General features: G+C 40.2%; 7 protein-coding genes and 1 long non-coding RNA gene across 13 annotated transcripts; 5 read left to right on the forward strand and 3 right to left on the reverse strand.

Annotated features, from left to right (window-relative positions):
- Nucleotides 1-2,854: 2,854 nt before the first annotated feature.
- On the forward strand, nt 2,855-32,820 carry acsf3 (acyl-CoA synthetase family member 3). Of its 3 annotated transcripts, XM_015368003.2 has the most exons (10): nt 2,858-2,893; nt 4,271-5,043; nt 6,799-6,954; nt 11,697-11,851; nt 12,481-12,626; nt 15,462-15,559; nt 16,193-16,319; nt 29,419-29,553; nt 29,765-29,876; nt 31,133-32,820. In XM_015368003.2, exons 2-10 carry the CDS (start codon nt 4,351-4,353, stop codon nt 31,248-31,250), a joined length of 1,740 nt encoding a protein of 579 aa, XP_015223489.2. In that variant the 5' UTR covers nt 2,858-2,893; nt 4,271-4,350; the 3' UTR covers nt 31,251-32,820. The 3 variants fall into 3 exon arrangements, 2 of the variants coding, with proteins under 2 accessions (XP_015223491.2, XP_015223489.2); XR_001480871.2 differs by lacking the exons at nt 29,765-29,876; nt 31,133-32,820 and adding an exon at nt 19,435-19,524 and having other exon boundaries at nt 2,856-2,893; nt 29,419-29,508; XM_015368005.2 differs by lacking the exons at nt 29,419-29,553; nt 29,765-29,876; nt 31,133-32,820 and adding an exon at nt 16,535-18,455 and having other exon boundaries at nt 2,855-2,893.
- Nucleotides 32,821-40,163: 7,343 nt separating this feature from the next.
- On the reverse strand, nt 40,164-68,310 carry LOC138224364 (uncharacterized). 2 transcript variants are annotated; one of them, XR_011182836.1, is made up of 3 exons: nt 68,223-68,310; nt 45,105-45,375; nt 40,164-41,691 (listed from the first exon to the last, which is right to left on the reverse strand). It is a non-coding gene; the product is annotated as an uncharacterized lncRNA (long non-coding RNA). The 2 variants fall into 2 exon arrangements; XR_011182835.1 differs by lacking the exon at nt 40,164-41,691 and adding an exon at nt 42,227-42,815.
- cdh15 (cadherin 15, type 1, M-cadherin (myotubule)) lies at nt 53,125-72,267 on the forward strand. Of its 2 annotated transcripts, none has more exons than XM_015367994.2 (14): nt 53,125-53,330; nt 61,432-61,599; nt 61,699-61,854; nt 63,603-63,747; nt 64,118-64,299; nt 64,790-64,918; nt 65,612-65,797; nt 66,441-66,685; nt 66,971-67,113; nt 67,475-67,705; nt 68,280-68,519; nt 68,935-69,071; nt 69,622-69,798; nt 70,189-72,267. In XM_015367994.2, the coding sequence occupies exons 1-14, from the start codon at nt 53,277-53,279 to the stop codon at nt 70,405-70,407; spliced, it is 2,412 nt and encodes an 803-aa protein (XP_015223480.1). In that variant the 5' UTR covers nt 53,125-53,276; the 3' UTR covers nt 70,408-72,267. The 2 variants fall into 2 exon arrangements, with proteins under 2 accessions (XP_015223480.1, XP_006641410.1); XM_006641347.3 differs by having other exon boundaries at nt 53,126-53,330; nt 70,207-72,267.
- Nucleotides 72,268-74,084: 1,817 nt separating this feature from the next.
- On the reverse strand, nt 74,085-86,479 carry slc22a31 (solute carrier family 22 member 31). Its single transcript, XM_006641346.3, has 9 exons — nt 85,992-86,479; nt 83,807-83,910; nt 82,646-82,800; nt 81,415-81,583; nt 80,864-81,009; nt 80,034-80,142; nt 78,473-78,687; nt 76,673-76,784; nt 74,085-76,363 (listed from the first exon to the last, which is right to left on the reverse strand). The coding sequence occupies exons 1-9, from the start codon at nt 86,379-86,381 to the stop codon at nt 75,931-75,933; spliced, it is 1,833 nt and encodes a 610-aa protein (XP_006641409.1). The 5' UTR covers nt 86,382-86,479; the 3' UTR covers nt 74,085-75,930.
- Nucleotides 86,480-87,891: 1,412 nt separating this feature from the next.
- Nucleotides 87,892-198,626, reverse strand: ankrd11 (ankyrin repeat domain 11). 2 transcript variants are annotated; one of them, XM_015368069.2, is made up of 14 exons: nt 198,149-198,626; nt 176,791-176,864; nt 122,291-122,435; nt 119,469-119,607; nt 117,810-117,890; nt 109,982-110,155; nt 109,277-109,477; nt 108,376-108,518; nt 105,081-105,228; nt 97,742-104,829; nt 97,147-97,245; nt 96,392-96,535; nt 95,497-95,589; nt 87,892-94,646 (listed from the first exon to the last, which is right to left on the reverse strand). In XM_015368069.2, the coding sequence occupies exons 3-14, from the start codon at nt 122,375-122,377 to the stop codon at nt 94,461-94,463; spliced, it is 8,583 nt and encodes a 2,860-aa protein (XP_015223555.2). In that variant the 5' UTR covers nt 122,378-122,435; nt 176,791-176,864; nt 198,149-198,626; the 3' UTR covers nt 87,892-94,460. The 2 variants fall into 2 exon arrangements, with proteins under 2 accessions (XP_015223555.2, XP_015223556.2); XM_015368070.2 differs by lacking the exon at nt 117,810-117,890 and having other exon boundaries at nt 198,149-198,625.
- Nucleotides 198,627-201,271: 2,645 nt separating this feature from the next.
- On the forward strand, nt 201,272-211,901 carry spg7 (SPG7 matrix AAA peptidase subunit, paraplegin). Its single transcript, XM_006641344.3, has 17 exons — nt 201,272-201,666; nt 201,790-201,892; nt 202,981-203,070; nt 203,292-203,533; nt 204,241-204,380; nt 204,627-204,729; nt 204,922-205,047; nt 205,564-205,726; nt 206,023-206,196; nt 206,937-207,061; nt 208,113-208,215; nt 208,465-208,575; nt 208,965-209,080; nt 209,883-210,039; nt 210,309-210,472; nt 210,779-210,856; nt 210,966-211,901. Exons 1-17 carry the CDS (start codon nt 201,412-201,414, stop codon nt 211,173-211,175), a joined length of 2,460 nt encoding a protein of 819 aa, XP_006641407.2. The 5' UTR covers nt 201,272-201,411; the 3' UTR covers nt 211,176-211,901.
- Nucleotides 211,902-212,801: 900 nt separating this feature from the next.
- ist1 (IST1 factor associated with ESCRT-III) lies at nt 212,802-221,739 on the forward strand. Its single transcript, XM_006641212.3, has 10 exons — nt 212,802-212,910; nt 214,539-214,730; nt 215,261-215,441; nt 215,811-215,898; nt 216,277-216,360; nt 216,653-216,763; nt 217,494-217,685; nt 217,912-218,025; nt 218,693-218,744; nt 219,264-221,739. The coding sequence occupies exons 2-10, from the start codon at nt 214,643-214,645 to the stop codon at nt 219,422-219,424; spliced, it is 1,071 nt and encodes a 356-aa protein (XP_006641275.1). The 5' UTR covers nt 212,802-212,910; nt 214,539-214,642; the 3' UTR covers nt 219,425-221,739.
- Nucleotides 221,740-248,400: 26,661 nt separating this feature from the next.
- dhodh (dihydroorotate dehydrogenase) lies at nt 248,401-259,006 on the forward strand. Its single transcript, XM_015367927.2, has 9 exons — nt 248,401-248,548; nt 251,797-252,009; nt 252,879-253,078; nt 254,559-254,641; nt 255,005-255,192; nt 255,759-255,872; nt 256,608-256,761; nt 257,317-257,476; nt 257,601-259,006. The coding sequence occupies exons 1-9, from the start codon at nt 248,528-248,530 to the stop codon at nt 257,746-257,748; spliced, it is 1,281 nt and encodes a 426-aa protein (XP_015223413.2). The 5' UTR covers nt 248,401-248,527; the 3' UTR covers nt 257,749-259,006.
- Nucleotides 259,007-273,833: the final 14,827 nt, after the last annotated feature.

Consider the following 273,833-nt stretch of genomic DNA (forward strand, 5'->3'; position numbering starts at 1 on the left):
AAATTGTACGTAATATTATGAATGAGATGTTACTAGTCCATGGCACCAAATTAACCTAGTATTACTTAGTTTGATCCTAAATCTTTAACTGTGGATCCTGATATTTGTTTGCTTTTCATGGCTCCACATTGCCTTGAAGATGTAAAGTAGGGAAGTACTGGTCAGGAACAGTGCATGAGATCATATTTCTCACTCCCTTGCCTAGATTTGCTTTCTGGAGAGTCCATTTCAGTTTCCATTACTCCATCACCGAGCACTTTTCACCAGCTCTGGAAAAATGCTTCAAGTAGCCTTGTGTTTTTTAAAGAAAATCGTATACTGCATCAACTCAAGCTCAAGGAAAAGTATGATGGAGATCAGATTTTGTGTTCCAATTTTGAAAGCAATTTATGCAGCTGTGTTTTCTGGCACTTTCTGGGAGAAAGTATATACTGTAGATACGTGCAACAGCCATATTTCCATCTAGGATTTGAGCTTTAGGCTCTTAGAACCAGACGGCCTAACCACTACTCTTCCCCGCCTCCATTTAATAAGGTGTTAGATATATTACACAACACCATGTTGTGAAGAAGTGCATTGAGATACTCAACGATAGAATAGAAACGTGTTTGTCCCCCCATACAGTACATAGGACAACTTTCACCGAAGCTGAAATTTCACAACAGAGGCAGCTTGTTTACAGCGTACTGTATGTAGCACGAGGCAGTCCTCTGTTTACTATACTGTTTCTCTTGGAAAGAAATCAGATTTGCAGCTGCAGCGTGGAATAATTCATAGCCCCCTCCACGCCGGGAGAGCCACAGGTAGTTGATGAAGTGGCAGTGCCAAGTGTCCCAACTGGCGAAGACAAAGCGCAGCTGCTGAGAGTCAGCGCGGCCAGATGCCGCCGACGTGCCATGTGTTCCAAGCAGGGCGGGGAGGGGGGGGGGGGAACGAGGCGCTTGCCAAGGCACTCTCATCTGGCGCCAACCCGACACATGTTCTGGCACTCCAACAATTTCCGCTCTCGGCTCTCTCCCCTTCTGGGAAGAGTGGGCTCCTCGCGCCCGCCGCTCCTCCGCACCGCTTCCAGGGTGCTGTGTTCCAGTCAGAGCAGCGCTGGCGCCCGCTGCCGGCCAACGAGCCAGCCCGCTTTTAAGTGGCGTGAGGCAGAGCTGGCTGCCAGCCCTGAAACCTGGCCTCTGTTCATGCTGGCACCGGCTCTCCCACAATGCAACTGCGCTTCGCTCCCTGCTGCTTCAGAGGAGCTCAAAGCCTATCACTGACCTGGGTAAGGCAAGCAGAACCTTCTGCCCGCTGTAGAACACGAAGTCCGGCCTGTAGACTGTATTTGTTTGGTAATTCTTCTATTGCACAACAAAATGTGTGAAAAAGACGATTTTCTTGCATTTTCTGCAGACCTCCGGAATAAACGTTTAAACGTCCGAGAGATGAATAAAAAACAGGAAATCCAAGTTTAGACTTGTGTGATCCTAGTAGCGTGAAGAGGAGGAGGAAAAGTCTTCATGGCTATGATTTTACAATGCCCGTTTCTGAGCCAAAAAAAAGACAACCTTCAATACTTTGGCAGAAACTAAGTCAGGGAGTGATCCAGCTCTGGCTCATGGAGGTAGCTTTCCTTGATGATACTGTTCTTCTACTGGAGGGGATTCACTGAGGCTCAGTACCCAGTTTTCAGGAACATGCCATTCTCATTTCTAGCGTAGGGGTCTGGGGAACGGAAAACTTTTTGAACGAGTGCCATGTCTGAACAATCCTGTCTGAAGCACGCGAGTGCCAGCTGGTGGCTGTGTGTGCCCGCGCTGTGTTGGGGAGCCAGAGCGAGCTGGCAGGCTGGAGTCCTGGTAAGAAGATTTGGCCCTGACTCTGTTTCCCCATTAGCCTTGATTTTTTTACACTACAGGGCCTGTGAGCCCCACTCCCCAATGGCCAATAGTCCACCTGCCTTGGAAACTAATGGTAATAAACATAAGTGGGAATCCACAAAGCACAAAAGTTTACTGTGAGACCTGAGTTTGGCTTATATTTAATTATGTGTGTACCCAGAAACCATACTGATGAAATTTGGCTGTCATCAGTCCTGCTATAATGGAGGGGTCTGTAATACAGGACCCACTTCACAGTACAAAAAGAATGGGTTTGTATTCCAAGGACTGATCATGGAATATTTACTGTATCAAGAGTGAAGACACAGAATCAGCATCAGGGTTCCTTTTCAAGCAGCACCAGCACTGAAGCTGTAATCCTCAGTCAACATGTCTGTTAGGTTGGTCAAGAGACATGTTAGATTGCAGACTCTGAAAGATGGGTCTGCACTCCCAGGTTAGCCAAAGCAATGACACCAGTAGAAGTGTATCAAAAACAGAGTGAAAGCAGACATGAAGAAATGCAACATTGATGTTAATTACTGGGGATGGGGCGGGGTTGGGCGTATAGCACTTTGAGACCCCAAGATGTTGTAGAGAGATCACCATGACCAGATGGCACAGTACATAACCAGATATCTCAGGCCCCAACAACCTGGGAAGGAGTGTCCGATTCCTGTGTTAGTCTGAATAGTCACCCGTTGGGTTGACAAATCCTGTGGAAACTTGTAAATGTAGACTTCTTACATTTACAGGTGCAAGATATATTCATTACAAAACGCAATAAAATACTCACTTCTTTGCATTATTTTTTGTAAAAATACAACAGCTGTGCCCCTATAACCCAGGGCAACATAGAACAGATGTAAGCATCCCTTTATCTTAGTCATGAATTCCAGTTATTTCCTTGTAAAAAATGTAGCAGTCACGATCTCCCGTTGTAAGAACTTTATTTACGGTAGAAAAGTTTCCGCCCGGATTGTATTTACCGTGCACAGGCGAATTCGTTGTTGCAAGGACTTTGAATGGTAAGGTGAAAATAAGTAAAAATGACTTTGGGTTATTGTTATTTGTTTGTAATATCTGTAAAGAGGATGTTAAGTATTGTAATAAATCTTCAATTTTCAAACCAGAAGCATTGAAAACTTTCCCTAACTACAGAAAGATAAAGTCTGATATTGTGATTTGCGCTGGCTTTAACCTGCACTGTTCTGAGAGGTGCACGTTGGAGAATATAGACTCTAAAATAAAAAGTACTTTTCTAGCCTAGAGACGTTATCTTCGGGAATACGAAGGATCGTTCGTTTATAAGAACAGGTTATTGTTTTATCGCCTAGGCGTCCTTGAGGGAATAGGAGGGAATAGTAGTCGGTGCTGACGAATGCTTTGTGTTAATCACGCTCTAAAATAAAGAGTCGGTTATTACTACCGAAGTTTAAATATCGTGGCAGTAATACTCCTGGGGGTGAGTAGGCACCACTAAGTGGACTAATTTGATATGCAGGCTTACGTGTGGATGTGAAGGTATATTTGAACTACTGTAGGCTTACAGGACACCAGACTGCAGAGTGGAACAGTGGTCTGGGCTCTGGAATTGTAACTGAAAGATTGTGGGGCCCCACAACATTTGTACCTTGGGGAAAAGGTACTTCATTCCGTTTGTTGCAGTAAAGTCCACAGCTCTTTAACTGGATACAAATGCTCGTAAGTTTCAGATGTTAAGTGTAAGGCTAATTAATTAATAATTTCCTCGACTTTGTTAATTAGAGCGTACTTGTTTTCTTCTCGAGAAAGGAATGGGGTGTTTTTCTCAGAAAGTGCCGAGTGCGGAGCTGAAGGTATCCACTGAATAGCAGCAGGTGATACTGTCAGTGACAGCGGGGATTCATAGCATCAGCAGGTGCGCCTGCCTTTCGCTGTCTGGGGCAGCCCGGCTCCCTCCGTCTTTGTCTTTTCCTTGCACAGCCCTGAGAGGATGTGCCAGCCTGGAGACTCAGTCACAGCGGAACACAATGGGCTTGCCTCCATCTTTGCACGACAAAAAGTGTGTTGCTCTGCTTTGTCCAGCAGTGAGTTAAAACAGAGTTGCAAAAATGTTGCTCATTAGGCCGTCGGTGAAATTAACATTCCGGCCTCTGGAGAATAAAAACAGGCTAATGGGGGGAATCAGCAGTAGTAGAAACTGTAAGAACAATTGCCAGGCTTACATTAATATTGGCAGAGTCAGATATAAATCATGGAATGATATTCCATACGAAATTCTATGCAAGTAAATTGAAGTGCTGAATGAATGTAGAGGCTCTAGATATCTGTTAGTTACCACACTGCTCTTTGCATGAGAAATTAATTCATGTTCAGTTGCACTCAATCCAACGTTTTGTTTTTCTTTTCCATTTAATTTTCAGTTTTGAAACAAAAAAAAATGATGAGCATCAGAAAGGCGTCTGAATGAGGTCACCAAGGAGTCACACCGGCCACCCGAACAATGTTTCAGCTGCCTGTGAGTCGGACTGTGCACAGGACTGTAAGTCTCGCACTCACGCAACATGAGAGACGGAAGGGCTTCCTGAGAGTGCTGCTGGGCAGTGGGCTGGGAAGGGCATACCTGCACGGAGGGAGACTGGCATGGAATGGTGCAGTATCCCCAGTATTCACCCAAGCTCCACGCTTTGGGGACAGGCTGGCTATAGTGGATGTCAGTGGGAGGCACAGCTACCAGGATCTCTACAGCAGCAGCTTGGGTCTGTCCAGGCGGATTGCAGAAGTGCTGGATTGTGGTTCTGGTGACCTAAGGGAGAAGCGCATCTCTTTTCTGTGTGCCAATGATGCCTCATACGTGGTGGCGCTGTGGGCGTCCTGGATGTGTGGTGCCATCGCTGTACCTCTATACAGAAAACACCCCTTGTCTGAGCTAGAGTACATAGTAACAGACTCGCAGAGCTCTCTGCTTGTAGCGGGACATCCTTTCTCAGAGACGCTGCGCCCCCTGGCAGAGAAGCTGGGCCTCCCCTGTGTGCAGCTTCCCCTCTCTTCCAGCCTAAACTCCCTTAAGCCTCTACAGGAGTCCAGTCCTGTCACCGGAGACTGGGCAGAAAGACCAGCCATGATTATCTATACTAGTGGCACTACTGGCAGACCCAAGGGAGTCCTAAACACTCATCGCAACCTGCAGGCAATGGTAAGGAAGACGGTGGGGGAGGCCTTTGGGTTCTGATTGTGACTGCTCACCATGAATAGAGAAACCGATTTCGTTCTTTTTACAGCTCAAGAGTTTACTGCGTTTTGGAAAAGCGGAGCTGTGTAAAGTTTCGGATTTGTCTGGAAGCTAGCCTCCCAGCTCGTTGTCCATGCGTTCCTAACCTCCTCGACCTGAGTGATGTGAAATCTGGCCTTGTGCCGGGGGGCTGAAGCTTTCTGCTGTTGCAGCTGTGTTGAAAAAAGTCAGGTCGCGTATTTGGCAACTTCCATCCTGTTTCCACTTTGCCCTTTCTCACAGAGTCTGGAATGGGTTGTAGCCGTTTAATTGTAATCTCACCTTTCATCTAATAAGATCTTCTAAACTTTTAGTCATGGTTTGGGAGGACAGCACTGAAATGGACCTTTTTAAAACCATTTAATAATGTCTAGTGGCTTTTGACTCAGGGTTGCATAATATTTTTTACCGTCTTGATTGAAATGTAGCTTTTGCCTGGATACTTTAATTTGTGCTTTTTAGTATTTGTGTGCTGCCTCTTGAAATCGTTGGTTATAGTATTATGGACTTGAGTTTCAAGGCTATGCTGATAAGACTCAGTTTTATGTGTTTTACTCAGTTCCTGCGCCTTACAGCTTTCTGTCAGAAAATAAGATTTGTATGCATCAGAACTTTTGTTAGTTAAACTTAAATCAGCTTCACAAAGTAGCAGACTTTAGTATTGTTTAAGAGCCTATGTTCACCTCTGTAACTCAATTAAGACCATCGCTCAGCTTGTACATGCTGTGATTTAATCACTATTACTGGGGTAGTTTCCATGGTACTCAATATGATTATTAAGTCCAGAATTCAGCTGCCCTTGTGCTAATTAAAATCATTCTGCATTGGCACATAACTTCCATTTTCTGTAAATGGCTCTGGCTACCTGTGAAATTTAGAATGGAGTTTAAAGTTTTTTTTTTCTTAAATGTAAGGCACTGAATGACCTTACTCCAAATTATTTTGAGGACTTGCATGAGTGTAGTTCCTTAATCTGACATGATCTGATTCCAGATTTCTCACTCTGGTGAAGGTAAAGAGCCTTAATGAGCAGCTCACTCCCCAAATTCATTAGAGACTCTGCAGTTGCCAACATTTACAAAACTTTCTTTAAGTTTATTATGTTTTTTTACTATCTTATTTCATAATTCGGTATTACTCATGATTTCACTAAGTCTGTGTCCTGTTCTTTTTTTCTTTCAATTTGATTTTGGTTTTATTGTGTGTGCTATAGTATAGTGGTTTTGAAATCAAATAAGTGGTATTATTATTATATCCTTCCTCAGATTGTTTAGCACTAATATATGTAATACATTTCTTTTAGTTTCAGCATTGTAATTAAACATGCTTTCTTGGAATTTCTGAGCATATTGCAACCAATACTAGACTCAATTAAAAAGCCGTATGTAATTCACTAAAAGAATGTGATGTAGGTTCAACCAGATATTTTCTAGCTTTTGTTCCACCTTACTTCTCAGATTATTATTCATATTTAATATCTTAAAACTTTTCCTTGGGTCTCGTCCTATTTTTTTTTTTGCACGTCGAATATAAATACTTGCTTCTTTTAAATGAGCAATGGCGGGGCTTCCCATGAATGGGGAGTTTAGTTTGGAAGCCCATGTGACCTTCCAGGACGAGAGCTTGGCACCTCTTCCCCGGCTGCTGTTCCCGCCAGTGACGGCGCTGTCTCCCCGCCAGGTGCAGTGCCTGGTGTCCGAGTGGGCGTGGTCGAAGGATGATGTCATTCTGCACACTCTGCCCCTGCATCACGTCCATGGCATCGTCAACAAGCTGCTGTGCCCGCTGTGGGCGGGGGCCACCTGCGTCATGCTCCCGGAATTCCAGCCGCAGAAGGTACTTCCTTTAAACCCATACAGCCCTGTCCTTTCTGTGAATCCACTGCACAGTTGGAACTGGGCAACAGCATGCACACCAATGTACCGTTAGAAACAGTTATTATTCACAAGATGATATTATTATTATTATTATTATTCCACTCAGCCTGCTTTCCAAATGAGTACCGGGGGTTAATCCTTCCGGGGGCGATAGGCTGGCCGGAGCGTGATGCCGACCACATCACCTCCACCTCCAGTGTCGGCTGGTCAAGAAAAATGATGGCCCTCGCCCCCCATCCCCCATGATGGCCTGAAAAGGGACTGCCCTACCTATTGTTAGTAGTGGTAGTATTGTGGGATGATTAGGTTTTGATATGTTCTGTGAGGTGTTTGCACTGTTTGCTGGGTTAATGGGTTTTCTCTGGTTCTCTGGTTTCCTGTCACAGATGAAAGACATGCTGCCCTGGTTAAATCGCATCACCACATTTTGTGTATTATGAGCACAAAGCCTACCAGGTTACTCTCCGGCTGCCCGACCTTCTAATAATAAAGTAGCTAATGAAAATGAATGGATTTTGCTCATGTACATGACCCCCTTGTATTGTTAATATTGCAGAAGCTGTGCCGTCGCTGCCATTTTTAAAGGCAGCTTGTAAGCATTGTAATTATTTATTCTATAAAGTTTTCACTATTAATCATCATTGTAGTATGGTCTACTGGGCAGCTGTTTTATTCACTCCTGCGAAAGCAAGCTACGGCTCAGGTTGTCAACCTTAACAGCATGTGTGGAAGAGAAAGCTGTAAAGACCTGAAACAATGAAGTTGTGTAGGGTGTTGATGTTCAACCTTATCGGTTACTTGTCAGTTGTTTGAGCTAATTGTGGCTGCTCTCCAAGCCGCCAGAACCACACGCATCAATACAGCACTCTGAACTGACAGCCCAGCTCTTTCTCGAGAAACAAGACGGGCCCGGGTCAGTGGCGAGACGGCAGCGCAGGTTAGATCGCCGAGACAGCCTGTAGAATTTTCTTTCCCTTTGTCACGCTAAGCGTTTGAGTCCCTGTGATGGATTGCCTGGTGTGACTCTGTATCTGACCACGCCAACTCACTGGAAGGGGTTTAGAATCGAATCAATCGATGGGCTGACATTGAGAAATGAGTGTGTAAGACTGGAGGGGGGAGGGGAGCGTTTGCTGGGGTCCAGGAGATTTCGCCAAGGGCGTGATTGACAGGTAAGGGCTGCAAAGGACAGGAGGCAGAGAAAGGAACACAGAACTATTACAATACTCTAAGCAATATCAGCTTACCCGTAGTTTCTCTTACGATTCTCAGTGTTAATGAATGATAATAAGATACATTTATGACTTCTCATAATAATGGGCTTTTTGTGAAATAGTCCTTGCCTTACTCCCTTTCAGAAGGCTACTTAATATCAGTCATAAAATCTTCAGTGAGAAGCTTTCTCACCACGTTAAGCATACAGCATATTCACTGACTCGTCAGCTGTGTCATCATGGATAGATATTGATGGATTGCACTTTAGTCAATCGTTTTAAACCTATTTTCTTCCTGGGCTGCTGTTTTTTTTTAAATAAGAAATGTGGTCTTTATTGTGTGTGTGTGTTTTTATTTTTATACTTGGTCTCATAATAATATAAAGCATTCGCCAACTCACCCGCTGCTCTATGGGGGTTTCATGGAGGAAAAGAGGGTTTTCCGGGGTGGCTGTGAGGTTTGCTGCACGGATTCATTCTCCGGAGGCGCGTGTACATGTGGCGGGATGAGATGTGACCGCGCTGGCGTGTGAAACAGGTGGCCTGGTTCTGGAGGTGTGCCTCTGTCCTGGTGTGAAAGCTGTGCGAGTGGGCACTGGGCTGGGTACTTAACAGTCTGCAGGCTTCAGTGGGTCTGGTTGCGAGGTCTCCCAGGTGAGACTAGCCCTTTGAAGGATGTAAATTGCCGTTTTTTCTCTCTCCGAGTGCCTCCTCTGGGAAGCTCTCAAGTGGTTTGATAGACACGGCCTGAAAAGCACAGAGAGCGGAGGGTAAATAACACTTCATCTCTGAACTCTTGTGTTTAATGTCGGGGGTGTTCTCCGTTTCCTAGAGCGCTCATGATGTGCAGTAGTTTATGGACTGGTGTGCGCAAACACAAAACCGCACATTAAAACATCAACAAGTGTGACCATTGTTCTGTATTCACTGTAGTGTTTTATTTTCATGTGGTAAATACCGTAGAGACATTTTCTGATTTATTCTTCATTATACCTATAGGCTTTCCCAGTTTGTTCCTAAATATGCAGTTTCAGTCATTTTAAATATCCTTACAGCATGGATCTCTCCCAGTGACATTCTTAGATTTCTGGTTTTCCTAGTCCAATCCATAGACTGACTGACTTTTTTATTAAACTACTTAAGACCTGATTGAATCTTGTTTTTGCTTTTAAAAAAGGTTTTATAACTATATTCTGTGGAATACCTAAGACATCTCCATCCTCGTTTTGGGGGAAAAAGCATCAGACAAAGGCACTTTTTAAAATATGCACATCTCATAGTGTGTGTGTTGCACACTTTACGAAGAGCACATGTTTTTGATTGGACTCTAGAACAAATCTGTTGTAAAACATGTACTTTATGTAAAATAAAACACAGTGATTTTATTAATATGTGGAGAATGAAGCATTCTGGTGTACAGAGAAGCAGCCTGATCTGCTGTATACAGGGGCAGCTGGGTGTGTTGGCTGCCACACATCACCAAATAGAAACGCTCTAAACACGTTTCTCCTTTTCTCACAGTCTTCTTTGAAGACATCAGTGTCCGAACTGGCATGCACTCATACTGGAATATAATAAATGTACTAAAACCGTACTAGAGTGCAGGGTAATTTTTTATAAGGATCTGGTTAAGAAATTCCGATTTGGATTGGTAGCCCAGATCCAAAGGAACGCAGTACTCAGAACTGCTCACAGAAAACAGTTCTAGCACTTGGTACAGACATATACATTTTTTTGTTAGTTCTTCTTCTGCAGATCTGAAGGCAAATACAACCTAAATTAAAGGTAAATTAAAAAGTAGACAAAGGGATGGCCTCACAAATACATATTTGGGATTTATTGTGCTAACACTCAATTTGCCAGTGTCAGTATGACAAATTCCAAATACCAGCTGAGGACTGGGCTCATTTCAAACCGCTTCCAGCTTTTTCCTTTCACCCTCTCCAACCAGTGGAATGGCAACAAGAAAGCCCTTTAGTGTTGTCTTTTAGGAGTGATTTTTTGTTGTTGTTTCCTTTAAATGGCAAACGTGCATAGAAATGTAATGCTACAGTGAACAATGCATTAACTCTGGATACAAGGCAGGATTCTCAGTGCCCTGATCCCTTTGGAAAGACGGGGAGCCGGCAGTGCATGTAGTGTTGCTTTCCCTTCATAGACATTCGCTCAGGCAGAGCCCCTGAGAAGGAAAAGGGCCGGTTTTAGGATTGGGGTGACAATAAGACATTAGATGGTGCTTCTCTGACGTATGCTGAAATCTAACTATAAAGGGAGGACGAGAAGGCATGTGTAGAGAGGTAGAGGGAGAGAGCAGTTCACGGGAAGCTGCAGAGGACGATGAGACATGTTTAAGAAATAGTGGGCAGGGGGGGAGTGTGAGAGGCAGAGGGGGAGAAGACTGATAAGAGGAGAGGCAGCGAAGCGGGGAATAATGAAATGGAGAGAGAAAGAAGTGGGCCGAGGGAGAAGCGTGTCTTCTCCCGGGGGGGACCGCGAGAAGGAGAATCTGTCGTTCACCTTCAATTAATTCGCGCTTTTCTCCCGGCGTGCGCAGGCTGTGCACTGAGCCGCGCACCGGGCGTGTGGAAGGGAGAGGGTTGGTGTTCGCGCGCGACTGTGCGGACGTCTGTGTGTATGACTCAGTGTTCTGGCACAAAAGCTCCAAATAATACACTGCCGGAGGAAAAAAACAACTTCAATTCTGAAATATAGGTGTTGTGTTGATGACATGACCGCACGTCGCGTTTCTGTGTTTACTTGTGATTCTTAGATCCTGCCATGCTAAAAAGGTGGTAGAATGAGCTCAGAAGAATTCTGTATATTCGTTTAAGTGTTTTTTCATCATGATAAATACCAAATCCTCTTTGTGCCCATTTTTTACCAAGAGTAATTCCTTATCTTTTTGCTTTTAATGTTAATGATGTATTTGCATCCTTTCTATTACTGTATTTATTTTACATGACTGAGCGGGTAAACACATTCTGCCACAAAACATTTTTTTTAATTTTTATATTGAAGTCGACACTTGGTGGAAAGGGAGAGGGGCAATCATAAGAAAGTTTTGAAAGCAGTAAAGAACTGACAGAACGGATGTTGTCAAAACCCCCCAGAAATACTTTTAAAATACTAATGCTCTTGAAAATCCAAGCTTCTTTGCAGGCACAGAAAAGAATGAGGAAATTTAGACTGTAACATAGAAATCAAATGCGCTCTGTGTAGTTGCAAAAAGACATGCTTCTGTGAAGAAATCCTTCTTAGTCTACAGTGAATTCCAATTGAATTGAGATGTTCAAGGAAGATAAGGCGGCAGCTCAAAGCATTAATGGCCTGATTTGGTATTCACACTTCACACAGGAATACAGAGTTCAGCAGGTTAGTTAGGTATTATTACAGAATCGAGGTCTTCTCACGGCACACTTCCTGATCCAGGTTCTTCCCAGTCGTCATGCCTTGTACCTGTTTGTCTTCCTCTTGTCCTCTCTGCCAGGTGTGGGAGCACCTCCTGAGCTCCCAGGATCCTCGTGTCAATGTCTTCATGGCCGTGCCCACCATCTACTCCAAACTGATCGAGTACTACGACCGCCACTTCACCCAGCATCATGTGCAGGACTTTGTGAGGGCAGTCTGTAAGGAAAGAATCAGGTAGTTACAATATACTACAATAGACTAGTAATGTATTGTACGTAGTGAGTATTTTATCTGTGCATACCCAGTACATCATCAATTTCCCTTCAGGATCAGTAAAGTCTTATCTATCTATTAATGCTGAAGGACAGCTGCCATACCCATTGTGGTTTGATTGTCTTGAACGGTCTGTGTTGAATCCATTGATTTAACACTCTGCCCACATCTCTCTGAACTGAATAGGCAGTGCCTAGACTCACTCATACAATGTGCTAGCACTTTTAATGTAATTTTTTATTAACTTGTCTCATACCAATGAAATTATTCTTACGATCCCCATATTTCTGTAGGCGTTTCATATGCAGTTATACAACTTTGTTTTAATTTGTTGATTGTTGAGAGGATGTTGTATACTGAGACATTCTAGGTTTTGGGCATGCAATGAGTAGTCTCAAGAGGAAAATAAGTGCATCACTCTACAGTTAAGGGTAGATAATCACTGAAAAATGTAGTAGCGAAATAAATGTGTTACTGTAAAAGGAAGTGTGTTATCAGCGTGGTGCCAGGGGTGTTTTGAAATGCACAGCTAGTGCTCAAGTGATCTTGCCCTTTGAGAGTCTCACAGTGACCTTTGGCCTCTCTTTCAGGCTCATGGTGTCCGGGTCGGCAGCCCTGCCTCAGCCTGTGCTCGAGAGGTGGGAGCAGATCACAGGGCACACCCTGCTGGAGAGGTACGGAATGACAGAAATCGGCATGGCGCTGTCCAACCCGCTGAAGGGACCACGCATACCTGGTATTGTTCCTGTCAGACTGTGTGCTGTTACGCGGTTTGATGTCCTGTGCCATTTTTTGCTGTTTATAATTCCATTGTTTTTTCTTCTCTTGCTTTTTAAGTAGCATGTTGTTTACCAGTTTCTGGAAGCTATTATTGGCTTGCTTTTCTGTGCTGTGATGAATGTATTAATTACATATGGTAGGGCTTTAAAGCAGCAAAAGAGTACCAAAAAGAATTTGATGCCATTATCCACTAGTTCATTTTAAAGATAACTAATTGTTTGATTGTTTCTTCACTGTGAAAAACTAGGTTTATTTTGAATCCTCCAGTCTTTTTAAAATTAGCTCAGCGATCCTTTTATTGACGTTTCTCTAGCAGTCTGTGAACTGCCTGTGGTACTGAAGGAGAGGCTTTCTTATTAAAGTAGGTTAAACCAGATCAATAGCACCACGGTGCTTTGAGAAAAGAAGGGATAGCTTAGTTACTGCACCTCACTGAACCAAAACTGCAACCCAAGTGGAAAACTAGGCATTCGCAAGAAGGCTTAGAGGTTTTTTTTTTGTTTAAAATTGTAACATCAGGGCTGAAAGAAAACAAGAATTCCTGAATGTTTTAGATCAGAACCACAGAAGATTTTTAAAATAGTTGTTTCTGTTGTTGTGTAAGATGGTGTGAACGATCGTTCGTACGCTGCTGCCTCCGACTTCAAACATGAGCTCATCTGCACTCTGTTGTAGGGGGGAAACGGTGTTTGCGTGTCTGTTCCGCCGGTGTGAATAGAGGAAGGCAGCGCCTCTCTGTGCTTTGTGTTGGTGCCGGGAGGGGGCTTGTGTGTCCAGCGGTGTGTGTGGCCTCTGGCAGAGCTCCAGGGCGGCGGTGACCACCCCTGGGCTGCTCAGGACCAGGGCCCCCGCCGAGAGAGCGCGATGTGAAGGGCTGTGAATAATTCATGAGGAGCGGGCGCGGCGCACCGCGTTCCGCCTGGCTGGGCTCATTCAGCGGCGGTGCCATCGCTGCTGCCACCTTAATTGGCGGTTTAGATGGGCATGCTGATGAAGCCTTGTTAATGGCCGTCTGCGCAGTCAGGGGACTCATTGTGTCTTTGACAAGGCTGTCGCCGAGGGGCCCTCCTGCATTCCTCTACTCGCGCAGCTTCCTTCGGTCACACCGCCGCGCACACACAGCCGCCCCAGAGACCGCGCACAACCGCGGGGCTGCTAACAGGAGCACCACTGAAGTGCATTTATTTACAGCAGCTAGTTTACTCTAAGTAAACCTCGAAGTTGAATTTCTGGTGAAGCGCTTTTATTTCTCCTGCGAAAATTATGCTGACGGAGCCTCATTTACTTTGTTATTTTTAGACTGTCAGTCAACGCTCAGTACAGATGCTTTAATTTCCCTTACGGCTTTCCCCCACTCTATTCAGTTAACAGAGAGAGCTAAGCTATTTTTTTTCTTAAAGAATTGTTTTAAAGTTGTTCATACTGGACCCTAAATTAAATAACTGGAGTTGGTGATATTTTAACATCCCCTGTTGTTTGTAGTCATTTATTTTCAGATGTAATTCATTTGTAGAATTTGCTTATAAATCTAAATTCCCCAGAACCTTATTAACTTCAGTCTCATATGCATCAAAACTGTCCTGCAGTTTTCTGTCGGACAGAGCACCACAAGCAGTGGCTTGCTGGTATTTATTTAATTTAATTATGAATCCCATCTTATTATTGTGATTTGTCATTGTGCCTAAGTAGATTTTAAGATAGAAATACACATTTCCTGGTTAAACACAATGGAATAAAAACAAACATTTTTCACTATAAGTCAACAACCTGGGAAAAGAGCTGAAGTCTTAAAAGTGACATGTGTCAAAGGGCAGAAAGTGTTAAACAAAGAAGCCAAACATCTTAAGTCCTCATATGAAAGAGCTTCAGCCCTCTTTTTCGCTGACCCTCTTTCTATTGATTTTAAGAAATGTTTTCTGAAAATTGGCAGCTTGTTCAGCTTTAATACAGCCCTCCCTTCTACATCGGTGAGCAGATACAGAAGTCCTTTGCTGCACAGTATTGCTTTTTCAGAAATCATTTAGCCTACAGTTTGAATAACGCAGCACAGCACTGCATGTGTTGCTGCAGATCAACATGACTAAGACAGCTGCCCTAAAGCACTGCACCTTTGGAGACTCATCACAACGAAGTATATTAACGATTTCAAAGTTCAGCTATACGGTGTGAGCTGCATTGATAGTAGCATATACAGGGAAAAGAGATGTAACTGCCGTTTATAAATACACTGGATTAGCTTACAGTCTACTGTATATGAGTCAGCCTGTATTCTGGAGCTATCTAGTCTTCAGGGTTTTGTTTTACCCAATCTATTTATAATTTAATTATCTCAGTTATAGGGATTACATCATTTTTAGGTATTCAGTGATAATTTGGAGTCCCATAAACCATTCAGGACTGTAGTTCATCAGAAGCAAAACTGACTGTCCTGATTTATTCATTGTCTGTAATTACAGTGATGCATCTTCATGGCAGTACCTTGAAAACTCCACCAGTAACAAATAGGTTGTAGTGAGATTTGGACTTCCTTGTTCCTCATCTTAAAACCAATAGTCTATGATATGTATTTCACTGTGGAAAGCGTTTTGCATGAAGTAGGGGATTAAAAATGCTTTGAGTATAGTTGATGATCATTGCCTCTGCATGTCAGAGGCCTTGCTGAGCTAAGCGTGTGTATTAGTTGAAGGTGATGTGACCAGTATCTGTGTGCATTGATCGAGCACACATCAGTGTGGGGTCCCCGGGCCGCGATCAGCTGTTGATTTGATCTTGGTGTGTGTTGGTTGTGTAGGCTCTGTGGGTGTCCCCCTGCCTGGAGTCGAAGTGCGAATCCTCATGCACAACATCTCCAGTGCCACCATCGCTGAAGGTAACTGCAGGCTGACTCAGGTGAGTGTTGTATCTCCAGTAAGAACTGGTGCTTGAATATATCCAAATACCTTACTGCAGACAGTGCAAAGGGGACCTAAAGAATGACATTGAAACCACTGTATATGAAAATGAGATTTTGAAATTTCTTAAATTCCTAAATTTGTAGTGTACAGCGTACATACAGTAGTGATTCACATAGTGTTTACGTAGGTAGGTAATAAAAATTCCCATTGGAGCCAGTGCACAACATAGATTGTTCTAGACTGTCTTTAAGATTTGTCTGATAAATTGATTTGCTGAGACACCGCACAAGGGCGATGATTCGCAAAACCTTCTGGGGCAGGAAACCTCAAGTCAAATAACATCTAGCAGGGAAATCAAGTATTGGGATCAGCTGAAGGACTCGTTTCTTCTTCGACTCTTCTTCTTTCTGTCTGAGTCCAAGTATTTTTCAGATATCTTTACACAAGTAGTGTTAACAATTCGGATCATGTAGAGATGTTTTGTTTTGCTAGTTGCAGTAGACAAAAGAGTGCGAGATCAAGCAGCCGCGCGCGTTTTGAGAGCAGAGCTCTGGTTGGAAGCTGCTGGGTATCTCCAGGTGCAGGGAGTCGGTCAGTGTGCTGTGTTGGTTTTCGTTCCTGGCTCCAGGTCAGGCCTGGTCTGGAAGGAAAGGAAGGAGAGCTGGTGGTCCGGGGCCCCTCTGTCTTTAAAGAGTACTGGAACCGTCCAGAGGAAACCAGGGACTCCTTCACTGCTGACGGCTGGTTCAAAACAGGTACCGTTACTGACAGTCTGTCCCCTGAGTTGTGCTTCATCGTATCGAAAGTTATGCAAGTTCTTCTGGCAACTAACGCGTCTATACCTATCTTCTTGATGGCAGCCATAAAGATTATTTTTGTGGGAAGTGACAGTTGGGGAATATGGACATACAAAATGCTCCTTGCTGCACTTTTTCACAGTAAGGTTTTTTTTTTACCTCTTCATATGCAGCTGAAAGTCTCCTGCTTCCTCTGCACACATCTCGGAGACGTTCCCCTATGAGTAGCCCTCGTGTTTGTTTATAAACAGATCCAGATTTGCTGTGAAACCTGATGATGTTCCCTCCCCGTTTGCCACAGATGAGTTCAATGTGCCAAGGTGCTGAAACAGTGTTACAACATATTAGAATGCTGTAATTTTTGTATTTAAGTTCCAAGTGTTTGCCAAATACACTGCAATTAAATGATTAGTCTATTTTGGGGCTTGCTGATGTGTGTGCTGTATGTGTCTAGTTCTTAGCGTGCATTGTGTGTCAAAAAGTGAGCGGTTTACTGTGTTAATAGCCTACAGTACACAGGCTATTCTGTGGGAAATAGAAGTTAAAAGGCTTCTGCCATCTCTCAGAATAGTGGACATTTTCCGTTCTCCCCTTCTTAAATTGTTTTCAGTCCAGTCTTGTCACTGAGCTAAGCTGTCAGTATTCTGAGGCATTTTAAGTGTTCCCAGCGAAGTCCCCATGGAAGACTGGCTTTAAAAGCAAGGTTTGGGGAGATATGCAGAGCTTTGGATTGTCTGTAGCTCGACAGAGGAGAAAGGGAGGTTCGGGAATGCAGGATGGTGAGGTTTTAATTGGCTTTAAGGGGTGGAAGGACAGTGTTCCAGCACACTGCATGCTGCTGTCACACTCCATTAGCTGCACAGGCTGGATAATGAGAGAGCGCAATCAGCTCCCAGCAGACAAGTCCCGAAGCTACGGCCAGGCTGACACAGCCTTCTCGTCTCCCCCGGCACCACAGGCAACTCACTCCCACCTCTCCCTGCGTTTTTCATTTACTTCACTTTCCATCCTTCGGCAATCGCCTCCTATTACAACATGACAACCTACTTTTCAGTTTGTGCCTCGCTTAAAAAAAACATACAGGAGATTTAACGTTACAGCTAAAACACTTTCCTTTTCTTCGTCGTGAATTCTAAATGTACAGCATGTCACAGTTCACTGTATCACGTATATTATAATATTTATATGATGTGGCTCAATTTTACATTTTTAAAGATTTTTGTCTCTGGTTTTCATCCCTAAAGCATATTTGTTGCAGACTGGTTTAGAGCTATGGATGTCATCAGGTGTTTGTTTATACAGTACACTTAAATGTATTTTTTGGGAAGAAAATACACATAACGAGAGCATCGGCTGCATTTTGTTTTTTTTCAGTGTTTCCAGTACTGGTATAGACGCACAGTTAATTCGCATTGACAGTTCCACGACGATAGAATTAAATATGACCAGCACAACTCGGCATTGGTCAATACAGGTGTTAAATGTGTGTTTGTGCTACACAAGGAGACCCACTGCTAAGAAATCTGTAGCAGGAGATCAAGAGAGCGGTGCACCACTATGTTAGCCCAAGGCCCTCCTTCTCTGATTCTCCCACTATTAGTTTTATTAGATTCTGCGCCTAGTTGTGTAGGAGATGGGGGAGGCATGGGAAAAGCTAATCCCATCTCGCACTTCTTCTCCAACAAAGAAACAGTTGCGGTAACTGTCCAAACTCAGTCCCTGTTACCAAATATTTAACCACCTGATTCTCATTACCCCTTTACTTGTGATAGGTCAGCTAGGGGTTTAGTTATTGTTTCACATACACTAATTGCTCATTTTTCATCTTTTTCAAATACATACAGTACACCATTATGTCTCAGAATACATTGCATTGTTAAATCTAAAATCCTTTTGGTTATTTAGGACAAGAATATCATGGTAAGATCTTGTAATTCCCCAAATTATATATTTTTTCTCTGTACTGTACATTTCCCCTAAACAAAAAACCCTAAAAGCTAATACAATATTTTAGAAAATAAGACTATATACATTCCAGGAGAAAATAGAAACATTAGTCATGCATGTCAAGAACCACATACAGTGTCTGGAAGCCGTTTTAACATCTAGAGTAAATAAATAGTATATAGCAACTGCACAATGTGAAGATGCAGAATAACAGAAGTGAGCTACTTAATTTTACTCTTTAGCAGGAGTACTACTATGCCAAACAAGCAAAACAAGAATGCTCCTCTAAAGAGTAAATGGCATATCTTCTTGCCTACAGTGCTAGACGCACGCCCAAGAAACAAATACAAACAGAAGCAAAAATCAAAATATGTGGAGAAACTAAAAACCTAACGGAGAGGGGCTGAGCAACAGGAGTTTCAGTGGTGAGTTGCCATACCACCACCACCACCACCCTGGTCACTTGATGTCCAGCCGTGATACTCCTGTAGTTTAAATCCACTTGCACACTTCAAGATACTGTACGACTGCTCTACCTAGTTTTGCCGCACCTAAAAAATGTGTGCGACTACGTTTGTTTCTGCAATCCCTCTCCTGGTCTGTCTTGACATTTTTTTATGAAGAACGTCTGACTGTTTAATGGGGGCTCGATTATTGATGCTTGATCCTATTTTATGGGTTCTTATGTGGCACAGTCTTGGAGGGGAGCGGGTGTTGTGCGAGGCATATCTTTTACTACAAATTACATTACAATACAAGAAGGTGCTCATGGGGGGGAAAAAAAAATATTTGAGTGTTTGTATGGGTGACTAAAACACGCTTTTGAGTTCTGAAGGCATGGCGTGGGCAGCACAGCTGGAAGGATGAGCAACACAGGGACTCATTGTAAGCTTTTCTCCCGTGTCCCAGCTCCCTGGGGGCTGTGGGAGCCAGGAGACTTTGGGCACTTGCCCGACGATCAATATCAGCTTCATTTGCAAATGTCTGTGGTTTTAATTACGTAAGTGATGCTACTTGGTGTCAGTGGCACTTCTATAGATAATCTGTCGCTGGGCCTGGCTGCACACTCCTTTCATCTCCACACTCATTTGTTAGCATTGATTTTTCTTTTTTTCCTTTCCGGCAGCCCTGTTTGAGCTATCTGCATTGTAAGACAGCCAAGAAAAGAGCTCAGGCTTAATCAGCAGCCTGCTGTCCTTCCTGACCCGAGAAACCGGTAATATTTGCAGCAATATTAAAATTATTTTCTAATACAAATGCTTTTCTGTGTAAATTCAAGTTCGGAACACCCATAAAAACACTGGACTTGGGATTCCTTCCATTCAGTTTGTAAGCAGCTAAGCTTTATTGTTCCATGTCCAAGGTGAAATAAAATATAGTGTATTTCCAACAAAGTAAATAGGAATTTGTACAAGAACACATTTTGGCAAGTGTATTTCATGTTAGTATGAATATCTTACGAGATCATATTTAGATCATTTAGAAACTATTCTAGAATATATTTTTATACTCTGCATGCAGATATGTCTATGAACATTTCACATTGTCTATGAACATAAGATTTAAATCATATTTCCCTTCCAGATCTGTTCTATGCAATGTTATGCTAGAATAGTGGTTTCAAGTGGTAGTAGCACTTTTATGTGGACATGTGGACAAAACATTAACCATATTTTGTGCCTTATTTTTATAATAAATATAATAAAATCCTGAACTGAGTATTTGCTCTAAAATACAGGCTGCTCACCTTTTGCCTCCTGTTTTTTTTTTTGCATCCATGCCAGATGTGTTTATAGCTAGTAGGGATCCAGGTGTGCAAACTAAGCATTTAAAACAAATGCTTAAACGTGATTGTCTTTTTTTTTTTAATGACTGTATGCTGAAGAATACTAGCTTCAGCCAAAGTAAATTGCTCTAGAAGGGCAGCTTTCCTTTTCCAGGGATTTATTATGCAGTTTAAAAAAATGGCAAAAAGCATAAGCAATTTTCTCAGTGCTACATGCTCATGCTTATGATGAATAATGGACATACTCTAAAAATAGCTAGTTCCTCAATGAGCACTGTTTTGGGACTCGATTAGCCCTTCTGCTTATATATAATGGGACTAGAGGATAATATTGCTTAGTCTTAGGAAGAGGTGTGTTAACTAGGTTAACTAGGCTTTAGGAGATCACACACTTTTGCTGTGAAATCACGGCAAAGGACACCTCTAAGTGCATCTTAATGAGGCTGAATCTGATGGAGGCAGAGATTAGATGCTAGACTTGAACCAGGGCTGGTAAGCGTTTATTTGTGTGTGTGTCAATGTCGAGGATTTTGTTTACCTCATGCAATAAAACTGGAGTCTTCTGGGTATATCAATTTATTATGACTCCCCGTACACTATCAAAGCCTATTTAAGCACTATTTCAGTGCCCACAGCTTCACTTTCCTAATGCATGTTCCTTCAATGTCATATTACACCCCAGGTAAAACTGTGCCTGTGTGAGGCAAGGGCTCTGGAATATAGGCTACACACAAAAACAGACCCAGCAGGGCTCCTGTGGCATGCTGTATACTGAAGAGCTGCTGCTCCCCTCAGTCTTAATGCTCCCAAGTGTTTTCTTATTCCCTTTGCATACTGGTAACTCCTAAAAGATTAACTGTTTTATAGGAGGCTGCTTTTGTGTTACTATATATAAATTCAACCCTGGAAAAACAAGATATTAACTAATGTGAAAGCCTGAAGGAGACAAGACCTAGTCACTTGATTAAAGCAGTTCTAATGATTAATGGACTATTTTAAAAGCATAAAAAAGACTAACTGTCATCAGTGGTCCTCAGTTCTCTAAATTTAACTTGGTTTTGAATTGAGACAAAGCTGTGAAAATGTGTTTTTAAAGATTTACTAAGCATGGAGTGAATTTTCACTAGTTTATTGCATGGAGAACATAAGATCATAGAACATGAGGGGCTGCAGATAAAAAAGGGGTTTGTTGGGCTCTTGTTGCTCTTTAATTTATTTTCAAAGAGTAAAGAATTATTTTTGTGTAATGGCGACCAGAACTGAACACGGTGTTTTGTAGATTTGGATATTCTGTTAGCATTTATCGTTTCCACTCTTTGTCTTTATGATGATGTGGAAGAATCTACATCAACACCAAGATCCTTTTTCAGAGGACTTGTGTAGCTTTCTTAATTTCTGAATCACCCACATAACAGTGTACAGTATGTTCCTAATGCTAATGTGGATTACTTTGCATTTACCAATGTTAAATTCCATTTGTCAAGTCCCTTGCCTCTGTTTCTGTTTCCAATTCCCACTCATTTTGTATCTTCTTTAAAAATAACTAGTTTATTACATATGCAAGAATCTAAATAATTCATATAGATCAGGAATATTAACGATCCCTGTGGTACTCTAGTGCTTACATCGGCCAAGTTTGATCTTATACTTCTGAAGACATGCTGATACTCGTTTTATCAGATCTCTATCGATGTGCATAGATGACCTTGGATCTTCATGGTTTTTAAATTGAGAATGCTTTATGAGAGACCTTATAAAAAGCTTATTCGTGTTGTGTGCCTCAGTGTTACCCAGCTGTAGTTATTGCTTGTCCACCAACACCACTCACTGCCATAACCTAGCTGTCTGGAGAGGACCCCCATCCTAGTTGTGAGCAGACTTGTCTGGGATCAGAGAAGCTCAGAGTACCTGCTTTGACACCAAAAATCTGAATATTTGGTCATAAAAGATTCCAGGGCACTTTTCATTAGAGCAGGGATATTATTCCTGCTCCTGTTATTATTGGTGAGGGCATTTTGCACTTCTCTCAGCTGTGAATTGGGGCTTCTGAATCAACATTCAATTACACATCATGGCAGCAGAGAATAAACTACTATGATATGTGAACTGTAATACTGTTCTTAATTAGTACTAATATGCATTCTTAGTGATTAAATAATACTTATAGTACTAGAAAATACTGATATGATACAGCCATAACTTTTTTCCCCCTTGTATATTAAATTAGTGTTATACATTAAAATAAAAAAAACGTATAACCAGCCTCAAGTGAAGGAGTTGCTCAAAACATTAATGAATTTAGTGATTCCTCGAATTAGGCCTGTTTCAGGCCCCAAACCAAACCTCAATGGTTGCCCTTTATATGTATATCAAATAGAAAATGCAGTTTGTAAGAGCGCACGTTGAACGTTGTGTTGTGGCTAGCATAGCCTTCATAAAAAAAAGTAATATTTTAAATCAGGTTTTATTTAAAGAAAAATAAAAATGTTTTCAGTTTTGATTGAAAAATAACCCAGGGTGTTGGCCTGCCTAGCTAACTAGCGATAAAGAGCTACACAAGTGGATGGCGTGGCGACAACCAGCTCCGGCTCTGGCTGTTTTCAGATGGCATTTAGGAAGAATCTTAAATGACTTTCATGTTTTATCTCTGTCAAAATCCACCAGAACATACAGTATCAGCAGCTACTTGCTGGGGTGAATGAGCATTCAACAATTTCTAAAGGCAATATAGTGTGTATATATAGCATATGAATAATTTGCAATGGTTACATGTAATACATTGTAATATATCAACAAATGATCCAGAAATCAATTTTTCTGGGTCTCTGCAGTACTAGGTCTACAAGTGTGTGCATCATTCAGATCACCACAAATGGGACTGCAGCCAGGGGGTAGCCTGGGGAGACTGACTCGTTAGCAGAGCTGCGGATAGTTAGGGATAGATGGAGAGCGAAGAGAAAGTTCAAGCCCTGTTAGTCATTAATTCAGGAGTCGAGAAAACTGGCTGGTGGTCAGGAAGACTGGTGGTTTTCTTAGGCTAAAAAGAAAACTAATAGGAAACATGGCACAGTCCTAATATGGTTCACTGACCTGCTTTCGATTCTTTTTTTTTCCAGTTTCTCCCCTCTTGTGCGGAGAAAAACAAACAGTCTTGTTTCAGATAACACTGTCAAGAGCGGGCAGTTTCTTGGCAAAAAGCAAGTGTAAGAGCCCTGGACCTGTACGCTCACTCTCTCCTATTTGAAACTGACCTGGACAAGACAATTTAGAGAGGCGCAGCTTAGCTAATGTGTTTTTTTGGCAAATAGGGGTTTGAAATGGTTGGAGTGTGACAGGGAGATTCCTTGGAGATGGCAGTTTACTTACCATCAACAAAACAATGTGTTTCTGCAGTGTGACAGTGGAGGGATTAAAAAGTCAGAATGCAATGAATCAAATTAACATAAACCACATTTTACTCTCTATAATTGCATTTCTATTAGATGAGCTGGGTAACTCATCTAAGTGTAAAGTGCTTTTATGTGTAATATTAATTGCAAGAAAGAAACCATGACAAAAGTTAAGGATGATAAATATTATTAGACCTGCAATTTAGTTGGTAAAGTCTGTTATTCATCCTCATTAGCTGTATGGTTCAACTGTCTGTCTTTTTATGCTGGCATTAATATTCATGTATCTGATTGTTTTATTATTTTTAAAATATGTTAGATTGTTAGACCTCGTTAACTACAAGAAGATGAGCCGTTCGGTTGCAAAAAGAACGATGTTGAAGTCAGTTGAGGAATATCTGATGTGACAAGTATTATTACCCAAACAAATTATCCCCCTTAATTAAAATGCTATTACATCAAACATATTTTCAGTCGGAAGTGTAACACATATATTTTTTGTAAGTTTTGTTTTTGAGAGTGGAGAACAGCCCAGAACAAAAGGCTGAGAAAGGATTCCTTGCAGCTATTTAGACAGTTGATATCATCAAGAAACCAGAATTAAACTCCAAGGTTAGAGAGCATGGCTTCCAATAGCACGAAGGTGAATGCCAGACCACTGCTCTCGCCCACAGTCTGTGGAGGTGTGCTCTGGTGATGCTCTGGAATGTGGATTCTGCCCTTTCCGCCCCCGCACACACCTCTGGCAGCGAGGCAGTGTGCGGTACTCTTGAAGGGAGAGGGAGGGAGGGTACGATGTCTGTGTGAGGCAAGCTGAGGCGACTGGCCGTCACGAGACCTGCTCAGCCACTCACACTCACAGAGATCTCTCCGGTAGCTGGGAAGCAGTGCTGTCAAGTGCATGGCCACTGGCAAGGTTTAATGTAGAATAAGCAGCAAACTAGAAAATTCTCATTTGTATGGCATCATACTGCTTGATTTGATTTTTCTGTCTTTCTGAATGGTGTTTATGTGTGTATCTACAATATATACAGTGCACTCCAGATTTACATAGATCCACCCAGATATAATAGAAGCAAGAACCATATGACAGAGTGAGGTATAGACTGGGTAATGCGTCTTGCACAAAGCAGTTCTAAAAATGTTATGTTTGTGATTGTCATACTTTTCAAGAGTGCAAGGTTTTGTCAGAATGTAGCTCCAGAAAACATGAGGGTCACATTTGTTCAGATTGTTACATATTTCTTTAAAATAAATCCCACACAAACTTATCTACAGTAAAATTCTGCTCTTTGGAAGTGCAGTGGAATCCACCGGAATTTCATAGGGGTATCTAAAACTTTCCTTTTTCCCTGCGGTGTGAAAGGAGGTTCAGGACTAGTGTGTATCATCATGGTTAAGGTGGGTGAGCTTTCTCAAGACTGCCGGGTGGTAAATTGACCATTTGTTAACATGTACATTAGTTGGGGGAAGGCTTTAAAATAATAATAAGAAAAGTTTAATCTACCACTTCCTACTGTAGTGTCCATTTAAAAAAAATCTAAGGCACTGTCATAGTAGCAACCCTCCCAAGATGAGGACGATACTGTATTTTACAACCAGGGGATGTGAAACAAGTGGTTTGGCAGCAAACTATAAATCCAAAGGCAACCTTTGGTGATCTCCAATACAGACTTGCAATTCAAAGTCTCGTGCATGAATGGGACATTCATGGCCAGCTTGCAAGGAATAATCTTCTGAAAGTGCGCCACAAAAAGATGAAACTCTAAACTGCATCTGTGTGGCAATCGCAATCATGTCTTATGGGTCAGATGAGCAACACCATTTAGCTTTTACAAGACGCTCATCAGTGTAAAAACTTGCCCACTGTGAAATATGGCAGTGAGTCTTTTATGTCTGTGGTCATTTTGCTCTTACACGTCCTGGAGCACTTGTTAAAATAGAGGAAATCATGAACGCCAACATGTACTGCAACATTTTAGTCAGACACAGAGTGATATGGCTGCAGGCCATGTCATGATATATATGACTTTGTGCTATTATTTAAACATATTTTTAGACGTTTTAAGCGATCTGTGAATCTTTGTTACATTGTTTTTTGTCTATTTCATTGTAGGTATGAATAAATCTGTCAGGCATTATATATATGTTTGTATGTGCACAGTATATAAACAGTATTGGAAATAGTTGTGGTATCTGTGAAAACTGAAAATGAAGTGCAACTGGATTTAAAATGTAATTGACATGCAGTATGATAGAATTCCATCCTGGTCTAAAACTAAAATTCACCATGATAAAATCTTGAGTTGCTTGAGTTGATCACACTATGATCAGCTATCACGCAAGCAATCAGAAAGTTTTACACCCATGCAAGGATGAGAGATGATAATGTCACTGTTGTAGTGAATGCTGTGGTTCCTAGAAAGACAGTAAAATAATGATCTTGATACACACACATAAAAAATACTAAATTATGTATTTTACTGCATCAAAGAATGTTAAAAATGCTGTATACGGGGCAAGATTTAGTCTTCTGCCTACAGTATTTATTGTTGAAGGAGTAGAAGCTTACTCCAGTTGTGTTTCAGGAATAGATATATGAAAGAATCTGATAAGTGGACTGAAATCTGATACTGTTTATATTAGAACCGAAGTCAGGAAGTCCAAACTCCTCAGAAGTACTGTACTGAAGTACCTCAGGGTATGTCCTTATGATAGACAGCAATCTAGCGGCAGGTGCAGATGTTAATGTTACATCTAAACATGCTGGTGCACATTACCACAAAGTGGCTTTCATGGGGGCTGACCATAATTCTAAGGTCAGATCACTAAAGCGAAGATCTGAAATGGGCAGGAGAAATTAAAACACATTGAAATTGTCTCCGCATCTCTGTGTAAATGTCGCCTCTCACCTGGTTCTCACCTGGGTTACAAGTGCCAGTAGGTCTATTCTGCACCAACAATCCCACTGGACAACAGGTAAAGAGAGGATGTAAGAAAATACAGTTGGAACAAGGGGGGAATTTTGGTAGATCAGATTCAAGTCCCACGTGGATGATCCTTACGTGAACATGGTAATGATCTTTAATGACCCAGTAATTCAGAACTTGGGTTTAATGTTTCATCCAAAGGACAGCACCTCCTACAGCTGTGCTCCTGGTCACCATTGGCTTGGACATTATGGTTCAAAGGGAAAAGTGCCGCCCACTGGTCAGCCAACTCTGTTTACAGCAGCAGTGTGATTTTCCTTTGGTCTGTTGCCCTGATGCATAATATAGTGACTCTGCTAGTACTATGGACTAAAGCAGACAGAACTTTTTTCTGCAGACCTTATTATAAGAAAAAGTTTAGTGCATTTACCCATATCCAGTGATCAGTCTGAATCAGTCTTAGCCTCGCTTATTTTCTCCTCCCACAACTTCCACCATCTAATTGCTTGTGTGCCACCATTTCTTTTTTCTCAGAAACATTAAACAATTAGGCTCCTTATCGTTTTAATTAGGAATCTCATTCAACCATATCTTCTACCACTCCAACAATAAAATGGGTAGAATGGTAAGATCATTTTCTCCTGCAAACATCCTGCTAATACATTATTCAGTTAATGAGTAAAATGCATCTTTTGTAATCTCAAGTGATTTTTCTGTTTATGGATTAAGATCATTTCTGAAAGAACGTTATTTGCTTGTATGTCAAAATCAAATTCTCTTAAGATTAGAAACTGGAAAATGCGTTGTGTTGCGTCTTATGTTTTTGGTATTGGCCGATTTATATTTCTCGTTAAATGTGAAGTAACAGGTATTTTTCTCAGTTATCAATTTAAATATTCATTTACCATGATTTAATATTAATAATAAAATAAATTAGAATTTAGCAGTGAACACAAATTAAGCAAGATAACAATGTAAAAAGATCAATGCAGAAATGAAGAAGGAGGCAAGCCCTAGTAACTTTCCATTATCATACCTGGCTTTTTAACTTTACATCTTAAACAAGCGGGGGGGGGAATTATCATTTCAATGGAGGGATTAAGGTTTTAAATCTTCAATTGACTTTCTCCAAGATCTCTTCAGAGACTTTCTTAAAAAACAAAATCGGGGAGAAACTGGCTTGTATTGTCATTAAACCTACAAAGCTGCTTTTATCAGGAGTCATGTTGAATGGGTGTTCATTTTCGGATTCATTTGCATAAAAAGGAGAAGAGATTCAAAGGTGCGTCTCTGTGACCAAATTATTCTTTAGCGTAAAAACTGTAAATACACTCTTACTGTGTTAACACCCGTCCACTTTCTCAGTACTCGCCCCCACCCCCCTCCCATTACCTCAGCCTATCAGCAGAAAGCAGTGGTCTGTGAAGAAATTCCCAATATCTAAATTTACACACTGTATCAATCTTGTTTAATAGACTGGAAAGCTTATTGCGCCGTTGCAGAGCTGTGAAAGAGGGCAGCGGTGATAAATTGCACTATCCCTGCGACAGCCGCCCGTGATGTATAATGAAATATTTATGATTTATCCCGGCTAATAAACTGAAATGAAGTGCGTGATGTATGAGAGCAGATGGGCCCTGTGTTGACGCTGTGCTCTTCACCAGTGCAAGCAGAGGGAGCTGGAGAGGGGGAGAGACCCAGACTACGTGTGTGGCGGCTGATTTTGTTTGTGCTCTTGTGCGTGGAGTTAAGGTGTTTTTTTTTTTCCCCCCTGCTGTATTACTCTCTTCTGAAATCACTATTTGAAATCCACGCAATGCGAAGTTAATTATAAATTATTTGCGGTTCCACGCTTCTGATGGTTGCGTGTTGATTGGTTGATTGACGTTCCCAGCTTTGTGGGTGGTTTTTTTTGCAGTAGTGCTGAGGCTCTGAGGCTTTCGCTTGACAGATTCTCCTGCTTTTTTTCCTCGTCCTCCTTTAGGCTTTTTCAGCTCGCCTATTAGCCTCCAGGTAAGAGAGAGAAGTGGGCATGCCAAATGTGGGTCTGTACCAGCTGTACAATCAGTCACAGCACCAGCTCATCGCCTTCTGCTTGGCCTGGTGTCTTCCCAGGTGGGATAGTCAAGTCTGCAGTGCAAAGAGCCAAAGGTGGCCCAGAAGATGCTTTTTTACTGCGTTTTTCTCTCTGGAAACTTAAATGAAAACCCCTTCCGACATCACATGTGAAGGAAACATGGTAGTGTCAGCTCGGCTTCCCAGTTCCTCTTTGCTTTTCCTTCCGGTTGCTGAACTCTGGTCTCTCTCATTATCACACGGTTAAAAAGAAAAAGAAACCTCTGGGTTTGTGTCTCAATGAAGAAGTGTCATATTTGCGATTTGCAAGGGAAATGAGCTAGATGTGATTTTCAGCCCAGGGGTATCCATGACGGATGCCTGCCAATCAGTGCGTTCCTCAGCTCCAGTCCAGTGCTCAGGCCTCTGAGAAAGCACAGCGCACACCTGCACCGTACCCTGTGTGGGGAAAGTAATTAAGGCAAACTGCAGCTGAGAAGCTCTGAGCAATTTGCCCAGGAGATACAGGCAGTGAAGGTTCAATTGAAGCTATTATTAGAAATGAGAAGCAAATGCACCACAATCTGGGTATTCGAGTTCTCTGTGTCACCAGCAAACCATATGGAATATTTCATTTTTATTGAATGATAGATTGAACACTTGGACTTTGATGAAGTTTCTTCATGACAGCCATATTGAGTCCTTGCCTCGTTTGGCAAACTACTGTATATATGCAAATCGGTCACAAATGGTGAAGAATAATTATGACTTTGCAATGCACTTCAATTGGATATCTTTTTTAGAACTCTTTCAGAGTCAGCTTGCCAGTGATGCCTGCATGGTCGCACCTCAGCGGTCCAGTTTTGGAAAGGAGAGACCTTTAATGCCTGCCTCTGAGTGACAAAACCATGCACCACTTTTTTGGCTGACTGTGCTGTCATTTGCTGTAGGGGACACGGCAGTGTACAGGAATGGTGTTTACTGGATAAGGGGACGTACCTCGGTGGACATCATCAAAAGTGGAGGCTATAAAATAAGCGCACTTGAGGTGGAGCGACACCTTCTGGCACATCAAGACATTGCAGGTAATTACCTGGAAATATGCAGGTCCTTAAGATAACGGTGTAGCGTTTTCCCTCAACAAGTGTCTGTAGAAGATAAGCCTAGTTGCAGAAGATTGTAGCCTGTATTTTCACAATTACATGGCAGATTTTTAAACTGACCTGCGGACAATCGCTAAGGAAAGGTGACTAGTACTGACCTTGTAGTAACAGCCGGGTGGCGCTGTTCCCTCAGATGTGGCGGTGATTGGCGCCCCCGACTCCACCTGGGGTCAGCGAGTGACCGCCGTCGTGCAGCTGAAGGAGGGTCGCAGCCTCAGCCTGCAGCAGCTGAAAACCTGGGCCAGGTGAGAGCGCGTCACACGGACCTCGGTAGTTTCCCCTGTCTTGTGGGTGGAATGTGTATGGCCCACTACTTTGTCTCTCAATGTAACTTTACAACTTTCACTGCGCATTTTGAATCAAGCGTTTTCCCTTAACGCTTTCATTTCGGGTTTTTTTTATTTTCTTTCTTTTCGAAAGGTTGCCCACAAACCCACTGTGCTAATACCAAGCGGTAGTGTATTTATTGCGGTCTTTGTCGTGATACATTAATGGCCATAAAGAAAGGTGGCAGGCAGTTAAAACTCCATTGCTCTGTAATCCACTCTGGCAGAGAACATTCCGCTTTAGGTAAGATAGGCAGGCATTTACGGTCTTCTTGTTTGACCCTCTGCATTAATATGATTTTTCGTGTAATAATACATGTGATATGATAATATATGGTATGAGTTTTATATAATATGATATAGGTTAGAGGATCAGAGTAGAGAGAAAAATCCCTCCTTGTTATTTCTGCTATGCCTGTCTGACAAGTCCACCGCTGCTGTTCCTGCCTGTGTTGTGCTTGCCACAGTTTTAAATGTCACTTGCATTCGCTGGGCCTCGACACAGGCATTGGCAGAAGACACATGTCCCCCTTCAGAGGGATGGCTGTGGGCCCTATCATCTCCTATCTGTGTCCTGGCTGACAGCAGGCAGCCTGCACCCTGCCACTCCATATGGCGAGGCGGCGTGGGGGCTGTGGGCGGCAGCGCCGTGCCCAGCAGGTCGAGCATGGTGTACGGGCGGCCGCGCCAGCGACCTGCCTGTCACCGTCGGGCAGTGCCCCAGGACGGGCAGCGCGAGGAGCCGGGGGGGAGGCGGGCGCGAAAGAAAAAGATGAGCAGACTCCTCGATGCTCACTCCTCGGCGCCTCGGCAGCTGCTGTCACTGCGGATCTCTGTCAGGCGTGACTCGGCCCTCTCTCTCGCGCTGGATGTGTGGAAGAGAGGAAAGCGGGGGTGGGGAAAGGCGGCAGAATTGAGAAGAAACAGCACTGCCAAGACAGGACCCCTACTCTCCCAGCCCACAAATGCCATCACACAAACGCTTGCTTCTAAAGCTAAAGAGGTTTCACAGATCAGCAGTACAGTGACACCAGGTGTGTACCCCACTAACAAGTACGTTCCGGACACCCTAAATAAACAGCAGTTTGCCATTTTATTTGTAAAGATGATGTTCATATTACATGTGGTATGAGGTAAGCTAACCTTGCTGGCGTCGTGTTTGTTGTGTCTTTAAGAGAGTGCATGCCGTCGTATATCATCCCTACAAGCCTGATCCTGGTGGAGGAGATGCCCAGGAATCAGATGGGGAAAGTTAACAAGAAAGATCTGCTGAAGCGCTTCTACCCCAGCTAAGAGCTTCTGGTGATGAAGCTCCGCTTCCTCCCCTGTGAAGTGAATTATTCTGACGGTGCGGGGAGGAGCCAGGAATTATCATTGCCCCAGCACTGTAGCGAGCAGCCATTATGAAGGTGTGTGGTGCGCAACTGAGAGCTCAGTTCGGAGAGCCGACCTCACACATAATTGTGCGATGACACCTATCTGTACTGAGAAGAAAATGTGCAGGAGGAGGAACGAGATTCATGTGGACCCCATAGGGTTTTTGAACACCAGAGGAGTTGAATCCCTTAGAAAATGTTATTTTTTGTGTTTTTGTATCCGATCACACGGTTTTTAAATGCTCTTACTCACTATGCATCTAAAATCTATTTTTAAGCCAGTAGTGTTGATGTTATTTCACTTTCAGCTGGGTATTTTACTCCTGTTATTTAATCCACTAGTGGTGATGCAATTGACAAAGCCTGTTATTCGATTGTTCCTATATTTTTTTCTTGAAATTTGTTATTATTTAATCTGAGTTCTTCCCCGAAGGTGGCAGCATGTGTTTACGGCGAGTTGTTTTTTTTCTGCGGGACAGAATAGGGATTGGGGTTCTGAGTGAATGGCAGGGCGACCAGCGGCACCCATCGGAGTGTTTTGGGGAGCGAAATTCTTTGTTAATTAGACAGTGAAGAGTGCAGCCGCACAGCCAGTCACTGCGTTTCCTAAATGATCCTTGTGTCTTGGCTCGGGGAAAAAAAAAAACAACCCGAAGTTATTCTCTCCTGTCTCCAGCTGCACAAACGCAGGCACAATTAAGAGCCGTGAGCAGGAAGAAACGTTTAAAACGAGGACAAGTTGCAGATGGCCATTTCAGATGTTCCGGCCCGCGCGGCCCCTTCTTTCGGCGCAGGCTCTTATTAAGAGTTTAAAATGCTCTCTGCGGTTGGCATGTGCTGTAATGTGCCTGTCTGCTGAACCCTTGTTTTGTGAATTGTAATTAGACTGCTGTTTGGAGCTGACCTGGTGGGGCACCGGGCTGGCTGTGAATATGAATGTGCCGGTAACAAGCGGCGGGCAGCACTGGGCGCAGACCCTGGGCAGTTTTGCAGCCCAGCGAGGGGAGCAACTGACCCCTGCAGGAACGCTAATGGAGTGCTCCTTCTTCCCTCCTTCCCTCCCAGAGCATCCCGGCGCTGACGTGACCATAATTCCAGATTGCCCTACCAGGCACTGGTGTCGGCGTGAATCTACACACAGAAATGCGTGCACCAATGCCCGTAACACTCTCTCCGCCTGGCTGGTCTAGTCCGAATGCTTTTATTCTCCCCCTCCCAGTGTGGTCCCAGGGCATTTCTCGGGCAGAGGAAGCTCAAGTGGGAAAGTTAAGTTGGTGATGCTGATGCTTAGTATTTTAATTTTTATTCATTCGTACCAAACATGGCATAATGGCTAAATCATTGTGGCTTAAAGATCTTTCCAGTGATTTTGTTAGCTTGCGTAACTCGTGATGTCCATGTTAAGTCCACCAATAGCTTGAAGATACTGTAGAGACACACACTGGATATAGAATAAATTAACAAGCTAAATAAATTAACTTATATGACTTTTATTGTCTCTGCATTGCTTTCATAAAGTGGTCAAATTCATTATTCTTTGCGGAGGTGGCTCTTATCTGATTAGTGTTTTTGCTGAACAGTTACATTTTGGACTATTTCCTCACCTCTGTAACCACCCTGTTTTTTTTTTTTTTGCTTGTACCAAGAAGGAATTCTTACATATTTTTTGGGGAGCTCAAATAATATCAAAAGCTTAAAAAAATGATCATGTACGGTCTTCAAAATTGAGAATGGCACAGCTAATAGAACCCGTGACACAACAAACATCCAGTTTATGGTGAGTGAACTATCCAACGGTCACGCCTATTCAAACCCAAAACCTGATAACCCAAATAGGCCTTTTCTATTGAAAACTTTTGTCATTCAAAACAGATTTACACTTTTTTTTATCTTAAGTAGTTGCCTGGTTAAGCGAAATTGATACTAATATGTTGAAGAGGGCAAGTAAGTACCTTGAAGTACAGTAAGGAACAAAAAATATAAAATATGAATTAGAATGTTTAAATTTCTCATCAGCAATACAAAATATGTAGTTTGTAAGAAGTCTGAATAAGTGGCACCTGTCTGTAGTAAAAAACAAAACAGATGACAATCAGTAGTGCATTTTATCTCAAGCATCTGTCATTCATTTCGTGAAGGTATATTATCCACATGGAAACAGTAGGAAGCTACATCACTGTGAGTCTGAATGTATATGGCATTTTGACAGTCAGAAAAACTTAAAAGTACTAAATTACCTCAAGCTAGTCCTATCAAATGCTAGCTGCAATGACGGATTGCCTGCAGTGCAAACCTCTGCAGAGTTCTTTGGAAAAGCTTGGCTGTAAAGGGCAACAGCAACACTTTTCTGAGAAGCTCCAACCTGCCACCTCGGCCTGGCTGTGCCGGAGGAGAGCACAACTGGGAGGAAATACAGAGAGCAGTTCAGCAGGGACACACTGAGGCTGGGAGCCAGAAGAGATTCTTGGCACAAGCACCAGGCCTAGTGTTTGTGGAGGCTGGGGTAAGACAGCAGAGGAGCTGTACAGAGATTTCAGACCATTCCACGTGTTCTGGAAAGCAGGGCAGTGTAGGGGCTTCTTTCAATATTTTTTTGTACTGTAAGGATATGTAATTGATTTTATTTACCGTGTTATATCGGTTCCTCTGCTATGTATTACTGTCATCCACGTAACCAGCAGTTTTGGTCTCGGGGGGAAAAGAATGGAAATGTTTAAAATGTATTCCAGTTCAGTGAATAATTGCTATTAACTATTTAAAGTCTGCTGTTTTTCCAAATCAGTGTCACGGAACGAAACATTTAACTGCTTTTCCATTAAATTTACTGTGCCAGTGCTGCTTCTTTAATGGGCACTTTCACAGACTGATGTCAGAGCAACAGTTTTCCTTATTAACAGTAATCCAGTAATTCATTCTATCATACCAGTGCATCAGCACAAAAACTCCTTGCCACCCTCAGTGTAACTGGGCAGTCAGCACCTCATTTTCTTATTAAATGCACTGTGGGTGAGGGTAATTTACAAACTCTGCAGAGGTTATGTAGTACAGCCAGTCAGGACTCTTGTCTTATTTCCCAGTGGGTGTTTTTGACCTTAACAGCAATCTTGGCTGCTACAGATATAAAAGTGAGCAGGCAAACAGACTGGGGCTAAAGTGCTGGAGGGAGAGAATGTCTTTAGCTCGAACGTAGACTTTTGTAGTGCCCTAGTATCAAATTTTCCCACTTCTGTTAACAAGCTTCAGCGTTTTGACAAAGATGCGAGACCTCTGCTGACTTCATCCATGAACTCCTTACAGAACTGACTCCAAGATACTGTTTTTAACTCACGAGCCATAACCAGGGAGGCAAACGTACATACTGTATAGTACACAGCTGTGTTAAGGGTTAAGTGTTCAGTGTTTTGTAATACAGCCAACACAGTGGGCACTGCCTGAATCCATAATTACAGTTAGATTGGAAATTGCAGAAGGAGAGAAAGTGTAAGGAATATAAATAAAATAGAAATTGTCAACAGTCAGAACAGTAGCATTCAAGGCATTGAACAGAGGTTCTTCCCTTCTCCTGCCTCCAGCCACCAGAGACCTGATTAAGAGACCAAGGCCATCGATCTTCGAGCTGGCAGACGAGATGGATGTGCTGGGAGGGTTGAACTGGCAGCAGTGGACAGGCAGGGTGTTCAGGTTGAGGTGGAAGTGTGGAGGGGGAGGAGGAGGCGGGGGGGAGATCATCCCAGAGTCTCTCTCAGGATGATGGAGTGTGTGCAGCCCGAACTCCCAGCACCTCTGGACACTGTTTCCCAGCCCTCTTGGGCCCCCATGTCTCTGTCTACTTGGCCCCTGGAGCGTGCAGCCAGATACTGTCTGCAGAAGGCCACTTATTAAATCTCTGGAGCCAGCCATACAGTCAGGGTAAGAGTAAAAGGACAGGATAGCTATTGCTATTTAGATGCAAATCAATAGCAGTGTGGTGCCAAAAAATAAATCCCCAATGTTCTGAATGCTGGCAACAGTGATCAACTGGCAGCTATAAGCATACAGTGCTTCCACTGATCCTCCTGTTAAACGTCTGGACCACAAACCTGATACTGAAGTAGCGCTGGGCAGCAGTGTGGGGCAGTGACTGGGGTGCTGGACCCCTAAGTGGAAGGTTGCGAGTTGAAATGCAAGTTGCCGTGGATAAAAACCTCAGCCAAATAAGTAGATTGGTAATTGGAGACCACCAAGCACTCACTACATGAACAGTGTGTGGTTGGAAAATATGCACGGCTATGACATCAGCCATCCTACCATTTTCTGTATGCTTTATCTAATTCAGGATGGCAGGGGAGCCACGGCCACATCCCGGCCAACAACAGGAGGAAAGCAGGATACAACACCAGGATGAAACACCAGTCCATTACAGGGCACACAGACGCACACGCTCACACCACGGCTAGTTTTCCAGGAGCCCGTTAACCTACCAGCATGTCTTTGAACTGTGGGAGGAAACCAGAGCTCCTGCTGGAAACCGTGAATACAGGGAGAATATACAGTACAATATACAGTTGCAGACAGCACCTCAGGTCCGGAATTGAACACTGGGCCTCCGTGCTGAGAGGCAGTCATTCTTGCTGTGACATCAATCATTTAAAATCAGGACAGTAATGTTTTCCTCTAAGAAGATCTGGTAGCTATTGCCTATTTTTAACATTAATAACCATACACTTCGCTTTGTCCAGCTTGAATGGTTTGGCTCCTGACTGCCTCAGTGGAGTCTCCCTGTAGACCCTTCTTTCAGTTCCCAGACCCTGGGCTGATCTGTTGCTCCAAAGCTGTGGAATAATCACACTGCTGCGGATTGCTGGCCAGAGGAATCAGTGTCCAAGACAGGAAGTTCCTGTGTATTCTTGCACAAGATTCATCACTCAGATTGCTCCAGTACATGCTTTGCTCTAGAAATGCATATCCAGGTCATCACAGTAAATGTCATTTAGATCTACAACTACTTACTGTACCTGGTAAAGAAAAAAAATGGATTCTGTTTAATTCAAATGATTTAATTGTATTACTTCTTTCATTGGGAAGTGAGATCAAATTCAATGCAAGGTGCAATATAAAATTTTAAAGATGCACAGTGGTGCAGTGGTTCGTATTGCTGTCCCACAGCGCTGGGTCTGGTGTTCAATTCCTGGGGTGTTATCTAAGTGGATTTTGTATGTTCTCCTCTTGTTTCTGTGGGTTTCCCCCCACACTCCAGAGACATGCTGATTGTTTAATTGGCTTGTGGGAAAGCGGGGCCTGGTGTGAATATGTGCATGTCTGTGTCTGTGTCTGTGTGACTAGCGTCCCATCCAGAGTGCATCCTGTCTTGTGCCAGATGTTTGCCGGGATAGACTTCTCCGCGACACTGTACTGGATAAAGCAGTTAGAACATGGATGGGTGATAAAAGTGATTATTATTCAGCACTCTATATGTATTTTCTTATAGTGCATCTTGGGTCCAGAAGTTAAAATAATTATAATATCTCTTAATTTTTTAAATTAAGACTGGCTTTGATGTTCATGTTCATCTTCATCTTCAGGAACGCACCCCCCCATACCCACCTTATATTGATTACTTATTGAGGGGATGGGTTTGTTTTTACATTTTCCTTCCATGTGCTTTCTGTTTGCGGGTGACCATAAAAATATAAGTGACACTCTTTTAATTGTTTGCATAAAAACTAAAAGAATTCAGGTCTGATTCACATTCACTGATTCAGAAGAGATTTGTTTCACATGGAAAATTTGTAATTAATTTTGAGAGCCAGACAGCTGGGAGAGATGGAGAAATCAGCCTTCCTGTTTCACCCTGCCAGAGAAACCGGAGGTCCATACTGTATATAAGTGAGTGCGATTGAAGTAAGGGCCTCAGAGCAGGCTTGAGTGAGTGTACTACTGTGTGTGTGTGTCTGGGTGGGGGTGCATTTCTTCCTTTAATGGACTGAAGATCTGGTTTAAAACTTTTGAGAAACAGATCAATATTAAATTATCATGTCCCTGCACTCATAACTCTAAGCGCTCAACAATGGGGAGAGACAAGGTCATGGGAGAATAAATAGCAGGCAGACTGGCTAATGATCTATCATTTTCGACAAGTGCAGGCACCCCAGAGCTGTGGAGCTGACAAGATCATTAATAAAACGCGGTGGGAACGTGATCGATCCCTTTGATGGATGATCAGAGCCACAAATACTATAAAACACCTGGCTGTCAAGCCCAGGGATGGCGGGCCGGGCCAGGTTTGCTGGAGCAATTTTTGCTAAGAAAATAAGATGATGAAAATGCTTGCAAACTTTTCACTTCCTTGCTTCTCAGTGCAGAATATTCACAGATAAGGGCTGCTGTTATTAAGTGATCTTCATTCATCACTTTGCATAGTGTTCCATTTTTTTTTCCATATTATCATGGCCCAGTCACCATTCTGGGTAGTTAAATTACAGTACAAATCTAATGCTAAAATGTTTGCAGCTGGCCCAGCATTGTGGGAAAATTACTGATGGTAAAATTCCTTCTTAGTCTGCTGTAAAAGCCTTCCTTACTCAGCAATTACAGTATCCTATTCATCTCCCATACAGAAAAAAATAGATGCTGTTTCTTTAAGGAATCCTCTGAGTATCAATATCTATACATTGATCTTGACAAGATCTCATCTATCAAGATATTGATCTGTCTAGAATGAACCTATCTCTGCTACCGTACTGTTAGGTAGATTCCTTACTGCACACCAGTCTGGAAGTACCCAGCCCATAATGTGTTATCATGACAAGTACTGTAGTCAAAAATGAGTTGAATGTAAAGTATATACAATAATGTGACATATTGCACAGTTCTTCATAAACAGCCAATCCCTAACTGAAGATAAGTCATTATTTCTAAGTATCTGGATGAAATATCTACTAAGGCAAACATACAATGTGCCATAGAGTTAAACAAAACAATTGCATGGGTGAGCTGTCAAGTAACTGAAGTTTTCTGCCTGTTACATCAGGTCCATTGAAATCCCCCCATTCATCCATGGATACAGTTGTTCCTAGCCTATAATTCTTTAAAACTCTCCACGTTCCTTTGCATTGTAAAGCAATTGCTGGTTCGATATTTCCAGCTATTCTACAGTGCATGAACTACAGGTTGCTGTGATTCAGTGTGAATTTCTGTCGAGGTCATCCAGACTAAAAATTATACAATTATGCAATTACAGTATAACTGTCACTAGAGACAGTTTATATGGTTTCTCATTGTAAATAGCCACATAGGGTGATTGTACTTATTTCTTGGATGAGTGGCAAAGGCTTAGAATTTCACATTCTCACCTGGATACAGTGAAGCTTTGTTTGGTATATAAAACGCATTCACAGTGCTAGCATCTGTTGGGATTTTGTTGTAGGGGATACTGAAATGGCTTACAATAAAGCCTTCCACACAAACCTGGACTTCTGTCATTAGTTTTTCTATTTATGTGTGTCTAGTCCCTTGGGATCATCACAACATAATGTACAGTATAAAACATAATACATTACAGTTACTTATGTAAGGGGGTAGTAGTTCAGGTGGGTAGCTGCGTCAGCATGCGTAGGCTGCAAAGGAACAAGTAATAGGTTTATTCCATGCTGAAAAAAAGAAGAAAGAAAACACAATGTTTCGGCCGCGGAGCCTTCTTCAGGTGTGAAGAAGGCTCCACGGCCGAAATGTGTTTTTATTTCTTCTTTTTTTCTGCATGGAATAAACCTATTACTTTTTCCTATGTAAGGGGGTGCTTTTTACAATTAACAACAAGGTGAAGGAAAATACATTTTAAAGTCAGTGAAATGTGTAGTGTATTGTTACTATGTAAAGTAATACAATACCTCTTGCAAGGAATTTCCCTCAACTTACTGATTTTAAAAAAGGAATAGGTTACTTTTTAAAAGTAACATCCCTGAGCACTGTTTGGGCATTGTTAAGGTGTTCAGATGTCTTGAAGTGGATGGTTTTATTGCAAAAGCCATATTTACGCACTTGCAACATTACTGCTATATTATGATATATTTGGAGCTGCAAACAGCATGACTGCAATACAAATCAAGCCCCAGCAAACCAATTGCAAATACAACCTTTTTTTCCAGGAAAACAAAAAGGAAGGAGTGGCACAGGAAGCAGAGCTCTTGACAGAGACACTTCCATACGCTCAAATGTTAAAAATGTTTATTTTGTTTGGTTCAAGGGGTTTTGTTTAACTGCTCTTCTCCTCTCAAAACATGCATTGAGAAAGACGAGAAATGGAGCGCCGTTTTAAGGCCTCTGGCGAAATGCTTGCACTTTACGCTTGAGGTAAGTGTTTGCAAGACACTGTCCTGTGTGGGTGATGATAACTCATACTGCGGTTCAAAGGAACTCGGCGCTTATACGCTATATGTAATTACAAAGCTGACATTTAAACAAGACCATCCATATTTCACACAACTACCAAAGTACAAAATGTGCTACAGAGTAAAAGTAAAGAATCAATGAGAGGTGAAGTGCATTCTAATGTCTCGTTAATGGACTGAGGTATTAATTATTCACAACCACCCATTTTATTTCCACATTAAACTGGCAGCTGGGAGGAGAAATATGCAACCTAGTGCAATGTCTATGACTCTGCTTTGAAGACCATCATTAGTGATCTTCTAAAGATATAATGCAGCCTCATCACTCTCTTGCCTCTGGACGTGTGTTAATGTTCTTACCACATGTAGGCAATCTCCTGTAACTCTTTCAGAAGTAACAAAGACATCATCCTGCTGTCAGGAGGAAGTTCAGCTGCACCAGTGACTCTGAAATGCTACTTCATCAGAGCAACAGGTACTGACTGTTAGGCTTTCAATTTCATTTGTAAAAAGGTTTAATCCCCGTTTTTTTCCCAGGGTTGGAAGAGGAGGTCAGATTTCAAAAATCCAATTCTTTCCCCAAAGCTGGAAACCAAAGTGAATAATTTCAGCACAAAGCAGTTCAGCACCAGATACCAAAGGATCTGAAGGATTTTATTCTGCATGGAGGAATTTCCCCACTGCAGTGCATGAACCTCATAGCACACTTAAGGACTTTGTAGCATCTAGTCAGTGAAATCCCTGCCACAGTAAGATTTACACAAGACAAACTACAGGAATGTGATGGCCTTTTGGTTTTCTGGACTTTATGACGAATGTCTGTGCTCTGTTAAATGCTATTACATTTATTTGATGTTTATTGTTCCTGTGTCATTAGGACACAAATACATTTTTAGGGTACTGTTTATATTTTCATATGCTGTATATGAGAGATAGCATCCTATTCTAACTCTTACAGCAGATTTCACAGGGATTTCTACACCCTACAGACCCTATTTCTTATGCATGCTGATGCAGGTGTGTATTCAGTAGATATATGGAAACATAAATCTTCAGAGGCATCGCTTCACACTTTTGCTTGAGCAGTGATTTTACAGGGACTGGCTTGGTGTTCCCCCAAGGTATGAATGTGAGATTCCAGACGTGCAGTTCTGCTTAACAGCACTTCCAGCTCTCTAGGCTAGGCTAGCAGAACCCCACACAAGTGCTGACTTTAATCCTGAACCAGAGCTCACCGAAGCAGTTCTGTGCTTTTGGAATCTCAGCGCTACATTATATTGCTTTATTAGAATCCCCCCAAAACTCATATAATATTCTCTTTAACAGTCCAATCATATTCAGCCCGCTCTCTTGTTGACCTCAGAACTCTTCCAGAGCTTCTGTGATCTGGCTTGCTTTTAGAAACGCAATGTCTCTGAAGGAAAAGGACACAAAATCCTTTCAGTTCATTGCTCAGATAAAACTGTTTACATCTTTATTCACCTACAAACTGAGAAGAATTATTTTTCAACACACAGGGCATATGTAGAATTCTTTATCCTTGAAAGGGAGAATTTTTTTTTCAATATGATCCAAAAGAAGTAATTCAAACTTCCCTTCTGGCTCTCCATCCTAAATAAGAATTAGGCTTTTTGATGGGGACTCCTGACACAATTCTTTATGACACTGCAATAATGTTGTGAATAAATTGAACTGACTTGATTTCTTCCCTTTCTTTTATCTGCTCCGTTAAAGTAGACGTTCCAGCACACACACTGAAATGTCCCCACTGCCACCATGCCACTGGCAGGGAACATCTGTCTCCCAGTTCCCCTGCCAGAGAGTGTTAGAGTCAGGGTGGGGCGCTCACTCGAGTGGCCTGTCTAGGAAGGGCCTTTAGGCAGGACAACAGCGCCTGCCTGGCTTTGGAGAGGCACTCAAGCAGAAACCTGTCCTTCAGTCAGTCTTCCATGGAAATACAAACCTCTCAATGTCGCAGGGCCTTCAGAGGACCTGAAACACAGGGGGAGCATGTGGGTGACAGAAATTCAGAGGCAGAACTATCACTTGTCTCTAAAAAGGTAATGGCATTCTACAGGTTACCCAGAAATCACACCTGGTTAAGACTCAAGTGACTCGAGACTAACACAACCTTCCAGCATTCAGACAGTTTCACTGCAGTTATTTTAATTATTATTCAACCATGATACCCTGCCAGCCTGTAGTTCAGGGCTTAAACCAGTCAAGTTAGAGCTGATTAATCCAAGAACTGTCAAGCAAACTGTTGTTATCTTTCTGATAGGATATTCTGATATTTTCTGTTTGTGTTAGTTCTGTCCAGTTTGACTTACAGGGATAAAATTACATATTTTGTATACTGCTGAACACAGATGGAAGACTTTGCTCAAGGGAACAGCAGCAGTGCGATGTGAAGCACCACTCTAAACATTAAAGCACATCACCCCCCCACCATATTTATTTTAAGAGAGCTAGATATGTTAAAAATATTGATTATCTTAAATCCTTAAACTTTGAAGAAACTCAAGACACTGCACGGCTGATAAATTGAGCAGCCACTGATGTGAAGCCACCTCTAGGGTGGAATGAGACAGCTATTTAGTGTCTGAACAAGACACATCACTTTTCTTTTATTGTTTTCAAACTGAACAGAGAAAGATAAGGCATAGCAGAAGCCATCTGGAAAAAACATAAGTAATAGACAGGACCTCATTCCAGGCCACATTAAGATTAAATGTCAACCACTGACATATTAACGAAGTATACTTTGGGGTTTTTTTACTCTTCCATTTTTGTGCTTCTCATTAAATTAGCAAAAAATATCAATTATTTGCTTTTGTGCCCAGCACTACATCACTATTTTGCAATAGAGCGCTTTACAGATTTGTATAGATGTTAACAATATAGCAATGTGGGCCCTGAGAAGAGAAAAAAAAAACTTTGGGGGACATTAATCACAAGAGATGATGAGCAGTTACTGCCCAGTTCAAGCTGTCATCAGAGTTAATCGAGTGAGATTTCTGAGGTTTCCTGGTTTCCTGGGCCATCCTGGGTCTCTCTTCCCAATGTGTGATGTCATAGGCTGTCAGGATGAGCCTGCTCAGCACAGCATCCAAGTTCTGCGATCCAGGCAGTGGAAAATACAAAGATGAAAAAGTGTGACAGTAACTGGTATGAAAATCAAGGTTTAATGTGAATAAAATTACACCTTCTGAATGTCAGTAACCCTTTTAAATGATAGCTGATATAGAATTATAGAGACGGAAAATGAAAAACTAAGGAGAAATAGGTCTTGAGCCTTGATTTAAAAGCTGAGACCAAAGGGGCATCTCTGAGGTGTTTTGGGAAGTAATTCAACAGTGTAGTGTAGTTAAAGACTCTTCCCAATGGTTGTTTCATGGGATTACTGCCTAAACACTGTCCTTGGAACAGAATACTCTGTTTAGTATGCAGGTTGTTAGCAGTTCACTTAAATATGGAGGAGCAAGATGTTCTAGTGCTCTGTATTTGAGTGCAAGGTCAGAAGGATTACTTTAAAGTCCATCCTATAATGAATGTAAGGATGCTAAAAGCAGAGTTCTGTGCTTGTGTTGTTGATCAGTTTTCCTGTGTTCTGTTACTTTATGCATTTCTTTCAAACATCCAGTCGAAAATAAAAAACAGAATCTTTTCCACTAGGGATGTGATCCACAAACAAAATGTTCAAAGCACAAGAAACAAACAGTGAACAGTATTTTAGGGCAAATTAGATATTATGGTAATGTAATGTTATCCCACTTAGAAACAGTGTCATTCATTTTGATCCACAGAATATGAGAAGAGGGAGCACAATCTGACTCGAGGAATGGAATAGTCTGATTTATTTTGAAAAGACTTAACACGATCAATGGAACCAAATCCATGGTATCTTTGGAGAAATACTATCAAAATAAGCCCAAGAAGGCAACAGAACATACCAAAAATTAATCGCAGCTAACAATAGCAGGCAGGACGATGCTACAGGATCAGCACTCCTACCCTTTGTATGACTCCAAATGCTATACATAATAAAAGAGTCTCTGTACCTAAACAAGGACATTTTATTTCAAGCAGTGGAACCATTTTCTCTGTGCATTAAGCCTTAGGAAGGAGGAGGCATGAACACCATTTGGCTGAGGCTGGTGGGACTTCGTCAGCAGTGCCCGAGTGTGTTGAGGGGGGCAGCTGTGTAAACTGCTGAAGTGAGTGATTATGCATATCAATTATTTAAGAAGTCCAATAAAACTAATTCCCACCGAGCACAGTTCCAGCGCTAATCTGTCTGGTACTGCTGAGCTGTAAACATCTAGAAACACACTCTAGCCAAGCTGATGAGAGGCCATTAAAAGCGATTCAGCACTGGTGGAGTGAGCGCGTATATAAGAGAGCGAAGACGATGTGTGTGTGTGTGTGTGTGTGTGTGTGTGTGTGTGTGTGTGCATTTCTGGTTGCCGATTTCAACGCTGTAATAGCTTCAAGAGAATCATTTAATAGACATGGACCAGTAGCGCAGCACTCTAAAGCCTGTTGTTTTAAGTGAAGAATATATATGGGACAAGTCATGAAGTTGAAGCTGATACTTGGCTTCCTTCACAAAAAACAGCCGAATGAGAACGTTGGATCAATAAGCTACTAACTAATGAAACACTCCACATAGGCCGAAGGGCCTCCCTTTTGTTTGTGACCTTTATTTTGTTGTTATGGGCAATACAGGGTTAGTCAAAATGCTGTCGACAACTTTGACAGTTTATTATAAATCACCTGGGTTACTGTGACAAAAAAGGTTTCGAACGAAAGCATGAATATCAAAGTTTCCTTCACCATCTGTGGAGGAGAAAACAAAACTTTGGTAAAATAACTGGCATTTATACTTGTCGACAAGATGTTGACCAACCCTTTATTTACGGACAATGTGGTTTTATGTGCATATTCTTATGTACTGAATCATTGCTGCGCTCCTGTTAACAATCACATCAAGTTTTCATTCTCATGAGCTTTAATTATGTAATTACATAATATGTAATTAAAAATCATGTATATATATAATTATGTAATATGAAAGTCTTTGAAACAGCTCTTGGGTTGTTAGAATGACCTTAGTATTGCCTAAGACCTCCTAATCTTATCAGTGAGTGATTATTAAGGAAATAGGCTTTGGACCACATTGAAAAGAGTTCAGCATACAGGCCCCCACAATACCAGTTTTTCCTTCTGTGTTGCTCTCTTTGAGTAGGAACGTATGATTGACTCGAGTGCTGCAGAAATGCAAACGTTGCTCCGATTTGTGTACAGCGCTCTGATCCGTGCACCAGAAGAACAGAACAAGATAATAGCGTGTACGACAACATGCCACTGTGCGCTTTCTCGTGTGTGCAGATTTGATTACTCACTTAGTGTTCCAGCAGGACTGGTCTTCGTGCAGCTTGCTTTGCGTGACTGCAGGGGCTTCATGCTCACCTCTGCAAGGCTCAGGTACAGGTATCCCCAGTGCGATGAGCCTTCCCACGGGACAGCTCCCACCTTCGTGAGCCACAGCTGTCACACGAAGCTCATGCGCAGCTCTCGTCTTGACTGAAGTAGTTAGGAAGCCCCTAAGATCGCCGTAGAGGTCTGGATAAAGCCAGAAGGACCAGCAGAAGCTCCACGGGGCACAGGCAGGTCCTGTGACATTTTTTAGAAAAACAAAATCCTAAATTGGAAAGTCTGAGGATCACACTTTCATTTTCATTTTCAGATTTGCACTACTACTCCTCAAAAACCCACCATCCAATTCTGGAAAAAGCAAAATAATAGTTTTGGAACTTTTAAATTTAGTTTCTTCTAATGCCGTGATTGAATCGGATTTCTTTTGATGCCGGTGCATTATTTCAAAGCAGCCAATTGCATTAAAAAACAAAACACAGTAGTAACAGGCTATGGATACGATTATTTGTATCAATATGAATATTGAGCACCGTACGAATCAGTATTCTTTCAACTCCTACAAATTCCAGTACATGAATTATGGAAGTGTATAAAACAATATATGAGATGTGCTTTTCATGTTGGCTTTCTACAAAGTACTACTAGATTGAAATACTACATCGTTCTGGAGAAGATTGCAAAGAATGTTTCAAAATGTGGTGAAAAGACGGACTAGGTATTGAGAAGAGACGGAAACGAATGACGGGCAAAAGACTGAAGCTGGCCAAGCCCCCAGATCTTCTTCAAAGCAGACAACCATATGTGGGATGACAAGATGACATTGCCGGTGGAGTGAGTGAGCGTGCCGCACCGCAGACGGGCTGAGACATCCCTCATTGTGACAGGTGATGGAAGAGATTAGACTCACTGTAGCGAGAGCTGTCATCTTTAAATGCTACTCACCGCCTCTCTACCTGCCCCCGGCGAGAGGGGGGGACCCGCGCTGACCCCACACTGCCAGGGGTCCCTCTCGCTCTGTGCCCGCCATGCAAATGCCACAACTGTAAGGCGAGAGGAGGACCGGAGAAGGCTCTGTCACTGGAACATGGCAGAGCAGAGCTAAGACCTTAACGGACTAGAAACACAGCCAAGATGGATCATGTTTGGTCAGCAGGTGGTGACATTCACTGCATGAAAGTAAACCTGATTCGAAGGGTCAACACGCCTTACAAAATATCAAATATTAAATCAAGGAGCATAAAGTCATTGTGTAAGAACAGGCAGCTCTAATCATTAAAATATTTGCTTTTCGTTGCAGATTTTCCTCTCCACTGTCTTATCTCTTTTCACCACACTTTCATTTGACTATCTGAAGTGTGGGTTTTTCAGCCATTTTACTTTCATTCTCTTCAGACTCCTGTGAAACATATCCCCTGGGAGGCCTGAGAACAGGAGTCAACACTCTGAGCCTGAGTTCCGATTAAGCTAGAGGCTCTTCATCGGGCCACCAAACACTAAACGTCCTGCTGTACACGAACACAGAACCAAAACTACAATTTCGCCCAACATTTAGTCTCTATATGGTTTTGCTGTCATTTGAAACTGAACTGTATGGGGAAGAATTTAGTGAAACATGAAGTACGATTAGGCAAGTCTCTGCTACTAACCATAGGCATATCCTTTTCTGACAAGGCCTTCAGCTGGCTGCATCTTCCGGGAAAACTCCTCTGGAGACTTTTTTTGTCTTGAGTTTTTGGAGTTTGATGCTGTCGCCCCCCCTCAGACTTTCACAGTCAGCAAATGACCTTCCCTCTAGACGCATGGTCTTACAGACTGATGGAAGGTCACTGGTAGTTCCCTGCTTTCTCATAAAGAAAACATGGGACAACAACCTGGACTTCAATACCTGCCTGAAACTGTCTCTGGCTACTGTAGATTCTTTGAAAGAGTATTTGGGGTAAAACAATAACAGCAGAGTGCTTTGAAATGGCCTCAATTTACCCTGTATAGAGTAACTTGTGGGCTTGTGCTTCAGGGGTCAACTACCGACACATACAATTGAAGCAATTACAACCAACTGGGAAATTCTGCGTTTTAGAAGATAACGTTATTTTTAATTAACTGCATCTAGTTTTAATTAACAACACGTCTTTGATTTTCATGTCAGGAAGGTGTGTAAAGTATTGATTGTGCCCAATTGCCTTTAACACAGTTGCGCATATTAAAGTCTTTGTCTGAAATAGGCAATTTGAGATAAGTTATCAAGCAGGATACAAACAGGAACAGAGCAGGATAAACGGTGTGAGTTAGAGTCAAGTGCAAAATGATTTTATTCCTCCATTTTAACTGCTGTGACTAATAATAATAGAACATACCGAAAATTGCAAATGACAAGTACTGCTACAAAAATATTCACCCTGGCAAAAAGGCTATTGCACTCCAGTAAAAATGTAAAAAAAAGCTCTCTCACTTATCAATGACTAAAAAGAAAAAAGAGAAAATCATTACGAAAGCATAAATAAATGCACAAATGACAGAAATTTCCACTATGAAAAGGAAAAGGCAGTTTAGCAATGCAGTGAGCAGAGTCTGAGCAGGTTTGAAATGGTAAGCCCTTAAAATGATCTTATCTCCTGCTCTGCAAGTCCTTATGACACACACTATTGCCTAATGCAATTAAGCACAGAAATATACTGACTAATACTGACTAACATACCTTGGGGCTCAAAGAAGGCTCCACAGCCGAAACATTGTGTTACATTTCTTCTCTTTTCAGCCTGGAATTAACCTTTACTTGTTCCTTTGCAGCCTACGCATGCTGACGCAGCTCCCTACTTGTATTAAAATTGTACTTGTAATTAAAATTACATGTATTTCCATTCACCAAAAACGCATATGATACTACTATCTTGGAAACATATTTTAAACACCATTTACTTGAATATTTAAACTAAATTGAGCCATGCATAATAATAAACTTTTACTGACATGCAGAACAGCATTACTCCGTTTAAATAGAAGCTGCAGTCTTTACATGTTACTATAGTGCTCTCTGCTGTTCAATACCCACTTTACACAGCACGGCAGGGTTTAAAATGTGCTGCCATTCATGGTGTGCTTAAAGAAGACCTCAGATTCCACATACAGTATGTTATATCTCTCCTTAAATGTTCTAAATCTTATAACAGTCTAAATCCACACACTTGAGAAAAGCATACCTGGCTTTAAATTATTCACAATTTAACAACTTAAGGTATATTTTGTTCTTAATTGCAGGATGTAAGATATTAAACAGCACTTGTATTTTAAATTGTTTTCTTTAGATGCTTTAAGATCATTTTAAAGGGTGGAGTGGTGCTTAGCTCGGGTATACCTATGCTAGTTGTATACAGGATATCACATAACTGGAAGCCTGCAAGTTGCATTTTTGGTTTCTTCACACTATGTTTAAGCAGAGAAGTAATAGGAAAGTTGCACTAGAAACTCTCGAGAAAATTGCTTTGTTGTGACTCATCTCAGAATTGCTCTTACAACCTTCTCTGAGCCCAGGCAGGGATGCTAGAACGCTAGAGCAATCTCTGACCTGGATCCAATAACTGAGCAAAATGTGTGCTGCTGACAAGGTTCGCAGAGTTAAACAACAGTCTGAACAGGAACTGAAAGTAGGTGATCAGTTCCTCATCTTCTTGTCTGGGTTTGAGTGGCAGCCTCTAACAGGATCCATTAAAGAAAAGAACTATAATGAATCAAAAGAGCAGGTGCATAAGGAATTAGACAAGCCAAGAATGAGAGGGCAAAGAATATTGTGATATGATATTGTGAAATGATCAAAGGTTTTACGATTTTACAACAGCAGAAGAAAAGTAAAGGACAGAGTTAATACTAATATACGAATTTGAAAACTCTAGATGAGAGATCCCCACTTCTGCTTTTCTTTCCTATTGGGTAAACTGGTCCATAATTAAACTCTTAATTAACCTTTTAATTAAATTAATTTCAGATCTTTGTTTTCAGTTCATAAACCCGTTAGAGCTTGCCTTATACTGTAACTAGTCTTTCTCATGTGTAACTTAAGATCTGCAGTTTCTGAGCAGATAAAAAAAAAACATGCAAAGGTCCCAATCAATCAACTTATTAGTTCAATTAAGAATTCAATTAGGCAAAGAGCTCAGCTGGGCCAGGAGCCAGCAGGAATAAAGAGTTTCAGAACCAGGATTGGGAAACCCTGTTCCAGTCAATGAAAGTCTAATTATTTTGGTTATGGAAACAATAGATGTTCCCCACAGGACATCAACAAAAGTCTTCCAGGAAACTCAAGACAGAAGTAATACCCATTGACAGAAAAATTGCTACTGAAGTGCTCCATAAATATAGTTACAAAATTAAACCTTAGCAAAGTTTCTAGACAAAGTTATGGAAACAATCATTAGAACCAAATATGAGAATCATCTGTGTGGTAACAATATTCTAGGTAATAGTAAACATAGACTTTGAAAAGATAAGTCTTGTTTAATTAATCTTTCAGTTTTTTAACAATAAACAAAAGTATTGGATACAAACAGATTATGTATGTTATATTTCAAATTTCACAAGGCATTAAATAGAGTTTCTCATAATAATTCTAAAATTATTATTAATCACTGTAGGTGATAGTTGATCGAGTTAATGTTTGTACTTGCAATAAGAACTTGTAAATCGATAGAAAATGAGTACAGAAAAGGAGTGGGGAGATACACACTGTAATTACTGGTGTACCACAGGAATCAGTATTAGGACACGTGTTCTTCATAATTTGTATCAGTGATCCAGATTCTAGTTTAGTTAGTAAATGAATAACATTTCCAAGCTGCAGCTGCAATTCAAAAGGACACAGGGCAAACACATGGCAGATGATTGTTAATACTGACAAGGGCAGAGTATTGCATGCAGGTAAAGGGTATAATTCTGAATATAAGATGGAGAACATGTAAAGATTCATTACATGCTGAAAGGCAAAGGAGATGCTTTGGTCTTGAACAGAGAAGACTATGAGGGAAGACGATTGAAATATTTAGAGTCCCCAAATGGATTTCAGGTTCAACAGTAAAATACAAACCAATTGAAGAGAGAGGAAAATCTGGTGCAGACAACGTAGGCATAAGAACAAAAACACAGATAATGGCAATTAATAAATGAATTCAAATACTGAAAAGTGAACATTAAAATAAAAACGTGAACTACAATGACTGAAGTGGCATGCATGGAAGTTTTTAGAGGAAGTGTTAGGGGATTTATTTGGATACCATTACTTCACACAGAACAATGCATCACGTGTGGAGTAACCAGTTCTGCAGTAGAAATAAATGATCTAAATAACTGAATCTAAATACATTTACAGTAGATTCAATAAATATTGTTTGTATTTCCATTTCCATGTCCTGTCGGTGGGATAGGACGTATCTTATTTAAACTCATTTGGATCTCGGCTTGTAGTCTGTCAGCAACAGCCAGCTCGAATTGATCTCTATGCTGAAGCTGTGCACAGATATCTTATCCATCTTATCCTTAATCCTAAATCTAAAGCGATGGTATCGCCTGACCAACACCAGCTAGGCCATATCCGAAATGTATAAATCCAAGAAACAACAAAAGGACAAGATCCCAGTTCACACAGCAGGCAATCTGTTCGGCCCTTTTCAAGTGGCAATTAAAGAGTGCCTGATTTCCTGTGTTTGCCTTGTTTCCCTGGTGTTTTAATTATAGAAAGAGGGCTCAGGTAATGAGAACCGGCACAGAGCCCTGCTGATTTTCATATTGGCGCCACAGGAAGATATGACACATGCAGAAAGAAGGACGGAGGAGAACAGAAGCCAAACCAGCCGACTGCTCCTTAACTCCCAGCACCCCTCTTACCTGAGCAGACTCAAATGTCAATTTTTCACTATTATTATTTTGAACGCTGGGCTGTTTGCAACCTCAGACACAGTCAAATTGAAGACGGTGTTAAAAGCCCTGGTTAAAGCTAGCATTTGATTTGAAATTGATGGCAGATGGTTTGTAATAAAGAACATTAAGCTTCTTTATTTAAAGGTCCTGGAACATCCCTACATAAATTCATTTTAGGTACAAGCTGCTATCACTGAATAAAAAAAACACAGTGCTTTTGTTAATCCCTTAAATTATGGTGCAGGTTTCAGCTTAAAGCTGGGGTGTTTCTTGTAGCCTGGAGCTCAGAGCCATAGGTCACACATTAAAAATTAAATTTTATTTTCACATTATTTTAGGAGTGTAGATATACTCAATAATGCAACAACACTGAAGTAAAAAGTAATCAATATTAATACAGATGTTACTGATCTGAAATGTTCTGCAATGTTAATCACCAGCACACTGATACCCTTATAAGGTCCAGTTTTGCTGTGACCTTTTAAGCTGTACTGCAACCACCATATAAATGAACATGGAGACAAAAATCAAGCAGACAACATAGAGTTACAGTATAATTCAGTATCCCAGTATTTACCTATATACTGTATGTTAATAATTGTCATGCATGTATTTGTCTCAGGTATTCTTTAGTAAACTGATTCTGAGTGTCCCAGGTCATGATCATCATTCTTCTCAATAGACCAGAGACTTGTCTTCAGCAGACTCACTGCCCACAGGTTCCCAGATGAATGCATTTCTGCCAGTCTTTGCAACAAAGGTCACAACATAGACCCTTCAAGCAGTGTGTGGATTAGACACAGTTAATGTGAGTGAGAGGACGAACGCATAATCGGGTTTTAAACCATTCGTTTCTGCTTTGGACGATAGTGGGCAGCAAATCACTTCCACTCTGCCAGTGCTGAAAAAGAATTGCCCCCCCCCCAATCTAGCCTCACAGCCCTGGCCTGCTGCCTGCTTGGCTATACTCAGGAATGTCTGAGCTGGGGTTGCGGGGGAGGTTTAACAACCTGGGCAGCTGCTGCCTCTGAGAATCCAGCTCATCAGCAGGGCAGACAGGTGATGACCATTCATTCCTCTGCCTCTGTCAAGGGATTTGTTCAGAATTCCACACCACACCCACTGCACAGTGATCACTTACACCCCAGGAAATGGAAGAGTTGAATTTCTCACAGACCCGAACACAGACAACACAATCTGACTCTTTTATATTTAATGTTTGGCGAATTCTGGCCTCCTCAACTACCCATTACACACCATAAAGACATAATAGCTAGCCAAGTTTTGGGATACAGGTACCCATGCCACATTACCTGCCACAAAATTCAACTGATGTACAATGGGCTGCCATATCTGTTCATTCCTTCTTATTTGGCATGAGGTGAGTATACACTATGGATCATATATTCTCCTCCTTCCCTCCCTTTCAGATATCAGGCTTCATAAGTAACCTCCATGTGTCACCGAACCTACTGTATTTCTTACCCTCGACAGTAATTGTTGATGTACAGTAGCAGGTTAATTCCTTAGACATTCAAGTTCGAATCCGGAAGTGAAAGAGAATGACGGGCCAAAGATTGACTGGCACAACATATTAGCTCCCTTCACACCTACTAAGAGCAAATAAATAATGATAAAGGACTTCAATTCAGAGTTAGACATTTTTAAATATGCCTAAAACAATAACAAATGTTTATACAAAGCAGAAAGACCACAAAGGTTTGTATTGGAGGGGTAGCTCAGCTAAATACACTCAACAGAATTGGTTTTCGTCCTCTTGGCCCAGGTTTTAAAGCCAGGAGAGAATTCGGCGTAGTTTCGCCGACGTGACAATCAGCCTGGAAAGTGTTAAATGCCGCCAGCCCCCTACTGCCCTGCGGGCACTGCTGCTATCTGACCTTCAGCGGGTTGGCTGGCTCTTTGCTGGGACCAGCTGCTCTTCCTCCGTCCCCCTCTCTGTCTCTCCCTGCTCCTTCCCGAAAGCATCACACCCCCCCTCTCCGCCCTGTGTATGTGTCAGGGGGCTAATATTTCAGCCCTCCCATGCACTCTCTGCACATGTGCTGTCAGTCACTCGCCACATTGCTTTCTTTTCTTTTTTTAGAGCCCAGTCGGGGACTCGTATACAAGACCTTTCATTCCACCCTGCTTTTGTTAGAAAGTTTGTGTGCCCCTTGGACAGTTTGGCTTGGAGAAATCGGATGGTTTAAGAACAACTCAGGGACACACAGGAGATGTCGTCCAAGGTGTTGGCGGGGCTCTGTATACTAGTGGCTGTTGTCTGCCAGGTAAGGACATGTTGAGGTTTCCTTCTTGTGGACTTTATGCTTTGCAGTCTATTTCTATCTTGACTCTTGGATGTGAGAAACACCACTGAGAGCGCTGAGTTTTGCCGCAGTAAAGAAATCTAGATTGGAGCGTCCGTCTGTTCTCATGTCCAGTTAGGGAGCAGGGTGAAAAAGCTCTAACGATACAAGAAAGGAGGGTAGGTCTAGCTGGTTCGTGTCACCATTAAGTTCAGACTCACAAGACAGGGTGTCTTGGACAGGAATTGCTGTCATAATGAAATAGAAGCCTGAGTACAAAATAATCAGCATGGTTACTGTTTGTCTGAGTAACACATTGTGACTAAAGTAGAGTTCAGTGTTACTTTCTTCCCATTACAGTTCCATTCCATTACCATGATCTTCCTTAATGTGAGCTAAATTAAAATGAGTGAATATACAGTGTAGGCAAGAATTGCTTTTTTACATTAGTGGGAGCCTAGAATTATTTTTCTAGCCTAGTTTATTTAATTTTACTGGCAATGTCCATATATATAGTATTTGCAGTTTTCCAACAAGTTATATTACTTGGATTTCATTTAAGAACAAACAATTCTGGTGATATAGACAGTGCAGCAGTTAATAAGCAAAGGGTTAGCAGGAGCAACTCTGCAGGAAGATGGAGAGCACATTTCCCTTTGTAAATGTGTTTCTCATGTTATATATCCTTGTAAGCCCTCAGTTGCTGTGACGTCTGTAGATGTTCTGTGGTGTGGAAGTCAGCTTGCAACTCTTGAACAGATACAAACACAATGAATGCAGATGAAAATTGCTGCAACTTTTCTAAATTCACACTGAAATACTGTAGGAAATGCTAAAAATCAATAAACAAGTAACCCACATAGGTACAGATTGTAACAATGGAGTCAAAACAATCAAGCATAAGCCCCACCTAAAAGATTTTGAGAATGCACATGCCTGACATACTGTTTCACTAGAAAAATGCTAAATAAAATCTTTCAAAATATCAGTACTGTTTAGTGCAGTATATAAATATACAATCACAGAAATGTTATAGGGTTTTATGTGTATAGGGATTCTTCCCAGGGTCAACTTCTTAAAACTTAAAAAAATCCAAAATGTATAGTTTTAAAAACTAACTTTAAAAAGTGCATGGTGTAACTTAAAAGACTTCTGAATGGTTGCTAACAAAATCAGTCAATAATAGACCTTTTACTGTAAAGTACAGTTGAACAGAAGAAAAGGCAAGGACATTTTTCGCATTCAATGATATATTTCATTAGCATTTTCAAATCACATAGAAAAAAAGAAGATGATTTTCATTGCGGTATGATGTTACCAATCAAACAGTTTCTCACAAAACCTGTATGCAAAAGTGCTTTGATTACATTTTATTTTGCAAAAGAAGCTGTTTTTTGTACCACGTGAACTAAAAATATCTAAATTGAGGAGTGTGTGGAACAGAAAAGCTTAATCAGCTTGTTAGTGCTAGCATGGCCCTTCGAAGAGAGTGTAGCCCAGTAACAGTAAGACATTATCACTTACTGTATATGTCTCAATAAGATCATTCTCACACTCAATCTGTGAAAACCAAGAGTGCTCCAAAAGACTGAGCGTCTGTTCCATATTCAAGCAGTAGAAGAAATCTTCCAATTTCTGTCTGCAGACAACAGTCTGAAACTAATGAGGCCTCAACACCCTTATTAGTCTCTTAGAAAAATCTAAAGAAACAAGAGCATGAAATGGAAATTTGTGCTCAAGTTGAGGAGAACCCTTGAAACGCTCTGGTATGCAGCAGCTGTGTCCAGTTGATGTAAATGAATTTGGTGTTTGGTCGGCACATTAATCCATCGTGGTGATTGAGTGGCTGCACACTCTCCAGGCCATGAAATCTAGAGTAAATCCAGCTCTGAAACACTTGGCTGTTGCTACTGAAGACAAAACAGCTTCTTCTAGTTGCAGAACGTCTCGCTGTACTGGGTTTTCTGCTGTGTGTCCCTTTTTTCTGTTATTGTTTTAGTGGGTTATTGGGAAACCCATTACATGGCACATTAAAAATGCCTGGTTCCAAGCACTGTCATGGAATGGAACAAATTGTGCATTCTCTTACTTGACTTCTATCCTATTTGTCTTGTGTTCTTTATTAGAACAGTGGTGGACATGCGCTACAATACAGCAGGTCCCAGAGATCATCTCAAATCCTCATAAGGTGAAGCCAACATAGTTTGTACTGTAACTAATTGATGCAAAGACCCCATACAGCAAAATCTTAAAGGGAAGCCGTGGTGTCAGCTTAGACAACATGTTTTCATCTCCCACAACCCCTTGTTTAAAGAAGTGCCTCCTGTTCCCATCTTTCGTTTTCACTTACGTCTTCTGGTTTGTGCTTCACTGAGGCCTAGTAGCTACATTTGCCAATTTGAACTATTAAATCTGTGGAAACCGATAGATACGGATATGATTTTCAAGTGTGATGAAAATCTGAAGACCCCTTTGTCCTTTAAGTGTAGTGAGTTATAGTGTGATAAACATTCTCAGTGATTGTGTTGCTTTATTTAATTTAAATTTGGCAGTTAACAACGGAGGTGGCATCTGATGTTCCCAGTGTCTGCTGCCCTTCAAAAGCCCTTTTGAGAACCTATTAACAAATACAGCACTCAAGGCAGAGACTTGTTCAGAGTATGTATAAAAGCTCAATAAGCAAGTAATGAGCTAAAAACAATATTAGAACACCAAGGAGAGGTTAATTCTGCATTGAAAAAAAAGTTTCAGCTGTTGAGCTGTCTTTAGGTGTGAGAAAATGACTGTGCCCCTGAGATGTCCTGAAAGACAAAACCAGACCAGTGGAAACATTTATAGTTATAAGCTCTTAACCTATTGCATCCAAACCTATTGTAATAAGAGCATTAAAAAGGGAAATTCAGAAATGAACATATATGGCGAAATGTTTCAAATTAACTGCTGTAAGAGACATGTGTCTTTACTCTTTAGTCCACATCAGCATTACAGGAGACCCAGGAGATGCTTTCCTGAGACCAATAGCTATGGTTCTAGTTCTGTAGGGGAACTGCTAACCTAAGCTCTTCCAAAAACCCAAGTTAAGATTAAACTTTTTTCTGCAAGGCATTCTGGATGAGAGCACTCACTAGCTGTCCCCTTGAGCTGTTAGCAAACATGCATATACTGTGCTGTATGTATTGCGTCTGTTCTCTTGACTGAAACTGCTGAAAAAAAGGAGCATGCTATCAGATACCTAAGCCAGAACCTAATCACACCAAGGTCTTCATTAATTGTGTTCTCATCTACAGAAGAACTAGGTCACCCGCCTGCTTCACCCCTCAGAGTGACAAAAAGCTTTCATTGGGAAGCCTTTACTTGTTTAAAATAGAGTAGGGGCTATGTCTATATTTGTAGCACATAACCCACAGTTTGATTTTAAAAATTGTAAATCTAATACTTGTAATGAATATATTTTCCAAAACTAGCAAGAACATGCTTATTCTTCACATAGGCTCCACAAATATAGAATCCTGAATTCTCATTGAGAATTACTATCTCAATATCTATAAGGTAAAAGCTGGTTGTGAAAGGATATTGTTCTGAAAGGTTCTGTGGGTCATTCTAATAACACAGCAGTTAATTAAGGTCATGAAATAACAGTCAGCGAATTCTGTGATCACAAATGAAAATCATTCTACTGAACATAACAATAACACAACATAAATGTAAAAAACTCACACTTATTAAGAAAAAGATTAATTTTAGATTCTTCTAATTTTTCAGATTTGGGTGATACAGCTGTTTTTTTAAAGCCTCATACTTATGACATTTTATAGCTGCAGTAGTTCAGCTTTAAAAAAAAAAACATGCTGAAACTTTCCATTATTAAAAGAATGTCCCATGGTAACTCTTTCAAAGCGCAGTCCTGTTTATTTGAGCTTTACAGAAAGGAACATCTGAGAATCCCACAAATGCCCCCATCCTCACCCACCCTCTGTTTACCCACCTACAGCTCAAACCAACTGACCTAGCCATCTGTGCTGCTCAACTGGAATGTACCACCTTATATAAAGGGGAGGAACGGGGGTGTACTGGCATGTACTAGAACATTATGGATTGTCAATCTTCCCAATACTCCTTTCCGTTCACCCCAGGCCAGGAATTTTAAATATCTATTAAGACATTAAATTATACCGTTTACAGACTTTGCGAAGCCATAACGTGACATCTGTATGCACAATACATACGAGACAAAACAAGTTTGCAGATCAGACTTGATTACATAGCAAGTTTCACAATGAGCTTAATTGCCCACACCTGAGAACAATTATCTCCATCCTGGAGGACACAGTCCTCATGAAGCTTGTGATTAAATGTTAAATGACATAAGCTGCAAAAAATAAGATCTGTGGCCCATTAACCCGGGGTATCTGTGTGTGTGATGGTATAGCTGATTTCCTGGCACTGGATCCAAGTAAAAGTCTAATTGGCAGCCCTTAATCCAACCTTTCTCTGAAGAAAAAACATCTAGCTATAAATTGCATTAAAATAGTTTACTGCACTATGAGTGAAACAATGTACAATTTTAAATTTAATATTTACATTGGTGTGGAATGCTTTTGTTGGGAATGAAACAAACACAGATACTAAAATATGGAATATGCCTTGTATGATATGTTAATACCCAAAATGTCCTTTTACAGGAAAACATCTGGTCTTGTGTTTCTGTCTGAAGTTAACGTATTCCCTCCAAACTAAATTATTGCGGTATGAAGAACTATGGGAGAAAGCTCATGACTGTGTTGTCACAACCCACCAGTTAAAGTGCAGAATCTAGTAGCGAGCATTCGCCTTTGTGCACTCATCAGGGAAATTACAGATTTTAGCCAGACTAAACAAGGAAATATGACAGCTTCTCTGATGTTACTACAGTAGTTATGAAATCTCTTGCAATGCTCTGGATTCTCTTATATTCTTAAAGCAGACTGTCACAGCACCTGGGGTCAAGACTGTATTTTTCCTGGGAGAGCTACAATGTCTTCGAAATTCTAAATACCAATAATCTTATAGCATTTCTACTGTGTGTCATACAATGTCCATGGGTCTGTTGATCTGGAAGTCTTCCAATAATATTTCTGATTTCCTATTTATTATTAAAACAAAATCAGGGAGCTGTTTAACAAGGACCCCATCCTATTCTTTCCCTGCTGTTTTGGGGAACAGGTAAAGAATAGGGCTGGATTTGTTTTAATGTGTTCTTAATTCTGCTATCTTTTAACTAAAAGCTGTATTAGTATTATACTTAAATGACTGAGAATCTCTAAACTGGGCTTCTCACTACAGATAAAGGAAAATAGTCTGTAAATAAAAAAATAGAAAAGCTTCAGTTCCATAGAATATTGTCTGACTTTTTACTACCACTTTTTGAAACGGTAACTTTATATAAGCAATCTTGTTAGCTGAACTGAGCAAGAAAATCAAAATTTAGTGGAATATATAAACCTAAATTTCAAATTCTGCAAAGTGTATTAACACAGGCACACATACCCCAAAGAAGAAACAAATGCTATCACAGCCTGCAATGTAATACACACTGTTACTGTTGTATCGGGAGAAGAATTGATCTTTTAGAGTTAATGCCCTAAATAAAAAGTGAAGGTGGCTGAGAGTTTGTGATGAAGCACAGCTTTTATTTTTTCAGTTCTGAATTACAGCCTATTTTTGCAACACAGAATTAAGTGCTCGCTTCTGCAATTACACTGGGCTGTCTGTCCTTGCCTGCTGTGGCAAGTGTTCAAAGACAGCCATCAGGCTGGGACAAGGAGGGAGGGCTGTCTCATAGTCGCTAAAAACAGTTCATTTCAGTGACAGAAGAGGCAGGTGTGCAGCAAATCATGTAACTCGACAGAGTGTGCAATTCTCATTTGAGCTAATTGATAAAAGGAAACCCAGAGGTAACAGTTTGAGTGAGGCAGTGTCAGTGTCAGAGGGGAGAGACACGACAATCTGTGTGGTCCATCAACCCTCTGGGTCAGTTTCTCTGCAGTTACCTCTCTCTTCATCCCACAGCTACTTGTAAATTTCAATTAGATCTTCAATTCGTCCATCCACTGTCAGATAGCTGCTTGTTCCTGGGCAGGATGACAGCAAGCCGGAGGCAATCTGGAAAGGACACTCTTCACTCTTCACCGAGTGAAGAGCAGCCCTACATCCTCGACAGGATGCCAGGCCAGAGCTGGGCACCTACACATTCACACACTGAACATTTCCAGATACCAATTAGCTTAGACAGCATGTCTTCGGAAGGCAAGAGGAACCTAGAGCACCTAGAGAACACCCACACAAATACCAAACCTTGTAGAATACAGTGTTTGACAGCTCATTTCACAGTGATATTGTGCCTCTTCTCCACCAAATAAGGGCACAGGTATGGCACAACTGCTTGAGGTTAACATGATCAGTTCAGGACTGCAACTGTGGTAATAAAATAATTTCTGGAAAATCCGAACAGGGGTGTGGAGGAATATCACATTCTTTATGCCAGGTTAGATTAACTAATATATTAAATTTCTTGAAGAACGTGAATCTTGTTGGCCTCTTACCCGTGTACACTCGGTAAATCTTTTTCCTTTTTTACTCAAGACACTGTAGTTGTGAATGGCATTTCTGGAGTGTGATGATCTAGGATTAGTCCTTATACTCAGTCTCTACATGCCAGCCATCGCTGGCATTCCTTTGCAGGCGATCAGAGGAATGCCAGCATAGTCAGTTGTGCCGAGCTCTCAGTGGCCAAAGGGACAATTACTAATGAAGATGCCGGTCACACTCGTGCCTCATCCTCACTGCAGCTCTTCAAACATACATTTCCTTCTAGCTTGTAAGAGAAACTGCAAGCTTTGCCGTACTTCGACAAGCATCTTACTGCGTAAGGATACTGTGTAAGGATCCAGAGGGATTTTTTAAGGTTTATTTTTGTAAAACTTACATCCCTTTATCTCTTGCAACACTGTGAAAATTAAACAACCACACTATAATTAAAACTTTTATGACCAAGGAAGGTGAATACTACGTCAAAAGTGTTTCAGTTACTGTATGTTATTTCCAGCTAATTTACCTTTTAATTAAAGTCCATTAACAATGCTAAGTAGCAGTGTAAGATATTCCTCTTTTGCTATAGGAAGGATATAATGTAATTTGCATATTTTTTAGATGCTATTGAAAAAAGAAAAATGATTATGATTTCATCAGAATGTTATGCATTCAGGGTTGCAGTGCACAAGATACAACACCAAACAGATTTTTGTTTTCAAAAATCATGGGAGCACAAGTCTCTTGGGGTGTTACTGACATGAGGCTGTAATCTCACCCTTAACTTTCCTGGGCCTCAGCGCTTTGGAAACAAACTGGGTGTACAGGCTTGCATGTCTTTGTCCGAGAGCGAGCTCCTGGTGCGACAGCTGTCTGGGGTGGATGTGACTGATTCCATGTGTGTGAAACCCAACGCTCATCTCCCCTCCCCTTCACCCCTGCACCCACGCCAAGCTGGTGGATTCCTCATTAGGGACGGGGCAACAGATCAGCATTCCACTAGAAAATGTGGCGGAGCTCCTGTTCGGCCCACAGCATGGTGCGATGTGTTGTTCTTTTCTTACAGGCCCATCTCCCCCAATGTTGCGCACCTTTATCTCGCTAAGTAACAATAGATTGGGCAATAACAACTACAGAAACTAAAAAAGCTTAGCCGTGTTTAGTGGAGCTGATTATTAACCCCCAGAGGTATCTGGTTGTCAAGAGCCACATTTATTATAGGTTTCCTAGTTTTACAAATCCGACAATCATATATGCTTCCATTAATTCATCCATCTCTTGGTCCAAGTCATCCAAAGTTCTTCCGCTACAAATTCTGGAAAGCCTGATAGCCCAATAGCCCAGACAAGGCAAGGGTTGGACACCCCTGGTTCAAGCTACAGGTACAAATAAGACTTCCTGCCAGGAATGCCTTTTTGAGTGAGATCCACCAGATGGCAGTACATTTAAGCCATGTATTATAAAGCAGTTGAATTTTTGAAGCTGTTCTAAGAATCTGTAACGTGCTGTGCGACAGGTCTGGAGCACACCTCACAGGAAGCAGGAAGATCCGAGCATTGCCGTCCTGCGGCCATGGCAACAGAGCACAGAGACAGGAGGCCTCAAGAGGGTGAAGAGAGCCTGGGTCATTCCTCCAATCAACACTCCAGAGAACAATAAGCAAATCCCGAAGCAACTTGTGCAGGTAGCCAACTTCTGTGGGCCTCGGCCCCATGTCGTCTTGGCCTTCGTAGCATCAAGGCAGTGAAAGCCCTTAACAGAATACTCTTGCTGTCATCCTCAGATTAAATCGGATAAACGGGAGCCAGGGAAGGTGATCTATAAACTAGAGGGACCAGGAGTGGACCAGGATCCAAGGGGGTACTTTGAGATTAATGAGAAAACTGGACTTGTCACCCTGAAGACAATGCTCGACAGAGAATCCTACAGCAAGTTTAAGGTAACTTCATGCTCTGTTTTGCCCCTCAACAGTTTGTTTGCACTGCAATTTGCTTATTCACCCCACACATGTGATGTAATGTCACTTCTCGCACAGCCACCTCCTAAAGTTTAGAGTGTCAGTGTGCTAGACCACACTTAGCAGAAACAGCTCTCTGTCAATTTCACCCCTCATGTGGCAAAATACATTATCAGTGCATCTCTGAGTGAATGTTCCGACTGCATGTGTAGCATCTGTTCACTGCAAGGTCACTGTGCATGTTGTACCATTACAACATTTGATTGAATCATTATTTGAAATGATTAATTTTTTTTAAATGTTATAGAAATACATATCCCACAGCTGTGCTCTTGTACTCATTACTTATTTTCTGCCCTTGAAATGCAGTGTTTTTCATTGACAGGGTCCTCACCAAAGCCAAAAACAACCCTTGGAATATCAACCCCACAAGGGTTTCCTTGTGGCATTCCACCCTAACACGCTTTTTATTCACAAAATCTCTTAATTTTACAGGATCACACCTCTGTTAGAACCTCTTTTCCTGAACCACGAATCATCTTATACTACTGCCTATTCTGCACAGTCTTCTTGTCCACACAGCTCCCATCCAGCCCCACTCTCTTTTTTGGAACAGAAGTCGCTGTATCACTGGCAAGCACATATCCAACAACACAAATATACACAACTCCCCTGGCCAGAGGCGAGATCACCCAGAGGACAGCAGGCATGTCCAGCACTCTCATTTACCGCACTGGAGAAAGTGACCTGCCATTGACATTGGCAGAAGAAGAAGGCTGACCAGCTGTTTCCGGGAACATCAGAGCAATGAGGATCAAAGATCTCTACATGCGGAGATTTTATGTTCCACACTTCATGTCTTCCGGCCCCGATCAGCTAACCATTCTGTCTGCATTCTTTGACAGGGTTTCAAAGACTCCCACTCCTGAAAGAAATCAGCAACTGAAATTATCCCCATGCTCAGTTCACGCCTTCGCTCAACTCCCAGTGATGCACTAAGTTCATTCTAAATGTCTCTGCCTTCTGCAGTTCCCCTGGACTCTGTCTCCCAGATTTCTTTATCTTGGGAGACTTGTCTTTTCATTCCCACCTTGTTTTTCTTTTGTTCTCCTTTTCTTCATACTGCTCTCTCCTTCTTTCCCCTGTACTCCCAATAATGGCTCCAGATCACTTTATTGGTCATATACAATTTCTTGTATTAGGAATTTGTCTTTTCACATATCCCTAATGCATACCCCAGCTTGCTCTCCATGAGACACACAGACAGCTGGGGGTCAGACCGCAAGTTCAGCCATTTCTACAGCGCCCCTGGAGCAGTTGGGGTTAAGGGCCTTGCTCAGGGGCCCAACGGAGTAGGATCCCTCTGCCGGCTGTGGGATTTGAACCAGCAACCTTCAAGCTACAGGCGCAGATCTTTAGCCACAGTGCCACTGCTCTGCCCAGCCTCTGCGTTGGGTTTTTCATGTTCCTCTTACTTTTGAGCCATACTTAACCCTTGCTTGCTCCCTTGCAGCCCAGACAGTGACACAGCTCCTCACCCTAATCTCTTCAGAGTTTTGTTTTCAATTGTCACCTGTAATCATTTTGCTCAATTCAGAATATTCCTGATAATACCTGACTTGACACTGTATGTCCACTCAGCTACAGGCATCTGCTTAATAAACTGAAAATAACACTAACAGTAAATGCCTGGGGAAAAGAAATAAGTGCAAGTGTAACTTGTTTCCCAGCTCAAGGCGTACGCCCTGGATCTGAGTGGGGAACGGCTGGAGGACCCCACCGAGCTGGAGATCATAGTGTTGGATCAGAACGACAACAGGCCTGTCTTCACACAGCCGGAGTACATTGGAACTGTCCTGGAATTCTCCACACCAGGTTAGGAATGTAGAAGAACCTCCGCAGCTCTTCTAAACCATCTGGGGAACTACAAGACTAAAACTACTACTACTCCTTAGTCAAACCAGTTAACACTGAAGCAAATGTACATGTGGGTGTAGTTTCCAGCCACTGAATATTCTCAGCCCAAGGGAAGGGAGTTATTTCCATGCGTGGTTATGTTCCTGAAGTTGTCAAAGGCAGCACACATTGTCAAAACAATTTGGTACAGAAACACTACAGCAAAGAAAAGGTGTAACAATGAAAAACATGGTGCAGGTGCTTTAATGTAATGATATGTTAGCCTCATTTGGGCTGAAAATGTCATTATTATTGGCTTGACTGATTAGCACTTGGCTCGGCTCAACAGGCACGTCTGTCATGCAAGTGACAGCGACGGACGCGGATGACCACGAAACCGACAACGCCATTCTGAGCTACTCCATCATCCGCCAAGACAGCATCCCGCCATTCCACGTCAACAAGACTATGTTCGGAATCGACAACAGTACCGGAGTCATTTTTACTCGGGACGTGGGGCTGGATAGTGAGGTGAGAGAACGGACCCCTCTATCGCTGTCACTCTGATAACTGCAACGATAAAGACTCTCAAAATATTTTCCGTATTAGGAGAAAAAGCAATCAACTGTCCTGTGCTACAGTATATTTTGACTACTGTGAATTGTTTGTAGTTTTGCATAAGAATCCACATACAAGCATATTTTGTCAGGAAATACTAGATTTTACTGAAAGTCAGCTTGAGATGTAGAAAACCAAAGCATTAGAGCAGTTAAAATCGAGCAAACCCTCAAGTCTAACACACTAACTTTATAAAGGTAAACTTATTGAAATCCTGTAATTCTCAAACTCCCATCTGAGTTTCATCAACTACAGTACAAGAAAAGCCATCTCTAGCAGACATGCTTCAACACCAGATATAATCGTCTTTTCCGTCAGGACTCATTTTCAAGCTGCTGATGGGACTTGAACCATCATGGTCAACAGATATCCCCCTATATGCTCTCGTGTGACTGTGTTTCAGATCATGGAGGGATTCAACTTAACCCTGCAGGTGGCGGACATGTCTGGAATGGGCCTGACTGCATACTCTACGGCCATCATATACATCAAGGACATCAACGACAATGCTCCCATATTCACCCCAAAATCAGTAAGAGCTCAGAGAGCCTTTTCTTTTTTGTCTTCTGGTGCAAACCCCAAGCCTCCAAGTGCTACAGTTCAGTCAAGGGGGTATCTCTGGGTCTACTAATTCTGAAAGATGTTTTAAGACCTGGGACTGTTCATGTGTTTCCAGGGTATGAATTCTTTTATTATCAGATTTAAAAGAAAACTTCAGTGCTGAAGCTGGCCAAAAGAGGGTTACCCCTCAAGCATCAATTACTTTCTTCAGAGCTGCCTTCCCACCAGCTTTGAAAATACTCTGAGGCAACCTAACAAGGGACCACATTGAAGATGCTCACACAGAATCCAATACAAATAAGTAAACACACTGTAGAAAATGATTCAGATGACCACAAGCATTTTAAATTCGAACCGCTCATTACTGTGCAGCAATGACTCTTTTTCAGTGTTCAGGAAATCTTGTGTGTACTCTCATTCCTAACACAAATGAGCAAAACATTAACAAAGCAGTGCTTCCATAGTAATAACTGAGCCTTTGGGCAGCTTATACTGATTAAACATATTCACATTTGTAAATGTGCTACATTGTAGATCTTACCTTTGTTTCGTGAGATTGTTTTGGGGGTGGGGGTTACATCGTAGATTCCACAAACCTCCATGTATGGTCACTTTTTATTTTTTTCCTCTAAAAAACGCTAATTTACATTCATCCAAATTCCAGTACTACTTTGAGGCAGCGGAGAACGAGGCCAATTTTCTCGTCGGCACAATCAATGCGACAGACATCGACGAAGAGAACACCCCGAACTGGAGAATAAAGTTCAACATTATAGCTGGAGATCCAGACGGGCACTTTGACGTCCGCACAGACAGTGCCACTAATCAAGGCATGGTGTTCGTGGTGAAGGTAAGCTACTGCAAAAGCCGATAAACAAACATGAAATGGAAAGAACATGCGATCAAGACATTAGCCCAGTTTTCCATTCTAATAGGTAAAGAGCAGCCAAGACAAGATTTCAGGCCTTGCGCTGCGCATATGCAAAGGTTAACCAGTGAGCAACCATGAAGTGGCTTTATACCACAAAGAGCCAATACGACATAAGTTTGTTGCGCTAAAATACCCAGCTCAGACACAATGCAGCCTAATTGCAGAATTGTAGGCACGGATGTCAGACCGAGTGATATCGCGCCATCTGCTGGCAAGATTTGTCAATGCATGTTGTCAGGGCAATTATTTGAACTAATCCTCTTTACTGAGTAAACGTCATTTTCTTCCAATAAAATAGATTGCGAGAAATGGTGTGGAATATGAAATATAAAGCCTTATAAAATATAAGAAGTTAAACAGAAAGATAAATAAAACATACAAGCTATATAAACAGATATATAAAATTAAGCATTGAAATAAAATAATCTATAATTAACTCATTGCTTGCTCCATAGCAGAAATAAACAGGATTGTGTATTATTCATTATAGAGAAACAGTGAGCTTGAAGCTACTTTAGGGTGTGTAACGTCCATGAAATGAGTATTCTTTACTGTGCTGCAGCCCCTGGACTATGAGACAGTGAGAGAATACCAGCTGACTGTAACCGCGGAGAACGAGGCCCCCCTCAGTTCCAAGGCACCCCAGATTCCCCTGAGCAGTGCCACTGTAACCATCACCGTTCTCAACCAGAACGAGGCGCCGGGCTTCCGAAGCAACCCCATCAAACTCTCTGTGGCAGAGGGGACACCCCAGGGCACAGTGCTAGCCCGTGACATTGCCTCTGATCCTGACCGGCAACAGCTGAGGTGAGCCTGGCACTGAGAGCCAGCTGCTGTCTTGGCATGCCATGAGGTCCGCACAGTAACAGCCTTTTGTTGAGAGCCTGGGTTCAATCCATTTTTTTAAAAAGCAAAGCCATTCAGATATCAGGTAACTGTAAAAATTGCAGCTTGACTCTAAAGCTGTCAGCAAACGGAAATATACGATTCCGCACACATGGAGCACAGCTGTGCTGACCCACAGGAAGGCTGGTGGAGACCAGGCCTCAGCTCAGTCTCACTCACGAGAGAATGTGGCCTGTCTCTGATCAGGTATGACATCGAGTACGACCCCGGCGAGTGGCTTTCTGTGAACAGCGAGACCGGAGAGATTAGAGCCAACAAGATGATCGACAAGAAATCTCCCTTCCTTGAAGACAATGTCTACAGGGCCGAAATCAGAGTGTCAGACACAGGTACAAAACACTGTCTTGCTATTTTCAATAATAAAAGTAAAACACTGTAGCCGAAAGAGACAGGAAAGCATTCTCAGATACATCTGAACCTGAATATGTAGTATCACAGCCCTCACCTGATTCACTCCATTTACGCGGGGCTTAAATTATCATTAGTTGATTAGGGTAATAGTAGCTGTTGCTGTGTTATACAGGAAAAAGTCCATAGTCAAGCTAAGTAATTTTCCAGGATCAGCTTTCCAGAATAACTTAACTTGCATTAATAACATATATGTATTTTGTCTTATGTAATGAATTTTAGAACAGACACACGTTTTTAAAAGGTTTCTTTGATTGTAGTTTCACTGCGTGTTTTTGCCAGGGGAAGACAGGAGCACAGCCACAGCCACTGTGGAAATCACAGTAATGGAGACAAATGACTACCCCCCAGTAATTTTCCCTCTAAGTGGCTCAGTGTGCAGCGACCCAGAAAAAGGTTCTGGCTTGATTCTGAGTGCTGTGGATATGGACCAATCTCCTCATGGACCCCCTTTCTATTTCAATCTGTTCATTAACACTGTCACTGTCAACTGGACTCTGGTCACGCTCAACGGTAAGAGCTTGGGACGGGAATAAAAACAATGTTCTGTTACAGCACAAAAAGATACTAGTGTACCAAAGGAGACATAAACTGAAATTCAGAATCACTACAGTAAAGTTAACAGCATATTCATTTTTATTACTCATTTATTTGGCAGATACCCATGTATGTACTGTCTTTGGGTATTTTAATGGAGCACGTCAGATAAAGCACCTTGCTCAGGGGTACAACAGCAGTGTCTCACTGTGGATTTAAACCCACAACCTTCCAGTTACAAAGTAAGGTCCATAACTACAGCTGTCCTACTAGGACTGTAGTTATTGTAGTTAGCAATCCTACAGCTAGTACTGTAGTTAGTAATCCTACTGAACTTTTGGATTAACATTGTTTTGTTCATCACAAGTGATAGATAAACCTTCAGATTAAATCACTAGGCTGTGAGATTTCCCTTGCCCCCAGCAGTATTTGTTCTTATACCTGCACAATACAAATCCCAACTCCTCCTCGAATAATAAAATGAGTGTCTTACTGTGAGTTTCTCAGTAATGTCTGATGCTCTGCGTTTTGTGATCTCCCTTGCCCTCAGGCACCCATGTGGCACTTCGGCTGTTGCGAGAGCTGGAGGCAGGCCCGTATCCCATCTCTGTGAGAGTGTCCGACTCAGGCCAGCCCACCCTTTCCGCGCTGTACACCGTCAATGTGTCCGTGTGCCAGTGCGACGAGGCTGGGGACTGCAGGGCCCTGCTAGGTGCCCTCTTCGCTGGTCGCACGGGCCTGAGCCTGGCAGCCGTGCTGATCATCCTGGGCAGCGTCGCCCTCTTGCTCCGTATGTGTCACTCTCCCTGAGATCTCAGCACCCGACATCTCACACAGACAGCTTGCATCTCACATGTGAGACAGGAAATCCTTGATTGCATCATTCAATTCCCAGCAGGACTGCAGAAAGAGGAGATGAGATCAACTCTATCCTTTTATTTTCCTTCCTGTGCTAATTTGAACCTCATTTTCATGCCACACACAGGCCAGAACCAGATCGCTGTCACTGAAGGCCCAAATAATCTAAATGCAGTTTGTTGTAACTTCAGAAACTATCCATTGTAATTGAATTTTCCCTTCGGAGCTATACACAAGCACGTCAGAGCAGTAGAAGTGGTGTGCACAAGCTGCTGGCGTGTGTGCTGTGCTGTGCCCCGCGAGACCAGCCAGGGTGCTAAAGCACGCGGCCTGCTCTCTGCCCTCAGTGTCCTTGCTGATCGTGGCCGCCGTGGGACAGTGCCGGCGGCAGCCCTTGAAACAGGGGCTGCTGGGAGGGTCAGACGATGACATCCGCGACAACGTGCTGAATTACGACGAGCAGGGGGGTGGAGAGGAGGACGAGGTGAGTTCACAGCGTATACAACTTCTGAATGTCTGTCTTCCATATGGGCCGTCTCACCAGGAAAGGAAGCTGCTTAAAATTTGATTTGTCGAACAAACGTGCTAAGATGGTGCATACCTAGTTACTGTATGTACTGCCATCTCAGTGGCAAGGGATGCACATGGTGTTTGTCTGGAAGACAAAAGGGCACAACAGCCTACAATAGCATTTCAGATTTAGTTGATTGATGGATTTCCGGCTACAAACATATGCACTTTAAATACAGAAGCAATTGGTTCAGATCTCTGCCACAGATTATTTAATATTCTTGTACATCTTCTTTTTTGTAATTCTTTTTGATACATTTGATACATTTTCAGCACCCTGTTTCTTTTTTTTAATGGTTTGTAATTTGCCAAATCGCTCTTTGATGCACCTTTTACACCTTTGCGTTGTGTTGAATGTGAGTTGACCTGGATAAAGGTGTCAGTTAAATAATCAACCAGTCACACCCAACATGACTAAATCATTCATAAAAGTTCCACGATGCTCCACCCATCTCTTTTCCCAGAATGCCTACAATATAGACCAGCTGAGAAACCCCGATGAGGTGGTCCCGCCTCTAGCCTCCGCCCTGCCCAGACCCAAGCAGCCACTCAGGAAAGACGCTCCTTACAACTACCCTTCCCCCTCGTATCCACGGAAACCCCCAACAGACCCTACCGACATCGAAGATTTCATCAACGATGTAAGAGGCTGATGGTCTTCACTTTCTCGTTCTCTTCGTTAAAACTGGAGATTCTAATTTTTTGTAGAAAATAAGTTTTATATATATATGTTATAAAGTTCAAGTAGAGAGCTGCATCAGCATGCATAGGCTACAAAGGAACACGTAAAGGTTAATTCCATACTGAAAAGAGAAGAAAAGAAACACAATGTTTCAGCTGTGGAGCCTACTTCGGTGTGTGTATATATTATATATACAATATACATTATATATACACCTTTTTAGAAATATTGTCCATATACATCCGTAGGCCTGTGTATGTAAACAGACAATCGAGAAAAGTAAGATCATTTTACTCAGTATCTGGTGAAATTCATTGAGATATTTAATGTTGTTATAATGTTCACTTAGACCTCAAACCCTTTCCAGGGCCTGGATGCTGCCGACAATGACCCCAATGTGCCCCCCTATGACACGGCCCTCATCTACGACTATGAGGGCGAAGGCTCGCTGGCTGGGAGCCTGAGCTCTATCGCCTCGGGCAGCTCAGACGGGGACCAGGACTATGACTACCTCAACGACTGGGGGCCACGCTTCAAGAAACTGGCCAATCTGTACGACCAGCACTGATGGCCACACCCACTGACTCCGCCTCTCCTCCTGAAAGCATCATCCACGTTTCTTACTGAAAACCATGGATCCGTTGTTTCCTTCCAGATCTTCCAACCTCTAATGGGACTATCATTGCAATGCAGACACACACGGGTATTTGATGAAAAATATTTTCTTAGGAGTTCAGAAGTGCCAAGCTGCTGTGAAAAAAAGTTTCCACCTGTGATTGGCATACAACACTTTGGTTATGAAGTCTCACAGCCCACTTAACAACTAAGACATGGCTGAGAGAAACAGACGGGCTGTGTCTCTGTGTGTTCTTTTCTCTTTCTGGAGATGACTACAAGAGGGCTGAAGACAGGAATCCCCTTCCAGTACAGGAGATGTCAAGATAGGTGAGGGGCAGGTGTCTCTTCTCTTTATGAACAGGCTGTGAGGGGGTTGAAGATGGGACACCTCTACTAGTAGAGGTGGCATCAGTACAGGTGAAGAGCAGGTGTCTCTTCTCTTCTCTTTCTGGACAGGCTATGAGGGGGTTAAAGATGGGACACCTCTGCCAGTACAGGTGGTTACAGGACAGGTGAGGGGGAGGTGTCTCTACGTTTCTCTTTCTGGACAGGCTGTGAGGGGTTGAAGATGCATCAGGACAGGGGAGGGATGTGTGTCTATGCAGACTGCAAGGCAGGTAGATGACTGGCAGAAGGTATGACAGGTGAATTTCTTGAAGATAGGTATTTTCCTGAAGGTATGCAAAGAAGATTTTCTTAATGCTAGGAAATAAGAGGGGTATTAAAGTCAATCCAAGGTAAATGGACCTTCTCTTTTAATATTGGTCATTCTTAACTGCAAAGTATACTATAAAGGCAAAGGAAAAGGCAATTGCTGGACTAACAGCTGATTTTACTAGAAGGAGATTGAACAATAGTGGACTACAAGATCCTGTTCATTTCATCACTAAAGATTCAAGTAGATTTGGGAGCAGCAGCTATCTTTAGAAAAGGATAAGTCATTTTGGTTTTAAATGAATGTGATTGTAATGATTTAGTAATATAAGCCCCCGTGGGAGGTAAGGGCTAAGGTAAGGCAGAAAGATAATATTGTATTATTGTAATATTGTTCTTTTGTAATTTTCAGTCCACGTAACCTGTCGAAAAATGCTTTGAAAGCCAAATATTAGACTGTAAATCTTAATTCAATGATGCTGGGATTTAAATAAGAAAAAATGCCTTTTTATACTTATGTTATGACACATTAAGTAAGATAAATATACAGTAACTTACTAATAATGAAACAGAGGAGAAACATTTGAGAGAATCTCCTCTAAGTTTGCATTGAGGATATCAATACAATATCTTATCTGAAGCCATATCCTACTGTGAAAAACTCAGGCATTGCTTCTATTTTTGCAGCATTATCCTATTCTTCTTACAAGTCATATTTTTGTATCAGATAAAACCATTGGGATTGTATTGAATTGTTTTCATATTTTTAAAAAATAAAGACTGAAATTGTGTCATACTGGCAAATGTAAACTGTTAATCTTGTCAGCAATAAGCACAACTTTTACAGCCTAGACAGGAAAAGTGTTTGTGCATTCTTTTTTTTATGGTTGCAGTTCAGGCTGTCCTTAATTTGGAATATCAGTCCTTCTTCACCGATGGTGTTTGAAGAACTGAATATTGTTATAGCAGCAAGACTTACGCAATTCAGAATTGAGTTTTATTGTTTGATTTTGTTTCAAGTTTTTTTTTTTTACAGCATATATGGCTGTGTAAGGAATTGTCATGATACAAAAAGGTAATGCAAAACAACCTGTAATAGTTATCATTTCTGATCTTTAAATTTTGTTTCATACAATTAAAACTTTTTTTCTGAGAACCATCTGTAAAATGCAGTCTCACTGGCTTTTTCTCATCTATCCTCAGTTCGTTTTTTGACATTGTCTGAATGCATCTGTCACTAAATCATCAGCCAGGTCATCCAACTGTCCATCATCCGTGATATACCTATCCTTCATATCTGTATCCTTGCAGATATTGGGCACAAAGCCTGGCACCAGTCCATCACAAGGTGCAGAAGCTCAGGGTTAATTTACAGACACCAGTTAACCTAGCCAATAAACTGCTAGAAAGCAGAAAGCAACTGGAGCAGCCAAAGACATGCAAGAAGCACACAGAAGGCAGAATCGAGCCCAGGACACCCAGCCAGATATCGATGTAAAATGATGGGAAGTTTTCACCCTTTAATTATAAGCACTTCATGCATTAGAAGCTCAGAATGGAAGGCACTACGAAAAATTTAAAAAATGCCTTCAGCAATCTATTGAAAGGTATGATGATCAAACCAACAAAAACAAAAAATGAGCAAGGTGATTAAAATGCAAGAAGTTACAAAAGGTATAAATGTACCTGCAGCAGACACTGCAGTCAGTGCTCCACCCACAGGGGCCGGTATGGGATGATCAGCACAGCTGTGCAGGGTGGGGTTGTCACAAGATAACAACTCTTGAAATTTGCAAACATACCTGATCTTGTGATCTCACACTCCAGTTTAGCACACAGCATTATAGAGCCTCATTCACAAAACATTTTGGTGCAATTATATACGTGTAAACCAGAGATGAAGAATCTTTGAATTCACAATCCATGGGGAAACAAGCAGCTGGGAGGTGCGATTACTGCAGGTGCACAGTTATCAAAGCCCCAATAACTGCAATAAGCACATCCTGGATACGTATTTTAAAGTCTCCAGAAATTTCCTCAGCACACCACCCTGAGTACACTTACCCACTTATTCTCAATCTGTCCTTGATCCTCAAGCCCTTCACTACAAGGAATATGTTCTCATGTGACCTTTGCTTAAGATGCAAGCACGTTATTTAGACAGGAATAGGAGTGCTAATGACATGTGATCGATTTCACTTACAAACGTCAGCACAAGGGGCTCTTACCTCTGCGAGCACAAACCTGTGGAGATCAAACAGCACCAACAGAACCCATCTTTCAGGGATGCTTATTTAACCATGAGGCCCATAGTCTGCTATCATCGCCTTACGTCATTTTTAACCTCTTTAAGTTACCCCAACTTAAGTAAATGTGGTAAACATACTGATATTGTTCCTCCATCTGGCTCAAGATGCTAACAAAAAAGTATTTCTTCTATCATTCCAAGCTTTGCAATCCATTTACCAACAAACACAACACTAAAAGATCAAACTTATGACCAACAGCATTTGTAAGACATTTTATTTAAATTATACAAACTAAGCACAATAAGAAAAATATTATTATAGTAAAGGAATTGCTTTTGCATGGGTATAAACACAAAACCTTTCTGCAAGCACAGAACAAGTACAGAAACATAACTGGAGGCAGTGTTCAGCAGAGCGAGGACTAAGACTAAGCTTTCAGGAGGTCACAGCATTTCACCTGAAAGAGCCAAGTGTTTTTATCTCCATTGCCATTTATTTTATAATTCGTCATATTAAGCTGTCATTACATTCTATTCACATGAGCAAAATAAATTCCCTTTTTAATTATCCTACAGTCGCTGTCAATGCAAAACATTATAATTCCCACATTTGCTGACATCTGTGGGCAGAGTTGGAGAAAGAAACGTTTTAAAATGATTGTATTACAATTAGAAGAAATTTTGTGTAAGGGATTATTTTCAAATTAATAAGAAGTTGAGGAAAATCACTTTTAAGAGTAATGTTTTATTCTGCATAGATTAAATACATAAATAGCTGTTACAGTTGATTTTTTTCAAGTTATTTTTGTTCAACGTCCTGTTAATTTCTAAAAACTAACAACTTACACAAGAAACTTGTACCTGTGATAGTTTTCCTTACACTTTCTGTGGGCCATCTACTGTGTCTGTATTCATATCTCAGTTCTGACCTGTGTTAAAATAGAATGTGCTGGATTAGGTTGGTCACATCTTGTGTGCAGAAGCCCCATATACCTAACTAAACTCATTATTTATTTAATGGGGACTAACTGAAGTCTTTCCTTGGTCTTCAGAAGCTGCGGATTTAAAGAGACCTATAAAACCTACTTGAGGCCTTGAGGACCAGAGCTGGTCTCCTCTGATCTAATGGTCTACTGAACCGCCATTTGAAATTCCTTCTTGTGAACTGTGAATGTCTTTTCATCAGCCGCCATAGGCAAAGTAGGGCAAATGAACATCAGCACTTTGAGGACGACCAGTGTGCTTAAATACACTACATAATCTGCTAGTACAAAGCAGGAGTGGCTAATTCCAATGAAGTCACAGTACAAAAGAATGCTACATTTTGTTACTAATGTCTTCTACATAATCATGGACCATGGAAAGGTTTTGATGTTTCCTGTGCAAATCCCACGAGACTGATCAGAAGTCTGTCACTCCGCGATAGTTTGTGCAGTCTCTCACCTCAAGTGCATCTTCCTACTGTTACAAATGTTTCTTAAATTAAAATGATAAGCATGAGCCTACCCTGAAAACAAAACAAAGGTTTACAAAGCTAAAAGCATGAAGAACATCAACATCTAACTTCAGCTACATGGGTTAGAGATTACAGCTTAATGAACAAGGGGAGCTCTTTACAAAACAGGCATGTGACCGAGACATAACCGATTCCCATAGCAGCATTACAAAAGAAAATGGAAAACGTGAATACCCAGAAATAGATGCCTGCAAACTATCCTCAGTACTTGGACCCTTCAATAAAGAAGCCAATACTCTGAAGCCACAGGTCACACTACAGTACTGGCCTATTTCATAAGATCCTTATCTGAACAGCTAATTTATCATAAGACCTTTGTAAAATAAAGATGGCCATGTATGCTTACTCAAGTTTCACCCAACGAAGAACGACAATCAGAAACAGATTTGAAAATACACACATCGGGGGAGGTAAAATCCATCACTGCCATAAAACTATATAACAATAACAGCATTCCTGATTAAGAAAATCAACATACAAATGTGAAAGAAGACCAGCATCGTTAAAGTTATTCAAGTCATTTGAAAGTGACAGCTCCAGGGATCTCCCCTCCCCCAGCAATGGCAGAGACACACTTGAGAGGAACAAGTGCAACATTTGCTGGTGGCCACCAAGATGAAAGCTACATCAAAGTAGCAGGAGGGCATAGAAATACATAACTCAGCTGTGGTAACCCATAGTCTTTCCCATATTACATAACACCTGATTTAATGGGCTTACAAAAACGTGGTCCGTGGGTTTGGTGACTATGTCACCCTGATGTGTTGGAGGCCGAGTTCTATTACAGTTTTCAGCCTGGCTCAGCCTTCCCGTTGTTGTGGAAGTCTCAACACTGAACACCTGCAGCTATGGAAACCTTTTCTGTTCAAAGCAGTTTTTCCCCCCAAACTGGGCGGAAACTACCGATCACCTCAGAGCCTTTTCTTCACTTCTGGCCCTTCATTCAAAGTAGGAAACGGGGTGCTGAGATGACAGTGATTCTTACAGAGTTCTTCCTTTTCCACCTCCTGTAGTACTTTATAAAACCTGACAGGGAGACAAACTCTGCCTCAGGCTTAAGAGTCCTCATTGTCCACAGCCTGCTCGTCCCTGCTCCTGCTCAGCAAGGGGGGAGGGAGTGGCCCCGCCATCCTAAAGGGAAGGGCGTCTCTGGACAGCATCTTCTTGGTGGCGCTGACCAGGCGGGAGTAGTTGTCGGGGTTGTAGTCCGAGGGCCTGGGGCGAGCCTGCAGCAGGGGCAAGCTGTCCCGCTCGTCACGAGACAGGAAGAGAGGGGGGCGCCGCTGGTTCTCGCCCTCCTTCAGGGAGTCCGGCAGGGGCTTGCGCTTGCTCTCCGGAAGCAGCATGATGCAGAGCACCGAGAGCACGGCGAAGGAGGCGAACACCACATGGTGCAGGAAGTAACCACTGTTGCTCTGCAGCTCCATGAGGGAGGAGGCCGCCTGCCCGACACAACCTGCGGCCAGCACCAGCCCCAGGGTCGCACCCCTAAAGAGAGAACCCCAAAAAGCCACCAGTTATTGACTGAGACTCTGCACAACACACGGGCCACCTGCCCTCTAACAGGCTTGTAAACCTGCCAAGCTGCACGTTGAACTCAATGAATCGATCTGGGTCTGGTTTTCTCAGAAATGAAATGCATAGAAGTCGGCAATTTTAACACTTAATGCTAAAGAACGTTTGATATAAATTCTTTAGATAAATACAACACAGCTCACTTTTACAGGAAGAGTGTTAAATGAATAGATCCGCAGTGCAGAGCTGAAGCAAAGAGACTGCAAAGTGCCCTCCACATACCTGACCACGGTAGGCATGACCTCACTTGCAAAGAACACACTGAGCATGGCCATAGCCTGGGAGGAGAGGAGCCCCACTATGGACAGGACCAGGATGAAGCCATCCATCAAGTCTGGAAAGAGAGAGCAGTGTCATGCAGATTGCCAGGGGCCTGCACCGCCCCTGCTCAGTCAAGGCTATCTAACCCACTACCTAGCACCGACATCTCAACATGCTCTTGTGTTTGTATTATAGTGATCGCTCCCAGTTGCGACAACGGCAAGGGAATGACAGGCTGGAGACAACTTTCTTACCCTTTTAAATACAGGGGACTTGCTAATCATCCGAACAGGTAACACAGCTGGGGTTGCAGAGAGAGAGAGAGACTGCAGGCAACAGCCGGATTCAGATGAGTGATTTGTGTTGTTTATTTTAGATGACTGCTGTAACTTTGGGATTTCTATTGTTTGTTTTAGTTGATAAATGTTATTTTAACTGAATTAAAGCCAATGCATTAGTACTTTAAATATCACATAAAGGAGGGTTAGTTATGTCTTTTAAACACATATCCCAAATACTGTAGTACACTATGCAATAGTGTAGGGGTGGACTTGGTTACATCATGAATTTGGTTATTCACCACAGATCTCTTCCTCAAACCCTTGTGAATGTTGAGACCAAACTGTATAACAAATTACTACACAATCTCAACTACTCTTCTACTTACTTAGTAAAGAAACTAACGTCACCCTTGAGCATCCATGATGGTGGAGCACTCCTGTCTGAACTATTGATAAACTGGTGAAAAGTATTTTTAGAAGCCTGTAGAAAATGATGAATTAGTAAGACTTGTAGGATTGTGTTGCTTCTGCATTGGGTTTGACCTTGATCCAGTATCATGGATCCTGGGAAGAACCTTTATTATTAAGGGCTACAGAGCTTAAATTTAAACAAAACAGAAACAAAGGTCTGTTACAGAGCACGCCTAAACAGACTGCAGTTTTGTTTTTCTGTGAGCGGCAGAGACTGGATTAAATCACTTCTCAACACTTAACGTTCGTCACTGAATCAGCAACGCCTTGTTCAGTAAACAGCGGGCATGTGTATATATAAGGTGGGCATAAATTAAATGAATAAATTTGCAGGCCTTCATGCATGTGGCTTGTCGACATCTGCACAGCATTAATAAAATAATGTGACAAACAATTGCCAGCGAACAGAAATATCTGATAAATCATTATGTTTGAACCCAGCACTGACTTTTCCACTGCTATTCTGCAACACATGCACACCTCTAAACCCCACAAACTAAAAACGACCAACTATAAACAAATCGCTGTCAGCCAACGCAAGAAAATAAAGAGCAAATGCATTTGCTCTTTAATTACTGTGCAGATGTAATGATTGAGTCCTAGCACACCTCATTCAGGTTCATTACTTTGCAAACACACAGCCTCCAATTCAGGGTCATGGGGAACACCAGTCCATCACAGGACATTGACAGAGACAGGACACCCAAGGTCTAGCCTCGAGCCCAGGGCCCCAGCACTGCCAGGCAGCGGTATTGACCACTGCAACCCCCCGTAATCCATAATGCAAATATTCTGAAATAATGACCAAGAGAGCAAGGTTGTGGAACCTTCACGTATTTTTGTACGTGCTTGGGACCACCATGCCAGTGTCCTCCAACTCCAGAAGGTGTGGCAACACGCGAGACAGCTGCAGCAAAACCTTCCGATCCGTCTCGCCACGAGCCTCGGCGAGAGACCCCTTCCGCACCAGGAAGGGAGAGAAGGCACCAGTGAAAGGGCCGGGACTCACACTGCGTGAGGGCGAGCAGAAGGAGGGAGGCCATGCCAGTCACGATGGAGGACAGCAGCAGCATGCCGCGGCGGCCGAACCGGTTCACGGTCGCCCACAGCAGCGCGCAGGCCAGCCCCCCCGCCAGCACGCGCAGGAAGTAGCTGAAGTAGAAGTGAGGCTGAAAGCCGAGCAGATTCCTCGTGAAGCAGTACTGGATTCCCGCACCGATGAACCTGGTAAAACACATCGATTTCAAATTGAGGCAGGAGGTTCAACTGCAAAATTCCTAGCACTCAAAATCAATTTCTTTCTTCTTATCAATAAAAATGACAACATTACAATGCAAATACTGATTAAAAAAAAACAGAAAATGCCTAAAAGGCCTGGGTAAGGTAAATAAGGTTGACTCTTATTTGACTCTGATGCAGCTGTTCTCTCTGGACATGAACGCTTGACATCTGAACTGTTCTTCTGGAGTCCATTGTATTGGTTGAGCCTGTGTCAACTTTGTTAGCCTGATCTAAATTTACTTTGTCCATCAGCTTATTTAACTTGCAAATCAAATTACCTACTCTAATTTTACAATACCCTGTTTTAAAAATGAGTTCATTACAAAGAGCTTTGGCAAGGTGAATGGCAAAATAAAACTGAAAAATGTTTAAATTGCCTTGTTTACAGCAGTTCTGATTTATGTGACACCTTGTGTCATTATTATGACATCTGGAGCTGCTTACAGTAAGATATGCCTCAGATACTGGCAATGACTTATAAAGGCACAATGAAACAGAGGACACAAATGGTATTCACTGTGCGCTAATGTAGCACCGTCTGCTATATGTTATCATTGTTTATGCAAATATATTCACCATAGTCCTGTCTAGAAGTGTATTTCAGAATGTGCAAGTATTATAACACAGCTGTTTAAATAGGAAAACTTTGGAAGTATACTTAATTATTCTAGCCAAATTGAAATATCAGGCAATTCTAGGCTTTGTAGCAGAAAACCCTATCTTGGCCTATGACTTGTGGCACAAAGCCCTGAAAATGTGTTGAAAAAGTCACTTATTTGAACAGAAAGTGTTACATGAAGGCAGGGGCTTTTACAAACATTTTGAAATCCTGTTTAAGGGTGATGGATAGGTGGGAACAGAGAAACAAGGTTAATCTTTGAGTACTCAAAGACTGACAGATCCTTTCACAAAAGTGTATAGGTAAATTTGAATTTCCATTTAAGCCCCGGACAGTTTAAAATCGCACTCTTCCATTTCCTACATGTATGAGGCCAAAGGCTCAAATGATTAGTTACATGGGTTTCTGGAATATTTCCATGCTGTGTAATACAGGTAAATCTGGAAATAATAGGAAACAGAGCAAACAGGACAATCTTGTGATGGGAATTTGAGAAGAACAGACTTTTTGGAGGGAGAACAGCGATTACCAAAGTTTAAGAAATAAAATATGGGCCATAAAATGTCTTCTAAGGAGATTCCTCCACTCTTCTGTAAGATTGTGATCTTCCAGCCAGTGGATGACAAATGGTAGATGCTGCTTCAGTTCTTGGTGCCCAGGGGCCACTTACCCTGTAAAGCCCAGGATGAGGCAGTTTTTCCAGATGACACGAGTATGAGCCAGCTCGCACACATTGTGGAAGCGCGGCCGACAGTCTTCAGTGTACACCAGGTCAATCTCTGCAGTGAGGAAAAAGGAGCTTGCACTGCCACACTGTACTACAACAGCTTGGCAAGGCAAGTTTCAGGGAGATAGGACTTGGTGTGGGCTAACAACGCATCTACAGTCTTGTAAAGAGAGATGTTCACATAGGGAGCTGTATCAGCATGTGCAGGCTGCAAATAAACAGGTAAAAGTCTGATTGACGCTGAAAAGTAAAGAAAAGAAGGCGATACCTGAAGAAGGCTCTACAGCCAAAATGTTGCGTTTTTCTTTTCTGTACCCTTGACAGTGGAATTAATCTTTATTTGTTCCTTGTACACGGAGGTATAGTAATAAGACAGAAATGTATCACAACAGCCCCATACAAGGCTGTTAATAAAGAATACCCCTATTTATCAGATGTGATGAGGCTTTATCTAACTCAGGCTACAGGTCTTAGTGCAATTGTATTAAAATTCTCAGTTAGATTTTAACGACATGAAGGAACAGGAAACAAAGCCCTGGTTGTCCAGCACCCACCCTCTGCAGGTTCATTAAACTCCTGCTTGGGAAAAGCAAAAGAGGACCGTGCCGTCTCAGAGAGGAAACTGTGCAGTTCAATTTGCAACGGCTGTCAATGACAGAAGAGCACACTGATCTCCTTGAACCGTCCCAAACAACTGTGCGAGCCAACTAAAGGACTTAGTTTCTCTAAAGGAGGTTTCTCTTGAGCAGCGAGGAAAATCCCGAAGAGCATACCTGCCAGGAGGTTCTCGGAGGCACAGATGTCATCACCCAGACACACGCGGTTCCGCAAAGAGAAGCTCAGCAAGACCCTCTTGGCCGAGGAGATCTGTCGCGTGGCCAGCAGCCAGCGAGGGGACTCGGGGAAGACCGAGGCACACCTGGGAACACGCGCAGGAAAACTCACGGTGAAGGCGGCTCTGTCACAGGCCTGCGGCCACAGCATTCTACATCAGGTGTCCAACACCTTTCATGCCATGAGTTCTTCTGGAAGGTTAAATCAATCAAATCAACCAATGACCACAAAAGATTAAAAATAATCTAGAATCCTTGCCCCATTCTGCTTTTGTCCTTAAGAAGTTAACTAATTCTCTTCTAAAGGTATTTCACATTAGAAAATAAAAATCACGAGGAATCGCCTCTAGTTTTTTAAGCAATTGAACCATTTTTTTCTTCTCTTTTACTAACAAAGATATTCACAAGCACGAGACGCTGCAGTTTCCAGAACGTTGTAAGAGAGTCCTGAAAGACAGACCACCACTAGGGGGTGCCAGTCGCTGACTCACCACCAATAGGAAAGCAACATCAGAAGAGGCAAGGTGACCACCGCCTGCAGGACTGGCCAATCACGGCAGAGCACCGCCAGCCCCGGCAACAGCAGCTCCCCACACACTGCCAGGAGCCCACCAATCACAGTGACCATGAGGCGGTGTGGTGAGTCACACAGCTCCAGTCCTGAGCAACAGATCCAATGAATGATGGCGTGAGAAGATGGGACACAAGGTTACCATATATTGAACAATGCATCAGCTAGTAAGGTTAGAGCACGTATGAAACAAATACTCTTAACTGCAATTCCTCAAAGGAAAAACAAAAACCTTTAGGAGCTGGCCTTGAACATAGTTTGCAAGTTCTGCCTTCCTCATTGACTCCTGCAAGGAATACAAAGCCCATTTCCTTCTTTATTGTTATAATTTCCTTAGGCTGATGCATTCCAAGTTCTAATGCACAGAAAATTCCAGAAGCCCCCACCCCAAGACACACTGGGTTGCTTAGCGTCTGGACTCAATTACCAGTGACCTCAGTGGAATGTGTGCAATTCATAATCACAGGTCCTGTGTGCCTCCCTCTTATCGCTGTACCTGACACAAGTTGCTCCACACTGGCCTTAACAGTGAAAAATCATAGAAATGGCAGACCTAGACAAACATTCACGTCACCAAGATTTCTTTTACTTCTGTTGCAATGTTGGCAATTTAAGCAAGAGCAGGCTGTTCAAACACAGAAAGCGTAACCAGCCCTGGAATAGAATTGCTCAAGATTTCACTGTATTCTCACGTATAGCAACAATAACACTAATCAGCAATAACCTGACACAGGAGTTTGCACCCAGGATCCTCAAGACCCAAACAGTCTACTGGTTTATACTGCAGCTGAACTCTGACCCAATTAACTGCCATTTAGCTGAACTCATTCAATCAGTTGCTTAATTAGGAGAACTGAATATGCTCTCCAGACCTCCACGCAGTGATCAAACCAGGCTATCAACGAAAACCGCACATCTCTTGGACCAAGGATACAGATTTTCTCTGGTTACCATCACTGAACCTTAAAAAGAGCTTCCTTGAAATTCAGCGTTTCAAACGGACAAGGCTGAGATATGTAAACATGCCTTGTGTTTTGGAGGGCACCAATGCTACAGGGTGCTTTGGCTGTTTTGTCAGAGGAACACACAGGAACACAGGGGTATTTGAGCTTGTTGGTGTAGGCCAGTGTGCCACGCACGAGGGGACTCACTGGTGACGTATGAAGACAGGAAGAGACCGGCCAGATTGCCCCCCTGGGAGAGCCGCAGCAGCAGGAACATGGCGGGGCTGATGGACACACACACGCCAAAACCCAGCAGCCCAGAGAGCACCGCCGAACACAGGAACACCCGCCGCCGGCCCAGCCTGCCAACACAGACAGTGGCTTCAAAATGTACAGAACATAACCTAAAACAGAATTTGATTCACTGCTTTGTCCCTTATTTGCACTTTAACAGTGGTCTATACTATTCCTCAGTATAGTGCAGAAGGTGGTGAAGTCGAGCCAAGTTCATTACCAGCTGTGAGCTACATAATATCCAGGATATCTACTTAGCTAGATGTCTTAAGAAGGTCAGGTCTATTCCCAAGGACCCCAGTCATCCAAGTCATCCATCCAGTAAGCGGTATCGAAGCATTCAGATAAAGACCAGCAGATTATGGAACAGCTTATACCTCCAGGCAATAAACTTCAGCAACCACCCTAACGGTCTTTGTTAAGTGGCCAGGTTACATGGACAAACCGTTTTCTATCGTATCTGGCACACTGCATATTGTACTATTTGGACATAATGTATTGCATACACCTTGGATATGTAGCAGTTCTATTTATATTGAGTTTTTTTCATTCCATTTTTATTGCCCTATTATGATGTAACTTTAATCTGTAACTTTTAATTTTGTGATTTCTATTTTTTTCCCCCCCGTTGAGCTTGCAGAAAAGACGTTTCATCCTCAGCATTTACTGCTGCACACTGTATTGGTGTGCATTTGATAAATAACTTGATTGACGGATTGATTATGTACACTACAGAGAGGCCCTGTAAGAATTTGTACACCCTATTCCTTCCAGGTCAAGGCAGTGCAAGCTGGTTTTAACAAAATTATCTGCTACATTCACACTCAAAAGAATGCATATTCCAGTCATTTGTATTACAGGATGGTCAGCAGAGGATGTTTTTTTCTCCTGTTTGCCCTTAATTATTAGCTCTTGGTTATTTCCACACTCTTAAGTCCATAATTCTAGCTAGTAAAGATAATATTTTTTACAAAAACTGCCTGGGAATACTGCCTCTTAATAGGAGACACCAGTGGGATAATTCTTACCCAGTCCTGCTCTGAGTTATATTCCACAGGGTGCGCGATAGCTTACCGGTCACAGACACAGCCCAGAAGTATATACCCCAAGATCCAGCCAGTCATGAAGCAAACTTGTTCCAGAGGGACTTTCCAGAAGCTGTCACAGACCAGGTCCCACTGTAGACAGACAGACAAGGGGGGTCACAACAGGACTTCTAGTGCACCAACGAGATCTAGAAAGGAGAAAGGCTATGTGGCTCAGAAAAATGAATGTCAGAAGAGTATGGAGTGATTTTGAAACGAAGCAAGACTGTTAAGTACAGTTACATAGGGGGCTATATTAAACCCACCGTCCAGCAGGGTATGAAGATACTGAACAGCACCAAAAATATCATGTCTTTTCAATGCTCTTAAAGTACACAAGCAGCTGGTTAAAAAAGAACCACTTTCATCAAAGAAAAACAATAGACGTTGTTTTGTTAATTTAACCTTTTCCACCTTACACTGCCTTACTTTCTTCTCCATAGCTCACCACATTAAACACCAGTAAATAACCTTATCACAGCTAGCTGTTGCACAAGATCCTGTTCTTAATTTTGACTTGTCTTTGTTCTCCAGGAGGAAATACTCCTGCCAGAACATCAGGCCCTCAGAGGCAGAAGGAACAATGAGGCAGTGAACTCACAACACAGAGACACCAGGAGGACTGGGGCTGGAAACCACAGTGCTTCCTGCCTGGCCAGGAATTAGAAGAACAGAAAATGTATGAATGTACAGTGACAACAGTCTGCTGGGCCAGCTCTCGACAAAAGCACATCAGTCAAACTGGTTGAAGGGGCAAGTTCCTGACGGTTGACACGCGAGGAGCATAGAAGGAAAATGCGAGATCGGATCTCAGTTTATTTCTTGAAGCTAGCAACCTCCACAAGAACTCAGAAAACGTGTGCACCGAAGGAAAGGTTATCTGCGCTGGTGCTCCAGAGGCAAAAGCAAGAAGTAAGAAAAACACCACTCCCACAAAGACAAGCAAAGAAGAAAAAGCAGATGTGTGCTAACAGATCTGACTGTACTATGCAAAGGAACAAGGTTTATTCCATGCAGCAACGCGAAGAAAAGAAACACAATGTTTCAGCTGTGGAGCCTTCTTCAGGTGTGAAAAAGAGTGAAATCCAAATTCATTTCTTCTCTTTTCAGCCTGGAATAAACCTTTACTTGTTCCTTTGCAGCCTACACATGCTGACGCAGCTGCCTACTTGAACGGACTGTACTAGGGCTGACGATCATGCCTTGGACTCTAGCAGGGCAGGGAGAGCAAACAGTAAACACTTATCACCAAGCCTTCTCTCTTTGTTTTCTGCACGACAACAGATCAAAGGCACAATCAGACAGTCCAGTGAAAGGAATTCTAGGAAATTTGTGGTAGAAATTCTACATCGGGGGAAACTCACTCACAGCCTCTTACTGTGATCCACTACACTGCACAGATCAGGCCTTGCTGTCCACATGTATAAAAAGAGAAAGACAGAAAAGAATGAAGAGGGCTCAGGGTTAAACACTGCCAGAACAGGATTGTCTTATTTAGTGGGAAACAAAACAAACACTGCTATGTTTGCTCTCCAGTACAGGTGCGAGGGGCCGTTAGACAGCAGCATTACAATAGGACGTGCTAAAGACAAAACATTTCTCCACGTATTGACAATTTGATAGAAACGGCCGGATAGCTGCTGCAAAGCTTGCAAAACCTTAGTTAAAAGACAAAAACAGTGTAGGGATCTCTTCTTCTTCAGTTTTACTCCTGCGAATAGTTACACAGAAAAATAGAACTTACTTTTTTTTTTGACTGGCGTCAATCTTAAAAGATTTACAGCTGGACCAAAAAAAAACAAACATTGCTTAGTTACAATTTAGAGACGTTTCAGCTACAAAACAAAATGACCAAAACACGTGTTTCGCACGCTGTCAGAGCGCTGAACAACTTCAGCTCACTGCGTTAAGGATAGGTTAAATCATCCCAACACACAAACTACCAGGACAGCTAATTAAAAAAAATATTCCCTTGCTATACTTTTCACCTAATAAATAAGAAGCACTTGTATATAACGTGTGCATCTGAAAGTAAGAGTCTTGAGTGATCAAGAAGTTTCAAGAAACAAAAACGTCATACGGGCTGTTTCCACATTTTTTCTCCACTTCACACATTTCCCCACCTCATGTAAACACACACGAGAAAATAAACTAGAATGTGGCTGTTTACGTACCTCAGTAACAAAGTTGCTCTCAAGCCCAGCCGCCTCCGTGTATTCCCAACCCACGGTACACGAAACAACCCCGTCCGAGAGATCCTTGGTAAAATTGGAGACATTCGCCGGGTACCTGTACAGTTCACAGCGACTCAGCCCGGTCTCCCTCGCCCAGGGTATGGTGAGGTTAACGAGCTCTTGTGCGGACAGGTTGCGGTACTGGAAAGCGGCTGGGAACAAGGACGGATCCCGCTTACAGTGGTAAGATCCAGGGACCGACGTGAAGAACAGCTCGGAGCAGAGACTCAGCGCTACCGCAAAGCTGGGGACCCAGGTGAAAGCAGCTACCAGGCGGTTATAGCGACCGAACCCCCCGATCTGCGGGTAGATCCTCGTCTCAAAGTCCATTGTCTGCTGAGCGAGTGCGCTGCTAGCACAGCTGGTCAACTCGAAAGTGTTACAAAGCCTTTTGGGGAAGCATGTGACCAATAGCTTAAGGGAAGGGTTGGTCTCTGCGCCGTCAGTGGGAAGAGGCTTTCTGCTCGTTGACTGTGTTCACCTGTCCTTTCTCCACACACTTGGCCTACCTCTAAATTCAACTGCGAAGTTCACAATTGTTACTTCAGTTGCGCAGACGGCAAAATATTGCTTTCCACCATTGCTGGCGTCATCGCCTGTATATAATGTCTCAACATTACTAGTTATGTTCTTTAACTTGATGAACAAGCATTTTAAAAGTCTTGTCTGCTGCGGTTTACGTGGGAGACCATAACGGGGTTTGACGAGCTGGATAAAACAACAGCTGATCACTTAGCAATCGTATATTTTTAGAATCTCGGTACCGGTTCAGAAGATGTTTTATTCAACTCCAACAGCTTTAAACTATTTTGAAAACCCAAACACGTTTTAATGCGTCAGGCTAAGCTCCCATGAGTTTACCTTCATAGACATTTAAAGATCGCGTCTCGCTCTATTACCATCACAAATTTAAACCATATAAATCGTATTCCACATCTGAAGGGGATATACCTGATTTGCTGTGCTTCCCAATCAGAACACATGCTGGTCTAAAGTCAATATGAAACTTCGAGCTAGTATCCAGATCAGTTGATTTCATACTCTGTGCTTAGCTTAATATTAAATATTTTCCAGTGCTATACATTTCTTGCTGCATTATCAAAACTACATTAGACTAGTGGTGTAAATGGTGTTCTAGCATCTTTGGAATCTATGCAAAGTGTACACAAGAATTACTGAACCTCCCGAAGTGAAACTTTCATAACTCGAATGTTTTTGAGCCCTTCAAGAGCAGGTAGCGCTCATCACGGCTTTTCACCATCAGCTGAAGACGACTGCCCTCTTCTGGAGAGTTATAGACATAACTTCAGTAGCGACGGATTTTAAAACTACCAATACTTAATCGTTTTACAGAGACCACAGCAACTCATAACCTGAAAAGGACTTAAACGTTTTGAAATGTTGTAAGATGGTCTTTGTAAACTTATTTTTTTAACCATTTCAAAACTGTTGTTTATATCACAGGACTGCAAAATATGAATAAAGAAAATATATAAATCTTGGGTATGAAAATTACTTTCAGCTGCTTTAAGGTTCTGTGGTATCAGCAACCTGAAATTCTTCCAAAACCTTCCAGGCCAGGATCACATCATACAGGTAACCTGGAACACAGATTCTTGCCGACTGTACTGAAGTGACTGGAAAAGACATGGATTGCAAAATTGCATGCAAAAAAAGCTGAGCAAGAAGGTTAATACACCCTGAAATGCCACATTGTATGATATTCTGTTCCTTAATCATGTACCAGACAGGCAGACTAAAAGTACACCTGCCTGAGGTGCAGGCTTATGCTCATGACAACACTAAACAGTTTAAAAACAAGGAAACCGAGACTCAAAAAGTATTTTAAAAATTTATTTACGAACATAATCTCTGAGGGACAAACAGCATTTCTCGCGCTCTCTGTACATGCAACTGTAGAAAATAACATTTTTATTTTATTTTTTTTCTTATTCTCAGTTAAGTTTTTTTCATTTTTTTGCAGGAAATCATACAGCTAGAGGTGACAGTACTGGAACTGTAGCAGCACTGACAACAGCATCAACAAACCCCATAGCTGCTCCAACAATATGTACACAATTAAACTACATTGTACAAAAAAATTACATTGTTACATCACCAACAGCGCACTGTCTCGTCGCTGTTTTAACCCCACATTCTACGCAAGTTTAGACTAGTACAAAGAGAAGGGTGCAAAACGTCCTGTGAGTTATTTACAGCTATATACAATGTCTCATTATGCATTACAAGAGGGAAATTTACACAGCAGAGACTTGACTCCAACATACCACAGGTGTCAGAAGATAATAAATATTTTTTCACCATTTAAAGAGTAGTTCTCCATGCTTTATTAATTTTTAAAACACAGCTACTTTCCGGTTTAGGTTAATACAAAAAAGAACATATGCAAGGCTTGAAATTGTGATGCACATTTTGAATGTTCAGTATTATTTTATGTTAGACGTTTAAAGACCGAATTAACATTTTAGCAGTAGAGGTATGACATTGCAGATGAAACAGTAGTCACAAAAAACAGACTTTAGCTGACTGCTAAGTGCTTTTAATGGAGAGGAAGGTCAGTACCTGTTGTCGTGAAACATGACACTGTAATGATGATGCATTAATGGGCATGATCTATGGAGAAAAAAATACTAGCTGAAGCATTCTTTTCCATGAATAATGAAGAATGCATACCAATCTGAAAACCTAATTTGTCATGTAAATGCCATTGAATTTGCAAATGTCAGCAAACATTTCCTATATCCTAATTACACAAATTACATACTCTTGAGTAAAAAGAGTGTGACAGTCTATCTGGAAAATCTTATGTGAACCAAGTAGCCTGTTTTTTGGGGGGTCACTTGCTGGACTAGAAAAAGAATTAAGAACACTAATAGAATTCTACCAGCTGTAAGAGAAATAATGTTTTTTTTAACGCTAACAAAAGACATTTTATAGTGGGTACATATCAATTTCCACCTCTTGAAAGCCCTACATTGAAAGGTGGTTTTCATTACAGTCAGAGAAATGGAAGCAACAGTTTAATACATACTGAAGTCTACACTTTCCTTGGTAAACAGTCTTTCAACATTCATTTTCACAATTTCAAGCCTTTATAGGAAAGAAATAAAGGCAGGGCTCAACTTTTGAATGACAAAATAGATGATTTATGTCTTGTAAACAACAGTAGGAAAGAGGACAGTGACAGTATACATTCTGTTATAAGCAATGTGACAACATGCTACACGTGTTTATGCTTCATACCAGAATACAAGACTATATAGACATCAAATTTTAAATACCGTTTGAAAATGCACAGACATACAGAATTCATTCCAAACCATAAATTTTCTCTTGGTGCAGATGTCAGTTTTTGATTTAAATTAGCATCTTCAAATAACATTTGTGAAGTCTGAGTATTTGTGAATATATCCAATGGCCGAAATCAGAGATCTTACTCATGATCTGCTTGGAGTTGAGAATATGCTACAATTAAACTTTGTGTGGATGTGTGAATATATAATAAAGGTGCAACACAGTTTTGATCAGCTCGCTGTCACCTAGATCAGCATATTTGTATACTTACAAAAGACAACATAAAAATAGCATTCAAATAAATGTTAGTAGTGGAGAATAAAACAATACAATCATTTTGAAACAATGCATTTAGTATTTTCTGGGACCAAAGAAGAAATGTAATCAACTTAAAAGATAACATTGAAGCACTGAAGTACAAATACTGACTTATTTTATGAAGATCCTATCATTTATACTATTGTAGGAATTCTATGCATCTGAGCTTTTGACTTTATTAGAAAAAAATCTAAAATGAGAGCTACTTAAAACTGCTGCACCCTTATACACGCATGCATATATGCACACGCAGACGCACCCAATTCTTACAGACCCACCAAATATAAAAAAGGGCACCGATTTACATTTTTCTGAAATTTGCAGGACAGTTCCAAGCTCTGCGTTATTGGCCCAATTATATATTTTAACCTGTTCAGAAAACTACACCTCCACTGATTACAAAAATACAGGCCTCAGAAACTGCAACAGACCAGATAGGTGGCTTATATTTTCATTTACCCAGAAGTACCAGACAGGTAACACACACAGCTCAGCCAGTGCGTGATCTTATGAGCTCAGGCGTGCGGAGAGTTCATATGGCTAAGAGTCATTCTGAACAAGCCAAGAACGATCCACCAAGACAGACAAAAACAGATTAAGACGATTGCCCTAAATGTAACAACCAAGATACTGAAAACCTTAATCACACCTATGGTAATTACATGGACTGAAATAATGGACAAGCTTGTTTTCTCCACACTCCATTTTGCACCTTTTTCTGCATATGAATACTGTGTGTCTGTACTTACAAAACCAAATAAAAAGCATGTTGGGAATAGGCAAAAATGGGTTTTTGTCCTGACTGAGCCCCACAGTTAAACTATTTGAACAAGAGTACATGATACAAGCAGAATAACCGTTATAAACGCAAAGATAAAAACAAAAGAAACCATAACATTCACATAGACTTGACGATTATATATTCTCTTTATGGTTTAAAAACAGGTACAACAGCTTACTAAAAAAAAATGCAATGAACACTTACATATTAGTGTAAGGTGGACTGCCTTTCTTTCACCAACCTCTAATCCTTTTTCATTACTGCAATAAGGTTTTTGGTTGAAAATGTACTTTTTGAGTATTTTGGGTCTAAAATGAATGGTTAAAAAGTCCAGCATTAGAGCAGTAATTCCAAATCAATGAGTGTTTATTTTAAAGTCTGTATGGCTCACAAAGATTTTTTTAATAAAGCAAAATCTTGTACTTCTAAAAAAAGCCAAAACGGGTGATAAAGTTGAATAAAAAGGCCAAACCATGAAACAAACAGCTACTTTTTTTTTAATGTGTGCGTGACACAAAAAACAGTTGTGTTGCTTTTCGATATCTGATGAAACCTGCATTTCGTCTTTAGAATGTCAATACCAAGGTAACCTACATGTTGTCCATACTGAAAATTCTTAGAATTAAAAAAAAGGTTTTGTTAGGGGCCTCCTCAGCATCTCAACCTGCAACGGCACTTAAGCAGCAGTCGAACTCGGGTTCGAATCTGTATGAGCTGTGTGCCATGGGGGTAGAGTTGATATAGACCCTAGAAGCTTGGTGCTCTGAGTAACGAAAGAGCCTCTCCAATAAATCAGCACCGCACCTCAGGTACAGGCCTGTGTTGTACAGTACGTGGCATGTTCAAAATGAGTGACTCAAAGGTAGGAAGGCCAGAGGAGCCAGCCTACACGTCAGAATCCTCCATTGACTTTGTCTGTCCGGTTTGTAGACAGGATATGAAAATCACAATTGGCTATTCCAAATGGATGTGACAAAGTAGTCTATTTTAAGAAAAAAAGTTGTTATAAAGAAAAGCTATAACAACTGAAGTATGACAACTGTGGTTATTTTTTTGCATCCTCTAGTAGTGAAGTGATACTGAGGCCTACAAGACCAATAGACAGCAAATAGATCAATGGAAAGGTATTGTTAAAATTTTAAATTAAGGAAGAACAAATTAAGGCTGAAATATACTGAAAGATGGCCGAGTTGGGCGAGTTGTGGCATTTTTTGTAAGAATACAAACATTTGAAATGCCACTAATTTTGATTGTGTCAATCAAATGTTTTAAAATTACATATGTACTTATACCCATAACTGTTTTACGTCTATATATTGTATCATAATAAGGACAAAACAGATTAAAGCTAGGGTTATGAAGAAATAACTTGACTGCTGGAAAAACGCCATGCAGGGTCTTCAGTATAAAACCAAATTAATATGAAGGTATGTTTAATATATTGAGTGCTCAGTGAAAGAGAGGCATTGACAATAATAAAAATTCAGGAATCTAAAAAAATCAGTATAATCCTTGGTTTTAGAAGTTACAACCATACTTACATATAATTTATATATATAACCCCGTTGATTAATAGAACAAGCTCAAACCTGGATTTGCTTTCATAGTTATGATTAGGGGTCTACTAAACTCGCAGAGACTTATACTCATTGACTGGTTACAGCAATAATAGTAAATGTAGGAGGTAAATTCTTAATATTCTTGAGTAATACAATAGATGGAACAATCCAAAAGCTTAGAGAAAAGGTTTAGAAATTTAAGCCTTTACTAGATGCTACCTGTGCTACTGCTTTGAAATAGATTATCCATTGTTTTTCTTAAAATGACGACAGCAGCAAAGTCTTCCATTAGTTCCACTGTTACCTCTCCTCCGGCTACACTATTTTTGTCCTTTAAACATTGAACACAGTCTAACTTAAGGATTTGCTGGGGGTTGTTACATCGCCAGTAGACCTGTTTGAGACAATTCCAAAGCCAAATGCTACTGATTTTAGGCTTCTCTGAACCAATGAAAAGTCACAACGGAAGATAAAGTATTTTACCACAATCTGCATGGAAACGTTCCGCTTATAATTGCTTCACACGAAGGATACATACTTAGCTTGATTGGATGGTATCACTTTACATCCTATACAATCATCTGTCCTTTCAACTTGACTGTTTTCCCTGCCTGTTGGCAGGCTCACTTTATAGGAGTTAACAATAGTTAAAACAGAGGCTCTCAAAGATCCACTGGGCAAAATCGCATTGTCAAGGGAATCAAATTTAAGAAGTAAATTTTGAAAGTTAGTTTCACTGGCCATGTGATTTCATCTCTGTGAAATTGCGAATTGAGTAGACCCCTAGTTATAAATGCCACGTACATATGCATAATAATTTATGGTGTTCTGAATTCTTAGTATTATGTAATGTCTACTACAATGTAGCAACAATAGTTTCTGAATTAGTTCTAGATTTGTAGCATGGTACCTTTATTTACACAATGTATGAGCAGATTAACAGCTGACTATAAAAGGCATTTTCTTGGTTTTGAAATATTTTGTCTTAGCAAAGCTTATTTTTATTATTTTTTTACATTATCTCATAACCATTCTGCTACATCTGAAGAATATGATTGCAGTTGTTACAGTCTGATTATTGTTCAAAGAGTGCAGGGGTTTCTAACAAAGTAATGTTTTTATTCTTAACCACTTGTCTGATTGCTCACCTGCAATCTAATGAATGTGGGTTGTCTGTCTCAATTCTGTGCACGGGAGACTCTTTAAAATACTGAAAATGTGTACATATTTTGGCCCATGTTATAAGGGAAAAGTGCTGCCCAAAAGTGAACTGTACATACAAAGATAATTTTTATTTATTTCTTTTTACATTTAACTGAGAGTGATGTTACAGTACATAAGTTATTTACAACTGTGCAGTAATGTGTGGCAAAATAAATTATCTAGAAGGCAGCGAGAATACATTGGTTAACGTATATAAAAACTGTACAGAATTTACGGGATACATTTTTTTTCCTTTAAACTAATATTGGCTCTGTAGTGTTTCAAGTCACTTTCTCAGAAAGAGAAACAATGAAATGCCCAAGTAAAGAAATATAGACCAAAAAAGAGAATATACTCCATTAAAACTTTTTTTTCTCTGAATGCAGTCTTTTCCTCTTGAATTTCAACATTCTTCTTTGCCTTATGCAGATGTTTGCGGTGGACAGGTGTTGAATACTTAGTTGTGAAAGAAGTAGAGGCCGATTTAACCTGCATGCAAACTTGTGATCACCACTTCCTCATTTTCTCGTCAGATACAGCATCTGTGTCCACGAGATCTATTCTGTGAAGCTGAAGGTGTCAAGTATTGCTTCTAACCAGAGATTCATACATGTATACACACCTCTTAAAACTCCCCATGCGATTCTCTTTAATTTTCCAATTGGATTGCATGATACAGTCCGTGGATGTTTGCTGTTACTTCCAAAAATGTCACGGAGCAGCTGCAGTAGAGAGAGCAAGGGGAGATGCTGAGCACAGTCACTGAATGCTTCTATAGTAGCTCTGAAGGGCAGTATTAATAGGCTCTCCACTAATGTCTGTATGCATCCCACCCCTTTTTCCTCTTGCTCTGCTGGCTTCTCTGTTGCCGCCTTCTTTTCTCTGGCTCCGATCTGCATTTCTGCAAGTTGTTTTTTTTTAGTTTTATTTTTTTGGGAACAAAAAAAAACAAAAAAATGAAAATCACATCCTCCCCTTTACAAAAAAAAAATCATACGGAGAGGGCAGCTTAAAAGCATAGCCATCTGCTTTATCAAAATGAAAGCATCAAAACTTGTAGGGTAAAAGTGCAATTTGTGTTTTCCCGGTAAAAAGATGCTTCCTCCTTTTGTCCAAGGGATTCATTAGCAAGTTTATTTAACGTATTTTCAAGAAAGTATTCCTTTTCAAACTGGCTAGCCCTTACCATACGTTCTGTTTGTCTTTTACCAATTACAGTTTTGAGTATTCCTGTCACGCGGGCAACAGCACAAAGTCATCATTGACGTCGACCATTGGCACGTAAAATGAAGGGACCTCATTTACACAGAGAGATTTGTGTCCTGCAGGGTCCAGCTCCTGCACTTTGAGTTGCCACTCCATCCTCTGAACTGCATTGAGTGCAGCTGCTTCGTGCTGTTGTCTCATTAACAGGCAGGTCTAATTAAAAAAATAAATGCAAGTCAGTCAATGGAAATCAATGTCAAGGGAACAAAAAAAAAATCAGTAGTCTACCCACTTGAGTGATCATGATCTTTGTTCCACACATGGGTCTTACTCAAGTTCATGAGTATAAAGTGACACCACAAACGTTTTGACTTTGATGTTGGTTTAGGTTGTCTGCTCAGACAAGGCACCATGTCCTAAGCCACACATCTCCCTGAATCAAGACTCGGTACAGTGCCATTTTTATATGCTGAATCTGCTTCTAAACTCTTATTTTGCCCAAATAATGACAAAAAAGCCTAAATCTGGTGATTTTTCTTGCAAATAACATAGCTGTTTACAATATAAATACAGTGCTTTAGCAACATCATTACTTATATTATGAATGAATATAGGATTCTGTTGAGATGGGCCTTAAACTGAAAGACACTCATTTGTAAATTAAGCACTATTTTTTCCTAGAGTGAAAATCAGTGCTTAAAACCCATCACTGACCAGCTGCTCACTTTAAAACCAAACTGGAAATTATTTTTTAAACAAATTAGTAACATTGTTTAGTTTCTCACAGTCAGATCGTTAACAGGAACACTGAAGATCTGATCAGTACTGCACATTTACTGTGAGCTTGAACTACACGCCAAGTTCCATCTAAAAAAAGATGAATTTAGCAATTAAAATCTTTTATTTTAATGGCTGAATAAGTTACCGGTTAACTACTTAAGCATGACATTTCTAGGCTAACAATCCCAGAAAATCAATCTTTCTCTGCAAAAATACAAATAATATTAAGACTGATCCCATAACAGAGACATTTCAAATAAAACAGAAGCAGTGCAATACTTACCTTCATTCGGTCATATTTGTCATCTACATCTTGGATCCATGATATGAACTGTCGGGCGTTAAAGCGATCTCTCACAGACTTGTTTTCATCACCCTATTTGAAAACAAAAAAAAATGTCTCTTCAGTTAGACTTCTATGAATCAGATTTTTACATGTTAGAATTTTAGAATTCTATCCATTAGAAACGCTCTGTAAAAACTGGGGTACACACCATGTAAAACATGTATTTAATAATGAGAAACGTTAGAGGCACCTGCAAGTATTTTGTATAACACTTAAAAAAAGCAATCTCTAACCACTTCACAATGCTTTAAATTACAAAATTGAAAAACTAATTAAAGAAAATACCATTAAGATTACAAAAACCAATTAACATTTCAATCCAGATTTAAAAATACTTAATGCGGATGACTGTCTTAATTATTCTAGGATAGTGTAGCAGAGGTTTGGGGGTACAGCACAGTGTAGAGAAGCTACAGGAACACACAAATCAGAATCTGCAAAGTGAAAGTCACAGCTAAATACTGAGGAGTGAATTCAAAAAGCTTTGGATGTAAACAAGAGGATTTTAAAATTAAGTTGACACTTGTTTCAATCTGACAAGTAATTCATTACTTGTACATGAACTATTTAGGATTCTAGATTCTGAATATATAACTTAAGCATAGTTTTTGAGGCAGCTGCAAGTATCAAGTTATAAAAAAATGATAATTAAAATGCTTGAAAACTCCAAACCAGTTTTTCCACAACAGACTAGAGCATATGTTAATTTATGCATGTATCACATCTCAATGCTATTTGTTATGTGATAAGAGATATAACTTAGGCAATCATGATACTTAATATCTTGCCTAAGACTACAATTATTCATTATCTGCCCTCTACCAACACTCACCTGAGTCTCTGAAGGCATATTATAGACCTCAGAATCCAGAAGCATGGTGCAGGCACTGAAGGGCACAGCCTGGTTCGCTATCGTTCTTGCTGCTCTGCAGTGAACTCGGAGGACTTCCTGCTCGCATGAAACTATCAGCTTTTCCTGTAAAACACAGGGGAAAGGAGATTTCCCATTGATGTAACTCTTCAACCAGTTGCTTAACACAGAGGTAGCACCCATGGAGCAGAAAATTGCCAATGTAGTTCCTGTCCACAAGAAGAGTGACAAAACTGCACAAGGAAATTATACAGGCTTGACTTTTATTACATAAAATGTTCTTGGAACAATTATGAGAAAAACTAAATAGGGATCAGATACAATGAAAAATTCCAAATTGTACATGTTTGGGCTTGTCCAACCTACCTGACCAAGTTCTTTGAACAAACAACAGTACTAATAGAAAAGGTAGAATAGAAAGGCTATTACATATGTACTTTTTTGGGACAAAGTACATATTTAAACATACTAGAGGTGGTCCAATTAGGGAATTTGATCATGAAACTAGAAAACTGAAAACAGTACAGATGCATATGAATGATCAGACTAGGTTGACAATTAGTGGAGTACCACAGGTATCTGTACTGGCACCACTGCTCTTTCTAATTTATACCAATGATCTAGATCCTGGAATAGTTATTTAACCAAAATAACCAGATTAGCAAACACTGTAGAAGCAGAACATAAAATTAAAAAAGCAGCGAAGAAGAGCTTACCCTCTCTATGCTGTGTTGAAGCCTCAGTTTACCTCGGACAGCCTCCTGCTGCCTGAACAGCTCTTTCAGAGGCTCAGACAAAGAAGGAGGAGGAGCAATCTGTAGAAACAAAAATAAAAAAATGAACCCTACAGATCTTTAATAAGCTATTCCATTTAAAACATTTAAAAACTTTGTTGAAACATGAAATGGGAAGAATAGTTCTCAACTACCATTTGAAAGTTTTACCTGGGAAAAGTGAGCAACATTTTCATCTATTTCAGGGTGGCGGGGGAGCCGGAGCCTATCCCAGCAAGCAATGGGCACAAGGTGGGAAATACCCTAGACGCCAGACCATTACACAGACACAAACGCTCACAATCACACCAGGACCAACCTTCTCAAAAGCCAATTAACCTACCAGCATGTCTTTGGACAGTGGAAGGAAACCAGAGTACCTGGTGAAAAACCCCACAAACACAGGAAGAACATACAGACCTCAAACATTTAGCCCAGTTGAACTTGGTGCCAGCAATGCTAACCACAGCACCACCATAATTAATTATAAGTCAATCAATTTGCAGAACAATTCAAAATAAAGGAAAAAAAACAGTACCACAGGAATGTGGAGCTTGCTGAGGGGCTTGCCATCCAGCAGGTAAGAACCGGTGTAGGTGACATATTCAGCATAGCACTGAGGTGCCTGCGGTGTGATGTAACACAATATTTTCCTCTTCTCCTCAATCTTTTTCCGGATCTGCAGGTACTCAAAGTAGGGGTTTGAGCGGTCACTGTGGTAAGGTTCAATGTCATCTAACTTAATGGCATTAACAATGACTGCTAGTGTCTGTTGAATCATTTCCCGTGTCTGCTGCATGGTGGTGTTGACCAGCTGTGTCTGCACCTGCTGCTGATTTGACTTGGGAAACTTTCTTTTGCGCGGATGCTGTGCCTGAGCATCGTCCTCCTCTGCAGGCCTGCCTTTGCTCTTGCTGACCACAGCAGGCGTGGTAACACCAGCACTGGAAGTCGTGGTGGTAATGGACTCCTTTTCCTTATCTGCGGGAGCAGTGGTAGTGATGGTGTTGTGAAGAGGAGCAGATGATACAGTAGTTGCATTATTCTGCTTATTCTGGTTGGCCAACATCTGAGCACGGTTCCTGGTGATTCTCTGGGGAATCTCCTCCACCTTTGTTGGCCTGGGAGCCTCCACAGGGGTTGTGGTAACAGCAGGCTTGGGTGGTGTCTCATGGGCTTCTGAAACCTGCAACATACTTGGCTGTGTAACCCCCGATCGCACTGGCACAGAATGAACAGGATTAGACTGAACGCCTGTACTGACAGGAGCCTGGGTATTATTTGCCTGATCCATGGAAGCTTCAGTGTCATATCTCGGAGCATTACCAACAGGTAAGGACTCATCTGCCACTGAATCCTGTATCTCATTCTCATGATTGTTGTCTGCATCAGCTTGCTCACTCTGCGAGATGGAAAACTGCAGATTTCCATCGGTTTCATCATTCTCTTTCAAAGTTGGCGTCTCTTCTGGAACGCCAATACCAATTGCGTTGATCTCTGGAACTTTCTGTGTTTCAGATTCCTGTTCCTGCTCTGACTTATGGTCTTCAGAAATGGTGAACACATGAGATGCTGATTCAATCAGAGGCACAACAGCTAGAGAGGAAGGGGTTTCATCTTTATGGACTGGGAAATCTGCCTCCATAACATCAGAGTCATCCTTTACCTCAGCAGTCAGTGATGCAGTTTGAGCCAGAGGAGTTTTGAAGTCTGGCAATTCTGGATCTGCTATATCAGGATCCTGGATTTCCTTATCTTGAAAAGGCAATTCTGGGAGAGAAAAAGGACCCAAATCTAAGTCATCTACTGTGCTAGAGAATGGGTCTGCCCATGGCACTACTGGGTCATGGCTTGGAGGAGGGGCCATGCTGCTCTCAGCCATATATCCACTTTCTAAATTAGACAGTGTATCTTGTCGGTTCTCCGTTGTTAAGCAAGGAGTGTCTGGAATCAACTCACTGCGTTCAGGGAGGGGCTTGCAATCTGTGAAAAATGATTCCAGTCTGGAAGTGGAGGTCATAAGGTTAGATTCAGGCTCAACAGATGCTATAATGGGCTTTGACTGACTGGGTGTTTCATCCACACTGTCTTTGTGTCCTTCAAAGTCAGGCTCTGAAATAGGCACAGGAAAAGGCGTGGGGGACATAGGGTAGGGTGGTGTTGCTGAAGTATGGCAGCTGAGTGATGTGGGAAGGTGCTGCAAGTTTTCTTCAGCAAGTGTGAAGGAGGTGACCTTAGTGGAAGATGACAGATCCGCAATAGTCCTCTGAGGAGATTTCAAAAGCATCTCAGAATTTACACTCCAGCTGACCGTGGGTTCTGATGTGTTTTCCACCAGGCTCACTGGAGGCAGAGAAGGAAGCACCACTTCTGGATCACATCTTTCTGGAGATTCTGTCCAGTCCTTTTTGACAGTTTCTGAAACACAAGCCACAAAGGAGCTATCATCACCTGTGGTTTCTGCCTCCTCTGGTTCATGCTCTTCACCCTCATCTGCCCCTTCCTGCTCCACGTCTTGATCTTCTGCTTCTGGTGGCAGGAAATCACTGCCATCTGATGGTTCTGATGGAACATGACTGGGCTCACTTGGGGGCAACAGTGGTAGTGGCTGGTGTGGCTCTGAGGGCTCTTCTATATCTAGAGGGGGAAGAGCTGCAGGGGCAGGAGTAGGAGGGGCAGCAATGTCTACACAAGGTTCCTGAGGCTCAGGCCTATGCAATGGACTTGAAGGCTTGCTTAGGAAGTTGTTATATACACTGCCTTCTTGGAGGTTTTCCATGTTGTCTGTGGTAGTAATAGCAGTGGATGCACTTTCTAAAGATGGCTGAGCTGGTTCAAGTCTTGGTGAGGGCATTCCAACATTAGGTGAACAGCAATGAGGAGAGAGGCAATCAAGCCTTTCCACTGATACAGGTTTTTCTTCTGGGATATGTGGGACCAAGGAATCAATCTCAGAGGTGACTGGCACACTCTGTTGCCGGAGGAACTTATCAGAATCGATTTTAAATTCTTCTTCAGAAGCTCTTCTGACATCAACTGATGCTGATCGGTAGAGACTAGACATTGGAAGGCTCTTTGTGGGAGTTAAACAAGGATTCTCCTGGAAGCTGTTTGGTGCATTGGCATACCTGTCAAAGAAAGATGGAGAGCAAGCATTCATAGACATGGTCATAGCAGATGAGTTCTGAGAGTCTATACCATCGAACATGAGGTCAGGATAATCCTCTGCACTACATGATGGAGTACGAGGAGTCTGCATTAGTTCCTCATAACTTGGGCAGGATATAACTGATGTTGGAGTTGGAACACCAGTTGGCCGGTTTTGATCTGGTCTTGGAGAAGCAGGTAGGTTCTCCTTAATTTGATGACCTGCCAACCAATCTTTTGAATTCTGGCCATCAATAGGTTGCGACTTCCTGTCAGGGGACATCATTTGAGCTGCAAGTCCAATCTCTTTGGGTTTCTTTTCTTTTAGTGCAGACTCTAAAGAATTTGATTTCTTTGATGTCAAGTCAAGGCTCCTTTTACGAAGGTCATCGCTGGATTTTGCTTTGTCTTTAAGTTTGGGATCCCCAGACCTGTGTCTCAATTTATCCATCTGCTTCATTCTTTCTTTATGTCTTTTATGGCGCTCCTCAATTTCCTGGTCCTTTTGACTCAACATTTTTCCAAAACTAGTCAACCTGAGATCACCATCAACTAGCAGCTTTTCCCTTGGACGGCATTCTTTCCGAGATGCATCTTTGGACTGAATGGTCCTGTCATTCTCATCTTTTAACTTGGTCTTTACATACTCGGTACGACTGTCTTTGTCTGTGTTGTCTTTACTTCTATCCTTGAATTTTGCTTCAAATTTAGGAGTCTCTTCTTTAGACTTGTCTTTTAAAATGGTCACTTGGGGACTCTCTTTCAACGTGACTTCTTTTGAATGTTTGAAAGATCCAAAATTGTCTGTGTACTTGTGTTTTTCATCTTTAATTTTTTCTTTATGTTTGTCCTTCTTCTTCTTGTCCTTGTCTTTAACTTTTTCGCTAGTGACAACACTGCTGGCTTTATCTTTTTCAGCCTTTTTAGACATCTCTTTCTCAAACTCAAGGGTCTTGTCTATATCATCCTCTCCATCAGGCTTTGCTCCATAAGGAAAAGTGTAAGGATCAGCCTCTAAAGGCATTGGCTCTTTTTCAAAGGGCAAGCTTTCCCTTCGACCATAAATTTCCTTGATCTCTTCTGACTTGTCCCTCTTATCTGCCTTATCCTTCTTAACTTTGTCTTTTTCCTTATCGTGGCTCTTCTTGGAAGAAGAGGAGGAGGAATGTCTGTGTCTCTCCTTTTCCTTGAACTTGTCCTGAGGGTAGGATATGGAGAGCGAGTCTCTTCTTTCCTCAGAGATGTCAGGCAGACTCACACTGGAGGAATCATAGAAGCTGCTGAGTGGCGGCTCATGGCCCCTGTCTGTAAAACTGTCTGATGAGATTTCGCTGATTTTGTCATTGGAATCATCTTTGTAATCGATCAAAGCTTCCTCTTCAAGCTTTTCCAAGAGGGACTTCTCAGTTTCACCGTTTCCCTTGGACAGCTTCCTGTCCTTCAGGTGGTCTTTTTCTGGCTTGTCTTTGTACTTGCCCTTTGGCTTCTCCTCACTTGAATGCCTCTTGTCTGGGAGCTTCTGTTTGTTTTTCTTCTCCTGGTTTGAGTCTACCGATACCCGCTCCTTGCGTTCCTTATGCTTACCATCTCCAGAGTCCTTCTCTTTTTTATCTTTGTGTTTTTCCACAGAGGTTTTCTTATCTCTTCCACTGTCAAACAAGGATTTGTCTTTCTTTTTGTCTTTAGATTCCTTTTCCTTCTGTTTATCTGTGGAGTGCTGCTTTCCATCAGCGGAGTATTTTCTGTGTTTTTCTGTTTGGAAAAGCTCCACCTCATCTCTATCTGGAGTGTCAGACACTCTCATGGAATCACTAAATTTAACACCTCCCCCATTGTATTCCTCCTCTTCGTCCTCACTCTCATCGGTAAAGATGTCAGCAATTTTATACCAGGTCTTATCTCTACCCTTATCCGATTTTTTCTCTTCCTTTTTAGACTCCAAGAAGTCCTTATCCCTGTCACTATGTTTTTCCTTCTTGTCTTTGCTTTGGTCTGAGGATATTTTCCTCTCCTTGTCTTTTGTGTGGGAGTCCTTGTGTTTTTCTTTAGTCCCCTCTTTTTTCTCTCTAGAACTTCGGTCTGCATCTTTCTCTTTGGGAAGTTTCTCGGTGGGAAATTTTTCACTTTTCTCTTTCTCTGGCTCCATGAAGCTTCTTTCCTTCTCTTTAGGCTTGTCCTTGTGTTTGTCAGCTTTTGATTTTTCCTTTTTCTCCTTTTCCACACCCTCCCCCTTCTTCTCTTTGTCCTTTCCAGAGTGGTGCCTCTCCCTGGTCTCACCAAGCTTACCAGCACTCTCATTTTCAGATTTGTCTTTGAAGAAGGCTTCATTCCCATACTCTTCTCTTATGGAATCATCTTGCTTTGTTTTGGAATCTTTTCTTTCTTTTACAAACTCATAGGATTCTTTTTTCTCTCTACTGATCTCAACTGAATCCTTTTCTTTTTTCTCTTTGATACTCTCTGCAGATTCCTTCCTCTTTCTCTCCTTTTCTGATGGGTAGCTGGAGATCACCTTTTGTTTATCTGTTAAATCTTTTTTCTTTTCCCCACTTTTTTCAGGAATGTCCTTTTCTTTCTTTTTGGATGTTGTCTCTTTGTCATTCCGTTTTTCACTGTGTTCCTTCTTTTCTCTGACTTTATTTTCCTTCTTTCGATCTCGACTCTCTTCTTTTACGGTCTCAACAATCAGTTTGACAGAGTTGTTAGCTTTGTATTCTTTGTAGTCCTTTACAGGATTGTCCCAGCTATCATCTCCATAAAGCGAAGAGTCAGATGAATAATCTGAATTCCATCTTTCATGTGGGTCATCTGATGCACTCAGTTTGGTGTCCTCAAGTTCTAAAAAGCGATTCTTGATGTCAAATTCTTCATAGTCCTGCTCTTCCTTGGACACTTTTTCCTTTTTCGACTTTTCCTTCTCATCCTTGGTGGTTTTCTCTTTTTCTGATTTGAGATACTTCTCTTCTTTTTGATCATTCTTTTTATCAGTCTTGGAGGACTTATCTTTAGACCTTTTCTTTTTATCATCTTTGTGAGTCTTTTGTTTCTCTTCTTTTGGCTTTTCCCTGTCCTTTGCATTTCTTTCTTTGTCTGCCTTGAATGTTTTGTCCCTCTCTTCCTTACTGACTTTCTCCTTTGTGGATTCTTTTGCCTTCTTAGATTTTTCCTCTTTAGCAACTTTAGCAGAGGTCCAATCTTTGTCTTCAGACTTACCCTTGGATAATCGGTCTTCCTTTTTAAAATGTTCTTTGTCATGTCTGGAAATTTTGACTTTGTTTTCTGCAGAAGTCTCTGTCTCCACTATCAATGATTTTTGCCCAGTGTCATCAAAATCAAAGGTAAAGCTCTTGACAAACTTTTCATTCATGTCCTGATTAAGCACCAGGCTGGGAGCCTTTTCTTTCTCCTTGTTTTTGTGTTTGTGTTTTACTTTATGCTTTTTTAACACTTTGCCATCCTTGTCCATTTTGGAGACCGATCCATCAGTGTTGGAGTTCTTGTAAAAATCTGTGGAGCTCTTTTTCTCAGATGTGTTAGTATGGGCATTATTCTTCTTTTTGCTCTCCTGCTGTTTCTTCTTCATTTGCTTTACTGACTCTAAGCTTGAATCTTCCGAAGAATAATCAGTCTCACTGGATAACCCAGATCTGTCCGAGAGGGAGCTTACATCAGACCAAACTGGGGAGGAGATAGTCTTCCAGCCATCTGTCCTCCACTGCTTTGGGTGCTGCTCCGCTAAGGACGTGAGTTTCTGGGAGGCCAAGCTCCCATGAGAGGAGGAAGAAGAAGAGGCAGATAGTGAGCTGAAAACAGATGCCTCTTTAAGGCTCAAGGCAGAAGAGTCCTTGACACAGCTTGAGCTCTGAACTGAGCCCTTATCATCCTCGCTTTCCATGTCCTCACTCTCTGACTCGGATGTGCAGAATTTGTCATTTAGTTTGCCGAACCGCACCTCCTTGCTGGTGTTATTTTTTGTCTCCTTCTTTCTCTTCTTTTTTACTTTACTTTTTTCTTTCTGTTGCTTGGAGGTCATGGCTGCAGATTCCCTGCCCTTGGTGCTGGCAGGTGGTGGAGGCTGCCTTGTTGTGGGCGTTGGGGAAAAACACAAGGTTTGCTCATCCTCATCTGAGCTGTTTGTGTCAGAGAGGATCCGCCGTGCAGTCTTCTTTGGTGTGAGCGAGTTGCTTTTGGAATAGGTTTTGACCTCTTTAGTGATGGAAATGAAGCTGTTAGCTTTGCTCAGCGTGTCCTTGCGGAAATCCTTCTTGAGTAGATGCTTGTCGTCGACTGGGGGAACTCTCTCCTCCTCGTCATCTTCGTCAAACTCATACTCATCCTTCACAGGTGTGGGCGTAGGTTTAGGCTGGTCAAGGTTCTTCCCTTTCAGCTTCAGGCCCTTTTCAAACTCCGAGTCTGTATTATTGCCATCAACAGAACTGGACGGCGCAAATGATGGAGCATCCTCCTCTTCTGAAGATTCTGTGAAGACACATGAAGAAAACGTTTTGGTGATATTATTTGTTCTTTGATATACAATGTATGTTAACATCTGGAGAGAACTGTGCCAATGCTAAGATGCACTTCTCATTCATTATGGATTTTTCTTTCAAACACTATGCATGACAGTACTCTTTGGGAAATCACTATAATAAGAAAACTTTAAATCATATTATTAAATCGTTGTTGAATATTGAGGGATTTGTGTTTTGACTTGAAAAACAGGGCCTTACCCGAAGAACTCTCCTCACTTGAGGTATAAGTGCCTTTTCCTAGCAAGAGATTCAGCATGGTTGGGGAGTTCGCTACTTTTAATGGCGTTTCGCCCTTTCTGTTACTTTGACGAGGGTCCCCTCCATATCGCAAAAGCAGCTTCACCACCTGAAAGATAGATCAAAAAGGAGTTTAGAAAATAGTAAATTAAGACAATCTTTTAAGGATTACATTAAGAAAAACTGACACACCCGTAATGTATAGGAGAAATGACCATTACATAAAGAACTATAATAGTACAGGATATAAGTCAAAGAGTGGGGAATGTTTTTTCTCCAATGGACTACTGACGCACAAAAAAATCACCACAATACAAAATCAATCAAAAATGAACTCAATATTGTTAAGAGTTAGAAATATCTCATCTTATCTATTTCAGTGTTATGACCAGTGGCCGTGGCGATTCTTGTTATATCTGAAGTGAAGGTATGCCACGCACATCTCGTTTTCCAAATTCATGGCTGGTACACAGGTGGTTGCTTGCAAGAAAAAGCCTTGGAAACAACGGCTCGCAGCAGCATCGTATACCAAACAAGGACAAATTTCAATGCATGTTCATTTCACTTGGATCAAGACTAAGGCAATACATTCTTTCTTGGCTAGAGCCACTAATTCCCTCTGAGATTCAACAATAGCTGAAGCACCATCAGTAGTAGGATTACTATTCACTGCTGCTGTAACCTTCTCCAAAATATTACCTTCTTTAGTAGTGCCATGCATAGATGCTAAAGAAAGCAAGTCTTCTGAAATTTCAGAATCAGGTAGAATCCCAGGTAGAAAATTGCTGGATAATACTGATTATTAACACTGCATCATCAATATTAAGCTGCAGAATCTTTTCTGATTTTAATATCTTGGGTCACTCTGGAATTCCATCTGACAGACTGGCAAGATAAGCTTTCACTTTCATAGATAATTTAAGTTTCTCTGAAGCCAGTAAAGCTGTAGGAGAAACACTCTTTAAAAATCCTCCTTTTGGCTGTGGTCAAAGCTTTTTTGGATAGGGTTGCTCACTGCATAATTGACTTGCACAACACTTTCATCTCCTTTCAAGATCTTATTAAAATTGCTTGCTGATTACTGAAGTTCTTTTTAAGTGCTTTTAAGTTGTCTGCATGGAGTTCTCCCTGCAGTTCTTCATATTTAATATACTTTAAGTTCTGACGTTGAACAGAAAAGGCTTCTCCATAAATCAAGAAAAGGGGACTGCATTTCACATCCACAATAAACATTGTTTATTACAAAAACACTTCACATCTTTTGCTTGCAGTAGCCTTTTTAAAAATTTAGTGTACATTATTATTTTATACATTCAGTTTACAATTCCTAAAAATTAACGCTGAGATGCAACCGATGTGCAGAACAGTTAGGAGAAAATACCACTTACAGGATTAAAACAGTTGCCAGACGGCATACCATTAACACATTAACATGTAACAATGCACTGCATGCACGGGTACTTTTTAAAATTTCGAACTGTTAAACCTCCCCAGACTGGAAAAACAAACTATGTACCTTAACCTGTCAGCCCACTGAAAATGACAAGGTGTAGGACTCAGGTGAGTGCCTTTATTGGCTGAGCTCCTTGAGAGGCCCACAAGTACATTCATTAAAATTATGTACTTTCAAAAATACTTTTGATGGTCCAGATGTAATTAAGAAATGGGCTACATCAATTTTGGATCAATGGAGCCAATTGTTTTCCTACTCTATATCTTAAAAATTGCACTACGTGGAAAAATACATTTTCTAATTCATATTTTCATATTTATTTACTATCTATATCTTATTTACTGCTATATCTTCCAATTATCACATCTTTATAAGTTTTCCTGCCTGTCACTTGTATAATCCTGAATAATACAGTGCATCAAAAGAAACCTACTATTATTTTTCTAAATACATGCACAAATACAGCCTAAATTAATCTACCATTTATGACTTCTGATTCTGATTAATCAATCATTTATGACTGACCATGATACACTTAAGAAGTGACTGTTATAAACACTAATTTATGAGGTGACTTAAGCTGTCGAATGCCATGTCTGGTGAAGCAAAAACAGCACAGAAAGAAACCAACATACCTCGCTTATCAAAAGAACACCACTTTTCTTCCACTGGTACAACTAAGGCTTAACTAAGCAATGAGTTCTATTTTTTTTTATTTGATAATTTCCTCAATCTGGAAAACATTTAATATAAAAACATACAAATATGAAATGTATAGCACTGATCTTTTTTCAGTATATTTTGTAATTTTCAGAATCAAAACCACATTTTGGGGTTAAGAGAGTAAGAGGACAGGGAGTATCAAAACTCTTGTTGAAGAGTGGCATCAGAGAGGCAGAAAGGACAAGGACCCAGAATTAACCTTGAGCAGTTATTTGCTCACTCATATATGATCTGTATAGGACTGCTTGTCAAAGACAGGCCACGCCTGGGGACCACAAGTCACAAAACCTTGCCTTGCATGGGCCCTATGACTATAACAGTATGTGCCCTGTAGAGGAGACGTGTTTATCACCAGAATTAATTGACATGTCAAGTGTGTGTAATATGACTGAACTTGCTTCAGAAACGACTGACACTCCAGGAGACTAATTTTGCTGTTGTAGTTACAAGTGATATTATAAGTGATATACATTATAAGTAGTTATAAGCCAGCACCCATATCACCCTGCAACTCACAACTGGCAACCCACTGAAGCTAAGCAGGTGTGAGCCTGGTCAGTACCTGGATGGAAGACCTCCTGGGAAAAACTAAGGCTGCTGCTGGAAGAGGTGTTAGTGGGGCCAACAGGGGGCGCTCACCCTGCGGTCCATGTGGGTCCTAATGCCCCAGTATAGTGACGGGGACACTATACTGTAAACAGGCGCTGTCCTTCGGATGAGACGTAAAACAGAGGTCCTGACTCTCTGTGATCATTAAAAATCCCAGGGCGTTTCTCGAAAAGAGTAGGGGTGTAACCCCGGCGTCCTGGCCTAATTTCCCACTGGCCTGCACCAATCCTGGCCTCCTAATAATCCCCATCTATGAATCAGCTACATTACTTTGCTCTCCTCCCCACTGATAGCTGGGGATGATGCCGTCGCATCATCCAGGTGGAGGCTGCACATTGGTGGTGGTGGAGGGGAGTCCCCATTACCTGTAAAGCGCTTTGAGTGGAATGTCCAGAAAAGCGCTATATAAATGTAAGCAATTATTATTATTTCTTTTGATTCGAACTAATCATTTGACACCTATAAACCGACCTTGAAGTGCCCGTTGCTGGACGCGTCATGTAGAGGGGTGTCGTCATCTAAACCTTTTGTGTTGACTTCTGCCCCGGCTGCCAGCAGCTGCTTAGCCACATCATAGTAGCCCCTGTTGCAGGCCTCATGCAGAGCAGTCCAGCCTGAAAATCAGGAATGAAAATAACTGACTGATTCCCACAGCAAAAGATAAGTGCAATAGCAATTGCAACCACTCAGTAACAGCAATTGTAAATTAGCTCCGGCGTAACCAATTGCATTTACACAAGCTAACTAGCCTCCATCTATATTCAATTGCAGTGGTTGAGATGGTTTCAGAATAAAACCAGTACAGTGCATGTACGGTAGGCATCCTCGGCTTTTAACTGCATCTCAAAGCAAAGAGTCAACTATGAGCAACAAGGATCTAGAACAAGACTGATCAGAGAGTCCAAAAGGACTCCAATGGTAACTCTGAAGGGTTTACAGGCCTTTATTTCAAGGACTGATTAGTGTGTATGTATCACAACAATATGCCAATTTCTCCACGAGTCTGGGGTTGTGAAAGCCACTGCTCAGGAAGCCCACACAGTCTTGTTTGAGCACAAAACTCTACCAAGTGCTGAGAAGATTCTGGACTCATGTGGGAAAAAGGTTTTGAGGTCTGATGAAACAAGGAGAGAATGTCCTACCTTAATGTAAAACGTTACATTTGGCAAAAACTTAGTAAAGAAGAACACCCACAAAACACCATCCCAACTGTAAAGCATGGTGGAGGCAGCATTATGTTGCGAGGGTGTTTCTCTACAGACCAAACAGAATTATGGCTGTAATTCAAGCAAAAGGTGCTTCCACCATGTACTAACACACAGGGGTGTGTACTCTAATTTAAGTCATTTTTCTAGAGCTTATTTCTTATTACCTGCAAAGTCTTTTACATTCACGTCAGCTCCCTCACTGATGAGCTCTTTTATCCTGCGTATTTCTCCCCGGATAGCGGCGCGGTGCAGCCTCGTCTCGCCCCTCTCATTGCGTTTATTAACTTTATCTTTGGTTTTTGAGGCAGAGTTTGGCGTTCCCTTCTGACCCAGATTAGACTGCGACGGGTGCTTTGGTGTTGTGTCTATGAGAGAATAAGCAAAAAAAAATGAAGCTCCTGAATTACAAAACCCATTTAACTATTTAACAAAAGTGGGGCTGCAACACCTCTGCTCACCATTGTGTGGAGCACTTGCACCACAAGTTAATTCACCGAATACAAGATTTTTGGTCTATTTCTGAATAGCTCATACTGTCATGTTTACACATTTAAGCTCATTTGATATCAGTGCAAGTCTATTTTAAAATCTCACCTAATTTGATTGTAGTTATTTCAGAATCCATACACAGTGGTCAAAGTATTTTTCACTGCCTTTTCATTTTTCTTCCAACCCAGTGACAATTGTAAGGCTGCAAACTAAGATGCAATATCAGTACTTAGATGTAACAATGAAATCTGATCTTAAATCTTGTGTAATTTAAAACAAATTAACCAATGTCAGGGTGGTCCTTGGGCAGAGCAGCTGACAGCAGAGGAGAGATGTAAAGGCAGAAAGGGAGATGTAGAGGAGTCTGCTCGCAGGCTGACCTGGACTGTTTACAGATTCCTCAGCAGTCATCTGCATAAGAAGAGCAACCTGCTGACGCTCAGAGAGTGGATAGCCAGCTCGGATTCCTGGCAGCCCCATCCCAAACGCCAAGCCGGACTTCCTGGTGTTGGTGGGTTCCTTTTTAATCCGCTTCCTTTCTGGACCTTGCTTCTCTGTAACGACAAGGGGGAGAGGAAACGGTCACGTCTTCGCAGGCTGCCAGCTGTGCACAGCCCCGGTGGCCCGCCAGTGCCTGAGCTGTTAGAAGTCCACAATCGCAGGCCCTGTGGATTTCCTCTTTCTGCTTAGGCTTAATCTTCAAAAGCAAGAGAACCCTCCTGTCTTTATGCACATCAGATGAACTTCACGTTCGTCACTACAATTCTTTCTCTGAAAAAGTGAATTAAATTGGAAGTTAAAAGTATTAAATGTCTTCATTAGATGAGGCTGCAGGTGCATTACTATAATACAATTGACAAATAAACGTGTACATATAAAACGCAGATACTAAAGCCTAGTTTACAATTTCAATGGCAAAAAGTCCCATTGAACGGCTTCTTAAATTCAAGTTAGAACACTGCTGGCTTAACTATGAAAATATTTGAGTTTAAATCAGAAAGTTCATCCAATAAGGTTAAACAGACAAAATACTTAACTTATATACATAAAGTTAAACTTACAGCAACCACTGAAAATTAACCCATGTCTGTGCTCCTACAAAATAAATCCTGTAGCATTACTGATGTGTATTCTTTCTCGGTCCTTCTTCCTGTTCTCATAACTGAAAAACCAGGTAGATGACTTTCTCCTTCAAGTACACCACAAGGAATTTGTCATTCGGGGATTGTAAATTAACAAAGCCACAAGTGAAAAACTGATTTCTAAAGAGCTATTCACTCTTATTTCAGTTTCAAAATAGTCACTGTGAAAGACTATTAAAGTATCTTTCACTCGGTATCTCCAGCCCTTTCCACCATCTATCATACGCGTGTTTTGCGTAAAGCAAAATCCATCTGTTCCATCAGAACGCAGATACCGACTCCCCAACTCCAAGACCAACAGATTTAAGTTCTCATTCATACCTGTAACCATATTGTTACTTAACACTTGACGGTCTATGCAAATATGAATGGATATTGTTCCTGTCCTGTTGTTTTTTTTCTTCTGTTCACCTGTACACCAACACTGCTGCTGTAAAACAATTCCCCCCCCGGGATAATAAGGACTCTCTCTAAAGGGACAAGCAGCAGGTATGTACCTATGAATGTTTATTGCTTGTTAGGCTGAAGGTGTGTCTTCATGACAATATGAGAAAGGGCTGGTGTTCATTTTCATGGAAGGACAACAAGACAAAAGCAGCTTTTGGCAATGAAACACCCACTACTGATCATCAGCTCTGGGGTCTGTCCTCCACCTCACATAAAACACTAAAACCATGCAGCCATGGCAATGGTTAATGAGTTCCTAATTCTATATCACATCAGATGATAGTGATACTAATAAAATACAAAATTCTGAATTCTAAATAACGCATCCAAATGCAGAAAATCTGTGCGCTTCTTCTTGAGAACATGAACATCAAGCTGCCTGTTGCAACAGAATAGAGAGAGGATCTGCTCAGGGCTACAAACATAATTAATAAGAGTAAGGAAACATGGCAGAGAATGCTTCCGGTTCCAAACACTTTCCAGGGACCTTCTTCCAAAGTCAAAGCTGATAAACTTTCACTAACATCTGTAAATACTTAGACAAAATGTATCCCCTCCCTCCCCCTTAAATGCATTTGGACAAATTCCTTTTATTCATACTTAAGCAACAGGAACCACAGGAGCAGCCTAAACATGTTTTCAGGCTCTGGGACTTAAGAGGGACAAAAATGCAGTGCTTGTCCATCCTGCCTTCTACAGTGAACTGTGTGTAACATGTCATGCAATAGCTGGGGGTTGACTGGACCTTCTTTGACCAAAGAAAAATAAAGAATAAAAAGATCACAAGATTTCTTCCAAATTGCAAACTCCAGACATTACATTTCGTGATTATTATTAAATGTAGGAAACTAGCAAAGACAAACATCTGCAAAATCAAATTCTAAGCAGGCACAGAACCACCTTTTCAAACAACCACTACTGTAAGACAACCATGTGGGAATGCTGCTGTTCCCCAAACACACAGACACAATCACCCAAAATAATTAGCGCATCCTAGTGCGGTCACAATTCCAATTCCCACTCAATGTTCTCACAAAAACACACACAGGTTTATATACAACTCTTTAAAATAAATTTTAAAACTAATTTCAAATTTACCAAGCTGTAATTATGCACCATGTTTCCTATTGTCTCTGAGCTGTATTCATCTAGTCTGCAAGGTGTTTAAACCAGTTATACTTCAGCTTCTTTGAAAATGACAAACTGTGATCCACTGTGACTCCTAATTACACAGGAGTATTGATTAGGAGAGATACAGCTCTGACTCCGTGATCCACCAGTGTCACATTACAAGACCAGAATAGCAGGAGTACTGGGTCTGTCTAAAGCTGAAGGTACATTAAATGATGATCATAACTGCACATGGTGTTACTGGAATGCACAAGTCATATTTCAAAAATATCCCACAATCCTAGTCAAAACATCAATAAAGTAGGGCATTTCCATTAACAAATTCAGATGATCTGCTCATCTTCCCTAACATTAACTTTTCTCTTTCCCCCTTGCCTGATATGTAATAGCCCATATTTATATCTGTTTTAAGAGCAAAATGGAAGGCCCATAATAAGAAAAGGGCAAAATTGCCTTTGATTTGGCAGTTCTACAAGTCTTCCACTTAGTAGTAAGGTAATGAGCGTTCTTACAACTTCCTACATCTTCTGTCAAACTTGCCATTCTTTTACTGTTCATCAAATCATGTAACATTCTGTACATTCACTTACCAAACATCAACTAGAACAAACAAATCTATAAAATCCTCTTTTAAAGCACAATTGAGAACACCTAAAACATATGCAAATCTTTGTGTTCTGCAGTTTTGTTTTTTTACAGTGACATACCTCACTTTAAAACACAATTAGCATTAATTACATTGCGAATAGGTCCCATCGTACCAGAACATATTCATTACCCTCTTGAGAACTTAACTACCATTATAAGACTATTTATTTAAAACATCGCAGTAATTAATATTGCATATTAGATGCATATGTTTTGTTGAAAACAATACTGTAATGTTGGAGATCTATTTCAATAACTGGAAGTGTAACATGCAGGAGTGAAATGCCACTTAAAACAGGATCTCAGATCACTCATCAACATTACCTGCAAACACTGCTTGAGGGATTGGTATTGTATAAAATCAACCAAAATTAAGGTTAAAGGACATAACGAAATGAAAAAGTAACAAGTGAGAACACTGCTTATTTTGCAAAATCGGAATATCTAATAGCGCTGATCAATGCATAAAGATTGACACTCAAGTCCAGGATAGTTCAAAATCTCAAAATTAAAAACAATATGACTTTGCATTGTAAAATTCTCAAGAGTTAATGCCTATACATATAGTTAAACAAAGTGCAAAATAGACTTCTGTTACAAGTTTCAAAATCCACCGGCAAAAGAAGGTACTTAAAGTCATTCACAATATGTAAATCAATTCACTATCGACAAACATCATATTGTGAAGCATGTACAACCCAGCGACTTACCAACAATAAGAATGTAATTTGAGTCCATACAGAGCTGCTCAAGGCCTATATATCACAGAAAGCAACAGGGAGGAAACATCTATAACCTCTTCATGGCCTCTACTTTTGGTGAAAATGCTGAAATTAAGGATGAATTAAAACAAAGGGTGTGGACTTTGTCCATATTTTTTAACTCTTAAAAGTTTCAGTTTCACTGAGTGGTAACGACTGAGACCTATTTATATTCATTCAGTGCTGACAATTTCTGCTTTTCAGTCAAGTGCATTTCCAGAAAGGAAATGTGGGGGGAAAAAAAACTGCTCATAAGAATACCATAAAACTACATGAACTGCCACTAGTTTTGTCTTGGATACTAGAATGGGTTCTACAGGTAGGGCTAAGATTTAAGACCGCTTAGGGAGTGTACAAAGCAGATAATAGTGCCCACAACAAATTATCATCAAACTACAAAGATAATTATACAAACTACAAACATAATTATAGATGTAAGGTGTTCACACGCTAAAAGGAACAGAGGCATTTAAACTCCACCCACTCTGCACTTTCATCCAATTTCAGTCTTTCAAACAAATTTGCAGTGGTTTTGCCAAACAAAAATACTACAATTGCAGAATAAAACAAATGCAGAAAATTTCTGAATGAAACCCCAAAGTCCAGTCACCTCCTTCACACTAGCTTTCACTTCATTAATAAGTCATGCACAGAAGACGCAAAGCAACATATAGGTTCTTGGCTTCTAATGTGTACAAACAGGTTCTTGAAGACACAAAGCAAAAAAAAAAACTATTAGGAACAGATGAGGTTCAGAAGTTTGCATCAACATGAGAATGTTCTGAAATTCCATGTTCACAAGTTCAGATGAAAAATAAATTAAGCAGAAATAACCTTGTGACGTACGATAGAGCCTATTTACCTTGTAATCTTCTTAGTCTTTCTAGTCAAGGTCTCAAAAAAAAACAGCTACCTTTAAGATAAGTATTCAGGCTTATTTATTGCACACCATTCAAAACCAGCAGATCCAGTATGTAGAACACTTTCATTTAAATAAACATACCTTCACATTCTTTTTGACTTACAGTGCTCCATTCATTTAAAATCAAGAATACATCCCACAACACCGTTTAAGTGTCTACCTCCTCATGGTTCATGGAGAGCAAGCTGGGGTATGCAAAAAGAAATTCCTAATGCAAGAAATTGTACATGGGCAAGAAAGTGATCTTATGTTATGGTGACCTCATTACTTTCAGGCATTAAATTGAACAACTTGAAAAACTAAGTAAAAGTCCAAATGCATTTGTGTTATCAGGTCTCTAGTATTTGGTTTATCACCTGAAAGAAGGAATTAAAGCAGAGGCAGACAGGGCTCTCCCTCACATATTCCCAGTGAGCAAATCTTTCAGCTGCTGCATTCTTAGCAATGTCTCCATCAGCTGTAAACTCTTTTTGGAGACTCTTACTGGCATTGGCACAGACTCTGAAAACCAGACTATAGTGTTCAGCTATTAAAACAAATCTGAACTTCCAGAAGCAATGCACAAAGGAAAGCAAAAGAGCAGAGTACGACCCCTGAAATGCGTTGCTTTCATTTCATCTACAAGAATGGACCTCAGTCCCAATCTTCAGATGGCTGGCCTCTACAGAAGTAGCACACAGAGAATACAGGATGTTTTGTCTGTCCTATGCATCAATACAAAAAGATGTAAAAGATGCAAAAAAATGCATTTAATGCCCGTGAAGAGCTGGGGATAGTATTGTCAAGTAGTGGTCCAGGTTCTTGATCCATAAATAGGATTTGAAACCACAACCTTCAAGGGCACTGCTATTGTGCTGTAGAGCAAGGTAATTCACTTAAATTGCGTCAATAAATAAAATGTGATGGTACTTTGTATTACAAAAGATTTTAAAACACTGGTCCTTCCACAATAAACGCTTCATGTTCATCATGATGACAGAGCCTGTATGACAAAATCTGTAAACATTTTCCAAAATAACTATATATATATATTACACACCAGTACACAAGAACTAAAAAGCTGAGAACATTATTCATTACGCATCATCAGAAAAAATGATTCCTGGCAAAGGCAGCAGAAACAAACAGAGCACTAGATGTATAGAGCACACCTTGGAGAGGAGACTGGTCCATCGCAGTCTCATTTAGCCGTAGCTAGCATGTTGCTGGGCCCCAGAGGAAATGACTATGTAAGCTCTAGACAGGCTGGAAAGAAACCAAGAAGGTTGCTTCCACGTAGCCAAGAACCAGACAGCAGGGGCTGTGCCACCGTATCACCTGTTTGAGTATTAGGATCAAAACAGCAGTCCCCCCCCCAATAACAATCGTACCTCAAAAGAGTTGCAAGGATGATCAAAATGTCAGCTGTTGTATGCTAAAATAAGTTAATAGAACGAAGTTACAAACAGTGAAGGGTTCAGGCCATTTTAAAAAAGGCTCTTGGCTGCTTGAAAACACTGTAAATTGGAAATGCCGCTAGTTTTTCCTTCTGTGTGGCAATGTGAGTATCTATGAGATCACAGCTCCTGGATATGCAGGCAGAAGCTAATGGAGAGATGCCAAGGTTAGCGCAGCGTGGGCAGCAGCAGTGCAGAACTCATCACCATCGCTTCTGCCTCTCCACTTTACAAATCCTGTCCTTTACGCTGTCACTCTCTACTGCATCAAAAGCGCTCTCAAATCCTGGAGTGGGATACGAGCAAGTCACTAGACAATTGCCAACAAAGACCCTCGCCAACATGCACAACTTTATTTATATGCAACTATATGTCCCGAGATGATAATGAACATTGTATTATACCTTGTTTTTCAGCAAAAAAGGAGTCTATTCCAACTTAAGTCAATGCCAAAATCAGCAACAGGATTCGTTGCAGTCTTCCCAGAAGACAAAATGAAAATGGATTAAATTTAGGGGAAAAAGAGCAAATTTTTATAGATCATACTACCATCACATTTATATTCAATAACATAAAGCATCAACCACATACTTTCAAAACAAACAACAATGTAAAGAGACCAAAATGTAAGCAGAAACAAAACTTGCAAAGGGCTAGAAATACATCTAGTTTGGCATTTTAACTAGCTCTTTTTAAAAAGTCTAGGTCCCTAAAATACACTACATCTTGCTACTTTAATAAGACAACTTCCACAATAGCTCTGCTCAAGCAGCCCCCTCTTAAAGCATGCACTAGCCATACCAGCCTTTGTAACAGACATACCAGAAAACTGCAAACTGAGCTCCAAAATGATTTTAAAAATACAGTATTCCAATTCCTGATACCAAAAGGGAGGACTTCACTATTTCTTAAACCAACTTTGTAATAATACAGGGAAGTTAAGGAAGCAACTTCATGGCAATAACCATGTTAAGGAAGCCTATACTCTGGCTCCTTTCAAGAACCAGCCGGACAAAATCCTTGGATCACTTAACTACCAAAGGGCCAGATGAGCCAGAAGACCTCTTGTTTGTAACCATTCATGCATTCTAATAATTAACAAATCTTGTGAGGACTTGGGTGGTTCTGAAATCCGTCAGTGTAGGTGATACAGGATTGTTAATTACATTTTAAATATGCTTCATTTTTCCAGTCTCATTTACTTCCTCCCAAGGTCACAGTCCAGAAAAAAAGCAAAGGATGATGACAGGTAAGAAAATGCGAGTCCCTCTTTTCTTGCACTGAGATCAAATTACAGAGAGATCCATCATAGTAGCCTATAATGCAATTGACCAAATGACCAGAACTTTACTCTATAATGCTTTATTAGCGAGTTATTTAAGACATACATTCCTTTCAGGTTTTCTGTGTAGCCATGTTGAAATGAATTCTGCTATCTTTCGGAAAAAAAATCTCCAGTGCAGAGCTTAAAACAACGGATACCTGAGCTGCAAATTATCTTCAAATCTGACAAAACAACCTAATGCCCTCAGCAGCAAACTGAAATGAAAAGGAAAGGGATGGAATTGGAATACTGTAGCTGGTAAACAAGAGACGCACACCAAAAGTAGAAGTGGAGAAGAGTGAGTGTGTGCCACATGGCAGTGCCCACAGAGAAACGAAGAGCCCCAGTAAGGTGTTACAATGAAGAAACCAGAGGAAAGTAAGGCAGTCGTGTTTACCTGAGTGCGGCCTGTGAGCAGAGAGCGAGGCGGCAGCACACTGGTGATCCCAAGCCTCCGAGGACAGGCCGGGGTCAGAATCTATGAGTCCAGTCAGGGAAGAGTGGGGAGGGCAGCAAGCAGACATGCACACAGACACACAACAGCAGCGTTAAGCAAGGACAGCAAGACCAGGGAGGGGCAGAACAGAGACCCGCAAAAAAAAAAAGGGAGAGTGGAGAGGTTTGGGGAGATGGATAGTTTGTGATAGAATTTTGATAGAATTCAACCACATCCCGGTTCAGTTCAGGAGTGATAATGAGGCAACAGCAGAATGAGCAAAAAATATTTGGCAAAATGTATTCCATAATAAATGGATAAACAAAAGCAGAGGTACAAATGGGAAGCAGATGTGGAAAGAAGCACGAGATGCATTGTGTGTGTAGGTTTTTGAGGGGCAAAGAAGCAGAGATTTTGACAGAGAGGAAAACGTGGGACAAAAGAAGAGAAAAGTGTTAGATCACTGAGATATATTGTCAATCACTATGGATGAGTTTCAAAAAAGCAGCAGGTGCAATTCACTATTGCATACAATTCGAGAGTGTGTATGAGAATACAAGACAACACAAAATGATGATGTGGAATTTGAAAGCATGAATACTAGCTTAATAGCAAATAACTGAAAATAAACTGCCTATTTTCGAGAAACTGAAATTGCAGCAGACACTTGCATTACAAAGCACCTTAAGACAGGACTGAATTCCCCACAGCATCGTCTCTTAAGATTCTCCAAAATCTAGAGATTAGCTAGCAGTAACTTGTCTTCTACAGATCAACTATCAGCCTGTAGCACACATGCTAGTCCTTTTTGAACAGACACAAAACAGCCATTAAAAAATAAAAAGCAAACTAAAATAATAAAGCCTTCAATAAACACTGGTACATCTGACAGCAAAAGTTAGTAACTGATCTCGGCTCTCTAGCTGCAAATAAAAGCCCTAAATTCAAAACTGATCCAAGAATAATACTACACTTCCATCAGTAAAGTGTAGTGTTTATTGTGCATTTGTGACTCGATCGAAAAGACTGGAGCAGTAGATAGTAAGGCCATAAAAGCAAACTTTAAATAATACTCTGAAGTCAAATCTACCAATTTTGTGTTACAGCCCTTGAAAATGTGGAGCGATCACTGCAGCTAAGAAAAGCAATATAGTTGGTATCTAACAATGCCATTCAGTAAGAGAAAAACACGGAAACTCAAAACATTCACGTAAAGATAAAAATAATTAAAACCGAGGCAGTTCTATAAATTTTAGAAATATAAACATTTTATATTCCCCAAATCTTACAAAAATAAAACAGTGAATATTTAATGAAAGCAGAGTTTTGAAAACAAAGTCAAGAAGAACCCCGAGTTCACCTCTCTGGAAAAAATCTAGAAAAACAGCATCTTAAGAAATTACCTCCTTTTATTTAAGAACAAACTTTGCATCCATGGTAAGGTAAAGAGAAGGCCAACAATTTTAAAGTCACAATTCAGATGTTTGGTTTACAGCAACCAACCCAATGAACCTGTGGCATTGATATGCTCAGAGGAAACCATGCTATGCTCTCGACACCAGCGTACACAACAAAAGCAGTGTCTAGCCCAGCCCAAAGTGTGTGGACCCTTGCTCTTACCCGAGTCAGAATCCTTCTGGTCTCCATTGGCTCCAACGGTAAAAGGCAGTTTCCTCTTCGGAGCTTTCTCTTTCATCTCTTTTCCTCCATCATTTCGGTCCAGCTTTGGAGTCTTGTTTAAAGAGACTTTATCTTTATCCTACCGAAAACAGTAAAAGGAACAATTGCAAATTAGGATTTCTTACAACCAAATTAATCACAAAACCATACATTTAAAAAAAATATTTTTCCCCAAGAGTGCAGCAGGCCATAACTCCCCCAAAAAATGTTTGGCTTAATATTACGATTCTGGATCATGAGCCTCAAAATACTAAGAACTTAAAGTCACTGCCCCAGACAGTCACAATCTGGATTAGTGACCGTGTTATATTCCAAAACAACTACAAAGATTATCTAAAATAAGTAACAAAATTAAGAAAAAGCAAAGAGCAGTTTTATTTTTTGCTGTCAAACAGGAGAAGCAGTGTTGTTCGTGGAATTCCCCTGCAGCAAGGTCTTGTCTGTCCAAAGATTTCTAGCAATTACAGGATTTGCAGAGCGTGTCTTTTCCATGGAATTTCCTTTCGTCGGTCCCACCACAAACTGCTGAGTCCCAGATGGGAGTGAGTTCTAACCCTGGGCTTTGTGGTCGATAGCAACTGGAAACCTTCAGCACTCCCGGCTATGAATTCATAAGCCAGGTCTGTTTTTATCTGCCAGGTTGTTTTTCATTTTGTCTGTACAATCTCTGTTGCAGGCCTGTTCACAAAAAGAGAGCTTTTGAAAATAAAGCTCAAATGCATAGTGCTGTATGTCACACACACAAAAAACAGATGGGCACACTGTACTACTGCCTAAGTAGGGCCAAAATAAAAATAACTTTTTATATTTCACAATTAACTTCTTTACTCTGGGATTCAGTCCAATAAGGGACAATAAGGTTGTGATTAGGGCTGTGTGGTACAGAAATGCATGCTCCATTGGTTCCACTAGTTTCCAATATGATTGAGATTCAGGAACTGTTCTAAGAAAAGCAATTTTAACGGTCTCACTGTACTTAAGCCAAACAAACACTTCTAGAAAAAAGGAGCCCATTCTTTTGATTGGGGGTCCTAATATTTTGGCCAGCATGCAGGCATTGCTGATGAGTCAAAACTGAACCGAGTTCTACAGTCCAATGGAATTTTACCTTTGAGCTAAGCTGGGAGAAGGACTTACATAAACAGTCTGAACAGCCTCTTTTTAAGATTTAAAAAACTGCATTAAATTAATGAATCTAAATTGCTGAGTTTAGGAAAATAACAGCGAGAAATAATGCTTTAAAATACTGTCTTGAGTTCTTAAGCACTGCTCTTTGAATTACTGGCAGGGAGAGTGGCTTATTGCCCTAGATAAGTCATAAGACTATGATGTCACCGTGTGCACACAGCTCCCTTCCTGTTTCCCTGAGCTGTGCTTGGTACCGTATACAGTACTGAGAGAGCGAGTGAGAGGTCCACGGCATACTGAATTTTGCTTGAAGTACACTGTGCAGAGACCCGAAGACACACAGTTGGGCATGGTGCAGCATAGCTCGCAGAAACAGCCCAAGGAATTACTCGACAGCGCTGAGCTGCAGCCTCGCTGAAAGCTGGCTTCGTGACCAAACGGTGTTTACGGGTTTCCTAGCAACACCCCAGTTCTATTCACGTCTGATGCAATCCACCTCGGAATGCTGTACATACACAAGCCATTTAACAGCACTGCTGACCCGACACAAATCGCCAGACATCATTATTCAGATGCTTAGCTCCAGGTCCCACAGCAGCAAAAACAGCAAACGTACAGAACCATTATGAATCTTAAACTTGCTAAAAAAAAGAAATAAAATATGCACCACAAGGGCCTTGCTCTCCATTTTGCATTAGTGGCTTTGAGCCCCCACTAGAGTTAAAAGTCCAGTTGTGGACAGATGTTGCACATAATAGGGAATCCATGCCAGTAATGTTTCATTTATTAAGGCAGCTTATCCTTTTTCCTGCTGTAACCTGCAGGAAACACCTGTCCTCTACCTACAAGGGATGGGGTCATAAGCTACTAAGGTTTCACCTTTTGGAAGCTTTAGAGTCCTTAGTAAAAATGTCAATTAAAATTAAAACAAGTACTGTCCATAAATTTACCCTTGTTTGAATTACAATATAAACCATCAGATTAAGAAACCATAAAGAACCCTCCCAGACCGCTGTGCACCTTTGTTGAAGATTACCGTGTAGAGATCAACACATTTGTTTTTATCAACATCAAGATGGGGTACATATGACATTAAAGAAGCAGTCAGTCCACTACTACAAAATAAGAGCACCTCTTCTAGGAGAGTGCCTTATATCACTGGCACCAGTCTGTTAACATCAGTCCACTCATAAAGAGTTATTTCCAGTCTAAAAACCACTGCCAAAAATAAGTCTGGTAATCAAACAGGGATTCAAATGGACTAAATCTCTTGGAGAGGTGGGTAAAACGGTGTTAATATTTGTGATCAGTCAGTTTTTTATTTGGCTGCCCTGTCATTTCCCAGTCACCTCTCCTGAGGTACAACAGTAACAATTAGGGCACATTCGATTTTGTACAAGTCAGAGCAAAGGCTCATTTTCACTGTGCATCTCCAAGCCCTGAATATCCAAGACAAAAGCTCTGATTCTCCTGAGAGACTGCTTTCCACTGTAGTAATGAAAAAAACAAACTGTCTGGAATACCCAAGTCAAAAAAGAGTAGGTAGTTGCCTACCTTAGGTGTAGCTTTATTAGGCCTAAAAGAAGGATCTTTAACACTCTCCACCTGGAATGGAGAGGAATGTCTGTGCTTACCTTTTTCCCAGTCTGCTTCTCCACCATGTCGGTGTTGAGTGGGAAATCCTCCAGCTGGGGTGTTTTAGATCCCCCACCCTTGGGCATCGTTTAGCTTTCGCCACGCCAACTTCATTCACGGCTCCATCGCATCGTCATCAACCGTCTGCCGGGGGAAAGACAGAATCACGCACTGCTCTTTCGAACTGGGCTTCTCTTGAACGAATTGCAGTTCAGCCACTTTATATCATTTTCAACATTAAAATCCCATCAAGCTCTAACCTCCTGAGCAGTTTGGTATAAATGGCACTACCATTATGCACTAATGTTTTTGTACCATTCTAATTTGCGTGTTCTACTCCGACAAATCTAAATAGCTTGGGCTTACTACTGCATGAGACTGAACAGGGCAGACTCAGGATTAACACTAAAGAGGTTAAAATCTACAATGCAAGCCAACTTACAAAACTGTCAAACTAATACATGTATGTCTTTAAGACTTACTGTACTGCAATTAAAGACTTCAGGCATGAACTCCACTAAAATGATACTTTTTTGCACGACAAATTCAAAACACGTTTCAAAGTACTTAATGTCCATGCAATTTGAAATGGTTTCTTTTTGATCTTACTATATGTACCACAACAGATTTTCCACAACCTCAATGGACTTATTCCAAATATTCACTTTTCATTAACTCAGAGGTTAAGGGTTTTGGCAGTTCTGACATTTTTGAAATATTTCTCCTCCATGAAAAAACTATTTTAAAGGCACTCTGTAATGATTACAGGCACAAATTAACACAGACTGAAAATGAAAGTAGCTGAAACAGATCCTGTCAGATTTGTGCAGACGCAGGTTTCTTTGCAGAGCACAGCAAAAACATCCCCATTTACATGCATATCATCAGGTAAGAGACGGACCACTCTACAACAGCTGGAAAATGTGTATATCAAAAGAAATGGTGTAGTAACATGCTTCGCAGTAACTCAGTCTACAGTTACAAAATCCTATGACCAAAAGAAAAGTAGGCTAACAGCTGAGCACCTTTTGTAGAGGCACAGCAAGCAAGGCAGAAACGGGACTGCTCTGGTACAGAACTCATGTCTTTGTCTCTCCATACTGCTTTATTTTCCCTTTTAAGCAGCAAGAAGCAGCAAGATCACATGCAAGCCACTTGAGTGGAACATGAATAAAAGATATGTAAAGAGTTCCTGAATATTGTTTCATCCACAACACATTTTCTACAGTGTGCAGAGGGCTACAATTTCTTCTGAACCCCCCCCCAGTAAATACTGGCAGTCCACAGCCATGGCGCCGCAACCCCTCCCTCTGCTGTTCTCCTATTCAAAGATGGCTATTTATAACCGAAAGGCAACAACGCACTGTGAAAATTTAATACTTCTCTTACCCGCATGTGGGAAACCGACGCACAGGCCTTCTGCCGCCGACAATTACTGATCTCAAAAGTGACAAAAAAGGTCGGGTCCCAAGAAGCAAAACACACACAAGGCCTGTGCTCTAATTAGGTAGGTTATCCTGAACAAACAAAATTGCAAGCCATGAACTAAAACATAAATAGAACTTCGGTGTAATATTTCAAACGGTAATATTAAATCAACGCAGCCTGTTTTTTTTTTACTTCAGGAATGGACATAAGTAAATTAAAACTGCAGGATGCAAGCTCCACATTCTCTTGCGAAGAACATGCCTATTATTTGCATCATTCTGAATTCTGTATGTTATCTATTCAAGTTAAGGTCCCCGTATTAATTTGACTTAAGTGAAATTAAGTCAATAAGGGGATTTCTTTAATATTGAAGCAACAGCACCCAAGGAGGGAAACTTAACATTAGCAACTTCATTGAATGTTTTGGTAACAAGCTTTCTCAGCGCTCTCTTTTCTCAAAGCGTGTGCAATCAGCTCGTGTCAAACCAGCTCTTTCTGTAACTGATTACGCTCAGAGCTGATAATTCATTCCACATGAATATGTACGTTAGGTCACCAAAGCACATTACCAGGGCATAGGTCTACCACACAACCAGACGATTGAAAAGAGCTTCCAGTGTATGTTTATATTGCCTACTCTTTTATAAGAATTACAGAATAAAACCTTCCTCCATAAAAGTGATTCTTACTGATCATTGGTCACATTCACCCTTATTCTAATTTCATACCCAAAGGAATACAATACGAGGTGAAAACCTCATCCCCGGCCCCCCACGCACATCTCTAACCCTCACTGCTCTCAGCCTAAACATCACAGGAAACATGGATTTTTACACACTGGGCTCCAGACAGACAAGTAATGAAAGCACTGCAGAGGAATCAGGTCTGTTCTCAGGCATCCTGAGTGATAAGGGGAGAGGAAGCAACTCATACAAGGGCAACCAGTTTTCCAGTAGTTAGTGTCCATCAGAAAATTGCTTATATAAGTATATACTCCTATAGCATACACATTAAGTAGGGAGCTGCGCCAGCATGCGTAGGCTGCAAAGGAACAGGTACGGTTTATTCCATGCCGAGAGGAAAAGAGAAGATGTTTCGGCTGTGGTGCCTTCTTCAGGTGTGTGGAGGCATGGAATATACCTTTACCTGTTCCTTTGTAAAATACACATGCATTATAGGTATAAATTCTACATTTAGTAGCCCAAGAGTTTACAACACAACTGTGCACAACAAGATGTTTAAAGACAGGCACATGAGAAAGACCACATCACTGCACTGTGACATGCTGCCTCTAGTTTAGAGTTGTATAGGACCTGGGACTATCATTCTGCAGTGGTGGGCTTTTCTCTTTAAAACCACGGAAACACAACATTGATAAACCTGCCACTTCTTCCACTGAAAACTTTTTGTGCCAAGGAAAATACTCAGCAAAGCACACAAGAAAAAAATTAATGACATATTATAGCTGTGATAGAAAAATCTGACTAAAAGCCTCACTAGCAAAACATCCTGTAGAGTCTAAAACATTTTAATTAGTAGAAACAGTGAAATGTATAAAGTCAACACAAGCTAAAGAAAATAAAAAATGACTTAAGTTATAAACTACCATGTTGAATACATGCGGTCTTTCTCATCTTTGGTCTCAGAGGAATGCCTATACTGGAAATTCAAAATCAATTTACAATATAATTCATTGCAACTAATCCTCAATATTGGCTGCAGTTCATACATCGCAATAACGTGCTAGATCCCAGTTTATTACAAAACCAATATAAACCTCTATTAAAAATAAATAAGTCTTAATAAAAACCGCCTACTGAAAATGTTCAAGGTTTGATTAAATTTGCAAAGTCAAAAGCCCCTTTTGCTGAAGATATGTTGAAGTTTTTCAGTCTTAAATTGTCTTTTGTAAAAGACAACAACAGACAGATGAAGTTCCTATTCTGGTAAATCTCTGAAGGGCCTTTTAATTACAATCAAAATCAACCTACTGCTTTTTCACAAACAACAGGGAGCATTACGGTACAAACATGCTACATGGCAGATCTTGGACACTTTTTAGTTTTATTTTTTTAAAAAGGGAATGTTAAGTTCAATAGATATTGCAAGTGGTCATGATGTAAAGTGAAATATTTTACATTACAGTTCCAATTAGTCCTTAATACAGAATAAATAAATTACATTTATTAAAACAAATGTAAAATGAATGTTGAATTGTTTTAATTCATTACTAGGTTGGAAGTATTGCAGAAACCAAGTAATTCACTTTAAAAAGTAATTGGAGAAAACAACTATGCCTTGAGAACATCTGTGAGCATGAGTTAACTTTTCCATTGCAAGTAGCTTTTATAGAGTTAGGGAACCATGTGACAGATCAATGAAGGTTTCAGAATGTACACTAGACACTGCAGAAGGAAAGCGCCTCTTTCAGTCTCCTTCGACACACAGAATAAAGAAATTCCTCATCCCCCTTAACCTTGAATAGAGGATTAAGCATTATTGATTGTTCCAGTAAGACCCAGCAGAGACAATGTGCTGCTAATAGAGCATTGATTACTAATGACAGTGTAAAATATCTTTTTAGAACAAAGTCAGCGTTTCCCCGAGATATTAGATCTTCACACAGCAAATGACATTTTTAAAATGTGCTATAGTTTAGGGAAGTGCGTTATTGGCTCATATCCTCTAAGTGTTCCCTACAGATGAGGAATTCCATGCGCATTAAAATCAGGGTTTACTACACACCCATTTAAGCCACTGTAGAAAGGACTCACAGGACCAGCTTTAAAACTAGGAGTGTTGGAGGTAAACTGAAGTAAAATACTGAAGTATAAAAACCTTACTTGATGAGAAACATGAGTTTAAATTAACAGGACACCATAAACCAATTGCATCTAAACTTATAGTTAAGTTTCAAAACATATTTCAGAATAAATATGATCTCACAAAAAAAATAACATGTCAAGTTGCCCGAGGGTGATAGGAAAAGCTTTCCACCACACCTACTGCACAGCAGTTTAGTTGCCCCCACACTGTCTGGGAGCCTCTGTACTCAAGAGAGGCTGGCCCTGCACAACACTTCTCCTGTACTACACGCGCACAGATCTGGGCATGTGCACAGCACCTTCAACATAGACAAGCTGAGGGCCGCTCTGCAAACAAATGTTGCTGTGCACTGCAGGCCTTTCTGTGGTCATGCCACTGCTGGCGTCCTCTCAGTGCGGAGACACAGCACGCACTGTTAGGCATCAGCAGTGATGCAGTTTCTCATGACAGCTCCTGCTGCTGCATTACCATGAGATGAGTACCGCACAGCCCAACTCACTGTCTTCGCCTTCACCGCAGCCAAGTCTCATCACACATACACACACTAAAAAACATGGATGCAAGCTGATGAAATAGCACTACAGAAGCAGGCTAAGCATTAGCACATAGGATGTTTGTTTTGACTGCATAACAAGCAATAAGGCAAAACTGACTTTAACCCAAAGTCCTCAACCCATTTAATAAAGGAACTGAGAAATATAGACTTAAATGCAAACATCTCAGTCCAGCTAAATCTAAATACTAGATGAATGTCAGAGGAACAGCCACCATAGATCTGAATATAAAATCAAGTCCTGCAGGCCATTGTATTCATATTCATGATTACTAGTGGAGCTTCTTTTCTCTACTGAAACTATTTACATTTAATATAAGAAACACCTCAGTCAGTGTTTGGTGTGCAAACAAAGCACTGCAGCAGCCAGGCTGGCCCACTCCAGTATCTAAGCAACAGGGCCTAGATTGGCTTTATAGCCCATGACCTGTGCAAATTCATTTCATTAGTCCCTTTTGTGCACAGGGGGAAAAACAAACAAGCAGCATGGAAGTACATTGTGCTTCTGATTAACAACACAGCAAGGGCCTTTCTGCTTTTGGAAGGATACTGCACTTTCTTGTTTTAGCTTGCTAAACCTCTCCAGGGCTAATCCACCTGAGCGTTTTCTTCACATCACACACTTGCACAACCCCATACTACCTCGGAAACACCACACAAACACCAAACGCTATTGCTTCAAAAGCACATTTGTTGTAGTAAAGGAGTATAAATATAAAGTAGTTCAGGTGGGTCAGGCTAAATATAAAGTATATTTAATTAGGTCATATGAACAGGAAGTATAAATGTAAATGTTTTTCAGTTGGTAAATATCAATATTGCCCTGCATATTATGAAATTAAACTGATAATTGTAAAACAACCTTTACAGACATGCTCTGCTTCACTATCCTCCCTCTTGGTATAGTAGATAGAACTGCTGCTGCACAGCTCTCCGACCGATTCTGGGCTGTGGAATCTTCTGTGCAGAGTCAATGTTCCCCCCATATTTAAATGGGTTCTCTTGAGGCATGCTGACTGGGTGAACTGGTGTCTTGTCCCTGTGTGACTGCGTGGATGCTCTGTGATGGGATGGCATCCTGTCCAGGCTGTAATCCTGCCTCGTGCCCTGTGCAGGCTTGGGGTTGCTGCATCCTTTAACTAGGAATAAGATACTTTCCGATACTGAATGGGTAACGCCCTTCTTCAGATACACCTGCGCTCCAGGTCTTGGTCAGGGAATTCTTGCAAGGCCAGAAGGCATTAGGGAGATTTTTGTTCCCTGTCAAGTACTGTTCTGTGTATATGAAAGAAAATCTTTGCTACACTGGATATGATTTAAAAAAAAATCAAGGACAAGGACATTTATTCTCCCTTCCAGAAAAATGCTTATTCTCCTAGAAGCAATTCCACTTCCAATAAGATATGAACTGAAATAAATTGTTGCTTGATAAATAAATCTAAGTCATGACTTCCACGTGGCCTCACAGGTAAACAGATTGTTCCCCCATGATAACCCAGTCCCTGTTTTTTTTAATTGCATCTACTCATCCTTCCTTTCAGCAGAACCACATCAGATCTTAAATGGTGCACTGCCATTTTTCACACAAAACACAGAAAAGAAAGATATTAGAGGCGGTGGTGGTGACACACATCTACAATAATACACACGCAGGGCCTGTTGCTTAGCAACGTACGACAAAAGCACGTGTTAGCAAGTAGCTGGCAGCAAACGGCTGTAAATGCACTATGGCATTTATTGAAGTGCACAGTCTCTGAATAAAATCCATAACAATCTATTGCCCTATTTCATTCTCTGATCTATAAAAACAAGATGTTCTGTGGAAAAGCCCAGACATTGTGCCAAATAATTACCTGAGACTCACATTTCAAAATCACAAACTTAGAATGTACAACAGCTAGAATGAAAAAGGCAAATTCTAAAATAAATCTTGAAAAGGGATTTCCACAGCTTTTAGAAATATGCTCGTTTCTTAATATAATACACACAGTGCACTCTATATTGATGTGTATTCAACTAGTATTACTCGAGCATTGGATAATACTGCATGATATCGGTACTGTTGATGTTTGTTCTCATTTGGTTTTTATCAATGTTTGAAAATTTGATAAAAACTGAGTAAACAAATTTTATAGACAGAGGCTTTCCACCCAAAATTAAAACAGCAGCTTGCTCCTCACGCTTTCATTTTTAAAGAAATGCTGTTGAACCGACCAACAAATCCAAAGAGATGTGATCCAGGTGTCAAGATCCAGGAAATCACCCTAAGCATTACATGCTACATGTGTACAGATTTGTCTCTGAAGCCTCAGCAGCTCATATCTCCATTCTATTTTTTCTGACACTAGAGAAGAAATGAAATTCAGGCTAGCACACTGTGATAACTACCAAGTATATTTTAGAAATAAGTTTCAAAATCACTTGAGTATGTAAAAAGCATTAAATGTAAAACAACCTGAAAAACAAAAGTAGGCTACAAATGATACTGGATTTATATTAGCAGATTTACTGCATTTAAGGTTAAAATCTACAATTAAATAGCCTATTAACAGCAAGCTACACTGGCTAAAAGACTAACTCAAGATCTAGTATCCATCTAACTTGCACTCAGGCCCAGAGCATCAATCAATGTGACAGCTAAAACTTCACACTGAATGACATTCTGAATTGCAGAGTACATTTTTGTCATCTAACTTTTATCATTTTTAACCATCTGTAAAGTCTCTGTAAAAAAGCTTTGATGTAAATTAAACACTTTGTCTTCAGTTACAGGTGGTGTTTTGATTGATGTTTTTCAAACTTATCAGTTACAAGAAAAAAGTTTTAAACACCAGTTATCACTTTGACAATGTGTTCAGTTCCAAACACTTGTACCGTAGCTAATCATGAATACCAGATGGTGTGTCAAGAAAGTTGGATCTAAAAGAGATCACTTTATTAGCCATATACAATTTCTTGCATTAGTAAAGAACTCATGCTTTATTTCCTTTTTCCTCTTCAATGAAAAACTTTACTGCACATTTAAAAAGTGAGATAATGTAATAAAGAACCACTAAAGTCTTAAGACATTCTACCAAAATTAACAAGGTAGTTTAATTTCTATCTCAGCCACTGAAAGAACCAGTGGTAGTGTTACATGTTTTCCAACTGCTTCACTATATGCAATTTTTAAAATGTATCCTCAACTGAATGCTTTTCTTTAGGTACATTACCCACTTAAAATTCTATTACTTATTCTTGTTGCACTTTACCCCCTGCAGTTTAGAGATATATTTAAAAAAGATTCAGTCACCGTGCTCTACATTCACAGCACATACCATCCGCTCTCCTTCACAAACGCAGTAACAGCTCATTTAAAACATGGAAAACACACCAAGCACATCACAGAAGTCTTCAATCTCCATCTTTGTTAAGGAGGTTCTGGTATGAAATAAAAGACGCAATTAACAATATGGAAATATCTATTTGGCAACAAATATTCTGATCATGGATTGTTTAAAAGGCATTATTCAAACACATCAAGCACATGCAATTTTCTTATCTACAGCTGTGCACCATAAGACTGATAAAATGTATATCAGGTTTGCTAGAATTTAGTATACTGAATGGGTGTCTGGGTTATATCAGACTTATTTAGAAGCAGTCTGCTTTGTGATTATAACACTTCACTTGGATTTTCATATATTAACTTAATAATCCAATGTCCAAACTGGGGAAGGGCAGTTTAGTTTCAGCCTAATAAAAATCATAAAACGTGACCATATTTACAGAGAGGGGCTAAATAATTAAAACTTCTACTGCACAGAACTGCACCAGCACTGAATACAAGATGTGGCTATATTGGCACAGAGCCTTCTCGCGCTGGAAGTCTTTTGTACATCTTATTACCGAAATACATTTTGACCAAGTACATAATAGACCCATGTGTCCAGTTCCACTGTTTAGACATGTGTATGAGATTTGGTGCATTGCCAGTTTTCGCATTTGTGCTGATGTTCACACAAGCTGTATAATGGTCAATTCATCTTTTTTAGCACCTGACACTCAAAGGAAAAATCATTTATAGGACAATATGATGTGATTCACTAAAAAATACATGGCGACTCATACTTCAGTTCTAATCACTATCACTAAGTTAATTCTAAAATGTTGGCAACCACCAACCTGCAGAAGTAGCTGAGCAGTCTTAGTTCCAGAATGCTACCCCTATCCCACATTGTTAAACCTATGAGAACAAGTTAGTGAGGAATCAGAAGACCAGATGTCTTCCGTTTGGTACCACAATATTGCGTTTACCACAGTATTGTTTTTCAAGTGACTTATTTGCTTACAAATCAAGATAATGTGCTATACATAGCTACTGCAGCAATCTGAACTGTACGACCCACAGAGAAATTGGTCGACTTTACTCTCAAAATATCACACAGAGCTCTAAAGTGAAGCCACCGCCAAGGCTAGCCCTGTATTGCTTGTAGAGGAGACAGTAACACTTTCTGCCAAGCCCAATCATATCACATAGAAGTGCTTCTGGAGAAACAGCAATCACAGTACAGCATTCACAAGTGTCAGCTCAAGACTGTTTCACAGAACCCTACATCATTACTAGGGAAAGCTGAAAACTACAATGTTAAATATGCCTAACTTGCATATTTCAACTACTGACTACACAGCTGCTTTGTTTCCAGGATGTAGAAAACATTTATCTCCATAATCGCACAAACGTATACTTTTACATCCTCCAAAAACACTCAGAAATGCTATAAAGTAGAAATGGGCTATTTTGCGCAACAGCTGACGACTTCCGTAGCCAAACTTTACTCCATTGGAATTGGAACAACCATCCAATTAACCTCTTCTACTCCTAAAGCCATCCAACACTTCAAAGAACAATTCTGCCAGGAAGGTTGTGCTGTTAAAAAAAAATTGATTAAATCAATAAGTAAGGCTATATGTTTTCATTTCTGAATTCAGTGCATCTGCAATAATCTGTCAACTATGATAATGTAAAGCGTAAGGTATTGTATACTTTGGTGCTTTTCACACCTGCGTCCAAGATGGATGTAAAAGGTTAAGCTCACAGTGTGGGCAGACACACGCACCTTGGCTCTGCCATACATATCTTCTAACCCGGCTGCTTCTAAACCACATCAGACAAGATTGTTCAGCAAGAGTAGCTTTTGGAAAAGAGCCTTTTGCTAGCTTAAACAGAAGAAAGAATGCATGGCTCAAATGTGGTGAACACCAAAAGTAAAGAAACCATTAAATGTCTGCCGATTAAATAAGCCATCCTTCCATATCTCCACATTTGGAGCAGTTTTAGTATGACTGCAATGTACCAACAGATAGCAATTTCAACTGAAGTGTTATTTATCAGACTTCAATCAAGAATAAGTTAATTTCTCAATTCCATTCAAAAACAGATCAGAAATACTTAACTCAAAGTGCCTGTAATGTTAAAAAAAACTTGCAATTTTCATTTTTTATGGTGACTCGACATCTACTTATCCGTTTTTATACTTTAGCTTTTTGTAGCCTTCTCTGTTTTTTTTTTTTAGAGTGTGGGAGAATTCAGCAGCTGCTATAACCAAGTGAAATTAACCAGATCCCACAGGAAAAGGCATTCAAGCTGCCATTAAAAATCGGCATCACTGAGGTTACTGGTATCTTATGATGTAACACAATCTGGTGTGGAACTGGGAATATTAAAGCCAGCAAGAAAATAGAGCCAGGTCATTCCCCCAGTTTATGGAATTTTCTTGTAGAAGCAGAAGGACAAAGCTTATACGTTTATATGTTGAACACATCACTGATGAACACAACCATGCTATTTCACTCCAAATCTGAAAAATCATGAAGTACACCATCCTGTTAACATCAACGCAATATCTGCCTCTATGGATCGGTCTTTAACTTCCACCTGCTCTTGGCCTTCAACCTCAACATAATGATGTTCAGATAAAGTTTTTCCAACACTGACGGCTCAAAAAAAAATCTCAAAATCTGATGGAATTACAACAAAAATCAGGTGAAGATGAATGGTCTTGATGCTCTCTCTTCAACAGAAAGTTAAAACCTGCAACGTGTGACACCCATCAACGAATCATATTTCCTGTACATAAAACAGATAGTGACTGTAAAACATTTTGAACTTTTTCTTTCATTCTTAGTAGCAGGTTCCTGTGCCTGAGAGTGTGACTGCAGGCAAAGCCTCCCAGGCCGGGCTGTTCTCCAGGGTCTCTAGCTGTGCTCGAGAGCTTTATTGAAGTCAGCATAAGCCCTCCGGTGGTCTGCTCCCATGGATCTGCCTTGCAGGCACTCAACAATTCTCTTCAGGTGTTTCTGATGAATTGCATTGCTGCAAAATTTGACAAACCTCCAAAGATGGCAAACATGATGCCCCCGCCAACTTCCCTCCTACTAGGATATCACAAGAAAGCTTATACCAATCTAATAAACAGGAAGCACATTACTGGCTGTTTTGGCCTCGATTAACCTAGGCTAAAACCATGCAACAATGTACACCAACACAGGGCCATACAGCAATCCTAGGCTGGGAAGATTTCAGAAAAAATACATAAAACAATCTAATCTAATTTTAGAAATCAAAAATGCTTGGGCTAATTTTTAACTTTAAGATAAAGGGACAATTGTAAAAAACTTTTGGTAATTTTTAATTCTCAAAGATTTTGAAACATTATAATTTAACAGATGTATGCATAAAGATTTCTACTACGAGCATCTTAGCAGGCCATATTTAACAAAGCCCAGATTCCTATAGTGCTTCTGCACCTTTATTAAATGTTTTAGATGGTGCAGTCTAGCTGCTGTTTATCACTCCAGTATTAATATGTAGATGCCTGATAGTGCAGCATCATTATAAACGATCAAAGAGTATGATTCCATGGTTGAGCTCAGAATGCTGAGCCAACAGCTGAGCTCACTCATTGGCCAGCTTATCGGTGAACCAGTGCTGTAAGATGGCAAAGTCACTTTCAAACAAGAGAAAAAAAAAACATTCCTTTGAACCCAGTACTGGGAATTCCTTAAAAGTGATATCCCGACTCAGACTTTAACTGCCAGAATGCTACATGTTCTGCATTAAAACATACATATTTTAAATGCAGCAGTGAGACCTCCAAGGGCCGAAGGTCTGCATGAGAGCTAACTGGAATGTTCTAAGTGAGAGGCAAGCACCAAGCAGAATTTCAATTTTACAAGCACAGCAGTGGGTGTAGCAAACTTTCAGATCAAAAGATTAATAATATATCAATGGGATGATAAAAGGAGCAATAACTCTTGAGCGCAGCATGCTCAGAGGTGGAAACATTTGAGAAAAGCTACTGCTCTCCATTGTAGTCAAAGCAGGCCAATGAATGAGAGCTTCGTGTTTACACAGTGGTGTCATCTGGAAAATACATTTCTGGCCAAAAGGCTAGTGCTGACCAAGCTCCTTTCATTAAAAAGAAACTGCAGCCTGAAAATTACAGGTATATACACTATGCAATAAATGTGCTTCAAAAGCGCAGTATAATTTATTAAATTATATTGATTTACTTCAATGATGTTCAGAATCATTATGTCCTCTGAAACTACTACAGTCTTATCCTTCATGTATATACATGTGAATGATGTTGTATATACCAAAAGTAAAATACTACTGCTGAATATTTCATAATGTCCATGTATTTCCTATTTCTAAAAACGCAATGTGTACTTGACTCCTGCATAAGACTCAGCTCAGAATTAGAGAATGACATTTTTCTCCTGCCCATCATTTCTAGGCGATTGTTACTCTTACACCTAAAGGTAAGCTCCGTCCCACAACAATTAGATCATACAATTATATACATACACACACGTGAAGTGTCCAAACTTGATGGAAACCAGCTGAATGTTTCCTATAAATACAGGTAGTGGACAATAAAATGGAAACACCAACAAAAAGGGACATTGGGCCACCATTTGCAGTCTGTATGAGCCATGGCATAGAGTCTACCAGCAACTGGAATTCTGTAGGTGTGATGTGGCACCATTTATCCACAAACATGCCAAGTTAATGGAAAAGGAAAATGCAGTCTCAGGAGTCATTCCACACTATTCCGTAAATACTTTGTTTTAGATCCGAGAGAGAGAAAGCCATGAAATAGACAACATCATTGTCGTCTTCATCACAACATTGGGGAAAGGTCACATGCTCTCTGGATGGAGGCATTGTTATCCTGGAAGACACCCCTCCCAGCAAAAAATGCTGCAACATAGGTTGAAGATCACTCAGTACCATTAAGTAGCAATTAGCATTGACCCTGCCTTCTACGGGAATGAGTTCACCCAAACTATGCCAGGAAAATGTGCCTCATTATGTTATGAAACCACCAGAACCACTCACTTTTGAACCAGAGCACTCAGGACTGTAGGGTTCTTTATTTGGTGATATCAATAACATGGTAAAAGAAGCTTTGCAAACATTGCCAGGGGCCACGGGCGGCCTGTGCGCTGTTACCTCACTACTGTCTCCCTTTCGTCGGATTTTCAGACTGTTTCTGATTAAACTGGCTGCTTGCACCCCAGGCTGATATTTGGAGTAAAACGATCTGTAGTTCCTCACCTGTTGCGCCTTGCACTCTGAATTAATGCACGGATAATATGATACTGGGGTAAGCACTTCCAACCCCTGCTGGCCTTTGCTAATGTCTTTACCTCAGATTTCCATACTGACATCATTGATCGTGAGCCATCAGCAAGTTGAGCTGTCTTGGTCACTGAAGGTCCTGACAAAAGTGCCCCAACAATTACCCTTATGTCAAAGTCATGCAGGCCTTGCAGTCAGGCTCACCACAGCTAACAGCAATACATCTTCATAAATTTTCATTCTTGACCCTTGACCCTTGAGCATGCTGGGATGTTATTTGCTTAACATATACCAATATATAAAAAGTCACACCTGTGTAGAAGATCTTGCTTTCAATGTACTTGGTGTCCCTTATTTACTTAGGTATTTGGTTTTTTTGTCCACTATCTATAATAAAATAACACCTTTAGTACTTACTCAGAAATTACGTAGAATATCGGATTTTTAATCACGTTACATTTTAATACATTTGTAAGGACAAAAAGAGGAGTTGCAGTTTTTAATAGTTTCATGTTCACTCACTCATTGCTCCTTACTCAGCTGTACATATCACAATCTGACCTCACAGACATTCTACAAAATACAGTCTATACCTTCTGCCAGAGCTAGCCTTTCATCTTGACTCAGAGGGAGAGTCCTTGCTAGCAAACATTTTCAGCTTTTTGTGAGAAAAATGCAAAATGTTTAAGATACCTAAAAAAATACAGGCTAAGGTATTAGGTGAAACAGAAAAACTGAGATAGAATCATTAACTGCATACTGTATAAAAACAGGGCAAAGTTTTCAGTGCATTTGTATAGGTTGCCTCTTGGATAAGTGTGGTGAAAGCAAGCTATGTTCTGTACTGTGTAGCTGAGGCCAGTGATGTGGCTTTGATTACTCTTTGTAATGTGCTTGTCTTTAAAAAAAAGTGCTCGGCAGACAGTAAACAACTTTGCTGCAAGCAAGCGAAGCCAACACATGCTCACAAGGTTTCATAAAACCAGCTTCCTTTCAGTAATTCACCACACTAAACATATAGCCCCTGTTCTCCAGGCTGCTGTGCAGATTCTAAATAAGACAAAAACACGCTGTGAGTAAACTCTTGTATATAAGACTAAAAAAGAGCTTCTTGGCAAGTGCTCTGGTGACAGAGGGCCAGTAATACATGCCATGCTCAAAACTGTTTTGAACAACTTTAACCTTCCTCTTTTCTCTCACAGATCACCTGCTCTTCCATTAGGATATAAAGATGCTGTGTTCCTAGATTCAATCCCCACACTTTCAATCTACATTTGAGTGGAACAGTGAGCTTTCTTTTTGGATATGGTTCCACATTAGGACCTGTACATATATGCATAATGTGGGAAAAGTCACTTGATCTATTATGTAGTGGAACTGCTGGCACATAATGACTTCTGTTCGTCTGCATATCACTAGTGGAAGAAGCAAGTCCTATGTATAAACGTTCTGGGCATCCATTGCAATTAAAAGCACTACAGTAATTCAGGGAATTATGAATCCACAACATTTTGATGGTAAAAATGCATAAGTGTAAGCTGTTTCATGTAACAGTGGGTGACAAAAAGCATTCTTGAAAAGCTGAGCCCTCAGTTGTACAACGCTACTGCAAAATGAATTGACGAGATCTCAGTACAGAGAAATCGCAATGAATTCTTCATTAGGCTTCTTCTCACCTGATACAAAGGTTTTGGAAACAATAGGATGTTATAACTTATTAAATTTTCTTCAGCTTTATGTGACCTACAACAAGGCTCAAACTTAGAACCCTTCTGTATGTCAAACATACATAAAAGTGGAATTTAAAAAAGGGCTACAGTGCAGACAGGTGCTGGCTTTTCATCATGTTAGGAAATGTTAAGATCCATAGGAGGACAACATTGCTCTGAAGAAGGCACACTATTTCCAGTAGCTTTTATTACACTCAGAGTATGCAGTATAATCACTAATGATATCAGGTTTCCGGAACTATCGGGGAAGATATGGATGTAGTAAGAAGTGCACAACTGCGCTGACAGGACAGTTTTCCTGATAAATGGATTCTGATCATCAATGGTTAGTCTTAGGATAAAAGGCAATACTGTAACTTGTGGGGATTGGGAAAGTTTAACAGCCCTGTGCCCCATGTTATTGCATATCTGGCCAAAGTCTTTTATAAGGCCTAAACAAACAAAAGCATCAGGTTTATTTGTATATAAAATGAAGCCCTTCTACCTTCTTTAAAGTGAAGCCAGGTGTTTTTTTCTTTAAAAAAAAAAGGACGGACTTCTGTTTCAGCTTTGCTTTCGACAGAGGGCCTTTCAGCTTGCTCGAGTCTTTTCGTGAGCACAAAGAGCCAGCAGCCAAGTTACACCACAGCCTGAGAGCTCTAACATTTGGCCCCTATTAGGTTTCAGGCAGTCGATCTGATCCATGGGCCTCCCTGTGACAAGGCCCATGTTGTCCTTGAGTAAGTCATTAGGCGTTCTGAGAAAGAGCTTGTGCTCAAGGGAAAGCTAGTGTGTACCAGCCTAAGCAGAGATGCCGAGGTTATTCTAGAATGCTACACTTTCTCTCCATTGTTTTTGTTTCATTCTTTGCATTTCAGATATCAAGGTCATAATGAACAGCATGTGTGCTTTTTATTTCAGCCAATAAACGGACCATAGAAATTTCTGAAAGTTATTTTTTTCTTTTTTCTCAGCACAGTATGCTATCAAGGTAGAATCATACAATATTCAGTTTCTCCATTTGAATAAAAATGGGAAAAAAAAATCAATAAAAATATATTAGTTACCAAATTCCAACTATAAAAGCAAAGAAGGATTTTACAATAACAGTTCACTAAATATTGTTTTGTAAAAAGCCTGCATCTTTGTGAGAAACAAATGCATGTAACAATTTAAAATGTCACTGTTCCCAGACAGGTTTAGACTAAAGATTGTATCGGTGCTGATGAACAGATAAACAGAAACAACCGTGTTCTACACACGTGCCATGGAAAAAGCATTACAAATGACCACGGGCAGTGTGCACAGCTCCCTGTACACAATGCCTGTGCTGCATTTCAGCACTAAATGGGAATGACAAGGATAAGGAAACCTATGTGGCCTTAAATGTTTTGTCAGACCCTCCAAGTTGCCCACGATCCTGTGAATGTGGAATTTACAATTGTTCACAGAATACTCTAGCAACCACAGAAAATCACACTACAGAAAACATACACTTCCGTGCTGGCATGTCTTAGCACCTTTGAACTGACTGCACAAAATCACCTGTATATAGAACAGGAAAGGTGGTACACTACTGCCAATATCCCATTGGTTATGATACACGAAAATAAATCAGAGGCACTGGCACTTGATAAGTACCATGTAGTAACAAATCCATCAAAATGGGTCATGTTGCATGAAATCAACCTGATTTTGGTATGACCATCTCAAATGTTCCTGTTTCGTGAAAGTGATTGCTTCTGGCTTATCCTCCAAGACTCAGACTTGCACATTAATAGTACAGAATTTCTGAGATATGATCATGTTTTGGGTATTTTGGTACCAACCCAGAATTCCTTGATTCCATTCAACCATGATCCCATGATTCCATTCAACCAGGCAAAGGTACATGCCAAGCTATAGGCCTTCACTTACAGCTTGTTTCTGATACTGGGACATATCCATAGAACTCCTGGATAACTAGGATAGTCTTAGCCACACTGTGTCTGTTCTTTAGCTTACTCACATTATGTGAATGCTATAACAGGCATATATATCATGATTTGGTTATTGCACGACTGATAGACTTTCTTGTGCTGGAGTTCCCTTTATATAATTTACCCCACACTCACAGATTTTCCCCAAGTGATTTGGCAAACAAATGCCACTCTGAGTTGATTGCAAAGAGGTGTGCTACCATAATCGTTTTGTACCAAGTCTGGAAAGACATTGACACTGGCTCTGGTAGTGTTCTTGTGGTAACAGAGCAATGAATGCAAAGTAGCCTGAAAGTGCCCTGAAAAACAAAGCATTAAGTCACAGAAAAAATAATATATTCACCTGGTTTAAGGGATTTTATTTGTTTGCAAAAGAAAGATATGACCATATCTATGCTATAAAATGTTACGTTCCAAAACTCAAGTCTTTAAAAAAACATGTATTCTTGATTAATGCTTGCAACATTGATAGATATCAAATACAATTGTTGTGGGCTGACAAATCAATCAATCAGATGTAGATCAGAGATACTAATTTACAAGTTTCCACACAAATTATTCCTTTGCAAGACAAATGTAGTAAATGTTGGGAACCTCTGTGAAAGTAAAGGCAAAGCCAGCTTTATTTCACAAACCATGTGCACTAATATCAAAACTTACTACACAACAACTGTAAGCAAATATCTTTTAAAAGAATCCCATGTCAGATAGTGAAACCTTTGTAAACTGCTGTTTATATGTAAATTTATATATAACTTTCAGTGACATCCATAGTATCAATGGTATTTTGTGATTTTTCAAATTAGTATGGAATATGGGACTTAGTGCAGTAGCATTTGACTTTTGCATAGTTTTAATTATACTTTGTAATTTTAGACAAACAAAATTCAGTCAAATAAAGTAACATTGAACCTACTACTATATTACCATTGATATGAATATTGAATCATGGGTGTTACATTTTAAAATATCCTTCTTCATTGTTGAAAGATTGGATTTAATTTTTGGTGCTTTGATATTTTAATCAAGTAAATCTTGTGGATACATCACATTATAGGAGAACGGCACCAGAACACAACAGTAATGAACATCCAGATAATAGATAGTGGTGTTTATTTTCAGAAGGCTTTTAATAGTTTCCAATGGGAGATTTATTCTCAACTTTCATAAAGTAAGCACTTGGGGAAGGGTGTCTATATAATGAACTGGTTAATGAACGAAAGACAACAAACGGAAAGTATGTGGAATTGCATTTAAAAACTGAAAACAAGAGGTATGCGTTTACCCAACGGGTTGTGGCAGAATGGAACAAGCTTCACAGCCATATTTTTGAATATGACATCCTGTAACAACAGTAACTGTATGAGGTGCTTGGATCAATTAGATATTATCCACCCAATGAGATAGAATAGCCTTATGGCCTCTCGTTTGTAACCTTTCAATGCTCATACTGCAAACTCCAAAAGGGAATTGTGATAATGTCACCGGTTCTAAATGTTTGATGGCACAATGTTTCAGTCCCTTTTCATACCTAAGATGAATGAAAGCACGGTTTTCAGTAAATATTTCCATATGTAAAGGAACATTTATGAGCAAAAGCAACATTTAAGAAATCTACATTAACATTTCTTTCTCCCTGGCCAAAGCACAAACCAGCAAGTGATAAAATCATTTTTCACATAGAGAACATAACCTTATGAAGCAAAAAAAAAAAGCATTCAGTAATGCCAAGGATTCTGACTTTCCATAATCTGCGAAACTTGACATCAAGTTGGTATTTCCTGTTGATGGCCCACTTTTCACAACACTTACTTTCATGGAAAATAGTAAGCCACGTGAATCTTCTATACAACCAGAATCAAACAAACGGAAGAAAAACAAAGCAACGAGACTAATATATCAAAAGCACATGCAGGGCCTACTGCAGACTGCTGATATCTGGACTCGACAAAAGATGGGGCAAGACTGCCAGATTTTCCATCAGCAAAAGATCATTCTTATAAGCCTGCTCAGTCACAACCCATTTGACATTCAATAAAACAACACCCTAGTTTTACCAGTTGAACAGCACAGACACAGGATCCGCAACTGCCAAAGCACTCAGAGGACAAGGGCTGCATTTTGACTAAGAAAAGGGAAAGATGATACACTTACGAGAATCTGCAGTCAGCTTCCAGCTACTCAGGTTTCTCACACAAAGCTCTCTTTTTCTTCCCCCTTTTTCTTTTTGCTCCCTCCCTCCACTGGAAATACACAATTTTATTCACTTTCTCAGCATCACCATTTTTGAGTGGTGAGCAGCAATATCTGTTAGCCTGCTGTGGAAAGGGAAACCAAACCCAATAAGAACTGATGGGGGGATATTGTTTTGTTTTGTGATATTCTCTTTGCCCTGTGATTCATCGCAGCATCCAGAATGCTTCTTACACCAAGAACAGCTTAGTTAAAAAAAGCCTAAAAACTAGGTCAGAGCAGTATGCCATTTTCAAACCAGCTTCATTCCTAAACTCCCACGACAGCTGTCTGCCCCCACTCCTGCATCTCCCCTCCTCATCACACCTCCCCCAACAGATACTCTCCTTTTTTAACATTCCATTAGAAGTGGCCATTCCCATGCCTCCTATAAATGACCACAGATTGCATAACAGGGTTTGGACACCATGAGGCCCCGATGACCAAAAGGACAATAAGTGAACCACAGCTCTGCTCTCTCCTTGCACAAAGTATATTCATATGCAGATGCTTCTCCATGTGTGCAGAAAATGAAAAGAATTGCTTTCCCACATTGGAACCATCCAGGCATTTCCAAGTAAGAAAAAAAAAGTGCACACCCTACTTCCTTTGAGACAACGAAGAAGAATTTCATTGTGTGGCAACAACGTCAGAGGAGCAAACAAATCAACTCAGAACACCACAAGTACACAACTACAATATTTAAATCAAAACTGAATGCAGGCTTTACACCAGATTCCTAATAACACATTCATAATCACTACAGGCCAATAAAACTTAACAGAACTTCTGCTGGGCCAAGATGAGAGAGGAAAGTGACTGCAGAATGGTCAGTCGAAACTAGTAAAATTGTGTTTAACAGGCACTGAACAAAAGGATATTGTAGACACCCAACACCACTCAAAGATAAAAGACCGATCAGGAAATGCAATGAGATCAATTTATATTGTAGGAACCAAGAAGCTAATGTAAAGTTTTAAAACCCCACAAAACTCTTGAAAAACATTTAGGCCTACTGTTGAAAACTTACTACAAAAATCTAATTATGAACATACCACAGAACCTCATACAACAATTTATAACCATGTCCAAGTTAAGGGAGACATTCATGTAAAACAAACCTTATCTGTGGTATTACATAATCAGTGAAAATATGCATATTGCCACACTTCTCAAAGGCCACTCTGCTCCCGTTGCTCCTTAGTGACTCAACACTATACAAACCCCTCAGCTCTAAAAGAGTTCTATACATTCAAGTACTGCATCAAATATACTTAATTAAAAAAAGTGGTCATGAACTTGAAATTAATCTTGACATTTAATTTGAAACTGTTTGCCTTGAGACAAAGTAACTTGTTTACTTTAAGTGAAGCAAAGGAATGCAGAAAACCTTGAATATATGGAAGAGTAAAGCACCAGATCTCTTAGAAAAGCTATACTTACATCAGTTTCAATAATTACCATTATTTAGCACATTTATAACATCCTTATTGTGCTGATGGTAAACATGAATGGTAAACACCTTTATAGCACAGATCTGCATGGCACAAGACATTAGAAGGCATGTATTTACTTAAGCCCAAAAAATCTGAAGCAAAAGAAAATCAAAGTGCTGCTGCAGTTAGGACTCCTAAGTTAGGTTTTTTATAACAATGGGTATAACACACCCTATCAGCACATGATGTTATTTTAAGAGGTTGGCAGGCATTAGTTACACATTCACCTTTTGTGAAAGTCTTTTTTAGCCTATTTTATTGCAACAATAATGCTGATACAAGTCACACAAAAAAAATGCAGTTTCTGAACAATAACTTCAGTTAGGCCATCTAGCACTTATTTCCAAACCAAATAAAGAGTTAAAATTTAGCACAATGGTCACCTTTAATGTTTCAGTTCCTGCTGCACAAAATTGTGAAATGTTTTCAAGAAAAATTACAGCTCAATAAAAAAAATCCCTTTGTGAACAGCTTCGTCTTCTACAAAACTCCACTGCTTCAACAGCAGCTGATTCTCCAACCTTGTTAAAAATAAATCTGTGAAATCTAAGATTATAGTGATTACAAATATTATGTCATCCAACGCATACACAGTGTATTGTACATTCTGATGACTGTTTTGGTCATCTTACAGCATTTGGAACATCTCGTCTTCATGATCCCCTTTTACATTTGATTTCTAACTGTCTGCCCATTTCCAGTGAGTCTAACATTACGATGGAGAAAAGCTTTTTACCTTAAGAGCAGCCACCACTAGCACAGATTCTTCAAAATTTACTAACCTTTTGCTGACTGAACATGAAGAGCTTAAGAGAGAGAGACTAAAATTAAAAAATAAAAAAAGTTTAGATTTTATACTAACAAAATGGAACCCTGTGAATGTTACAAATCTAAAACCTGTAAATGTTGATGACAAACGTAGCTGCTGAAATGTGTCGGCATATAATGTAGCAATGCCGACTTTTAACACTCAGCTTAATCTTTTTTGCAACTTTTGCAAAATCTACACTGAATAATTTCTGTGAAAAACTACTTCGGAAAACACTTCAGTATGTGATTGGTACACCTCATAATAAAGGGAACTGGCACGCTGATTCCCAGGAGAACTGCACTGAATCTGGGAGAGGAAAAAAAAAAGGCAAAAACAGGCACGCCCATCCTGCATGCCCCCCAGTTGGATATGCACATGCAGGTCCAATCAAGAAATGCTCACAGTTGTTACTTAACCGGAGAATTTAATGTTCTTCACGAAAAGCAAGAAACAAATCTTGGCATCAGAAGTATAAAAACAGTCACCGTGACCTACATAGACTGTGTGGAAGACATTTATGCATATGTAAGTACTTACATTATATACATTCTGCATACTTTTCATTTCTATGGGGAAGTTGATTAAATTGAAAAAACATAAAATTAAAAGCCTTTCTACTATAGCCTAGGTTAAAATGGGCATTCTGACCAAATAAGCAAATATCAGCAGTACCAGATCAAGCTGGGAGAAAGCAGTTGGGAAAGGCAGAGCACATTCTTCACTACAAGAGAGGAAAAAAGCAGCCAGGAGAAGGAAGTCGTCTCCAAGATGGTCATTAATGTGATTTCCTGCCAAGAGTGCAGGACTGACAGCACTCTGCCTCCAACCCCCACAAAACATTTCTCACTCCCCATATCTATAAATGAATGGGCAAACACTACATCCCTCCAATTGTCAATGCCTCATTCTTGGGTCCTTTCGAAGGAAAGCTACTTTATATCATAAAAAGGTGTACACATAAGATCAATTCTCATTATTTAGTAATTCCCCATTCACTCAACTCATACACTGCTTTGGCTTCATAGGAAACACTGCAATGAAACCTTGCCTTATCAAATGTGTGCTGTGCTTTCAAGCATTACTCCTCTCATAATAAGGTAATAGCATTCCATTTTTAATCAATTGGCTCTGCAGACGTATTAAGTTGCCTTTGATGGTGGGGATGTATCTAGTTACCTAATGACTCCCCCTCCCCTTTCAATACAATGAAGTTGTTTTCATGCACTGTGTGAAGTCAAAGCTCCAGGGTAGTGAGTGGAGCTCAGTGAAGAAAGCTCTGCACATTTTTAAAGAGGGCTTTAAAACGTGCTGGTATTTAAAGTAGGAAACGGAACTTGTCAAATCCAGGAAATAAACAACAATACAAAACAAATCGGTTAAAATCCAATGGGATTTTCTTAAAAATCGCCTAGCGCCATTTCCAGGTTTTGTTCTACCCTCCAAAAGTTTTCAGGAGGACAATCAAATACCATGTTTGCCTGCCAAAAAAGTTTTTACTTATGCAGAAGCCCTTTCCTCCCCAAAAGGTCCTAAAATAAGGAATCCTCCTCAATCCCTAAAAGCACTTTTTTTTTATATCATGCAATTGAGATTGCAGTGATGTTATGATGTAACTAGAGAGAAAGTGACCTTGATTACAGATAGCAATAAGCAGTCTCGGTATGAACATATAATGCAGGCAAAGGTTAACAATCAAAACAATTTAAACAGATTCAGCTACCATCTGCATTGTCAACCAATTACAAATTTTCTCCAGCAAAATCTCTTCCTTCATGCTTTAATATGGTGCTTTCTATAAAGTGGTTTAATTCTAACACTGTACCACAGAAACTAACACCACCAGTTGACACCTGTGAAATGGTAACCAGAACATTTGAAATATCATGCCATTTCTGGCCCCATGATCAATAATAATCCCTTTGAAACAAAGAAGAAAACTGAATACGATGGCCCTAGTAATCCATGAGCGATACACTGGATTGAGAAACTGGATTTCAGCAAACTGTTTATCCCTAGATTTTCTGTGCTACTGCATTAAAGCAAATGCCTTTTGTAATGCAGCCACCACAATTAAAACCTGCCTCCTCTGCTCAAAAATTATAAACAGCACTCCCTTTTGTGTGCCTTCTTTCTGCAGACATATTAGGAAATCGGCAGCAGCAGCTCTTGAGATAATACTTAACATGCCGAGGAGTGGAAATCTCCATTTGTGAGAGCTGTAATTCCAGGCAGTCTGGAGTGCTTTCCTTTTCACCATGCAGCCAGGTTTTAAATTCACCTGTGCTCTAGATACATCAGACAATGTGTTTATGCTGTGTCTGTTGCATGATTAAATCTTTTTTTTTGCCTGACACTTGCACTTGTTAACACTATCACGACCTGTTATGTTATTTGCATGTTATTGACTATTTTTGTTTAAATGCTGTTTCTGTGTAACACTGGTATACAGGAAGCCTCTTGGCCAAGACATCCTTGTGAAGGTGAAACTGTTTTTAAATGAATTATCAGGCGAAAAGCCTGTATAAGGATTGTTCATGGATTATATAAACATTCAGTTCATTGTTGTTTACGACAAACAGAGGGCTTTCCCCTCACCATAAGATGTGATATGTCCTTTTTGGATGTCAGTTTTAAAAAGTTCCTACATGCCATGAAATCCTTACAACAAATAATACACTGAATTTAGATACAACTATCCAAACCATGTGATTAACCTAAAGACATTTGAAAACTACAATCCCTCTTCTCTTGTAGTGTTTAATAAGAACCACACCAGTCCTGAAACTCAGGTTAGGTGTGAAACAAGAATGATGAGGTCATTCAGCACATCTAGGCCACTGTGGTTACAAGTACTGTATTGAACTAAAGATCTCATCCAGTCATTTCTTGGAAGGACCTAAGGTAATGGACACAACACGGCCAGGTAAATTATTCTACGCCCCTTTGTGTAAATAAGTGCCTCGTAGTTTCCATTTTAGTCTCTAGGTTTGCATTTTACTGTTGATTCTGAATCAGTCCATTGAGTTGACTTGCTCAATGTCTTTGATCATTGTAAATATTTGTATCAGATCCCCTCAGAGTCTTCCATATTCAAAACTAAAGAGTTCAGTTCTTTCAGTCAGTCAATGCAGGACATTCCTTTAAGGCCAAGAACAGATCTTGCTGCTGATCTGGAATCTGTCCCGAAAAGAGCAAGATCTCCTATCAAATACCAATTTTGATCTATCAAAACTGTACACAAAATATTATAGTTGAGGTTTTATGAGTCTACTGCAAAATTTCAGTTTTTCCTCTGAATCAAATTCTATGCTTTTAATATTATTATATCTCATAACATTTTTATTGCTTCCATCCTGGATAATGTCAGCCTTACAAAGAACACAGGGTATCAAGGCAAAAATCCTTAACAACAATAGTGAGGAGAAAACAGTGACAAGCCGAGAAGCTCAGATAACTAGAACCGAAGCATCCAAATGTTTTAACACTTAAACACAAAAAACTGACCAGGAAGAACGTTTTCTGTCATATTAAACCAACAGCTCAGTATTGTCAGAGAAAACATTTGAGACGCACTTGTGGCCACTGCCTCCAGACAAACAGAAGAGCAAAGAACATCAGCCCCCATCACCTTAGCAACTTCACAAAGGCAGCTGTACACATACAGAAACTTCACATTTCAAAGGAAAAACACCCTAGCTTTCACACTAAAAAAAGCTGTACTGAAACCTGTTCATAATCTTAATACTATGTTCGCTTGAAGAACTTTTAATTTTCCATTGTACAAATATATATATGGCAATCATGTCTTATCAGGCAATGCACTGTAATAAAGCAGTTGATTTGTTTCTTCAGGATGCAATTACACAGTATTAAATCTAAAGATATGTTCATGATCAAAAACATATTACCCTGAAGTTAATTTTTGAAACTGTTGTGTTTTTAGATTTTCTGCTGACCAAAAAAAATGAAGGAATGAGTGGAAGGGAAAAGAACAATGAGAGGAAGAGCTAGTACACAGCTCAGTGACCCTTTCTTGGAGGAAGGGGGGTCTGCCCAGACACAGAAAAGATCCAATAAATTATTGATAGCAGCAACAGCAGCGAGAGCCAGTGTGCTAATGTACAGCACCTCTTCATAAACCATCCAGTATACTGTTACACATTACATCATCCTCACCCACCTACCCCCTAAACATCACACCAGCCTTACAGCTGCTCCCTCATAAGCAGCGTAATTTTACTGCCTTTACATTATTAATCAAGCCTGTAGATCAGAGCTACGACTCTTAACAGAAATCTAGCAGGGCACAAAGAACTACAAATAGATTAATTTTATATTAGCTGGTGTCCTCCAAGGAAGGAAAGAAATGCTGTATTCATGTTAAACGAGAATATCATAACAAAATCTGCTGATTCTACTTTTAAGATATTTTTTAAAAGCATTCAGATATAAGTGCGTGGCTTAGCAGAGAATATTCCATCAGGACCAAGTAAAGTTTCAGATCGTATTTTTTTTTAACAAAAAAGCTTGAAAAACTACAGAGCTGCAAAAACAAGTACTACTATTTGGCAACACCATGTTCCATTTTAATGATCTCCTTGTTGACAGTGCTTTCAGAGAACAACTTTCTATATTCTCTTCAAGTACAGTATGCTTACACCCACCTCCTCCCCCACATTATTTAAACGTTGTGGCTTCTTACAATCGGACTCTTAACAGTAGCGATTTATCTTAAAGTGGCATTTGTTTTTTGCATAACAGAAAAAATAACTGAATACCTTCATTGATTTTAAACGTGCTGCATGATCCTAGCGCTGCACTCAAAAGATTGAATGCCTATAAACAAAAAAAAATGAGACTTTTTTAATTCAAAGGCGGGGGCACTGTTCCAAACGCTCTGCCTACCTTCAGAAATTGAGCTCAGCAAGGATATGAAGCTTCACCTGAGATGGGTCAACAATAAGCTTGAGCAGGAAGAGCATGTCCAAGAACATGCTGGTATCAAAGAGGAAGCAGAACGCAGCACACTGCCAAACTATAATACAGCACTTGCAGCAGTGAGTTGCCATCATGTTCCTATGAATATTATAATTTGCTTTCATGGTTGTGGAGAGATTAATGGCACATTCCATCTTGGTCAGGCATAGGTGTCTTTCAGACTTTGGCATGGGTATGACAGCAATAGAAAAGTGCATGAAAAAGCCTATGAAGCAAGTGCCCTTTTGTGCATCTGTAACAAAAAGGCGAGTTGTTTCAGTTGTGGAACCTGTATAAATGGAGTACCAAATGTCTTCAAATGTAGGTTAAAGCTTGATAAAGGCTGCAGCCCTGATGTGTGACACAGTAACTGAAGCACACCAATGAAAGGACACTGATCTGCAACGTTTTAAAACTGGAGGCTGAGGAGGGGGAGGGGAATGGACTTAAGTATCAACACCTCTCTAAATCCTCCACTGCAGCTGTTTCAGCACAGAGAAAGGGTGATGCTTTAAATTGGTGTTCTTAGATTGATGCTGAAAGATGCTTGGTTCTGGAACATATGTGGTGAAGAGCTGCAGTACATAAAAGCTCTCAAGGACGATTCTTGAAATACAGCTTACTGTCCCATTTGAGCAATGTCGCAAGAGACAGAAGGACATGGGATACATACAAATTCAAAGAGATACCCAGTTGAAGAGGACTGCCATGGACCGGGCCAGTCAAGATACAAGAGCATGTTTCAACAGGAACACGTCTTCATGTCTTGGTTTGAGAAGAGGAATGCATGTGGGTCTTGTGCTTGCAGTGTGTTCTTGATCACAGGAAGTGAACTACAGTTTATTGAAAATAACTGTCAAAAACTAGCTATTTTAAATGGAACTCCAGCTGAAAAGATGTTTAAAATATCTAAAACGTAAAAAAATTACCATCTGCAATAAACAAATAATAAAGGATAGCAGAAGCCAATCATACAGAAATATCAAAAGCTTTTTGGTGTGTATGCTAAAAAACACTGCACAGTAAATGGGGTCAAAAGCTCTGCAATAAAAAAGGATGGACTTATTTACAGCATGCTGCCTGCTGTCCTTGAAGACCATTTAAGATGACCTGACAAAACACGCATGAAGAACAATTGAAAACCACAGGCCACAGAGGCAATTGCATCGGGCTGGCTAAACCACTGCCAGTTAGACCTGTGCTGAACAAACAAGAGAGCCAGCAGAATGGGAGCTGCGCTCGTCTCCGAAGCACAAACATCAGATACATTAGTATCTATTGAGATATTTATAACACAGATCACTTGCTGTATGGAGTTACTAGTGTACAACTTCAAAGAATTGCCACAGAAGCCCAGAATTTGTTTTACAGCATTTACCAAAGGACCTCCCACCCTTTTTGTACACACAAAATCCAAACAACTCAAGCACTTGGCTCAGAGACCATAAATTACAAAATATCTTGGCCCAAAAAAACAGTCTCATTTCCCTGTATGAATAGTGAATATGTAAATCTTTGCCTGAGTCTGGTTTCCAAAAGAAGACAGGAAACGCAGAAGAGCTCATCTGGGGAGCTGCTAGCCGAGTCTGACTGCTTCCCTGTTGAGACTGGGAAGGAAGGACAGGAAGACAAATGGGAAAATAAAGCTCGACCAGAAGTCTTCGTTTAATTTCAAACTGAGGGCAAGGCACGGCCACACACGCAGGGTTTTCAGAGAAGAAAAAACAAGTGTCCCAGCGCTGCCCTGAAAAGCGCGGTGCCGCTGTCCGTGGCAGGCGTGCAGAGGGAGCGGGGAGGATGGGGGTGGCTGGGGGTGCTGCTGGTGCACACTGCAGCAGCATGGCAGCCGCTCTCGTTTGAGAGGAAAGCGAGGATCTGACGAGGCAGTTAGCCAGTTAAAACAACCTGCACGCACTGCTAGTAGTGCTGCTGCCTCCGGTTTTCATTGTTGCCTGTAAAGCCTGCGCCGCCAGCCTGGCCGCCCATCCCCCCAGCCTGGCTCCCTGCCGGCTCCCCTCCCCCACACTGCGGCAGCGCAGATGGTAGCTCTATGACCTCGCCGTTCCTGCCTCCTTGTTTTGATCCTGCAGTCCTGATTGTTCAGGCTAATCCCACACTCTGAGTCCTTGGCTGCATGCCAGGACTGTTATTAACGACACAAAGGCTTTTCATTCCAGCTACCGTCATTGCTCCCTCTCTGCTGCCGAAGCCAACAGAGCTGCTTTTAGCTCTGCAACTCTCCCCGGGCATGTCTGATCATAAGGCAACACGGCACATGGTGCACACTGCACACAACATGAAAGACAACCTTCTCCTTCCGTCTTTTGCTTCACAACGTTATAATTTATTTTAATGATTCTTTTCTGGTTATTAATTAGATGCCACCGAGTGAAAGGTCCATTAGTTTTCTTTCCTAGATGACCCTAGGAAGGTTATGCTTGGGAATATGGATCAGAAGGCTGAGTTATAACTCCTCCATGCTGCCATCCATCCTTTGCAGGCTCATAATAAAAGCCTTACAACCTGCTATAATTAAAATACGTTGCATAGCAACTCACAGAAGCAGCACAGCAAGTGTCTCTACAAGAGACTGACCACAGAAAAGCTCCCAATGAACATATTTCTAGAAACTGAAATTAAAACCCTAAAAACTCCTGATTAGCTCTTTCCTGCTAAATACCAGCCACTGCCATATGGTGTTGCAGGGCAAATATCTTAAATTAAGATATCTCAAAGCATAGGCACATTCCACAAGTATTCACCAATCACATCAATTTTTTTTTCTCAAAGTGTGGGGGTATGTGAATCTTACACCCCTTTTATTTTATAGCAGGAATCTTCCTGCAGTTGCAGCTCAAGGAAGGCTTTTCCTGTGAATGGGAGTCAATGAAGGAGTAAAGGCAATGAAGGGGTAGAATGTGTTATTCCCCAGGGACCAGGAGATGCTCTGTGCTGAATGATAAAACAAAAGGAAATGGGAAAAAAAACATTTAAATTTATTTATCAGGGAGTGTACCAAGGATTTTTAAAACATTTCCATTACCTTTGTAACTTCTATATTTACAAAAGAGGCCACTCTACAGAGGAAGGTATGCATTACAGATTGCTGCAAATGGCTAGTAACGTATTAACTCGCTTCTATAAACATTTCAATGAAACCGAGACCGAACACAGCCAAACAACATCAACTTGAACTCAAAGTCAATTTAAATCACTTTTCGCAAACACTCAGAAAAGGAGATCACAACATAGCAAACAGGAATACAAGTATTTCTTCCAGGGTTCTAAATAAAATGTACATCGCAGACAAACGGGCAAAAATATACAATGCATTGAAATTTTGTACACCGGAGAGGGTCAGAAAAATAATGTTCTAATGTTCCAGCTCGGTTGACTGAGTAAGTAGCGAGTGGAACCCCATCAGTCTGAACAGAGCAGACCCTGTGGTGCCTGCGTAGAAATCGCTTGCTGTCTTACAGTGGTACATCAGCCTCACAAACATTTAGGCTACAGTTAATCAATATGTTCAGTGCATTTAATTCTCTTGACCTAAGAATAAAACCAAGGAGGGTGAAACGAGGTGGCACCATGACCATGTTGGCACTTCTGCCTTAGAGCCCCAGAGTCCTAGGTTTAATTTTAGTTCGGGTTGCTTCTCTTGTATGGAGTTTGCATGTTGTCCCTGCATCTGCACATGCAGGTTAGGATTGATCTGCTACTCTAAACAGTCCAATTAAAGAAGAGAAACGAATACCTGGAAGCAAAGTCCATAGTATACAAGCATATGAGCCTAAATGGGCAAATGGACTCCTCTCAATTGTGACTTAATACTCTGAAAGCATTAGCAGCTGAATACAGCAGGCAACTTTACTAAAATCCAAGTGAAATACATCACAAGCTGGGCATAAGACTTTCATAACTAAGTTGTGGCATACTAGATATGTCTTTAATAAATCTATGTGAGCAGTTCTAGATGGTGATCTGTATAAATATTTCATATTCCTACTCTTGCACAGTTATACAAATAAGAACTATACTTTAACCATGCACCAAATCTACATGCCATGTATAAATCTTGCAAACATCTAGGATTGATCTATGCAAACAATCCAAGTGCACTCCTTTAAAAGAGGAAATGCAACAGCAGGACAACAGCACAGCTTCTATGATGGGTTCCATAGCACTTCATCAGCTCCTCTGACAAGGACACTTAAAACTGGGAAAGGGTGCAGACAACCCCTTTACTCTCTGTTGAGACTAGTGCATAACAGGACAGTAAAAACCAATCCAATACACAGCTCCACTTCAGCCAGCATAAAAATAACTTGCAGTGAGGGGGCTGGGCATCAGCTGCGCAAGTCTGGAGTTCTGAAGCTCCAGAGCTGTGCTGCTCACGGTATCAGCTCTGTCAAAGCACTGTTTCTCAATCACAGTGATAGATTAAAGGAAAAAAAACACTCATACGCAGCAGCTCGACAAACTCTGTAAATCATCCTGTTGCTGATGGAACTGTGAGGGAAGACTAACAATACAGTTAATGTCCTTACAGAAATCACCAAGGCCAAGCAGTACTGCAACTCCTAAAGGGGGCATTTAAATATATATTTGCACCTTCTCTCATTCTTTAGAGCTGATCTTTGCCCTTGTGTGCGTCAACAATGGTTTTGAAATAGACAGGATTTTCAGGCTGATCAGTGGCACTCCTGCTTTGAACATTCACAAAGGCATGAAAGCCAAGGAAGGCAGGCAGAGCCAACACCTGCTCTGCAACAGCTGCTAGCCTGTCTCAAAACATTCACAAACTCCCTATCCCTATACTCCTTCAATGGCACAGCCCTCTCCTCCGATCATTGCTCAATAGCAGCGCTTGGCTGATGTTTGCTGTAGTAACCATCTCCCACAGCCAAAAGGGCAGCAAGCCGAGAGCAAAAAGGTACACGTGTTCCCCACGTGTGAAAGTGGAAGACCCAATGAATCACCACATGCACAGAACACAGCTAAAATAAAGCAGATGATTAAATAAAAGTACCGTGAAAAATTCCTTATTTGAGGAGGGAAGATCAGAGAATTTAACCATCACACTGGAAAACAGTACTATTAACATGCATACTGTATCGCTAGCAAGCTGCTTTTGTTCCACTCCAAAGTGACCGTTGCAGAATGCTCACACCTGCATGTTCCGTCTGTGACCTTGAACAGGCATGGTTACAGTTGTAGATTTACTCTGCGTAAACAATTCGGTGCCACATCCCCAGGCTCACACGCCCTTGAGCCCTTGTAAGCATTGTGCAACAGAACCATGACACGAGTCCCACACAGACGCATGAAAATCCCTCCATGATGGACTTTTCTTGAAAACTATTGCAGTCCGACATGCTTTTCACGTGACCTCATCTACAGATGGAATTATTATACTCTATCAGAGTATGACGCCAGAAAAGATGGTTTAGCAAAAAATAACTCCACATTTACACATCCTTTAACTGATCGTCAGTTTCCTCTCCTATGCAATTAAGATAAGGCTTAAGATGAAATGAAAAATAGCCTTTGTACTTGCACATACAGCTAAAACACTCCCTCCACTAATATCCTAGCATGCTGCACGAACAATTTCAGCACAGTAATAAACAGCCAGGCTAGTCAAACACATCCTATAACCTTATAAGAAACTGCCATTCTATTTAAACAGTACCTCGAAATTGCTATCTGAAATATCTGGTAAACCACTGCAAATTACTATTTTTTCCGTCTTGAGGTCAGGCTTTCAGAAAAAGCACTACCCTACCTTTTCACTGGCCAATGACATCACTTCTCTTAAGCGGCACTAAATTTAGTTCATCGCTCCCTACTGAAGCTGCTCTCACTGTTCTCACAATTTGCAGCCCTGGTTCTCTGGTAGAATGCCCCCAAACTTTCTTGGCTGACTAATCTCCAAGGTGAAGAAAAGAGAAAGGAGAAAAAGACAAGTGAATCACACAAAGCAAAAGAAAAAGCTGAAAAGGATAATGAAAAGAAAACCAAGTTACAAGAAAATACACAGGTGGGAGATTCTGGGTACAATGAAATAAACATGCCAGTCCATAAACACGCGTATCGTTGAACAATCATACATTACACTACTTACATTTTAAACACTAAAAACTACATCAGCTAACTGCAATTGGCCCCATATTTTCACCAAAGGGAATAATGAATAACTATTCATTACCTATCCATGACAGTCCTAATATTTCTTTCTATTCACGAAGCATTAAAGTGCAAGTGTTAGAATTCTGTCATTACAAATAATACCCTTTAAGCAAGTAAATATATATTCAAAAGACCCAGATCTTTTATTACTTGTTGTGGTGTTGCATAACACTATTATTCTTTCTTTGAAAAACAAAAGATTTAAGGAATCCACTCAAGAGGCAAGTAAAAGCACTAAGCATTTTGTCAATTAAAAAGTAATATCCAGAGGTATCCTTGGAGTGGGGCTGCAGACAGCAGTGCTTTGTGCGTGTTCACTTCTAGGTGAACCCACTAGAATCGGCTCAAGCTCCACTGCCACCAGCACAGCACAAAGATGAAAGCCTCTTGCACAGCTCACCAGGAAGCAGGAGCCTGACCCCGCCTACTGCCTTCAGTTCTCCTTAGAAGCACTTGGGTATGAAATGCAGGCTGAGACAGCCAGTCAAGATAAGCAAGGCACAGTCTAAAACAGGGTCCCTCCAGAGACAAGTCGAGAAGAAATGCAGAGGGGGGAAAAGCAAAAGAAAAATAAAGATACGCAGAAAGAAAGCAGTCTTTTTTTCCCCTCACTTAAGCATCATTTTCTGCCTTCCTGAAAATTCAAAGCTGGATTCCACTTTACAGTTTGGTCCTGTAAGCCTAGCAATCTCAAACCTATATCAAACCTTCCAAAGACCGCTTTTTATGTTGATCAATTAGTATAACTGTAAAATTCTTAAAAACTGCTCAGATGGATTAATACAGTAAAAAGTTTTTTACAGGTTAGAGCAATGTCTGTGGTAAGAACAACAGTGCAAGAAGTATCCCCTCCCGTCATCTCTTGTGTTCGGGTCATGTAATATTTACCATTAGTCACGTGTTTTTTTCCTAGCAAGCCACTGCTTTCTGAATGGATTCTCACTTCTCAACACAAACAGCAGGCTTTGATCCTGTGTTGGAACCCCGAGTCAGTCTCGGCAGTGGGGAATGATTTTGTTTAAAACCCTGGAAAAAAATAACTTCTTAGTTAAACTCCTGGAAATCCCAACTCAACCGGACAACACTAACCAATTCATTTTAAACCTCTTCCTCTAAAAGACTCTGAACTGAACGTTAAAAAGAAAGGTGTGTGTGAGAAATAAGATTTTTATGTATACATACTGGATTGCACAGGAATAATCCAACCTGTCCTGTATGAAGTAACCAGATGAAAGATGCAGTCAATCAATAACCAAAGAACAACCAGAAATGGTACAAGTGTTACTCCTAGAGGAGATTCTCCACCCTGTACACAGTAACTACCAGTGTTCTTGCTTGATTCACCTATCCATTTTCAAACTGCTTTATCCAATACAGCATCACAGGGGAGCCAGAGCCCAGCCCAGCAAGCAAACAAGGCAGGATACACCCTGGAGAGGGATGCCAGTCTACCACCTCATAACAGACACACATATACACTCACACTAGGGACAGTTTTCCCAGAAGCCAAATAACCTACCAGTATGTCTTACTGGTGGGAGAAGACCAGAGTACCCAGAAGAAAACCACGTGAACACAGGGATAATACACAAACTCTAGGTAGATAGAAGCTCAAGAACTGAACTGGGGGCCCCAGCACTGCTAACCACTGCACCCCTGTGCCAGACTTACTTGATTGAAACAAAAATATAAATAATACAAACCAAGGTTTGTAGTGACACTCTTTCATGAGGCAAATACCTGATCACTGAAAGAACATTAAAAGAGTTATGTTCAGTTAAAGCAACACCAAAATATTAAGCAAGCCACATGGATATGTACTTTAATCTAACTAAATATAATATTTTTGAGCAGAACCAATGTCACTAACTACCTACAAAAAACAAGCAGCACAGACTGACAGCAATCACCTAGCCGAGCTCAAGTCCCACCTCACCTCCTTACAAATACCATTCCCCCACGACGCATTAATACCTCCAAGAATGTGCTGTAAAAAGGAAAAGAAAAAAATCTCTTCAAATGCAATCACACAATTAGTCACGCATTTCGTTATAATCTATTCGTCATCCCCCCCAGCCTACACCAGTAACAGGTGGACTTGCATGAGATACAAAGCTTATTAGATTAGCTGCCTTGAGCTCAGAAGGCTTCATTGTGCTCCTGTCTTATATGGCAGGTAAACACGAGATCCACCTCATAACATTCCACATCACGTACAGGATGGTTAGCAATTCCCGTCACAACCAGGCATGTGAAGACGCAGAGGCTGTATAAAAAACGTCCACTATGCAATCTCCATGGCAACACTAATGCATTAACCCAATGGGTAACCTGTACACAACAAAGGGAGGGAAAGGCGTGCCACCCATGTTTACTACTGTACTAGCAACTGTAGAGAGAAAATGGAACAAACACTATCTTACGCAAATGGCCAAACCACGCAAAAAAAGCTGTATGTGTATTGACAATGCAGAAAGCCATCATTTAGTTCTGTGTTAATACTGAAAGAGACACTAACATTCTATCATAAAACCTTCCAGAACAATAATTCTGAAGCCATATTGCACTAATGTAGCCAGGTTACAGGATTCTCTTTTGCATCAAGCTCCACTTGTATGTGCTAACAACCATGTGACAGGTTCTTTTTTCCACAGACTGAATTTCTGATGACACACGAGCTGCACACAGGTCAAGATACAGACAGAGCTTTAAGCTTTTTATACTCATATCCCCAGTATACAATACATGGCTTGATCGCATGCCAATACTTGTGGCTTTATTTCTGTTAAGGTAAAAGCAATGCAAATTTTTAATTTCACATTAAATGCAGTAATAAAGGGGGAAAAACGTATTGCTCCACTCTGTATAACTATCTCAAAGTAATTTAATGCAAGGCAGATGCTGATGGACCTCAATAACACAGTTGAGGATAGCAATGTAGAACTGAGTTGCCTCAGTGTCAGATTAAAGAATACATCACAGACATTCTGTACACTCTGCTTTTACTATAGCCAAGTTGTTTCATATATCATTTTCTGTTATGCACTGTGAATGATTACAGAATCTTTTTCTCCACAAAAATGAAGCTCAGAAAGAACATGCTCTAAAAAGCACTGGTCCACTTATCTCTTTAGACACTGTTAATGATAATGCTTACACATTCATTGATAAAAGCAAGCACAGGCCTCCATCACTCCTGTACTGCAGCAAAGCAAAGACCAGTTACTGCTCCATGTTGCAGTTCTATTTCTTGCAGTTGCAGGGCTAGGGATTGGGATATTTGGGATAATGAATTACATTGGGAAATGATAATAAACTATTACCAAATAGGCAAATGTTTAACAGCATTTCCTAAAATAGTCAATGCCTTTGAGCTGAGTTTGGCCCCGTTTTTTTGTAAATTGAGACAAAGACATCTGGCAAACAGAATAAAGCTGTGGTACCATTAAAGTTATGTTGTTTTTTCCTGAACAGATAAGCATTAATGGTATCCCAGTACCTTGCAAACACCGGAGTATGTGCTGCTTAGACCTACAGGAAAAAAATGGTTGTAATGACTATGCCCTGGGAATAGCTGAACCTTGAAAACTCTATGTAAGGTCTTTTCTGTATGGATCTCATTATGATAATCCACTTCCAAATAAACTGCTACATGTATTCACAAAGAATAGCACAGCAACCTATACAGTGAGCAGTAGCCAAATCTGAGATTTATCAGTTAAAAACACTCAGGTGAAATGCCCGATTTACAAAATACTATCCCAGTCACTTTGCAAGAACTATAAAAAGCAGATCACTTATTAGCTTTCAGCTTCCGTAGAAAAGCTCGTCAGCAGCCTATATTTTTTTAAATCCTAGATGACTGAAAATCATTCCTGTTGTTTTGGATCATGAAAAAGTAAACGTGAAGACTTAATATTCAGAATGGGGGCTCATGAATATGCATTACTGAAAGATTTAATCCTAACCCAATGACCTGTAAATGCAACGATAAGTTTTTGCAGTGTTGCTGCATTCAAAATCCCTTAAAGAACTATTTCCTAAAACTTAACCTTCAACAGAAAAGCATACCTGAGATTTAAATGAACTTCACAAAGAGATTTAAATAAAATGGCTTAGATCGGTTAGCCACAAACAATGGGAAACATGCCAGCTCAAGAAACTCATGCAAAATGCTATTTTTGTTTTCTCTTAGCAAAACAAAAACTACCAAGATAGCTAAAACCTTACAGAAAAACACATGGAAAAAGGCAGCTGCTTATTGCTGCATTTTCCAGTGATACTATACAGCACATCATACAAATGGGAATCATTTCATCTTAGCAAGGAGATTTCAGTGTAACAGGAATTAAATCAGAGCTTTGAGCTCCAAGGAATCAAGAATGAAACAGAATGAAAGTATATTTTCAAATGCCAAATCCATATTAGAAGATTCCTTTCAATTAACGTGCACATTTAGCTGAAAAAAAGATTGCAGCCAAAATGGACAATATCATCCTCCAATAAGTGTTTCTTTGTTAGTCCTACCACCCTAAAATCTAGCATCCTTGCTATAGCTCCATGAGAGTTTTGCAATAAATCTGGCTGATGCAATCTAATAGAATTAGATATTAAGGAAGGCTCAGTCAAGAGAAATTTAAAAGCTGAAAGTTATGGAAAACCTCAAGCTACAGCAAACAGTATTGTTAACAGCTACATGCGGCAATTCCATTTTTTTTATCAGACATTGCCACTGCACAGCACACAAGATCAAGCTGCAGGAAATACCCAAGTCCACAGCTCTTTCTACAGTTCAGAAAAAAATGTGTATATGAAAGCAGATTCTTTTTCCACACCACACTATAGCAGACCTATAGTCAGTCAGGACTGAAGAGAATGCATCTCTAAAATCCTTATATAGGCTATTAGTTGTTCTATACAAGTCTTAACAAGAGCTGAGCATGAGCTTTTTCTTACAAGCCTTTAGCTTCCTTGAATTCTCAAAATCGTAACATGAGAAACCAACGTTCTCAGTGTGCAGACCTCACACCAATAACCACACCAGATCTCACTTAATGACATGAAATGATTTATGCTGATGACTGTTCTTATTGGCAAGTTAGATAGAGCTACGGTAATCATGTATTGTGGAGATCCCTTTAAGACAAACTTGGCTTAAACTATTTTGCCATAGTCTAAACAGATGTATAACATGTATGCAAGCTGTATATTGGGTCATCACTCTTGTTTTTTAAAGGGTATGAGCACATAGGTTCATCCTGTAACTCAAGGTCCTGCCTTCTCCAACTAAATGCCCATTGTAAGATCTGCTTGTCAAAAATACAGAACGCAGTGAAAGAACATTTTATGACCAACAGCAAGTACTGCTACATAGAAATCAACCAATTCCGAGAACTAGAGATGAAACTAACAAACTGTAGCAATCTTAGGAAATAAGAATAAATGCAAGCATACCAAACAAGACTCTTTTTCCTAATAACTTAGTAAAGAAATCACTGGTGATGTCTATAATACAATGCAATTTTTTTAATGAAGTGCACTTCTAATGACAGTTAGGGAGAATGACAAATATGATAATTATTTTCTATTGTAATTCAAGCTATATGATATAATATCTTTCCCTCTGAGTCACTCCTGGGCATTTCCATAAAAGACATGCATAATCACATAAATGGAAAACTAAAACGTATAGAGCATTTCAAAAGGCTTCAGAATAGTTTCACATTAAAATGTTTCTTTAAAAAACTCCCACTAGGGGACCTATATAAAGTCCTTACAGGGGTTAACCTGGACATCCAAATGGCATTTTTTTATATAACCTGCACTAAAAAATGCAAAGGTGAAGATTAGCAAAACTCAAAAGGTACGTACATACATATATATATATATGATCCACTAACATCTGTTAAAAGCCCTAACAGCTTAAGACTTGGAACAGCGTGCTGTTGGGCAATGTTATTTAAAATCAGATGCTATAAAATGTACAGGGAGAGCCACATTCTGATATGAAGGTGAGTGGCACTGATTGGATTTAAGAAGGAAACTTCAGTATGAAAATAAAAACCACCATGACCAGCTCCAATATATCTCATCCTGTGCTACAGTGCCTTGCAAAAGTATTCAGACCCTTGACCAGCTCTCTAATTTTACTGAATTAAAAATCCTACATTGAAAGTTAGTATTGTGATTTCTAAGTACAAACTCACAATTACTTTAATGTGACACTGTTTTATGTTAGAAAATATTCTTAAGAAAAATAAACTGAAATATACTGTTTGTGTAATTATTCAATCCCTGTGTTGTGGAAGGTCTAGGTTTACACAAGTGAAAAGCAACTGCCCTAACAAGGACAATTGCCTTACAATTGGCCTCTACCTGTGAATCATTAAAATAACTGCCATATTTTCTGGAAAAGAAACCCACAGCTAAGGGATCGTTGTGAATCTGAAGGACAGCTGTGAAAACGAAGACTTAAGAGCATTCCAAAGAAATTAGATATGAAGTAAAACAAATGCATAAATTAGGAAAAGGGTACAAAACAATATCCAAATGTTTGGATGTCCCAGTGGGCACTGCTGGTTCAATTATCAGGAAGTTGAAGCTACATCAAGCCACCCAGACACTGCCTAGAAAAGGTCATCCCTCAAAACTCTGTGAACAAGGAGACCTGTGAGAGAAGCACCAGAGAGGCCAACGATCACTTTGAAGGAGCTTCAGAGTTCAGTAGCTGAGAGCGGAGTAAAGGTGCACCAGTGAACCATATCAAGAGCTCTGCATAACACTGGCCTGTATGGGAGGGTGCCACAAAAAAAGCCATTACTCGAAAAGAACCATGTGAAAACACGTCTGGAGTTTGCCAAAAAGCAGGATAGTGACCCAGATGCTATGTTAGAAAAGATTTTGTGGTCAGATGAGACCAAGAAAGAGCTTTTTAGCCAAAATTCAAAGCGATGTGTGGCACAAATCTAACACTGCCCACACGTCAAGAAACACCATACCTACAGTGAAGTATGGTGGTGGTAGCATCATGCTGTGGGGCTGCTTTTCATCAGCAGGGACTGGGCATCTTCTTAAAATAGAAGGAAGAACGGGAGGCACAAAATACAGGGAAATACCGCAAGAGAACCTGTTTCAGCCTGCTAAAAAAAACGTAGGATAAAGTTCATCTTCCAGCAGGACAATCATCCTAAACACAAGGCCAAAGTAACACTGGAGTGGCTCAAGAACAAAAAGGTGAATGTCCTAGTATGGCCCAGTCATAGCCGTGATCTCAATCCAATTGAGAATCTGTGGCACTATTTGAAAATTGCAGTGCACAAGTGTCATCCAACTAACCTGTACAACCTGGAGCAAATCTGCCTGGGAGAATGGCCCACAATCACTCCTGAATTACCCCCAAAATACTTAAAGCTGTTATTGCTGCAAAAGGTGGCTCTACAAAATATTAAAATGTGGTGTCTGCAAACAGCATATTTTAGTTTATTTTTTAAGAATATTTTCTAACAAAAAAATGCCACAATAAAATTAGAGTTTCAGTGCTTTGAACTACAAATTACAGAACAATTTCAATGTAGGATTTATAATTCAGTAAAATAGGAGAATTGGTCAAGGGTCTGAATACTTTTGCAAGGCACTGTATACCTACAAGGGAAAAAATAATCTATATACCATTGTTAAAATGGTTTAAAAAAATCCAAAAGCAAAAAGTCATTTGGTTCCCTAGCAAAAAAGCACTTGAAAAGCCATCTTTTCAAAGACCCTTTTGCAACTTAAGTAAAAAGCCTTATCCAAAAAACACAAGAAAGCGACAGAATGCTATTCAATCCCCTCAGAGCAGGCAATCCTTTAGAGTGAATAGGGGAGGGCAGGAGTGTGACAGCCCAAACTCAGCGTTTCTGCTTTGTGGCAAGGTCAGATCTGTGCATAAATTAATAAAGTAGTCTTTAGATGCCCTTAATCCACTATATTATTTGCACCCACAAAGAGCAGTTGGCCAAAAATGCTGAGTGTTTTTTTAAGTCTTGACACCCATCTAATTTACCTCTTCTACTGACCTCTTTCTTTTTGCCCTTCCAAGCAAGAGGTGAAAATCAATTGTATTTAAGGGGCAAAGGCTAAAAGAGCTAAACTTATTCAATGTGTGTGAGGCTGAAATACCTTCAGGTGCCCCTCATAGTGAAAACATTCCTAAATGGATAGCACATGGAAAAAAAATGCCCTACTCAATCTGAGAACCTATGAAAATGAAAACTAATACCAGAACAGAGCTGTGCTTTATACATTATATGCTACCACCATTAGCATGGTGACTAAGACATTTCAACATCTCAAATAATGGCATCTTGGCAAACCACTGCAAACACGTCACTTCACTCAAGGTTAAAGTGAGCATTAAATAAGCCCACGAATTAGCTGCAGCTTCAAATAAAGAAACCATGACATTATGTTGTCCATAGCAAAACCTGAACAAGGGTGGACCTGGTAGTGCTACACAGGTCAGGAGAAACGCTGGTTATGGTTGGAGGAATTACAGATCACAACTCAAATTCTGTTTTCGCCAGCTGTGCAAGTCACCACTGGGGCCTGTTTTCATCAATTACTTTTGAGTCAATATTGATTTTCTCCATAGGCTATTTTAAGCGCTAGAGAATAGAGTGTGTGGGACAGAACTATCCATAAAGTTTGCTCAGCAATAATTGATTGGCGGTTAAAATGATTCATTAAAATACTCCAGGGAAAATAATTTTGCCTCATTTTGGATTAATTTTAGAAATTACACCTTACTGTCAAAAAGTTAACTGTGAATATATGCCCGAAGAAGGCTCCACAGCTGAAACGTTGCTTTTTCTCTTTTCAGCATAGAATAAACCTATTACTTGTTCCTTTGTAGCCTACACATGCTGATGCAGCTACCCACCTGAACTATCTGTAAATGTTTTTAAAGTTGGTAGACAATCCAGATATCGCCTGGCATATGTGAAAAAATTCTCAAGCTCCCTTTCCTAGGTAGCAAACATGCTTGGTATGAAATTAAAAACTGCTTTTGCTGTGCTTCAAAATTAGATGGAAATTCTAAGCCAAAGGTCTGAATGCATGCCAGGATTTCTGAAAGTCTTTGATCATTTCACACTTCATATAATTTTCAAAGATGTTAGACTTGGAAAATTTTCAGGTGAATACAGGAAAATCTCCGTTGTATATCTTAGTCTACTTCTGTGGTCTGTTTTTGCCTGATGGAAACTGATGAGTTTTCATTTTTCTATTTCAAAAACCTTTTTAAAAAATTACAGCAAACAAAATCACCCAAAAAGGAAGAGTACTCATCCAAGTTATGCCTTTGTACAATTATGTCTATGTTTGTATTAGGCACGGATTCTGACTGGTCTCACATGGAAACATGACGTCTGCCCCAGCTGGCATGGAGCCAAAGATTATCAGTAACTGTGTGCTGCAGTGTAAACAGCACAATAAAAGCAGAGGATTTCACTCTTGTACTGTCCAGCCCTCTTTAGTCAGCAGAAAGCACACTTGTGATTTTTATGCACCACACAGAGCTTAGAAAGTCTGCTACTATTGCACTGGCTATAGCACTCTAATTCATAAACAGCATATAGCTGAACCTTAATGCAAGAACAGTAATTACTACATTCAAACTACTTTAACAATTCCATTCAACATCTACCATGAGGGATAATGAAAAAGTAAATGCTGTTATAAAATGACTAAAATAAATCATATGCAAGGTACAGCGCTTATGTCCAGGACTTTTGATTTATACTGAAATGTAATTATGTGCAGTCAAGGACTGTTAACTGTATTTGAGTGCTTGTGCTGCCCACACCTAATTTCCTGTCTTCATTTCATGTCCTGCAGGCCCCTGTACCTTCCTATAAAGAAAGGTAAGGGTTAAATCACAAGGGAGCCATCTGTTGCTTCATCTGTTCCTCCCTGGCGCCTGGCCCTGCTTGGCTATAACCTGGCGTGACCAGGCCTCTCTGCTAGTTCTGTCAAAGCGTTCAGACTGTTCAGGAAGAAAGAAACACTGTAAGCTCCTCTTCTGCAGCTGAGTGACCACAACATCTTAAATGCCAGTTCCCTTCCGCTGAAGGGCACCCTCTGTTCAGCGTTTTCATTCCATTTTCCTCACAGGATCATTGACGTTCATTTTACAGTTCAAGATAGTCTCTCAAAAGAACAAAATTTATGAACGAAGGACATACTTCTGCAACTTTTAAATGGGAATAAATCTGGCCCAAAGTACTAAAAAGTGAATATTAAAGTAAAAAATTCAAGATCAAGACAGTAATGGCGCTCACTGTGTATTGCACCACAGCACTGGAGTGGGGAGGGGGTGACTCAACACTAAAACCATGCTCCTCTGCATATTTTCTTGTTTATCTTTTGCTGACGGATCAAATCCAAGCTGTTCACAAATACAGCATACTATCCCAATGAACTGATAAATAGGACTGCGTGGAGTCTCCTCTGACTTGTTTCGTTTTTCTTACATACCCTAGCCATCCCATTCCAATAAAATATTATCTAGGAAAAGTCTAAGAAAACTTTGTTGTAAATAGAGATTAGTAAATATCAGAGGCAGGAAATCTTTATAATCTTTTTAAAAAGCAACATGCTATCACTGTTAATGTTTAATGCTAAACAGCAATACACAGATTTTTCTATACTTGTGTAGCGATACACTAAATAAACCAGCTTCAAGACAGGATTTGTCTTCTGAAAAGGAGAAAGCATTTCCTGACCTATACATTCTTTTCTGAAAAATAATGTTTAGCAAGCTGTTTAAACAACGATAGACTGTCTGTACTCTCAGCTGCTTATACATATGTAAACTTCAAATGGAAAAAAAACCCTTCACATACAAGCGCAATTCCAATTCCAAGCATGAACTCTCCCCAGTATACAAGTTGAAACTGATTCTGAGATTATTCCAGGCCAGCTGTAGCAAATCAAAGCCAGGAATCGGGGAATAGAAAGCGCCCACATGAAGAGATTGCTGTCATTTTGAACCCAATAATTGAGGAACACCTGGATCCGGTGGAGCTCAGTCCCATTTAACTCTTTCAGGTGCTTAAGTACATTATGAGGGCGAGCTAGCATTAAGGCACGCACTTCAAAAATAAAACACTAGCACAAATCACCCTGAAGAACTGCTGGTTTTAAAGGAAATCCCACAGGACATGTATGGACAACATACACATTGCTCAGCCACACAGCCTCAAAACAAAGAGGCCTTTGGAATAGGTACCTGTCAGGCCGTAGCTGGTACTGTTCAGAATAGGTTTGTACACCTGAATCTGCTCAAGTCCTTCACAGAAAAGAGATGGGAGATTAAGGACAAATGCAACACGTATTAGTAGTCTGAAAGAAGAACTTAAAAGATGGGATGTCAGATGCTTAGAATACAATGAGAAAGAAATGTATGTTTAAGTTTCAGAGGATAAAAAATAGTTGCTTCTAGAATGTAAGATTACATATAACTAGGACATGATTCAAATGCAGATGAAGAGGAGTCAGTACCTTCCCTTTATTAGAAAGCAGGAAAAGAGCTGGGCATTGTCTACTATATTTCTAAACTGTAAACTGCACATTTAACTCTAAAGCAATTGAAGAGATAAACAATAGTATGTGTTCATAATGCCTAGCAATACTCAATCTGACTGCAGAGTTCTTCCTGAAATACTGCAGTTTACTTGATATAATTCAGCTTCCAGTCAGAAAAACGCAGAAGGAAAATAACTATAAACTACAGACTAACTACCTATGGGACCTTCTGATTTGAATAAAAACTATCTTATAATTACAGATTAAAATTCCTAAACAGTTACATAAGAAAAAAAATAAGATTCCTTGCATACAACCTCACATAAACAAAGAGACGGGTTTGGGCTAGTCCCATACAATGCCCATGACTGTTTAAAAGAACAGGGGGAAGTGAATACAAATAATTTAAAACCCTTTCTTGTTTTTTAGTGAGACAAACAGTGCTTTGGTCACCACATTTGACATACTGGCATCACTTAAAGCAGATTAACTTATTAAAATGTGAAAACTGCCAGAAGAATTTCAACAAGTTTTTTTGCTAAGAAATGACAAAATAATGAGAACCTGAACTAAACCTGCCTACATACATATTTTCCATTTTCCTCATACAATGTGCATTAATATATTATTGTATAGACTAAACGTTTCAATGTCATAGGATCCATTATTACAAAGTCTACAGTCTAATGCAGAAGTGTCAGATTTTTAAACACTCATTTACTAGCTTCCATATGAATAATACGCATTACAGCTTCACTAGTATCAATAATGTAAACATGCAAAATATGCTTAATTACTGATCATTTTCAAGTTTTGTCAACTGTCACAGAACTATATAAAGATTCACCAGACAAATGGTTTGTTTGCCCACATGTCCTGACCTTTTAAACTTTTTCTCTCTGCTGAATTCTTCCTCCCAGACTTTTCTCATATTACTTGGTTACTCTAGGCCCATGGCCCAAAACGCCCTAACGCTGGCCTACCGCTACTCAACCAATCTCCTGCTGTCTACCTTCAGTCCTTATTCATTTCATACATCCCCTTGGGCCTTAGACCTCTATGCCATTCCTCACAAAGCAGACTTTTTGCAACCCCTCTCTATTCCTCACCTCCAGAACTCATTTTCATTCCACTTCTGTGGAGCTAGGGTGAAGAATGAACGGCCCACAGAAATCACGAAGTGGTCAGTCTACGCAAGTAGCACCTGATATCTCAGTTCTCAGTCTTCACTCTCACAAATATTCTAATATTGTCCTCAACTACTGGATTTGCAAAGTAACTTATTGCACTTATTCACTGTACACATTATACCATCAGCTTTTCAGGTGTGCAATTCATCTTGGAGCCAAAGTATCTGTATATTGGTTTAGTTCCATTGACATTATGTTGTTTCGCGCAGCACATGCATGGTATATCCTGGTTGTGTTGGCTTTGTCATTTTATTAATTTGTGCTTGGGTGTGCTTATCTTCATTTATGTATAGTAATAGTAACGAGAACCACTTATGGTTACTAACTACATTGAGCCCAGCCTAAGGATGTAATGATACAAACATGGGAAAAATTATAAACTAAAAAATATACATCTATGCTCACTTTTAGGCTCAATGGTACCATGACATCAAAAATAAAGGCCAAAAAGTAGTAAGGAATTTGCTAGGCTCAGATAATGAAATAAACATCTAGTCCAACAATTTTGGACAACTCCATTTTGTAAAATGAATTACAAGACTAATCGCCACAAGATACAAGGCACTGCAACTGGACATGTCAGGCCACAAGCGCTGGCGATCTGGTGATTGTCTTCAGGGCTATGGGTTAGGCAGCAGGGATCCAAGGAGAAGAAAGCTTTTCAGAAAGGAAGATACAACTGCAAGATGGTCAAACCACAGAAGAGCAGGAGTTGATTAGAGGCACTTAACCATTCAAGGTACATAGGAGAAGGCCGTCAGATTATAGCTTATAAAACTAACAGGAAAGGGAAAACCATAACTCACACCACTGATAATTGTTTAATAAGCGTCTAGTTTCTTAAAAGTTCAGGCTATAGACCAATAGGGATTTTTTTACCGATCGTTTTTTCAACATGAAATTTTAAAGTTTCAGCACATCAGCAGGTTTACTTTACAGAAGGGCTTTGGGTGAGGAATTTCACTGAATTCTCTGGAAACAAAAGAAAGGGAAAATGTTCAGCAACAAAGGGAAACTGCAACTTCCTGCCATGAGCAGTGTCACGAGAAGTTACAATTGTGCTGCTAATGTGTCCCTTTCTGTCACTGGTGTCAAAGAAAGGATCACATGAAGGGGGAAGATCTGGCATATTAGTGAACAAATCTGGACTTTGCAAAACATTACTAAGCTTAAATATGAATACAGTCATCACAGATAAACATTAGACAAATCAGCTTGTAAAAGTACGTCAGGATCAATGTTTCAGTTTTGTACTTTAATCATTTCTACTTAAAACAAATGTGATGACTTCTGATATCCCTGTTTTTAAGAAAAAAATTGCATAATCCAAAGCCTCTGCCTAACCACAACAAATTCAGTTCAACCATCTGATTCCAGTAATCTGGCCTCTTGTCATGTCCTTCTCTGGGTTTATGCAGTGCACTCCTACGCAAAATTGAACTTCTCATCTGCAGCCACAGTGAAAGAGCACAGTCATTATCATCCAGACAGAGGGCTGGAAGCAGAAACTATGGAAAAACCGGGAGTAACTTTAAGGCAAGCATAGTAAATTACAAGGCATTACCAGACCCAACCACATTATATGACACGAATAATATCACAGGACTACTGCATAAAAAATACAGAAAACTATTTTGCAAGTGTAAAACTTTCACAGAACACCAAATTACAAAAAGAAAGGTGCAATAAAAGTCAATGTCAGACGAGATTTAAATTTGGTCTTTAAAGAGATGGCTAGCCTGCTATTTAAAAACATGACTCAGTTGCTTTGAGTTCAGAATGTCTGGTTTTAAATCTTTAAACGGAAAGACCTGACTGCATAAGCATTTTTAATTTAATTTTATTTATTTTTACTAATCGCAATATATTGGTGAGTGAGCTGCGTATGTAAAGAGAGAAAAGCAATGTGATAATCCCAATTTAAAATTCCTTCTATTATAACTGTTCAGAAACTGAACAGAACTTCCACACTATAAAAAAAAACTAGAGACCAGATGCTTAGATTGCCTTTAGATTGTTCAAGTTAAGCTCTAAACTGTCCTCGTAACTCATTGGTTATCACTGACCTACACCACTACATTAAAAATACCAAGCCAATAAAAATGCAGGTTTGGGGCACTATGGGGTAGTTTTACATCAAGTTAGAAACACTCATTTGTTCCATTAAGGTTTACACATCATCAGTCTAACCTGACTGAAACTTGTTGGAGAAACATGGGTCTTCTGTTCTTAGTTTCGAAGCGTGGGAGGCAAATTATAACACTGGCAATACAAGCAGGCCTTGTACAATTCTACAGAACAGACATGACTAATGTGATTTTTCTCATTTGTGATGAGCAGATCAAGTAAGGCTTTCTTGCTGAAGTGCTGTGTTCTAGACAGTGTATATCATACTTGTGTGCACAAGCAAAACAATTAAGACAATTTTTCAGAAGTGTAAAAAAAAAACACGCACATCAGCCCCTTGCCAGTACGATGGAAGAAGTACAAGTAAAGGTTAATCTACTACTATAGAAGATCACAACAGAATGACATAACAGAATTGTTCCACTCCCATGCAAAGAAGTAGATATACACCAAAATCCCAATAACACAGCTCAGTGGCACTAGACTTTGTAATGCTTCTGGTCAAATCTTACTTTGTGACTCTTTCCATGGCTGACTGATCTGTATCTAGTACCAAGAGGAATAAAAAAACCTATTTAGTGAATTAAAGAACTTGTCACAGGAATAATATTAGTTCTACCATGTCCATGTGATCTTTGGGGCTCCCAACCTTCTATATCCTCTAAGTGCCCCTGTATGTACTCTAAACTCAGTTATCACTGATATATCATCTGTATATCTCTACAGCATGCTACCCAGTGAAAGCTCTTTAAATATGATTCACTTGGTTTATTTACTCTATTTTTATTTGGGCTAGCTTACTGTTTTCAGAGGTAAGCTTGAAAAATGTTATCTGTGGCTCTGATTGCAACATTGTAAGTGTAAAGCGAAACATTTTGGACAAAGTGGCAGTTGCCATGAAAGCAAAGTTAGATGTTAGCTAATTTGAGCCTTTTTGGGGAGATAAATATAGATTTCTTCAACAAAGACTGTGCTGCTTGTGCTCCATGTTGTACTCCAAATTGCATGGAAAATGGGTTACAAAACTGTTTTCAGTCGACATCACCATGCATACGAATGAAGTCAACCTCCATCAAACTAAGATGGGTCTTTCCAAAATATGGAAGGCATTTCAAGTAAAACTTGCAATTTGTTTCTCTGAACATTAACACTTCAACTTTTTTCTGTTTCCAACATCTTAAAGAACTTTTACAACACGGCTCAATCCGTGTTGCTGAGTTTGGACTGTAAATGCAAAAGCTGGCATTGGAATTTTCCCAATTGGAAATTTGTCAGATTTCTGATTTCCAACGTTTTGGCCCCCTGTTTTCTGCTTATGCCAGAGAGTTTTGATAAGATCATCAAGGATAACATTAACTGGTAAGAAGTTACGAATTTTGGATACTATAATCAATTTAAGTAAGGCTACGGACATAAAACAAGTATGGCACACAAATCTATTAAGACAAATGCATGAAACGTAAGAGCTCTTAGAACACCCCTTCTGAAAGGTTGCTGACCCTTTGTCTACACAAATGGGAAATATGTGGTTCTACCTGAGTTGACATAGATCTAGCATACCAAGGCCAAATATGTTCTCTTCATCATAAAGAAAAGCAGAAAAAGGAACTGCTTGATTGCACCAGCTAGACATTCAATAGGTAAAATTACCCCATTACTTGTGCCTGATCACCTCACTAATGAGGTGGTGTGGTATTTAAGAAACCCAATCTCGGTTGTCCTACAGTCGGGTATGAATGACCATTTAATTAAGATAACACCAAAACAGTATCCATTATCTGTATGTTTTATTTTTCTAAAAACACAACTGCAAAGTGATCTTTTGCTTTTAAAGGAGTCACATTTTTTAACTGTATTAGAAGTTTTTAAAAAAAAAACTCTAGATCTACTCAAGCCAACAACAGATTCAGTAAGCATATACATCAAGCATTTCAAATTTACAAGGGCAAAACAAAAGGGGGAGAGGAAATTAAAATGAACAGATTTCCAGTCTTAAGTTCATAACTGAAACACAGGAACAGAATGTACTTGAATGCCAACACTTACAGAAATTAAAACTTGGTTGCAGCTAAAGAAACTGAATATTTAAAATTTGAATTCTTAAAATATTAAAATACTTTTTGAAATACTCAGAACCTTAAACATGTAGACAACCCATTCACTTCTACAACTGTCTACAGACAGTTCAGAAAGGAAATAAAGACTCTAAGGAACTTGGGTCAGGCAAATACACAGTCTATATTAGGTCATGTTGAAATGGTTGAACAGTCCATTAGCTAAATGAAGACATAAATGCCACAAAACTGACCATTTGCTCACAATTAATGCTTTAAATTCTTCAAAATCATTCCCCTGCTCCATGTTCCCAGGATCTATATAGAATACTGTTCTTCCGATCTAAAGCTCTCCTTTGTACATTTATATATTACAATTTTATACCTCATGGTAGATCAGAAAGTCAGAAAAGCTCAACAAACTATTCCTTTTAGCCGTGTGCTCTGTTATTTATCCTTTTTAATCTCACACCTACACCTTCATTTACAAACTCTGCACCACTGCTGAGCTAAAACAGCCATCAAAAGCGATTTCAATCCCACTGCCACATCAGAGCCTTGACCCCTGTGCGACTCCTCCTGATGAACATGCTTAAGAAGGAGGGGAGGGGGAGAGCCCAGGCAGCTGTCGCTTAGGGGTCAGTGGAAATTGCCATTCTGTGCAGGTCCAAGAAAGCTCGCAGCAGCACTTGCCTCCTGTTACCCATGTTTACAGTGACAGAACAGCTAAGAAGCTCAGCAGTCTGCAAGACTTAAGCCTCGGTTTCCTTTTCTTACAAAGTACGCCCATGTCACATGCGAGCACCTGGCTCTCTGGGGCCCTGCAGAAGGTAATATGCCCAAACGCAGTGCTGCAGTGACTTTATAGGCGATACCCTTGTCTCACGTGAAGACAACCAACACAAACATGCAGGCTTTCAACAATGCTGTTAAAATCAAAAGACATGCAACTTCTAAATTTGTCCCAAGACAATAATGCAGAGCTGCTCGAGCATAAAATGGGAACCACATGACTGAAGTGAGCACTTCCCAAACTTCTCTCTTCGAGTGCAAACACCAAAAAGGCCTAAAGCATAAAGCAAAATATAGTACAGAAAAACCTTCTAAAACCCAACCTACATATTTTAGAGCATCGTTACATTGTCATGTTATCCAAGACACAGATGTTCATACAATTCCTGTATTTTAAATAACTGTTTAATTTTTATACATATTTAACTGAGTGATGATACAAACATTTCAGAAAAAGTGACAGAAGGACATCCAAATTAGCTATCTACCACTAGTCGTGGGTGGTAAGAACAAAATGACAGTGAGGCATGCAAAACTGCAAAAAAATTTGAGAAAGATTTTCAAGAACAAATTTGCATGAAAAAACTACAAATGGATTTCAAGCCAAATTAATTTTTATAAAGCTTATTTTGACAAGGAATAAATCCTTTCCACAGCTTGGCACGTCCTCATGCCTCACACAACGCACAAGCTCAATGGTAGATATGCTCTATTTTTCTGCCCTTCATGACAGCCAAGTATCTGACCTTCTACTGAAACTCTATCTAGTTGTTCCTGAATGGACCATGAACTGAGAACCTTGATGGCTGAACTTCAGTTTCAAAACACTCCCTCTTACACTGCTCAATGAAAATAATGTAAACGCCTTTCATGTTTCCTGGCAACAGATTGCGTAGGCAATGTGTAGAACACTACCTATTAACGCAGACTCTGCTTTGTAAAGCAGTAAAACCATTCTTAGTCTAAATTACCTTTACATCAAAATGGAATGGGCACAGACAAGTCAATGCATTAGTGCCCAGTTTCAATTTAGCTCTGCCTTCTATTTGATATAATGATCATCCAATCACAAACACTCGAAACAACCTGAACCATCTCTCTTCGCTGGAATGCATTGATCTTCTGATATGATGCAAGGGTACAAGTATAAGGTGAGGTTTCATCATCAGCATCAGCACAAGGCTAACACTACATAAGCTCAATTAGAGAATAGCGCTTGGCTGCTTTAAACAGCAGAAACGTATGCTTAATGTAAAACTATGACAAAAAGCATACAGCCAATGATTTTGTTCAAAAGTCACTCCCACGAGTGTGGATTCTAGGATATTACTTCAATTCCATACGCACTGCTTGACAACAGCCAATCAAAATGACTGATCTTTCAAAGCAAAATGACCTGTGCTGCAATGGCCAAATATCTTGCCGCTCTTTTATGTACTTGATCACAGTGAGGCAAAAAAGATAAGATCGGGTGGGCTGCAAACAGAAAAATCCATTACTAAACTATGGCCTGAACTCATTCAAACAAAATGACTCAATCATGTTCTGCATTTCTTAATGCTTCACATAAACAAAATTGTTCCGAAGTATGCAGTAATGAATCCATGATGTGCAGACATTTTAGTTGATCCTGTTGGATGCAGGTACCACTCAGCTGCTGTAATGATGGTGGTATGACAGGAGCAATTCCAAGCATGCAGCAGAGGGGCAACTGCAAGTACACAGGGACAGGTCTACCGCAGTATTGTTATCACAGAGACTGTCAAGAAGAATGGAATAAATCATCGCCACTATTAAAAACCTAAAAGCTGTGTGAAATGAAAAATACAAAACTTCAAAAAACCAAGGCAAATGAACTAAGGCAGAGCACTTGGTTAATAACCATCTCAAACATGAACAAGGCGATCAGGTTTCTACCAGTTCTTTTTTCTGTCACACAGAAAGGACAATTATTTTTGTTTTTTTAAATTAAAATAATCAGGGACAGGCAAAAATTGTCTGCTACACTTTTGACAATGTTTTCAACACATAGGCTCTTTCAATCAAGGATTTACAAATTCACAGCAAAGAGGAGAGCAGAGAATTAGTGAACAAAGCCCCTACAGTTGTCTCAACTTTGCTATGCAAGTTATGTAATGACTGGCAGAGAGTTCCTGGTAAGGTTTCAGACTGAATCCAGTGATGGATAGAACGCATTTCAAAAAAGCCATTTCTAGCAAGTAAAACTGAAACATGATTGCGAAAAAGATGACAGCAAAGTACTTTCACGTCCAACCTAAGGTCTGCAATAAGTGAAATATTGAGAAATAATATATAATAGTGCTGTAAATTAAAAAAAAACAGTATATGGTGGATAATTTGTAAACATACTCAAGATTGCTTTCATTAACTTCTAGACTCAGCTTCTGTGTAGTAAGATACCCACGTTTTCTATGCAGTGGATCACATGGTTCCTCTCATCACGAGAAAAATCTGAGTTTTTTTTAAAAAAAACACCAGCTTCAGCTGTAAATAGAGCAGAACAGAGCTGGGTAAAAAAAAGTCAAACTGCTTCCATTGCTGTTTATAATCAGCAGTTCTATATTTATTGAAAACACTCAGTTGTGAAAAGTTTAAGAATACATAAATAGAAAACTTCATATAAGCATCCATAAAAACCTCCTCCCGCTTCAGCTGTTTACTAACTATGCTTACTGATCAAGGAAGGAAGAATCACATGAGCTGTGCTCCGGCAAGTGACAATTCATTTCTAATTAAGCACCCTGGGAGGGGAGATGGAGCTCTGACCCACTTTCCCAGACTCTGTGCGAAAACACAGTAGAGTGCACACCATCCTCTTCACACAAATCAGCCCTTTACAAAAGGAGGAGAGAACAGTCTGGACGGATGCCAAGCTTTATTTTTAATACATGCATACTAGACAAACGTAAAGGATTTCAGACAGCCTGTTTGCACCAGCACAGTAAGAGTCTGCATTGCAGCTTTGGATTAAATAAACACACAGCGTACGCATTTCCACTCCAACTGCAGAGCTCATATCTCACCTCACGGACAAAAAAAGCCTTAAAAACATAAGCGAAAGACAAAGTCTTGGGTTTTTCCACCTTATACACAGAACAAGCTATAATCAGCTTCAAATGACACCAGAAAACTGAACTGAAGAGAAGACAAGTTTTAAGACGAATTTTGTCTCTCTATCTTCTCACAACCTTGCCTCGGAATAAGCAATTAAATCATAGCAATTGCTTTTAACACCCTAATTTCTTTGACCAAACTCAACACAAATAAACAGTTTTAAGGCCGCTTACATAACTCAACATTAATGTTGGGTGGATGCACTTGGCTCAATTCCCTAACCAAACCTGACTCATCAAGCAAATCTAATCATACAAACCTGAATTCCTGCCCTTTCATACCAATTCTATTAGCAATATTACAAACTGCAGGCCACACATCAACTAAGCTAAAAGAGAACCGTGAACACCACTCAAGTTTATACACAAAAACAGTGGACAAAATGTCTGCAACACCTGTAAATATTTCTGCAAGAGATTAAAAAAATAATAGTCCTCATTAACCAAAGAAAAAGCACAACACTTAACCAATTACACACAGTCGCTACATATCTATGTCTTATAAAAGGAACAATTGAATGACAAACCCATTTCCCCTAAAAACTTAATGATAAATTAAATGATGACAACATGCAGGAGAAGTCTGATGTCAAAATAATTATGCAAGATTCTACATTCTTCCTGAATGCCAACAGCCTTGTCCAGAAATAATTTTCCAAAATGCAAGAACCTAGAAAATCTGTTATTACAAAAGCATTCTGAAATATCAGAAGGAAACCAATGCCTAGCCTTTAGCAAGCTTTCTAACATTTCAACATTAAACAAAAGCACAGTTCTCCAACAAGAAAAAAACAAGAAAAAAGGCAGTTACCGATTCCATGGTTGTCTTCAGTGGAGTTCGTTTTAAATCCGACAAATATCTGGTGCAATGAGGTTAAGAAAATCCTGAAAAATAAAAAAAGGTAGAATGTCAGGATTAGTTAACAGTAAACTGAAGTTTCACATACCTAACTTGATATGTCACCCAGAGTCTAATTTCAATCTCAGGTTCAATTAACAACCATATCCATTTTCATCTTGAAGGCTGCCAGGAAAATGGCTACCTGAAGAGTATCTTAAAAAATAGCACTGGAGAAACTATTCTTGATGCATAGACAGCCCTGTGTTTTGCTTGTTGCTTGAACATCCTGCTGTATACTCATCTCCATTTTTAAAAGCTTGTTACATTATTGGAAAAACAAAAAAAGTTTAATTCTTAAACAATTACAGTATCGCACCATCAAAAGTGGATTCTCATATGTGCAGCCTGTATCATCTCTCAAAGCATGGGCTCATCTAAATTTAAGGCAAGTTTATAAAGGACTCCAACTAGGCTACACAACTACATTCCTTGTAGTAATTGCAACATTTCTACAATTTTAAATGCTGGTTAAACAAGGCAAACTAAAGCCTCAGGACTTCCTATTTAAAAAAGACTTAAGTCAAGCTACTGAGATAACCTCTGTGCAACATGTAAGCTGTAAAATAAAACAACTTTGTTATGATGACATTTTTCTTAAAGGTACTTCCTGTAGCATCAGATGGAAAGACATCCTGTAAACTGCAGACATTCTGTAGGCCTGTTGCAGAAAGCAAACCGTAAAATAACATTTCCTTTCACAAATGAATAAATAGCACATCCTCCTTATTTTAACTATATAATCATAGCAATGTACCTTACGTTACTGAAAAATTTGTGATACATTCATGATATTTATTTTGGTAGAAGCTTGCAACGGCTGATGAGCAAATGAACACAATGTATACTGTGAAGGTGTAAAAAACAAAAATTAAATGAGAATTTAAAGAGTGCCACCAGTACATTTCAGCTGGTAGAAGATTGGTTGAAAAATCAACAAAGACATTTTACTAGGGTTTCAAAATGGTGAGAACACTACTACCACAGTTAAACAGAGCTAGAAGGATTAAGGCCATTTGAATCTTATAGCGTGTCTGCACACAGATCCAACTCCCTGGTTTCACAGCAGGAATCCAGACAATCTGACTGATCCAGAATCGTGAGTACTCTGGCTTAATGGAACTGAAACTGGGGTGTAGCCTTACCAAGAAAATCTCCGCACTGCAAAACACATTCTTTTGCTACGGCGAACTTCCGTACCAGGTTTATTTTGCTGCTTTTTTAATAGACTAATACCATACCTACTCAAAGTCTACTCAAAGAAAATTGACTGAGGAGTATTTTTACACTTTGAGAACGTTCAAAAATTTTTGGGTACTTGGACTCAAGCTGGCAGTTACAGAATGCCTTAATGAATTCCATGGTATGGTGCACCAAGATCGATTGTCCCAAAATTATAATATAAAACTAATATTTTTAACATATCATTTTACACTTGTGAAAGGAATATAAATAGTTTGGAAAACTCCTAATATGAAAGGCTGTAAATGTTTTTTGTATTCCCACTGGAGTGATTATACACTACGTAACAGTAAGCGAGGTGTCTAAACTTTCAGACTCACATTGCCTCAGTCTCCACAAGTAAGCAATAGTAACTGCTAAACTAAATTAAATCCATAAATGTTTCTCAAAACTAAGTGTGCACTAAACACCATGCTGAAAGCACGCATGCAGTCTAGTAAATCGGGTGCAAATGAGAAGCACTAGCAGAGAATTTTAAAAAAATGTTTCAAAGCTTAAACGTAAAAAGGGAGCGGCAGCTCAGCTACATCTCCAGAGAGTTTCACTTTGCTAGTCACTGCTGCTAGAGATTTCTCACATCAGAACAAACAATGCACATTAAAATGGAAAAACTGAAGATTCTTTTCACCTGCTTTTAAGACAATCCAAGAGAAAACCCATGAATGAATTCCCATTGACTTGCAGGACACGGAATGTCTTTTCATAAACTCTTTTTATCCAGATAATATGAGAAGCTTCCTACTTAGCTAATGAAGCCAACACATAAGTCTATGGAAACCTGTATTCCAAGTTTATCACCTTTTATAGATAGTGGATTGAAGGAGTGCAGAACAAGCTACTCGGCCGTATTGTTGCAGACAATAGCTGATATTTGGGATACAAGGAGTAATTAAATATTTTCCAATACTGAAGTTGTGTTTGCAGGATTTTACATAAAAATCGATTCAGTTACAAAAGTTCTAAGAATATAGCAAGCAATTCTTTTTGGCATAAGCAACCTGGAGTTGATTCTTGGGGTACACAAATCAATTTAGGGAAGAGATAAACAACAGTAACTGAATAAAACATTTATGTGTGTATCTATACCAAACTAAAGGACCAACTGTTAAGCCGAGGCACACCTATTGTGCACCAAACTTAATCCACCAGTGATACAGCAGGTCCCAAATTTTAAATACTATGCCTTCTTTTGCAGAAATATGAAATGTAATTCTACCTAACTGGCAACTCAACCTTTTTAATACAGGGCACTGGCTGGTTGTGTTCTTACACTGTAGTGAATCACAGTCCATATTAGGTTCAGGCCATTTTCATCTGTTTTTTTCTTAGATTTGAGCATGTAAATGTTTAACTATAATGACTGCATGAGTTGAAAGCTCACAAATGGTGTTCTGTATGAGTCAGTGGTAGTACAAATAGCAAAAGCTAAATCTTTGCATGCAGTACTGAGAAAGGTCTTATACAAACTTGGGTCTTTTTATTTTACCTTAATGCTAACACTGACAAGAACCTGATAGCAAACATTTTAAATTTTTACGTGTGATGTTGTCTGCAATATATAAGCATCTCATACCAAGCAATAAGCATCAGTTTAGAACGATACTCAGTTTTAACAAACTTTAAGATTAGCTTAAATGGTCAGATGAAAAGGACTGAAATCATGGAAATGCATAGAAATTTGATATAAAAAAACTACAGCAATGTTGCCAAATCATATACATTTCCTGCATGTAAGTGAACAGGTCTGGACATTTGGCAGATATGAACTGCATTTGAAGGGGAAAGTGCTGCTGTTTTAGGACCTCAGAACAGCCCTGCCTACAACTGTAATTTACACACATCGCTTTTCTTACATTCTGTTTTGTTACAACTATTCATCACACCGGAGGATTTAACACTTCAGGTTTCGCTATTGGTGCCCTGCAGCAGCCTTGGAGTGCCCAGGGCTTCCCTGGTCTGTTGGGATGTCTGCTTTTCTCTTCTCTTCAAACCAGAGCTATTCGCTTTTAGTGTGGAAAGAAAAAAATAAAAGGTAGTAGATAACTGTGAAAAATCACAACTCCAACCATTTATGATGGAGATTGCTGAAGACTAATCTTATATAAATCTTAGACTTATGGCTTTCAATTAATTTGGTTGTCTGACTTTTTACTTGATCTGGTCCCACAGGCTTAATAAATTACCCAACACCAGCCTTTTTTATTATTAAAACATATATGCCTTTATTCCAATGACAATTATTTCCAATACATTTCATATTAAACAGCAAATTAAAACTGATTATGTGCTTAAATAAATAAAAAACCTAAAACTGTTAAATCAATTTTAACAAGCTTGTCAACATGGAGGAAGCCAAAAACTGCAACTCTGCAGTCTAATGCACAGTGAACGTCTGAGGGCTTCATAAAGAAGCACACAATTGCCACAATAAAACCCAGAAGACAATCTGGAACAAGCCACCCAACACAATGATGGACAACTGAGAAATTTAAAGATGCTTTAAAGTTAAAAAAAAGACTGCAAAATTAAGTGTAACCAAATAAGACAAAAATGTCAAAAGGGCCGCCATATAGCAACAGAGCTTTGAACACTGTACTTAAAACAGATGACGTGTTGGAAAGCATTGCTTCAGAAGTCTGTCACAAAAAAGACAAATCCTAAGTCTCAAAGTGTTGGTGATTTTCAGAGAAACAGTAAGGTGTTTTAAAAGAATCTGTATTGTTCCTTGCCTTCTCGAAAGTCACTTAACAGTCTAAGGCACAGATCTGGCTCACTGTGGAAGAAAGGCCTTAAGACCGTAATATTTTCATCCTGTTTGAAGAAATAAAACAGTACCATCTTTACACAGTTTTCTTTGTTTGGCTAATTGTTTTGGATTTATTTTCCCTTCCAGTAACGTAATGTAACTCAGACACAAAACCCTCAAAAACATAGCTGAAATAACCTGAGTAAGGGATTCTGTTAACAGAAATAAGTACACATGGGGAGGGTATATTTTCATAGGCCTTCAAAGCATGCTTGAGAGTTTTTGAAGACTAGGCCAATACTTATTTTAATTATTGCAACTGTCAAAACCACAAACTAAGCAAAAGAAAGGGCAATTTTTTAAATCAAGATTCACAGTTGCAGATTTCTGTTGGAAAATCGAGGCATCAAATTGTCACAAACCAAGAACCATAAGAAAAGAGCCTCCTTCACTGTGCTTTTCTTTGCATTTAGACATTACTGTCACTCAGAACAGCAGCTCTCAAGATGAAAGGCTACACTCAGCCATGTTTCTGCGTGTAAAAGACTAATCATGTAATGAGCAACTGTGTCTGACAGATTTTGTTTCTTTAAACTAGTCAGAACATTTCTTGGAAACAGTTGTCTCTTTTGCATAAATACTTCCTACAGTTCACATTTAAGATTAATTATAAGGACTGTACTAATAAATATTAAACTGAGAAAACAAGAAAAAAATACAAATGTACATGAAATATCTTAAGACTTTAGGACAAATCACACATTTTTCCCATTAATATATTGCAGAGGTTACACAAAAACTCCAGTGCTTGAAATAAAAATCAACTCTTTAAAAATCAGCCTTTTAGTACATAAAAACATCAATGTTTCTTAATGTTCACTACCTCAAATGATTTTTATTGCCTTTTTAGTCATCTAAAATTCTGGTATTGCCACTGTCCATAATTATGATTTGAGCACACCAAGAGTAATCTAGCATAAAGCACGGCACAACAGAAGTGAACTGCAGCTGTAAATTCTAAGGTTGGCTAGCAAATGCTGAATGCTGTATAACAGTAGGCAGTGCAGGATTTAACTGGAATGTTGGTCTTCACAGAGTCTGCTCTTTTTTCAACAGGTTCGAGTCATTCTCATGCTTTACACAGTGTGGACTGCTTGATTTATTCAGGAAATCCTGACAAAGTAAACATGTTCCAACAATTTTTACCAATAAGAACTCACCCTGTAAACCTGCAAAACCCCATTTCTTATCTATGAACATATCTGCTCTAAAGACATTTAACATATTACCATACAGTGTTTCCTGGACACAATTATGTGCAATATGTACAAACATGCTGTGCAGTAAAGAAACAAAAAGGAATTTACATATTTCAGTTAACATGAGTGCTTTACTCTTAATTTTAAGTTATAACCTAAATCGTTTTTGCAGGCTTGCAGGGAGATCAATGTTGTATGACCTATACTGCTAAAAACTCAAGACTATTTTATATCAGACATGTAGCATGAACTCTGAGGCGCTTGATGCCAGATTTTTCCATAGCATATTAAATTCAGTCATCCTATCATTATTTCATAGAGGACGGGAACTTGACCCAGGCAGTCTTCTCTTAAAGCTAGTGCTCAACACCAGCTGTCTAAGGCACCTCTTAGAAAACGCCTACATAATTGATCAGCCAGAATTCACCAGGGACCTACAGTGTTTTAACGGGAATATATAGATGTTGACTGGTTTAGGCAAATATTTCTGGAAAATATTCTAACAGATGAAGTGAAGGCAAGCCTCTCTCAGTTTTACCACTGTTGGCACAACAAGCTTTGCTCAAAGACCATGTGTACCAACAGTGGAAACCCATAACGAAACCAGACATAAAAAACAGCAAACTTGCACGTCAGCAAAAACCAAAAAATACATTTTTTGCCTTTACAACAGTGGAGAATTTTTAAGGTCTTCAGTTTCCCCAACATCTTTCACAAACCCGTATTGTTGCAAAAACAAAAAATGGTAAGGCCTCACTTAGCATTCCAGATGTTGATTCCTGACTGCAGTTCACAGCTGGTATGATGCACGCTAACAATTCAGACTAACTAACTAATGAACTTACATTTAAATATATGTACAGAATTCAGAAGTGAATAGCTTAGGGGTGGCTACTGGTCAGCACAGGGGAACTGGGTGGGTAAACAGGTTAAAATGTTACACAAACTGTGAAGGTGGTTACCACTCCCTTTTTCCTTCAACGGATTCAATACAATAAAAACTGCCTGTACCTCCTCACGTCTCTTTACAGTCATAATACACCTACTAAAAAGCGAGAGTCCCCAAACCAAAACTAAAAAGGGGAAGCAGAACTCTGAATTGACAGTTACAGGTCCTACGGACTGCAAACAGGAGACGTTTGCTTGGCTTACACTCTACATCTCTCAAACAGCTAACGTTTTTCCTGTTGTCAAGGTAATTTCTCTTAAGCGTAAAATTCACAATGAAATAAATAAGTAGTAATACTGGCTTACAAGACACTATTACTGGGGGATGTTTACCAATTAACAGTTTTGCAATTCAATTGCAAATATATTTACCACTACATTACGTGAGGATTGATTAATTGAAGATCACAGAAACGAAAACCTCCATATAACAAAAAGTGCAATTCTCATCATGTCAAAATGTACAGATCCTTCCTGTACTTTGCCCAGAATTTCAAATGAGCACAGGGAAAAACTAGCAGCCCTCATTAGGGAAACAGACTGCAGGTGCTAGACAAGCACTGGTCAGCATCGCTATTGGCAACATGGTCAGACACTGGCAGATAAAACTGTCAAAATACAGTACAAAGCAAACTCCTCTTCAACACCCCAGCTTTGTGTCTGTGAAGAGAGCCTTCTGATAAAGCCACTGTTAGTACACTAGCTTCACAAGGGACATAAAGGCATCTTGATTCAGGAGAGGAGCTCTAGTCAATACTGTGGTAAATGATTCCTAAGGCAGGTTCTCCAAATACAATGTAGAGGGGGGAAGGGTGCACCTTCAAAATGATAAATGAGCTATTTTTAAGGATGAAATCACATAGGGAGCACATTGTCATGTGAGACAAGGCTTCTGGGTTTTTGTTTTTACAAACCTGCTGTTGAAAGGCAAAAAAAGGCACTTCTACAGCAAAGACTAATTTAAAAGGCAGAAAATCTTAAATGTCAGACTGGCAGCAAGAACATTCAGCGAGCCAGACAGGCCAGCTGAAGGCAGCTGTTTGCGGATCCCTGGGTGAAATCCTCTGGAGGGAGGGGATGGTGTTGGGGGGGGGGGGGGGGGTTGGGTAGGTTAGCTGAGCAAGTGGTGCCCCTCCCCCTGAGCAGAGGTGGATTGTGGGTCACTGAATGTGTTTTTCAAGTCTTGCTCTTCAAGCTTCACAGTTCAAGATGACAACCCTGTCTTCCAGTTCACAGTGAGCTGCGTTTCAAACTAGGAATAGTATTTTAGATCACTCATTATACAACCCAATTAGAAAGAAAAAAATACTCTCCGTTTAACCCCTACCAATCACTTTACAGCAGCTAATACTGTAGATTTACATGTGTGGCAAAGCAAGGAATCCACTTTTTCAATGAATATTAGATTGGTACAATGTATACAAATAGACTAAAAAATTCATTGTTAATCAAAATCAGGTGAATAAAACATTACATTTTTAATACAATCCTTCATGTAGTATAATGCTCCAAAATAGGGATGACACAAGCATATACTTCTGTTCAATAGTTACTCACAAAAGTAGTTTTTCCACAAAATTTTATCTGGGGGAGTTAAATTTCACCATAGAAAATTAGCTTTATTCTAAATAACCAGAATGCATGTTTTTGGAAAACTAAGTACAAGTGATATGAAGGTAAAAAGACATTACCATTAAGCTTAATTTAACAAGTTTAATTTTAAAACCACATCAGCAAATACACAGAAATTGATTGACTAATAGCCTTTTACCTATCTATGTTGGCCACAGATATGGACACCTACACAAAATAATTTCAATGAATTAAATGCTAGAAGTGAAAGCTTAGGAAGGCTTGCAATTTAACTCTTGCCATTGCATGTGTTCACAGGCGGTCAGTGGCAGGACCTCTTACAAATCCTATCTTATCAGACCAGAAGAACAAGATAACATAAGAAAACTGGCCTGGAACAAAAAGCACAGAAATAAAAGTAAACACAATGTGTAGTAGTACTAATATGACTGGAAAACTGAGAAAAATGGAAGGAAAATAAATCCAGGTCAGGACAGGAGGGGGAGAATGAGAATCCCCTGAGATGTCAGAGCACCCCCGAGACTTGAACACAGATGTTCCTAAAGAAACTTTCATAAAGGCACAACTTGCACACTTTCCTTCTTCTGCTCTACATTATGCTTAAGGTAGCTGTTCCTTCCAACAGTAAGTCAAATGCAAATCTGTATCTTCTGACAACCGTGAGCAAATAAATACCTGCTTTGAAAGACTAATAAATGAATGACTGAAAAACAACTTGAGCAATCACATAGGAATATTTCAATGATCAAATGTGCCAAAAATAATACCTAATTAACATGAAAGGCTAAAACCGAAAAGTTAAATATTTTCTCTTAAGGACATACCTGTTAATATCACATTAGAAATAACACCATACGAGAACATTTTTAATAGTGAGCCATTAGGAACACTTAAGTTCTCAGTAAGTGATAAAGATGTTGCAAAAAAGGAATTCAATGTATCTTTTGGTGGCTTAGGTGTCGTTTTTGTCCACTGGCTTTGTTTTCTATCCTTAGGTTGAGTGGATATGTTGACTTCATCAATCTCTTTCAGAACTTTGAATATCTCCTAAAACCTCCTGAGCTCATCTTAGTCCCAGCCTAAAAAGATTCAATCTTTTTGATCTACCCTTGAAAGACACCAGCCAGTCCAGAAATTATTCTGCTCATTTCTCCAAAAGCTTTAATACCATTCACACTTACAGGGCTGGACACAGCATACACAACCATACAACGCTAATGAGTAACACTTCCTCCCTGAATCCCTTAATTTAATTCAAAGCACAAATAGCTTGTTAATGTTTCAATAATATTTACATATTGTTCCCAAACTAACACACACATACTAAATTCAACACACTTCGTAAAAAAAAACAGTCACGGAATCATAAAACGGAGCAAATCCTTCATGCTAGGCCCACATACATCACTTACCCTTGTTCTCAGTCAGAGTTCATTTTTCTGTAAGATAATCTCCACATCATTTCTATTCAGAGACCACTCCAAAAATCTGCCATCTCTGATCAAGTTTATCATTTGCAAACAAGACAGAGAAGACTGCACCATCAACAGCAGGCCCTTCTTAGCTCCGACTCTCTTGCTAGTTCAGATGTCTGAATGTTATTTCTAATCACCTCACGAGGCCACAGCTGGCCTTCACAACCTGAGCTGATGCATTCTCATTTTCTCCTTCATTGAAAACCTGTCTATCCAGGAGAAGTGCATATGCATGAATTAAGGACGGTGAGAAATTACTGCCAATGGAAACGACCGCAAATGAGTGTGAAGTACTGTTGCAGCAGCAGCACGCATTACTGTTAGAGCACTGCCACGAAGAGCGCATTATTTATGAAGGGAAGGCTTTTTTTTTCTGTTTGAAAAGCCTACCGAATATTAAGGAAGGTAATTCATGCAGTAGATCGCCTGCAATATCTCAGGCTGAAACATCTCAACAAAAGAGCTGCAGACAGAGCATCAGCCGCCACATTTCACTGCCTCTCTCTGCTGGTGTGGTAGCAGAGACAGATTCTTCTTACAGAAATATCTACTGCAGTACCAGTTATAATGCATAGATAAAGCCACTCAGGATGTCTGGACAGCACTACGCAAATGCCTCACTGCACTGAAATTTAACTCTCTGAAGAATTCAAAAAGGACTGTTTGCACAATGCATCAAAACGAGGATGTGGTCACATCTTGTTTTCTTAAATATTTCCATCACTTAATTTTTTGACTAGATTGTTCTGTAAGACAACAGCCCACGCTGATCAGGTTTTTAGAATTCTAAAGTCTTAATTTCTCAGGTATGCATCTTGACAATGTAGTCCTTTTAAAATCCAAGAATACATTATTATTACTCTGTATTCTCTATTATCTGTTCCTGTATACACAATAAGATGCTGTTGTAGTCTTCCTGTCATGTGAAACAGCTTTCTTTTACAACAGAGCACCACTGCCTGAACACTTATTACTTGTAACAAGAGATCAGCTGCTAAATAATAAACAATCCTAATAATAAGTCAATCAACATTTTCGAACAACTGTTAAGAAGACAACTCCAAATCAGTAACAATAGCTAATCAACTTAAACAAATATGCAGTGACTATCCACTGAAAGCTCTTTGAAACAGATTTATGCAAGAGTCAAGGCTTAGATCATGTCTGCACCATAATTAAAAGTCTGTATTCTCGTATAGTTAGAAAACTAGTCAAGTTTGCAGATGATCCCAAATTAGGAGGGTTTGCAACTACTGCAGCAAGCAAAGTAGCAAATTAAGTTTAAAAATATTTAAATAAAATTCAAGACAACACCTGTCCGATGTTTAATGTCAGAAACGGTAGAAAAGCACATGATATTGCATGCAACAAGCAATAAACTATAAATTCATCATGGGAAGTATATTACACTTAAATTGAAGAGGCTACTTATGAAAGAGACTAAGGTGTTTATGTTGACATTTAAATATTATAGACAATGTGAGTAAGTAATTAAAAAGGAAAACAAAATATTAAGATATATAGTTAATAGTGCAGAATTTCAATAAAGTTATGTTAAAATTTTATGATGCACTAGTAAGGACTTAGAATATTATGTACTATTTTGGTCACCACATAAAGATATTACAGTATTGGAATTTAGCCAGAAGGGAGCAACCTTATAGAGATACAATCTAGTGCTTAAGGTAATGTCCTATAGTGACAGGGTGAAGGAACTGAACCTTTCTAGCCATGAACAGAAGATCGTAAGGTGACCCGATACAAATATTCAAAATCCTCAAAAGTCTCTGACAAGGTAAACAGTACCCTGGCTTCTACCAAGAAACAGCTGAATGAAATCCTTGAAACAATTAGCTACTAACTACCAAATGAGCTACATAGGGCTGAATGACCTCTTGTTTGTAACCTTTATATTCTTGTGCATTTTATGAAGACTCTTTATAAATTGCTTTAATTTCTTGAGCATATAATGTATTACTCAGTCAAGAAACCTTTGAGGTTCACTTTCACTGCCAATCAACACCCAGAAACAAAACAGTCTGCAACAGAAAGGGTGGAGCTCTGAACACAATGCTTAATGCTACACCATCTTAAATGAAAGAACATTATACATAAATTTACCATGGAACATACTGAACTCTCAGCTACACCACCCAATATTTCCTGTGCACAAAGCTTCCTGAATAACCATAGCACTATAGAAGTAAATCATGCTAAATTTATCACCTACAGATTTTCTGTCATACACACCTTGGGACAACCTCGTTTCGAAAAGCAATACACAGAAAAGAACTTTGAGAGCTGCCGATCCCCACTGTAAAATGATTTTCTGATGACTTTCAATACAGTCTGATTTAGTATTGATGGTCAAAGCAGTCTTCCCTTGAATTACTAATTGTGCATGCAAGTGTTTCTCATGTATGGTCATAGTATTTCATCTCAAACTCAAAAAATGCATAATGTAAAAAGCTAGCAGATGTTTAAGTATACTGTCTAAATTATTTACACCACTACAAATTACGTGGTCAATGTGAAACTGATGCGAGAACAGGTGATGGTGCCATGCACAAATAGGTAAAAGGCCTACATTTGAAATACTGAATATAAATTTGGCTAAGAGGCTCAATCAGGATTCCCAAGGCACATCTCCCTAAATCCCTCCCAATCATAGACACATCCACACTGCCATTATAAGTCTATTCACAAATATTGATTTGATTGAAAAAAATAGGCTGCTAATAAACCAAAACAAGAAAATGAAAGATTGGAAGTTAACCAAACATAAGAAGGAAATATTTTTGCAGACAGAAACCACTGCCATCTAAGGGATTTTCAAAATGGTTTGAACAAATACCTTTAACGTTACACTTTAAACTGCTGCTTCCGTTTGAAGCCTAAGATGCACGTGATGCAATTCCCATTATTGAATGAACACTACCAGCTGCTCAAAATATAAATTAGAAAAAAACATTCTCTGGATTATAGTAGCTAATAAACCCAACAATAAAAATGTTTAGCCTATTTTAGCTATTTCAGTCATACACAATCCTTCAAAAATTTGGTGAAACTAATTTGTGACTTTTTCGCAATGCTTCTAATTAATACTAGAAATTCACAAATCAGGAAATATGTCCTCACTATAGTAGATCACTATATACATTTTAGCAATACTGAAAATTAAAATTTAAAGGAGAAAAATTATTAAAATGTCAAGACCAATGCCGATACCTGATAGTTAACTAGGGTGGTGAATTCTGGAATGGCCACAAACAGGAAAAATAAGTTTGGATACATGGTCTTTTGATGGGGTAACCAAAGTGTCCTGTTGCACGTGTGTAGAAAACATCACATGGGAAACGCCTGGCAAAACTTAATGAACATAAAAACAGACTGTCTGAGAGTGGATGAGCAAGAGCTCTGTGTTTCACGGTCATCAATTCCTGCCAGAATAAGGTGACTGTGCACTTTGAGGAAAACTCAGATTAAACAGTAAAACACTACTTGTTTATAATTATGATGTGCCATAGTCCATGGACATGCGTGTGAGGCTGAGGCAGGGGGAGGAGGTCAGCGACAGCGATGTACAGCTTTTTTATATATTTATGTGAGTCATGGGATGAACAGGACAAAAACACTTGAAATGAAGTTTACTCAATCTGAAAATGTACATTTGTGCCTCCAAAATCAACAACACTGGAGAGGGAAAAGAAAGAAATACCAGAAAATTTTTATTCAAATACTTTTAAATGCTCCTTAAGCATACGACAACCACTGAACATAAGTAGCATACTGTTCCCCTCTTAAGTTGAGGTAAAAAGCATAACATTTTAAATTTTCAAGTATAAATTAAGCAATACTTTTCTGGGATATGACCTCTAAACGATTACGAACGTGAAATATGCTACTGACCACACACACAAACACCATGGCAGCCACTACCTTTATGTCAGCAAACCAAGGAAATTTGCCGACGCTTTCTTAGTGAAAATCTCTAAAATAACCTTTAAATCTTTCATATCAATGGGCAACTTATGATACAAAATTACCAAAGGTTTTCAGATTTTAAAAACATACAAGCTTGAAACAAATTCTTATATGTCTTATTACTCTTACAAGGACAATAGGCCATGCCTACCCTACAACTTGAGGTGATACATGCGTAAATATTCAGCTATCAAAGCCAAAGGGAAAAGTACTGACATTCTATACATATTCCTGCTGTGAACAAAAAATAAAACCTTGTGGCTGATCTTGAGCAGTACATGAATAACTTCAAAACTACTGCATACAAACACACATCTGAGCAGAACACAAGTTGTTCACAAGTTTCAACCTTGACGATTACACTCCATCAGCTGACAGCAGCGTGAGAAAGTAGGTCAATAAGAAGCGGAATGTGTTCAAGTAAAAAAAAATTAAAAATCACACAGTTTCTGTAACCTATCTGACCTGATCATTTTCTCCCCCTTTTAACCTCAGAGACAGATCACTGGCAAAGAAAGTAAAATCAATGATGGCACCTTAATTTCCATTTTGCCGTTTTATTTTCTCTGTTCAGCTGAACATAAAGATATCAGACTAGCAACAGGCATGACAACCACAAGGCAAACACTGCAACACATAAATATGTATTGTATGTAAGGATAATTTTTAATTTCTTGGTAAACTAGCCACTTGCTGTACTAACCAAGACATACATGTTGACATGCTTGTTTTTTTAATAGTAGAACTAAATGTTCAAAACAAGCAATGCTAGAACAAGTTGGTAACCTAAACATGCAATTAACTTAAGCAAATGTTCGCAAATTATTTCTCTTGGTGGTTTTAGGTGGATATTGGAAAGGTTATATCCAGTGTTCCATTGATCTGGGTCCTCTGCTATTCAGTATTTGTATCCCTTTGGTCAAATGATAAAACTACATGTCTGAATCATTACTTCTAGATAGATAATGCTCAAAACGATGCTCACACAAAAACAGATGCACAGTGAGCCGTTTTAATACAAAAGCTTAAGTGACACAAAGGTTTTTGCCTCTTAATTGCAATAAGCTTGAAGTCACGTCATTGGGTTCCATCAGTGAGTTATGGAAAACCAAAACTGTAACCCTGTCAACTGAAGGCATTACATGCAAGATTTGATTCAAAATGATTAATTTGGGCACAACGTTCGATCCTGCACTGACTTTGGAACCTTGTGTAGAATATTGTGAAGACTTTTTTCAAGGATTGATATGGATTGATAAGCATGGCAAACTCAACTTGCAGGAATCCAAAACTAAATTTACAGTTAAATCTGTTTAATATTCAGCTCAAGTGATCACATCCCTCCTGTCTTGGAGTCCTTGCTCTAGTTACCTGTCACATTTCACTCACATTTTAAAATCAAATTCTGCTAACATTCAGGCTCTACATGTCTGGACTCTCCAGTAACTAGCCAATATGCTATCCATATTGCCAATATGCTATATCCATATAATAACATGGCCTTTTGGTGCTGTGTCCCAAAGCTCTGGAAGACTACTGCGAAAGAAATCAGGGACTTCCGTTTGATTTCATCAGCCATAATGGGGACATTCAAGTCTAGTATAAAAGTTCACATTTTCAGAAGAGGTTCTTGTGATGGGTTAATTTTGTGAATCAAACATGCTAAAAAGAACGGTTAAAGAACATACTAATGACCTAAAAAACTCATTAGTACACACACACACATAAAGCTGTTGTACATTCTGAGGAAAGGGCTGCCTTTGCTGTAGACAAAATCATGATCTGTTGGTAACTGACATATCATAGCATTTGAAAATTTTAATTTTATGATTTTTGGTCTGGTTAATTTATTTTCTTTTCCAGGGCATGCAGCAGATTTTCTGTAAATAACTTGAATCAATTGGCGCTTTGGAAAATGAACCAATTTTTAAGCTGTCCGCTGTTACTCATTAACAATTTGGACTCCTTCCCTCTGTTTTCTGCTCCTCATCTACCCATTTCCTCTTTTTGGTAGACTGTCTGACCCATGTGAAATACCTCCCAATTTTTCCCCAAAACAGTATTCGAGAGTGCTTCTGTTTTACCATGAAATGCTCATTTTCCCCAACAGATACAGGCCAAGCCACTAGTCTTTGACATTGACCATTGAAGCTCTGCAGAACAGCAGCCACAAGACACACCCTGAACACAGTTTGCCAGAATTCAACAGGTGCTAGTTTTACACCCTGATGTTGCACTACTGATGGAACGTTTACTGAACTTAAGTTAAGTTAAGTTAAACATCTGTATTGCAGTATTCAGCATGTTTAACAGTTCACGCCCCTCCGTAATGCTAAAACAACCCCTCGTGTGCAAAATAAACTTACATTTATCAAACCTAAAAAAACACCTTTTCAAATTAATCAGATTAGAGCTTTAGTCACAGTATGTATTGATTTAGCAGGTTCATTTACAGCCAGTGTTAGCCCATGTTTAAAAAATATCATTTTTATACTAAAGAAAACTTAGAAAAGCTGTAATGCCAACGTGTCACCAAAACACTAAGGAGAACATGACAGCTTAAAGCATGGAAACACTGAAGTCTGCCAAAAGCTTTAGATTGACTTTGCCCCCTGAGTTAAACATGCCACATGTTGCAGTACTTGGATGATGAACAACTGAACACATCCTTCAGGACTTTGTAATAACATTTTTCAATTTTCCAAGTTTTTTTCAACAGTGAATTTTCTTGGAATAAGATTTTTCAGACCAAAAATACTGAATGCAAGAGCCATCCTCCACATCTGTTTAAACTGGAGAGACAGTTGAGCTTTGAAGTTCATAGATTCATTTTTCCTAATACAGACCGACTAAGATTGGTACTCCACAAAAAAGCCACAAAGGTTTAAAAAAAAATAAAGATAAGTCGACCAGTGTAGTTATTGTTTAACAAATAAAGCATCTTCTGCACCTAAAAGGGTGTTTTTGTATACCATAATGAATGTAAAGTCATTAAAGCAAAGGCTGAGATACACTGAGAACTACAATAAAGCATGCACTAGTTTGTCATTCTTCATGGTACGCATAAGCACTACAAAAAAAAGTGTTAGACAAGTGTTAAAAGTGCTTCACAATCGTAAGGTATGCCTTTGAGTCATGAAAAGTGCTCCCCACCCCCTTCCTGCCTCTGAATTTCAATGTAAATAGAGCTGATTCAATGGACCCAGCTGCCCCATCAATAGGACACTGCTGTTAAGTTTCCAAAGGATTGTGATTCAGCCAAGGAGTCCCTGCCCCCACCTCATCCAAACAAGGAAGAAGGAAAAGATAAACCCGACCAACGTCAAAAAGATGAAAACGTCCAAACAGCCGCACTCTAAAATAACCCCCCCCCATGTAATTCTGTTTCCAAATTACAATTTAAAAAAAAAAACCGCTTTGGTGCCAATTGCTTGGTCCTCAGCCAATGCATTCAGACATTTCAGCAAGATCGGAAAAATACAGTTTCCCTGTTTGAAGTCTCTACAGAACCAATTTAAACACGGAATAACCATGAATAATTTCAGGTTGTGAGGGAGCAAAGAGCTGACTGATTATATTTAAAATGCATTTACCATGAACACAGGCCACAAGAAGTGAAAAAAAAGCTTACTGCACTGCATTAAACTTCTACACTGCTTGTGGTCTAAGTATTATGAAAACTATTGCTTCTTTATGGAATAAGTCTACCAAGAGCGTAAATCTCATTTTCTGTCAACATTGTACCAGGATGTGAAAACACAGTCTATTTGCCCTTTTCAAAAGGATTATCACAGCTACTGAAATAGAGAGGAGCCCAGTTGGGATCCTGACTAGCTCTGGATAGACTCAGCAAAATTTGTGGATAATAAGTCACAAAATCCTTGACAGCCAATCAAAACACCAACTGTTGTCACCAGCTTTTCAATTCTCTGTGATCCTTCCCTCAAAGGAACTCTCCCATTCGGCTCTTACTAGCTCTTTCATTTCCATGTAGCCCCAGATGTGCTTCTCATGGTTATTTTGTCCACATCAGTCTTACAAATAGTTCAAAACAAATATGCAGCTTTTAATATTTTAGATTTTAAACAGAAATGTCAAATAGAAGACTTTAAAAAGACTAAGAAATTATAAGCATACTTCCTCCCAGTACACTTAAAAATTGTGAATGTTTACCATTAAAATACTACACATTTGTGCCATTAACTTAATTTATTATTAATTTGAGACTCCAAAACAACCAAGCACAGACTATTACTGAGGAGCAACCACCATCTGCCGCCAAAATAAGATCAGTAACACTTTAAATAGTAGGAGAAAAACATGGGGGGACACCCACTCCAATAACACAAGGGCTTATGAAATTACCAGTGTACCCATCTTTAAAGAGTACAGAGCACCACAGTCATGAAGTATTCATTTCACTGGAACATCAGGTGTAAATCTAAAATGACAGAAAATATATTACTGGGTTCAGTGAACTGGAAACTCTAATCTGTGCCTTCATTAATATGGTGGGGCCCAAGATTAGTGGGAGTTGAGTATAAGAGTGGGTAGTAATTTCCAAAATCAAAACAACTGAATTCCAAATAAGAACAGCAGAGATTTCTCTACTACATAAAAAATAGGAAGCCTTATATTAAGGATGTCACACACATTATATAAGATAATGGCTCAGATAAGCTCTACAGAAAAGACAGGATATTGCAAGTGGAACACTGCCAATGCATTGTTCTATGCTCATTATTCGGCAGTTCACACATGGGTGCTGCTTACTGCACTCCTCAGTTCTCACTTATTGACCTCAGTATAGTGCAACAACAAAAGGATGTGGTTGTAGCATCTGAGAAAACATCCTATTTCAAATCTTATTCAGCCAAAAAAGCAAGCAGCCAGATGTTCAGTATGCTCTAGAGCCAGTGCAGATATATTTAGACACCTTCTTCAAAACAGAGTAAAGCATTGGTCCGCCAAGGGCAATTGAGTGAATAATTGTTACATTAAGAAGCAGCACCAAAGGCAGAATGAAGCTCCAGTGTAATACTGCAGTGATGTGATTCTCTTGAAGGATCCTTAGGATTCTCAGTATGTGCCTAAGCTCCCAAACACTGGATACATTTGCCCATTGCAGCAGCCCGTGATCAGGGAAGAGTGGAAGTATCAAGATCGTTTTCTAGGATAACGCTGCTTTGTCTGTGTATTGTAATGCCACAAGATTTTGGCCTGCAACAACTGAACACGGACCAGCCCATGAACTGGTCTTTATTTTTCAGAGCCAGCTGAACACAGAGCACGCAGGAAGACCTGAAACAACGGCTGCAACAGGAAACGAGCCCCCGTAAGCCCAGCTCCAATCATAAGGCTGCTGACCTTCTGAACTTTGCAGCAGATCATTTCCTGCCTCTCAATGCACTTTAGAATTTAATGCTAAAGGAAGCTACATAACAGCTCTACAGATCCCAACTACCAGAAGCTACAATACAACAGAACAGCTCTGGGTCCTCTTGGCCCCACTACCATAAAATTCCAAATGACTGGTAAAAAGAAAAGGAGACAATAACAAGCGAAACACCACCAAACCACCAACCCTGTAAATTCCTTCACAAATATGGATCTGTAAAGCATGAGCATCACCTTACTAGAAAATTTCCACCACTTTAAAATATACTTTCCTTAGTAGTGCGACAGCACTACCTACATTCCAAACATCAGATGCATTATATGAACACATGACTTGAAAGAGTCACCCACTAGATTTCTTTTTATATATGGGAATTCCTTCAAAACAGTTTAAATTGAAATTTGTAACGATTCAATTTGCAAAAAAAAAACAGAATTCCTGCAGCATCTTTGCAGCATTTTTTATTATTTAACAAAGTATTTGGAAATCATTAGCTCCAAATACAGGATTTTTCTCATGAGCTGGTAAAACCAAAAATTAAGTATTTGGAGAAAAAAACATATTTGAGCACAGCAAAAGAGGTTTTCAGGATAAATGCTCAAGATCTGTCACAGTGCCTGCCATCTCCAAAACACCTTGTTTTTCTCAAGTCTAATAATATGCACTCAGAGCTTCAACTGTTAGGAAGACATTGCATAACAAACTGCACAAAGAGCAGGAGAACTATTACAATTTCCTATTTCTCATGTAGACGAGGCGCAATCTGAACACACACCAATGCTATTGCAAACTCTTCAACCTCTCTTTCAGCACCCAAATACTCTACCACATGTACAATGCAGTATTTTTCTGCATTTAGCAGGTTTCACTGCACTGAAGATTGTACAGGTTTTGGGGAGGGGGGCCATTTGTTTACATACATTGTTTTATATTTTTCTCAGCTCTTTAGTAAAAATAAAATCAAACAAGATAAGTTATTTTATTTTCCACGCTAACCTTTTTAAGAATTATTGTCGAAAAGAGAATGATGCAACACCAGACATTTTGTGCTCCACGGGATGCAATGGCCTTCCACCCCTCGGAATTCCCTATAGATGCAGGCAGGTCTAAAACAAGACACCAGACAGTTTCCTCTCTCTTTTCCATTCTGGGCTAGTGGTTATTAAATTATACATTTTATGGCATCACCGCATGGCTGGCTTAGCAGGGAGCTATGTGGAATTCCTTTACCCACAGATTAAGGTTCTGTTCAAACAAACCGTAAAAAAAACGTAATGCAGTTTTTGTTTTTAAAGTCAGGTGAAGGAAATTTCAATTTCACATGAAACTATTTCCCCCTTCAGTGCAACAAGGGGCACACAGGTTATAAAGAAGTTGGTCAATTAAGTAAGGTCCCAAAGCAAACTTAACATCTTAGAATAAAGGAAATATTATATAAAATAATATAAAATATAAGGAAATAAATAGGGCAACTGTATGTGAATATTTCCCATTTTTTTAAAATAATTTATCATGGCAAGGCTCCATGTAACCACGGTTTATTCCCTGACAAGTTCAAAACCTCGCTCAAAGATTATCAAGGAGTAGTACAGCAACCACAAATTATCAACTTAATCTGCAGACCAAAATCTTCTTGAAGGCAATTAATTTCGCAAAAATGCAATTAAAAACGTAAACATAAAACGCCGTAAGATAGCTATGAATGCTTTTGTTTTTTTTCTCCCAATAAACAACCTTAAGTCAACACGACAAAATGCCAGTTTTTATTTTGCTGCTCCAAACAAAAACTTGAGGTTTAGAATTATAATTTGGGTGAAGCAAACCGTTCATCACTGCCTGTGTCTGGACTGAGCCAGCGATACGCAACGTGGTAATACAGCACTTCATTATACTTTCAGGGGAAGAAAAAACTCCAGTTTCCAATTAAAGCACCAAAATGCACACGCACATCCTAAAATGTAAGAGTACAAAAATACCCAAAGAAAGAGGACAATTCGATGTGTGATCATCAATCGCTAAGGAAAAATATTTGCTACAAAACCTCTCACAATTACCTCTCAGATTCAGGATTACAAAAAAGCTCGCACAATACTCGGATATAAACTCACACAAATAGATATTAAACCTACAAAGTAGGTAGTTGCACTCTAAGCATTTGAACAACAGTTAAATTGCAAAACATAACTTTAAGCCTGGCTAAAAAAAATCTCTAAAAATATTTATCCTTTATATATGTAAGAAGGGGGAAAACAAATTCAAATCTTATTTTTTGGACAAGTGTTCCAATATCACATCAAGCCACCAACCAGATAAATGTTTCTAAAATGATTTTCCAAATGCAGGAATCAATACAAAGTCTTAAAAAAACTGCAGTTGGTCATTATGAACATTTTACTCGTGTTTTGATAACAATAAATAAATGTATCACATTGTTTTATAAACAACCTAGCTGGTTACACACGTCCTGGGAGAGCAGCTTATTTTTTTTTTATAAATGTGAACTAAAAACACGAAAGCTACGTTTTGAAGGTCTGTGTGGTATCATTATGCTACAGCACAGTTTAAAAGAAACCAAAAGCCAGAATCTGTATTGTGGTACAAGCGAAAACGGAGAAGAATTGTTTACCTTCGCGAAAATCTTTACGGCGTCTCCTCGCTTAGTCTCGATACTCCAGTCCTAGGCTTGGTTTTCCCATTTGAGGCCTTGCTACTCAACAGACTACCGTCCGGAAATATCCGACAAAGCAACACACATCATACACACCAATACTGTCTCTTAATTCCTGAATACCCCAGATCGGAAGGGAAAAAAAAATTCGTGCCTCCTGTCGTCGCGCATATAAAAGGTCTAGGCGCTCCTCATTTTTGCAAGCGATGCATTACGGAACAAGTGACGTTTGTCTTTAAATTGAAAGCTTGTTCAGTTTTTCTAAATTTTTAGCTTTATCTTCAATCCCCCCTACTCGACTCCTTACGAACGGTTTCCAGGCGGCCTTTGACTTCGACTGCGTTGCTGACGAACAAGGAATGAGGCGGTTTGAAACGCGGAAGCCGATAGGCTGTGAAATGTGGGTGGTTGCTGGCCTGTGTGTGTGTTTTGGAAACTGACGCCATTCCGGCTCACCACGAAGCAGCGTCTGGTAGTTCCCCAACGAATTTAGGATCCAAAATGGCGGCGGGAGGATTATGGTTTCATAATCTTATTCCATTCTTTTAAATTGAGGGGGAGGGTAGCAAAAAAAATTGAGGGGGATAAATCCGTTTAATAGGAGGCCAACGTCGCAGGGCAGTCTGAACTATGGAGACAAGGATAAAAGGAAAAATACGATTGGCTCGACGAAAAAGCTGTGGATTCTATTTTTTTATTGGTCCATCTTTACACAGTGTCATCAGTATGACGTACATCTAAACAAACCTTTCATTATTATTTTTAATCTGTAACGTCTTTCGTCTTATCGTTTGACTGCTAAAAAGCTTATCTTTAGTCAGTTGTTCGCTTTTATAGCGGGGTAATGGGAGTGCTTTCCCAATCCTAACATAAACGGATAACGAGATAAACACCGATTTGTTTTGAAGAACAATTTTGCAATGGATACAAAGTGTTCCGATAGCTATTTTTTTGCTAACGTTACCAAATTAAAACGTTTCTGTGCAGTGCAAAGTGTGAATTGCTTAATTACAAAATATTTTCTGTGTTAGAGATTGTTTTCTTTTGAACAAAACTCGTCTAGGTAGAACTTTATTGAGACAGACGCATTTCTGACATGTTACCATGCAGTTATGCACATTATAATTTTAAAATAATTTTCTTTAGCTTGAAATTGATTTGATTATATATTGCACCTCTCAGTTTTGATTCAGTGATTTAGAATTGTTATCAGTATAACACATTTTTTTCTTTCATTGATTGTTGAAATTCCTGTCCCTGAGTAATGTCATTAAAGTAAAGGGCTAAGGTTGATCATTTGCCCTTTTTTGTAAGGTGACATGTAAATCGTTTTTCAAAGTATTTCGTTATCCTGTCGTTTCACAAAGGACCTATTAGCAGAGGTGATACGGTTCTAATATTGTAATTCAAAATATAATGTGCATTTGTTTTAAGTTTTGCCACAAAATTACACTTCCAAATCCACAAAAATATTGTTGCAAAATACATCTTTTCCTGTATTTTTTCCTTTTTGAGCGTGTTCTGTATGCCGAGTCTAGAACTATTTTAATAAACAATGGCAAATTGAAATAATACACGTGACGTATTTGTTTCTCTTCCGTTATCAAAATCGGCTGCGTTTTTAAGTTTTCCTTTCTGTTGCAGTTGGTCATTAAAAATTATAAATCCGAAAAATTATATGAGTATTAGATGTATAGATATCCTTTGTACACAGCACACTCTACCGGTTACAAGCGCAAATAAAAAGCAAAATATTAAATTGCTACCCTGAATATATGTATTTTATATAGGTAGTTTTAATTGTTTTTAGGCTTTAATAAGAGGCAAACACTCACGCCTTCCCAAGAATTTTGAGTTTATTTTAGAAAAATATATATTAATACAGGTCTGGTATTCCCTAACACTTTTGTTGAAAATAAACACTTGTATTTTTTAAGTGTAGAATTATTTGTATAAAAAGTGGATTTGTTTGATTTGTTTATACGTTTTATTGAAGACTTTTTATCCTTTCAGATATGAAACATGCTACTATAAATAATACTCTTACGATACTATGTAATAATTTATTGAATCACGTGTAATGCAGATTGCTCACAAGTCTTGCGGCCAGACGCGTCAGCTGTACTAAGGCCTATATATAGGAAATAAACCACTGCATCTTTTTCTGTAGAAGCAGCACATATTACTTTTATATTTTTTCTGCTGAATGCAATTTAGAGATTATATAAACACGCACTTGTTGAAACTCGTGTTAACACCTAAATTGTATGCAGGGACGGCAATATTCCTCCGAAATTTCTCTGTAAAGCCTGTTGGTAAATAACGTGAAGATGCACACGCTCAGAAGGGACAAAAAGAGTTATTTACACCAATAAACATATGGCAGAATAGTATTAAACCTGTATAAAATCTTTTTAGATTTGTGTGTTTCGGAACTCTTGTTGAATAATAGATTTCTCACCATCATCGTTTTTTGTTGTTGAACACTTTCGATGAGATCTCAGCAATTTAAACAGTGTATTACCAATCAATTGCACTTAAAAGCCTTTGCGACTCCCATACAAAAGATTGAAATGAAACAAAATGAAAGTATTTTTTTACAGTTTTCCCCGCATTGCGAGGTATCTGAGGTTTAAATCATGAAAGAAAAACAGGAAAATTCGGGAACCTCAAGGAGTGCTAACCTCAGATGACAATATGGCATTATAAAATACGGAGACACAATTGTACAAATTTATCTTCAAAATAAAACCCCATTGCAATGTGTGGTCTTTATAATAAAAAGAGCTTCTGGTGTTTCTAAAAAACACTCGGAACTGTTAAAATTCCTCTCGCAATTTCTCCATGAACATGGCGACAAAATTTACATACAAAATGACTACATGACCTTTAACCTTTCTGTTTATCTCAACGACACGTCCGGTGCTGATGACATCACAAGGGTTAAAGATTATTATAAAATATATATATATATTTTTAAGTAGACCTTTCAAAATAAAAAAAGCGAAAACCAAATTTTTAAGAAACTGGATCACATTTAAAAATACACTTCATGCTTTCAAACTTGAACTGAAATATAACGTAGAGAGGTGAAAGTTCACAAAAGGAGAGAATGTAGTTGAATAACAGCGTTGCCTGTATGTTATGATCTGACGTATGCTGCGATTTATCAAGAATCACAAAAGATCTTATGATATTTATTTAACGTTCAAGAAATAAAAATGGCTGCATCGCTCTTGCAGTTGAATGTTAAATCTTATAGAAGCATTACGAGTAGCTCAGTTTGGTGTATTTCATCCCGGTACAAAAACCCCACTTTGCGAAACAGCAGAAAACTTCATTTGTCTTCTCATAATGTTATGAGTATCATAAAGAATGAAAACCCCTGTGTTAACTGTAAACTCCAGAGGAGCTCAGAGTTTCTGTCGTCTTTTTCCAAGGAACAGCTTCGGCATCTCAACACAGGGATTTTAAAGGTACAGCATTATTTTGTAAGTTATTAATAACGAATGCTTCAGTGTTGGCTAAATCTGATCTGGTGAAAGAATGTATGAAGTTTTGACAATGCACTCTTATTTGTGCTTTTTTAAATTTTACAGAATATCCTCCACAGACCTCTCAGTCCAAGGCTGCAAGGGTTACCCAAAATCTTATTTAGAAAGCATTTAGTGAAGAACCCAGTTGGACTCTGGAATATTTTAGGTAAGGTTGTTCCTGTCAGTCATGTCTCCTTGTCTGTACTCTTGTAATGTGGAATATGTCTAAATTGCTCTGCCTAATACTCTTTTTTTTGTCAGAAATCCCTTTGAATTGTGCACTCATTTAGAGAGATGTGAGTGGGTTGGATGTTCATGCTGTTAATGCATTCAAATGTAGCAATCTGTATCAAGTGAGATTTACAAAGTAGAGTCTGATGATGAATAATTCTGGGCAAGTTCTGGTCCTTTCACGCAGACGGTAGTGTTCTTTAACAGCCCAAACTGTCCAGGTATCTGAGCATCGAAGAGAGCTGAAGTTCAGATCAGTGGAACTATATCGGTGAGCTTTTGTAAATCCAGCAGGCAGTTTGTGCCTGTTTTATTAGACTCACCTATGGAAACGCTTCGGTTTAAAAACAGCCCTATTGACTTTTATGGAGTTTTTTGTCCACATTTCAGTGCTTAAGAGTGATAAAAGCTGAAGAAAGTGAAAGAAGATACAGTGCCTGTGCTCTGAGAACTCAGTACATAAATTGTAGTGTTTGTTTCTTGTGGATAAAAGATTGCCAAATAAATATTTTTGTCTTATGCTTGTGCCTATTCTATTATTTTTCTACTACACACTTATTCATAGAAGACAGAAGAGCCACACTTTTCCTAACAGTGAGGGGGCATGGCTATTCAACTCTTAATTGCTGGTATTCGAGCTGGTGTCAAGACCAGATTTTTAACTTCAGATTTATTTTATCGATTTAATTTACTCAGATCTCCTGTTTCTAAATTTGGTGCCAGACCTTAGGCTAACCCTGTACAACCCTTCCTTCCTTTGCTGTTGCTCCACTGCCAGAATAAACTGGCTCTCCCACTTGTAGCTACTGGAAGCTGAAAATGCCAAAGGAGTTGGTTAACGTGTGAATGTACCAAAAAAGCTGTAGTATATTACGCCCTCGTAATCTGAACTTGATGAATTTGGGCTGATTCACCCTCAATGTGACTGTTTCTAGAAATTCTAAGTGATATTGAACGTGTCAATAAAAGACGCAGCTGTCTCATGAAGGAGATTCCTGATGCTTTTATGTTTGATATTTTCAGGAGCAACAAGTCATTTCAGCACTTCCCAGTTCAGACAAGATAAAAACAGGCATGATGGAGCCAAAGGGAAAAGCCCAGAGGAGGACGAAGGTAAAGTTTCCTGCCTCCCCTTGAGGACCACAGGAAAACAAGTCCCTCTTTGACTTTGTCTGCCTGACAGGCTGAGTTAAGGCTATTGTTCTGTTTAGCCCAACTCCGCCACTTCTGCCAAATTCAGAATTTTACTCATTCCTGGATCACGTATGTCACACAATAAAAAGTGCAGGATTTTGAAATGGCTGCAAGGTGAATATCTGTGCCGTTTCTTGCAGAGGAGAAGAAGCGCCGGGAGCGCGAGGACCAGATGTACCGGGAGCGCCTGCGCACCCTCTTCATCATCGCTGTCATCATGAGCCTGCTGAACTCCATCAACAGCAGCGGGGGCAACATCTCCTGGAACGACTTCGTGCACGAGATGCTGGCCAAGGGGGAGGTGTCCAGGGTGCAGGTGGTGCCGGAGAGCGACATCGTGGAGATCTACTTGCACCCCGGAGCCGTCGTCTTCGGCAGGCCGGTGGGCTCCCGCTGTTCCGAGAGTCTGATTGCACTGCTCCTGGCTGGGCGGTAGTGCTTTCTTACACCTGCTGGAATTGTTGTATGAACTGTTACAGAATTTAACTTTTAACATGCCCATTATGCCCCATCACTGAAGGGCTGATTCAAATTAGAATAAACTCACACATCATCTCACAAGGGGGCAGTATGGTGGCGTAGTGGTTAACACTGTTGCCATGCAGCACTGGGACCCTGGGTTCAATTCCTGGTGTGCAGTCTATGTGGAGTTTGAATGTTCTCCCCCCTGTTCTCGTGGGATTCTTCCAGGAGCTCTAGTTTCCTCCCCCAAACCAAATACATGCTGGAAGGTGATTGAGAAAAGTGGCCCTGATGTGATTGGGTGTGTGTCTGCCTGCCCTGTGATGGCGCCCTGTCCAGTTCGTACCTGGCCTTGTGCCTGATAGGCTCCGGCTCCCCTTGCAACCCTGATTTGGAAGAATTGTTTAGAAGATGGATGAATGGATGATCTCACATATTGTTTGTAAGAAGAGATCCCATTAAGTGGCATGATTTGTACAGACGTTTTGGAGGCCACCTTGAGATGAAAGCTCAAGGAGTTCTTCTGACACTGTTTGTCATGCTAACAAGTGTGGAAGCACATGGCCAGGGTGCTGTGCGGCACCTGTCTGAGCTGCTCTGGTCCTGATGATGCCTCTGCCTTCTCAGAGACTGGCCCTGATGTACCGGATGCAGGTGGCCAACATCGACAAGTTTGAGGAGAAGCTCCGAGCCGCAGAGGAGGAGCTCAACATTGACGCAAAGGACAGGATCCCTGTTTCCTACAAGCGCACAGGATTCTTTGGAAAGTGAGTACAGAGGGCCATACCGAAGGGAAGGAGCTAAATCGTTGGCCTGGCTTGTTCAGAAGAAGGAATGCTGCCCTTCAATACTTTACAAAAATGAAAATCCAAGGGGCTGTACTCATTAGGCATGAGTTCAAAGTACTGAGAATAATGGGTAACAGATCTTATCACGTTATAGATGGGGAGATGTCCAGTGTGTGTTTCCTGTTGGAAGCTGTGTAGATTCATGCTTGTTCTCTCTTGATGTAGTGCTCTGTTCGCCCTCGGCATGGCGGTCGTAGGGGTGGCGATTCTTTGGTACATTTTCCGTCTGGCAGGGATGGCAGGAAGAGAAGGTGGATTCAGTGCCTTTGTAAGTATGACTGCTGGGCAGTGGCCACATCCTGAGTACACCTATAGACATGAGTCTACAGCGGAGTAAAAATGAGTTTGCCGGTAGCAGAAATACGTAACTTAATTTTGCCTCAGCGTTTTTAGTTTCACAGGGCAAAAAAGGATCACTTTCCCGAGATTTTGACTCTGGCTTGTAATTCTTCATGACCAGAACCAGCTGAAGATGGCTCGCTTCACAATTGTAGATGGCAAGTCTGGTAAAGGCGTCAGTTTCAAAGACGTGGCAGGAATGCATGAGGCTAAGATGGAGGTGAAGGAGTTTGTGGATTATCTCAAGGTAAGGAACTGATATCTTAAGGCATGGCTAAATCAGGGCTAAAAAAGGAAGATGATAAAATGTAGTACAATAATACCTTGGGTAAAAAGTGTGCGTTTTTTGTGATAACACTTGGTTATCGGAAACGTCATAAGCAGTGATGGAAGACGTAGGAGGAACAGGTGAGAAACCTCTTCACTGATCTGATTCTATGAATGCAAAGAAACACAGTAGAGTGTCCATCAAAGTGTTGTTCATTCAAATCACTTTTGTGTTTTTCTAAAGAATGATTTTGTTGTTGAAGGAGCTTTATTCCTAGTGGTTTAATTAAAATGAGGTATTATTGTACAATTGTCCTGTAGTGGCAATGTTTTCTAGATAAAGATAAATCACACACAAAAGAATAAAATAAATAAGGTTAAGAATAAAAAGAGTCTGTAAAAGCCATGAAGAAAACACAATCAAGTGCAATAAGGCCGGATTATTACAGCCCATGGGACAGCTGTGAGGCCCGACAGTAAGCGCTTTTCTTGACAGAACCCAGATCGGTACCTCCAGCTTGGGGCCAAGGTGCCGAAAGGCTCCCTCCTGCTGGGGCCGCCAGGCTGTGGCAAGACTCTGCTGGCCAAGGCCGTCGCCACGGAGGCCCAGGTGCCCTTCCTAGCCATCGCGGGGTCGGAGTTCGTGGAGGTCATCGGGGGTGAGATTTTGTTTTGCCCATTCTAGAATGCAAATTGGAACACTGCTTTCCTGCAGAAGGTTAAAGAACTATTTAGTGTCATTGGTAGCAAAACAAAAAAAATGAGACTGTTTCCAATTATATTTGGCATTTCTTTTGGTTATACAATAATTTTGAATGGACAAGTTACCAGGTACCATACTCAGGCTCTGAAGTGAAGGTTTACAGGTGACCCGGCGGCAGTGTTTGACAATGAATTGTTAAGCTTGCAGAAGGACATTGGGAATGCGTCCCAGCAGCTCTTGTTGTCCCTGCAGGACTGGGAGCTGCCCGGGTGCGAAGCTTATTCAAAGAGGCGCGCACCCGCGCCCCCTGCATTGTGTACATCGACGAGATCGACGCCGTGGGCAAGAAACGCTCCACGAATATGTCCGGCTTCTCCAATACTGAGGAGGAGCAGACCCTGAACCAGCTGCTGGTGGAGATGGATGGTGAGTTATCTCAGCAATGGCGCTTTACGGACACTCCTCTTTCCCATGCCCCTGCTGGTTAGAGATCAGATAAAATAACATTTAAAGGGGAACTGTAAGGCTAGTTTTATATTTTGGGGTTGGGAAAAAATCAACATTGATGAGTGCATTTCAAACCACAATGAAAGTAAAATATACACAGTAATGAGTAAAACCTCCAATGTACTGTACATCATGAAATTTCCAGGTAGGCACAGTGGTACACTGTGATTCAGTGAGGCAACAAAACTTCCAGTGACATGAAGCGACCCTATTACATTGTAAACAGGCAGGCTTGTGAATACATCTCTTTTAATCCAATAGAAATATTGTTCTATATATTTGTTAACTCTGCATACAGGTCACATTGCAACATTTCTGCGGTGAATTGTCATTAGTTGTTACAGTGACTAGTGAGCAGGAAGGGGCGCAACTCTTGCAAATTCTCACTCTCGCCCGTGGCGAAACCAGCAGTTTGCGACAACATGGCAACCATACAGTACTTTAATAAAGTTCACAATTTCTTGCTTAATTTGGAATTTATCAAATATATATATAAAATGTTGCAATACCTTCAATTGATATATTTTGTTGCTGAGATTTAATAACCATTCTGAGAAATCGGGACTGCTGTAAGTAAGAAAACAATGCCGATATTCTTTTTTCAGCATATATTTACGCCAAAATCATGAATTACAATTTTCTTGTTGTTTTTTATGCAGGAATGGGGACCACAGACCATGTGATTGTTCTAGCCTCCACAAACCGAGCAGATATTTTAGATAATGCTCTCATGAGACCAGGACGGCTCGACAGGCATATATTCATTGATCTCCCCACATTACAGGTACGAGAGAGCAGTTTTCAGACAATGAACACACGGTTATTACAGAGTCTCAGAAGAAACTTAGTACTTCCACTTGCAGAAAACTTACAAAACCTTATCGGGAGAAAAGGACAATCTTTTATTCTAGCCAGTATAAGGACATTTTACCGAACAGACATGACAGTGTCAAATTAAGTTTTGTTCTCCTTACCCACCCTTTTGCTTCATATTCCTGCACCCACTCTCTCATCCTCACCCCCGGTAAAGACTCCACAGCAAAAAAAAAAGGGAAACAGGGTACCGCTGGGATAACTGTCCCATTCTCATCTCGCAAAAGAGCCAGTGTTACACAAGCAGCACGAGGCTGTGCTTTGTCCTGCTGGATTCGTGTCATGGCAGGATGAGCCCAAAGGAAAGAACACATGTGAGGTCCCAGGACTTGATCAGTGTAGCATCATGCAGTCATGTTGCACTCAGTCACTCTGGGCCAGATCAGACTCGGACTTTCCCGCAGGACTTTGCAAGGAGTTATAACTAAGGTGTCCCAGATCATGGCCTAACATTGACATTGTATTGTCTTGCCAGGTTAGATATTTTTTTTACCATAGGATCACAGGACAAAGAACAAAAGACTTATGTGACTCTACCTACGCTTCAAACCTAAAAGACAAATTGATGTGTAATTCTGTTAGTTAACTCATCAAGAAGGATAGTGACAATACACTGACCTAGTCCAGCTTCCAACATACTGTTGGCTCATAGGCATTGCTAGGTTAATAAGAGAGGTGTGTTGGTTACTTTTCCTAATTTTCACTAGGCTTGACATTCAACGGTTTAAGCTGCCTCTTCAAATAGCGTGATTTAGTACTTATGCAACAGTCAAAGTCAAGTTGAGCATTCATGGTCAATCATGAATAATCAATTACAATTCTGTCAAAAACATTTAAGAAATATCTATATAATATTAAAATGATCAGTGTCAGAACACCTGTTTTTATAACTGAGATTCTGCACCGTGCTTTGTAAACATATCCCTGTTTAATTGTCCGTGTTCATGTGTCCCTTGTTTCAGGAGAGGAGAGAGATTTTTGAACAGCATCTGAAGATCCTGAAGCTCACACAGCCAGCTAGCTTTTATTCGCAGCGATTAGCTGAGCTGACTCCCGGATTCAGCGGTAAAAACCGCCTTGCACTCAGCCACACTTACGCCTGCGCCAGTCCAGCGCTGAGGCCTCATTGCAAACATTAAATCTAACTGCAGGGCATGTACATGTCGCCAGTCAGTTTTGAAAAGCACTGCAAAAAATGTGAGCTGACTTCTTAGCGCGCAATTTATCATTTTGAAAATGGTGTGAAATGTAAAGCAAAATGCACTCAACCTTTTTTCTGTTTTGCATATTAATGGCTCTGGGTTGGTTCTCAAGGAGCTGACATTGCAAACATCTGTAACGAGGCAGCCCTGCATGCAGCACGAGAGGGCTACAAATCCATCGACACCTTCAGCTTCGAGTACGCAGTGGAGAGAGTCATCGCGGGTGAGAATGCATTAAAAAAGCTTAAACATTGTACTAATTTTCCTGGTATACATGCTTCACAATCACCAGTTAGGCATTCATTGAATGAAACTTGTAAGTTATAGTAAGTATGTTTATTTGATATGTAGTTTGAAGTTGTAGCCAACATTGAACACAATTTTATGGACTCGTTTGCTGTATTTGTATTGTTTGGAGATGGTTGTGGAGGGCAGGAATTAAAATGCAACAGCAGGCTGCTAAAAACAATCTGGAATAAACCAGCCACATCGTCCCAAACTGGTTAAACCACAGAGCCTGTGCTTTCAGAAATCAAGCTACCTGCCACATAGCCTGATACTCTGAAGAGTTCTCAAAGCAGATGGCTTTGATTGTGCCTGTATTATATTTAGGAAGTGTTAAGAAGAGCAAGATCCTGTCTAAAGAGGAGCAGAAGGTTGTAGCTTTCCATGAGTCAGGTCATGCCCTGGTAGGCTGGCTGCTGGAGCACACAGAGGCTGTCATGAAGGTAACCATCCTCTTTCTCTCTCTGTCTTTGTGCGGCTCTGATACGTAGTATTCACAAGATTAAGAAACACCTACTGTGAATTGTGCACTTTTTCTTTATTTGATCCTTTTTAATGTGGTAAGAGGTGGCTTTGTGAGTATGCTACCATCTTGGCTAAAAACACAAGCCTAATGCTGTGGCCTTTGAAACAAAGCTCACGGGTGCAAACACTTTTAAATCTAAGAACAGGAGGCAGAGGGAGCGTTGTGGGAAAACTAGCTCTTTACCATCCATGTCACTGAATCTGTTTTCTGAAATGACTGGAATATAGTAAACAGCATAGATGGGCTCAGTGGCCTCTTCGCGTTTTTTCATGTTTTTATGTTCTATAACCACATGTGTCACTTGAGAAAGAAATTCTCAGTTACATTAATTATCAAGACAGAACCCATTTATAAGTAAGGGCATTCTCAGCAATGTTTCATTTAGGATGTGAAACCAAAGACCTTCAGTACAGCATCCATTGTCCTAATCACTATTCCATGCTGAAGTCTCAAAGTACGTTTCCACAGATTTACTTCTCCTGTAGCAGAAATGGTACATCTTACATGTCTAAATTAAACCAAACCAGGAAATTCACTTAGAAAGAGAGCACAGACTCTGATTTAATCGGTCTGTAGCTGGTTAGACCAGCTGCTTATACAACCTACTCTGTCACCATGTGGTAGGTCTTTCACGTGTCTCTACTTCTTTCACAAAGAGGAAAAAGCAGATCAGAAGTCACTCACCTGTGTGTGTTCTGCTGTTGGATGTTCCCTGCCAGGTGTCCATCGCACCCCGCACCAATGCTGCTTTAGGGTTTGCCCAGATCTTGCCCCGTGAGCAGTTTCTCTTCACCAAGGAGCAGCTGTCTGAGAGGATGTGCATGGCGCTGGGTGGACGGGTGTCCGAGGCCATCACCTTTAATAAGGTCACCACAGGTACAGTAAACAGCTACGCACACAAACACACTGACGCCAGCATATTACTGTGACATTTTTCCCATCTAATAGTATTCACTGATAAAATGTGCTGAGAAATAAAATGAAAGATGATCGGCAATTTAGCAGCTTCCTGTGCTGATTGCTGGAGCTCTGGAGAACCTACAATGGGGGAAAAAGGCCTAGAATGAACTCCAATCCCAATGTGTCTGTGTACAGCACTGCTGTACTGGGAGCTGTGTGCGTGATGGTTCTGGTGTGTTTTCCAGGTGCCCAGGATGACCTACGAAAGGTGACCCGGGTGGCCTACTCCATGGTGAAGCAGTATGGCATGGTGCCCAGTGTGGGCCAGGTCTCCTTCCCTGAGACTGAGGAAGAGGGGGCTGTCGGCCGTAGACCCTTCAGCCAGGGTCTGCAGGAGCAGATGGACCATGTGTGTATGGGGCAGAGTGCTCTGCACCTCCATTATACAGCTGTGATATTTCTTCATCTGTGTTTCTTTCTTTTTCTAATTAAATTATTATTTGACCTACCATATTAAAAGTACGGGTCAAAAGGTGCATGTTTTTATAAACAGTCTAAGACTCTTTGGGACTCTACATTTTTTAAGAGAGTTAATAAGCATTTAGTACTCCACATGAAGAGCCAAGCAAGGTGTTAGTTGTGAGACTTAACAATGGAACTTAAGTTGATTAAAAAACTAGAAAACTCACCCCATAGTTGTGTTCTGGTCTTGTAGGAAGCCAAGATGCTAGTAGCCCGTGCATACAGGAAGACGGAGAAGCTGCTTCTTGACAACCGAGATAAACTGATCATGGTAAGGGCTTCCCTCTGTTCTCTTGTTTTTGTTTCGTCTTAATTCACAATCCAACGGGAGTGAAGTGAGTTTGGCACGTATCCATGTGTGTGGGTCTGTGTGTTCGTAGCTCGCCAACGCACTGCTGGAGAGGGAGGTGGTGAACTACGATGACATTGAGGCTTTGCTCGGTCCCCCGCCCCATGGGCCCAAGAAGATGATCGCCCCGCAGAGCTGGATCGAGGCGGAGAAAGACAAGCAGGACACTGGCGAAGAGGAGCCGCGCAAGAGGAGACGGCCTGCCCGCAAGGAAGAGGAGCACAACCTGGGGCCTGTCTGAGCTCCCACCCTTCAGCACTCTCGCTTTCTGAAACCTACCTGGTGCACTCAGGCTCCTGTCGGCTCTGCACCTCTTTCACGCACTTTTGAAGCTGGTGGAAACTAGGAGTTTGAAAACCCCTTCGGAAACGGGCTGCATCAGATACTCCTGTTCCCGTGTGTCAACTCCTGTCCCTCTGTTGACTTTTTTGTTCACTTATAAAGCAGTTAATACCTTCACAAACCATGCTGCTTTAGTCTGTGATATCTAGATGCATAAAGAGGTTCACTTTTTGGCACTTAATTTTATGCCCATCGAGATTTTGCCTCTGTGACTTGATTGCCACCATATTATTATTCTTACCATACAGTCTCTTAGGCTTTGATATCCCAGGCTTATTTATTAAATGAATTCCTCTTAGTTGAGGTTCCCTCAACTGTATGAATATTATCCAGTGTATGGATTGTAGAGTTGTTAAAGATCAGTTGGAGATACTACTGACATGTCTTGCAATTTAGTTAGCGGAACTCTGGAAGTCGGATGCAGATGTTCTCCTTTGTTTTGAATCAACTTGAGGGACATCTGGAAAAAAAACCTTTATAATACAACCTCGGTTATTTTAAGAATCAAAAAGAAAAGGGTGTAAAGATTCATTCTAGTTGGTTTGTATATTCCACTGTGGCAAGGTGCAGGTGGAAGTGTTTGCTGTGTTGGAGAATCCTCACAATAAAGAGACTTTAAAGTCAAGGCTGGCCTTTGCTGTGTCCATGTGTGTAGCTGTGTGCAGAGCAAATGTTTCCTATGTAAGGTAGACATTTTCTTCTGAGAAGTAGAGAACTGAAGAACAACAGCAAGACCAGGTAAACTAGAGACATTTTGTGTCATATCAAATGTGCTTTAAAAACTCCACACCTGGGGTCCCACACAGAATTAATTCTATCATTGGCCCAGGAAGTACATCAGAGCTCCGTTGCAACTGACACCCTTGGAGTCTTCAGAATATAATTTAAAGGGTTTGATCTTATTGATGTCTTGTTTTGTTTTAATTGTGGGGTGATTGAAATGTGTGTAAACTGATCACACAAATTGTAACGCTGTTTTGTGCTTGGTGCCATTGTCGTCATTATTCTAGTGGACACCAGTGGATTCCAAAGGGTTTTAGAATCAGTGGAAAACTTATAAAAATAAGTAGAAAAACCACTGCTGAAAACACCAGCAGAATATCAGTCAATCCATTCAAATTACTGCCACAATTATGTTAGGTGCTACAACACAGGCACGCCAAACCCTGAGTCTTCTAATGCCAATGAAAAGGGAGACACCAAACAGTTTCTTATATTTTTTTTAACTCTCCTAGCGTCGAATTTGCACATTTTCCACACGGTTTTTTCAGGTTACTTTTCACATGATAGAATTAAATACTCTTATAAAACGGTTAATACCTCGCAGTGAATTTGGCTCCTGATTTTTTTGAAAACTTTCACCGTTTATGTTAAGTAGATTAAAAGTTAGTACAGTTCTTAGTTATTGGAGAAAGCTATAAAACTGTCGTTGCTATTTATAGCACGACCTATCAGGCCGGTACAACCCATGAGGAGAGGGAGGTGACCAGTCTCTCCAGTTAATCTGGGAGCGCTGCGGCCCTGCCCTCCAGTGTGAACGTCAGACGCTACGTAGCGCATTTTGCGGAAGGGAAGGAGATAAACACATTCAATACTGACCTGCATTTAACGTAGTTTTGGACCCAATCCGGGAGGTAAGGGAATTATTTCTAACATTTTGGCTCGGTGTGAAAGTAGACTTTCGTGTTCTTCGTACTGAGGATACCGAAAGTGCAATTTGTTAACAGTCGAGGGAAGGAATTGAACCACTATCCCAGAATGTCTCGATGTGCGTTTTTCTTCCTCCCTGTGTGTTAAATTAATATTTACTTCCTGGTGCGGATTGTCTATATATCTATACACACACACACGTCGTTTTTATTATAATGGTTTCGAAATGTTTAACCCTCGTTTAAAAAAACAAAAACAAAGTCCGTTTCTGAGCAAGGCCCCCGCACCAATCATTTCGTTTTTAAGTAGTTTGAGTTTGAGATTCCGATCAGCCCAAGCAGCTAACAAAAAGAGCCGAAGTTACTGGCGTATCAGATCGGTTTCTTTGTCCTGTCTATTCACAGCGATTTCATTTCGTCCATCAAAAATATAAAGTAAAGACGGATCCGGTCCCCCCCCAAAATATGTTTTTCTACTTGATCTCATTATTTTGTCATTGGCACTATAGTTGCTGCTGTAAACAGTAGCTAATGGCTTGATAGTAAATGATAGTAAAGGACTTCGGTCTATCGGTCGCTTTGTTAACGTTATTCCTCCTGTTAAACAAAACACGAATACAATTATTTGAATTTCTGTTTCATATAATCGGGTAATAGGCATATTAGAATCCACATTTAACAAGATGCTTGAAAGAAAAGGATAGCAGGTCGAACAATGATACTCTAATACTAATATTTAATCTAATACTAGTACTTCTTGTTTTCAAGGCAGCACGGTACAGTATTTAAATGCGTTTCAACAATTGTGACTGGCCAGTTTATTTCAAGTGGGGCCTGTGTGCGGTGTGTATTGACATGGGATCAGTGTGAAATGTCCGCTCAATTCAGTAGTGTGACCTGGCCTCTTCCATTATAAACTGTGCTGATGTCATGGGTTTTGAGCATATGATCAGGGTGACGCAATTTCGAAAGTATTAGCTTACGTCCTACCTCCTAAATGAAAAGCATTGTCATTTGGATTATCTTCATATTTAAACCCAACACAGTTTTAAAAGAACAATGCGTTAAATTTCCATTTCCATTTTTTTAGCACTTCATTCATTGGTATGTAATGAAGTGCAAAGCCTTCCTGCAGTCCCAAGGAAGGTTTTCAAGACAAATTGGAATGTGATATTTTTCCTTTGACCGTGTATAAAGTGTTGCATTATAGTCCAGTTGAATTATAGTACAGCAATTGCATTTCCATGAGGCAGATACATAATTTCATTCAGTAGCTTAATTCATTTAACATTCTGGTAATGTAAATTCCTGTAACAGTGCTGAGTAATGACTGTATGGATTTATGTATTTTATGTAATGTTGTATTTATTTTTAATGTGATCATTATGTGCTGTTCATTTTTTTGGTCTATCTGTGTATTAAACATAGCTACTTGGACACAAAAAAAATTCTGAAAAATCAGGCAATAAAGTATATTGTATATTATTTGTATGGTATTGTAAAATGTAGCTTTTGAGTTTAGGCATCTTGGAGCTTAGTAAAGCTGATGCTGGTTATGCATCAAGTTATGCAGAATGGCAGGTGGTCTGTATTTCACCTGCTTTTTGCTTCAGGACCTCAGTGTGTACCAGACCGCAGGGGTACCGGGGACAGGTTGTCTGTGAAAACTGCAGTAACTAAGCGCCGACTCCTCCTCTGCTCACAAGAAGCTGCCATCATGCTTGGCGGTGGATTTAAAGCAGAGAGGCTTCGTGTCAATCTCCGACTGGTCATCAACCGCCTGAAGCTCTTGGAGAAGAAGAAAAGTGAGTGCTGTCTCTCCGCTCGTCGTTTCTGCCCAGCCTGTTTTAAACTCCGACTGTAAGATAAAGGAGATGATGTGATATCGGAGGTTCATACATGCTGAATCAGGAATACACTTGACTTGGACAGGAAATGTGTACATGTAAATAGGCTTGTCCATTTTTTCTTGGCAAAAATACCCAACACACCTAACCTCTCTTCAAAAACATTATTTTACAATTAATTCTGTAAATTGGTGGATCTTATTTTAATTTCCATATAGTTTACTGGCAATTTCCTACTCTCTGTTAAAGTAAGCGGATGGGCACTTTGCCGTTTTCTGCTGTATCTTTAATATAGTTACAAGAAGGTATAAATGGCAAATTACAAGTCCTACTGAGAGACAATTTAGCATTATTTTGTTCAGCACCAGATTTCTTCTAGTAAAGATATGTGTGTGTGTACAAGTAAAAAAAAAAACCGCAGGAAAAACAAATATGAAGATCTTAACAGCAGACCTAATGCAGTCTTTGTCTGGGATGTCCGTCTGCAGCGGAGCTCGCTCAGAAGGCCCGGAAGGAGATCGCTGATTACCTGTCATCGGGGAAGGACGAACGAGCGAGGATCCGAGTGGAGCACATCATCCGGGAGGACTACCTTGTGGAGGCCATGGAGATCCTGGAGCTGTACTGTGACCTGCTGCTGGCCCGCTTCGGCCTCATCCAGTCCATGAAGTGAGGGGCCGCCCTCTCCTCCCATTTACCCCATAATCCTTAGGGATGCAGGAGCAGAGGTGACGGGTTGAAGGGTCACGAGTGTAATCTTTATCTCATACCATCATTGTTCCTGTGCTTATTCTGCACACTTTAAATCTGCCACCTCTTTCAGAACGTAAAACTCAACAATAGATAGAAACGTGCACTTCCATGTTCTTTTTGAATTTTGTTTTCAGCTTTTTAACAATTGGGCAAAACATTTTTCAGGAAGAAATGAAATTTACAGGGGGCAAGAGAGCACTACTTGTGTGTGAAGTTGCAGTGCAGGAATGAACTTCTGAATTAATTCTTCTCCTGGGCCTCATTCAGCTGTCATGTTGTTCGCAGGGAGCTGGATCCGGGCCTGCAGGAGGCAGTGTCCACACTCATCTGGGCAGCCCCCCGTCTGCAGTCAGAAGTGACCGAGCTCAAGATGGTGAGTAGCACCGCCTTAGTGTTTCGAAACAGATATTCCATAAAGCCGGAACCGCGTGTATCACCTATTCTTGAATGTAATTCAGTGCAAAGAAGGGTATTCTGACTTTCACACTATATAAATATGACCTAAAGTGGGTATGTATTATTGCATTGTGTTATTGTTGAAAGATGATAAATTATATTGTTCAAAATTAATTCTACGTAAGAATCATTCCAAGTGCGGCATCTGTTGTCTACACTGTAAAAGGAATGAAGCGCTTCTGAAGGAATTTTTGAAGATGCAGGAGTATCAGTTATAATTGAATTCTTTTTTTCCCCCCCACAGTGAGCTAAAAGGGAGAGAGGAGTCAGCTAATTCTATCTGCTCTTTATACAGGTCTCAGATCAGCTATGTGCCAAATACAGTAAGGAATATGGCAAGCTGTGCAGGACGAACCAAATTGGAACGGTCAATGACAGGGTAGGCCCATCTGAATGCCACATTTCTGTTTTTTTTACTCATCATTTTACAGTTTTTATATTTAGATACCTGTACTATAAAACAGTCTTAAGAGTGGAATATTCAGAGGTTAATTGAGATGCTTTTGCTCTGCCCTGTTGCTTCCTGGCTTGTTTATTTCTGCCCAGAACAGAATGGTTCTACATTTAATAGTGCTTAGTATTTAATGTTATAGTATTTTTTCTTTGTTCTTCATATCCTAAAACCCTGGAAGCCAAACTGATTAAACTCATTTTTGCTTTACCTCCTGCAGCTGATGCACAAACTTAGTGTGGAGGCCCCCCCTAAGATCTTGGTCGAACGCTACCTCATCGAAATCGCCAAGAATTACAATGTGCCGTATGAGCCCGATGCCATTGTGCGGGTGAGAGGCCAGGGTTTTCTCTACCTACCTGTGTAGCAGGTAGCCTTTTTCCTACGTTTCCCAAGGTTTTTCTGCCTGTGCGGAGCCGTGATCAGGCTGCTGTGTGGGCTGTAGCAGAATGGAAAGACTACATTTCGGCCTGTCCTTATCGATTGCAGTTTGTCTTGTATTAGTTCAGATTGACTAACAGGACTCCATATTGCAGGTATATTAGGTCATTTGTATATGTCGGGGTATAAGGCGTACAGGTGAGAAGAGGGGCAGTTATTTAGTCTCATGTATACTTCTCAGAAACTCAAGAACAGTAAGAATCTTTTGAGCTGGGGTGTTTAACCGTATTGAAGTGAAGCTGAGAGAATAGAGTAGAATGGAGTACAGGAATTCATTGCCACATGTACATTAGAGTTCTTATTTGCGCCGATCTCCCAGGACATACACAGTACAACAGACAACACCACACAGTGTAGACAGCACGATACAGAACGGTGCATAATAAACCAGAACAATACATCTGTTGTAACAACCAGAATAATAGTTATGTGGTAGAGAACAATAAATATGTGGTAGTGAAAATAACATGGTAGTCCAAGTGCAGAGCGCAGAGGCGCACAGTTAGCTGTTAAGGATGTGCCCTGCCGTAGCGTGGAAGCTGTTCTTAAGTCTACTGGTGCGAGGGGGGTCCGTGGGTGTGCAGACTGTGACGTGCTGTGGTACCCTGCTTCCCCTACAGCCAGAGGTCTGCCCGGGAGAGGAAGCCGACCTTATCGAAATGGGCAACGATAACAAGAAGCCCGGGGGTGGAGGTGGCGGCGGCGGCGGCGGCTTCATGGCTCCTGCCGGGACAGTGCCCATGCCCATGCCAATGCCCATGCCCATGCCTTCACCTCATGTTCCCTTCAACTACCCTCCGCCCAAAGGACCAGTAAGAACGCTATTTTCTTTGCTTAGAAGTACAGTAAGAACCAAATTAATGAAATGCTGGAAGTCCTTCAAATGTAGTTCCTTAAGCTAGGGGGTCTTTGTCATGTAGGGTAGTAGAAACGTGGAACCACAAGGAAAAGACCCCTAACTCGTTCTTCCCTTGACCGATTGAAAATGTTACCAGCTAGCTGCTTTTCCTGTTTTCATGTTTCACGCTTTGTGTGCAGGAGACTTTCAGTGGCCCTCCAGTTGGCACCTACGATGCCTTTAACAACTTCCAGCCCCCCGGGAGAGGTGGGCAGCCTCCACAGTTGCCTAGCTGCCCCCCAACCTATGAGTCTGTAAGTGTGCCACCCTTCTCCCTCCTTCAGCCTGACCGACAGACAACCGGCCAGCTCAATTCCCAGGGAAGAATAGTTTTTTATTGCTTCCATGATTGCTTTGCGCTCAATAACATCGCTAGCCAGCTCTGTGCCTTTGTGTCACAACATGCCACCCCCCCGAGGAGCCCGGCATGTTAGAATAATTGTCTTTTTTTCTGAAACGCACTAACCCCTTGTTATGTATAGCAATCCGATCTCATGTTCTGTGTTTTCACTTTATAATTTCAACCCCCAATCATGAAACTTTTTGTAGTATTGTGGTAAATTGTCTACAGACAGTGCAAAAAATTCACAATCGCATATTACTGTGTTTGGTTGGCCTGCAAATTGTGTGCTCTACACAGAGTAATCCAACAAAGGTTTAATAACCCATGAAGGTTAATGTTTATGTATATATATTTGGTTCATTCCATATAACTATATAAATATAACCACATTAATTGAACCAGTTTTTTATCGACTTCCATCTGACAGTCTAGTGCCTGTCTGTAGAAGAGTACTCCTCAGTTATTGCTGTGCTTTTTACAAAGGCATGCATTGGAATGTTCACTGCATTAGAACGGGGTGAGAAGAATGTGGCAGTCTTATCTCCACATACACGCTGATCTGTGTTTGTCTTTCCTAGATCGAGGAACTTGGTTTTAAAGCAATATCTGATCCTGCTCCACAGGTTACTGGTAAGTTTAACTTGTAGACTCGTAGTGCCTTCTAAACTGCTGAAGTGGTTAAATGGAAGTTATCAGCTGAATTTCGGGAGGGATAACAACATCAAGTCAGACTTTAAAAATGAGCTATGTTTACCTGTCGTCAATTTCAGACATCCCTCCTCTGTCCTAGCTCCACCTTGCAGCTGCCCATGGCTCTCTGAATGGGGATTGAGCCCCCTCTTCCTATGGCCCTCAAGCGGGTTAAGCCAAACGTTTCTTGCCAAGTATTCCAAACATTCACAAACCATTCAATTCTTTGATGTTGGCTCTAGTGAAATACATGCTGGAGTGCAAGTATGAAGAGGGGCAGCATTGGCGAAACCCTTATTTATTCGTTGGCACAGAAGCCGTCGGATTTTTTTTTCCTCACATTTTAGCGGCTGCTGGTGAAACTGTGGAAACAGTCGATCAGCATTTGTTTATGGGAAGTGTTAAATTATGATTTCAAGTGAGATGTACCATTTCTGTAAGGACTCTCTTCCTCTTTAGGGCCCTCCAATAAGATGTACGACAACTCAGGCCTCCCAGAACTCCCCTCTGTACCTGACACACTTCCTGCCTCATCTATTGGTGGAAATGCAGCCCCCTCTGACGACATCGACTTTGATGACCTGTCGCGCCGCTTTGAGGAGCTCAAGAAGAAAACCTAAACGCCACAGGGCTCCCTGCCTGTGCTCTTCTTTCACTACAGTTAACAGGAAAAGCTAAACCCCTGGAGAATAGGACACAAATGGTCTTGCGGCAAATCTTTGATACCTCTACTGTTTGTTACAGATCCCAATATTATTTCATCTTATTAAAAAACAAAATTCTGACTGGTAGGGAAGTAATATTTGAAGGCACGATTACTCTGGGAATGAATACTCCATTGATTTTATAGATAAAGGAATGCATAATGGGGAAAAAACCTTGTAAACTTTATTATTACCAGTGTTTAGTCAGAACTCAAAGCTGCGTCTAAACTGATATCTCACAAGAAGCCTTTTTCTAAGTACTTTGGATTAATCTCTTTTTCGATAGCATTTGGTGTTCTGTTTAACAAGTTGTACCACCTGTTGTGTTTTGTTAGAAGATCACAGCATGTGATGAAACCTTGATTGTGTGTTGACACTACTAGGAATATAAAGCAAACCCTGCTGTCTGAGCAGCGCAATAACTCCTTCACCTCTCCTGTTTCATCTCAACCCTGGTTCGGAAACCCTTCGAACAGAGAATGCACTAATGGATTTCAAAGGTTAAGAGCGCCATTAGATACGTTTTTAAAGTATATGTTATGCACACTTTTTTTAACGTGGTATCTTGTTTTGGTCTTTAGTTTATTGTAACAAAAATGCCATTATGTTTTGCATTTCTCTCTGCTGTGAAAGGCAGTGGTTGTGATGAGATGCTGGGCAGGACAGATTTTATCTCTGACAGTTTTCGCAAAGATTGCATGTAATGATGTGGCTTTTGCCTAAAGAAAGGGTGGCAGGGCAGCACAAGGCACAGCATAGTTTAACAAGCTACGGTATGTGTTGACAAAATAACAAGAAACAGGCCTTGAGCGCTAGTTTTTCTGAAACCCTTCAAATATGGAGCTGTGACCTTTCCAAAAACTGTTCAGATAGCTCATAAAAAAATTCAGAGAATGTGGAGCTCTTAAATTAAAGAAATTATTGCTCATCTCTGCTATTCTGGTTTGAAAATCAGTGACAGACATTTCAAGTTGTTTTTACTCATCTGCAATGCCAAAATGAATGGTGATACTATATCAGGCTCAAAGAGCCATTTAAAGACAAGCTTTGGCAAAGCCAGGTTTGTGATCCTCGTCTTTACCTGAACGAAATTCAAAACTCCTAAATAAAACCAGTGCTGCAGAAAAGACATTATGGGAGTGGGATTATAATCAAATGAAATGCGGGGTGTTAATTCCTGATTCATTATGTATATAATCAAGCATAGAAAGGTATTTAGCTGAACATGTATTTTTAATTTGGTCTGAAAATCATTCAGCTCAAAATGGCAGTTACAATTGATTTTGTTTTCACCTGAACTCCCAGGGTCTGAGTATCCTTTAAGTGCAGAAACACACATGCTCTTTTGTCTTATTTTTAAGCATCTTGCTTTGTTTTTTAAAATAAAAAAATAATCAACTACCGGAGAAAAGCAGATATTTGATATTAGGATTTTTCAGTTTCAGCTAATACCATAGACAACTCAGAATTTTGTAGTCAAACCTCACAAAACTCAACATATAGGGGGTAAAAAAGGATTAATTTTGTGTTTAAAATAAATCTGATTTAGCTTTGTCTAATATGTATGTTTATATATCTGCTTTATATTGCTTTAGTAATTTTCCTTTAACAGTGGCCTTTACTGTGTAGTATGAGGTCAGTAAACATACATGGAAGAGGTGCTGATGGTTTCTGTTATTGTGCAGGTTATGTTGTGTTTTGCTTACTGATGTATTTATTTTATTTCAGAATTTTTGTTAACTTGTTATTCCAATTGAATTAAAGGATATGAATTTTTCTTTTTATCTGAGGTCAACACGATTCTGGCATTGCAAGGTGATGTAAAAAACAAATTCCTCTTTCCTTAAAAGCCTGAAACATTTACTAAGGCTCCAATATAAGTGATAGACTGGTTCACATGTCCTGTTATGCTTCTGATTTCCCAATTCATCATAGGGCTAAAGCAAATTCAGTCATTTCTTGCTACGTGTAACTTTTCATTCACTCTTGGATCATCTGTTTTACATCCAGTCTTCCACTTGTCTTATGGTCTTGGGATTTAAAAGCACACTCCTGCTGTTGTAATTATAACCATCTTAATGTAATTTGTTTTCCTTTTTGAATTATTGTAGTGCTTATGAAGGTTAGGTATGACTCCATGTAGTGAAAATATATTTTACTGTTAACTGACAACTTTAAAATATTTTTTTTCTTGGTTAAAAGTGGTATAATAAATATATTTCAAATATTAATATGTAGAGGCCTGATCTGTTTCTGAAGAATTTCACTCTTCTGAAAGGTTAAAAGGCTGTGCCAAAGATGTAAGCTAGATTTTTAAAATCCAGATATTTTACAGTTTAAAAGCTGGTGTCTTATAGGAAGAAAATCTTCTGTTCTTTCAACACTTGTGGACTATTTAACCATAGCGAAACCTTTCATGTTCTGAAAAAAGATAAAACAGCCCTCTCATAGCTCCGATAATTATACCAGCCACCAGAGGGCAGGCTACACCTATATACAGATACTGATGACTAATTTAATAAAGTTTATAATAATAATAATAATAATAAACTTTATTTTATATAGCACCTTTAAAGGTGGCTTCTCAAAGCGCTTTACAGGATGACAATAACAATAAATAAGAAGACTACAACAATAATTAAGAAGATTTCACAAGATAGGACACAATTATAATTACAACAATACAACAATAACAATAGAGGAGACCGTGGAAGGTGGTATTAAGAAGAGCAGAGGGGTGAAGAATGGAACAAGTTAAGTAAAGGCTTTTCTGAAGAAGAAGGTTTTGAGTCTAGATTTGAAGGAGTTTAGAGAAGGTGACTCTCTAATATCCTTGGGTAAAGAGTTCCAGAGCTTGGGGGCATAGCAGGAGAAGGCCCTGTTTAGTTTAGTTCCAATTGTGTTCATCATAAGTGAAACACCAAATTGAAACCCCCAAAAAACTGATCTTAAAACAATAAATCACACTATTAAAGTCCAGCAACTAATTAAAACCAATGAAAGAATCTGAACATCTAGAAGCAGCTTAAATCATCAGAGCTTTTTAGAGCTAGGATAAAGCACGGCTCTGAAATATGAGGAGGTCGGCAATTGAAAGCACAGTCTGATAGTCTTCAGTGGCCCTCTTCCGGTCTCACACTTTGCTGCGTGTTGAATAAAACCTATATGTCTTTAGGAAATATCAGACGTTCGGAGTGTCCTCATTGTAACACTACACAATAACTGAGAGAAGCATATTTGTCAGCTCTCCCCGGTGTTTTCCCAAGGCCTAACCGAGAGAACAGGAGTTCGGAAAGATCACACCAGCCCACCTTACCTGCCCCCCTCCCCACAGCTCCAACAGGCAACCCCTTTACTCGCCAGCAGATAGAAGTGGCTGCTGCTGTGGAGAGCAGAGGAGGGAGAAAAAGGCATGAACATCAGAGTTTGCACTGCCAGGGCTTGAACATCCATCCCAGTCTCTGCCTTGTCCACACAGCTGGGCGAGATATTGCAAGTGCTGAGAGAGAAGAGAGCACATTCTCATTTTCAATTCATTGACATTCAAACGCAAAGCATTCAGGCAGATACAGATATCCATATGTCAGGATTCTACTTGAACCCTAATCTTTGCTATGCATAAGTAAATAAGGGCAGTTCTGAATCTTGTGCAATGTTCCTCGATCATATGTGTAAGCGAGAGAGGAGAGGGAGAGCTCACAGCCCTTCGGTTTGGGGGTGGCAGGGCAGTGAAGGCAGATGGGCACTGGTGTGATAGGGATGGGGCCTGTTTTTGGCGGGCACATGCCTGGACTTTGGTGGGGATGGGCATGGGCGAGACAATCTGAAGAGCCGGACAATGAGCAGGTTGATAGTGAACATGGTGAGAGAAGACTGGATGCCCACCATCACATCCTGCCAGGAGAAGGAATACACACCTGCAACACAAGGAAAACACACAAAAGCTCATTTTGGGCCTACACTTCATTGCTTGGATAACACATACTGAAATTACCACATTGGCAAGATTAAAAAAAAAATTACATAGAACAACTACATTGTAGTTACCATACGTAACTACTACTTATGTATAGTATGATATCCTGTACTTACAATGACAAGTGAAAAGTATTCTGACCCTTCCTATTGGTCTCATTTTGTGAACTTACAACAAAACAAGTTGTGCTGTTCGACACAGACACAGCTGTAGTGATGAGTCACACATCTGAACAAAGCACTGTTATCTCGGAAAGAGGCTAAAAGATGTGGACAGCAGCTTTTCTCCGCACCGAGGTCCTCCGACAGGCTGGGGCCCTCTGACTGTGCGCTCCAGTACGTGATGTTGCAAAGCATGGAGCAGAGCAGCAGGGAGAGGCAGCAGGACAGGCGCTGTGCCCGTGAGAAGGAGCTGCGAGCCGGCCGAGTCCCCACGGAAATCCACAGGTGGCCGTCCACAAGGCTCCGCATTGCCCACGACACAAAGAGCTGGCTGGACAGAAAGTAGGAGGAGAGCTATAATGAGCGTCCGCCCGTGTCCCCTGTTCAGAAAAACACCTCCGTTCAACTGGCAGCATGCTATACCGTCACAGACAAGGCCTGCTGTGAGAAGACAGATTTACAGCACGTCGAATGGGTCAAAGCTTTCGCCAGATTAAGACATCAGGATCGGGCATCTGATAGTGTAAAAGGCTTGCACTTAGGTACATATTCTGATTCACCATTTAAAGGAAAAAGCTATATTGCTTAACAGGTCAACCAGAGTAACAAAGTTACGTTAAAAGGCCTTAATAATGCCATCAGACTACAAAACAAATTTACCACTTACACTCCTGTTAGTTTTAACGGTAGATGGAAGCTTTCAGAGCATTTTTTTGCATTTGGGGAGCTTTGGAATTCATTAAGCGGATATTTGTTAACTTAAATTAGGTACATGACATTTACCAAAGGAGACTGACTATTGCAATATGACTTATTCAATATATAAGAATATAAGTTATGGCCCAATCCATTTGGCTGTAAGATGGCCAAATTAACTAAGCTGAGCCTCGGAGGCGAGGGGGAAGACTCTGTCAATATATGCGAAAAGAATGCGAATGAGATGTCGAGCACAGATTGAAGAAGAAATTATTTATTCATTTTACATGTTACATTTAATAATGTGCTCAGCTCCATGGTGAAAAGACGAAAGAAAGAAAAGACAACGTTTCGGTTCTTGAGCTCTTTTCTTGTGTGACAGGTGAAGAAGGCTCAACCGCTGAAATGTTGTTTTTTCTGTTACCTTTTCAGGTTTTTTTGCCTTGATCTTTGCAGCTAACACACGCCGATGCAGCTCCCCACAAGAACCTCTTTGTTATCGTCTTTGCGTATGCGCCAAGGCTAAGACTTTGAGCCTTGAGTCTCTGTGCCTTCCTGTGTTGTTCCCACTGGAAGCTGTGCCTGCTAGTCCAATCCACCAACTGCTGTTGGGCAGCAGGTGCTGCCGCAGAGCTGTCTCTGTCACTGCCGGTGTCACAAAAGCCAGGTGCCCACCTGCTCCCTCACAGTGGCTCTGCGCCTGGACAAAGGGCTGCCACTCATGGACAAGCTCAAAGCAGGAGTCCCTCACAGCTACCTGGTGGGGGGGACAGGAGGCTGGACGTCCCGGGTCAGGGAGAATGAAAAGAACCGAGAATACTGCCAGAGCAGAGGACAACAGTGCCATCACCTTCAGCACCCACAGAGAGAAGCCACCAACTTATCTGATCGGGTCTCACTTGTCAGTAGGGAAAAACATCAGGTGTATATGAAGTGAGGCTTGTTAGGATCCAAATTAAAACAACTCCAATATTTTTGGCAGAGCACTACAGTAACTGAAGTTACTGAATATGTGCTCCATCCTGAATGTGCTCATTGATGATTGGTTATTATTGGTTGTGATAACAAAAGCTCCATCTCTGACGTTCACCTGTATATACCTGTATGTTCACCTGTAGAAACCCCCCCTGGTCTTCACCCCATCACACCATCCTGGTCCTATGACCCTGGAGCCCAAAAGTTGCTATTTTCTTTTTGATGGCCATGTAATTTTGTGAAAGACACCGGATGCATGCAATCAGATTTGAAGAGTAGTCCTGGAGACATTATATCCTGATCCATCCATTTTCTAACCACTTCAGTGTCACAGGGAACCAGAGCCTATCTCTACAAGCAACAAGCACAAGGCAGGGTACACGCTGGGTGGGACACCAGTCTATCACAGGGCACACACTGACATAAACATGCACACACACTCACTCCAGGAGCACTTTTCCCAAAAGCTAACCTACCAGTATGTCTTTGGACTGTGGGAGGAAACCATTCCTTTTATGTGCTTTGGGCATCCAGATGCCTTCCAGAAGCTTTGAGAAACTACCAGATGATCACAACGCAATGCTTGATTACTTTTACAGTATTTATTTCTGACATTTTTACAGGGTGTGAATAAACGTGAGGATTGCATATTTTTTAAAAAAGCAATTATTTACGAGAGTGTTTAATTACAATTATTCAAGTTTTTATTTGTTTATGCAACAAATACTGAATGTACAATTGCATTTTCTTTTCTATAAACAACTCCGAGTTACATTGTATTAAGCAATTGAAAACTAAGTGAAGCCAATTTTAAATAATCTACAGCTTGTTAAATGCTCTTATCAAAATCTTCTCAGTTAGATAAAATGCTAATAGTAATTTTGAGATAAAAACCTGAACTAAACTTATTTTTCAATAGTAGGTCACACATAACCTGTGGCCATACTTACCATAACAGTCAAAAAGGTCAAAGGTGAAGAATTAGGCCTTGCACTGATATTCACAGTTTTGCATATTTTAGAATGAAAATTACACCAAAGGATTTTAGCTATGACATATAGTATTTTCTAATAATTCAAAAGGTTTTCAAAAGAAATGTTCTTTTTACAAATAATGGATGCTTGAAGTATTAACATGCATATAAAACAACTGCACTTATCCACATCCCACATACGTTTAAAGGCACTGCATGTGTGAAGTGTAAAGATATTTAAAAAGACATCATTGAGTTGGTGGAAGGTTGCACCAGTCCCAGAGAGATTACTGGCAAGTCTTGACTGCATTTCATGGTTACGGCCCAAAAGATCCTGTCAAGGCACTCCCTTCCCACAATATTTTTTATTCTTCTTTCGTTGTTCTACAAAACAAACAACATGAGTCATATCACGATGATCTCAACATTCCTATTTCCATTTGCTTTATCAGTGCTGTTGCCTGGTTACGGAGTCAGGCTGAGGTTTTCCAGATACATTCCACATACAAATCCAGGAACTCCAAGACAGGCCAATCAGAATGCAGCCACTTTCAAAATCCAAACATGGAGAGAAAGAACTTGATAAGACAAACAATTTTTTCTCTGTCTTTCTCTCTCACCTGCCAGCACCTGCTCCACCTCATCGCTGTCCACCTGCTCCACCGGTTTCAAGATCAGGGCGAAGAAGATGGCAAGACCCACAACCTGCCGGACACACCCACATTAATATCAGATGACACAGCCCTGATGACCCTCACCAGCCAGCTTAACCTGTCCTAAGCCATGAGCCTATAGGCTACAGTGCCCATTACTTCCCTGCATTGTCCAGCTGTCTTTCCTTTGGGAAGAAGTCTTTATCTACATGTGCCTAATCTAAATTTAATAATGTTATGTGCTTGGCTGCACATAAAACATAATAACAATAACATAATAACCAAAAAACATAATAAAAAAAGAAAAATAGCTTTATCAGTCACATTCTTTTTGGATTCTACTGACTACTATGGCCCATGATTAACCTACCCTGCTCTCTTCATCCTCTCAGGTGTCTCACCTTGAGTGGCTGCAGAATGAAGATGCTTTGGAACAGGGATAGGGCCAGGGACATAACCCACTTGATGGAGGAGTCTTTGCCGTAGAAGAAGCCGTAAAGCAGAGTAAAGAAGGTGGAGATGCCGCTGATGGAAATCAGTAGGAACCAGCCCACGAAGACAAACCACCAGGGGAGCCAACAGCCTGAGCTCGTCTTCTTCTTTGGGGCAGGTGAAGAGCTGGAAAAAAGAGCAAAACTGGATTTTCCCAACCTCTTCTTGGACAGTGAGCAAAATCATTCTGAAAGCTGGTTAGATGACACCATTAACAAGCTATAACATTGGTGCCAAGAACATAGTATTTGAACACAATAAAATAGCTGCAATATAAGTACAGGAAATCTGACAAAGTAACACAATACATTTTCCAGACGTTAGAAGATACAGTTAACACCTGGCTTGTTATTACTCAGCATGGCCATTTCTTGCGTACTTGTTGCTTTTCATTAATTGTTTGTGTACCCAGGCAGAGCTTTGTCTGAACAAATCGTATTCAGATTGCCTTTCAGGTCAACTTCTCAAAAAGTAAATCTTTTGCGTTACCTCAATGGGGGCAGGCTGGAACACACCATCTCCACCTGCTTCACCATCTGGGTGATAGTGTCCTGCACCTGCCTGTGCTCCACAGGACTGGGGAAAGCTTTCACACCCACTTTCCCCAGGGTCTCTGCCAGGCAGTGCAGACTACAGAGGACAAACTGGCTGCAGACGGTCCAGTGAAGATCAGTGCTGCTCCCATCTGCTGACGACAGGAGAGATGGAGCTTCAGCGGTGAGACAGAACTTGGCAAATGAAAGCTTGCAACTCAAGAACAAAAGAAATCTGGAAATTGAGAGGAGGCCATTCAGTGCATTTTGATCATTTGAAAGATTAATCTAAGATTTTATCAGTGCACTGAAATATTATAAAATAGTAATCTCTGAATCAAATCCAGGAATGCAAGTTAGACAGTAATATAGTAATATACCCATTTATTAAATAACAGCTCTACAAGTGATAGTCCTGCCTGGTAATGTGGATAGAAATCCACAGCTATAGTCTTTCCTGCTGGCTCGTTGCCCTGTGTGATACTGTACTGTATGTCAGATGCTGCTGTAAAACAGCTGTGCTACACCTTGCATCCGCTGGATGACTCCATTGACACATTCCAGCGCAGAGCAGAGATCTTCCCAGGACTCCATCCTCTTCTCCAGAGCGGCCACGTTGTTCTTCTTGTTTTTACTAAGCGTGGTGACCAGCTCTTCAGCATCCTTGGCAAGGTAGACAGATCAGATATACTGTTCATGATCACAGCAACAATTCTACAGTGATGGCAAGCCTTTAATCATAAAACCTGTGGGACTCTTCTAGTGCTGAAAACTCATATATATCAAGGAAAACCAATGTCAAGTTATTTTCAAACTTTGTGATACAATTTGAAAATATTGTTTTTATATACCCAAGTTATTTCACTCCCATACTGGATGTAATTGAGTTTTTCAGTCAAGTATGCGGTGGCAGGTAACATCAAAAACGAAGTGAGAAGCAAAGAGACACTGTTTAACCTTTGCCCTGTCGAAACACGCTAGCAAATGCTTACAAGGAGAAACAGACTGAAGCTGACCTCCAGCAGGGTGTTCAAGGTGGCAGCTGCAGGACTTTCAGTTGAGCTCTCTTCTCTGTCTTTCTCTTTGTCCCGGCTCTGGCGAGGCCTGATGTTGCGGAAGATTGTGATGATGAGGATGTTGATGGGAAACATGAGTAAGCCACTCTCAATCCCGATCATGATCTCCTGCCAGGTAATCTTCACTGAGCCTGTGGAGAGAGGGAGAATCCACAAGGAGAGGCTCTGGTAAGAGACTACACTAAAACGCCATGCGTTCGATCTTGTGGAGGCACAAAAATAAGCAACTTCACTGCAAATGATGCATGAGGAAAATCAAGACAACTGGGCTTTAACATTTTAGTCTCATGTCTTGGAAGGTTATAGCAGCCAAGACCCTTTTAAAAGATGTGGTGTCAGCACCCATTAAAACAAACCTGTGATGATATTGTGTGATACCTTATATGATATGGTTTGTGTAAAAATGTTTATTTTAGTTATTAAAAATAATAATAATTATTAATAACAGTGGTAGTAGTAGTATTACCTAATGTGTCCTGGAGCAGAAAGTGCTAGACTACATGGTGAGATCAGGAAGGTGATGTTATATTACTGATTATAATAATAATCTCACCAAGAGAGAGAAGGAAAATAACATTGTATTAAATGCCCAAAATATCACAAATCATTAACTTTAGTACTACAATCATAAAAGAACTGTAAACACAGACAAACACAACATAAAATGGAACTTATAATAGGAGACAATAAAGATATAGTAGACATGCTAAATTAATACCTCATTCAGGTTTTTATGAAAGAAGATGTCAATAGTGTCCCATATAAGGGAACAACCTTCATACGTTTTGGGTGATTTTATCGTAAAGAATACTGTGATTCTACAGGGCCTAACAACTAGTAACTCGCCAGGTCTTGAGGATATTGTCCCAGTCAAACCAGCAGAAAACTATAGATTTACTTCTGTAAACCACCTGACTTAAGAACCTTCTAGTGAGCATGTAGTGTTGGTACATGATCAAATGAACAAAAAAAAAACCTATGCTGCTGCTGAACATGTTTGGGGACCCACTGAGCAAGGTGCTGCTCAATACATTTCCCTGAGCAGGTTCTCCTCACCAATTGAAATGAGGACAGGGGAGGAGCTGTCCGCAGGTAAGTTAAAGAAGATGATGTTGATGGCCATGGTACAGAGCAGGAGGCACATACAGCAGGACACCCTCTGCACCCGCGTGAAGGGGCTACGCTTAGGGGGGTCCAAAATGGAGATCCAGATGTGCTCGTCTCTAAAACCAATCGTCGCCTTGCTTTGGAAGATGTTGCTGTTGGAAGGGGAATAGAAACAAAGGCCCCGGATTTCCTTAGTGTACAGTATATAGTTTCCTTCGGAGGTTAACGTCACTCAGCATTTCAGTACAGAACCCCTCAGATGAATGAATACAATGCAAACTGTATGTCTGTGACACTTAACATCCAATTCATTACATTTGGGGGGGCATTACATTTGGGGTGGCCCAATTAAATAAAAAGGTGGTACGTTTTTACCATAACGTTGATATTTTCGCTTCAACCGTTTTAATATGTGTCATGAATTTGTATTACTGTTTGTGAGTTTGGGGATGGATGATGATGATGATGATTATTATTATGGGGGCGAAAGTCTGGTTTAAAGACATCTCCACCCACATCCTGCAGGTGTAGCTCCTGCCCAGGGCTCTCTGGCGTAGCTCCGATCAATAGCCAGACTGTTCACCTGAAGCTGGTGATCTCGTTCTTCTTTGCCGGGTTGAAGGTCCTGTCCGTCATTCTGTCACCCTTCGAGGAGCTCAGCCATGTCGAGCACAGGAAGTGCCAGCACTGGCGCGTCTGCACATCCTGGACCACCACTTTGTCAACGTACCTGTGAGAGGAGAGGAGGCTGGGGGATGAGCTCTTTCCAATTAGCAGGTGCCAGTGACCAAAGCCGAAACGTTCTGTGACTTACACTTCGCCATTCTCCCCCGTGTGCGGACACAGGGTTTGGTAGCTGTGAGCCAAGACAAGAAAAACAATGGGCCATTCCAAATTTGAGTGGGTCTAGAACTCAAATTCTGCCCTCACCAGGAAGGGTGGCCCCCTGTGTTGTCGTGCCACAGGCGGATGTTCTGGAGCTCCCCCAGCGAGAAGGCTGTGCTCAGAAGGAACAAGTCCACGCCCCCCCTCTCAAACACTGGCTTGTCAGGATCGTTGAGGTGGTGGGGCTCGCTCTGGTCCTCTGAGCCCAACAGGGTTGCCTGGACCTGTGGGGAAAATGCTCACACTGTATGGCAACAGATACACTAACTGACCATGTGTTATTACGTTAATTTAAAGTTTCACAAGAACCCTAATGAATCTAACTTTAAGAGTACATTTCTGTGTATATTGTTAAGACTTCTTATGTGTATATTGTTGAAGAATATCAGATATATTTTAGGTTCACTGATGTGTCTCTGAACCTAAAATAACATTTCAAAATGTATTACCTGTGCCTGTTTCTGGATTAAGCTATGATGTCAGTTACACATTATCTCCATTGTCCAGCATCTCACCTCACACTCGGTATTGGGGGGGGGCTTTTGTGTGATACTTCAAAAACATTACCCATAAATTCTGAATGATGCTTCAGTAACTCTTCTAAATCAAAATGTAAGTATTTATTAGGGTCAGTTTAAAAAAAAAACAATTTACAGTGGTATACAAATTTAAAATTTATAATAAAAATTAGAAGTAGAAGAAATATTAGAAGACGAGCTATTCTGTATTTTGATTTTTGTCAGAACGACTAAATGAAATTCAGAATTCACCAGCACTGGTGGTTGCAGAGCCTCAGGTGAGGCGATGGAGGTTGCAGACTGTGGCAGTAGCAGACCTGATGACTGAGACATCAGGCTTTACTTACCTTGGCAGAAGTTCCTGCACCACTGCGGTGCCCAGTCTCTACTTTCAGCATGTAGTAATACTGAGCACAAGGGTGGTTATCATCCAACACAGTGAGTTTTCTCTAAAGAGACAAGACACCGGAGATGTCAAGCCATCTCTGAACAAGCAGACTCGCATGAACTATCACAAAAACCTCCAAGAAATTCCACAGGAATGGAATTGTTGCCCACATGGTAAAACAAATAAACAGTTAACACGAGAAACAACATTTCAGTTCATGACTGGGACACAAACCAGGTGACGCTTCTAATTTGGAAGTTATGTACAAACATTTTATAGTCGCCAAACCTAACAAATTCCTTTTCCTGCAGCTCACCTTCTTCAGCGCCTTCTTGTCTGCGTTCCAGGCCCAGATCACCGTGATGAGGTACAGGCCAAAGAACACCGACAGCAGGATCACCACCACTGGGTTCTTCGTGACTGTCGCAAAATACTCTGCAGTGCGGCTCAGGTCCACCTGGTTTGGCAGCACGAAGAAGGAGCTCCCGAAAAATGTCAGGTGGTTACAAAGGCACTCAGTCAGCCATGGCTGAGAGAGTAGGCCGACCTGTTGTGAGATACACAGACCTCAGTGTTGCTATGAACAAAATAGGACTTGGGAGAACCTGGACTACAGATGTACATCTCACTCATTCTCATCTAGCCAGTGCAAGAAGATTTCCTTTCAAAGGCAGGAGTATGTCACTTCATTTCAAAAGGTTAGTTGAAACCATAATTGGCTTCATTCTGTTCTTTAATAGATGTCCAGACCTTGACATCCTCTATTCCTTAATAACTAAAAATTAACAAAAATGGGCTAAAATTTAAAATCATGTCAACAATGGGTTCAATTAATTAACCTTTATTTCAACTGGAAGGAAAACCAGTAGGCACAGTAAGTAGTATGTAGTGCATACTATAGTTCCTAGTATGTAGGGACGACTACTGATACCCCCTCTTGTAAAGGATAAATGCTTGTTTTTATATATTATTAGTCTGATGTACTGTATTGTATTGATAGACTTCAAATAACCTAATATAATACACTAATAAAAAAGGAAAAAACACTACATCACTACCAGTGCAAATTTCAAAGTATGTCCATAGAGTATAAAAGCTCTAGGGCAACTAGAGCAGGTTAAAGTCTTTTAGGTTCAGAGACTTGCTTATATTGCATTTGGCCCTAAGCAAGCTGTCTGAAAAAGTATGGAGCCCTTTAAGTGTTCATCCCAAAATTGGAATAATCAAATCCCCGTATTTTTCAATATTAATATCAAAACACCAGGATGGAAAATAGACATCAAATGAAGTAGAGGCCAACCCTGTCTCCCCTGTGGTTGTGTGTGAGGGCGTGATGGAGACTCACCATGCAGCCATAGGTGCTCCAGGAAGTGCTGCTACTGTTCCAGAAGGTGCACATGCTGGTGAAGATCAGAACGCGAAGGGTCACACTCTCCCCATTGCTGAGGTTAAATGGAGTGATGAGCACATGCCAGTTTCCACTGCCCACACTCAGCAACTCAGGGGTCAGCAGCCAGCGATAGCCCACCTGGACAGAGGGGTCATCTAGAAGAGACGTCACAAAAAAAACTAAAGAACAGTGCAAAACACAAAATTGGCCATTGCAAAATTGGGTTGGAATAACAAAAATTGCAATTACTTTTGTCACACATATATGTTGAGGATCTTAAACAACTGTCAAACTACAAATTAAAAAAAAATCTAAATCATGCAAATCAGGTGATATTATCATTAAAATGTATTCTACACACAACATTATTTTTTAACAGATGTGATAAAGGCAAATTCTTTACACTGATTAACCTTCTTCACTGACAGAAATCTGCTGGAAAAGGAGGCTACCGGGGTGTGCTGGAAGCAACAGAAATTGTACATGTATGACATCTGCCATTTGAATTGAGCAGCAGATGCTGTATCTGTGCCATTGTAGAAACTTAACATGCCCATTCACTGGTCTCTGAGCCCGAGACACCACACGCCATCCCAGCTCATCTTACACTCATATCTAGTAAGTAGGGCTCCACGGTTTCTCATCTGACAAGTTTCTCACCTTACAAGGAAGCAATTGCTACATGAGCAGAGTGAGAGCAAGCTTGTTTTCCTGCTGGAATGTTGTTAGGTCAGAATGAGCCATCAGCAAGTGTGGTCCTACTTGATCATTGTAGAGTCAAAGCCAGTTGGCATTTAGACACTCCTGGCCAGACTGTCATGTTCTGACTTCCTCATTGATCCTAGCGATGAGTGGTCTTCCAGATTGTGGCCTATCGTTGATGGACTACCTTTACGTCTTATCAGAGTAGAAATTGCAAGCTTTAAATACTCCAGACAATGATGACTTAGTTCGACCTACTACAATGCAATGGCACAAAGGTGTTGTTCTCTTGAAAATTTGGGGATTTCAGCTCCTTTCTGTGTTTTCCTTTGTAGATTTACACCAGATCTGACATTTTATTAAAGAGAAATTGACTCTATCACTAATGAGGTGAAATGGTGCTTATGCAACAGTTGAAGGAACTGGAGTGCATCACAGTGAGTAATGAATGATCAACTAATCAAAATGGTGTGAAAAACATTAAATCAATAATCAAAGAGATCCATATACAGCCATTTCCGTTATAACATGACAGTTCTGTTCCCAGAAAACATCACGTTATTGAAAGTTCTACAGTGGAGGAGATTGAGACACCATTTTTCATGAGAAACAGTACACATTAGTAACACTACACACCAGGAGGCAGTGCAAATTAAATTTACAGCAGTGTTTCCAAAGCATGAAAATGCTGTATAGCAGTTGAGCTCCAATTCACAGTTCTGAAGCATACAGTATGCGGATAGGAAAAAAATGATGCCAGTGCATAACAGAAGACTCTAGCATTACAAGTGCATGTTGCTACAGAACCCTGAGGCTGCTGTGCAACTATTTTTTACTGTACACATGTGACTAGTTTGGTTTACTTGAGTTGAGTTGCATAACACGACTGTATAGTACTTTACTTTTTTAAAATCCAACATGCATAGATTGATACGTTTCTTCTGATGTTCGGTATAGATTAAAAAACTGAAAAGACCAAGTAACGAATAACGAGTAACAAGTAAGGAATGAATATGCATGCAGAAAGGACTTTATGAAAGCAAGATGAATGTGGATGAGCAGTGTGGCACTTTGGCATAGTCCTACCTGAGGGTTCCCAATGGAGGAATTTGCTGTAATCGTAGTTGGTGGCATTGGGCAGGTATCCAGATGACAGCAATACCTGAATGGTGATGTTCTTGTTGGGCTCCACAGCTAAGATGACCGTGCTATTGGAGTCTGTGATATTGAACTGGCTGGTCACAGGATTCCCTGATGTGTTTATTCTCCAAGAACTGTTATCATAATTTATTTGAGGCAGGAGAATCTGAAAAAAACATTGCCTTGGTTTCAGAACAGGGAATATATAGTGGCTTGCAAAAGTATTTACATGGCTGCAAAGTTTCCTACTTTTGTTTCTGTCAGAGCTTTCAGTTGTGATACTTGTGATGGTTGGATTTATATTTTTGAATCTCTGCAATCCAGGCCAAACTGACAAAGGTAAAATAACTGATAGTATTTTTAGATAGATTGTATTTTTCTAAAAGAGTAGAATTTTTTCAATTGAAAAAATAAATTCAACACCTTTGTTACAGCAACCCTAAATCACTTCAGGTGTTAAAGAAAAGTTAAAGGGGCATATAAGTTGCGATATGGTCTCTGTCTGTGAGTAATCAAAGTGGTTTAATTTGTTTTCAGGACAAATGCATCTGTCGCCTTCAGGTAGACATTGAATTTCAAGTCATGTAGTCGGTATGACAAAATCTATCATGAAATATCTGAAAAGTTCTATATCTGAGGTGGGAGGCGCTGTTTATGCATCAACAAACTTCCAGCCGCCAGAGCTGGTGTGTATAGGTGATTGACAAGAAAAAAACCTTTTATTGAAAAGGACTCATCTTAATTCTCATATGAGATATACTTTAGAGATGCGAGAAAAAGCTTTATGGTAAGACAAAACATAAATGTGGTCTTGTGCCTGGTGCAACCTCAATACACAACATCGCCCAGTCAGCACCATCCCAAATGTCAGGAACGGCCATCTGGAAGTTGTTATAGAGGTGCGTCTTATCAGCAGGGATGAGGAGCTTGTGAGGACCGAGGGAAAAACGAATAGCTGAATCCTAGAGGAAAATTTGCTTCAGCCACTCAAGAATCTAAAACATACATTTCAGCAGGACAATGACCAAAAGCATGAGGCCAAAGCAACACTGAAATGGTCTGACAGAAATACACTAAATGTTCTTGAGTGGCCCAATTAAAATCTTGTTTTAAATCCAAAACAAAATTTACAGTGAGGCTTGACAACTGCAGTCTATCAGCTATCTCTAACAAAAACTCACTCGTCAGAAGTGAGTTAGTTTTTCCAACCTCTCATAACTCAAAAGAGATGTACCTTGTGAATGCTTGCCAGATATGTGATATTAGGCCAAGTTAATCATAAAACAGTTTCTGGTTGTACCTGAATGCTTTCAGTAAGGTTTTCCAAGTGGATCTCACCGGTTTTGCTCCTCAGTGACAGACTGGCCACTGTGCTAGTGATATTTTCATTCGATTCTCCAAGGAAAGGATTAAAAGAGAAGCTTGACATCTGAGACAAACAGACCAGGCGTTAAGCACATCGTATAAAAGACAGATAGTTACAGGAATCATGCAGATGAAGTATTAGAAACTGGAGTTTGATACAGGCAATATCCTTACACCATGTTAAATACACAAAGATTCAGGCTCCTCATAGCGGTAACTAACAAAACCAAACAGGAAAAATAGAAATATACATATCAGAAGACAAAGCTAGACAGAAAGGGTCTTTTAAATTAAAATTTTTAAAGGCATGCCAGACTCATTAATTACAGCTTTAACTTCAAGTATACAACTGACATACTGTACATTCCAGTGATAGTATTTTAGTGTTTGAAGATAAAAAATGTGCATATACTGTAGATGTAACAGGCTCAGCAGGGAGTGACAGCTGTAAAAAATGTGTGCTAGGTAACCAGTTTGTAACACACTAATAGAAACAAAATGTTACACTTATTTTGTCGTACTAACAATATCAGCATCCTGGCTATACGTTTGCAGCATCTGAGATTATCTCTCAGAAAACTCATGAAGTAGATGTGGGCTAGCAAAGGAAATTTGTAAAAGGTTATTTTTTGGAGGAAACATATTCCCTTCCAGGCTTGACATAGGCAGCGATACAGTACTTGTAGTCCTCTAGGTCTCAGTGTTACATTAAAGTGCTGCTGAATTGATACATTTTGAAAACTTGCACATATCTCAAAACTAAGGTCTGAGTACATGAAAAAGCACACAAAAATGTTGGAAGATCAAAGAACATAAACGGTAAGAAGACCTTGTCTTATACTCAGGCACATGGACTAACCTGTATGCTGACAGAGTCGTACATTTCGAGTTTTGACAAAAAGTCAGAAGAACCAGGCAGTTTAAACTGTGCTGCATCCTCACCAATTTTAATGACCACATTGCCCAGATCCTTTGGCTTGTATCTGAAGAGGGAGGGAAAAGTGAAAGAAGAGAGTAATAAGAGATCACAAATACAGGGTCTGGCAAGAGTGTTCAGACCCTATCTCAAATGCTGCATATTTGTTTTTAAACTTAATATTTGATTAAAAACTCCATTACTCAAGCTTCGGACTTCCAATGGTAAGACAAGTCACAGTAAATGTCAGGAAAACTACAGAGAAAAAGTGAAATGTGTTGACTGTTGGGTGACATGGAGGTGCAGTGGTTAGAATTGTGGCCTTGCAGCACTGCGCCCTGAGTTCAGTTGCTGAGTTGCGACGTGCGAGTCTTGTGTCTGTGTGTGCCCTGTGACGGACTGGTGTCCCATCCAGGGTGTATCCTGCCTTGTGCCTGCTGCTTGCCATGAGAGGCTCTGGCTCCCCCATGACCCTGGATTGGATAAACCTGCTGGAAAGTGGATGGGTGCTGGTTGCATAAGTACTGTATGCAGATCACTGAAGTCAATATCTGGTGGAAGCATGCCTCACGCAATTACAGCCACTCCACTAATTGTTTTGTTTTGACTGAAAATGTGGAGGCGAAGGCTGTGTATTTAACAAATACTAATTGCTACTTCAAAATGTCACATATGCAAGCTCTAAATCATCAAAAGGTGAAAGCTGTGCAAGGGTCTGAATACATTTTGCTGAACATTGAAGAATGAGGGTGAATTCTCAAAACCAAAAACTCTCTGCCAACAATCTGTACTGGTTTGTGTCCATAGTTTACCTTTATAAAGCACTGCAATCGCTGTTGTTCCAGCTAACTGAAAATGTATACTGTATAATGTTTTGTACATGTGATTTTGTCATCTTATCAACATCGTTATTTGCATTTTAACTCTTACTCTGTAGAGATATAATGCATAAAATGTATATGTTTGTCATATAACATTGTATTTTTAACAGCTGTTATAAAATATGATTTCAGAATAAAAAGAAAACAAATCAATACTAACATTAAACACAAGCTGAACAAACATTGTTTTTCAGTTGGATACCAGCTGTACAGTATGTGGGCTTCATTGTATGTATTAAATGGTAACATTTTCTGGTGAAACTGATGCAAAACTTCAAAGTAATAAAACACTTTCTACTGAAAATGAAAGAATCTAGACATTTCTTTGGTTATAATGATATTCTCTTCTTGAGAATAGGAAATATCAAACAATAAAAAGGACATTTATGATGACCCCAGAACAGTTGAGTTCTTTAAATCCTTTATTGAACTAATAATTTAATTGACTACAATTATTTTATTATGTTCAGCTTCTAGAAAGCTAGAGATTTCAGTTTAGTTAAAATGATATTAAAAGTATTTTGAAATACTGAAATAAAATATGCCACCTATCAGCATCTATCTGATCACGATGACAAATGTCTAATTAAACAATGAATTAAGATTTTAATTGAGAGCTCAGACCTGACACGGGGTCATCATGATGAAGATTGGGAACTAGCCCATGGTAACTTCACCACCTCTTGAGGGCTACTTGGAATTTAAATGAGGAATCTCTTATTATGAGTGCTCACGTGCTGATGAAAGTGGAGATGAGTGGGTGTCTCAAGATAAAAGTCTTGTTGAAGGGTAAGTCCATCAGCAAACTGACAGCATCAAGCACCTTGAGCATAATGCTGACCATGGCTGAGTACTACGTGATAAAAAAAGAAAAGCACAAACTCAACATCTTGGATCTAGCATGGTTAAGACATACAGGTGCTCATTTTCCCTGTAGACAAACTGCAAGTTCCATAGATCGACCAGGAATTTTGTCAACAGGGAAAATCAAAGAGTTCTGACCTACAATGTTCAAAGCAGGTTGTAAACCAGGCCATATGTCTCCTGGAACATGTATTTCAGTCCTCCAGATTCAGATTTCTAAGGGTGGCATGTAAAGTACTCTGGCAATTGAATTACAGCACTAACCAGTATAAACAGTTATACACTAGTAACAACTGTCCCCTGTTTTATTCTCCTGTGTTATGTTTTGGCCTTAGAAGCCTGTGACACCTAATATAAAGAGTGCACCAAAATGATATTGTTTCTGATATCACTTTATTATGCTTTGGCAGTGAACAGGTACCCTGGTAAAGATTAGTCTCATTTGTAACAAAAACCTGCCTTTGATAAGCCCTTGACACAGCAGAATCTGGTACAATAATGTCCAAAGATATTCATTCCAGTTCCAGTTGTATTTTCTTAACACATTTATGGCAACAAAGGAATGAGCTACTGCTATGGGTCTAGAAGACAGTAGAAATTCCCTCTGCTTTTAGAGCTGAGAAATGAGAGAACACAGTGTGGATGGCCTTCTCTAATAAAACTATTTCAAAACTGCACTGGACTGGACTGGGACGTCTTGCTTCCCTACAATAACAAGACACATGCTTTCAAACACACCTGTTCCTTGCTGAGTTTTGGCAGAGAACACACAGACACTGCAGACTGTACCATGCTGCTCGCACAGGTGAAGACAATGTTGGCTGTGATGTTCTTGTCCCACTGTGAGTAGTTTGTTTTCTGGATTCTTAAGGTAACATTGTAGAGAATCTCAATAAATTTAATCTGCAAAGAGAAGTGCAAGAAAACCCACATACTCACAACCTGTGAAGGCATTTGTGATCCAGATAAGGAAGCCATATGGATATTACTGTTAGTTTTTTTTATCAAACATAAAAACAAAGGAAAATGGGAACTGCTTTCCCTGAATGCACAAAAACTGGGGCTAAGAGTGAGCTACAAAATGGTTCATCTTTCAACTTTATTGCACATTACAGTTCTCCTGGCGGAAAACAATAACAACAATAATAATAAAAGAACAAAAGCTTGCAGTGTGCTCCAAAGGGGCACCATGAACACTAAAAATCACTTAGATAGGACTGATGAATACGATTCCTAAGTATTTCATTTTTAATACACACGAAACTTTTGGGCGGACGGCACCATAAGCACTGTAAGAGAGAGGACTCATGGTGTCCTTCTCTGAAGAGGAGACCCCGTCTGCAGGACACCAGGAGCTGCAGAGGATCAGAGGACGAGGTGGAGAAGTGAGATACTGTATTGTATCACCATCTGAATGAAGGGAAATCTAAGATGCTATGATGCCGGGCGTTCACGCCCCTGCCCTTACGAGCAGTATCATCAGATCTCGCATGATGGCTCTGTGGCTAAGGATCTGCACCTGTGGCTAGAAGGTTGCCGGTTCAAATCCTGCAGCTGGCAGAGGAATCCTACTGCATTGGGCTCCTGAGCAAGGCCCTTAACCCCAGCTGCTCCAGGGGTGCTGTACAATGGCAGATCCTGCGCTCTGACCCCAGGCTATCTCCCTATCTGTGTGTCTCATGGAGTGCAAGCTGGGGTATGTGAAAAGATAATTCCTAATGCAAGAAATTGTAAAGGGTTAATAAAGTGTTGTTGTTATTATTATGATGATGACCAAACAGTCAGGGCCTCAGGCTGACACCTAAACCCGTGGTGAGCAATGTAAGCACACCACCAAGTCTTGCCAGCAATTGTCACAGTGGTGATTCTTCCTCAAGCCTGGCTTCTAATAATCAGGGGCCGGCAGACATACTGTACCATGGTAATAACCTCCTCATTCCTGTGACATTGATCAAAATAATTGCAGGAAACATAAACTTGCAATTCAAAATCTAAGCTTACCTTCTGTTCAACAGTGGGCTGGAATATTTCCCTTTCAATTCTGTCTAACATATGTACAGCCAACTGCCACAGAGAAAGCGAATCGTTAGTGGACAAGATTAAACATCTAGAAAACATTTACAACTCTTCAGGTTTTCTTTTTGTGTTTCTGAATAAAAATTCATGATTAAGACAAGTATTGGCAGTCTAACTAATTTATCCAGGACAGCAACACATCCTCATACAGAAATACTTTTCTAAAGCAACTGAACAATACAGGAAGTTTTTATATTCTGGTGCTGACAGGTTTCACCTTTTATTAAAGTACTTTAGATGGAGAAAGGAAGTATTTCTGATTTTTTGGGTAAATTGCAGTATTCTGAATTTATTGTTGGGTAAAAGGCAAAGTGGCATCACAGATTCATATTGCTATATTGAAGGGGCTTTTAACAATAGTTTCAGAATTACTCAAAAATCTTTCAACAAACCGTGGTAACATTTTCAATGTTTCTTGTCACACTCTGCATGGTGTTCAGCGTAGCATCTATAGCTGTAGGAACAAGATAGGTGACGGGAACAGACAGATACTGATAAGGCTACATATTGGTAAGGTAAGTCTTTGACTTTAGTACAAAAATGCTAAGTCTGCTGTAAAACAGACAAAATATAAATTATTACTTTTACGTTTCTTAATAAACATGGACATCACTGCATAAAGGGTTTCAATAAGTACAACAGGAACACAGCCTATCCCAGCAAGCAATCACTGCAAGGCAGGGTCCACCCTAGACAGGATACCAGTCCATCACAGGGCACACACATACATAAACAGGAACCTAATCACCAAGGCCAATTTTCCCAGAAACCACTTAATAATAATAAACTTTATTTAATATAGCGCCTTTAAAGGTGGCTTCTCAAAGCGCTTTACAGGATGACAATTACAATAAATAAGAAGACTACAACAATAAATAAGAAGAATACACAAGATAAGACACAATTACAATTACAACAATACAACAATAACAATAGAGGAGACCGTGGAAGGTGGTATTAAGAAGAGCAGAGGGGTGAAGAATGGAACCAGTTAAGTAAAGGCTTTTCTGAAGAAGAAGGTTTTGAGTCTGGATTTGAAGGAGTTTAGAGAAGGTGACTCTCTGATATCCTTGGGGATAGAGTTCCAGAGCTTGGGGGCATAGCAGGAGAAGGCCCTGTCACTCATACAATGTAGACGGGCTTGGGGGACAGTAAGGAGGGCAGAATTTGAAGAGCGGAGGTTGTGAGGTGGGGAGTAGGGCGATAATAGCTCAGAACCTACCAGTAAGTTTTTGGACCGTGGAAGGAAACCAGGGCACCCAGAGGAAACCAACACAAACAAAGGGAGAACATACAAACTCCACACAGACAGCACCCCAGGCCCAGAATTGAACCCAGAGCCCCAGAGCTGCAAGGCAGCGATGCCAACCACTGTGCACATCTTAAACACATACACATGCACAAATTAATGTTTTCTAACAACAGTTAGAAACAACAACTACGATAAGAAGTTCCAAATTTCAAAAACCAAAATACAAACAACAAACTGCTGTATGAAGTAAGATTTTTTTTAAGTCTGAGTCTTTGTAGTTTCTCCATATCAGAATACTTGCCTTTGTAAAACTCAGATGCATTCTGAAACACTTTTGGACTTTTTAATATAGTTGCATTATTGTCCTCAGTTAATATCTTCTGTAAAACAAAACAATAAATTCATCCCATCGAGAACAGAGGAATTAAATCAATAACACAATATTAGTCTTGAAAAAACTGTATTGCCTAGAAATAACAGGCATGATAAATATGTTCTTAAACAAATCCTATATCTTTGACAACACCCACTGCACTTATTAGTTGGTTTATTTACAGTAGGTGCACCATGCGAAATATATATCAGATTAATTCGTCTAATAGGTAAATACCCAATGTTTTAAAACTTCTATGACAATACTGTATCGAAGGAGCCAAATACTGCTTTTTGCGTCAACTTTAATGTGGAGACTAGGCAGATTATTTTACAGTATGTGCCACAGTATCTATCAACTCTGATTGGCCAGTACCTTCAACACCTTTGATACATCTTCAGGCAAGTCCCTCTTACGGATTTCATGTTTCTTCTGGAATTCTGGGAAACAGCAGAGTCCTAATTATTCCACGGCTTCACTCACTTGTATTGTGCTAGTACAGGTTACAGTATTGATTCACCTAAGACAGAGCTGGGCCAGGCTGTGTGCCTGGCTGTGTTGCAGGTACTTCTATGAGAGACCAAAGAGGCTAGAGAGATATTCATTCTCCATGGCAACTCCCTCATGTGTCTTTTCATCTCCTGAGGCAGGTTTCGCATTAGAACATGGAATATCTTAAGTCTCGGACAATTTTTTCCAATCAGAAATATATTCTGGGGCTCCTTTTTCGGGGTGACTGAGGGGTGGCATGGGTGTGCAGTGACACCTCACAAGTGACAGTCCTCACTGAAGGGTTTGCTTATATTTAAATAGAATCCACAGTACAGTGTCAAAGACAATTGCAAAGGATCAATTTTAAGACCACTTAAGCTTCTTAGGTTTTCTGTGACACCTTTATTATGAGTGGGAGCTAGTTTTTTTACAGTTTTGATTCATGTTTTCCCTTACAAATAGAATTTTCGCTTCGCCAGCTTACGAAGATATCACATCACAGGCCTTTGGTAGAGACCTCTGGGGACAAGAAACTGTATGATCTTAACTTTAACCTGTACTGGCCACAGCGACATAATTTCGAGACCGCCATGTTTTGCTTTATTTAAAACAAATGCAAATAGGAACCAGCTCATGATAAAATGAATGAATTTCAGAATCTGGTGATAGGGCATGTGATGAACATACCGCGCTGGCAGATGGAACTGAGCCAGAGGTTGCAGTTGGGCGTGGTCACCAGCTGGAAAGCAGGCTCTAAGATGATGTAGGTGCACAAGTGGAAGGGGTCAGTGGGTTTCCAGTGATTCTCATTCTCCCCTGACCCATTGACCCAGGAGGGCCAATCAAGAGAACCTGAATCAGACATTAAAAGCAAATTGAAACGAATTAAGAGTTTCAGCATCACAAGCTCTTTGAAGAAATTTGGAATTGCCCATTCATATTCATTACATATCATTTAGCCAGGTCTTGACACTTCTGCACTACGCATGATCACATATTCTTTAAATATTCACATATTCTTTAAATACACATCTCCTCAACAACATGTTCTTCCAGATCCACCAGCAATTCTTCACATTACCCTTCCCATAATGCCACAGCTGAAATGGCACTGAATGGACGTGGCATTCAGATTCCCACTGCCTACACTACACTGCAAGCTAGCAGACCTCCAGGTGCAGTATCCCGAGTCCATCTCAAAATGCACACTTCCAGATATTTACAGTGCTCAGGCTTTTGATGGGATCAGAGGAAACAAATCCCCACAGCAGAGTCATCATCAAGCCCTGAGACAAGTGTGTCGATACCAAAACAGGAAAGTTCTGAGACGAAAGTCAGAACGTCTTTTTACCTCTAAGGATTTCAATATGTGTTCTGCACTTCTGCTTCAAAACACGTACACATTGCAGATATGCCTGAGCATTTCGGAGTCTAGCTGAAGTCAACGAGTGCCCAAATCTGCAAGTAAAACATCATCATGTACTTACAGCCATGAACACTATTTAAGATGGGCTTAACACAGAATTCAGTTAACACTGTTCCACAGCTTAAGAGTAAAACCATGGGAGACTAATGTTGTATAACAGCATTGCCATCTTGTAGCTTTATGTTGTCACATCTCAGAAGCTCCCTAAGACTGGACCTGGTCAGTACTGGGATAATGGACAGCCAGAGAAATCCATCTTGCTGCTGCAAGTGGTGTCAGAGGACCAATAGGTGGCACACCTACCTCTGGACCAGAATTTCTTATCTAACACCTCCAATCATATCTATTATTAGGCCACATGCACATACAAAACCGAATATCCTAGACAGGAACATACTTAACTTTTTAAAGACAAATCTAGCACGCCCATCCACAGACACAAACAGGCAGCACAACCACAAGGGAAAAACAAAAACTATGCAAATGATTCCTTGATTCTTTTTTCAGGTACAGCAAATGAAGATGGTAAGCATGGAAATCCTATGGAAATGATCAAGAGTCATTGATTGAGCTCCACTCTCCACTCTGCATGCAAATGCATGGGCCTGTATGTTTGTGGTACAGTGGCTTGTATGGTCTCCTTGAAAGTTATCCCCCATTTCAGTGGTAAAACACAGTATGCAAGTAACAATGCCAAACCTGTTTTAGCTGTCACCTACAGCTATATGAATGTAAACAGGAGGATGACCTTATTAGACATCATTAGGTTATAACATGTGTTGAAGGTGGCCTAGAACTATGCCCTACTATGAGAAATCTGGGGGCCTTGTTTGATCCTAACCTCTATTTTGATGCACAAATAAAAGCAGACTGTAAAGTTTTACCTCAGAAACATTGCTCACATTCAGTCTTTTCGTGATTACACTGCTAAATCACCAAATCTCGTCTGAATTACTACAGTGGTCTCCCTACCTGCTCACTAAACAAACGTTAAATGGCCCAAAACTCGGCTGCTCCACTTCCAACATGTTAAAGGCTCTGTGAGCACATTACTCATTACCCAGCACTTTCAGTTGCAAATTTTACTTTTAACTTTTTAAGCCCTGCACAACAAATCCCCACAATACTTGGCACCTCTCATCACTCCCTAAGGACCAAGTAGGGCTTTGCCTTCTGCTGGGGCACACCTGTTATTAGTGCCTTCCTATAGGTATACTGTACGTCTCAGGCTGCTTTCAGCAACTCTGGAACTCTCCCTGAATGTCTAAGAAATGCAAACTGTTTTATAGTTCTTAAATTTAGACTAAAAACATATCTGTCCTAGTCCGGCTTTTAATTGTTATTTGTCTTTTTTCCTTTTTATCTCTATCTCTTTATTTATAATGTTATATTGCTATACATCATTTTGATTATTTATACTCTGTTAATTGCCACAAACACTGTTGGAGTAAATGGGCAGTGAAATAAATCCCTGTAATCCTTCTTGACCGAGCACTGTCAGAAATTATGGGCGTAGTATACATAGCTTTATAAATATTGTTTTTGCACTGGTAATATAGATTTTAACTCACTAATATGTTTATTCCCTTCAGAACCCTGAGATGAGATTGTGATTCCTATTTTCATCTGAATACTAAATGCTTTAATTAACGTGTGGTTGATTTTCAGCTAATCAAGTCATCTGAATGAGCCTGGCGGATAATGACACAACATCTCTCAACCTTTGGTTTAATTAAATCTTCACCAAAAAAGATGCAAGACCTGCTGCAAAGCTGGAGCAATCAGGACAGAAAGAAATGAGCTGGCTTTGCTTTTTCAACAGAGATGTGACCTAGCCTCACCCTGCTCTCCTCAACCCCTCAGCACAGGCAAATGGAATCAAACCATAAGGCAGTGAATAGAACACAGAAACCATAATTGAGACACTTCATCACAAGGTGTTTTTTTTTCAGCTCCACACATCTACAGTATGTGTAACCTCCACAGACTAATGAGCTAAATGGCTTAATATTCATCTCAGTCAAAAGAGGTAGATGGCACTCATCAGCATCTCTACTCACCGTCAGAGTTATTTGTGGAGGGTCCACTTCTGTGTTTGCCTACTGGGACCTGTCCAATCCACCAGGCCTGATGTGTCTCCATCTGTTCCAGTACAAAATCCTTTGTCTCCCAGTCCATGCTGTGCAGTAGGCTCCCTCCATCTCCATTGCAGTGCTTCTGGGCTAGTGTCCAGGGCTTGGGCTGCCTGACGAACTCATAACACAATCCCCGAAACTTCTGCTGCCCAGCAGGACAATCACCTTCAGAAGCTCGCCCCCCTGAAATGAGTAAAAAGCCAGAGACCAGAGCGGCCCAGGCCTCGAATGCCCTGCTCAGGGTTCCCATTCTCATGCTCTGCCTATGGTACAAAATGCTGGCGCTATCCACAGTACCTGCAGAGCACGACTGTCACAGCCTCCTCCCATCCCAGGAAAATCAGGGACATCACTCACAAAACCCAGAGAGTCTATCATCACAGAGATCCCCTTCATTAGGGAAATTCCAGAACCTCCATAGTCAGCATGCAAATCCTCAAGTTTGCTTTACATAGCTTTTGGCCAACAAATGACATCAAAAAAACTTAAAAGACTCCATTGTAAACTTGGTTTATTGAGACAATATACAAGATTATATCATGCACAGCAGTCGAAAGAAAGAAGAGTGGAAGAGTAGTCTTTATTTTTAATTTAATTAACTTATTGCTTGATGCTTGTCTCTCTTATTTTAATTTCTGTCTCTTTTTGCTATATACCGTATTCTAAATTATTTGCTGTCATAAGTACTTACTCTACTAGCACAAAAATACAGTGAAGTGAATTAATAAATGGTTTACATAAACAGTACAAATATTTTTTTTGTCATACTATCATAGTGATGGGATTCAGAGCCTTATACAGTGTGATATACTCCTCCTTTAGTAATTTTTAAAAACTTTATAGGTCAGTTTCAATGTGGCAGATGACAATCAGATCAATAGAGGCAGGTAATATGGGGTGTCTTTCTTAAGGTCTTCCCTGTGAACGCATGGTACACATTGCTTTGACAAAGCACATTACAGAATTGGGCCAAATCATATTTTCAGCTTCTGTCTTGCACAGAATTGTTTTTCAAGTATAAACCACCTTGATTTACTCAGCTGTGAGTTATGCGCAGGGGCGTATTCGTTACAAAATAACTTTAACACAGTAAAAAACAAACAAACAAACAAAGCTGTTGATCCTTGCTTTCGTCTTCTCTAACTGATAAAATAATCATTTTCCTTTCCCCAAGAACGGATCACCACTTAAACCCGTCCATGGGAGTGACGGGACTCTTAAGGCACAGAGCTAGACTGTGCAATGCGGTTTTTACATACACAAAAGCCGGCAACAAACAAGCGTGCTGGACTGAGGCACGGTGGCAGGTGTAAAGCACTATTCAGTTTTTGATTCACAGAATTATGACTATAACGGGGATTTATTATATATTAGCTATCATCATTTGAATGTATTATATTAGAGCTCGTCTCACCACCCACAGATGCGGGTGTGAGTCACTGCTTGAACGAATGTCTCGTCTCGTGTATCGCGAGGTTTTCATCAGGAAGTTTTCACTCCAGTCCTTGAATGAGCACTTTTGTTGGAGCGGAATAGATTTGCAGTGTTGTTGACCACACTATATAACGATCCGGATGGCTGCGCAACTTTTGAAGGTAACAAGAAATGCGGTGCTCCGTGCAGTCGTATCATTATATTTGAGAAAGCAAGGAGTGTCCGGTCGAAGTGCTTGTAAAGTAATGTTCTTGAATAATGGTGGGGTTTTTTTGTCCTCGCTGACAAGATCTATTTTACCAAAGCATGTGAAAAGTGATTGATTAGTCTGCAATGAGCAGTTTGCACTGCACTCATCGCTTTCAGGAAAGTGCGAGACTGAAAAATGTCGAGGTGTACTTATTTTATGCTGTAATGTACCGAGGGCTTATGCTGACCTAGTACTACTACTGGTAGTAGCGATCAGTTTCGTGAAGAAGTAATTACGCTTTGATGACACTTTAAAAGGTCAAATTTGCAGGGTGAATTCGAATGGGAAAAAAAGCACAATTTACTGCACTACTCAGTCTGCTTGTGTAATTTTGTGTGCCAATCAGAAAAGAGCAAAGGTAGCCCGGAACTGAGCGTGCACGACCACGTGGAAGGCACAGGAGCAGAAATATAGCGGACTTTTCAGCAAAGTTGTGCTAAAAATATTCCTTGACAGGAGAAGAACACGGGAAGCCCGTCTCTACTAAGCGTCTATAACTTAGGAACTCCACAGCTAGATCAGTGAGCAGCAGCCTTGAACGACTTCTGATCGAAACTAATTCCATTCCTGTGGCTTTAAGCAATAGGAGTTTGGGATAGGGAGGCTGTTACTGTATGTCATCACCTTGGAAAACACGCAGAACACTGTTTGGATTAATAAATCCTACATTGCAGAAAGTGTAAGATGAAATTGTGTTTTCCAGATAGAACAAGCAGTTCTTGGTTTACAGTAGAAATGCGTTTGTGAAAACTTAAAATGAAAAATGATTTGTGTAAGTAGGGGTTGCGATCAGGGTTTACTTCAAACTGTAGGGCTAAAATTCCAAAAATGTCAACTTTTTCATGGAAGATATTGCATACCTTCTAAAAATCATATTAAATTAAGTCTTTGTTAATGTTTATTGGTTTCATGAACCCGATTACGTGAAATAAATGTGATGACTGATGTTAAGCATGGGGAGTGAATGGTATAGAAAATGTGTACACAAGTGTCCAAAAACGCACGTCTTGGCCTTTTAATTCTGTTCAAAGTCTAATAACATGACAAATATTTTTCTTATTTAGTTTTAGCTGATCATAAATTGTATACTGCTTTTGTAACTGAATGGTGGAAGTTTTCTACATATTCTTTGCATTGATTTTCATTAAAACATTTTTACACAGTAGCTAACTTTTAGAAATACATTGCTTTTATTTTAGATTTTATATAATATAAACATAAGTTAAAGTACCGAGACTGGTAAGGTATTGTACCGACTTAGTAAGGGGGAATGAGAGATGAAGGGTGGCTGAAAGAAGACATAAAAAGCAGAGTGTGCTGTTCATCCCGGTGTGTAAGTAGGTATACAAAGTGTTTATTATCTCAAGCAATCCGATACGTGGCCTGTGTTAACTTGAAACCCCAGTTAAATGGAGAAGTGATTCACCCTAAATCAGCCTTAGAAGTGGTATACGTTTCTGAGGCGTGCTAAACCAAAAAATGTTCAAATAAAAAGCATGTAAATTCAAGGATCTCAACCAGCTGTGTCTTGAAAGAAAGCAGGATATCCGTTTCAACAACATGGCTGGATAGGTTGTTCCAATACTCCTACAGCTCTTTGGGTAATGAAGTGTTTGTTCCTTTTTGTCGTCAGTTTTTAATGCACACCCTTTTATGGCCATGACTAGTGAAAGTACCATGTCGTATGGACATAGATTTGAGTATCTTCAGTATACGAATGATCATTTAGACCATGTGATTTTAAGATTGGATCAAGCGGGAACATATAGTAAATGCTGAATAGCAGGGGGCCCGGTATGGTGGGATACACCAGATTTGTTGGACCCAACTTAAAACTAAAATGTATGTGTTTTAAGTGCTTGAAATGTTATATTTGAACTGAAGATGGTGAAGCTTGAGGCTATATTTTCTATTGTCTCTAGTGTTTAGCTGAAAAAAAATTGAAAATTGTAAATTGAGTTTTTTTTCCGACTAAATGCTACAAGCATGTATGTTTTACAGATTTCATCCTTCGTAGGATTTATTTTGCCTTATTTAGTCCCTGCCTGGCCCTGTCAAAGCCTTTGTCACTTTCTTTAAACTTTCATGGATACGCAACAGTTTGAAGCGGTCATAAATTGCGGATTGTGTCTCTTCTCTCCACCCTGTTTTTATTGGAACTGATGGGGGGGGGCTTTTTCACTGGAGGTGAGCAAAACCCCATTGAAACGGACTGTGGTGTTGTAGCTGACCAAATAAGAGGTGTGAGGTCAAGGCACTCATCTGAGAGCCTCTTCTCGTTTGCATGACACCTTTCAGCTGCTTCATTTGCAAATTTGTATTTCAAATGTCCTTGGGGTTTCCTGTTTGAACTATTCTAATAGTAATCTTATAGAAATGTTCAATAACCAGCATGACTTTGGGCAGTCAGTAGTAGAGAGTGCCATGAATGTTGTGATTATGCCTTATCTATTCTATAAGCACATGACCCATCTGTTTCTTCCTTTTAAATGTGGTTGCCAGGGTGTCGGATCGGTGTGCCGAGTGTTTTTGTGCTGTCTGTGTGTTGTGAGAGATTGAAAACACCTGTGGAGACTCGGCCAATGTTTCTTCATTGAAATATTGAACGTTGAAATGTAGCAATATAGTTTCTCGTGTTTTAAAAGAAGGCATCTTGGTCTTTGTTTGCTACTTCCAATGGATCCCAGGGTGAATGAGTCATACTTCGCGTTTAATCAACGTGAAAGTAAAGGCAGTGGTGTAGAGAAGACTGTACTGTTGAAAGTGACACGCTGTGTCCGTGTGAGTTATTCTCTTTAGATTAATTTTCATCGTCCACAATTGCGAGTCAAGCCAAGCTTATTTTTTGTTTTTTTAAATCTTTTTACAGGTTTAGTTTCCACTTTCTTCATCCTGTCTGTGAACACTCTATAGAATGGTGTGAGGCTCAGATTGGATATTTGATCAGTTTTGATGTACTGGATATATTGATTTAAATTTAAACACTAAAAAAATAATAGAGAAATAGCCCCTGGGTGGCATGTTTTATAACCAAAAAAAAATGCTACAATGTAATCGGAAAGTTGAAAGATATATGAAAACATATTACTGTTAGAATTACAGATCACAGGAAGCTGTCAAAGTCTTTAAGACTTGAATAAACTGTATTTTGATCTGCAGAAGCGCCTGAAAGAGGCGGTAAAAGTGATTGGCTCAGGCGGGCTCCTGTTCGTCTCTTACCTCACCGCCGTGGGCGACGAGCGCTTCTACGCCAACCACCTGATGCCCACGCTGCAGAGGATTGTGGGAGCGGAGACTGCCCATGTCTTAGCGGTGCGCCTCCTGGCGCTGGGGCTCGTACCAAGGTGCCAGCACCAGGACTCTGCTGCACTGGTGAGTCTGGGAGGGGACTGGCAAAGAGAGGCACCCGGCCAGCTGGTTGTCCTTTCCCTCCCTCAGGGCTAAACAGAATTAGCATTCACGCAAGGTCAGGGACAGTGATTAGCGATCATTAGCTAATGACTCAGAAAAACACCGACATCAGCTGCTTCATCCTTTGGCCATTTTGTGGCAAGCATGCTTCACTGCCACGGGATCTTGTAATAATTGGGCTTCGGGTTAGGAAACATTTATATTTGAAATCCCGTTAAAGCACTTGAAGCTCAAAACGCGTTTCGTGCGATCCCAGGTCGACAGAATGGAAAGGGACGAGGGCGTGGGCCTGTTCTTTTTGTGTAGGAGTTTTTATTCTTTCTTTTTTTAATGGCTTCTCCTGTAGTTGAGAGCAGAAACACATTATGCAGCAAACGAATATATTGGCAGGAATGAAGAATAACAGATTCATTGTCAGTATATAAACTTTGTAATCAGCTTCACTAATGACAGCATGCCGCTTTGATTGGAGAGTGTTAAGGTCAAGGTAGCCATGCAGCAGTCGAGGAGACGTTAAAAGCAAGGCAAGCAGCACAGATTGAGTACACCCCAGCAGTACTTCACATACTTGCATTAGAGGAAGGCTTGTACTGTATAGTGGACAATAGGAGTTTGAAAGAGAGGTAGAGAGCTGAGTGTTGGAAATTGAAATACCATTGATATATGGGATATGAAATGGCAACTTAAGCAAAAAGATTAAACTTATATCACTGGTGAGCGAGGATGTCCAATGGAAATACAGAGATGCGAAATGAGGATATGCAGGTCCTTTTTAGGAGAAACTGAGGAGGCTCTGCTCCGCCCGGTCCCATCAGCGTCTCTCCCCTCAGGAGGTGCACGTCCTGGGCCAGCGGTTCCGGAACCCCGTGGGGATAGCGGCGGGCTTCGATAAGCACGGGGAGGCTGTGGACGGGCTGTACGGACTGGGCTTCGGCTTCGTGGAGGTGGGGACGGTCACCCCTCAGCCGCAGGAGGGGAACCCCAAGCCACGTGTGTTCAGGCTAGCTGCCGACCAGGCGGTCATCAACAGGTACCACCACAGGAGCTCCAGGACCCTTGTCCGAAACTGGGGGGGGTGCAGTTTCCCAGAATTGGGAATACAGGGCTTGGGAATGCCACAGCCCTTCCACCCTGCACCTTGCAGGTTTTCCTCTTTAAAGCCCCGGCACCTGAAGAGATAGCACAGGCTGTTAAACTGCAAGCATTACAGCTGGGTGTTCAGGTCCTTCATAGATTCGTTGAACAGAGGTACCAGTCCTAAAAGACAACGAGAAGCCAGCCTTGCCTTAAGGGCTGAGCTTCAGAGTGCTCACCAGGCTAAACATGTGCACATCTGGAGTGCTGGAGAGCTGATAGAGCAGCAGTAATAAACCTTTGACTTCAAAGTCTCTAACACTGTCATGTCCATCTCACAATGGCCACAAGTACAGGTCTGTGGCCTTACCAGGCCAAGGCAGAAATCTGTATATAAACATAATTAAAATACAACCAAGAACTTGATGTAGATTTAAGCACTTTTGCTTCTCATTTGGGCATCTTTATGCATTGAGGAGAATTTGTAGCTATTTCAGAGAAATTGAACTATGGGTGTATGAGACCCAAAAAGCAGAGAAGTATTCATTCAAATTAAACAAAATATTACCCGCGTTGCCATATTCAAAATTGCATGCATTTATAGGTGTTCTCATCTGTGCATTTGTGAAATGACTGAGCAGGTTAATTAAAAAATTTAAGTCTCAATTGAATATTATTGACTCTGATCTGCTTAGTTTAAGTGTAATATACCACAGACTTTCAAATTACAACTCTTACAGTTGTGCACTGATTATGACAGAAAACTTATTACATTGATCACTCGGGTACCTTTGAATCCAAATTGTCGTGTACATTTCCATGTAGTTTAAATGAGCACGGCATGACCATAGCTTGGGGCTTAATCGTAGTAGATTTTTATTAAATTTATTTTAACAGTACCTGTTTGATAATAAATTGCTTGCAAATCTAGAATTCCAACCATGGCTTTGGTTTGAGGGATATGTGGAGTACTTCAAAACACAGGCCAATATTTTCTGCCATGCAAATTGAGAGTTTGGGTTTTCGCTGCTTGTTTCTGTTGTGGTTTTGAATAGCAAATGTCACCTTCGTTTGAGCTGAGGATAGAACCGACATGCAATTATTTTAGTCTTCGTATAAACAACATGTAACCCTTTTGCCACACTAGTTTGCTAAACATCCTCGCAGTAGTGGTTCAAGCTAAAAATAAAGAAAAAATATCGAGAGGAACACATGCCTAACAAAAGCAAGTGAATAGGGGAGAGAACTGGAAGTATTGTTAAAATTATTAAAACAATGAGTATTATTTTATTTAAAAAGTTTGCCATGTCTTGTTCATTTGAGAGGAAATTCCATTTACAAGTGCACAATTTGTATGGTTTTATTAGAGACAGTAGTGAAATCTTTCTTGTCTATAACACCTTAGTCACAAGCTTACTACATATCGTCTTTTAAAGGTATGGTTTTAACAGCTGTGGTCATGCAGCAGTCCAAGAGAGGCTAAAAGCAAGGAAAGCATCACAGATTGAGCTGACAAAAGGTAACATTACATCCCTTCTGGGCTGTCCTCCTGCAGCAATAAATGTAATAGGAACAGAAGATCAAAATACAGTAACGCAGTTGAAGAATGATAATTTTTTATATACATTTAATCCCGGCCGTCTCTCTTTCTTGCTGGGATAGACTCCAGCTCCACCATGACCCTGAAGTTAGTGAAGCATTTAGAAAATTTATGGATGGAAGGATAAATGTAACCAGGAATCTGGAGTATTGACTAATATTCTGGATTCTAGCCAGTATCATATGTTGCATAGTTAAATATTAAGCTGAGAGAATAGTCTTTAGTCTTAAGTACACGAAATGCATCACCTTTCATTTGTGGGGTCGTCCCTGTCTTCTCAAGCTGGCCAGCCTCTCGGGATCAATCTGGGCAAGAATAAACTGTCCCGCGATGCGGCTTCGGATTATTTGGAGGGTGTTCGGACGCTGGGTCCTCTGGCTGATTACCTGGTGGTGAATGTGAGCAGCCCCAACACCCCTGGGCTGAGGGACCTGCAGGGCAAGGCAGAACTGCGACACCTGCTGGACAGAGTAAGGAAGTGTCAGGCCTCAGCTGTACTTCACTTTACTTGCTTGTCACTCCTGTCAGCTGTGACAGCTGATCAAAATACAGGAGTGCAGGAAATGAGTCTCAAACGTGTTCGTTTGTCTTCTATAAAGGCAAATGGCAAAGGCAGGTTATCTTTCGCTTGATCTGGATAATAAAACTGTTTAAGGGTATACATACAGTATATGCTGTTATACCAAATTGTGTTTTCAGGTTTACGTTAGAGATTTAACCTGTTAAACCTGTTAAATAATGTTAGTAAATACAAATATTTTCCTGCTAACAAAGATCTTACTTCTGTGATTTTTCATGTAAAGACACAACACATTTTGTATCCTGAGAGAGGCATGTAACACAAACAGCAAGGGCTTTTATTGCTGTCTAAGTTCTGTGGTTCAACCGTAGCACGAAAGCATTTTGACAAATTTAAGGAACATATGCGGGAGGCCTTTGTTGTTGGATATCCGTATTCCCACTACATATTCCCGGCAATCAGTAACTCTTTAGTGCGAGGTGGAGTAGCGGTTGTGAGCCCTGAGCGTCTCTCCAGGTCCTGAAGGTGCGAGACGCCCTGCAGCGTGAGCCCAGGCCTCCTGTGCTGGTGAAGATCGCTCCTGACCTCAGCCCTCGGGACAAGCAGGACATCGCCGAGGTCATCACTGAGGTAAGAGCACGTGCTGGTACTGGGCCACTGGGGCGGTTCTACTGGGCAAGTGATCCTCTACACTGTACCGGTAAGACAGGAGCATCATCACTTATATACAGTACATTAAATCATTCACATCAGGACGCTCAGTTGTGGAATATTCCAAAGGTATTGAATCCAATGAATTCCTTTTTGTTTTCACATCTACGAAGGAGAAATGGATATGCAAATGATGTTCTTGTTCCCAGAATCAAATTTAAATGCAGCACAAAAATAAGCAATCACCACCTGTCTGGAGCATTGCTTCTTACTATGATAACAAAGCTCCTTTTCACCATCTGTAGAAGTATATACATATTCACTATATACTGTATAAGCTGATTCCAAGTGTTGGTTATTTTCAAATATTAAACACTGCTAGTAAGGCAAGTACGTTCACAGTTTGTGTTTCATTTTGGACGAATTCTGCATGAAGGCAATGGGTCTTTTTCCTTTTTTGTCTTGCAGCTGTTGCTCCCCACCACAATTTAACATGTTTCTCATAATAATTGTACTTAAGTTTGATTGATTGATGTAATGGGAGAACATCTCCTTTTCTGTAATATTTCTGATCTACAGATATAAGACAGTGATGGTAATAAAAATCATGGGCTCCTCATTCATCGATAGGGAAAAAAGGCTATATTTTAGCATGCGGGTCTGCTTAGGGGCCTTGGCTTTTTGCCTGAGTGTGTGTGTGTTTGTTTGTTTCAGCTAGGGGTAGATGGGCTGATTGTCACCAACACGACCGTCTCTCGACCTGCGACGCTGCAGGACCCCCAGCGAGAGGAGACGGGGGGACTTAGCGGCACGCCCCTCCGCGAGATGTCAACACAGATGGTGTCGGAGATGTACCGCCTGACCGCAGGTAGGCAGTCTTCAGAGGTGGCACAGCCCAGCTGAGAATTAATTAAAGGAACGCTGCAGATCTTATAGGGGAAATCCTGTGCACAACTAAAATCGGAACTATACCACATTGCAGTTCAAAACGCATTCATTTTGCAATGATAGTGTGCTCCAGCACACTTTCATAATCTCACACTGCCAATCTAACATGCCAGTCCTACAATTACAACCCTCTGAGCCATGTAAACATGACATTCACATGTACCACACCTGTTACTCATGTGGTTTGATGCATGCATCCATTAGCACACTAAAAGGTCCATCAGGACATTGTAACATAGTAGGTTTTGTTGATGCTGGCATTATAAATGTATGCATTCATCTTGTAAAAGTAGCGCTACAAAGCCGTTGCTTATAATTACTCAGCCTTTGGACTTGGTGAAGTGCCTGTTAAAATCTGGATTAGATTTGATAGATTTTGTTTCTGAAAGTGGAATTATGGACCAGGCCCTGGGCTGCTTTGTGCTGTCAAAGGAGTGACACTTGCACACTCGTGTCTCTTGCTTTCTCCCACCAGGAAAGGTTCCCATAATAGGCGTCGGAGGTGTGAGCAGCGGGCAGGATGCTCTCGATAAAATCCGCGCCGGAGCCTCACTGGTCCAGCTGTACACCGCGTTCGCTTTCCAGGGTCCTCCGATAGTCGGCAAGATCAAACGGGAACTCGAACAGCTGTTGAAGTAAGTGAGGGCCAAGTCCGCATGAATGATGCTGAAGTACATGAAAGACGTCCAGAAGTCGTGGGCTGTTGCATTCTATCTGGCTCCTCCTGCAGTGACGTTTATATGTTTTTCTACTTTCCAGAGAACAAGGCTTCACAAACGTCTCTGAAGCTGTGGGAGCTGATCACAGGGCCACAAATGGAAAATCACCCATCACTCAACATCCATTGAGAGTCAATGTGCATGTGGCCTCCAAACCAACAGTGCAACAGGTGGCTTCCACTTTATAGACTTATGAAGATGGACATGGACTTTCCATTTCTCATTTAAACATAAAATCTGCACAAGCTGGTTTGGTGTAGGTATGGCATGATGCCAGCAACTTGAGCACGCCGGAAGCTTAAGAAATGCAAATTTTCAAGATTCTGGTGTAAGTGATTGTCGCTCTAGAGTGCTGTGAAAGAGGTGCTGCATGATAATGAAAAGCATAACAGTGAAGACAGAAGCAGGTTTTCAGTGGAGGTGTTGGAAACAGTATTGGCAAAGTTATTGTTGCTTCATATATTGTTTGTGAAGGATCATCAACAATGAGCTTCCAAGACTTTAAAAAGTGTTAATTTTAAGATTGTTTAGACAATATTGAGGGTTGGATGAGTTTCTTAGCAAAATGTACTGTATTCTGAAAGATGCAGTAACTGCTGTGCTTAGTCCATTCGGTCAATAGTGAAGTGTAGCAATGAGTCAATAAGGTTTAAGAGGTGGTTCAGCCTTTAATATAGCAGTTACAGGCTGAGGAGTAAGTGCGTATCCTAAATACTCTTTCTTGACTAATGTATTTTCTCAACTGATAAAAACAATTGGAATTAAACTTTCAAAATGTGCAATGTCTGTGCTTTGCAATCTAAAATATGTGGATGCATGGTATATTTTGGGTTACACTTTTGTGATGAGCCGTTGTGAGAAAAGTTAAATTGCATTGCAGTTACCATTTATCAAATCCCTGCAGATGAATATAGAAAGCCAAATTAATTTATACAGCAATGAAACATGTACAAAAAATGCTGGTCTCACCCAAAAACAAGGATGTTATCTTAATTATTCACATACTGCCCCTTTGGCATTTAAGTCTTTGGATGATATGCTTATGTAGAAAAAAAAAGTAATTTCAGAATACTGCTTTACATATTCCATAGATAGGAGTGAAAATAAAAAAGAATGGATCTACAGTAGAGTTTGAAATAGAAGCCTGTGATATGTTGAGATAATTTTTTTCTCCTTTCAGCAAGGACTGTGTTAGCATTTCTCTCTATATTGCTTCCCAGTCTTTTGACTGAATGAGTACAAACCAGCTGACTTAGTGATAACTGTGCAGGCACACTAATTTTAATGCGGTTATCCTCTCATGTACTCTGTTGTATGTATGGTTGTCCTAGAGATCAGTATCTGGGCATAGTTTCCATGTACAAATGTTCAGCTGTCACTTTAAATGTGTTCAGGCCAGATCATTGATTTAATATTTAAATAAAAACTGTTTGTCTTGGTTTTAAATTGTTGAAACAAGAAATGTTATATTAAGTGTCTTGGGTGTGATCCATACAATTGAAATGCGTAATAGGGTGTGGACAAAACTACAGCAAGCAGTGATCTTCATACAGTGTCTCCCATATTATTCAAAACCCTTATGAAGTAGAAACAAAAACATTTAAGTTAGATTATGTGTCTTAAAAAGTGATACCATGATCATAGCAACAATCGTATTTGTCATGGTTAATTGAATTCTACAAAATGAGGGTCACTTTTATTCATCCCTTGAGGAATCCCTTTAAATAAAATCCAACAAATCTACAATAACATTCCGCTCTTTGGAAGTCAAATAGAAGCCCCTGGAAGTATACGAAAACCTCTGAAGGTTTCCTGTTTCCCTGGAGCACAAAAGACGGAAACACATGAAAAACGTTCAGTAGTAGCAGCATCCTCAAGATCAAGGTCAGAAAGCTCTCACAAAACTGCATGAGAATTGTCATTGACCTCTACAAGTTGGAAGATGACTGTAAAAGAATCCACTTAAAGCTTAACCTACCACTTTCTAGTGTGATGTCCCTTGGGAAGGAAATTAAGACTACTCTTAGAGTAGTCACCTTGCCAGAAATAGAACACAAGTGTAGTCACCTCATCCGCAAAAAGTCAGTCCAATTGATTATTTGTTGTTCAGACCCAAGAGAGCAAGAGACCAAAAAGGAAACTAAAGGGTCTGAGGGACCAAGATCAATTCTGTGTGAAGGAGTGGTTGTATATACTGTAGTATATGTGGTAATTATGTTATTCTTGCTCGTGGGATAGTAGTGGGAATTTATTTTTCAGCCACACTGGATGAAGGCAATTGATGTGCTAGTGGAAGTTTGCTTTCAACAGCCGGCAAGCAGGACAACTGTCTGTGACTCGGTATCTCCGTGTCGGCAGGGGTGGCAGAGATGTCAGGGGCTCTGGGGATCAGCTGCTGAAAGATTATTCCAGACAGCAGCTTCAAACCCTTAAAGTCTGCTACCTGAGAGACATTGCCTGTTCCCCTTCCCCTGATGTGAGTGAGGCACCAGCTGAGATCTGAATGGCAATATGTTGAAGTATTTTTAGAAAACTCAACCAAGATCTCCTGACATTTTGTCCAGCAGTGTGCACATACACACCCACAAATTCAGCAGCAGGAGGGCTGTGTTAATAGCGCTGACATCTCTCCTACATGAGCCCACACTCAAAAGCTGCAAGTATGATATCTATCTAGATGTGTTTTGTACTGTTTTCTTTTACAAAATTGTCTTACATCTTTCATACATTCAATTTCCCATTCATGTACCACAAGGCACTGAATTTATTTCGGACATGGTATATTTGGTACCAGTTGTTTCTCATCAGGGTACTGATTCTCTATATGTAAACTGTGATGTGCAACAGCTGTGCTCAAGTACATATTCTATCCAATGCATTTTTAAAAGATCAGGTTCTAATAAATGGGAATTCAGTCTGTCTTTCTGTGGCAGCAGTAAACAGAAATTGCACGAATAAAATGCAAACTAAGAGAATAAAATATCATTTTCATTTTCCAACATAAGCCCTTACCTATATAAGTAATGTGCATAAGAATATTTTTTGTATTGATACTTAAGATGTCTGTACAACCAACGTTTTTCCTGCGACTTAACTAAAAATAATCTGATGCCATTTTTTAATTTTTCCTATTTGAATGAATATATTTTTAGAATCTTTATCTTCTCATTTGGGACAGGCGTTTGGATATGTACTGTACAGTATATCCATAGCTGGACATATCACTCCTGATGCCTGTCGATGTGTTGCTGAACATACATTCTGCACTCCATGTGGCAGATTTTATTTACTGTCAATTTAAAAAAATAGCCACATATCCATCTGTTTTAAAAGTACTGAAGCAAACAAGGGAGCAAGTGTATCAGCTGTTTTTCTTATTGTAGGCTTAGCTGTAGCATGGTTTTAGTGTAGGAAGTGTTTTGCTATTTCTCTGTTACTTGACACTTTGACTTTCCCCCTGAACTGAGCAGTTAATGCGTCAGCACAGCCTCTGGTGCAGAGAGGCAGCTTGCAGTAGCAGCCTCTGCTGTATTGATATGAAACTGTTGTCTTTATGAGCGCTGGTCTCACTTCTCTTGTGTCTGCCCCCACCAGTTGTCAGGGACATCAGTGAATTCTAACAGGCATATTAAATGCGACACTTGTAGGTCCCTTTGATTCTGTTTGCCAAGAGCTTACTTTTTATAAAACATATTTCATTAAATGTGATACTAATTAGATTCCAATATTCAGCATGTGAACAACAAACCCAGGCTATTATGTAATTCGGAGGGATCAGTGGCCGCAGTTTATTTTCGGAGAATTGTTTTCTTAGACTTTCAGGGCTCTCTAATATGTACAGAGCAAAAGGAACAAGACGGTGGGAAGGGATTTGTGAATTTGTTGTTTTGCGTAGCAAAGTGAGAGCATTGAGGAGAACTCACCTTTACTAGATTGTTCAGATACATCCTTCCAGAGAGCTGGATCCTGTATTGGCCTTATCTCCTTGGTGATCATTGCAGACCATCATCCCCGATGACGTGAGATATCCCAGGATTCCGAGACAATGACAACCCAAAGGCTTGGGAGGGTATTATCAGTTCTGAATCATTTTTCTGTCAGATGAATTTGAAAAAAATAAATGAGTTCCTGAAGCAAACTAGTTATTCACAGCTTGGTCATCATGAGATGTTCTAAAAAATACTTTCATATATGTGAATACTATAAATAACAGTAGAGCACCTTACATTTAGGAGGGAACCCACTTCATCCACCACCCAGTGAATGGTACTGTATGTACCCATTATCCACCTACATATCATCATCTGCTGCACAGCATAACAGGTGGAGAAGTGAGAAACTATTTCACTAAATGAATTAAGGGTGATATTTAAGTAGATTAGTGCCAGCCTAGAAAACAGCATGTTAAAATCCCTACTCTTATGAGCAGTGTCACTTTAATGACCTAATAGTTAGAACCTCAGCTGAATGTCTCATATGAAGACTAGAACCTCTTATAGCATTGGTCTGAAAAGGATGGTACCAAAGAAAGAGCCCTCCCTCTGGTCCACCAGCACCTGGTTTTTCTTAGAAGTCTCCAGTCCCAGTATTGACCAGGTCCAGCCTTCCCTGGATCTGGAGGTCTGAGTTCAGGATAGGAAGGGGTGATTCAGACCACAATACATGTGTCCACTTCTGAGCTGGGCTTCCGGAAAAGGGAAACTGCTGTAGAGTACTCCTCCTGTCAACTGCTCCTCTACTTTGGCTGATGGGCTTGCTGGTGGTAATGACTTTTCTTTTGTCAGCCTTTCCTATCCCAGGCAGTACATTAACCTTTTAGCTCCCTTCATCTCAGGCAATGGCAGCAAGTGACACCATGAGAAGAAATGTGATTAACCTGCGAAAGACACAAATGTCACTCAATCAAACTGCACTTCAGGAACAGTCCCCACAGCGCTGTCCATCAGTGCCAGAGTGGAGAAATCAAAGCCTACAGATGATTCAGACTCTGAGCTCTCTAATAATAAAAGAATCTCCTCAGTATTTAGGAAAGCTGTCATTTAGTACTATAGGTCCATCTCCAACCCGAAGCAAGTAAATGATATACTGAGTCATATTCCTGATCTTCTCTATAGCACTGGTTCTGAAACTGGACTTCCAACGGTTCACTGGTACAGGTCTTCTTCAGACGCGTTACTTTTTCAATGGCAATGCATTATTGCCAGGATAATAATGCGTTGCAATGAGGTCTTTCACTGCCTCATTCTGTTAACTCCACTTTCCACACAAAAACATTTTACTTGTCTCACGTGCCCTCTGTCACATACTCAGGCAGATGACGCGTTCACATATGTCTGCAGACAAGCTGCAGAGCAGAAGTAAGTCATTGAAATTGTTCTGGCCACCTCAAGTTTGTTTTCTTTTCTCACTCCATTTTCCTGAAGGGTATCGTCCAAATCAGGACCTTTCGCCACCTTTGCCTTCAGATGTGGAGCCAATCTATAGTCCGGTTCAGAAATACTGCACACGATAGAACGTTTTTTTTCTCTGCGCCTGATCTCGCCATGAAGAAGGGGAGAGAGGACACAGATAAAAGGCTGTCACTGGACTGTGAGGGGCTCCAGATGGCTGTGATGAACGCACTCTGCAGTGCTGCTGCAGGCGAGGTGCAGAGAGAGCAGCGGAGCTCAGCCAACCACATTACCTCCTCAGCTCCAGACATTTCCGCTCCCAGAGGAAAACAACATTTCTTCATGTGTGTCACCGTTTCAATATTTCAGCATGCGGTGTCGATTTATCCCACAGCATACGGATATTCCGTTATATCCATTAGATCCAATTCCAGAAACACATAACATTGCATTATCTTTCCCAAAGATCGATGAAAAAAGGACGTAAATTCTTCCTATGTGTTTCATGTTGTCCAGTAAATATTAGCAACAGCTATGTATGTTTATGTTATGACCTTTAGGTCACATATTTTTCAAGGCAATTTTTAAGAAATTTGAAGGTTGCAGTGTTCAGACACGAATAGTCAATAGATTTTGAGATGTGAAATATTTTTCTTATATACTCTATATAATCTATATTATATATCTATATAATATACTCTATTCTGTTATTTACCACTTCAGCGACCAACTAAAGTAAGCAGTGATATAAATCTACATAAAAGGAGAATCATCTAGAAGTTCAAAGTAATCAGTCACTCTCCCTTGAGAATGAAATTCAAATTGAAATCTCGTTCTTACATTTTGATAAGCGTTATCAAACAAACTCGACATACTGTACATACATTCTTGATCTACAGCGTTTGAAGTTGTTATGCCTTGTGCAAAGAGTAAGATCTGTTCTCCAAAAATGTTTTTATTCATCTCAGTCAATGAGCTTTTGATTAATATAAAGAGCATTTCAAGTTATATGTTCCTATGTAGTCTAACCTTTAAATCATAAAAAACACAGACCTCTCCCCTACCCTTTCATTATTACACTGATGGAGTTTAGTTTACCGGGGTTTCCATAACGCAAGGTATTGTGGAACTAGGATACCAAACTCCATCAATGACAATAGTAACCTGTAGTCAGCTATCTAAAGCAATCCTACTCATCCTTTGTCATACAAAACATGTTACAGACAGGATTTGTTTTCAGGATCACTGCATTCAAGATCAAAGCAAAAAATACAGCGCTGATTTAATTAAAAAGCTTTTAGAGTTCTCCTTTTTCTTGCAGCCCTCCTGTATCAGTCACTTCTTAATCAGACTCTTTCAATCTTCAACATCATTTACCATGGCAGAGATTAATGAAGCCATCCATATTAATATTGGAATTTAGAAGGAGCATCATGTGATACTCAGAATAGGACTTCGGGTTTGGCAATGGTTAACCGCACAACATCTAATTTTGCAACAGCAACATGATTTGAAAGTACAATTGAAAACACATTCAGAACACTATACAAGAGGAAGCTGGCATGTACTGAAGTAATTTATTTTTGTGTCGTTCTGAAAAACTGCACATTGGGTTTAATACAATTAAAGAAATGTATTTGAGTACATTACAAAACAAAGACTCAGACTATGTGGTATTTAAAGGGTTAATGTTTTTATATTTTAAAAATGTTTTACAGAATAAAAGAAAAATATTTTTTCCTCTACCAAAAAAAAGTGTAATCTCTTCATTTAGATCTTTAAAATGCTGGACCACAAGACAAAATGTTATTATTTTAAAATAGTAGCTATTCGGATGTCACAACTCCTCTCAACTGTGTGACTTCATTTCCTGCCCATGTAGGAACTTTAGTATTCTGACATAAATAGCAGTAAAGGAGATTATGTAAACAGATAACTGTTGAGAACACAGAAAGATATTTCAGTGTAGAAACAGAGCGCAATATTGCTAAGCTTTTAGAGATTTATCTGCTCCAGTACAACAAACCAATCTGGGATAAGTCTAATGAGTGATTGATTCCGACAATATACTGTTGTGATTAATCCAACCTTTAACCAGGGCAGACCCAAGGTTCTATATATGATACTGTGGCACAAAAACTCACAATTTCCACAATGTTTCACTGTAAAAAACAGTTTCCACCAACACCATGCATACCCTATCAATACCAAACAAAAGCTTAAATTGCACTTATGTGGGAATGTGAAAAACTCAACTCTTATTAAGTGTGTATTAATTAATACACACTGTGGCTATTTAAAATGAATAGAGGCTGTATAGTGGCCTTTAGTTGATACCCAACTGTAAGTGCAACCCTTTATTAATCTGGCCTTCCACAATTTTCTTGATTGCAAGAGGAATAAGTTCAACAATCAAAGACAGGGCTTTTTAAAAATGCAGTGCACTTAGTAGTAATCTTGAACTACACAACTTCCTGTCCATTACTATCATTCCTTCTTTCTCCTCTACACTATGCCATTATTATTACAGATTTTACCTTACATATACTTTGTGATTACATGTGGACTGAATCTGCAGGTGGGTCTGAGACTAATTCATGAGTATGTGACAGAGTTTCCACAGACAGTGCCAGATCGCTCCATAGACCCAGGTATCATCAGAGCCTACTTTTTTTTGTTTCTTGTCCAGTTTCTTCCTCTTGATTGTTCCCCGCTACTTTTTAAAAAAATTAATAGTGATCAAGGGCAACTTTCAAATACATTTATACCATTTCTTTTTCATTCAAGCTTCAAGAAGAAGTGACAGAGCAGCTACATATTGTGAAACTTATGAGTTTTTAACAATGTAACAAGAAGACTAGCAAGCTCACGTCTGATTTTCATACTGGAGCTGAATTGTTATGAAAAATGTCTTGTTCTCCTGTGCTGAAAACTAAACCTAAAAAAGCTATTGGCACAGTAGCAGAAATACAATACTGGTTACAGCTTTGGGAATTTGTATTTATTTCATGTTAAACTTGATTTCCTTTTGGCACACAAATCAATGATATCAGCAGGAGGAGCAAGTCATGACTGTGTAAACTAATGGTTCACTAATTAGCACAATGTCTAAACACCTTCAACACCCCTGCTTGAAGAGTGACACTCATAGGCAGTCATATATTCTATACTGTAGCCCAAGTGCATCTCCCAGGATAGAAGTACAAATTAAACAAGAACTGCCCAAGGCAGACTAGTTCACAATTTGTGGGGTTGCACTGTATTTACAATGAAAACAATGCGAGTGGATTCTAACAAAGCTGTGGTAGATCCTTATATAGTTTGGAAATATCATTCTCAAGTCTGTGGGTGTATGCTGTTGGGACACATGCTGTTCCGAGCTGCTTTTTCAAACATGGATTAGCCACCGTACCTGACATCTGTGTCATCAAAATTACACCGCTAGTGCTGAATTGTTGCTATAATCTGAGACGCTTATACAAAAAATGATCCATTATTTCTGTCATAAACATTCCTGAGCCTTTATAAGATGCCCCATCCTTGCTGTAATTAGGACACCTGCTTGTTTGTATGAGAGACAAACTAGAAACGCTTTGTCTAATGATAATTAGTGGCCCACACAAATAAAAAGCCCCGGTTTTGTCATTATTACTTTTCTGCACACCATGTCTTCATTTACAGTACAGTACGTGTTGATCGGTTAGCATTTGTAGTGGTCCCATGTTAAAGGCTGAAGAGCTGTACATATCCTAACCACTTAATCTAAAAATCTCACCAGAAGCATTCCGTCACAGCTGATAAAACAAGTAGCTACATCCCTGCCTTGTGCTGAGAGAGTTTCTCAGATGGAAGTGGAGTCACAGGGGGCTATAGTTTCATTATTCTGAAAAAAATAATTAAAAACAGAAGGAAAAAAGTCATACAAAGCTTGGCAATCTCTCCTCGCCACTGGTGCCTTCAACTGAGAACTCATTTACATATCTTTTTTCATCCTGGACAGCAGGTGGAATGAAAGATTTTTAAGTTGAACACCGGGCATTACTATTACTGCACAGCAGAATGGGATAGGCAGCAATCCAACAGGCTACCCAGAAGAATTGCTGTCAAATGTTTTATTTTACCTCAATTATCCACACTAAGCATGGTCTTTCATGAACTATTTAAATACTTTATGCATTGTTCATTGAATACAGAACTGTGTAAAGTGATGCCAATTTTATGTTTTAAGTATTGAAAATAAAATGTGTAATTATATACTGTTTCAGTATGAACATCCAGAGTTAAATATACAGTATATTGGAACACATTTTAAAATCACAGTTGGAGTGCTTCAATGTCAATTTTGAGTACAACAATCACGCTTTTCCAATTAATTTCTGCTGAGAGAAGTATAAAGATACTCATTATAATTCTTTTAATTTTAATTTTCAGATATTTTTAAAAACAAACTCACTTCCAGGGATTCAATCTAGACAGACTGTAAAACCCAAACCCCTCTCCCCCTGTTCAACTGCCACCTCTACAGAAGCTAATGCTTACAGCCCCGCCTGCCCCTGGTTGGCACCAGCTCATATCACAGATAATCTTACCCTGTCCTGTCCCACTGCACCAAGGACTGCCTCCAGAATCTGCTCCAGTGCAGCAGAGCATGTGGGGACGTTGAATTAAGCAGAAGAGGTGAGCAGGTTGTCATAAGGATATACAAATGTCTGTGTAAACAGCAAATCCTCAGGGATTACCATTTTGTTTATTGTATGTGTGTGTTATTAGTATCTATTAAAAGCAAGGAAACAATAGTATGACCCGACACATTAAGCAATATCTATGTCCATATAAGTAAAACATTAAAAAGCTGGTTGCTGATTCATACACTTAAAAAATCAAACTGGATTGATAACACCTATGGCTATTCCATTCTGCGAATATCAGCAGTATTTTAGAATTAATGTTTGCGTTAGGCTTACAATTACAGTTACAGTCAAGATTTTGAACAGATATTCCAGTTGCTGTGTCATTTAACAGTTAGCTTCAATGCGGTGTCTCCAACACTCCCACATCAACATTCCCCAAGGATTCGAGGAAGGAGTGTAGTTTCAAGTCTACATGCCCTTCATCTATTGGTGTCTCACTTCTGAACTGCCTTCTGGGTGTTAACTAGCATCCACAGAGACCTCCAGAACTAGAAAGAAACCTTCATAGTTAAACCCTTTCTTCTGTTCCTGTTGCAATACACTTTTAATTGATATTTATCAAATCTTTTCAGTGTGGCTTTAGACAGTTACAAAACTTTGAAGGAGCTCTTTTTAAGGTTGCTAGGGCTCTCCTCATGACAGCTGAATCAGGAGAGTTAATTTCTTTAGTTTTCATTACATTTCAAAACCATTCTTGCCATGACATTCATGCAATGACATTCTACTTACTCAACTGGAGAAGTATGACATCTCTGGCACCACTCTTAAATGGTTTAAATCTTACCTTGCTAAGTGTCAACATTTTTAGGTCTGATGTTGCATTTATTACTTCTGGTGCTCCTCAAGTCTCAAAACTTGACCCTCTGCTGTTCAGTATTTGCATGTTTCCCCTTTTCTTAAATACTAAAATGACAATCTGAAATAACATTTTTATAAAGATGTGACTTAAATTTGTCCATGCCAATTTCATACTAAAGCCACTGTTTTAGTACTCTCTATTAAAAAAGCTTTAACTTTTTAATCTTGAATATAAATCCAATTGCTGTAAACTTCTGAATTGTCAAGGCACTGTATTGGAGTTTTGATCCGAAATGGAGAACTTGGGTGTAATCCAATACTGGTTTGCCCTCTGAACCTCATATGCTGAATGTTCCAATATTAGAAAAAAGACTTTCCATCTGAGAAATATTACCAAGCTGTGTACTGTGCTTTCTGTGTTTTCAGCTGAAAAACTCATTCAAGTCTTTCAAGGCTTTGATTATTTGAATGCCGTGCTGGCAGGAGCTTCTGAAACTACATTCAACATGCTGCAATATGTTCATGTGATAAAGTGAGAAGTGGCTCCTTAAAGAACAGCATACACCCACAGACTTGAGAATCATCGCATCATTTTCAATAACCGCTTATCCAGTTCAGGGTCGTGGTGGCCCAGAGCCTACCCTGGGAGGTACTGGGTACAGGGTGGGACACATGCTAGACTGGACGCAATTTTACAGAAACCTATTAACCTATCATGTCTTTGGATTGTGGGAGAAAACCCGAGCAGAGGGCATCCACATGAAAATGAGGAGAACATGCAAACTCTATGCAGTCAGCACTAAAAACATGAAAAACTAAGGTGACACTGGCAGTTAGAATTAAGATAGAGTGTGTCACAATGACATTGATACAAACACATTATAATTCCCTTAATCTTATCTGATGAAGAGGAGGATGCTTTTACTGTTGCTTGTCATGGCATTGGGCTTGTTCTTGCTTTTTGTCTGAGGACAGAGATAGATGTTTGGGCACAGTGAGTATTTGCTCTTGTTTTTACATTTATGCAATACAAAATTAAACATTCCAAACAAGAACACAATTTAAAAGCCAGACAAATCAGTTTTTCATGGTTGCAGTACTGTAAGAACATAATTTTGCCTATCACCTCCTTCAAGACACAAAGTGCTTTCTGTCTGAACGTGATAATGAAACTGATTGTTCTGCACATCCTGTTTCATGTTTAGCAGATGAGTGCTAAATATTTCTGATTGTACAGAGCCATAGACTGTAATGAGATCGCTCCAGGTGTTCCTGAAATGCTATCCATGTATTTGTTAATATGGTCTTGATTTTTTACATTGATACCTCTTTGATCTACCCAATGGTACAAGATTTTCTTTGCCTTCTTTTCCTAGTTAATTTCTAAAATTGAAGCATATACTTCTGAACATTTTATAGTTGCAGTAATTCCGTTTTTTATGTATGCTAATTCTCTATCTGAGGCATTTCATGTTACCATACTAATTATATTATATATAATCTTCTATATGTGGAGATTTTTTTAATTCAAAAAGAGGTCAATATGATATTTTTGTCATGTCATATAGAGCTGCTTGTCTGGACACTATTTGCACATGGTCTGTTCATTTTTTCAGATTTATTTAAAAACACAATATTGATACTAGATAGTTTTTACTCAACCTTTGTTTAAAGGTGCTGTTTTGTAGTTGAAAATAAAGGTTTGATGTGTAAAACATCTTCAATTTTTCTAGAATGAAATCATCTTCCAGTACATTGTAATTGTAATTTTAAATTCTAAAGTTAGCAGGTAGTCACTTCACTTTCAAGATACATTTGTCTGCTAGATGACAGCCCATAGCACAAACATACACCTTATAGGAAAGGGAAAGCTGGTCCCAAGCACTATAAGCAGAGAAATACACAAATCTGCCTTGGGGTAAAGGTAGTAAAAGTTAATTCCATGCTGAAATAGAAAGTACAGCTTTCTCTAGATGTTTTTCAAGTTGCACCACTGCCGATACACACTACCCTAATTCTAAGTCTGCCAGTGTCTGCGCTTGTCTTTTGATTGCACTCCAGGATTTTATCTCTTTCATGTTGTTCTCCTTTCAGGAAAGATTGCCCAGTCTTCTTCTTTCCAGGTTGCTATTCACTTAATTCTTCTTACATTAAACACGAGATCTTCTCGATGAATCGTCAGTCTTTACCTCAATTAATCCCAAAGCACTGCTCATTTTGTGCTCATTTTATTTCATAGACCTTCTCATCAACTCTTCACCTTGTCTTCATTGATGAATAAACACAGGAGTATTCAACCTCCTTAAATCTGTTGCACAATTCTTACTGCTCACCACCTACTATTCATTTTAACACAATCAGGCACCAGAGTATTCAACATGATTAAATCTGTTTCGCCCAATTCTCAGTCTGCAGTAAAATGATCAATTTATGTCTTCACTCTTACTCTTCAAAGCACCAAGCACCAACAGAGTATGTGGGGACTGAGGCACAGAGGCGAGCAGATTGTCAAAAGCATATACAAATTCATGGTCTTCACTAACAACCAGTAACATTTCCAATCACTAACCCTCTCATCACACAGTCTTTGAGACCATGCATTTGTGTACTAATGGTAAAGCATAGGGAATACCTGGGAGTCATCCTATACCATTTGGACTTCTCTCCCTCAGCTCTGGGGAGAAGGTACAGTGCTACCTTGCCAGACAATGCCCTACTCCTCCAGGTACTAACACCACCAGTCAGCCCTGTTTCAGGTCTTCTCATGAAGCCACCTCTCAGGCATTCGTGCATCTTTGGAAGCCATTTGTACCCAGTGTTGCTTAACTGATACTGCTGTATTGAAATATATACTCAGCTGTGCAAAGATATCAGTCATCCCAGACAAAGTAAACTGGAAGTGAGATGCTTGTCATTTCACATAGGTCAGAGTCTTCATAAATGTGATCACTGTCACTCAAGGTGTACTAAACATGAGGAGCCTGTAAGACGTGTTGCAGTAGTTCATCCATCACATCTACCAAATCAAACCAGACTCATTGCCAGGCCTTGTCTTTACATGATCATAAAACTAAAAAGGAGGCAAGGTGGTGCAGTGGGTAGCATTGCAGCATTGCAGCCTTGCAGTGTAGGGGCTCTGGGTTCAATCCCAGACCAGGGGTGCTGTCTGTGTGGAGTTTGTATGATCTTGCAGTGTTCACATGGGTTTTCTCAGGGTGCTGTGGTTTCCTCTGACTGTCCAAAGACATACTGGTAGGTTAATTGGTTTTTGGGAAAATTGCTCCTTGGTGTGTTTGTTTTTGTCGTGCCCTGTAGCGGAGGGGTGTCCTGTCTAGGGTGTATCCTGCCTTCTGCCCATTGTTTGCTGGGATAGAAAAGTGGCTCTAACACAACCCTGAATTGGATGAAGCAGTTAGAAAACGGATGGGAGACTTTTGCAGTCATATAAATCCCAGTTGTTCCACAGCAGATGAATATACAATAGCAATTAGTGAAAATTATTTTATTTTTGCTATCTTAATAATAACTATTATAATAATCATCATCATCATTTTTAATATTGTTGTGCATGTCAGTTTTTACCCTCTTGATAGATACACCAATATGAAATGTTCGTTATAATTGGTAATGTAAAATATCACATAAACTTAGCTAAAGTGTAAAGAAACCTATCCATTTCTGAATCTTTATCCTTATTGTCATATACTGTACATATACTTGTAAAGATTAAGATTATCCCAGATTATGATCTAAAGCCCTCTATCTAGTTCATCATCAGCACCATTAGAGCACAGAAAAATGTCCCTACTTTCATTTTTTGCAGTATTTCCTGTCAGGTAAGGCTCACAGTGTTGTCTCAGCTTAAGCAACAAACAGAAAATAGCGGAATGATAACGGTACATGAAAATAAACTGTACAATACTACAGACTGTCACACAAGGCTGTATTTCTGAAGTTTTTGTTAACACCACTGTAATATTACACCTCTTTTTCCTCAAAACAAAAAAAGGTTTTCATTTTAAGAAAATGGTGTCAAATCCCATGTGACTGCAAATACTTTGCAAATATTTGTGTCCTGCACAAGAAAAACAGTTAAACAATCTATATAACAAGCCGAAAACTGCAGAATATTAATGAGCTGCATTTTAAGTAGATGTGTCGGCATTAAATTATTTGGTCTCTGAAAAACACATTGCTAGTGATTGTCTTGGGATATAATTGGAAAGCAGCTGGGTTACAAAATTACAAAATACAAACAGAAAGCATGTTGTCTGTCCAAAACATAATTAAATAAAGGAAAGTAATGCTGATGATCTTTGGAGGGCACAAACAAACTGAAATACCCACCCTCACAACACACAGACATACTGGCAAATGCAGCCCTAATGGGATTTGCACAAAGGCGTGAATAATTATGCTCAATGAACTCAGTCACACCATAATGTGCAAAAATAGAAAAATGAACTCCATTAACACATGCCACCAAGTGCACACCTTCAACAAACTCCAATTGATTTGAATCAGAAATACTGATGTTAAACTGCATGTCGGCACACACATGCAGTATCAAATGCTCTGATGAGATCTCACATTGTTATAAGAAGCTTCTTAAATCAAGATAGAGATTGTAGAGTGATCACATATGCATTAACACTGATGTTCTGATATGTTGCAGACCACCAAAATATACCCACACTACAAGTACAGTTACAACTTCAGTAGTTTGGTCATGTCCTAAATATGATGAAAAGAGGTGACAAATATAAAGGGATAGCAGATTTAACAGTTCAGTGTTTGACGATAACTCACCTGGCTGAGGAAATGGCAGTCTTGGCTGAAAGATCAGTGCTGTCACAACCCCGCTCACTTACAAGGAATGAACCAGAGCTACAAGGGTTAATCTGCAGTGGAGCAAGGGGAGCTAGAAATAACATATGGAAAGTTGTGGTAAGCAGAGTATTTTTCTGTAAGAAAGCAGAAGAGCGATATTACAATTTGACAGCCTCCCGAACTTATGTTTAGAAACACTACTTCAGTAGTTCAGACAAATTTTAGTTATGATGAAACAAGCTGAAAAATACAGAGGGATGATGAATTTAATAGCTTAGTTTTTGGAAAGAAGATATAAGCACCCTGGCTTTTAAGGTTAGATATGTCACAAACTCCCAGATTTAAAGGAGGCCTAAAACACAGACGTAGATTAAATTGAGTCGATCTTGTAACAATACACGACATTTACATAAATATTTTTGAGGGAAAAACTTTCTATGTCTGAAGGGGAATACAAAAAAAGAGGGGTGAAAAAAAGAGTCATAATTAGATTGAAATAAAATAAAAAGCATTCATTTTGGAAACTGCACAGAGACATTAACCTGCAGTAATTGTTGGTCCCCC

Source organism: Lepisosteus oculatus, chromosome 20 (genome assembly GCF_040954835.1).
Source record: "Lepisosteus oculatus isolate fLepOcu1 chromosome 20, fLepOcu1.hap2, whole genome shotgun sequence".
Classification (NCBI taxonomy): domain Eukaryota; kingdom Metazoa; phylum Chordata; class Actinopteri; order Semionotiformes; family Lepisosteidae; genus Lepisosteus; species Lepisosteus oculatus.

Coding starts and splice junctions, on each gene's coding strand:
- acsf3 (XM_015368003.2), top strand. CDS start 4,351: ATGTTTCAGCTGCCTGTGAGTCGGACTGTGCACAGGACTGTAAGTCTC. Junction 12,627..15,461: donor GAAGGGACCACGCATACCTG/GTATTGTTCCTG, acceptor TTGGTTGTGTAG/GCTCTGTGGGTGTCCCCCTG. Junction 29,554..29,764: donor GGCACATCAAGACATTGCAG/GTAATTACCTGG, acceptor CTGTTCCCTCAG/ATGTGGCGGTGATTGGCGCC.
- dhodh (XM_015367927.2), top strand. CDS start 248,528: ATGGCTGCGCAACTTTTGAAG. Junction 254,642..255,004: donor ACAGATTGAGCTGACAAAAG/GTAACATTACAT, acceptor TGTCTTCTCAAG/CTGGCCAGCCTCTCGGGATC. Junction 256,762..257,316: donor GATGTACCGCCTGACCGCAG/GTAGGCAGTCTT, acceptor TTCTCCCACCAG/GAAAGGTTCCCATAATAGGC.
- ankrd11 (XM_015368069.2), bottom strand. CDS start 122,377: ATGCCCAAGGGTGGGGGATCTAAAACACCCCAGCTGGAGGATTTCCCA. Junction 105,229..108,375: donor CCAGCAACGGGCACTTCAAG/GTCGGTTTATAG, acceptor TCTATCTTTCAG/GTGGTGAAGCTGCTTTTGCG. Junction 104,830..105,080: donor AAGTGAGGAGAGTTCTTCGG/GTAAGGCCCTGT, acceptor GTGTCTTCACAG/AATCTTCAGAAGAGGAGGAT.
- ist1 (XM_006641212.3), top strand. CDS start 214,643: ATGCTTGGCGGTGGATTTAAAGCAGAGAGGCTTCGTGTCAATCTCCGA. Junction 216,361..216,652: donor TTGGAACGGTCAATGACAGG/GTAGGCCCATCT, acceptor TACCTCCTGCAG/CTGATGCACAAACTTAGTGT. Junction 216,764..217,493: donor AGCCCGATGCCATTGTGCGG/GTGAGAGGCCAG, acceptor CTTCCCCTACAG/CCAGAGGTCTGCCCGGGAGA.
- cdh15 (XM_015367994.2), top strand. CDS start 53,277: ATGTCGTCCAAGGTGTTGGCGGGGCTCTGTATACTAGTGGCTGTTGTC. Junction 61,600..61,698: donor TCCCGAAGCAACTTGTGCAG/GTAGCCAACTTC, acceptor TGTCATCCTCAG/ATTAAATCGGATAAACGGGA. Junction 68,520..68,934: donor CAGCGTCGCCCTCTTGCTCC/GTATGTGTCACT, acceptor CTCTGCCCTCAG/TGTCCTTGCTGATCGTGGCC.
- slc22a31 (XM_006641346.3), bottom strand. CDS start 86,381: ATGGACTTTGAGACGAGGATCTACCCGCAGATCGGGGGGTTCGGTCGC. Junction 83,911..85,991: donor AGAGCAACTTTGTTACTGAG/GTACGTAAACAG, acceptor GTCTGTCTACAG/TGGGACCTGGTCTGTGACAG. Junction 80,143..80,863: donor CTCCGAGAACCTCCTGGCAG/GTATGCTCTTCG, acceptor TCCTCACTGCAG/AGATTGACCTGGTGTACACT.
- spg7 (XM_006641344.3), top strand. CDS start 201,412: ATGGCTGCATCGCTCTTGCAGTTGAATGTTAAATCTTATAGAAGCATT. Junction 204,381..204,626: donor CGCACAGGATTCTTTGGAAA/GTGAGTACAGAG, acceptor CTCTTGATGTAG/TGCTCTGTTCGCCCTCGGCA. Junction 208,216..208,464: donor GCTGACTCCCGGATTCAGCG/GTAAAAACCGCC, acceptor TTGGTTCTCAAG/GAGCTGACATTGCAAACATC.